At 49.3% G+C, this 282609-nt stretch overlaps 11 protein-coding genes across 27 annotated transcripts in view; 5 read left to right on the top strand and 6 right to left on the bottom strand.

Annotated features, from left to right (window-relative positions):
• Positions 1-4442, bottom strand: part of MAPKAPK2 (MAPK activated protein kinase 2) — a 30974-nt gene extending 26532 nt beyond the window's left edge. Inside the window, exon 1 of one of the 2 annotated variants that reach the window (XM_054181385.1) lies at positions 4294-4442. Coding sequence is in view for 1 of the 2 variants with exons in the window: in XM_054181381.1 (XP_054037356.1) it covers positions 52-312 (261 nt within the window). In the remaining variant the exon portion in view is untranslated. Of the gene's footprint in view, positions 1-51; positions 518-4293 lie in introns of those variants that run through there. The other variant, XM_054181381.1, reaches the window with a different exon arrangement.
• A 13802-nt stretch (positions 4443-18244) lies between these two features.
• DYRK3 (dual specificity tyrosine phosphorylation regulated kinase 3) lies at positions 18245-25531 on the bottom strand. Of its 2 annotated transcripts, none has more exons than XM_054181317.1 (3): positions 25374-25531; positions 24509-24624; positions 18245-20496 (listed from the first exon to the last, which is right to left on the bottom strand). In XM_054181317.1, exons 1-3 carry the CDS (start codon positions 25411-25413, stop codon positions 18925-18927), a joined length of 1728 nt encoding a protein of 575 aa, XP_054037292.1. In that variant the 5' UTR covers positions 25414-25531; the 3' UTR covers positions 18245-18924. The 2 variants fall into 2 exon arrangements, with proteins under 2 accessions (XP_054037292.1, XP_054037293.1); XM_054181318.1 differs by having other exon boundaries at positions 24509-24620; positions 25374-25441.
• Positions 25532-25859: 328 nt separating this feature from the next.
• Positions 25860-37647, top strand: EIF2D (eukaryotic translation initiation factor 2D). Of its 4 annotated transcripts, XM_054181279.1 has the most exons (16): positions 25869-26011; positions 26350-26554; positions 26759-26949; positions 27651-27734; positions 29866-29956; positions 30645-30752; positions 31403-31692; positions 31884-32001; positions 32450-32495; positions 33180-33283; positions 34577-34735; positions 35418-35507; positions 35610-35705; positions 36838-36958; positions 37087-37261; positions 37367-37647. In XM_054181279.1, exons 3-16 carry the CDS (start codon positions 26859-26861, stop codon positions 37435-37437), a joined length of 1644 nt encoding a protein of 547 aa, XP_054037254.1. In that variant the 5' UTR covers positions 25869-26011; positions 26350-26554; positions 26759-26858; the 3' UTR covers positions 37438-37647. The 4 variants fall into 4 exon arrangements, with proteins under 4 accessions (XP_054037253.1, XP_054037254.1, XP_054037255.1 ...); XM_054181278.1 differs by lacking the exon at positions 26350-26554 and having other exon boundaries at positions 25860-26011; XM_054181280.1 differs by lacking the exon at positions 26350-26554 and having other exon boundaries at positions 25903-25976.
• A 130-nt stretch (positions 37648-37777) lies between these two features.
• RASSF5 (Ras association domain family member 5) lies at positions 37778-73011 on the bottom strand. Of its 2 annotated transcripts, XM_054181282.1 has the most exons (6): positions 72675-73011; positions 62166-62284; positions 45205-45318; positions 43047-43344; positions 42543-42658; positions 37778-41332 (listed from the first exon to the last, which is right to left on the bottom strand). In XM_054181282.1, exons 1-6 carry the CDS (start codon positions 73009-73011, stop codon positions 41180-41182), a joined length of 1137 nt encoding a protein of 378 aa, XP_054037257.1. In that variant the 3' UTR covers positions 37778-41179. The 2 variants fall into 2 exon arrangements, with proteins under 2 accessions (XP_054037257.1, XP_054037258.1); XM_054181283.1 differs by lacking the exons at positions 62166-62284; positions 72675-73011 and adding an exon at positions 57054-57517.
• A 4627-nt stretch (positions 73012-77638) lies between these two features.
• Positions 77639-91615, bottom strand: IKBKE (inhibitor of nuclear factor kappa B kinase subunit epsilon). The gene is made up of 20 exons (XM_054181553.1): positions 91273-91615; positions 90337-90477; positions 89730-89859; positions 89121-89302; positions 88646-88806; positions 88048-88158; positions 87614-87793; positions 87069-87271; positions 86154-86218; positions 85983-86074; positions 85116-85217; positions 83699-83774; positions 83488-83600; positions 83164-83240; positions 82863-82902; positions 81906-82007; positions 79895-79991; positions 79265-79368; positions 78920-78991; positions 77639-78144 (listed from the first exon to the last, which is right to left on the bottom strand). Exons 1-20 carry the CDS (start codon positions 91357-91359, stop codon positions 78111-78113), a joined length of 2169 nt encoding a protein of 722 aa, XP_054037528.1. The 5' UTR covers positions 91360-91615; the 3' UTR covers positions 77639-78110.
• Positions 91616-97101: 5486 nt separating this feature from the next.
• On the bottom strand, positions 97102-211046 carry SRGAP2 (SLIT-ROBO Rho GTPase activating protein 2). Of its 7 annotated transcripts, none has more exons than XM_054181266.1 (23): positions 210968-211046; positions 209475-210016; positions 173297-173489; positions 163768-163930; positions 149347-149409; positions 144309-144524; positions 143270-143398; positions 137291-137515; positions 135518-135619; positions 134433-134630; positions 129712-129796; positions 126948-126975; positions 124970-125000; positions 122848-122908; positions 120821-120898; positions 118776-118910; positions 117340-117445; positions 116643-116867; positions 113239-113318; positions 108874-109054; positions 108305-108451; positions 105863-106190; positions 97102-103268 (listed from the first exon to the last, which is right to left on the bottom strand). In XM_054181266.1, the coding sequence occupies exons 2-23, from the start codon at positions 209539-209541 to the stop codon at positions 102885-102887; spliced, it is 3225 nt and encodes a 1074-aa protein (XP_054037241.1). In that variant the 5' UTR covers positions 209542-210016; positions 210968-211046; the 3' UTR covers positions 97102-102884. The 7 variants fall into 7 exon arrangements, with proteins under 7 accessions (XP_054037241.1, XP_054037245.1, XP_054037243.1 ...); XM_054181270.1 differs by having other exon boundaries at positions 137291-137512; XM_054181268.1 differs by having other exon boundaries at positions 209475-209645; positions 210968-211022.
• Positions 211047-211487: 441 nt separating this feature from the next.
• On the top strand, positions 211488-216590 carry FAM72A (family with sequence similarity 72 member A). Its single transcript, XM_054181274.1, has 4 exons — positions 211488-211721; positions 212905-212982; positions 214048-214172; positions 215081-216590. The coding sequence occupies exons 1-4, from the start codon at positions 211570-211572 to the stop codon at positions 215173-215175; spliced, it is 450 nt and encodes a 149-aa protein (XP_054037249.1). The 5' UTR covers positions 211488-211569; the 3' UTR covers positions 215176-216590.
• Positions 216591-239488: 22898 nt separating this feature from the next.
• AVPR1B (arginine vasopressin receptor 1B) lies at positions 239489-241615 on the top strand. Its single transcript, XM_054181352.1, has 2 exons — positions 239489-240467; positions 241320-241615. The coding sequence occupies exons 1-2, from the start codon at positions 239489-239491 to the stop codon at positions 241613-241615; spliced, it is 1275 nt and encodes a 424-aa protein (XP_054037327.1).
• Positions 241616-243122: 1507 nt separating this feature from the next.
• RHEX (regulator of hemoglobinization and erythroid cell expansion) lies at positions 243123-249211 on the bottom strand. Of its 4 annotated transcripts, none has more exons than XM_054181229.1 (7): positions 249133-249211; positions 248385-248562; positions 247327-247437; positions 246614-246702; positions 245689-245796; positions 245250-245311; positions 243123-244887 (listed from the first exon to the last, which is right to left on the bottom strand). In XM_054181229.1, the coding sequence occupies exons 3-7, from the start codon at positions 247341-247343 to the stop codon at positions 244681-244683; spliced, it is 483 nt and encodes a 160-aa protein (XP_054037204.1). In that variant the 5' UTR covers positions 247344-247437; positions 248385-248562; positions 249133-249211; the 3' UTR covers positions 243123-244680. The 4 variants fall into 4 exon arrangements, with proteins under 4 accessions (XP_054037204.1, XP_054037205.1, XP_054037203.1 ...); XM_054181230.1 differs by having other exon boundaries at positions 247327-247403; positions 249109-249194; XM_054181228.1 differs by having other exon boundaries at positions 249109-249193.
• A 5325-nt stretch (positions 249212-254536) lies between these two features.
• On the top strand, positions 254537-257245 carry CTSE (cathepsin E). Its single transcript, XM_054181227.1, has 7 exons — positions 254537-254654; positions 255612-255730; positions 255829-256028; positions 256287-256409; positions 256500-256641; positions 256749-256847; positions 257081-257245. The coding sequence occupies exons 1-7, from the start codon at positions 254537-254539 to the stop codon at positions 257243-257245; spliced, it is 966 nt and encodes a 321-aa protein (XP_054037202.1).
• Positions 257246-259312: 2067 nt separating this feature from the next.
• On the top strand, positions 259313-264765 carry RAB7B (RAB7B, member RAS oncogene family). Of its 2 annotated transcripts, XM_054181321.1 has the most exons (7): positions 259313-259331; positions 260766-260824; positions 261852-261913; positions 262063-262189; positions 262339-262554; positions 263442-263567; positions 264033-264765. In XM_054181321.1, exons 2-7 carry the CDS (start codon positions 260813-260815, stop codon positions 264111-264113), a joined length of 624 nt encoding a protein of 207 aa, XP_054037296.1. In that variant the 5' UTR covers positions 259313-259331; positions 260766-260812; the 3' UTR covers positions 264114-264765. The 2 variants fall into 2 exon arrangements, with proteins under 2 accessions (XP_054037296.1, XP_054037295.1); XM_054181320.1 differs by lacking the exon at positions 259313-259331 and having other exon boundaries at positions 260651-260824.
• The last annotated feature ends 17844 nt before the right edge of the window (positions 264766-282609 follow it).

The following is a 282609-nucleotide window of genomic DNA, read 5'->3' as shown; positions in this document are numbered from 1 at the left end:
CCCTCCTCGCCCCGGGCAGCCCCGTCGCGGGGACCCCCCCCCGCTTCCCACCTTGAGAGCGAACTTCTCCCCGCTCTTCTTACTGAAGATCTCCAAAACTTTCCCGTTGATGCCCAGCCCCAGCACTTGCGTGGTGACCTTGTAGTCGTCCGTGATGGCATTCTTCCGGATCTGCAGGCCGCCCTTCACCGGGAACGGCGGCGGCGGCGGCCCGTGGAGGGGGGGAGCGGCGGGCGGCGGGGGCGGCGGCGGCTGGGGCGGCGGCGGGCTGGGGAAGCCGGCGGGCGGCGGCGGCGGCGCCCCGGAGAGCATGGCGGGCGGCGGGCGGGCCGCGCCGGGCGGGCGGCCGGGCTCCGGGACTCGGCGGCCGGCGGAGCCCGCTGGGAACGGGACGGGGGTAAAGCAGCAGCAGCGCCGCCGCCGCCCCCCGCCGGTGCGCCCCGGCCCCGGGAAGAGCGATGGCTCCGGTGCGGCTCCTCCTCCTCCTCCCGGCGCGGCGCGGCCCGGCTCTGATGTCAGCGCCTCGCCGCCGCCGGGCCCGGGGCCGGGGGAGGGACGGGGCGGGGCGGGCAGCGGGCTCGGCCCCGCCGCCTCCCCCGGAGGGGTTCCTGCGCTCCGCGGGGAGGAGAATCCGTGCCGGGAAGGGGCTGCGGGACGCGGCGGGGGGCCCCGGCGGGGTGCGGGACGCGGGACTCGCCGCCTGGCCCCGGAACCCGCCGTGGGGTGTCAGCGGGTCGCGGTGTACCCCCCCCCAAGGGACACCCAGCTGGCGTGTCCCCCCTGACCCGGACGGTGACAAAAGACAGCTCCGAGGAGTCGGTCGCTGCTGGCACCCAAACACCTCGCTCGCCCATGGCTCCATCCATAACCAGTTCCCAGGAAGAGGAGAGATGTAAACACCGCTGCCAGCATGCAGAGCGCCAGGGGGAAGGATGAGAAATCCGTCCAAAAGGAATACAGCCCGTCCCGACAGTAACCAATTAACCCTCTTTCCGTGTCCAGTCCAGAATCCAACGCAGACACCGAGGAGGCCGAGAGGGAAGGGCTCCGTGCCAAGGTGCAATGTGCCGTTGAGCTGCCTGGCATCCAGCAAAATCCAATGAACTTTTCTTCATCTGAGCACAACGGGAAATCAAGACTTTTCTTTTACGGACATAAAAAGCACAGCCTGCTTGTCACCGATAATCTCTGTTTTCTAAGAACACACGTTTTTTTGACATTCGCCCCTCTCTTACCCACCTGTCCCACAAAACGCAGTGAGCGTGCCCTGGGGAAGAGGGATGAAGAAGCATGCTCAAAGCCATACCAGGAGCAAACGGCAGAGCTTAGAGCAACCTCCTGAGGCCCGGGCACTGCTTTTTGGCAGGCAGGTTCCAGCCACGCACACAAGCCCACCCTGTGTGCCACCGGGGCAGCCAGGAACGGGACATGCTCCCAGGCCCTGCAGATCCAGCAGCCGTATCCACGGGGCTGCAGTGCAACACAGAGGCCCAGCCCCAAGCGACACACGGGCTCCAGTCTCACCGTGAACCACGGTGCTCTGGAAGCCTCTCCGAGACACGCTGACGGAGGGTCCTGCTCAGAAACCACCGCCTCCATCTGCACTGTTGTCAGCAGTTTCACTGGTGTCACAAGGACAGAACAAGCCATGGAAGTGGGACTTCCCTTTTCTATTTGCAACTAAAGGAAAGCAGCAGCAAAAGAAACTGACTGCAGCATTCAGGACAGGGAACACCAGGCCGGTGGTGCACAAGATCCACACTACGTCCTCAACAAGCAGCTGCTGCCGCAAGAAAACAGAATCCAGAGCCCAGGAGGGGCAGGACAGAGAAGAGCATGCCATAACCTCTGCCCGTCCCTGGGCACAGGCAGAGCTGCTTGCACCCGAGCAGGAGGCATCTGGTCCACATCTGCCAATCCAACACCTTCTGTGATCAATAACATCCTCTCGGATTGTTTTTGTCAAGCCAGTAAAAACACTCCACCTGTTAAAAAAGCCAGCTCATGGTTTGAAAAGACATTTTTTAACCAGTGATTGATCAATAGCTGGGTGAAGCAGCGGATCCAGCTAATCAAAGTACGTCATTAGCAGCAAGAGACAGATCGTCTGTCAGGAGGTGGCAGCGATAGTCACCAGATGGGAGAGTGAGTAAACCTACACCCGGCGCTGGCAGCTTTATAAATAAAACTCTTGTCGAGCTGCCGGTGCCTCTTGCCGCGGGTCCCCAGTTTCCCTGCGAAACCCGCAGAGCAGTGGGAGGCCTTCGCCTGCTCCTGGCACATCGCAGCGTAAGCGCTTGCAGCAGGAAAATCTCCCGCTGGGGAAATGGAATAATTCTAGGACTTGCAGCATCTCCCAGAATCTGATCCTGCATCCTTCACCCCAATTAACAAGGGGTTTTGGGGGATCAGACTTCGATCCAGCGTACCCTGTAGCAACAAATCAAAGATGCTCTGAAGCTGCCAGCAGCTCCGTGGGGTTTTCCCAGCATTTGCCTCCCCTTACTCGGGCTCGTCCCGGCACATCTGGGGAAATGAGCCTTGAAGCCCAAGTTTTTCTTTACCGAGGAATCTGGGCAAAGGGAAATGATTGACCCATTTCGCCACTCCGATTCCTTCAGTTTCATTCAATATTTGCTTTGTAACCCGACCCTTCAGCTATTCCAAAGACAAACACCGCTCCCGAGGGGACACAGTTTGGGAGGCCCGTGTCCCGCATTTCCCACGGGCGGCTCCTGGGTTACTCCTGCAGGGGGGAGAGCTCCCGACAGAGGCGGAGAAGGACAGCCCCAGCCCCCGCCGTGCACCACAACGCCCCTTTCCCCTCTGCTTTCCAGCCGGGGGGCGGGGGGGGGGAAAGGGGTGGCGAGGGCACCCAGCCCGGTGCAGAGCTCGTCCCTCCGGAGCGCGTCCCGGTGTCGCCGCGGTCCAGTCGCCACCAGGTGGCCCCCGGCCCCCGCGCAGCCGCTGCCCGCCCCGCTCCGCCCCGCTGCGGGGTGGGAGTTTGTCCGGCTGCTGCCGCCCCCACGCAGGATGGAGGGGGTTGGAAAAAGCGGTTCGCAACGTGCGTGAGGTGTTGGACGGAGCCCCGAGGCCCCCCGGGACGGATGTGGGGTCCCCATCTCAGGGTGGGACCCAGATGTGCCCCTCACCCTTGTCCCCCAACCCAAAAATGGACCCGTCGCCCTGTGCCGTGGGCTGGCCGCGCTCCCCCAGGGGCTCTCCCCGCATCACGGGGGATGAGGGTCGGTGCGTGCTGTCACCCAGCCCCGCACAGCCCTGCCCACCGCAGGTCCCCAGGCCTACTAGGAAGGAGGCCAACGCGGTGATTGATGGCGCAGGAGCTGCCAAAGGCTTTGGGGACCGTCTGGGCTGGAGGCAGCAGCACCGAGGTGGGCAGCACCCAGCCGCTGGCAGACATACCCACAGCAAAACCCTCTCTCCCGGTCCTGCAGACAGGCTGGAACAAGGCGAGTCCTCAGATTTGGGGACCTATTTCCAGGTTCTCCATTGACCGGTTAAAATCTGACCCAGGAGCACCGAGACGTCCATCTCCCTGGTGATCTTTCGGAGGCAGAGGGACACGAGCGTCGGGCACAGCCAGATCCTCTGCCATCCACCCACTCCCCGCCCCACACATGATGCAGAGGAAGAACCTCCATAGGGGATCCACCACAGGAACAACCCCTTCTGCACAGCCCACCACATCTGGCTGCAAAGAAACACCCAAAACCCCCTACAAACACCAAACCCAGCAGCAGTGACCTCAGCTCCTCAGCCACGAGGAAATTCATCCGGATGTGGAGGGGAAGCAATTTTTCCCTCCTTCCACTCCCATCCCCACTAGGGAAAACAAAAGCAACAGCCGGCAGCAGGCTCAGCCTTTACATCAACATGACACAAGTGGCTGATGTACTAACGTGCTTTCCCTGGCAAGTGATAAACCAGATTGTTATTTGATTATAGCGGAGTCACCAGGAAAAAATCGACGGTGCGGATTAGGGTAATGATCATTAAAGCTGTAGGCATCCTGTTCTTCTCCTCGGGTAGATTTGTATGAGCGTGAGGCTGGTGAAAAGCTATCCCGCTTAAAAAAAATTATAATACCTTTAAATAATCCCGCATGCTTTTAGGATAGGGGTAATTGAATTGAAAAGATATTGTTAATCCCCATCGCAGCTATTAATGTCATTCATAAAGCAACGGGAGGATTGGAATGAGGACAGGAGGTAGCACTGGAAGTGTAGCACTGCAAGTTTTCTTTTCCCCCCATGCAAAGGGATCGCAGCGTACCTCTCCGTATCAGCAAGGGAGATGAGCTCCGGGCACGGTGGGATACAAGGAGCTGCTGCCCCCTGAGCCGCCAGCCCAGCTCTCGGGGTCGCTTTGCTCCGATCTGTATCACTCCGGGAGCTCCAGCTCCACTCCGACCCGCTGCTCCCCTCTCCCAGGAACCAGCTGCGTCTCAGTGCTTGGAAGTGATCCTTGTGCATGGTTTGCATATCTATTTATAAAGCACTGTGGGATCCTTTAGGATGAAAGGAGCTATTATAACCTGGATTTATTGCCCAAAAAGTAACCACGAAATTTCTCCACCCTTCATTTGCTTGTGTCACGATGAGTCTGCGCAATAGCGCTTAGAGGGAGACCCTTCTCTCCCAACCCTGCCAGGGCAGGGGATGTTTCTGGCTGGCAATATCTGTCCTTTGACAGGGATATTCCCCACTGGCACCACCCTCTGCAGCAGAAGGGGAAGGAGAAATGTCCCTTGGCACACGGTGGGAAGAGGCAGCAGCTCCAGGGCTGGGCTTCCCGTCGGCAGATTAGCACCCGGCCGGCTCCGGCGTTGCTGGCATACCCGAGCGGGACGGCTCCGCAAACCCTTCCCGCTGGACATACCCTAGCTGACACACAGAGCCCATAATTGCAAGACATGTCAGGAAATATTGGTCAGGATTATATCTGTCTGATTGACGGGTATGAGGGTTTTCCTCCCCGTTCCCTGGCCAGCCGGTTGCCCCTACGCACAAGCCCACGGCCACCAGACTCCTCCAGAACCCCCACTCAGTGAGACCCACGGGGCAAACCGTCGTACTGTGGGTGCATCTTACACGTGCCCACCTCAGGCAGCGTCCCCACAGCCTCGGAGAGCCCTCGGACCAAGAAAAGAGCACATTAAAAACACACAAAAGCCCCCAGCACTGACCCCTTAACACTGCTCTTCTCAACACAAGGGTGGTTTTTGCACCTGGAAACTGTATCCTGATTCATCGCCCACAAGATGATGCCGAGTGTACTTCCTTAACTCACAGTCACAAAAACCACTACTCAGAAATACAGAAATATATATATCTTCTAGAATAATTTGCTTTGAAAGGGATGCAGGCCAACTGACAAGCAAAACCACAGATCCCACACATGGGAAAAGTGTGCTTGCAAGCAAATATTAGTTCTCGCCTAAGGCACGTCTGAGCGGCAGAGCGGCCCCGTGGCCTCAGAGCAAGGAGCGGTCAGCATCTCATGGCTAGCCCTCACATCACTTGTTCTAAACACAGATTTCTTTATTTTCCATGAAAATCCATGGCGATGGCACTAGGGAGAGGGGACGGGATTTCAACTCGACGATCAGACCGAGAGCCTCCCATCTTTTGAATAAAAATGGGTCCCTTGCGCGCCATGGATCCCATCGGAGAGGAACCCAGTTCTCTGCGGCTCCCGGCTCCGTGTACCCGGCCACCCTGGTCCCCAGGTGTCACGTTTTGACAAACCAAAGGTGTCGTGCTTTGTAGGATGGAGCTGCCTGTGTCGCTGCCCACTGCCTCGATGACAGGCGGGGAGGCAGATCCCGTCTCACACCTCCACGTCGTGATGTGTGATTTAACGGGCGGCTCTGGAGCAGAGATAGAGAGTCCAGAGGCTTCTCTCTGAGTGCGAAATAACTCGGATGAACTTGAACAGACTCGGCTGCCCGTCAGCAAGAGGTGGCATTGGAGCCAGTCAGACTTTTAAGGTCAGAAGGGACCGTGTGCTCCTGCACGGCACCGAGACCCCTCACAGGGGCCCTGCCAGCAATATTGGTGACCTGAAAAGGTTGGCAGAGGCCCGATACAAGGAAATGAGCTAAACGAGACTCGGAGATGGACTGACGGCCTCCCCAGCCTGAGTCCATCAGCCACAGGCGGGCGAGCCACACGCTGCGGGAGCACGCAGAGACTTGGAGATCCCCATGGAGGCACCAGCAGGAAGGGTGAAAAACACGGCATAAAGTGGAAAAGGACATGGGACGGGCGCAAGGCCAGAGGAAGGGCATCACACAGGGGTTACGGGCGCTGGGCTGGGGCACAGGGACTTGGCTGTAAAGTCATCATCCCAGGGCAGGTTGCCCCTGGACGGCAGCTCACCCCACGCTGTGGGGGGGATGATGGGGTGAAACCCCAGAGCAGGGTGCAGGGCCGGGGTGGGGGGGGGCTCTGACCCAGCCTGGCAGGGCCCCCACGAGCCCCAGATGTGACTCCTCTCCCTGCCACCTCCCTGTGCGCTTACATCCACTGGCATCCACGTCTAACCCAAATCCCTGCCAGCAGAGAGGAGGCATTTGTGCAACGAGATTATGGCGATTAGCTCCATGAGCATAAGCAGCTCGTGGGCTGGCCCTAATCCAGGGGGACATGTGCAGCCCACGCGCCGCCGCTCCCCGTCTTCCCTGGAGGAGACGACGTGCACCCGTGTCTCTGTCTCAGGGCAGGTATCACACGCCAGTGGGGACTATGCAACACTCCCAGTCCAGCCCAGCTAATGGGGATGGCCACACTGGGACGGCTCTCCCCGCTCCCACGGCCGCCTCAGCCCGGTGCTCGCCCTGACACACGCGCAGGGTCCTCGGGGCAGAGCTTGCCCTCGTGTTTCCCCACGCAGGCTCCGCGGGCGCTCTGTGCGGCAGACAAAGGGCAATGCCAGCTCAGGCCCTGCCAGCCCGGCTGCAGAACCAGCTGGCTGCTGCTCACATATATTTTTCTGTATTTTCTTTTTTGGGGGGAGGGAGAGAAGAGGGGGCTCAGCCCTCAGCCCATACCAAGCTTTTAATGATACATTCAAGAAACACCCCCATATACACAACCAAGCCTGCCTGCGGGCTTTCATACAAACCCAAGCAGTTACACATCCCAAACAGAACAGTTTTTTCACCCCCACGGCTTGGCTTTCACCCAGAGAAGACTTGCTGACGGGAGCCCAACTTACCCGTGAGCAGAGCAGAGCCAAGAGCAGAGCACCGAAGGGCTCACGGGGATCAGCCGCAGAGCAAGCGAAGAGGGGGTCCTCATCCCTCCACAGCAGCACAGCTACTCCTTGCAGGAAGGGAGGACCAGCACTGCTGCAGGGAGGCTTCTCCCAGGGCAATTAGCAGCATTGATTGCCAATAATGAACAGTTGGGCCCCATTGAACCCCAGGCGCCCAGCTGTGAGAGCAAGCTTGCCTGCAGGGAGGGGGGAGAGAAGCCCAGGAGAAGACCCCAGCACAGGAGAGACACGGGGCTGTTGGAGCGGGGCCAGAGGAGGCCCCGGAGATGCTGGGAGGGCTGGAGCCCCTCTGCTGTGGGGACAGGCTGAGAGAGCTGGGGGGGTTCAGCCTGGAGAAGAGAAGGCTCCAGGGAGACCTTCCAGCCCCTGTCAGTCCCTAAAGGGGCTCCAGGAAAGCTGGGGAGGGACTCGGGATCAGGGAGGGGAGCCATGGGACGAGGGGGAAGGGTTTTACACTGAAAGAGGGGGGATTTAAATGAAATCTTGGGAAGAAATTGTTTGCTGTGAGGGTGGTGAGCCCCTGGCCCAGGTTGCCCAGAGAAGCTGTGGCTGCCCCATCCCTGGAGGGGTTCAAGGCCAGGTTGGACGGGGCTTGGAGCAACCTGGGCTGGTGGGAGGTGTCCCTGCCCAGGGCAGGGGGTGGCACTGGCTGGGCTTTAAGGTCCCTTCCAACCCAAACCACCCTGTGATTCTATAAGGCAAAAAGGCGTGTGATCTCCTGAACCCCCAAAAAAGTTGGCTGGGGGAGGTTGTGGGCGATGTACGGCACAAAGAGCTGGTTAGGCTGAGGGTCAGCATCAGTGCAAAGGGACCCCCACGGCTGGGGCCAGGGCTGGGGGGTACTCGCCCCGAGCCCCCCGCTCCGCTGGGTGCCGGTGGCAGCGGGGTGCTGACGGGGCTTTATCTGGGTTCCTGCGCGTGGTGGAAAAACACTTGGGCCACCGAGCGACAGGCTAAAAGTGGCCGGGGTCAGGCGGAGCAGCTGCCGGGGGCCGCGCTGGAAGGGCTTCGCTCTGAAACCGCCGTATCCGCCCCGGCGTGCTTAAACCAATAACAGGAGATTACATTGCAGCGGGCTGGGACCTGGCACGCGGCGCGAGCCAGAAATAAAACTGTTTGTGTAGCAACTGAAGAAATAGCAACAGGAGCTAGGTGAGGTGTAGAGCTCTCTTTTTTTTTCTTCTTTTTTTTTTTTTTGAGGCCAGAAATATTTATTTATTTGGATGAAAGAGATTAGTTTACATTTTAAAGGGGTTTTGCTGTGGATGTGAGCTCCCCAGGCTGTGCCTCGGAGCCTCCCCATGCTGCAAAGCAACAGCGGTGTTTCCATGCAGGGCTGGGACTCCCCGGCCCAGCAATATCTGCATTGCCCTTTATCACAGGCTTTTGGATGCTGGTGGGCGCTGGGAGATGCTGGATACGCACAGAGCAGAGCTAGCAGGGTGCAGACAGGGGCTTGAACCAGGCTGTGCCCCGATGTTCGGAAGACATCATCTACGTTGCTGAGTCCTAGTCCCTTTCCAGCTGTTATCCCCACCTTCTGGGTAGGGAAAGGGAGTCAGAGAAGTGATTTGGGCTTCTTCAGATGGACTTCGGGCTCGGGACCAAGCCCTGTGCCAGCACCCACCCTGGTGGCAGGATCCGGGTGGAAGAAGCAGATGGATGGTCCGATAAATGAGTCCAAACCAGTTATGTACAAAATAAGAAAATAACGGTCCTGCAGCACAGGGCTCCTCTCCCAGGGCTGCAGTCTCTGCGTAAGCCTCAGACGGGCGAGCGAAGCACAAGGTCACCCGGTGGGGACAAACCTCCCACGCCTGCCACCCCCGGAGCTGGCTGCGCTTAATCCCTCGGCACGGCCACGTCGGAAGAGCTCAGCAAACGGCATCGAGGAGGTTAGGGACAGGGAAAGGAAGGGGGGGGCACGCCTGACATTGGGTCCGCCAAAAGCTGCGTTTGTTGTGGCCCTCTGGGAAAGTCAAGCATCTTTCTGTAACGCTTCCAGTTCATAGAAAGGGCCACGGAGCGAGACCAGAACCCGAGAAAGCATTTCATAAAGGCCATTTTATCCGCTCCATGTGATTAGGCCTCACAGAGTGGCCGATGCATGAAGCGTTGGCTTTAGTTTAATAGAAAAAAAAATAATAAAAAATGAATCACCAAAGAATATTTATAAAGGTTTTTGTCATTCTTGTGCATTTCCCATCACGTGGGGGTGTGTCAAAGGATCGCGCTTAGTCCTGCAAGTGCTGAAGAGGGGTCTGGAAATAGTTATAGCAGAAGCATGTGATCCCACTGGACTAGGGAAATAAAGAAGAGAATCCAGCTTAGAGGTCTTGGCTTGCTCTTACTCTCCTGCCATCTTATTGCTTCTCCTAAAAGCACCCCCAGTGTCCCAGGCAGTGAGAAACAAGAGGCGGTGGGAGGTGAGACGCTGCTGCACACGTAGCCGCGGCCGGGACGCGTAACCAAGCGCCGGGTGGCTCAGCTCCATGCAATTGTCGCTGCAAAAACATCCTGAATCAGCACCAGCTGGCTGGAGAATGAAAGCCGGGCAGTTTGCTCCCCTCTTGCACCTCCCAAAATAACCAGCGGCTTCCCTATGCTCACCCCCCCCCCCACTCCACCTTCCCCGGCAATCCAGGGAGCAGCGGGAGCCGCGGCTGGCACTGCCAGCATCCCCGGCCCGGCCCCCACTGTGTCCCTGGGACTGGCCAGGTTAAAGAGGCATTTTTGAAGATCACCAGGGTGTAAATATCTAGAAATTGTTGGAAAATGCAGTTACCCTCTCCCAATGCCCAGGGTCCCGTGCGGGGTGTGCGCGGTGCTGCGGGGCACCTCCAGCAAAGAGGTGGAAACCACTGCCGTCATTTCCATGTTTATCTACATCTAAAGAAGAAATTAAGCACCTAAATCCTATCGGCACGGAGCAAAAGGTGGGCAGCGCATTTCTTCGGGCATCTTCAGAAGGCCAAGCCTGGAGGCAGCGGGTGAGGAGCTGGAGGAGCCCCGGGGGGTGCCCGTCCCCAGCCCCTTCCATCCCGTCTCAGACAGGAGCCGGCAGCGTCAAGAGCAAACTCTGCCAAAGGCTTGTTACTCCCCGAGCTCTGCACAGGGCATCAGCAACGAGGGGGATTGTGAAGGGGATATACAGGGGATATACAGCTCATGTCTCAGAGCTTCAGCCTCAGACAAAAAAATAACCCTCTCTGCTCGCCGGCATGCATTTATTCCGTGCTTACGGCTCTGAGAGCGGAGAACGTCTGGTGTAAATCACTTGCGTGACCTTTCCTGTTTGATGACTTTACAGCTGGCTGCCCGCACCTCAAATACAATTTCATTTATGCCATCCATCATCAACACCTGCTGGAGAGACGGGCAGCTTCTATCATTAACGTTTTTGGCGCTGCTGTCACCCAGCGTTGAGGCAGCGGCCGACAGACCGCGGGCACGCGGGCTCGGCAGGTCCAGGCCGTGCAGGGCGTTATCGGTCAGACCTGTGATAGTACTGAGGAAAGTACCTCTTTTGTCCTCTCCTCCTCATCCTTTGCCCACGCCAGTGTGAGCAGCACCAGCTGCGGAGGCTCCTGTTGAGTGTAGCAGGGTGGAAATCCCATTTTTCCAATTCTTTTTCCTCCCCTGCAAGATCTTCTTCCACCTGGCCGCCCACTCCACAGCCCTTGAAAGCCACCAACGCTCCTCTCTCCCACCTCCCTCTTGGTTATAACTCCTTGCATTTCCAGGGTCGTGTGCCCACAGCAGCCTCCCCGCAGCCAGAACCGCCCCAGGGCAAGAACTGGCCCCATTATTCCTCGCCTGGAGCCCCCCTTGCTCAGCAGCACCTGCTGGAACGCAGCGCATCCGAGCTATTCCCACCACACAATTAAAATTGTGAAGAACTTCGTATTAAATCCAACCTGTTTTAAAAACAATGTCACTGGTCTCTACGGCAGCCTCCAACAGAAAATTCCGTGGGCTAATCAGGCATGCGCTTTATTTCTTTCAATCCACTCTCAGCTATGCTTAATTACACTTAATTATTATAATCACGGTCTCTGCCTTCCTCCCTACAACCCCCTCGCCCAGGAAAACAATTCTCTCCCATACACCTCTCCTCCGCTTGCGAAGCCGAGCATCAGCGTTTCCGAGCCCGCAGGAGGAACGCAAAGAAATGACAGTTCATTCACACCCCGCGGCGAGCGAGATGCTGCATCGTGCTCCTGCCGACGGCCCCATCTCCCCACCGGAGCCGAGAGCCAGACCCCAAAACCCCCTTCGACTCCATATACGCTGTGGTGGTTCGGGCCGGACCACTGAGACGAAGGACAGCAGTTGAGGTTTCACAGCCGTCTGCCGCTGCACCAGGAACGTCCCCACACGTTTATTACGTCTGTATAAACTCTGGGGCGAGACAGAGGTGGTACCACGGGAAAACATTTCGCATACATCGTATGTGCTTCAATCAAAGGATGTGCATTCCCATGAGGAGAAGACAACAACCTCCAGAGGAGAGACGTTTCTGGGCACCTGTGCACGTGGCCGTCCCAAAAAGCGTTTGTAAAGGCTGTTCGGCTAATTTGACAAGAGGAAAGAAAACAAACCCAACGCTGTCTACCATCCATTCATCGTCTGGGCAGCAAAGAACTTAGTTTATAAAAAGGATTAGATGAATCACACAAAGACTAGCACTAGCTCGCTAGCTGATGCTTAAAGAAAACCTAATTATGGGCAAAATTCACCTCTTTGGTCCACAAAACCTTGAGTCACATGCTGCCCCACACCCCTAAGAACAGCGTGTGTGTGTGTAAGAATGGAAATCAGAGCTCCGAAAGATTCCGCATCCAGTGTGTCTCATTGATACCGTCCCTTCCAGCAGACAGGTGACTCGCGGGCCACCCAAAGAGCCTCCTGGGCAACTCATCGTGGGCAACGCAAGCAGGAGATGGAGCTCAGACCAGGCAAGTAGCTCCAACAGGTTCCTGTCGCTGGACACACCGCAGCCTCACCTCTTCCAGAGAAAGGTGACAAACATCCTTCCCCGTCGTTCCGGCCGGGCGGGCATAGGGACTCTCAGCAGATTTAGCCCAAGAGCCGCTGTGGACACGGCAGGGACAAGGGCAGCTCTGCTCTGGAAGGGAGAATGGCATCATCCAGCCCAGGCACCCTTAGGCTTTTATACCACTGCTGTCGCTAGAAAATACATCCAAACTTTTCAGTCTGGTAATTTTAAGGCCCTTCGGAATGGCCCTAGGAAATTCCTGGCGCTTATTTTCAGAAAAATCAGGTCCCTTTAAACATCAAGGAGAAGACCCACACCTGAAGCTCCAAAGCATTTAGCCACCATTGGAAAGCCTGGGCTTACAAATTTAAATTAGATAGGCAGCTTAAAAAAAAAAAAAAAAAAAAAAAAAGCCCTCAGCCTGGGTCTTTAAAGTATCAGTAGGCAGAAATTAAGCTGGACAAATCTGTGCTAAGCAACAACTCGCTTTTTAAACAACTCCGCTGCTTTTTGAAGCGCTTTGTGCTACATGACCCTGCTACGTGGAGCGGCATCGCCCGCTTACCATGCAAAGGCTGGAAAGTTAAACCCAGTGAACCAGAAGGAATATTGCTAAATGCGAGCAAATCTCTTCCTCTTCTGCCTGTCAAAATGATTCGAGAACCTCCCGATTAATTTTTCCTTCAAGAAACCACATTAATTAACGTATGGAAATAATTAATAATGGCTGCAATATACCATATGAGCATCAACGGGCCAGACTCCAGGCTTCTGCCCCACAGTCTGACTCTCTGGGGAGACGCAGATTTTATATTGACATCCCTGGGCATAACTGGGACAGGCGGGACGATGTGACACAGCTTTAGTACCCAACCCCCCCTTCCTTAGCTGGCGTTAAGCAGCCCCTCACGTTACACACCCTGCAGCTCCGAACGGCACAACTGGTGACACAGAACCTCGTCATTTACATCCACAAGCATCACAGCATGGCAAAATAAGCCTGTATTTTTTTCAAATGAGGTGCTGCGCCCGGGAAAATGCCACTTGGGCGTACAAAATCCTCACCCAGAGACTGTCCCATGACAATCAGTACCGGCGCACTGTGCCTGCAGGCTACGTAGTTACGCGTCCGTATACACATACACCATAGACATTCAAAGAACACGTAAATCTCTGCATGTACGTGTTTTCTTACTGTTCTCAGACCGTAAACGTTTTTCAATCAAACCTTTGTCATTCACCCATATTAAAAGAAGGAAGGAAAAAACGCACTCGGTGTTATCTGCAAACTTTCCGCATGTCACATGCGTCGTTTAATCACGTAGGTCACAGCTAGAGACCTTGTTATTGCCACGTGGTTTCATCTTCCAACTATTCCAATATCCACTTGTGTACAGTAGGTTACCCATTTATAGGTTTCTAATAAAAGCAAATCTTCCTTAAGTGGCTATTACTGGATTTCTCCTTTCAGCCTAGGGATAAGCAGGATTCTGGGCTTTAAAAAGATCTCTAGTGGCTGAATAAGAAAGTGACAACTGAAGAATGTCACGGCAAAACTTCGCTATGTTCTAATTACAGCACCGTTAACGAGAGGAACATTTGTCAGATCAGAGCATCCATCACGTTTAGCAGAGACACGCTGAAATCACCTATCCACATAAAGCCTGAAGATTTTCTACTCCTCTCTAGTCAGATGCCACAGAAGGCAGTGTCTGGCAATGCAAGGTACGTTACACCATCTGGAAATAATTCATACTTTTTTTCCCTTTTTTTTTCTTTTTTTTTTTTTTTTTTTTTTTTTTTTAAATCAAGTACTTCTTTTAGGAATTTGCACAGTCTGTTGCTAAAGAAAATTATGTATTTATTTTCTTTTAAAAATGAACCGAAATACAACTTTAGGAAATATCTGTTCATTACATTTAGATACATCGTTTGAGACTGACTTATTTCCAAAGCGTTCCTTCACAGAGAGTTATATTCACATGCACCTTAAATGTCTTCTACATTCTCCACCGTGGTACACCTCATCACAATATTTATAATAAAAAGGCTAACCTGTACATTCTTTCGACACTGACATTGAGTAGGAACATCTGCGATGTGTAAGAAACCCTGAAGAGTAATTTGATTGCACCGAGACAGATGTAGGCTGGTAAAATAATAAGGCACAGTGCTGTGTGTAGGGAACAGGGCTGGTCCTTTCCGCAGCAGGGACTTCACCCACCCGTTTAGCCCGGCCGAAGAACCGCGTTTGGATTAAAGTCACCTTCCAAGCACAGGGACAACGTTCACCTACCCAAGACTGCTCTCACCCCCCAGGATTTCACATGTTACAGGGGGAGTTAAATAACGCTACGATATCAGTGGAGTTTTAGAACACATAGTGGCCCTTCTATGGGAAGTATGAAGCGTATACATTTCCCCAAACCCTTATCAAATTAATATTAAAAAAAATAATAAAAAAAATCAAGTGGTATCCGTGATAAGCACTAAGTATAAAAGCATGATGTCCAATTTTCAAAGCTGCCAGGTACCCACAGCTCCGAGTGCTCGACGAGCACGTGCCAAAGCTGCAGGTTTTTTCATTGAGAACAAGACTTTCAGCGCAGTTTGTTTTGAATCTCAGCTGGGAACTGCAGAGAAGTTCCGCAGATCTTTCCATAGGATTTTGGCTCTCCGTTTCCCCAACAGCATTACACTTTGGCAGGCAGGGGATTTGTATCAATCATTTCAGCAGAGATCTCTGGGTGCGGAATCAGCCTTTTTGCTTCTATGGCCAGGATTAGCAAGACATTGCTGAGATCATCATGTATACGTTTCACGGCCAATTCTTGTTTAGAATTAAACAAGGAAAAAAAAAAAGGAGAGCCGTAGTCTGCAGTGAATATCCCTTTAAAAAGGACCCGAGGTTTATTTCGGAGGTAGTTTTAAAGAGGATGACCATGGCAAAGAACTGCTACTGATAAATAGCTGCTTAAAAGGTTTCCAACTGCATGAAAGTCCTAACGGGTCACAACGGTTGTAAACAATTTCAGATTGAGCAACACAGCCACTCTTCCACAAAAGTCACCTTAAAGCCTTCCAGTCAGTCTGTTCTGGGTTCTCAGGTCACCAGACAGCTGAGCTCCTATTCAAGCTGGGCGGGAAGGGTAAAAAACTCCAGTGAAGAGTATCTGTTGTACCTGGTAGATCTCTAAAATCAGGTCGCTGCTGTGAAACAGGCGTCACGAGCAGCAGTTGGCGTTAGTAAGGTCAAACCTGTCAAGATCTAAAGGCAGCCTGGGTGGCACCACGTTCCGCTGTGAAGAAGAATCACTCACCGTCCCACTGGGTCCAAATAAAAACAAGTTTCTCTTTGCAACTCAGGCAGGCAGATGATATTTGGACCCCAGTGTAAAAGCGATGTGACAGCTGACAGATACACGCTCAGGCCTTGTCATTCGTTTACAGAAAAATATCGCTAAACCAAACACCTAAAAATGCAGACGATAAACAGAGCGTGTTATTTACAATACAGAGACTAACAGTGTAGTAAAACAGAGGGAACGTTGCAAGGAACGTTTTTAAACAACTTTGGGTGAGTTTTATAAACGCGATGCCTGTTTTGCTGTAAACCCAAGCAATCTGCATTTGTTTTGTGCCAACTTCCGAGAACGTGACTGAAGTTCCAGCGGAACATCACCAGTGCTGGCAGATTAACAAACTTGCAAAGCAAAGAGTTACCACAAACACAAAAGCTGTTCTGATAATCTATTTAGACAAGGTTAGTTTGAGACAACTTTTAACATTCTAACCAGTATCCCAACTAATGAAAGTGATGGACTTCTGGTGATTTCAGACCTCACTGGTGTTTAGCTTTCCAAAAAACAAAATGTGAATCCGTGACTCAACTGCATCTCAGTGAAAGAGCGACTGTCACCGTCCCGTTACGACTGACACCGTCCGAGGACGCAGCCCGTGCTCCAGCCCCCGACGCGCGGCTCCGGGCATCCCCTGCGCCAATTCACAGGGAACTCAACAAGCGTTTGCAGGGACAATTCCTCAGCTCTCTCTCACTCAGGAGATTTATTAGCTCACCTGGACGTCTCTCTCAGTTTGGGAATACTGCGTCACACTGTTCACTGGAAGCAAACATTCAAGACCAAGATATTCTCAGCTGCACTCCCTGGGTTATGAAGTCCTTTTCAATACAGCAAAAACCTTCTGAGGCTGCTTCCTTTCCTTCTCACCTACTATGGCTATATAGACGAGAGCCCCAAATTAGGAAGACAGTTAACTATGCACTTGATTTTAAAATATAGTAGTCCCAAATTAAGCAACATCCAGTCTTACACATACACAATTCACAACGGGCACTTGTGCAGTCAGGGCGTGCTGAAGCCTTTTTCTAGATAAAAAGCAATGTTCTTGCCAGCTAATTACTCCACCTGCAGCTTTACAGCACCAGCCTGAAGTGAGATGACTGTGTGTGCACCAGGGGCTGTTACATCACCAGTTACCTCATGGTAACCAGCTCCCGGGAGTCACAGAACGATTATTCTACATTTGGTATTTCATAGATGAAAATGGGTTAGAACCAAGACACTGCTCTGTGTTCCTAAGAGCAGAGCTGTTTGTACAGCTCCTAGCGCGCCAACGCTCCACTGTCTTCTGCCAGGCTCCAGGCACTACCATCACTTTACAGTCTCTATAGAAAGTGCTTTTCTATGCATCTTCCCTAACAAGCTATTGCTCCTTTCTCCTCACTCACCAGGTACATTTTGTAAAAAAATGCATAGAGTAAAGGCCAGAGGAGGAAGAAGAATGTTCCTGGCTTCTGAAAACGTGCTGCATCTATTAGAGATTCTACTAAAATCGGTGTATCTTCTGCCGCTTCCCCCTTAAATCCACTTCCCTGACTCCATCCAAATAAAACCTCACCCAGCCAAGCCAAATAAAAAATACCAGCCATGCATTATTAAGTGAACCATGACCACACCATACACACTGGTGTCACTTGTAGCTGCACAGATAAAGGCTAGACTGTTATTTTAATATTATTACTAAGCTTATTGGATTTACACTTGTAAAACAAAAGAACTCAGAAAAGCTACATACACGAGAACCTCAGTTTAAACAACAGTCCTGGAAAGTTTGGAGCTTTGGCTCTGTCTTTTTGACTTTTTTGTTTATACAGGCTTCCACCCAGCATTTCACCAGTGCTGTAATTAAACGGAGCAGAGAAAACGCAGCCCCATCTTCTCAGAGGGAGGGTCTTCAATTCAACATGTGCTCACCTTATCTTTAAAAGCACCCTGATAATTCCTTTGTTTGTATACTGAGAGTCTCCTTGTTTTAACATTAAAAACCTGCTACAGAGAAACTCATTAAATTTAAAACCTTCTGTTCATAAAAGGTCTAAATTGTATTTAAAATTGTGTTCAGCCACCTGGCAAGAGATCAGATGTTTTTGTAAATGGACGCGGGCCACGTGGCTGCAAGCAGTAACAACCCGAACAAGTTGTGCTGTTGTCACTACAGGTCATTCCACCTTTTCATGTTCTTGGAAGATAAAGGAAGAGGAAATACAAACTCATACAGTTTAAGAATGAGAAAACGTAGGCATCTCTCTCACAAAGACCTGAAGGAATTCCATTAGAAATAAAGCAATTCTTCCCATAACGAAATTTGATTTGGATCCACCGGTTTTTGCACCTCATGTCTTCCCTGATATTTCACAGATTATGCTTGGATTTTAGGACATACTTCCAATTATTAGGCATGTGCGTGCGCCCCCCTCTATTTTCTAGTTACAGTCCTGGGCCTTAAGATTTAAATTTGAACTCCAAAGAAAGACATACTTTACTCATTAGCCCTGAAAAAACTGGCCCACACTTGCAATGGGCCCATCCTGATCTCAAATTCCCCCACCAGCTTTCCATAGACTTTTAAGGGAAATAGCAAGTGTACAGAAGTTGGTAGTTTTATTTAGATATAACCTGTGTTCCACAGCATTTCTACGCTCCTTTGGAAAAAAAGAAAAAGAAATTCAGACGATAAAATTTCACCACCAAATTCCTTTGGTGTCTACATCCCATGGTATTTTTAAAAATCTCAGCCAGGATAGATAAGGGAAAAGCGGTGCAGAGAAATAAAATTCTTCAAACATAAGTTAGCAATTTGGAAGTAAGTTCCTAATGCGTTACATTAACACATTTGTGCTTTTGACAATAGATGTAAAAACTCTCCCCAGAATAAAAAGCATTCAGTTGGAGATTAACTGAAAATACGTATTTTAAATCAATTTCCCTTGCTGTCTTAAGCAAAAGAATCTGTTAAACCGTCCTGATAAGAAATAGTTTGATTTCTAAAACAGCATTATTAAATAGCACGTCTGCCAAACTGTCATGTTACTCAACAGCTGAGCTGCCCTACCCGGTAATGTAATATGCACCATATTGTGAGTGAAACAATTGGATAAAAGTTAGCCCTTTAAATGTGTACATTTTGACTGAAATTTTTATATTCAAGATTTAGCCTCTAATAAAAAGTAAATCCATTAAAAACCTCTGCATTTAACTTCCTTACACATTATTAACAAACAATTAAAATACAAGGTATGCATTCTGGAAATACGTTATTCTCTATTAGCTGACCAGTTTGGGTAGCACAGTACATAGAGGTATGCTGCCATTGGAGTCGGATGTTAAATTAGCCCTCAGCTTGTTGGCTACTCCAACTACAGGAGGCAACTTGGAACCTATTCCTGTGAAAGAACTTGTATAGCTAGAAATCCGTTTACTGGAGGTTTTATCAGTGCTGGGTGGTTTGGGCGTTCGTTTACAAATCCAAGGGTGCCTTAAAGCTTGACCCGGAGTCATGCGTGTGGAAGGATCCCAGCTGAGACATTCTTTTAAGAACTCTATAAACAAGGGATCATCGCAGCCTTTCAGCGCCGTCACCCAGTCTTTGTTCCCTGGAGCACCTCGTATTTTACCCCGGCGGGATCGACTCCCATTAAGGGTCACTCTTCCATCTGCGTGTGTAGTTACAGTGCAGTAGCGAGGATGACCCTTAGAGTTGATGAAATTCTTGGCTCGCTTGGATTGATCCAAAAGCTTCTGAGGCGGCATCCCAAGAAGCTCCATCATACAAGCCAGCTGGTCTCCCTCATCCTCTCCAGGAAAAAGAGGGTATCCAGTCAATAGTTCCACCAGAATACAGCCAAAACTCCACATGTCTATGGGCATCCCATAGCGACTTCCCAGAATTACCTCTGGCGCCCGATAAAATCGAGACTGAATATACGTGTAGACTCTTTGGTGCTCAAAACAGCTGGACCCAAAATCTATAACCTTGATTCCACTCCTCCCTTGCTGTTTTAGAAGGATATTTTCTGGCTTCAAGTCACAGTGTATGATTTTATTTCTGTACAGAGCATCCAAACACTGCAATATAGAGTGAGCAAACTTGCGTACCAGTTGGATACTGAAGCCCTGAAACTTATTTCTTTTAATCAGCTCATACAGGTTCATACTCAAGAGTTCAAAGGTCATACAGATGTGATTCCGAAAGGTGAAGCTCTCCAGCATGTGAATAACATTCATACTGCCCGTTTTATCCTGCTTCTTCAGATGCTCCAGAATCCGGATTTCTTCTGCTGCTTGGCGATGGAATCTCTTTTCATTGCGAACCATCTTTAAGGCTAAGTGTTGGTGGAGTTTGTGATCATAGACTTTAGCAACTTGTCCAAAACTGCCCTTGCCAATGATTTTGAGTACTTCATACCGGTAAGCAAGATGGTCATGGGGCACGTGAATGTAGCTGCCTTGGTCGTCATCATAACCCCCATTGTTGGGACCACCGATCACTCCTTGCCTCTTTTTTGCAGCCGGACCCACAAAGTAAATTTCAGAAAAACTAAGTATCTCTTGCTGCTCATAAGCAGATAACTGATGTTTGTACTGTTTGACAGCTTGCTCTGGAGCTTGGGAAATGGCCTTATGAGCTTTTGAGGAACTACCACCACCTTTAGAAGTGCTTATGCTCTCTAAGCTTTTATCTTTTGTCAGGGAAGGAAGAGATCTTTCTGAACCAGCGATGCCTGCAGACTGAAGAGTGCTACTCCTTCTGTTGCCAGAGTCCTCAAATAATTGCTCCACTTTGACCTGACTTCCAGTCAGAGGGTGATCCTTCATTGCAAGTTTGTTGCTAGAAACCTACATATGGGAAAAAGAAAAGCAAGCTTTACTCTTCTCTTTTCAAGCACAGGGTAAAAATAAAATCAATACCACATAAAACAAAAACAGTAACATCAATAGGTTTTGCATTTCTATCAGGAACAAATATAAAATGCTGGACCTAAACTAACTCAAGTTCCAAGCATGGTTACAGAAAGGTACACAAATGCAACTTACTGAAACAAGCACTTGCACAAATGTGGTGTATTTTTAAGTCCATAAAGGGTAAACCCTATATAGTCAAACGCTCAAACAAGGACACAATACCTATCCCTACTAGTATGCATGTAGTCAGCAAACAGCCGGGGGAACAGCTATGTTTAGCTTTAAACGTGGGTGCAGCAAACACAACCAAGGACAGATGCAACCTGCACCTGTCTGAAACATGCGACAGAACATGAATGAGCAGAGAAGTGTCAGGAATATTGCGAATACAAGCGTGCCGAAGGAAGACAAAGAAATGACGGCAAGTGACATAAGGCTGGTGTAACCAAGCTGCACCAGGAGTGAAAGGATGACAGAGCGAGACAAGATAAACCATACTTTAAAAAAAAAAAAAATTGATGTTTTTTCTTTGAAGGGGAAAAAAATAATCATATCCACAACTCCCTCTGAAATCACAATAGCTGCACAACTATCTTAAGACAGTCTTGGAAGCTTTGAGTAATCGAGAATATCTCTTACACCAACTTTGTCATCAGTAGTCTATAACCACTGACTCTTATTGCCATATGTTAAAATATTTACATCTGAAAGGAATGCATAAAAGGTGAGAAAAGAAATTTTTCAAGCTTGTCATTTTTACAGTTTAGTATATGCTGAACTCCCTGGAGTTCAGTTTCATACTACAGCAGCAGTTATTCCCCTTTTCTACTGACTGACGCTCCATGCCGACAGACAGCAGAGAGGTGTCGTCTTATCCTGTGCAACACTGCAGAAGCCACGACTAGAGTAGCAACATCTGTTTTCCATTTTGCCCTTTAATCTAAAAATAAAGATTTGAGACACATGCCAAACTAAATCCCTGAAAACCAAAATAACTACACAGGAATCAAACAAAAAAATATAAATAAACCTGCAGATCCACAGCAATAAAACCAAATTCCTTTTTAGTTACACACAATCCCAACATCTCGGCACAGTCAGTAAGTAAGGGAAGTGAATGTTCTGGCCAAAAACAACTACACACGACTCTTAAGAGTCTGTTTGTTGCTGCTGCCTTGAAATGATAGCTCTTCCTCACAAGCCCCAGAAAACAGGCATTTCCTGTAGAAGTCAGTCCTTATCAATGGTGACTAGAGGCCATTAGATATATCCTACTAAGTTCCACTACTCTGCGTCCTATCAACCCAAAAATACAGTGCACTGTAAGAGACACGCCTTTCCAGAAACTCTTAAACACAAAAACAAAGCCCAACCCTGGTAACCAAGAATAAACGCCTTTTTCTCGGAGTCTGGCTGAACCTCCGAGATAAGAACGACATATTTTCAGAACTGGCTAAAAGACTATTCAGTCCAACAGACTCAAACAGTAAGTTTACAAATAAACGGAGAACATAAGCACAGAACAAGGTTCACGCTTGTTTGTTTTCTGAAGTTTTCCAGGGGAGGGCAGGAGGGGGTGAAACCAAAACAAAACAAGCCTGTCCTTCTACAGTAGAAGTCTTATTTTCACCTTTGCAATCAAAACTCGATATTCCTCCTACACGGGCTTCCATTGTATGCACAACAGAAGCAGCTTTTTATCTCTGCGATTCAGAACAGACACAACCTCCTGATGCAGAACGTGGTCGCGGCAGTTTGTACTGGCAGGGCTCGGCAGCTCAGCATTCTCTGCTGGGGCGAGCAAATCGTGCATCAAGACCTCAGAACACGCTACTGTGTTGCAGAAATGCGACTTATGACATCAATTTCTTTCAAGTATTTGATTTCCAAAAAGTGATGTTAACAGTCTGAATGTCATCAACTGTAGAAACGTGATAAAGTGCGAAAGCCATGCAAACAGTGCTAAATCTAAATATTCTCTATTCAGGAGCCATAACAACTCTGCTAATGCTGCTGTTTGTAGCAAACATTTTGTACCTTTGAATCCGTAAATAAACAAGGAATTCATTATTCCATTTATCCTGGAACTATTTATTAATGAAGAAACTATGTCTTTGGATCTCAAACCCAACTCAATAGCCATCCAGTAGTACGGACTAAGTTTTCATTCTTAGAAGGCTACCAAATTCATTTGCCACGTGACAATGAGACACAAATATAGATGAATCCTAACTTGAACTCAGAAGAGTTACGCTAAAGTCAGCTGACTCCTGGGTAACATCAGCTTGCTTTCGACAGCTTGCTTTTACAAATCACAGGCTGCACAGGTTTTGTTTTATTGATAAAGTGCTGTTAGCAGCCAAGAAATGAGACTGACAACACCAGTGGCACCCTGCTGAAGATCTTCACATACTTACAAAACTTCATTTTAATTGAGAAGGAAGCAGTTAACCCAGTTCCTACACAATTGGTTTTACAAAAGTGCATCAGTTATTTTCTGAATTAAGCAAACTGAATGAAACCCATCTGTTCTGTAAGCAGAGATATTTATGTTCTCTTGCAGCCAAGATGAAAAGAATGGACAGCTGCAGACATCAGAACTCTTCAATTCTCATGTAACATTACATGGTAGTACGAAAATCCTGCAAGAAGGAAATCAAATATCACTTAATTCCAGACACTTTCCCATTAAAATTGAGCACCACGATTTTCATCCTTGGATGCCTCATCTCAGTTCCTGCTCACAAGATACCACTAAGGTTGTATTTTTTGATGTGTCATCATGGCGAAACTAGGCATTTTATAATCCTTAATCTCACTTTAAGAAGCTAATAGGCTTGACAGACAAAATACAGTTGAAGAATAAGATACACCAGCAAAACAAAATATTTATAGTTACATTTGTATTTAGCTGGATAGTTCCATTCTACTTAACAACTGAAGTTATACTACAACTTAAACATGGCAGTTTAAAAGTTGCCTTGTCCCTGAAAAAAAAAAAACAAAACCAAACAAACAACCCACTACTCTTCAAACCTTCAAACTCCACTACTCAACAAGTCTCTAAATTCCTTCTGCTCTCCCTCAATATTGCGAAAAAGGGAAAACACAGACCCATGCTACTGAGTTTGCTCAGCGAGCTGCAGACCAAATTAATTGCTAATATCTGCTACAAGAAATCCCCACAAGGTGACGATTTTCATATGCATCTCACTCGGTGAAATGTTTGTTTTCACATTTCAGAGCGTGTTTTTTTAAGCTTGAGCTCCTGCCAGAATTCAACAAGAGCCAAAACACATTTAAAAACATTAAAAGGTCAGATCACTGTAAACATGACTGCTACTGCTCAGTTCAATCAATTTAAGGAAAGATCTCATGACTCCACATCTGCTGAGGAAACACAGCACTTATGAAGAAGCACGTTAACACCTTCAGTCCATAAAGAGCTATTTTGCTAGCCAACGAAGTGGCAGATAAGGCTAAAGTTTTCAGAGGAGAAAGATACTTTTGTAAGATGTTTGGCAGCCACACAAACCCACACCGATCCTTCTGTTCTTCCCAAGTACGTATCTCTTAGAATTTTCATGAGGGAAACCAAAATGCAAAGGTGCAAGAGTTAAAGCAAAGCATGCGTGGATTTACATACTTACCAACATACAAGGTGACACGGGAGAACGCTTCAGCCTTTTGTAAAATAACTTTCTTGATTAAAACATGAGCTGAGGATAGTAAGATAGGATTTCTGATGCTGCCTACCAAGTTTTACATTGAACACAATACCACATCATTTTCATGCTTAGTAAAAGCAATAATGTTAATAAGCTACTACAAAGCTGCAACATCTCACTTTTTTAATTTAGTCTCTATAAGGAGATATCCAACTCCTTGATAGTTCTCACTGCCACACAACACAACGCGAAGACCCAGACGACTTTAAAATACTCACATTAGATCTTCCAAGAGAAGGAAGTCCTGAGGGGCTGCGTTCTTCATTTGTAGACTCTTGGTACCTAATCTGATCTATCCTCATATAGGAGTCATATAATCCATCTCCAAACCTGGCTGGAAACGTCCCATACACAATCCAGTTAGTCACAACAATTCACACTGATACAGACAGAGATAAATACTGCAACGTATCTCACTTTGCACATTTTCATCTGTAAGATCATCAGTTCTTGTTCGTTTATTAAATGTTCTTTAGAATTTAACTATGACTATATTTTAATACCACAACAGAGCGCAAAGCTCTTGAGAAATCTTTATTTGCAATACTTTTAATTTAGAGCTTCTCTTTTTTAAATCAACTTTTGCACTGCAAATATACCCTTCAAAAACATTAACCAGCATACTCCCCATTTTCCCTTAAGTAGGGTAATCCCGAACGAGCCTCACTGGGAACGACAACAGAAAACAAGCCCACACTTAAATACTTGATAGGACTATCCTTTAAAGTAGCTTATCCCATAAAAATGATATGTGGGAATTACAGTTGGCAGATTCGCTGCAAGGGGAAGGAAAAAAAAAACCCAAAAGGCAGTGTCGGTTCGCACCCTAACTGTTGGCAAATGCTGTTAAGGAACCCAAAATGGCAATATTTAAGGCGACCGACCCCGCTCCGGGGCCCGGCGGTTTTGCGAAGGGGATAACCCGAGGGAGGCGCAGGTTGAGGGGGGATCCCCGGGGCTCCCCGGCCATCCCGGCCCGGCCCTCCCCGAGGCCGCGGGACCCCCGCCGGGGCTCCCCGCGGAGGGCCCGGCGGCCGCCTCAGCCCTCTCCCGCCCGGCCCGGCCCCGCGGCCGCCGCCTCACCTGCACCGAGGGTCGCCTCCGGCTTCCTGCCCAGCAGCATGGCGGCGGCAGGGGGGGGCGGCCCCCATCCCCCGCCGGGCCCCGCTCCGCCGTCCAGCGCTGCCGCCGCGGCGGGCGGCCGGGCTCCTCCGCTCCGCCTGCGGCCGCCCGCCACCGGCCCGCCCGTTGCCAGGGGAACGGCCCCCCGCCGGGACGCGCCTGCGCAGTGGCGGCGGGGCGGGGCGGGGAGCGGGGCCTCGCCGGGCCGGGGACCGGCTGATGGCCGGGCGGGCGCCCGCCTAACGCAGCGTTGATACATTTTTAAATCCGTACCCAAAACCTTTGAGTTTCATCGCCCCTCTCCGCCCCCCACCCCTAGCGGGTCTTCACCCGCCCCCTCACAGAACAAAGTGTTGGGGAAGAGCCTCCGTGAGGAGAGAACCCGCAGGGCCCTGGGGCGGGGGGAGCGGGCCGGGCCGGGCCGGGCGGGCTGAGGGAGGCGGTTTCCAGCCGGACGCTTTTGTACAGCGGGACGGCGCCATGGCGGCTGCCGCGGCCTGAGGGGAGGGAGCGCGGCGGCGGCGGCCGGGGCGCGGGCCCGCCATGTTCTCCAGGGCGTTCCGGGTGAGATCCAACACCGCCATCAAGGGGTCCGATCGGTGAGTGCCGGGCCGGGGAGCCCCGCCGCGCCGACGCGGGGAGCGGCCCAGTCCCGCCTGCGGCGCTGGGCCCGGCCCCTTCGCCCGGTAATCGCCGCGGTCCGGCGTCGGTCCCGATGCCCCGGCCCGGCAGCTCGGCCTCCACAGAGACACGGGCCGGGGGCAGGCAGGGAACTGCGGCCACTTTCACCTTTTATTTGTGATAAACACGAACGTTTTGAATACAAAATGCGCTGTTCGAATTAAACAAGACTTAAATGAATTGTTCCACCGAGGCCCAGCTGATCCTTCCTTATGCTCTCGGGTAGTGATGCTCACCTGACTTGCCCATCTTTCAGATACGCTTGCTGCCTCTGAAAGACCACACAAACCCTCCTTGTGCTGGTCACCATGTCTTAAAACATCAGTTAAACCTGGGGGGAGAGGGAAGTCTGGCTGCACCCCTGCTCCTGCCTGCAAGATCTGTAATGAAATCGCTGCAAAAGAGGGGCAAAGACAGCAACCGCAGGTATAAGCAGACTTTTAAGGAAGAATTTGAGCAGGGTAAGCATATTTGGCCTTTTCCCAGTATTCTTCTAGCATGCAGCTTTCTCATTTGTGAATCCAGACACAAATGCTTGAAATTATCTGCTGTGAAAAAACAGCAATCTCATGAACAGCCAACAAAATAGTAACTACTGATCTAGGAATTATTTTGAGGGACGGTCTAGACAGCTTTGTAACACACTTGTGATTGTATCATTTCAGGAGGAAACTACGAACTGATGTTGCAGCAGCTTTTCCTAACCTTAGCGCTGAACAATTGACTGAGTTTATTCCAAACAAGGAAGAGCTTAATGTCATCAAAATGTACTCTCACAAAGGGGAGGCCGTCACTGTTTACATGAATAACAGGAACCCAATACTGTTTGAAATTGAGAAGGCTCTGTATCCAACAGGTATGGGGAGTGGACTAGAATAATCCTCCCTCGTTACTTACTGGGCACCGACCTTTCCCCAAAAGATTTCCTTGTGTTCATCTTAGGTACTTCTCCTATCACTATTGTATCGCTACACTTCATAATCGTTAGTGTATTTATTCTACCAGCACCTCTGCGAAATCAGTGGCATTTCTGTATTCTTTCTGCAAAAAGGCAATTGAGGTGCTCAGAGGTTAAAAACCAGGAAACAAGTCTATTAAGTCATAGTTTGGCATCTTAGCCCCTTTTTTCTCTCTTGTGTCCACTGCAAGGTGTAATTCCTGGAAGCATGATGTCCACTTCCAGGCAGCCCTGCACTTAGACAATGAATTGCTCTGGTATTCTGTGCTTTTATTTTTCCCATACCTAGCAGTTCTTCCTTGTTGGAGTAGCATTTTAGCTCAAAGTGTCCTTGACTTAAGGAAAATAATGCAAACATTTATCTGTATCCTTTATAATAATTCACAGGAGCTTGAATTAACTAGCAGTTTATTTTTCTCCATCACATCTACTAATTATTGTAGGATCATTCAGATTTCAGATTTCTTGATTACCAGAGTAACAGCAGAGTGTTTAGTTGTAGTTAGTGTTGTACTGCTTGGTCTTAAAGACGGGAAGAAGTAACAGCTATAGAAGTTTTTAATGATGCGTCTTTAAATTTCTGTTCTGTTTTGGGACAGTGTACACTCTGTGGGTCTACCCAGATCTTCTCCCTGCTTTTTCAACATGGCCCCCTGTGCTGCAGAAACTAGCAGGAGGAGCAGGTAAGAGGACTAGGACTTTGTCGCATTGTATTGCAAAAAGGAGTTGCCTTCAGGGCTTTTTTGATGTTACCTTTCCGATTGGCAAAAATGTACCTGAAACAGACACACACACACACAAACGTATAAAGAATAAGTACTCGCAAAATAATTCATGGTGATGTCATGAGAGGCTAAATAAACTGTAAAATTTTGTGAATGGAACAAAGTAGATTAAGCTGTTTAAATGCATTAACCTGTTCCATGTGGGAGTCTCAGATTTGGAAATACCTACTCAGAGTGGTCAGCAACTCTGAATTAGGACATAGAACTGCCTGTGTCGTTTGTCTGTCTTTTTTGTAACTCCTTGAGCAGCCGAGTTTGTTTGCTGCCACCCCGCTTCCTGTCACTTCAGAGATGAACCAGCTTATCCTATGGATAAGAAGTGAGTTTATATTGGAATGTACAGTTGTAATCACTGTCAAGTAAACTGTGCAGGTGAGGCTGGATTCAAGTTCCTGGATTACTGGCTCTACCACCTAATTATGGATCAAGACTAACAAGAACGGAGTCTATTTTCTGGAACCTGCTTTGGATGTGGTTCAGACTCATGAGAATCTGGTCTTTATAAACTTTAACTTGCAGAACGGCTCAACCAGAAAAAGATTAAATTGCGGCCGCTGCAGCCTTAGTCTGTAAATGGAAGTGTACATGTAGGAAGAGGTGTCTTTTTGCCATTACACGGTATCTAAAGTAGAACTCAGGCCCTTCTGTTTACCTTATTTGCTTTTGGAAAATAAAGTGCTTGAATGTGTAGCTGCGATAGACATCCGATCAAGCCTTGCTGCTGACTTGCAGTGACCTAGTTTCTGGTGAAAAAAAAAGTCTTGCTAATGGTGGAAGGACTTTGATGAAAGAGGGCTGCGGGTCATTCATCTCCCATGGCAACTAGGCTACCTCTGGGTAGGATCCAAAGATAAGAAGCTGGCCACGGAGACAATGGCCAACAAAGGCAGAGAGGAGAGGTAGAACCACATCTCAGAAAGAGGAGGAAAGGCGTGAGACTATCCAGATATGGAGGGAGGGAGCAGATTTAGGGAGCATTCAGTTAGAAAGAGGAGAAGCAAGGTAGTGCTATTTGTGATATCTGTTCTGTCAAGTATCTACTCTCTGCCCTGGTTATTTACATAATATACACATGCTACTTACCTTGTCACATTAAGGTCTTTATGTGATTTCTGTCCTCAGAGATGTGGAGCCTTGGCTGCAATTGCAGAGTTCATTCTAGATTTGCTGAAAGTAGTTGTGACAGTGGAGGGGAGGAAAAATATTGTTGGCTTCTTCAGCATACACGTTAAATCTATGATGCTGAGAAAAAAAAGAGAGATGCCTTCAAAACCAAACCGTGGAACACAGGTCAGTCCATGAGACTGCAAGCTTTAGACAGTCATAGCTGCGATGAGGGCGAGCAGATGCTCTTTACATAATTTGGTGGTGACGTACGTGGCATGGAAAACTGTTCTTTACTCACATGCCAGTCTATTCACCCCAGGTATGGAAAGCAGAAGGAAGCACGCAACAAGGTCTATTCTTTCTGTGCAGACAGCAAGGAGCTGGTTAAGGCTGCTTCCTCGTGCTGAGGAGAGTTCACAGCCGAGTGCAGCTATTGTGCCAGATCAGCAGGGTTGGGTCAGCAGTGGCGCATTTTAGGCAATTCTGTCTTCAGCCAGAGAGCTGCTGGTGTAACCTGCCTTTGGGACAGGGAAGAGTAAATGGGTTTTCCAGGCACATCTCCTCATTCCTTTCTCTTTCCTTGTCATTAATGAAGAGTGATGCTCTGTAGGCTGGGAGCTCATACCTTTTTGTTAAAAACAGTTCTCCCTTCGGGCCTGACAGGGCAAGGGACTGAGCACGCTTAGCTCTCCTGCAGTTTTTTGGGACGTGCCCAGCACCTTTGTGAATTGGACCCCTTACTCCACAGGGTGGTAGCAATAAGTGCTGCCTTACTAGGAGGAACAAAGAATCATGTTTTCTCTGGCACGTCTCAGCTATTAGCAGGCTTGTATTTTTGCTGAGTAACAGGAGGGATGGGGGTGGAGGTGCTAGTGGCTGAGTCTTTCATTGACAAATGGATGTGCTTTATTCTTGTCTCCAGATCTGATGCTGCCAGGAGTTGTAGTGCCATCTTCTGGCTTTCCCCAAGTAGAGCGGGGCACGCTCTGTGCTGTCACCCTTTTGGGAAACAGGTACGGAGGATACTTTATTCATATCCTTTTTTAGAAACTAAAAATGAAAGGAAGCTATTTTTTACAGGAAGACTCAGTGGGGTTTGAGGAGATAAAAGCAGAATTGTTCTCGTGCATTTATTGCACTGTGGATCTAACCAATGGAAAATACAGCAGAAAAAATATCCACTTAAGTTTCTGGGTTAGGATATGTTTGAGCTTGGGTGGACAGCTCTGCAAATTAGTTCTTTTGGACCTGTGGGTCCAAAGTGGTACATTTGGTGGTAGATTTGTTTTGAAACAGAGTAATTTTTTTAATAAAAGATAGTATTCTACACAGTTGTCTTTTTATCTATGAGGAAATTCAGAATGAGGGAGCAGTGCTGAAGCTGTTGTTTTTTCCCCCACTGCTAGTCTCTTTGGGCAATGCATACGCTTCTTGTACTTTATTAGAGCAAAGAATGCGTCGCTGCACAACCTTCACTTCAGTATCACAGCTGAACATATCCTTGGGATTCTTTGGAAGACTTTACATACCAGAAAGATGGGACAAAACCAGAAAATACCTAGATGATTTTTAAAAGGCAGGTTGTAGAGAACAAGGACATCGTAAAAGAAATTCAGTATATCACAGTGGCACAGTCTGTCTTTGTCCAAGTAGCACAGTGTGTTTGTGCTGTCCTGCTGTAATACTCCCTCCTTTTCCCAGAGCTCCAGTAGCAGTTGCAGTTGCCACTATGTCCACTGCGGAGATGCTGGCTGCTGGAATGAAGGGGAAGGGCTTTGCTGTGTTGCATACGTACCTGGATCACCTCTGGTGGGTATATTGCCAGGCATTTGGTGAAACGTGTAACAACTCTCATGCGTTTACTAAAATCAAAATCTGTGCCCCAGTAAGGTTGATCTGTCAGTTCAACATACTGAATTATTTGGTTACAGTTTAGATATGACCATTATTAAGGTTTCATCTATGTGTTTTTGATGACTACGCTTTTCTGACAGAAGCAGGTGTCTGTCCTGACACCTATCTGTTATATACGTATTGGAAATAGATATGTAAGATTATTCACTTGATTCAGTTCCTTCAACCTGAGTGCAATTATTATAAAAATGAAACTAGAACATCCCTGTTACTCTGATTTTAGAAAATCTTATTGTTCTGTAAAAAGTGAACTTTGAATCATTTTTGCTTAAAAACTGGTCACAGGTCAATTGCGCGAGTCTGAGCCAAATCAATGATTTGCTCTGCATATGGATTCAATTAGTCTGCTGAGTTTTGAATTAAGATTCATGGGGGGAACATAGAGTTTATGGAGGAATTGTTAAATAAATTTTATAGTTTTGAGAACGCGGAAAAAGATCCACGCAACTTCCAGTGTCTTTTATCAGGGTGACATTTGTTCATTGTCCTATGGGCTTCAAAGCAGTAAACAGGAAGCTACGTTACACTTTTTCTTCCTTTTATAGGGAATATGGTGACAAATCTTATCCTCCTACCTTAGCTCCCTTGGTAACAAATACTGCTGAAAAGGAGAGTGCTGAAGATGAGGAAGAGACGGAGGGGAAACAGCCTGTCATCAGCTTCTCCACTGACCCATTGCAGCATGTGGACATTGGTGATTTGAGCCTGAAGGAGCGAGACACTTGTGCAATAGTGATGGGAAAGGAGGAACTGCATGAGAACAGAGCTGCAGAAACAGATGAAGATGCCAATGCAGAGGTTCAGCGGGAAGCTGAAGACAGTAGGACTCCACAAGGTATCTTTGCATACAAATGAAACCAAACTGTGCCCCTTTGGTTTGCTGAAGCCCATACCCAGGATCTCAATTACTGTGCATTCCAGGCAGTTCTGTCTGGTCTGGAATGGAAGGACTTTTGCGGACTGTCTGGAAGGACAGTCTGAAAGAACAGACTACTCACGGCTTACTTGTCCTTTTTTTCCCTGCAGAGCAAATGGATGCATTATTTAATCAGTGCTTTTTTCATGCCTTAAAATGCAAAGTAAAGAAGTCAGATCTCCCTCTGCTCACCAGCACATTTCTACGCAGCCATATGTTTTCATGCTGGTATGTGGTAAGAAGATTGTCTTTGGATTTGCATGCTGGGTTTTTGGCTTTAAAACTGTGGAGATCGAGTGTGATATTTAAGATGAAAGTTTTGACACAAAGGTAAAATTTAGTCCTTATCTAAGGCTATCTAAGACTATGCTCACTTCTTACTTCAAATACTTAGATGTAAGGATTGTGCAGACCAGGATACGCGCTGAGTAGCTAACTTAAATCGGCTGGCATTTGTTCCCAGACTGCTTAGTCACTTAAATGGCTGTTTGCCTACCCACAGGAACGTCAGCACTAGTTTCACTCATCATGTTCTATTTGTTAGCTTGTTTGAAGTAATTCTTTCTCTGTGTGATTTGTATTTTTGCTGTTAAGAAACTTCTAGCGTAAGTAGCAAGATTTAAGAAGAAATGAAGGGTGACTTATAACTAAAGAACTTTTAAAAATCCATTTATAGCCCTGCTGGCCAACAACTGGACATAAAGAAATCAAGCTATAAGAAGGTGAGATTTTTCTGTTGGTTTTTTGCATTAATTTAAATAAGATATGGAAAGAGAGAAAAAATTTGAAGTAAGAATTGTTCAAGTGTTAGTAAAACAGACAGACCAAAAAAATCCTAGAAGCTGTTCTTAAAAGCCAAGTTCTGTTTCTCAGCTCTCTGCTCCTGCGGGATCCAAGGAGAAGAGTAATTGTCCTGAAAGCAGGAGCATTGATCTGCTTTGAATGCAGCTAGTGCTATCTGCCACTGTATACTGCGATAGCTATTAAAGGGTTCTTGTCTTGTTGGACAGTGCAATTACTTGCAGGAGGACACTCCTGTTCTAAAGCTGTTAATGAACACAAATGAAGAGGAAGGAGATGATATTGTCCCTCTTGTGTAGATGACAAGCAAAGACAAAGTGCACTGGCAAAGATCGCACAGTAGTCCATGCGAGATGTACTGTGATTTGGCTAAGAATGTCTCAGAGCAAAGAGATGGCAGACCTGCAAAAGGAACCTGCTTTTACTCTGTTTTAGAGCCAGACAGAGGCACCTACTGCTCCTTAACAATTGCTGTGCTTAAAGAAGCAAAGACGTGAGGTGTGTGTAGTTATTCTGATTTAGCAAGTAACTTTAGAGCAGTCAGAAACGCATGAACAGGAATTTTAAAATCTTGACTCCACATTTCTGATTGTTGCTTCCTTCAGTTCTCTAAATTCCTGCAATGTATGCAGCAGCAGAAGATCTTACACGTGAAGGAGCTGAGCAAAGGTGTGGAGAGCATTGTGGAAGTGGACTGGAAACATCCAGAGTATGTAGAATATCGTAGTCTTTAATAGAATCGGTAGTCTCTGAAAGCTGGAATCTGCTACTTCCAGCTCCATTACCTATACTCTGCTTGACTTCTTGTTCTGATCAGCTGTAGCAGCCCTCATTTTCCTAATCTTAATATGCTATGGAGAGGTTTTATACCCCAATTAATTGCAATTTTTTGCAGTGTTACAATTAAAAATTTCTGGCTTCCAGTTCGGCTGCTAATAAAAGTCTTAGAGCATCGAGCCTGTTAGCTGTCACTAAAAAGCACATTCCTTTGACAGCGTCTTGATAGTTTGTGTGAGTTTCTTGGTTGTCGCTGGGGGAAGGGAGGCAAGAAGGTTTGAAACCCATCAGGCAGTTTTCTATCCATTTAACAGTGACTGTTTTATGCCCTTCCAGTTTAAGCGGGTCTCCCCCTCCCCCTTCGATTGGCGTGCTGGGCCAGTTCGTTGTTCAGCTTTGAAGTGAACTTACCTGTCTAAACAATAATTCCAGTAAAAAGACGACACTGCTGCTAAATAAATGCTCGTGAACCTACAGTCTCAGAATGTCATAAAGGATGAAATCAAGCACTTTGCAAAATTGGAAGCCAAAGTTATAATCTCAAAAAATGAAAAAAAATATTGCTGTGTTTTCCCTTACACATATTGATTTGCACAAATACCCTTACCCTTTCAGTTACTTATTACCAGATTCCGCTATTGGTGTTTCTATTATCTTTCTAATGAGTAATATTTACCTCACATCAAGAACATCCTACTTGTTCCTTCTGCATATTGGCACGTTATCTCTCTTGGAATTTCCCAGCGGGCCTGAGGCTTCCTGGTGTATAACGTCTCCTTGGCAACTAATGGAGTGGAGAATATTTCAGTAGATATATCTTCTCTTCTGCGTTTGGAAAGAACCAGAATTACTTTGACTTTCTGCGTTAACTTTTCTCTCATTATGCTTGGCCTCATCATGAGACAGGCATACTCCAGCTCAGTTTGTCAGTTCTCTTACCGTCAAGCATAGAGTGCGCAGCTGTGGTCAATGAAATGAGACTCCAGCTCCTGCACGGATCCAGTTCTTACCCCTCTCTTCCAGACTGTTCTTTCATCAGTGACCACTAAAGAATCCTTTCAGCAGACACAGCCCCCACTGCAATGGAATGCATCTGGGGGAACTGACATGTTATACAACAGACCAGAAAGCTTTTTGCATGACTCTGCCAGATTTTAGTTTCCCAGTGAAATGGAAGTGATAAGTTTCAATCCCTTTCACTCACACCAAATAATTCTTATTTCAGCATTAGAGCATTTGCAGTACCTGAAGGATTTTCTTCAGCCTCAGCTGCCCAAGACAGCAAGAATGAAGACAGAGGACAAGTGTACCATGCTCCCGAAATTATTCCGCTTTATGGGGTCTCAGCAAAAATGGTCCCACTCTTTCAGGAGTCTGGACACAGGTAAGCATGAGGAAAGTACAACAAAGCCGTTGTTACGTGAAGAAAGAGAGTAGAGTAACAAACCTATGCTGCTACCATTTTGTTAGCCCTCATGGGGAGGGCCCTGCGGTGCTGTCAGGAAAGGTGCTAGGCATCAAGAATATATTCATTGCTTCACAAAGGGAAGAAAGATAAGAGACTGTGACAACTGTGTTCAGCAAGTACTCACATCACTTCTCCCACAGCTAAGGAGGTGATAGCTCAAGTGTCAAAATTGGTACGTTTTACTTGGATTGTCTTAATTTGCCATTGGATAAGGCATATTCTGCCCACCCACAGCATGGTTTACTGAAAAGAGGACACCCAGGTAATTTAAAGAGCTCCCTTGCCTCCTGTAGTTTAGCTAGCACTCAGTGGCAGCCTTTCTTCCGCTGGGCACTTTTGTACAAGTTATCCACAGTCCCCTGAAGTTGGGGTGCCATTTGGGTCATCCTCCGAAATTAGCCCCTGTGATTACCCTGTGATTACTGCTGTGAGCCTTCTATCTGGTATACAGCAGCTGAGGTGTAACAAGAAGGTTCATTTCAGTATTGAGCTGTTGCTACCAAATGTACTCAGAGTAGTTGCTGTCTTCTCTCTTAGAGACAGAACCTGACACCTAGCTACTTAAAGTAATAAGTTAAAAAGTTTTCTTTCTCTTTAGAAAAGGCAGCATCCTCTCAAGCAGTGAGGTGAGAAACATCATCATCAACTATGTGAAGACTAATGAGTTAGTTGATGAAACAAACAAAAAGTGAGTAGACATGGAAGTTGTCCTACCCTGCTTACACAGGGGATGCTGAAGTCAGAGGAAACAAGGAACTTCTTATTTCTAATGTGTGTTTTTGTTTTGTAGCTTTGTAAAGGTGAATGCCATTCTGTGCGACTGCCTGTTAGATAAATCGGAACAAGATGAAATCTCGAACCTTAAATGGGATGACCTCTTGAGCAGGTGACTGTTTTCCCAGTGAAGTGTTTCAGTATTACGTAGATTTATTGCATGCAACTCAAAGCCACGTGTTATTGGAGCTGCCCAAGTTGTAACTTCCTACTGGTAATGCAACAAAATCACACAGAATCACAGAATGGTTCATGTTGGAAGGGACCTTAAAGATCATCTAGTTCCACCCCCCTGCCCTGGGCAGGGACACCTCCCACCAGCCCAGGCTGCTCAAAGCCTCATCCCACCTGGCCTTGAACCCCTGCAGGGATGGGGCATCGACAACTTCCCTGGGCAACCTGTTCCAGTGCCTCACCACTCTTACTGTAAAGAATTTCAAAACAAAAACCATCCAGAGACCTTCACTTGCAGGATCTCTCATTCTTCACCATTTAACAAGCACCTAGCATTAACTGTTGTGGTTGTGGGGTTTTTGTTTACCTGCTAACCTCTTATGAGGGAAAGCATCCTAAACAAACAGTGCCTCGTTCTGTGTATAATCTATACGTACATATTTATAAAGCCATCCTTTGCAACAGATAGCTGAACTCGCCCTTTTTAGGCAATGGCAATAGAACTTCTGCATTTATAACCCAAACCCACCTTTTAGATCCAACAGGCCTGATTATCTGACCAAACCCCTTGTTTCCATAGACTGACAAACTTTGCCTAAATGTCCCCACTGTCTTACTTGCCTTGAGCTTCTTAATCACACACCTCCAGCAGCTTCTTTTATTTCTGAAGCCAAGTTTGCTCGTGGGACAGTAACACAGTTTATGCTGAATTTCAAACAAGTTGCTTTACAATCTGTGAACAATACAACTGAACAATAGCTTAAAATTAAAGAAGGTTTTCCTCTACAAGAACCAGTTTATAAAATTTTACCAGTAACAATCTAAGCTATAATTTTTGCGAGGCAGTAGACGACCTTTCTTTTTATTCAGGCTCTTTCTTTAAATAACAGCTAGGATGCTAATCTTTGCCTGAGCTCGTCATACATTCTCTTCTTAAGATACAAGTTCTCACACATAGAATCTTGGCTTTCGTGTAGTTTCAAAAACCTGAGAGGCTGCAGTGGAAAAGCACAGTTAACATCAGCCTTGCTGTACTGTAGAGACTAATTGGATGTATCAACTTTGCTCAGGTGCCTTGAGCGACTGCAGCCCTTACACCAGGTGACATTTTCTGGACAAGAGCCTATTGTGAGGAAAGGAAACATTGAGCCCATCGACATAACCATAGCACAGAGATCATCAAATAAGAAGGTAAAAAGAGAACTAAAATTACGGGGCTTGAGTAGAAGCCCAGATTCTGAGAGCAGCTTTGGCAGCTCATTTTTCTGGGGTGGAGTACCTACAGCAGTGATGTTTGCAATAATTCTTAAAACCTGTAGGTGACAATTATCAAGAACCTTGAGCTGTATGGTCTAGACCCACAGTGCGTGGCCAACATTCTGCAACAAAAAGTACAAGCCAGTGCCACCATCACCCCCGTACCAGGAACAAAAGACAGAGTTCAGGTCCAGATCCAAGGCAACCAAATCCATCATCTGGCCAAGATGCTGCTAGGTAAGTCTGTTCTGGAACTGGGCCGGGACTGGTTATAGCAAGACACAGATTTTAATTCTTGAGCTCTGAATATTTACCTGAAGCGAACTCTTGGTTATGTTGCAGAAGAATACCAGCTACCTCGGAAATACATTCAAGGCCTCGAGAAGGCTCCAAAGCTTGGCCGGAAGAAATAAGAGAAAAAAATCAACTGTAAGAATTACTCAGATGTCATTATTTATAGAAGCGTTCCGCCAACAAATCAAGGATAATGTACAGGCCCCATTCATTCAAAAACGGGTCCTGGATGTTTACAAGGTCTAGGATCCACCCAAATAATAGTACTGCTCCAGCTGTTCATTTTTCATAAAAATAAAAATCTGAATAAAACCCCTAGCATTATCCTTTTCCATGTATTTTCTAGAAGTTCCCATGGTGCACTGGTGTCGCGGCTACAGTGGCTTTTGCCTAGGTTAACTGTCTTGCTTTGCATCTTTTAGCAAAGGCACGGCGCTAGAAACTCCACCGAAATGTAAGCAAAGTACATTCCAAGGCGTTGTCCTGGAACAGTCCGGTGTGCGGTGCCATAGATTGTGTATGTCACAAGTAAAACCCATTTGGTTTTAGATTTTATCCTTTTAAACATTTCCAGGAATTAATATCAGACATTTCAGCACTGAAAATGAGCTCTGTTAGCTGGATTTTTATGGTTTATATGATTTTTATCTATATATAAAAATACATTCTAATGTATGACATTCACTGTAATTAATCACAGGTAGACATGGGTAGCAGTTCTGTCAAATCCAGCTAAAATATTAAGAGAAGATTAATGGACCGCTTCGCTCAGGTTCCATGGGGGTAGGTGTTCTGTACCTCTTTAGCTGAAGCTTCAACACTTTACAATAAGGTTAAGCAATTTAAATTCACTTCTAGGAAGGATCCCTGTATCTTCCCTTTAGACTTAATACATGGAAGTTCCACAGGAGGGCGCCAGAAAAAGAAGTTAAAGAGCTTTCTTCAATTACGGACAGTTTTATTATCGTTGTCTTTTACACTGTCTGCATATGAACAAATAGTTTCAGAACCTTCAAAAAAGCAGGAAGTGAGACATTTTTTAAAAATGCCATAGATTTACTAGGGAGTAGTAAAAATAAATTACAGCATTGCAAAAATGCATTTCACTTTGCCATAGAAGCTTTACTATTCCATTCTATACACATTATTTTACATGTTTTACAATAGACATGAAAAATAAATTCACACGACCTAGGCAAGACAATATACTAACCAAAGGCACTGCCAACAGTATTTTGCGCTTAAGGAAGGGGCCAATTCTTCTACCCTAGACACAGCTCAACTGACCGTTGAGGATTTGAGTTTCAAGATCTACCAATTCTTCAACTGCCCCGTATTTTGAAAAAACAAAAAGAAACAGCCCTCCCCTTTGCAGGAGGTTTTTCAGCAGCATTCACGGTTAATTGCATAAGAAGCCATGCCTTCTACAAAATGTCAAAGACATGCTGGGTTCCGGGGGCGGGGAGAGGGTGACGGTCACCAAGACTCTAGTAGAAAACAACAACAACAAAAAAAGAAATCTTTACAACTTTTAGCCAGCAAGGTAAGGGATTTAAAATCAAGCGTCTGGAGCTTACATCTCGGAACCAATGGCAGTTTTTACAGTGTTCTTCCCCTTGACTGAACAGAAGTATTTATTTATACAGCACTAGATAAATGTTACTTAAATTACTTCACAAGTGCACGGTGAAGTAATAAGTATTCTTGTAAGCGGACAAACAGCCCCAGAGCATGAAAATTGCTGCTGTATTTGGGCTGCCGCCGTGTTGTTAAAGGTCATCTGGGTGTAGAGTACAGTACGGCTGGAGGCCCCTCCCGCCAGCAAACCCTTCACCGACCGAAACAGGAGCTGCAGCTCAGCTTGCAGAAAGCGGCACTGACACAAACCCAAGGGTTTTAAGCGATGCAGTTGCTCTCTTACGGTTTATAAACAACCACACTCAAGTATAAATCTGGACAAAAAATGAAAATCCCAAGCAGTCACCTTCCGGAAAGAAACAAACCAGTTCCTCGTCCCTCTGGACGAAAGCAGCCTCATCACAACAGTACCTCGTGGGGACAGGACTGAGAAGGCCTCTCGACAAAAGCCCCTTCCAATTGCCGTCTTAGCCCAAATGCAAAGTTTTCACACTTAAGGGAAAAAAAATTAAAAAAAAAAGGCACTGAGGTAAATTTTGGACTCTTCTACGTTATTTCTGTGGTAACTGTTACCCAACAACCTGTTGCCTCCCTTCCCGCCCCAACGCAGGTGGGGTCACAGCAGCCGACAGCGAGCTGGGAGGGAGCCTCCTTCATCGCATCACTGTGAAACCCTTTCACGTGCTCCGTCTGAACCTGGATGGTGTGAATGTGCCGTTCTCTCTCCACGCTTTGTTGCGGTGTCCTGTGTAAACAGAGGGAAGGCTGAAGCTGGCCGTGCGCGTCGTGCTCGGTACCAAGCACAGACTAAACATGGGCCCGTCCTCGCTCAGGCTGGCATCCCCCGAGCTTTCCTTGCCCTGCAGCAGTCGCCGCTCGCCGTCAGTGAGAAGGGGGTTGCTGGCTGGAGTCACGGCAGGAACGGATGCTCCAGCTCAGGGATTTTTAAGAAGGATGCGCAGCGCGTGCATCGGAGACAGTGGGAGCCCTGAGAGAGGGGGAGAGAGACCCTCCCTGGCCGTGCAGGCAGAGCACCGCGTGCGAGCGGGGAGGGAGGGAAGGAGAAGCCGCCAGGTCCAGAGCGGAGGGAAGGAGGGAGAGGGCGGCGTGCGAGGGACAGGAGCGGTGGGGGAGCAGTGCAAGGAGGGCAGCGAGAGGAGCCGTGGTGTGAGGGTGGAGGGAGGAGAGCAGCTGAGCCCTGGCGCCCTCGGTCCCCTGGCGCTAAGGCTGCCCGTGCTCCCGGTGCCGCCTCCACAGCCTGGCCCTGGCCGCAGCAACTCGCCCTCGGGGCCAGACCTGTCCGTAGCTCAAAATCGCTTTGCTTTGTAAAAAGGGGTTTTGAGCTTTCCTGGCTTAATCTGTTGGATATGTATTGCTAAACGTTCGGTACCTAACCGCTGGCCCATGCCCCAACCATCATCTTTACCCTTTTCAAACAGAATCTGTTCAAACGTAGGTCCCAAATCCTACAGAGTACAAAACTGGTAAAACACTGGCTATCTTAGCTAAGCATCAGGGGTATTTGCTTTAATTCACATTGTTTCCAAAACTGGACGTTAACTAGAGTCAAAATGGATGACTTTTCCTCGAATTAATATTACCAAGTTTCAATAACACTTACTGACAGACTGTTTGGGTGTTGCAGCTGCCTTGGTGTCATAACTTTACCCTTCCCTGCCTATCTTAGCCCTGAACAAGTCCGTCTGGCGTTGGTTACAGCTGCGACGCCCACGTGGGTCGGTGCAACCACCTCCTCCGCTTTATCTGCTGCTTCCTCCGCTTGACTTACGAAACGAGGACTCGGCCACACGCCGTGAGCGCGGCACGGCCGGACGGGGACAAGAGCGTTGCTGGGAGGAGTGTGAACAGCAAGCGTTACCCTGCTCAAAACATCAGCCAGGAGATGTTCCTCTGGGGTTTAACACCCAGCGTTTTCCACGGAGCTTCTCCATCGGATGGTACAGCTGAAAAGTGAACCAGCAGCTGTGTTTGGTTTGTTGACGGCCACAGTTTAAAACCGTCTTCCCGTGCTTTGACTGGCTCTGGCCCTGGGATAAGAGGTTTCAGAAGAAGAAAACGCTGTATGTTCGTGTTATGGGTGCTGGGAGCCAGTCCTTAATGGAAGGATGAAAAGGGAGAGTGATGAAAAGGTGTCCTGAGAAGCGTCTTTTCATTTTAAAAATAGTATCTAGCTTAGTCTGGTGCCCAGTGGCTCCTGAGGGGTTATCCAGGCTTGCCTCGGGCTTCTTTCAGGGTCTGTTGCAGTCTCTGTTTGAACTTCTCGTATTTCCTTTGAACCTGCTGGATTTTGTCCTTCTCTTCTTTGTCCAGTATCATCAAGAAGTTCTGTAGCTCTGGGATGGAGAACGCGTCCCACTGCAGGAACAGCAGAAACAGAGGGAAAGTAAGCACACGCCGTTACTTTATTGCTTTTGTGGGGTTTTTTTCCCCCCTGAATCTGTGAAGGGGAACAATAAGAGACATTTAAATATGTATCTGATCTCCAGGTAGCTTAATCTCACTGCGTCACGTTGTGAGAGCGCTGGCATAATGGGCTACAGCATAAAGGACCATCCCAGTCCTGAGCCCCTGAGACTGGAGATTTCATGGGAATTATCTTTTCCCAGGTGAATGAAAGCTCCCACTGCAAGGGACGGCACAGCTCCCTACGGAACTGGAATATTTAGGGAAACAACTGACGCAGCATTCACTCCCACTTCCCTTTATGAAGGGGGAGCGAGGTCCCAGCAGGAGCCGGTTCTCTTTCTTGTACTGCAAAGTTATCAAAACCGTTTGAGCTTCAGCAAAGCTGCCGGCACGGGGTGCAGCAGCGTGGCTGCTCCGGCTGCCACCTCCGCCAGCGAGGAGCAGGCCGGCCACAGGCTGACGATTGCCGTCAGTTCATAACTGCCGCCGTGTGCCGGCTCAGTGCCGCGGGGAGCCGGTGTCCCCACGGCGTCCCTGCCCACCGCAGCCCCACTCCTCCGGTGGCACAGCCCCAGCCACCCCGCGGCAGAATCCCACGGGATGCGGCAGCTCCCAGCGATGGTGTTCGTCACAGCGGGGAGCACGATCGCAACCAAAAGCTTGACTGCAAGCTTCTTACCCGAGTGTCCCTGCCTTCCACTCAAATTAGGGGACTGCTTATAACAGCGTTTAGCTAACCTAATTCCCGAAGATTCATTCTGGGATGGCGTCGCTCGGTTCTGTAAACAGATTATGGGTTGGCCATCAAAACTGGCCTCAGCATTTTCACAGCTCAAGTTTAAGTTTGCTTTTTTTTTTTTTTAAAATCAACTTATTTTAGGAGCAATAAGTTACCCAAACTTTTTTTTTTTTTTTTTTTTTAGGTAAGGTACAAGCAGTCCTTTCAGTTGATAATTCAAGTTTGGAGAAATACTGGTATCACACCCAGGATTTTAGCAGGCAAAGCCAGCCCCGTTGGGGAGAAGCCGCCTTGCTCACATGGCACGGCTCCAGCCCCTGCTGCCCCCGCCGTGCACGGCCCAGCTCCGCAACGCCGCCACGTGCTCAGCGACACTCTGAGCCTTCATGTGAGAGCCAAGGGAAAGAGCCACCGACGTACCTCAACTTCCCCTGTTTCGTTTTCCTTCAGCACAAAGCTGAGCACGTCCGTGTCGGGGCCCGCCAGCAGCCGCAGGTACAGGGGGTACTCGGTGAGAGGGAGCTTCTGGAAGAGCACTGCAAGGGAACGCAGACATCGCCGTCAGCCCGCGGCTGCCAGGGCGGAGGAAAGCCCAGCAGGGTCAACTGCAGCATGTAAAAGCAGTTTGTGCTGCTCAGGATCAGAGTGGAAGCAGCTGAGTCTCTCTCAGAGATCCATAACGATCCCCATTAGGTCTTAGGTGGCTTCAGCCCCCTTCTGGAAACCAGTAATTCCCCATCAGCTTAAGCAGCATCACCTCATGTGGTGGTCAGGCCATTTATTCGTCTGACATTTAGGCACTGCCTGCCTGACACACCACCGAGTCCTAAACGAATGCTTTGGGTACATTTCTGCACACAAAGTGGTAAAAAAAAAAACTGATCGGCCACAGGGCAGCTGGCGGGTCCGAGGGCCTGAACTCACCTTGCCCATCCTTCCGCATCTCCTTGAAAAGTGCAAACTTCTGAGGGTTATCCACCACCATGAACTTCTTCAGGAGCCCCTGGATCACCTCGCTCACCGTGGTCGTGCTGCTGATGTGGAGCTGCTTGACGGCATCCAGCGGCAAGTAGAAGGAGGTTCTCTTGTCCGTCATGTCGGCCAGGTTCACCTCCTTGAGGGCATCGTAGATGGACTGTGGCCGGATCCCCGCCGGCACCGTCACAGGGCGGCGCAGTTTCAAATGCACTTTAATGAAACCCGTGTACGTCCCATCATCATTCTAAAGCAAAGGAGAGGGGGGTCAGGCTCCAGGGAACGTTTCTAGTCCTGCCCCCCGCTATGAGGGGCTTTCTGGTCACCAACGCTGCGGCCCGCGGAGTGGCTGCAGGACTTCCCACCCCTCGGTACTGCCAGGAGGCTGAGGGTTTCTTATTAATCATGTAAAAAGTAACCAGTAATTTTGGGTTAGTCACTACTGATTTTCTCCTGTTCCTTCCACTCGGTCATGACTCATCCCTTCCTCACGTCTCTGCGATCTCGTCTTATTTAAACCCAACACCGCTCTACAAGTCAGTTATGGAAACCATTACACGTAATTTGTAGTTGCACTTCAGTGAGGATTTGAAACCTCTGGGAAGGTTTCCACGCCTCATGTTCAGCGAGATCTCCCAACTGTATTCCTCACGTTTTATTCCCTGCTTACGGATTCTCACATCTCCTTGTAATAATAAACCATTCAAGATCAGCCCGTCCCACGGCGGGTCCCTTGCCCTACCCTCAGCTCTGCAAAAATCAAAAGAAAAGCCTGGCTCCATACGGTCCATCCACGGGCACCACCGGGAACAAGCCGAGGGATGCACCTCGGGAGCCGGGAGCGCTGGCCACCGGTCCCACCCCAGGGCCACCACCGGCAGCTGAGCCCAGCCAAGCCCCGGGGCTGCAGCAAGTCCCGGGGGTAGGTTTAGGCTGGACATTAGGAAAAAATTCTTCCCAGAAAGAGTGGTTAGACACTGGAATAGGCTGCCCAGGGAGGTGGTGGAGTCACCATCCCTGGATGTGTTTCAGAGTCGTTTAGAAACGTTTAGTGTTGGGGGATACGGTGTAAGGGAGAACTTTGTAGAGTGGAGATGATGGTTGGACTCGATGATCCCAAGGGTCTTTTCCAACTGAAATGATTCTATGATTCTATAAGTCTCAAGACTGTATTTTTCTAAGCCTCAAGCAAAGTAACTCAAGAGTAGACATTTGGGTCACAAATGACTCCTTTAAATCAAGGGGTGGCAAAAATCAATGGGCGAGACATTCCAGCAGAAGTTACTGTGCATTTTGAAATTGCTTCACAAAGGGAACTGTTGTAAGAGCTACTATTTTAAATAAACTTCAGGTTTGTTTTCAGCTGTTAGCAAGCACCAGGGAGTTTGGTAGTTCTCGGAAGTTCAATGATTTAATTATTTCACTCTTTAAGAAGCTTTTCCCCCTCTCTGTAAGGTCCCTTTGCCGTACTCCAGTTTGTAAAAGAGGTGATTTCCTTGTCTTCTCACCACCCAGCATCAAGGCTTGACTTAGAGGTGGCGACAAGCAAGTCTGCAATCAAAGCTCTGACATCCACAACATCCACTGCGGTTCTTGGACCTCTGCTGAAACAAGCCTGGCAGAGGCGGAAAGCATCTCTTTCTAGACAGGCTTTGCGCTTCTAAATCCACTTTGCGTTTCTAAATACACTTTGTCTTTCTGAATCCACTTGGTGTTTCTAAATCCACTTTGCGACAGCTGAACTGCAGCGTCGCAGCCCGCGCTTCCCCGTGACTCATCCCCCCCGGAACAACGTGGGCTCATCTATTTGTGGCAAGTTAATCGCGGCGCAGGCTGGCCAGAGATTACCGTGCCAGTGCTCCCAGTTTGAGAGGGGACCAAGGCAAGGGGTGTGGGGGTGTGTGTGTGTTATCTCAAGTGTCGGTGACGAACGCTAAGGAAACCCAAGCAGGAGAAAAAGCAGATCGGGTACGGAAGACAGGAGCATCTCAGCAGGCACAAGCCCTCTCGCTGCGGAGATGCCTCCCTGCAGCCCGGCTCAGCTCACAGCCCAGGGAAACCAGCAGCAGGCTTTCTGCGTATTCAGAAAATATAGCCCCGTACATACCAGCTTCATCAACAGGCAGTTGGTAACTTTTGCGTTGTATTTTTCAATTTTCTGTTTGATCTCCTGGACGGTCGGAGGCTCAGGTTTTTCTTCTTCTACTGTTTGCGTTACATTCTGAAATCAGAGGAGACAGGCTTTAGCTGTTTTACGTGCCGGGTCACGCCGCGTCTCTCCAGCTCTGCTGGTGCTTGGGAAACGCCGGAATGGAGAGGCCGTGCAGACCCCAAGCTCACACCCGCCGCGATGGCACAGGAGGAGATGGTACCAACGGCCAAGAGGCCAAACGCGCAGGATGCCCCGTCCCTGCCCCAAACCTCCTCTGGGCCCCAGTGACAGGCAGTGGAGGGACACACGAACCCCACCAGTTAGTGGGACACTGAGGCACAGAGCAGTAAAGCCATCCCAGTACAAACCAGGGCAAAGAATCCAGCCTCTAAAACCCGCTTTCAAAAATCCCACCTGCACCTGCCGAGTGTTTCTTTGCTTCTTGCAACGCCATTGGAAAAAAAAAAAAAAAAAAAAAATCACATCCTATTCCCAGCATCCGTGGCTCTGCCTACCCGAGCCAGGCACCCCTTAAAAACCTGGGGTGCTCCCCAACCAGCTTCCAGCAGGTTCACCCAGGCAGAATGTGAAGTTAAATCTCTGCTGGATTACTCCTCCTCAGCTTTGGAAATTATAGCTCAGAGCAGTAAAATCACACAAGCAGCAAGCCGGCTGCATGACTAATAAAGCAGTTGCTAATAAATCAGTCCGGGCATCCCAGCCCGTGTCACAAACCGTTGAGCGTCTGCCCGCGCGTGGGCTGGCCGGGAGGACGACGGCTGCTGCTTCTCGCTCCGGTTTTGGGGAATTTCCTCTTGGGAGGCAAAGCAACAGACTGGGCACGTAGGTGGGCTCTACCTGCAGGTCGCGCATGGAAATGTCGCTAATGAATAATGGGAAAACACAATCCTGCCGTGGAGACCCAGGGCTCAGAGCGTTTGAGCAGAAAGGCAATGAACGGGTTTGGATAAAGCACCAGGGCAGAGCCCAGCGCTGCTGGCAGCACGGGCTGAGCCGACGCGGGATGGGAGCAGGGTCCAGGCCAGGAGGATGCTGCCCTGGGGTCCAAGCGGCTGCAAGACCTGCACTAGAGGGGAGCAGGACCACGGTGCCCGTTACAGGCCATCTAAAAAGGGAAAAGCAAGGTGCTTTCTGCTGAAGAGGGCCAGAGCATGCATCTCTGGGGTACGCTGGAGGAAAGCACGCGAACCACCACCAAGCCCTGTCTGTCCCGGTGCCCCACAGCTCACGTCCCGCCCCAGGAGGCATCTCTGGCCCCCGGCTCCCAGCCTTGAAGACAGGCAAGCAGGGCTCGCAGGATGCCGGCCACCTTCCTCCAGGGACACGCAAGCCAGGGAGAGAGCAAGAGGAGTGCCGGGGGAGCCGGGAGGGAGGGAGGCTCTGCCGAGGCACCTGGAACACGCGGCTGCGGATGGGTTTCTGCAGAGCAGGTTTGTAGCAGCCTCCAGTGAGAGCCCGAGCCCCACTGCCGCCTCCCGGAGCCCCACAGCACGGGCTTTGAAGGCCACGGACACCCTGGAAACCCAACGTCAGGATGCGACCCTCCACCATTGCGCCCGGCGTGACGGCAGAGCCCGGGCATCATGCGGACACAAGAACAAGCGAGCTCCTTTCCAAAAACCTGCTGGAAGGCACGAAAGGAGGTGCCAGCACAAACGGGCAGGGATTTCGTGTGTCCCCACCCCAAGAGTTGAAGAACAGCCTCGGCAGCTGCAGAGCCCTCGAGGCTCCGGTGCTTTGCCTGCACCACGCAGCGGGGACAAGGAGGGGAGGGAAACCCAGAGCACAAAGCTAAAGCTACTGAGCCACAGCCAGACAGGCAGCAAGTGCTTCTGGGGACCCCCCCGCATCCCATCTCCCTCCCCTGGGACTGCGACACCGAGCCCAAAGCTCTCAGGACAAAAGCACCCGCTCAACCTCAGCATCCACCTAGAACAGCCTGTGGCAGAGTTAACGGCTCCTGTAATAGTGAGATGGAAGCAAGGACTTGTGTGACGCTGAAATAAATTTAAATTCACAAGTGGGCTAAGAAAATCTATTAAAAAAAAAAAAATGAAATACAGGGAGCTAAACCAACCCAGGAGCTGCACGGTGAAGCCCAGCAGCCACCTTTGGGTCTCCTCGTGGGAAATGACCTGCTGCAAGGACAGGACTGTGCTGACTGCGCCGCGGTCTCTCCGGGCAGCTTGTGAGGACTCAGGGCTGAGCAGCGCTCCCCGCGAGGTACCGCAGCCGAATTCCTGCCCTGAGCACGTCTCCAGCCCAGGGATGCCCATCACGTCAAACCATGGTGCCAGATGCAAACCGGCAGCAAGAATCACAGCCTGCAGCAACACATGCTGCTCATTTCTTGGCACCGTCACTGGAGCCCTTCACCGCCTCCTTCAGCCGCTTGCCTCGGCCGGCAGCAGAACGCGGGTCCAACAGCGGCATTCAAGAAGCCTCGATGACTTTATTGCCACAAGACCGTTGGAAACTCCCTACACGAGCCTCATCTTGTGCATCAATGTTTGACACCACTTTGGCCTGGGCTACCCAAAGCAGAGGGGCTTTCCATCTGGCCAGGAGAGCAGCTCCCCTCTAAAGCACAGTCTTCAGCATCCCAAAATCCAGACCTGCTGCGAACAAGCCTGGTTGTGTCTTGGGCGATGCTCAGCGGGCCGGACGGATTTCCCAGCGCAGCGCTCTGCTGCCTTTTCCATAACTCACCACCTTCCCCGGAGACAGGCTGGGAATACATCCCGCCAGCGCTCCCAGATTTTGTGTGGGCTTGCTCAGAAGTTAGCATTAGCGGAGAGCAGAAAGCGTGAAGGGATGCGCTATCAAGGCCGGTACAGAACAAAAAATATAACCTCCATGAAGGAAAAAAAGGGGAAAAAAAAAAAGCATCTTTAGGAGCACAGCCCATCTCTTCCCAGGCAGCCACGCAGTACATGAGACCAGGATGCAGCAAGCTGTAAATAAGCCAGTATCGCCCCAGGCTACCCATGATATTTCTTTTAGGAGAAGAATCAAGCACAGAACAAACTGAAATCCTGGTTGCAATCTGGCAAGACGGCTAGAGTCCTGGGATTCGAGAGCCCCAAATTCACTCAAGCGATTCCCAAGCAAGAGTTCACACTTTCTGCCCGAGACAGGCAAACAGTACGAGACCTCTGGAAACGCAGATCCAACCCAACGGAGGAACACCGGCACCGCATTACAGTCTCCTTCGTGTTCAGCGCCTTAAGAAAATAAAAGCAAAGCTTTCCAGAGGTATTTAAGAATGGAACGTAAACATCCACTTATTGTAACGGCAATTTCAACTCCCCAATTTGTCAAAGTCCTTAGGCACATGCTTCACCGCAATCTACTCACTGCAATAGGTCTTACGTGGCTGCACAGGGGAGCTGGGCTGCCGTGGGAGTCTTTGAAAATAATACCAAGGTTAGAGATTGTCAAAAGTAGCACTGAAGGGGAAAAAAAAAAAAAAAAAAAAAAAAAACAACAAACTTCCCTTTCAGTTAATGGAAGACATGCTCTCAGAAACCCTCCGCTTCCCCACGCCCCCCATGTGACGGCGCTGGGGTGGCAGCGCGGCTGTGCCTGTCCCCAGGGAAGAACGAGGTCTCCAGCGAGCCAGCGCCGGGAGACCCCCGGGACTGTCCCCTCCTGCGTCCAAAGGAACCCGGGGCTGCATGGCCGAGCTGCAGCGGTGGGACACGCCGTGCACATCTGCCACACTTCACCCCCGGCACGAACACCACCCGGCGCAGCCCAGCATCCACCCCGCCACACGCGGCAAAGGCCGACAGAGCCGTCCCTGCCGCTGCGCCGCGCTCCTCTCCAGCAGGGCCAGTCCTTCCCCTCTTGTCATGTTTCCAGCTGCAGAAATTAGCACGTGCCAGCAATTAAGACCTCTCTGAGCAGCTCGCGGCGATGCCGCCCAGTTTCCATGGAGGACACACGGTGCACCCAGGACCGCAGCAGCCCGGAGTGGCGCCAGTCCCCGGGGTGTCACGGCCGGCGCCCGGTGGACACTAATTGCTCCATGTGCCAAGGGACCTAAATCACTCGCAGCGGGATGCCTGGCTCAGGAACACGGTGCTGGTGGCACCATGTCACCAGTCTCACACCATGTCCCCGCACAGCTCCATCAATGAACCCCCGCAGCCGGCCCTGCTGACCACTCAAAGCTGCTGCCGGCAGAGATGGAATCTCGCTCCCAGGAGCCGGAATGGGCCGGTGTCTGGGACCCGCTCCCCGGGCAGGAGGGCAGTTCCCCCTCCCTCTCACCTGCTGCCCCAACCCCGGCAGCGCTGGGGAAGGCAGGAGCCAGCTCAGCTCCCACCTGCACAAAGGTTTTTCCGAAAATCACCACCTTCCTCTGCCCATCCTGCGGCTTCCTGATGCTCAAGACCTTCCACTGGGAAAACATATCAGGAAAGAAAGCTGCCCATACTTTATTTGTTTACTACGTCTATTTGTTTTGACCAACCCAATGTTACGAAGACCCACAACAGTTTATTGTCATTTAGACAATTATTCTATCCCCCAATGACCCCTCCCCCCCAGGAAGGGAAATCGGGGAAAAAAAACCCAATAATTTACACGATCGTGCAGCCGCAGCTACAGGTAACAGGTTGCTCTCTCCCTTTCCACGTGCAATTGTAATTGAAAAAGAAACCCTGCATTATGACAATTTGACAAATACAGGTTTTAACAGCCTTATTACGCTCTCTTCGGGTTATTTCGTAAGTCATCTTGCACCCGGTGTGGAATTAATTTGCTGTTATTAAGCTCCCAGTGTCAGTGACGGATGGTTTAACCGTTTCCACTGCAGCACGGTTTAAGGTGCGCAGAGAGTAACCGACCTGCCCTGGAAAGAAAACCAGCGACCTCCCACGGGGCTCCCGGCTCTGCCAGCCCCTACGAGCCGGCCGCGGGTTTGAAGATGCGTCTCCGAAACAGCAGGTTGCGCATACGGCACAAAGCGGCGTGGGACTCCTGAGCCCCTCGTCCCCTACACGTCAGCTGTGGTGCAAAAAACCAAACCCGAAGTGACCGCTTCCACAGCGCTAACGTCTTAGCGGGCTCGAAATGCAGCAAAGTTCTTACTTTGATGTTAAAAGGAAAACTGCAACATGTTATGAGAGTCAGCTGGACCGACCCTGCAAGAAAACATTGCCAGAAGTGCAAAAAACCTCTTTGCTTCCAGCCCAGGAGCCTCCACCAGCTCACCCTCCTCCCTCCCCCTCGGCTCAAGGCAAAGCAAGTTTTAATGATCTCCTACCCAGCAATGCCACCGCGGGGCTGCCGAGCACCGCACACGGGACAACTAAACCCAAGGGACACGCTCCACAGCCAAAGGGGCTGTCCCGCGGGAGCCAGGGCAGTGCCATCCCGGCTCCAGCAGCTATCCAGGGCTGGGGGAGCCCTGCGGGACCCCCAGGGCTCCAAGGGCTCACCCCCGCGCCTCTCCTTGCCGTTCCTGGCAGTGATGCTCAGGCAGAGCAATGCCGCAAGCCCCCACCACACCATCCCCAGCCCCCCGCGCACCCCGTGGTCAGAGACTCTGCTTTTCTCTTTTACAGACCAAAACCCACCCGCCAGCAGGACCCGAACGAGCCCGGCCCCGCGGCGGGGGGAGCCCGGGGAAGGGTGGCCACGGCCTGGGAGCAGAAGTGCTGCTCCTTCCGTCGTGTACGATTAGATCAGCTGCTTCTTGCTCTTCACCAATCTACCCGGGGCCTCCGGTTTTGCAAAGCTTCTGGTGCAGAATATGCAATTCTGGCTGAAGGAAGAAAAACAGAAGCTATTAACCATAAACCGTTGCCACATTTCCTGTCGTACCGGGACAGGATGAAACAAGCTGTTAACAAAACAACAGCTCGGTAACTCTGCCTGCGCCCAAACCCTGGCAATCCATGCCGGACCTGCGGCTCTCCCGGCTGGAAACTGGGACAGAGGGATGTCAGCCACCCTCGGGGATGGCCTGGCCGCGTGGCAGCGCACCATGATGTCTGTGTGCCAGCCTGAAAAACCAGCACGTTCCCATCGCCTCCATCCCTGCAACCGGAAGGGGAGCGATGGCGAGACCGGGGCTGCCAGGGTGCTCCCACTCCCACCCTGTCAATGACCTGGCGCAGAACATTGCACGGCCACGGATGCCAGAATTTAACCAGCAAACGATGCGTCCTAGCATCATCTAAATTCAGCAGGTGAGGGGTTCACCATCCCCTATGAAACTGCCATAAAATAACTCGCAGACAGCCACGGCCTGCAGCGAGACAAAGGCACCCATGGGCTGCACAGGACCGAGTCCTCTCCTGGCCCGTCACAGCCCGCTGCAAACGGGCTCCCCTCCCAGAACCCACAGTATTTCTTCAACTGTAAGAAATGTCAATTGTAAGAATCAATTGTAAGACAGGACTTGAGCCTCAGCTGGCACTCGGGCTAATGCTCGGCAGTATAAAAGCCACCCAGAACAAGTGCCCCGGGAAGAGGCAGGCAGTCGCGACGCACAATGCCCGTGGCCCGGGGCTGGGTAACCGCGGCCCCAGCGAGTTAGCCACACCGGCGTCCTCTTTGCCATCTACCACTCATCTAATGAGCCATGAGCTTGTGACAGGCTATTACGGGGGAGGTAAAAAACCCACGGGCCATCACGATAATGGTGACATACTCTCAAAAAGAGCGATTCTAAGCCAAGAAAGGCAACAACAAAGCCTCAGTGACAGATTTGTCTATTTATCGGTTTGCAAGGACGCCAGGAGAGACACGTTCCACGTCCAGCTGAAGAGCATCCTTCCTACAGCCTCTCATCTTGCAGAGGTCAACCCCCAACTTAAAAACCTTCTTAAAGCAAGAAAAGGCAGCAGCTCTGCATCACGCCATACCTCTCTGCTGGGATAACAGCTCTCGGTGGGACGGTGCCCTCTCCCCAGAGCTGCCCATCCCACCACAGCCCCAGCCAGCCCCGAGGAGCCAGCACATCGTTACGGGTTGGACGCACAGCTCGGGAGCTGGAAGACCGGCAGCTCGTGAACCATGGCTTTGGTAGCCATAAAACCAGACATGGAAAGGCACCTCAGGTAGAAAGGCTGAGCCTGCACGTCCATGGGACACTGCTTGCAGCGAGTGCTGCCTCCCTGCTGCCACAAGCCACCCTCAGAGACACTGTCCTGCCCCCTCGCTCCCAGCCAGTTCTCCTCACCAGCCATTTAGTCAATGAATTTGAACAGCCAGAACGGCGGAGATGGATTTGGCCCAACATCACCACATTCTTGGCAACGACCGTCTAATCTAGAGGCAGGGGTGACCAAGTCCTCCCTGGTGTGCTTGGGCACAGGTCCATCGCCATTTACCTCAGCAATGCTTGACAATTCGCGTTCTCAAAAACCCAGCCCGAGCTCTCCCTTTAGCTCCCATGTTCAGACGGCAGGAGTATTCTGAAGACCTCTTCTGGATGCCTCTTAGGGCATCAATCGTCAGTTCTTCTGCTTATTAAGATGTTTCTTAAAACATCAGAAAACAAAGCCCAGCAAAGCTGCTGGCCAGGGAGCCACAGGCCAGAGGAGCATCACCAGCTCACACCCTATGACCACCATCACACCACAGCATGGACGACTGGAGAGAAATGTGAATTCTTCAAATTTGAGCCAGACACACGAGAACCAGCAGCTCAGAACTGTAAATCCAGGTGCAGCGGGGAGCAGTGGGGCCAGGGCAGCACCATGCAGCCTGATCACGGTCACCGGGGAGCTGGGACATCTCTGCTCCTGCACAGCTCTCCATCACTGCCAAACACCCAGCGCCTCCCCGTCACCGCACACTCCCACGGTTCACAGCACTACACGGGGAAAGGATCGACTGCTCGAGCATGGATGGGTAGGGGGGAAGAATCATACAACAGATTTGAAAAAAGAAAAACCACCAAAAAACCCAAACCAAATTGCATATTTCACTCCCTTTGATAAATTGAAATGAGATGCTGCAGTTTACTTTGGAGTCCAGAGGAAAAGGCAAAGGATAGGAGAGCAGAGCATCTCCAGAGAAGGATCGTTGCTGCATTTCAGAGAGGTTAGAGGCAAGTGAAGATGGGCTCCGTGTTTTGATTGCCATGGAGATTTCACTTAGAAACCATTTTTCCTGCCACATCCCTGCTCAGCAGCGAGAGCTGAGCAGGTTCTCCCAGGGAGCTCCATCTCAGGGGGGTCTGGGCTGGACAAGACCCCAGGGGTGCCCAACCACACCACCGTCTGCGCACAGAGACGAGCCTGGTGAGACCCCGGCCTGGATCAGGGAGGCTGGGTGGATCAGAGGGATCTGCTGATCCTCAGGAGCAGACATTTGGGAACTGATCGCAGCCTCGCAGGGCCAGGAGAAGCCCCTTTTCCCCAGCAGAGGTGCCCCAGGGACATCCCTGTGCCCCAGGGCTGTGCCAGAACCCCTCCAGACCTGCCTCCCCTCTGGAAATCACCCTGTGCTCCGACAGTCCTTTGGAGGATGGAGACAAGAGGCCAAGGACCAGGTTCCTCGGCTCCAGCCCCTTCTCCATCACACCCTGCAATGCACCAGGCAGAGCAATGTCCCCTTTGCCCACCCAGCGCAGGCAACACAAACATCGGCTGGTCACCTGCAATCCATGAACCAGCACAGATGCCGAACCCAACAGCTAGCCAATTCTGGGACTAGGGGTTTTCTCCAAGGCTGTCCGGGACCCTGGAGATCACCTCATCCAAGCCCCTCCTGGGTTTCGAGCACCTCCAGGGATGTAGCCCCCATCACAGGGGCCACCGCACGCTACTGCCATGGAGGGCTCAAAGAGAGGGAGAAAACAGACACAGGGCCAAACCCACCACTGTGGTGTCCTCCAACTCTTGCCCAAGCCCATGTAACTCCTCACTGGCCACCCCCTCCTGCACAGGGGACCCCCCCCCAGGGTGGTCTCTGCTCTGCGCCCCGCAGCCACCAGCACCTGGTAGCGCAGTACCAGCGCATCCCACCACGACGCCACAGCTCCCCTCCTCTTCAGCACAGGAGGCTTCGCCTGCAGGGACCCCTGCCCAGGCACGAACTTGGCCCCATCGCCCCCACCCCAGGACCCCACCCTGGGGGAACGTGCATTCCGGCCCTCCTGCTTTCTGTTCTTGGACAGAAACTTGCCCCTTTCTCCTCTAAGCCGGCTCTCCTGGCAGCCACTGATGCAGGACTCGAAGAGCAATTTTGCAGAGTTTTAAGCAATCAGGCTCCAGGCAGAAGCCACTGAAGCCATTCAGCTGAAGAGTCATGAAAATGCCAAGTAATAGATCTCTGGGGATGAGGTCACATCTGAGATCTAAACCGGTATTTTGCTAATGAAGAGTGATTGCGCTGACAGTTCTGAAAATAAAAAAGGAATTACAAAATTCCTAGAAAGAGTCTCTTCGGACTAATACAGTTATTTCAATCAGAAAAATCGTTTCTCTAATCATAGTGATCAAATTCCACTCTCTTATTTTTTTTAAATGGCGGGAGGCCTGTCTGTCTCCTCCTACCCCACATACAACGCATTTCCTCTGGGATGGTTTTCCGAGTCTTTTAAGACGCTCATCCCTAAGTTATATGTATTTAGCTTATTCCTGCCCAGCACAGGACGCCCACGGGCCAGCGGCTGCCGCACCGACCACACCGGGCATCCTGGGCTCGGGAATCATTCCTGGGCATCTAAGGGTGGACAAATGTTGCTGTTCCCAAACACACCCACAGCAGGTTAGCTCACTTTTGGGTCCAAGATGATGGGTTTTGCACATGGCCACAAGCAGGTACCCTACTTGGCAGTGAAATGCAACGCCGCTGCCACATGCGGAGCTCTTGCACAACCGTGCCGGTGGAAAGGTTCCACGTTCAATAACATCGCTCGAGTAAGATGCCAAGCAAGAAAGGGGGGACAGGGAGGGAAGCAAAACCCAAGGGAGATGTCCACCCTGGGGCTGTGCCTGTCTCCTGTCCCTCTGCTTTGCTGGCTGCTCCCCAGGGACATGCTCTCCTCCACACACCATCCAGCCCGGCCTCACCAGACCACCACCATCTCCTCCTCCTCCTCCTCCTCCTCCTCCTCCCCACCACGCTCCAGGGCCAGCTCCACCCAGAGCTGAGGTCCATCCTCACGCCCCCGCAGGACCTGCACCACCACCAATGCCCCAGCACGCCATGAACCCCCAAAAACCTTCTCCCACCAGGCCTGAGGATGGTTTGCACCCCCAGCCGGGGAAACGCAAGGACCCACCTCCACACACAGACCCATTACACAACACCACTTGCTTGAGCAGCAAATTTTGTGTATGTGGTTGGTTTGTTGGTTGTTTTTTTTTTTTTTTCCTTCATGCACAGGAACCATTTCCTCCCCGTAACACCAAAGCCCCGAAAGGCTCCATCTTCTCCAGCAGCCGTGATGTCTGTCGCCCACACCGGCCACATCCAGGTGAGGAGCCGGGTGAAAAGGGGCCACAGCAGCCCCCGGCCCCTCTGCGAGGGAGAGCTCCCGAGCACAAACATGATCTGGCTGATTTTAAAAGGTGGCTGAGGATCTGCAGTGCCCTGGCTCAAAAAGAACAGCGTTGAACCAGCGCGGGGTGCAGCGCCTATTGCACTAACGCCGTGCTCTTTTACGTCTCCTACACAAATGAATCATCAAATGACATTTAAAAACCAGCAGTACGTGTCGGTTAATCATAGCAAGAGGGAGCCGCTGGCTAACGGGGAATATCCCATGTTGAACCCAAGGGAGCATCTCTTCAAAGAAATTAAAATAAAATTACCAGCTGATTTAAACTCTCCCCCAGATCCAGCCCCCCCCCCTCAAGGAGAAGAGCCCAGGCGGGCGGCAGAGCCCTCCCGACTCCGCGCTGCAGAAAGCCGAACCCCAGAGCTCCTGCTGGGGATGGCAGCTCAGCAGCCTCGGGTGGGCAAACACAGCGGAGCCCCAAGAGCAGCGCGTCGGCGCTGGGGAATTTCTCAATTTTTTTTTTTCCTAAGTGAAAAAGCATCTCCCCGCGTCAGATCTCATCTCTCGGCTCTCGTTCCCGAGCAAAACCCCCCACTTCCGCAGCAGCGCCTTCATGCCTTCTCCTTTTTATGCTCAGTTCTGTGGTTGGGGCCCCAAAGTTTATGACAGGGATGATTGTGATTCTTCTTTAAAATAGACACTTAAAAAACATGAAGCGGCCTTGTCAGTATTACTGATAGAGAAATCTCGCCCTGGGGTGAAGCGCTGCCCAGCCAAGTGCTCTCCCCTTCTCCAAGGGAGACGCATGCACCCACGCGCCCAGAAAAGGACCACATTCATCACTGCGTTAATAACTTTGCAGATTAATTTGCTCCTGTAACTTTCCCCATCTCCCTGTCGGTCCCCATCTCACCCGGCAGGTGCAATTTTCACCATTTTGCGAGGCCAAACCACAGGTCCCCGGCCGGCGGATGGCAGCTGGCAGGGTTGTCGCCTGCCCCCTGCCCCCCCCCCCCCAAAATAATGAAAAAAACACAAAACCACATTTGGAGTCGGCTCCTCCGCCGTGGATCCCCCCCAGGGATGAGATGGGGCAACACGGCATGCAAAAGGTTGAGACATGGATGAGGAAAGGCAGCGGGGAGCGGGCAGACCCCCCTCCCCGCCAGCAGCTCTGCCCTCCGCCAGCTGCAAGCTAATTTTGGCAGCACCTGCAGCCAAACGTGCAGGAGCCCAGACGCCCCCCCTCCCCGGCTACCAAACCCCCCACCTCCCGCCCAGCACAGCCCCTTCTCACTAGTTTTTAGGCTGTTACCTTGGCAGGGACCTTGTTCGGCGTGCTCTGGAAGAAAGAGGTTTTTGCCGTGAAAAAGCAATCCTCGAGGTCTTCATCCAAGCTACAGTAGCCGCTGCTCATGCTGCTGCCGATGGTCATCGAAGCCCAGCGGAGGCGAGAGGCCGAGGGGGCAGGGGGCTCGCCGGGGGGCTCGGGGGGCCGGCGACCATCGGCGGTCCCCGCTCCGGCTCCCGCTCTCACATCCTCAGCTCGCCGGCGCTTATCTGCAATAGCTCCTTCTGCTCATCCTCCAGAGCCAGCGGAGCTATTCCTCTTTAACAGGCAGCCGTGCCGGGTAACCCTTCCCTCTCCTCCTCCACCCGCCTCCCTGCGCAGCGGCGCTGGGGCAGCATGGAAGGGGCCGAGCTCCCCACTCGTTCCCTGCTCTCGGCGCCCGTCTTCGCTCGCCACCCGCCGTCGGGTCCCCTGGGCGCCCGCGCAGCATCGCCTCGCCCTCGCCGCCCCTTCCTGCACCCGCAGCCCTCCCGCTTCCTCTTGCGGCATTGCATTTCTCTCTGGGTTTGGCCCCGGGTACCCCCGGCACCTCCTTAGCTACCCAAAGTACGTCGCCATGGCAGGCTGGCTTCTTGCTCCTGCCCTCTTTGGGCATCCTGGAGAGCCGCGTTGCATCTGCTGCCTCAGGGAAGGAAGCCCAGGCTGGACCCAGCCTGACTGAAGGCGGTGGGGAAGGGGGGAGGCTGGCGAGGACGTGGCCTTGGACCCTCCTCGGGGGCACCAGGAGCCCCCGGTCACGCCCGGGGAGGCAGCAGGTGCCTCTCCGCTTCGCAGCTAATTTTAGAGCAGCAGAAGCGATTTCAGCAGCGCTGGCACCCGGCTGAGGCAGCTTCGACTGCAGCCCAGGAAAACGCCGTTCAGCTCCTCAGTCCTGTTAGCACGAAACACTCGCTCCAGACTGATTAAAATGCTGCGCTGGCCTCGGAAAGAGCCTCAGAGCCACAGCATCACCCCTGCTCTCCTCTCCCCCCGCAGAAACCCAGCCCGGCACAGTCCCATCCCGGGAACTGCCACCTCCATCCCTCTCCCTGGGCCCCTCCAGAGCCACCCCCACCCGCTAAATACCCTGCATTTTACCCAGCAGATTTTTAAAGCAGCTGTGACCTTCCTCCTTGGTGAAGATCACAGGTGTTTCTGGAGAGGCGGGCTGGGGAAGGGCTCTGCTCCCACAGGCTTCCATTCCCCTTTCTGCAGGGGGCTCCCAAGAGGGGCCATACATCCATGGGGATGCAGCACATCCCGGCACGGACTCTCCCACCAGTGTGGATTCACGAGCAGGTTGAGGGGACCAGATTAAAGCCTGACACACCGTGTTAAAAAGGACTCTGCTTCGGCAATGCGGTATTAACGTACGTGCTAACAATTCTCCACTACGCTTCAGAAAAGGAAGAGGGAACAAGGCCTGAGAGTATCGTGCCGCTGAATAAACCCATCCTATGCCCACACTTCAAATACTTTGCACAAGACCTGCCCAGCCAATCCACTAAAGAATAAAGAATTGCAAGAGGTACCGCAAAGGGCAGGGCCGAGTAGAGGTAGGGGAAGGTTTCCATGCCTGGGGCCAGCCTGGATCTGGAAAGCAAGGACTAGAAAGAACGTAGCTGTGATGGAGAGCTACAAAATCGCGGGAGACGTTCACATGAAGGACCCAGCACATTGAACACCGAGAGGAGGATGCCTTTCCAGGCCATGCACCATTTTCAGAACTTGTCACTAGGTGTTCTGGAGGTGGATGCGCAGAGTCAGGCTCATCCGAGAGCTCACTGACAGCTAACAGAAACGACGGTTCAGATGCAACGCCAAGGAGCGCACACGGCACTGCTCGCAGGGAGGCCGCAGCAGCACTGCACCATCCTTACCTTGAGGTTTCTGGTCTCTCCTGCAACATTCACCACCCAAGCAGAGAGAAGCCACCGCCATGCCCAGATGGCAGTTCTTACATTAATTCCTTCACATCCTTTCCAAGGCACAACTTTCACCATCGCTAAGTGCTATTTTTATGCCAGGCCAGCGAGCAGCAGCCTTGGCTCTACTCCCCAGCTCGACCATCCGCAGTAGGACCATCAGCGAACCCTTCCTGTAAACTGGGGCTATCGCTCCCTCCTTCGGGTCACAGGGCTCTTTCGACTGGTCCAAAAGTTCTCCAAGACCTTTGCACAAACTGCCATCCGCACACAAAAGACTCTTCCCCTCTTGATACATTGCAGATGGTGTTTCACACCCTTCCATCTGTATCTGTTAGCTGAAGGGCTTAAATTGCTACAAGCCTCCGATAGCTCCGTACCCCACAGCCAGCGGCATCCCATGAATACAAACCGGGATGTCAATGTAAAGACTGGCGGGAGGACACAACATCTGCATCTCAAAGAGGGAGGCAAGCATCCAAATGGCATATTTACAAAGCAACTTGTAACAGTGCAAATAAATAAGCTCTCCTCTTAGCAGCACGCGTGCTTCTGCCGGGGCGCAAACCTCCTCAGCTTCACAAGGCTATATTTAGAAGAGAGAAAGGCTTAAATTGAGCATGTGCCACACGAGCAGAAAGTGAGCGTTGGGCCGATGCATGGCACAGGCGTCGAGTCTTCACCAAAGCCTCAGCCCAGGGGGAACAGGGCGCCGCCAGCTTTGCTGCGCCCCACGCGAAGCTGGGTCCACTCCCACCGCTTTGCTCCATGGGCTTCTCCAAAAAGTTTTTCCACTGCGGTCCACCTGCTCGGGAGACCGGCTCCTTAAAAAAACAACCAAGCAGAAAAAAAACCCAAGCAATTTGGACCCGTTGGCTCGGCAGCAGCTCCAGTTAATGGTTACCTGCACAGCGGCCCCCCCGAGAACCCACCCACCGGTGACCTGCACCAGTTCGCAGCTGCGAAGGGCACGACCAGCTCTGCTGAAACCAGGGACCACGCTCCTGGTGCTGCTGAGGCTCCGGTCAGCTTCAGCGGAGTCTGGATTTCACCCAGGGAGGCTAATCGGGGACCCAAATGTAACGCACTCCTAAGTACTTTGCTGGATCAAAGCCCAAATTATTAATGCCTGGTATTACACGGTAACACCACTTAACTACGTGATATTTAAGTAGCTATTTCTCTGACGCTTCTAGCTTGCTTACATTTGATACTACTACTTAATGACTTCCAACTATGCCAGCTATTAATTTAAGTTTCTTGTGTTTTCTTGTGCAATCCCTCTCTTCCCCGTCAGAGTATTCAGGCACGCTGTTAGTCTCCTTCTGGAATATTGACACTGTTTTCCCTCCGTCCTTCTTTTAGGCAGCAAAACCTGCTTGGCCAACACGAACACACCAGGAACGTGGCTGTGCGCTCAGCTTTACGGGCTCGGATCAGGTATACTTGAAGACGGTTTTTCCCTGGCTATCCATCGTCCACAAACAAGAACGGAGCTTTATTGCAGTGATTTACCCTCGTTCACCCTGAAACCACCCCCCCCGCCTTTCATCCTTTCCCAGCCCAAGTAACGAGACTCCAGACGGGGCTTTGCTGTACGGAGGGTCCAGAGGTGCGATCCCCGAGCGGGACCTCGGGATGGGTTTATGGATTTCTGTTTGCTGCTGTAATTGGAGAGACTTTTGTTTCCTTGGCACAAAACGCCTCCCCCCTCCCCGGGATCACACCGGAGATGTGTCAGAGTGATGAATTGCCACGAAGCGCAGGCTCCGTGTTTATTACTGGGACCATCAATAACCCCCAGCTGGTGTTATCACTCTGAAGAAGAAACAAGCCTTTCTAATTTTTCTAAAAATCAAGCTTTTCTCATGCTGCTGGGGGAAGCCCAGTGACATCCGAAGGAGATGTAAACACACCGAAATCTGGCTTCACACCCATACACAAATACCTCCAGGCTCAGTGGAGAATTCATTCAGAGTCCCTTTGTAATGCATAATTTACAGAATAAATCCCACCTAACTTCATGTTCCTTCCTGACCATTTTCTTCCGAGCAGCAATCGCCGAGCCACGTGCCGGCACGTCCGAGCTCTGCAGAACTTGCACAGCAAAGTGCAGACGACAAGCAAACCCCACCGCCGGCTCCTCATGTTTCCTCAACAGAAACCCCCCATCTTCTTTGAAATAAAATGAACATTTCCATTTCCAATTCCACACAAGTGCATCAAGGTCCTCCACAAAGAGGAATATAAATGCACCATTATAAGGAAGGCGAGAACACAGTTTTAAAAAAGCATATAGGGATTGACGCGGCTCTGTGCAAGTCAAATCCCCTTCAGGCAGGCTTCTAAGCGATGTTTTAAGCTTCCAGCACTAAGTATCTTACATCTCCGCCTGTGCGGCATCGGCCGGTCTCACTGCGCCCTGCTGAACACGCTGCAGCCCGTCCCGGCAGACACCCACGCGGCATCGCAGACACCAGGGACCCCCGGGGGGATTAAGCAAGTAGCTTAAGCCTTCCGGAGTGGCCCCGGGGATTACTGCACACCTCTAATACAGATTGAAGGGTCTCGATCTCCTGGGACTCCTGAAACTCTTAAGTCAAGGCAATCAAGCCAGAGACTGAGAGTGGATCTCATCAATGCTAAAAAATACCTCAAGGGGGGGTGTCAGGAGGATGGGGCCAGGCTCTTTTCAGTGGTGCCCAGGGACAGGACAAGGCGTAACGGGCACAAACTTGACCATGGGAAGTTCCATCTCAACACGAGGAGGAACTTCTTTGCTGTGAGGGTGGCAGAGCCCTGGCACAGGCTGCCCAGAGAGGTGGGGGAGTCTCCGTCTCTGGAGACATCCCAACCCCGCCTGGACGCGTTCCTGTGCCACCTGCTCTGGGTGACCCTGCTCTGGCAGGGGGTTGGAGGGGATGATCTCCAGAGGGCCCTTCCCGCCCTGTGATTCTGATACAGGCGTGACGTACGCGGCACACACGGTGATGTACACGGCACACGGGTGCTGGCTGGGTCTGCGGGACCGATGGGCTGACCTCTCTGACAGACCGCCCTCCTGTAAAACCCTTCGGGAGCAAGAAACCAGGTCTCTGAAGGAGACACAGTTGGTCACCACGACGCTGTCACCCCCCCACGGAGACATCCCCCCCCAGCCTCCCCGTCGTACCTGGCTGCAGGGCGGCAGGAGGGTGCTCTCGGGCGAGAGCTGGCTCTGGCACTGGCCCGGCTGACGGCAGTCCAGCTGGATGAGGCTGCGGCACTCCTGGTGGCACGTGTATCGGCAGTCTGCACGGGGAGAAACCAGAGCGTGAGGCACCCGAGAGCCACAGCCGGCTGTCGACGAGCAGTGGGGGAACCCCGGGAAGGGATCAGACACCTGCCGGGGGGCAGACGGATGCTCAGACCGATGCTCGTGGGTACTGGCACGGCCAGAGCTGCCGGCCAGGCACACATCCCCATTCGGGCACACTCCTGCAGATGGGGACAGGTACCAGAATACCTCATCCACCACTAAAGTTGCTCTCACATCCTCTGCCTGGGGAAATCTGTATTTCTTGCTGCAATGCTCTGACACAGGCCGCGTTCCTGCCTTGCGTCCTGCTGCCTTTCCCCTGACCTGCTGGCACCTCAACATACAAAGTAAAGAACGTGCTCCAGTCCCACCAAACCCGGTGGGTACGCCATTCCCCAGCTACGCTCCTTGGAGATGCCACCTGCACAGAAGCTTGGCCACTTCTCGAGGAAAGGACGCTTCATTGTCCAACATCAGGAAGGAAAAAAACATCTTTATATTAGAGAGAAGTCAAAGTATTTAAGGTCACTAAATATGACCACTTCAAAGGCCAGTACAGTGACCGAGGCATGGATCTATCATCAGACTCTGCCAAAAAGCCATCCCTGGAGAGGGTACGGACATGTCCCTTGCCCTGGCAAAGGCTGTGACCTCCCACCCCAGGGCAGATGCTGCCCAGGTGCAGCGAGGGATTTATGTGGGTTTTTTTGGATGCTGACCCATCCTGCTGTAAGACATTAACTAGTTTCAGGCAGGAATTGCACAGACGGCTCCGCAGGGCCCAGGTTTAACCTCTTCAGGCGCAGGGTCCTGCTCGCCCATGGCCCGCGGCTGCCGAGGGGCAGCACTGGGCACAGCCACCTCCATCCACCAGACACAAGGGCTATCGCACAGCCGCGGCTATTAGTCCCCCAGCCCTTTCCCTCAGCGCCCTGACTGCTCCATGCCCTCCCGACTGCAGCCAACAGCCTCCTCCCACTTTAATGGCCCTTCTGATCCTTTTAATTTTTAACTGTCGTACAAACAGCGTTAAATTTACTTTTTACACTTCCCAAAATTCCACCGTCGTCACCGACCTGAAAAAAATATATCCCAAAACCAAGGTAAGAGAGTTCACTCCACAGGAGACGGGACTGAGCGCTCATCCCTGCCACCCTGCTCCAAGCCAGCGAGCTTGTATTTTAAATACCCTTCTTTTTTCTTTTCTTTTTTTTTCTTTTTTCTTTAGCATTTGGGTCGTTGGTTTTGAATACCTGGGGCTTGCAGGAATGCAAAGGAATATCCCACGTTTGCTCTGGAAACAGGGATTTCTGCTCAGCTCTGCTGAATGCTCGCACACGGGAATGCCCGAGTGCGAACGAGAGGAGCCGAGCCACCGCTGGGAGCTGGTGCCTGAGGGGGAAAACCATCAGTCTCCAGGGGAAACAGGGAAATCATTTATCATTTAACATTCATCTGGCATGAGCTGTCTATCATCCTCCTATTCCAAGCCAGTTGTCTCTAAGTGAGCCTGGGGGAAAGCAAGGAGATTTGCCTTTTTTTTTTTTTTTTTTTTAATTAGAGATAAGCTGCACAGTTACATGGTAATTTAATGCATGACCTTTTGAGCAACTGGAACAGCCTTTTAATGGGGGACATTCGCCAAATCTTTGCTGGAGGTGCCAATTTGAGGATGCTCCAGTTGCAGGTTCACCTCAGCATCTGATGCCAGCAGAGAATCCCTTCTGCCTATTCGGTCCAGGATTTTCAGATTTGGGCAGCTGCCTCCTGCCCCCCCGGAAGGCTCCGGCATCTCCAGCCAAGGAGGTGCATGGTGAGAGGTTTGAAAAACGTAATACGGGCCACAGAAATTACAGTTCCCAAGCACACCTCCAGATCAGGCCCATTACGGCCAGGCATTTCTTTATGGGATTAAGGCATGACACCTCCTTAGTCACCGTCACCTATTAACCGACCTAATCACTCAGCATCCGGCAGGGAACACTAATTTTAGAAACCCAGCACAGCTTTAGGAAGCAGCCACGTGACAGGTTTGCCAAGAGGAGCAGGATGCCTCCACTTACGCTTTAAGATAATTTCCATTCCAGTCAAAAAAAGTAACACTTGGAAATGTACTTTCTTAAAAAAAAAAAAAGTGTCACATCACTACACTGTGAAAAACTTTGGTGGCTGAAAGGAATTTCCCATTCTCCACAGATAAAGTTTCTCAGGGGGATAAAGATGGACAGAGTGAAACAGTCCAATAAAGATGCCCATCAAGATGCCTAAATATAGGACTGGAGTCACCCCCTGCCCACCCCCATCCTCCCACTCCCACCCCTCAAATTCCACAGATGGAGCATCTTTCGATCCGACTGCAACGCCAGCCCAAGGTCTGTAGGTTGGGGTGAGAAAAGGCCAGATCCTGGCCCCAGCGATGACAGAGGGTCCAAGAGCCCGACCCCAACGATCACACGTGGCTTTTACCCACAGAAAAACCTCCTGCAACCCCGCATGGGAGACCAGACACCATTGCCCCCAAAATTAGGATGGAAAGGGTCTAAACCATCCCAACATCTCCCCTGTGATGCTCTTAAACTCTGTTTTCTGGCCAAAGTTTGTGGTTCCCGCAGCGGTGCTGGGCTGCCAGCCCCGGCACGCGTGGGACGGCAGAGGAGCGCTGTCGAGAGGGCACAAGCTACACAAAAACCCCTTGAGTGATGTTAAAATGAATCATGAAATTGCAGGAGTTATCTTAAAACTCAGGTTCCTCGTTTGTTAAGGATCCTGGCGTTCATTAAAAAAACAAAACAAAACAAAAGGCAAATCAGAAACGCTCCCAACAACAGCAAAGTTAAGGAAAACCTTTGAAGCGCGACCCAGCTGCCATGGGAAGGCCCAGAGACAGCCAAGAATGAAAAATAAAGCGTTATGTGTTTTGAAAGCATGGAGACCCCCCAGGTGTTCGAGCACCGGAGCGGACGGTGCTGAAGAAAGGAGCTTTCCCCCGTTCTCCTTCAGCCAGCCCACGCGCACCTCTAAACGCCGGCTACACGCGGGTTGAATTTTGCAAGCTGCGCCGCTTAAGCGTGAGGGCTCGGTGGTGCCTCTGCCCTCGCTCGGAGACGCCCGACGTCACTTGGGGTGACCTCAGGGACGGCAGCAGGATGTGGCCCCGCAACACCACGACAGCCAGCGGCGTCTCCTGCTGCCGGGAGGGGACAGGGCAGGACCTGCGGCATCGCCACCAGTGCCAGCACACGCAGGGCGAGTGCGGCGAAGGGACCTGGTTTTCCTGCGAAGCACTTTGACGTCCCCCACGGCAACGATCCAGCCCCGTCCCTCCTTCAAGCCTGCAGCTCCGTCACTGGAGGTCTCAGCTGGTTTAGGTCTAAATCAGGTGGTTTGGGTTTAGTTTGTTTGCAAACACAGGTGAAACGCAAGGATGGTTTGCTGTTTGTTCAGAGTAGACAGGACCCCCCTGGTGACAACGACCTCTCAGAAGGTCCCCGTGCCATCACCAGAGCTGCAGTGCGAACTCAGCTGCCAGGCAGATGCTCTGGAATCATTATTTACTAAAAGGCACATTTTCCTTTGGAGTGACAAGTGGGGCAGCTCTGACACTGAACAGGCTGCCCAGAGAGGTGGGGGAGTCTCCGTCTCTGGAGACATCCCAACCCCGCCTGGACGCGTTCCTGTGCCACCTGCTGTGGGTGACCCTGCTCTGGCAGGGGGTTGGAGGGGATGATCTCCAGGGGGCCCTTCCAGCCCCCACCATTCTGTGATCCTGTGACACACCGAGCTGCGCTCTGCCACAGTGCTCCCAAGAGCGGGGCTGCAGAAGGAGCCTGAGCCGAAGCTGAAGCCACCTGGTGCCACCGGCGCGGTGGGAGGAGAGTGTGACAGCCCCGGTACCTGCCGGGCATCACCAGCCGAGCTCTGCAGTGCTGACCAGAACACCGCAGGAATCCCATTACCCCTAATTAGCAGCAGAAAGCCCGCCCGCAGCAGCCGCCGCCAGCAAATACACCCCAACACCGCAATTTACGCCACCACCTACCTCCAGCCAGCGAGACCTCCCTGCTCGGCCTCCCCAGTAGCCGGAGTCCCTCAGACCAAGACTTGGACTTGGGAAAATGCCTGAATATTTTGCGAATTCTCTTCGTGACAAGCCCGAAGCAAGCGTCCGCCCCCGCTTTCCCGTCTGCCATCCCCGGAGAGGAGACGGAGAGCTTCCCGGGCACGCGGAGCCAGGCCAGCAGCTCCGCAACCCCCAACGCCGCCGGTTGCCAACCTGCATCGGTGCAAGCTACGTCTGCTTCCACCGGCCTTTCCTCCCACAGAGATAAAACACTGACACTGTCCATTTACAATCTCCTGCCATTTGACGGGTTTGTTTATTTATTTATTTTTTGAGCAGCGAGGCAGCATGCCGGCTCAGGGCTTGTGCATCTCTGGGCTTGTCCTGTTAGCCATGGAAAACTTTCTATTTCTGGGGCTTTTTGCTTGATAAGATAAAAGAACCCAACGGAAGAGATTAGCAAGAGAAAGCGCAGGAGCCAGCCGCGCGCTGGGAGGGCTCTTTCCAATACCCCCTCTTCACTTCGCTGCTTTTCCCCTGCGCTCTTCTAAAGTTTAAGGGAAAAAAAAAAAAAAGTCCCCAACGTTTAATCAAAGGTTAAATTAAAGGAATACACTGAGATTAACTATATTTATAATATTGATTTAAGCTCCGCACATAGCTAGCTAGGTTTTTAGATCAATGCTGCAGACCATTCACAGCATCTCTCAGTTACGACTCTACCGGGTGTCGGGTGATGGGGTGGGACGTGAACATCAGTTTAACAGCAGGCTTGAGATCTGCCACTTTGTACCCTCCACTCCACATCACAACTGTCCCCTCTCTGCTCAGCCAGCCCCTTACAGACACACCAGGTTTCCAGCACCCTGCACAACGCATCCTTGCGGGGAGTAACAAAGATGAACCTTAACTAATCCTAAAAATCACACCAAGGGGCATAAGCCACGAGTTAAACCACAGAGGGGACTTTTGTATTCACCCCTCGCTGTCCCAACACCTAGACAGCATCCCTGCAGCTACACGCGTCCCCGCTTCCCACACTGGGACCAGCAAACTCAACTAAACTTACTGGGCCAGGGACGAAGCAGGGGGAGAAAACAGACAGCCCAAAAACTAACCCGCAAAGTAAGAGCCGGAGGCTCGGCTGGTACGTCTCTCCATAAATCCTTCCCGAGGCACCGGACTGGATTGCAGCAAGAAACATCACCCTGAAGACCTGAGCTGCTGCAGGAGCCCCGGCAGCTCTGGGCAGGTCACCGTCCCTGCCCACGCCTCCATCTCCCCCGGGGAAGCGAACGCCCTGCCTCGGGGAACCCCGGCGGGCGGGATGCACCCCGGCACCCCACCCCGTCCTCGCCCGACCTCGGCAGCGCCCGCCCGGCAAGCGCCATCCCAGTCACCCGGCAGCAGGAGAAGCCTCAGGAATCTGTCTGGACCGGCTAAATGGGACAGAAATGCAAAGTACTGTGGGTCCTGTGAACTGTTAGCAATTATTATTTACAGTGGCAAGAGCAGAGACACGACAGGGCGTGGGAGGACGTGGTGGAAGAAGAGAACATGAAACACCACCGTGTCCCAGAGAGCACCAGCGGCGCGAGCGGAGCCTCATCCCGGCAAAGCTGGGCCAGGCTTTTTAAGAGCTTCCACACCTGCTGAAGAATTCATTATCTTAAGCAAACATCTACTTGACAACCAGTAATATTAGAACTGCAGTTTGCTCGACAAACTAGAAAGAGAAATGGTGTGTGTTTAACCAACTTCCTCCTTAAGGAAATAGGTCCTGATTCAGCACAGCACTGGAACGCAGAATTAACTGCTCTGAGAGATAAGGGTGGCTTCAGACCAGAGGCATAAACCCAGACAGACGCTGAAGTGCTTCACTGAACCAGGTCCATGTCGCAAGATCCACAGATCAAAATCTGGCTTGAGGTACAGCTGCGTTTGGCACCAAGATGGCCAGGCGCTGGACGCGCTCCCGGGTTTTCCTCGAGGCAGAGCCTCACAACAGCCCTCCCGGCAGGGGAGCACGGAGAGCTGGAGGGATTTTTCTTGCAAAGAAGCAACTGAGCCAACAGTGTCCTATTCCCCTAACACCATGGCCACCAGAGCCAAGAGCCACCCTGCCGAGCGGGGAGGGCATCCAGCTCCAGCTGCCCGCAGCTCTGCCGGGGACACCACAGCTCCCGCAAACACAGACTACTCGTGGTCACTCCATCCAGCATCACCCACCTGGACCAAGGAAACAACTCCATGGGACATCATCAACATGATCCAGGAAATACGTGGGCGGCAAATCGCCCCTCCCCCAGCTGCCAGGATGAGAGAGGCCACGGGGGAGCCCCCCCAGCACAGACACGGGATAACCACCCCGGCCAAACCAGAGGCTGGAGCAAGGTGAAGGAGCAGGCACAGTGCTGAGCCGTTGCTGGGACGGGTCTCACCACCAGTTTTTCAAACGGCTACAGCACCAGAAACAGGAATTTTATATCAGCCCCTGCATCACGGGTACAGCGAGGATGAGAAACTCCCCCAGGAAGAACCAGTCCATCTCAGGGTGAACTGGGATGGAAAGGGAGCAAAGCAGCCGGCCCATGCACAGGTTGGGCTCTCGCATAATTTTGCTGCCTTGAGCCACGAGATCCCCGGCCACCAGCGACCAGCCCCACCCCGTGCGGCACGGAGGGACCCTGAGTCGCCAGCGCCACGCTACCAGGAAAAAAAAAAAAAAAAAATGCAAAATGCGAAATAAAACACGCTGAAGGTTTTGAAGCTGCGTTAGTCACCGCTGCATTCAAACGACTGCACCCCGCCCCACCAGAACAAACACCAAAAAAACCCACAGCAAAGATGCACCTCCGCGACCTGCCTGTCCAGCCCCTTCTCCCTGCAACCTGCCCGTCCAGCCCCTTCTCCCCAGCTGCAGCAGCCTCTTGTGTTGGGAAAAGCTGCCGGCAGCATTTACACATTTACACTCCTGCAGCGAGATTATTTTTTTTTCTTTTTTTAATACTCACACAGGCTTTGAAAGGTGCCAGCAGCACAAAGGCACGTACATGAGGTAGGAGATACTTAAGGCACAGCGTGTAATGGCAGAGCTACTCCTCACGCCCAATTGCATTCCTGCTGAGACTGAAGACAAGTATTTTTAACGAACACAGGCAGGACGGCCTGGGGTCAGTCGCTCCCGAGCTCCCACCGCCCCATCCCTTCGTGTTGACGCCAATGGGAGCAGAACGCTCGATGTCTGTCACGCACAGAACTGACCTAGAGGCTCCCGATAAAGGCAGTGAAAAGGCTCCCGATGTCTCAGACCTCGTCTGCATGAGCCCCAGATGCAGCACCCGTGGGTACGACGGGAGCTAAAACCTCAGTAAGAGCCTGTCCACCGCTGCCAGAGCCAGAAGACTCATTCAGGACCTCCTAAACCTGCCAGATACCCGAGGAAAGTCGCTCAAGGGGATCATTTTCCTCATTCTGGGACTCGCCAGGTCTCTGCCCCCAACACTTCCATCCAGACCCCCGGCTGGAAGAGGAACCGCAGCGCACGCGTCCCACGCTAGCCTGGGAAAGATGGCTCCACGGTGCTTGAGAGAAGGGAAATGGAGCCGAGAGGATTTCAGTGCAACTCTGGTTGGCACGAAATGCCCACGGCCAAAACCCCCCTCCCCCCTCAGCAGCAGGGCCAGCTCCCGCTGCCCCTTCCCTTTTCCCAGGGCAGACCCAGAACTGGAGCTGGGAATGCTGCAGAGCGCGGTGTCCCCCTCCCTGGGGCCAGGCACCATCCCACACAGGACACCGTGCCCACGGCATGGACAGGAAGGGAGATGGACCGTTTGGGGAGGGAGGAGGAACAAATACCGCTTTCGCATTTTACTAAAGAACCCCAGATCTGATGCAAATAAAAATAGGCCAGAACTGTACAAACAAAAACCTGAGTATCCTCAGGCTGCAAGTCAAAAGCAAATAAGCAGCAACTCCGCATCAGAAGAAAAAGAAATGTTCACCAAGGGAGGACAGCACACCCTGTCTGCAGCTCTCGGGCATTTTTAAAAGGATATACTATTGGGATGACAGGGAATGCTGAGGCTGTAACGAGCATCTCCACAGAAGTTCCCCTTCCCTCCCCCCCCAGCAATGCTGCCTGGTTGTTTGGGGAATTTTAGAGGCAGAACTACTCCCACAGTCTGAATAATTCTCCTCTGAAATGAAAAGGGAAATAGAGTTATTTAAGTTTTGTTTCAATATAACTATGGAAAAAATCCTGCCAGAGGAGAAGTCCCTCAAAACAACCATTTATAGTATCAGCCGCACCACAGAATTCTGTCAATTATTACTTTAGACCGGGATTTCAAAACACACAGCCCAGTATCTCACCTCGCGCATGAGCCCTGTGGCAGCTTTGCAGGACTACCTGGTGAAAGACAAGAGCCCCGACAGAGTTTTGTTTTGCTTCGAATAAACTCGCGCTTATTTCTTTAAGCAGGCTCATTCACACCTTTGCTCCGGTGCCCAAGCAGGGCAGAGCCGCCGGCCCCCGGGAACACTGGCCTTTACTGCATTTGGAGGGAGTTAATCAGGAACAGCAGCCAGAAGGCAAAGGTACGGGCCAGCAAAACGTATTTGCATCACCCCCTCTCAAACGACGCACCACGCGGCAAGTTCATCGGCCCCGGCGTGTTCCTGCGTCACGTTGTGCTGGCCGCGTGGTGATGGCTGGGTTACATTTAATTAACAGCAGTCAGTGCTAAAACCTTAATGCGATGCAGCAGGGCCATATGGCACGGCTGTCTCTCCCAATTGCCCTTCATTTCCAAACAGCGCCAGGAGGCACATGTAAGAGCCCTGCTCACGCCGTGCTATGCAAATCACCACTAGAAACATTTAATTGATTCATAATCTAAGGAAAGGCGAGCGTAAGAACCAGAACGGGCTGAGCAAGGGACTAATTGCCCCGGCGAGGCTGGTGTTAGAGCACGTGCCTGGCATAACCCCCGCAAACGAACCAGCAAACGAGCAACGAAGCTTCGCAGCTGCCAGCTGGGCCCCGGGCAGGACACGGCTCATTCCCTCCCCCCAAACAACCACCAGCACCAACTACCTGCCCTCCACGCCGACGCTGAGGGTACCTGCGCCCCACATGCCCCTGCCTGGGTACGGGTGGTCGTGTGGGCACAAGGCTGGGGTGAATGGCATTGGCATTAGCAGCTTCTGCCAAAAAACAACAGGCTGAGCTGACCCCGACCGGCAGATCTTCGAGTCACTCAAACCCAAGCGCAGCTCTGCAGCTGCATCTGAAAAGACAAGTTTCCACCCAGCCTGCAGCAGGGGACGTGCCGAGGGACCACGCTGGGAAGGAGCAGTTTTGCTGCCAGCAGCCAGCGCAGCACACACCACCGAGTTACCCAGGACACAGGTTCCCTCAAACCTCCCCTGCCCCAGCCTCATCCCCCCACCCGCATCACCGCCGCCGCAACGACTAATGCAGGTGGCACCTTTCCAAGGACCACGCAAACGCCCCATGGCTCAAGAGCAGCCCCCCCAGGGACATGGAACACAAAGTGTGTGATGCTTACAGCCCCTCAGGGCCCCCTCCCACACGATGGAAAGATTTATCTCTCCTGCACAACACAAGAACGAACACAGTCTGTCTGACATGAGGAATACGCATCTTGGTGAATCTCACTGCTGTGGGCACTCTTACCTGGGGAGTTTGGGCAAAGCAAGGTGTCTGACAAACTTAATATTGCTAGAGGAATTTCCCCCTCACCGTAAAGCTTTACAAGCACAAATCCTCCCTGCTCACTGAGGAGATGCTGCCCAGCGCTGGTGCCAGCCCCTTCGCAACCCTGCCGATTAGCTGATACTCCCCGCTTTCCTGGAAAAGCTTCGTTTCCCAAATCCGCCCCGGCAGCACCTCCCCGCACCCGTGCCCAACACCCGGCGACAGCGGCCCCTTTTGCGGGGACACCCCGGCCAGGTCCCTTCCTCCCTCCAGCTCCCGGAGCGCAGCACCGGGACCCCCCCGCCCAGGGAATCCCGGCGCGGAGCCCTCCCCGCAAACCCGGCGGGTCCCCGCGGCACCCGAAATGGGGGGGGGGGGGGGGGCGGTCTGGGGGTCTACAGCGGGCTGGAAGGGGAGGAGGGGGGTCCGGTGCTGCCGCTGCGGAAGGAAGAGCCCGGGCAGGAGTGCGGGAAGGAGCGCGGGCAGGGCTGCGGTGCGGGACGGGGAGGCAGAGCTGCGGCGCGGGATGAAGAAGCAGGGCTGCGGTGCGGGCAGGGGGTGCGGGAGAGCGAGGCGCAGGCAGGGCGCAGGCAGCACTCACAGTCGCAGCGCAGGGCGCGCTCCCGCACCGCCTCTCCGCACAGGTCGCACCAGCCGCGGCGCGGGGGGCGGAGGGCGAAGCGGTGACCGTGACCGCGCTCCGACGGCTCCCCCGGGCCCGCGAAGATGCTCCGCACGTCGGGCAGCAACCGCGGGGCTCCGCCGCGCCTCCGCAGCCGCCGCCGCGCTGCCCTGGCCCCGCCGGGGCTCCCCGGGGACCGGCCGCCCATCATCGGCTCGGGGGGGAGCGCGGCGGGGCCCGGCGGCCGCCGGCGCATGGAAGCGGGCGCAGAGGGCGGTAGCGGGCGGGGGCACGGCCCCACGGCCGGCGAGGCCATGGGCTCGGAGCGGCGGGCGGGCGTGGGGCAGCGCAGGCGCCTTGGGCCGGCCCGGGGGGAGGAGACACGGCGGGGGGGCGGGGGGGTTGAGGACCGGGACTGGCCCTAGGGGGGACCCCTCCCGTGGAGACAACCCCCCCCCCCCTCCGCCCGAGGACCGGACCTCGGGTCCCCACCCGCGGCACCCATCAGCGGACCCCCCGTGCGAAACTTCCTCGTGGAAACTCTCCTCCCCGTGGGATTCCCCTCCCCGCGCCGTGGGATGTCCCCGCACTACACACGCACACCCCCCGTGGGAATTCCCCACCCCACCCCCCCCGGGGACCTGGGCTGCTGCGGGGAGTGCACGCATCGCCCCCGGGTCCGGGTCCCCCGGCGCAAAGCAGAGCCAGGGGCTTTCTCCCGTTTGGGCACAGCCACGTCCCACCCCGTGTCCCGGGCTCTGCCCCCACGGGAGCTGCCAGCTCGGGCGTGGGGCACTACCCCAAAACAGGCTGGGGCAGACGCTCTCCTGGCAGGACGCGTGTGCGTGGGGCAGGCTCTGGGGGCAGCTGGAGCAAATTACCTTTCCCCACTGCCACGCCAGCCGGGCTCCGGAGCGACGCTAAGGGCGGTGAGCCGAGGCAATTATCTCTCCCAGATGAGGCTCTTGTGGTTGTGGGAAATGCGAAAGGGAAAATATGATGGCCAAATTTTGAAGTGGTTCCGAGCAGGCTCCAGCTCCGAGGGCACCCGTGCCTGGCTAGCAAACCTCTCCCCTGGGCAACGGAGGGGAGCACGAGGGAGGGTGGCTGGACCAGGTGCTGCGTGGTCCTCTGCCGCTCCGGCAGTCTGATAACTAAGTGACTCTCTCTTCCTTTGAACCGGATATCGCTCACAATGCGGAGGTCCACTGTCACCGTAACACCTTTGAAGAGGCAAGAAATGAGCTATCGCCCTTTTCCCCTTTGTCCGGATGGAGCCCAGCACACAGAGAGGGTGACACGGTCACCCCGAGTCATGCAGGACGTGACTGGCCCTGCACTGCCTAGGCTGCGGGCTAGTGGGCTAACCCAGATCATCCCTTCTCTGCCGCCCTCAGTCACACTGGTTTAAATACGTAACTCAGACAGAATTGCCCCTCAGTTTCTTTGATCTGAGCGAGAGCAGCCAGGGGAAGAGGAAGAGGTGGCTGCAGCGAGTGCCGTGCTGGGCTCTGTGAATCCTGGCTTCTGGGCTCAGGGGAACCTGAATTTGATGTCTCTCGTGAATTCCCGAGGACAGGATAAGCCAAGGATATCTAAATCCTTTTCAAGGATTTTAATTTGAAAGATGGATTAAAACGCTGGCTCTAAGCTACAAAAGACTAGTGCCATAAGCAGTCACTATTAAGAGCTTCAAACCAAAGGAGCGATAATGCAGCTTGAAATATTCTAGTTTTGTTCTGTGCTAAGTAGCAAGATTAATTTTTGGAAGGTCTTTTTCTTCCCCATTCAAGATCCTGATTCACTTTCATGCGTCCTTTCCTTCTGCCTGAGAACAGCAGCAGATTTATTCCTGGGTTTCCCAAAAACTTGGTATTTTATCCTGTGTTGTTCCCAGACCATACATAGTATAAGGAATCACCTGCAGGAAAGCAAACGACCTCTCTGAGGGCAAAGATCTACCTGGCACCTGGCTGGGAACCCGCTAAAATCATTCTGGATGTTTGTTTTTCCAGTTCCATGCTGGGGCACAGTTTCAGTCTCAGTTCTGCGGTGTCGGGGTGGAGGAGGCAGGCGGGGATCTCCCGCTGCGCCCAGAGGGCTTTGCTTTCCCTCGCCCCCAAGGAAATCCCCGGAAAGCATGCAGACAGCTTCCCCCGGGAGATGCTCCAGCAGAGGCTGACATCCCCGGGAAAGTGCTCCCGGACGCCGGAGGAGCCTCTGCCCACGGGTGACACGCGGTGGCTGCATCTTGCTGACACGGCTGTGCCAGGGCTGGCCAGGGAAGCTGCAGACCTCAGCTTCTAGCACAAATAATTGTAGGATTTTCTGACAAAGTCGGAAGCTTTGGCTCATACCTGCACAAGAGATCTGGCAGGGTCGTTATCCTTCTCAGCTGTTTCTGCAGGTATTCAGGTCTGACAGCGTAGAAAGCTCTTTTAGGCCAAGGGTTAAAATATTTTGGGGAAAAAAAACTAATTAACATTGTCAGGAAAATTCCTGTTTCATTTGGATTCCAGGAGCCCCCTGTGCAGCTGCTGTGTTATGGCAGTTTAAGCATGACAGGGGCTATTAGCAAGAACTCTTTTTTCTTTTTGCCAAGAAATAAATCCCTTTTTGTCAAAGCCAAACATGTTCCAGGTCAAACGCTCAGCTGGTACGAATCAGCGCAGCTCCACTGAATCCGAGGAAGTGCGGCGGGAGACTCTGCCTGGGCTCCCTGCCCTGCTCCTACGGGGGATGTCAGTGAATTCGAGCTGGATCGAAAATAACGTTCGTTATAAAACTAGGAGAATCCTAGAAAATAATTTGCGGGAGAAAAGCCTTTAAGCGATGGCTTAGTTCCACCTCTTCTACAGTAGGCAGTTGGGTTTGACAGTCAGGATGTTGGTTTTTACAATTAAAACGAAAGGGGACGGTTGGTGCCAAATTCCGCTGGGGAAGGTTTCCGGGGCGGGGGGAGCTCCTGGGTGCGCTGGCCTGTTCTTACAAGAAAGCAAAGCCGGGCACAGCCCTGGAGCCGCCGTTCCTTCCTCATTTTGCTGCCGTGCTGAGACGCGGGCAGCGCTGCGGCAAGCTGTCCAGCTCCAGGGATGCGCTATTTTGCCTTATCTCTCCATATATCTCCCGGCAGAGGTTAGAAACATTTGCTGCCACGGTCAATCCGAGGAGCATCCGTGGCAGCCCCCCCTTTCCCTGTCCTTGCCTTGCCTCTGGGCACTGAAATGACATTGAGTCCCGGCTCCCAGGGGCTGGGGACAATCTCTGGGGACCAGAACGGCCACGGCAGGCCCCGACCCAGCTGAAGGCGTTCGGTTTAGCTAACGCGTGTCCCCTCCCGAGAAGAGGCTGGAAAGGGAACTGGAGGAAAGGTGAAGGGCAGAGCTGGGTGTTCTGTTTTCTGCCGAGGGACAGGTCCAGGCAGGCACTTGAGCATCAGTGCTCGACTCAGACACGTTTGCTTGCCCGGGTGATGGCCCAGCCTCTCCTGCCAGGAGCACAGTCATTCCCCGGGAGCTGCAGCGAGTCCCTCACCCTTGGACTTTGCTGCTGCCAAAGTCCTGACTCCCCCGTCCCTGCTCCAACCTGCGTTAACCGCGGCAGCCGGTCACGGTTTGCGCACAGGTAGAAACTGGGCAGACACGGAGGGAAGGGGTTTATGCAGGGGACAGGAATGAATCCAGACATTCATTTCTGCCGCCAGTGCAGCCCCCCAACCGCCAGACCGCGGGGCCAAAGGGACCTGTGCTTCCCACGTTTGCCACCCCGTGAGCATCATTAGTGCAGCCCCCTTCCCAGGGGGGAGGGCTCAGGGGGGCGGGGGCTCTACAGGGAGCCCAGGGCAGGGATTTATGTGTCTTTGCGCTCATGTGTGCCAGGCAGGGGTGGGAAGAGCCGAGGCAAAATGCTGCCCATCGGTCTGGCAGGAGTCCCCCGGGTGTAAATCCGCGTGTCTGAGCCCAGCTGGATGGGAGTCATGGCCCTGCCTGGCTCTGCTGCAGCCCGGGACGCTGCTCTCTGCTGCGCTACGGACGTGGGCTGTGGGATCTGGGTGACAACCCATAAATCACCCCGGGGACAGGCAGGAAGAGGTGGACGGAGGGCGGCGTGTCTGACTCGTCCCACAAAGAGCTCCTTGATACCATCGAACACTCACACTCCCGAGACCCCAGGCTGCCCGTATCGCTGCTCCGCACGCTGCTGCTGGCGAGCAGCTGACTCAGCCGATAACCGGAGGATTATGGCTCCTCGTAAAAACCAAGGTCAAAAACCAGCAGGAAAATCAGAGCACAATAACCACCCCTAACAAAGGGCTGGGTACAGCCCCGACGCGGAGCGCCGGGGTCCTTCCATAGCTCTCGATGGGCTTCGGGGGGGCCAATGGGGTGGGGGGGTAATGCGTTTCCCCTCCATCCTATTTCTCAGGAGTGTAACAGGAGTGAAGTGTTGGGCATCTCCTGCCCAGGGCAGCTCCAAACACTCACAGCCAGCCCCACAGAGCCCCTGCGTGTCCCTGCTGTCCCCGTCCCAGCTCTGCCACCCCGGCTGCTGTCACCTCCACAGCTCAATGCGTCCTTTCTCCCTGCGCGTTAATGGCAGGGGTGACTGCTTAGGATTCCTTTTCATCTTTCACCTAAAAGGCAAAGAAATATCCCTGCTTCCTCTTGCAGAACTGTGTCTGGAGAGGGCTCGTGGGAGCCCTATCGTCTGCGATTTTGCCTCGGCATTTAGTAGCACCCCCAGGTTGGGTGGCTGGAGGCACAGTTTCAGTCCAGGGTTGTTTGGAGAAGGCACACACCCCCACGTGCATAAACACAGAACTTAGTTACATTTATAGAAATGTACCAAAAAAAGAGAAGCCTCCCGCGACTTCCCACTCCCAAACCCGGGGCTGGGCTGGAGAAGCAGGAGGAGAGGCTGGAGCACCCACGGCAGAGCACTGGGACCATCCCGGGCTGGATCCGGTCTCTCACCCATCAGGCACAGCATCCCTCCCGCCCTGGGCACCTCCCCGCTCCACGGAGCCTCAGGGGGCAGAAGTACGTTAAAAAGTAGGAGTAATCTCTAAATAAGTAAGACAGCAAAAGATAATTTATCTGTCTAGCCTCTTCCTCTTCATCATCCGACATGGTGATACAGAGAAGCTAGAAAAACATGAAGTCCTTCAAGCACTTTTTAAAAGGAAAAAAAATAACCCCAATTTTCTGGTCAAACTTCCGAAGGCTCAAGGCTTGCAAGCCACTCAAAGCTAATGCTGGTGAACTGTGCAAAAGTGCTGGAGCGGAGAGGTAGGACACAGAGAGCTCCTCAAACACGAACGTCAAACACCTCCATCGCTCTGGACGCAAAGTGCTGTAAGTGTTCCCTGCTGTGGAAAGCGGTTTTGCTTCAGCAGCTGCAAATTCACCACGTCTCTCAAATACCGGGAGTGGGGGCAGCCCCACTTAACCTGCAGGGACAAAACCAGAGGCTTTAGGCTAGAGAGGGATCTCCCGGGCTCATGCAGCCCCAGAGTACAATTTGGGCTGGGCACCAATTTCTGGGCTTGTTCCAGTGTCTTTTGGGATAAGCTCTTCACATCAAAAGCATACCAGACCTTTCTTATCCCCTTATTCATAGCGGACATGCTGCAATAACACAGTTGGCCCTGTAAAAACAGGGCTGGGAGGAATCGCCGATTTCTTTTTTTTCGTTTTAAAACCTGATCTGAAACTCTGTGACATTTTGCTATGTGTATTCCTATTGTTGGTTTGCATTAGGATCTTCAAAAAACCTTTGCAGAGGAAGAAACCCCGGGGGGCGGGGGGAGGTTTGTCAGCAGTAGGATGCTGGGGTTTGCAGAGCGTTTCATCCAGAAATGGAAAGCATCCACTTCTCCGTGGCACTCAGCAGCTCCGGTGCTGAGCAGCACAGGAAAAAGGCTGGGAAGAGGGTGTAGACATGACATAGCATTTGCAGAAGATCATGCTGAAACTCCCAAGGAAGAAAAACTCTCTTCGGCTGCCAGATCGTGATGTCAACTTGGTGCCGGTAACACCCGCCGTGTGAACCAGCCCATGGGTAGCCGTGGTTGTGGTGGGCACCAGGTGCAGCTCCCCACGCCGGGGCTCATTCACCGACCCCCAGGGAGCCCCCCCAGCCCCACCGCCCCTTCCCAGGGCACGTCCTGCTGTCAGGGGCAGGAACCGCCGCTCAGAGCGGTGTCTCCGGCTGCTCTTACTCACCGCTCGATGATGCTGTTGTTGAACTGGAGATCACAAGTTACTGACCTCATCTGCTCCAGGAGCTCCTGCATCCTGCCGGGGACACAACCAGCCCCTTACCCCCATGCTGCTCAGCCCCCTGCTCCCTGCAGAAGGGCTGGCCGGGACACCCCGCGGGTCACCCAGGGGGGATGGCACCCGGCAGGGCCACGGGGTGGTGAAGGGCTCAACGCAGACTGTCCCAGCCCTGCGGACACCGAGCCCGTGCCCCAGCGCTCGCCCTGTCGCTCCTGCAGAGGATCCCGGGAAGTCCCGCTGCTCCCCGGGAGCCAGGCTGTCCGCAAAACCCCCTTCCGAAAGACTCACCGAAAAGCCATCTCCTGGCGTGCCTGGCTGAGATGGACGAGGGAAGGTGCGGGAGGAACTGGGGCTGGATTCTGTTTCTCCATCTGGAGAAACCTGTCCAGAGCCTGCGGAGATGGAGAGACGTGGCAGCCCCCGGCAGCCCCCGGCTGGTCGCGGTGGCCTGACCCTCCCTGCAGCCCCGCCAGCGCGGCGTGCCCACCCCCGGGCGAGAGGGGGACAAAACACTCGGGGAAATGACACCTGCGCAGTCACGCCCAGCACATCCGCTTCTTCAGAACATGCCAAATAAAATAACCAAAGGACCAGGGCGTCTCGCGGGTGGCTGTGCTGCAGCCCGTCAGCACGGGGGGAGCCGGAGGTGAAGCATCATCTTTTCCACTGCAGCAATTCCTGTCTGTTGGGCACGGAGTCCCCAGTGCCAGGCAGTCGGCGGGACCAGCGGTGCCCCTGCCGAAGGTTTACCCACTCCTTCCTCTGCTCGGTGGGGAAAAAGCAAGATCCCCAGTGTGGATCGCCCGGAAAAACTGCAGCAGTTTTAAAAACGCCCCGGTGTTGCCCTGCTCCTGGGGGGTGCTGGGAGAGGGGAGCAGCAGCGCTGTCTGGAAGCAGGGAGCATCCCCGGGCACCTACGCTCTGCAGGCAGTCCTGGCACTCCATCGTCTCCACGCTGCAGGCGCTGATGTGGTTGCTGAGCCTCTTCAGATGCTTCTTTACCTCACAAACTTTCCTAGAAAGAAAAACGATGACAAAATTTCCAGTCGACGCTCAGCAGCAGTGTGAAGCATTGCATCACTTTTCTTTTTGTCGGTGTTGTTTTATTTTTGCATTGCTTTCTGCAAACCTTTCTGGATCTGAGTTAAAATCCTGAAGGAATGCAAATGAGTCACAACAGCGTTGTAATTACGGCTGCAGCTCTGCTAATAGCCACGGTCGGCGAGGTTATACAAACAGCACTAACAGCAAATTAATTAGGGAAAGTCTTGCTTATACGAGAGACAGCTCAAGCCCATCGCTGCCGCGCTAATGCCCAGGCTGGTCCCCTCTGGAGGACGGAGCATCCTTGGGTTTGCGTTGCCTTTTCCACCCTCTGCTTCCACGTTTGAAGCGGGTGAAGGGCAGAAAAGTTCCCCCTCGTACCCCCTGGGGACAGTCCCTGCGGCAGCGCCACTGACAGCAAAGCCCAGAACAGGCGGCGCTGGGTGGGCTCTGCCGGGGGGTGACGCTGTGAGCAGCGCGTCCCCCCCTCGGCCTCGGCGGTAAATCCTCCTGTCATTTTTTGGGGGGGACCGACTGTCCCGTTCCTGCCAGGACAGAGGTGCCAGGCACCCGGCAGGAAAAACGTGAGTTGTATAAAAAAAGGGTTGGTTTGGCTTAAAAAAAAAAAAAAGAAGAATATTTAAGGTGACTGGTCCACCTCCAGCCCCCAGAAAAACAGCCATCACGCCACAAACCCTGGCTGCTCGCAGGAAGAAACTCAAAACAGGACAATTAAAACCGAAATAACAATAAATTAAAAATATCCAGTTGTGACTCACAATGCCTTCTCCCTAAGGACAGAAAAAAACACATACAAAAATACTCCAGAAAAACATCAGTTTTTTTTTTCCTCCCCGTGAGCAAAGGTAAAAGCCCTGCCTCGGTGCAGACGGGCTCCTGCGCTGCACGGGCCTGGGGGCTCGACACCCGGGGAGGAATCTCACCTGGAGACAAAATTCCCGCAGAAGCCAAGGGGAGATGTCACTGTCCCGCCATGGGACGTGGCGGGAGGTGACTGTGGGCAACAGCTTCTGTCCCCAAAGCGAAACCCGCCCGTGGAGGAGGGTTTGCAGCATGGAAACCCCCGGCTGCACGAGCTGAGGCTGAATGGGGAGAAACCAGGGGCAGGGGGCTGCTCCTGGGGCCCTCCTGAGCACCCGAGACAAATTTCTCGCCTAAAAACTCACCCTCCCCATCCCCCGGTAAATCCTATGCGGGGCTACTCCACGCCAGAAATAAGGGTCAAAAGCCGGTTCGATTCCAAGGCATTGTGGAAAACCATCCCCCTTCCGCCCACGCTGGCAGTCCAGGGGGATGGATGCTGCTCTCTAAAAGCAACCTTGCCGTAAAAATCCAATTTCTGCAACATCCTCTTCCCCCAGCTGCCTCCCCCTGGTCCCTGCCCTTTGCTGCTGTCGTGGGCAGTGGTTTGTGCTCAATCACTGCAAGGTAATTTGCTCTTTGCATTATTCCCCAAACGCCATTTAACAGAAAGTCATTCCTAATAAGTAGATCCCTCTGTCTCAATAGCAATTTTGTCCTGATAAAATAACCTCTTCCCATCAGAGAGCAAGGAAACCAGCCGCTTGAAGCCAACGTGCAAGTTTAGGGGGCTTTTTTTTTAAAAAAAACAAAACTTCAAACAACGGGGCAGAAATACACGGCACGGCATAAGAACCAGCGTGCACAGCAGGATTTCCACCCCTTTAGGGGTCCCTCAGCAGCAGTTACCAACAGCATCGTCTCTATCCGCATCCCGACCCTCGATCAATAGCAGAGAGCATTCGGAAGCCCCGGTCGCTGGTGGGTTACTGGGAAATCCCCTCTCCCATCCCTGCCGGGGCTCGAAAGCCGGAGCCCCAAAAGCCGGGAGAAGGGCTGGTACCTCATCCTGGTGCCATGGAGGGCCAGGGCCTCCTGGTACCGCTGGACACAGTCCTCCTGGAAAATCAACAGGACCTTCCTGGCCAGATGCCCTAAATTCACCCTAAAACCAGAAAAAAAAAAAAGAGAGAATGGTCTTATTTCCTTAAATGTGCAAAAATGAACATCCCAGTTCATGTGGCAGGAGACCTCAAGCTGGCTCCCCGGTGGAGGACTGGATGCTCAGGAATGGATTTTGCATCAGTGTTAATAGAGAAAACAAAGCCGAGTGATGACGAAGAGGCGAGGGAGGTTTCGGGGGCGGGGGGAGCCAGGCAGGGACCCCCGGGTGGTCACCCCCACCCCGCGGCACTTCTGAGAAGTCTTTGCCTTGGAGTTCACGGCAAGTGTCCAAGGTTGAGCAAAGATTAATTAACATAAAGGAGCCCCCTGTTAAATTTCACCCCTCCCGGTGCATACTGAAGCGTGCATTTTATTTCTAGCCCGTGTTAAATTCCCCTGGTTTCAGTGGAAACTGAAAGGAGGATTTTTAAAGGCACAAAAGCCATCAGACACTTTACTCCCACTGAAAGTCAAACAGATATGAAAGCAGGGACGCTTCCTAAATCAGCATCTCAGTGAATAAATGGCCGTGATCGGAGTCAGTGGGAGCAACAGCCTGAAATGGGCTTGTTCTCTGCAGTCTCACACGGGGATTTGGCCTCAGAGCAACTCCCGCTCCCCAGGTCTGCAGAGTTTTTCTCACATCTTCGTCTGAAATAGCCTGTAGCTTGAAAAAGTTTGCTGGGAAAGGTCCTGCCTCCATGAATCGTCACAGAAGCCACTTATGGGTACCCTCTCCCAGCGTCAGTGACCCAGGAGCGTTTTGCATCCCCCGAGGATTCAACGGGAAACACCGAAGGGCTCCCCGGCCACAGCGTGGGGCCGGTCTGGGAAAGGGGAGAAGTTTGGGACTTACTTATCCAGCTTGTGTATTTGCTCCTCGTTGTAGCCCAGCCCTGGGGAGGAAAGACACCGGTCACCTGCCAGAACGCACTCCACGCGTTCTGCTGTTAATAACCCAATAAACGGGCAATTTCACAGCACCCAGAGGCCACTCAAGGGGCTTTTCAGGGCTGCAGCCCCTGGGACTACCGTCACGGCACAGAAATAACTGCTAAACCTGGCAAACTGAAATCATTCATTTTTGCAGGGGGCAGGGACCTTCCTGCTGTGTCCCTGCGCCTCGTGTCCCCGGGGCCGCCGTCCCCGCCACTCACGCAGAGACGTCCTGGCCTTCTTGAACTGCTTGTAGATCAGCTGCATCTTCTCCAGGCAGCACTCGATCTGCCGGATGCTGGGATGGGGAGAGGGAAGGAGGCGTGAGGCCCCGCCCGAGGAAGGGGACGAGTCTGGGGTGAAATTAGCACTTTGGGGGGAAATCCAGACACGCTGTAACTCAGGGACGCTGCTGCTACCCACGTCTGTGTCTAGGGACAGCACGCTGTGTTATACGTGTTTGGGAGCACGCGGCGATGTCCGCCCAGCCCAGCTGAGAACAGCCCCGCGTCGGCAGGGCTTTCGGTAAAGCTGGCGCTACAAACCTTTTGTCTTCGTGCACTTGTTGCCTGTGCTTCACCAGTTCGGCCAAAATCCCGTCCAGCGCCCCTTGCAAGTCAAAGATGTTGTGGGAGCACTGAGAGAGCTCCTCGGCGACCTGCGGATGGGGAGGAGAGGTTGGGGCCGGCGGCTCCGAATGCTGCCCCGACCCACGGATGCTCCCCATCCGCGCGGATGCTCCCCGTCCCCGCTCACCCTCTGCAGCCTTGTCTTCACCATGGCCACATCCTTCAGAGCCGGCACCCCGCTGCCTGCAGGAACAGCCTCGTACCTGAGGAAAGTCAGAAAATATCTATTCCCTAAGAAGAATACAATCCAGAGGCGGCCGTCACCTGGCAAAGAAAATCCATCCCGTGGCGGAGGCAGCGTCAGAGCCCCTGGGGGAGCCGGGCGGAGGTTTGCTCGGGACATAACCCTGCATCCAGGGTACCCGATCTGAGCCACAAGATGCAAAGTGCTGATCCGGGAAAAACTCGCCCTGTTGTGTCCAATTTGCTCCAAAATTGGTAGCTTCATACCCACTGGCTTTACGCCAGATCAGATGTTGTCTGCCTCCCTGCAGCTGGTGCGAGAGGGTAACGCCGAGCGCTGCAGGCTGGCGAAGTCAGCAGAAATCCTCACCCAGCCCGTGTTGGAAGGGATGGATAAGCCAACAGCCCCCAGCTGCAGCATCCTGGCACTGCAGCCCCGCGCTAATCCGGCTGAAGCCAATGGGAACCATGTGTCCCCGTCTTTTTAGATGAAATGGAAATTAAGGGACTTGCTAAACTGAAAAGAATAAAAGAACAGCAACCCAGGAGCAAAGAATTTTCCACTACAATAACAAAACAGAAAAGCAAAATAACGGTGAGTTACTTTAGATGAAACAGGTTCAGCTTCCCCGGGGCAGCGCGGGTGGGAATGGGCGCAGCGGTTACGGTGGGGACGGCCCAGGGCTTCTCCGTAATTCAGCCTCCGGTGAGTGCTCCATTAGTGGAGCCTCTTCAATGGCAATAAAAGACATCTCGCTGGGGACGGTGTGCTCAGGCGGGATGCCATCCCGGTGGGAACGCAGCGCGATGGGCTGCGGCTAATCCCTGGCACTGCCCGGCGCTTCCCGCGCTCCGGGGCTGTCTGCAGGGAACGGGGTCAGCGATGCTGGGCAGACCCCGGGGACCTGGCAGCTGATGCCATCTTGCCTGTTGTTTTAACTCTGCTGGCAGCAACAGCTCTTTTTCCCTTTCCCACCAGCTGGCAGCAGCCGCCCTGCCTTCTCCTCACATTTATTTTGTGGCTCATGGGCTGTAAGAGCCTGAAAACCCTGGAGCAGGAACCGGAGAGCGAGGACTAATTCTGAACTCCCGTGAAACCAGGGACTGATCATTAAAAACTGAAGCAAAGATGGAAAACCAGCCAGGGCGGCTCACTTCCCGCAGTCTCCACATACAGTGAAAAAGCCTTTTACCTTCCAGCTCCCAGCTTATTCCTGGAATTTTACTTATTTCTGATTATCGAGGCACCTTTGAGAGTCCTACACCTTATCTGCAGCAGCCTCGGGGCAGCGCCGGTGCCTGCCCAGCCCAGCGCCCGCATCCCCGCGGCTGCAAAGCTGCCCTGGCCCAGCCACACTTACAGCACGAGGGTCTTCACCTCAGTGACCTGCAGGCAGGCGAGCACCGCGTGAGCCCCTCTCCTCTGCTCCAAAATCCTCAAGCACTCCGTTTTCAGGTTCCCGCTGCCAAGAGAGAAAACAGCCCATCCAACGCGCGCTCCCCGGCGGCCTGACCTGCATCCCGGGGCCGGCCGCGCGTGGCGGGGGGTGAGGATGGGGCTGGTGGCTCCTCTCTGGCTGCTCGTGGGAAAATGGGGGCTGGATGCAGGTAAAACTGGGTGCAGCTCCCGGGCAGGGGGGGGTCTCCCCCCTGGGCACTGTCCCGACACTGCACAAGAAGCTCCTGCCCCGGTGGAGATGGGTAGGACGGTGAAAATGCACGGTGATAACAGCAACAGTAACATTATTATTGTTGTTGTTGTTGTTGTTGTTATTATCAATTGCTGTTTTAATAATAATAATAATAAATGCTGTTTTAATAATAATAATAATAATAATAATAATAATAATAATAATAATAATAATAATAATAATAATAATAATAATAAAAAAATGCTGTTTTCCTCAGCATCTCCTGAACTGAAAAGAGTGACTCAAAATTAAGAAGTGGGGACAGAAGCATCCTCACAACACTAAGAGGTATCTTTCAATAGGTCCAGCCCCCTCACAGCCTGGCACGTGTGTCCCCCGTGGTGTCCCTGGTACAGGGGGACACGCTGGACATGGTCCTGGTCCCCTCCCAGTACCCTGTGAGGTGGTGGTCCTGCCCTCTCTGGAGGTGGCTGGAAACCCAGGAGCGCTTTAACTCCTCACACACAGAGCTCTGGGTGCTGGGAAGGGACAGGTCGCCCCACCGCTGCCCGCCACCGCGGTGTCCCCGGCACTCACATCACCCAGCGGAGACCTTTGGCCAGCAGCTCCCGGCAGCGCCGCAGGGCCTGGGCGATGCGCAGCGTCTGGTGCACGGCGCCCACCGCACTCTGCAAAGCAAAGGGCACTGCCAGGGGCTGCGCCTCGCCGACGGGGCTGCCCCCTGCCCACGCTGCCACCCCCGCCTACCTTGGCTGCGCTGCAGTCGGCCACCACGTCCACCTTGGGGACAAACTTGGGAAACTCAAGTGCCGCTGGAAAGACAGACAGCGGTCACAGAATCACAGGCTCACGGGGTGGGAAGTGGCCTCTGGAGATCATCCCCTCCAACCCCCTGCCAGAGCAGGGTCACCCACAGCAGGTGGCACAGGAACGCGTCCAGGCGGGGTTGGGATGTCTCCAGAGACGGAGACTCCCCCACCTCTCTGGGCAGCCTGTGCCACGGCTCTGCCACCCTCACAGCAAAGAAGTTCCTCCTCATGTTGAGATGGAACTTCCCATGGTCAAGTCTGTGCCTGTTACCCCTTGTCCTGTTGCTGGGCACCACTGAAAGAGCCTGGCCCCATCCTCCTGACACCCCCCCTTGAAGTATTTATAAGCGTTGATAAGATCCCCCCTCATTCATCTTTTTTCCAGACTGAAGAGACCAAAATCCCTCAGCCTTTCTTCATAAGGGAGACGTTCATGGCCACGGGGCTTTGGGGACCCCCCCAGGACATCTCACACCCACCGGAGCCAACCCCGCAGCCGCTTGGGATTTCGCGCACCGGAGCAGCTGCAATGCTGGAAGCTTAGTGCAGCCCTCCAGGATGTTTCAGAAATGTGGACTATGGCGCGAATATGTGGACTATGGAATACGTGGATTAATAATATGGACTACGAGTATGTGGACTAAATGTGGACTATGCTGCTTGGCAGGCAGCCGTGGAGCAACAGTACACGGCAGGGGAAAACTGCCCCCAAACCTCCTAATCCTGCTCCAGCACCATCACCCCTGCACCTCCCGCTCTGCATGGGTGTCTATTAGGATAATAATTTAAGCAAATCTCCCTTATGGCACCCACCCCGCGCGCCGTGATGCATCTCCAAGCCAACGGTACTCACGGTCTCTGTATCTGACTCCCACCACCTCTTCTGGCTGCTCAGCGGAGCTCAGCAAGGTCAGAGGGTTGTGCTCTGTGGTTGTGCAGAAATTATGAGCTTGTAGATTAGGATCCAGTTCATACAGATGACCTTCAAAGAAATATTCTTGGTGGTGAGGGACTATGTTTGTTTGTTTGAAGACAGCATCCAAAAACTTGGTGGTACTGAAACAAAAAAGAAACGAAAGGGTGGGGAATAAGCAAGGTGGTGAGCACTCAGGCTTCCACCGCTTTAACAGCCTACCACCCTCTTCTTGCAGCAAAATAACCCAGATGGTCAATGGGACCCCTCGGACAACCTCCCCGGGGGTCTGCGTGTGCCATGCCAGGAGCTGACAGCTGCTGGTTGGTGCACTCCCCAGCAAAGGATGCTTTGAACCTGGTATGTTTTAACCTGGTTTAACTGGGGTGCAAAGGGAACAGGCGCTCCCCTCTTCCGAAATGAGGGGCTGAGGCTCCTGAGCTCAGTTCCCAAATTCTCTTTCAACAGGGCCTTGGCATCCTTACGTGTTGTAGGAGTGGATGTAGATGCGATGCGAGGAAGCCTGCTGCAGGGAGAAGACGTCAACCACAATCCTGTGCAAAATGTCGTTGGTTTCCGCAAAAAACTGGTCGAATCCCCAGCATTTCTCCTGATCCGCCTCCAGGATGTTAGCCAAAATGGGTATCAGCTGGTCCTTCAGCCCCCTGCGGCAGCAGAAGAAGGGATGTTTGCACAGACTGGCATAACCCTGAGCCACAGGGACCGCACCGACGGAGACGCTGCCCTGTCTTGCACCCCCTTTTCCCCGCTGTAGAGCAAAGACCTGCCCCAGAGCTGGGACACCTGCAGATGAAAAGCTCCTCTGCCTCGTTAGAGCTTCCCGTGCCGTCTGGGGTGGGACGCCCCCTCCAGCCACGGTGCCAGGACGCGGGAGCTGAGCCCGGGAAGGGACACTCACGTGGAGAGGCGGCAGGTGACGGGCAGCTCGTAGCTCCACTCGATGCTCCCGTTCTCCTGCCTCTGGACCCCCGCAATGGCTCCGGGGGGCTTCTCCGTGGTGATTTTATACCTGTGGAAAGGAAATCGCTCGCAGCTGAAACGAGCCAAGTGACCTCTGGTTGGGCACCACGTCCCTCGGGGTCAGCAAAGAGGGAAAGGGCTGGGAAAGACACAATTCACAGAAAGAAAAAAAGGCACAGAGGGAAAATACTTGAAGAAACAGTCAAAAAAGTTTCAAGCAAACATCAACCCTGCCTCCTCTTCCAGCTGTTTAGCCACTAAGTCACGAGGATGCATTTTGAGGCCAAACGCGGTAAATGGGGCGCAGATCCCTTGCCACAAGCACATGCACCCTCTCCATACCGCAATCAGCCACGGGCTACGTTTCGGGGCTTTCAAGGCGACGGGGGATCAAGTGAGCTGTAAACTACAGCTGACAGTCCCAGGGTGCTGCTGGCGTGCACCAAGCCACAGCCAGCTTGTCCTGCAGCCCCCAGAGCCACCAGCCATGGTCCCACCTCCCCAGGCAGCAGCACCCAGCCGGACGTGGTACCTACATGGTCTCCTTGTTCCTGCGAGGTCCCCCAAAGGGGACAAAGGGGAGGCTGCCGGTGGCAGCGTGGTAGAAGGTGACTCCGATGCTCCAGAGGTCGACGGTGACGCCGTACGCCTTCTGCTGCGGCTTGCGCAGGACGGCGCGCTCGTACATGTCCGGGTGCTGCGGGGGTGAAGCAGAGAGCGGCGCTGCCAACGCGGCCAGTGGGGCTGCAGCCGGCATCGAGCCTTGGCACTGAAAACCGACCGCTCGCTTTGGCCTCTTCTACCGCTGGAGCCTCCAAACAAAACGTCACCTGCAACTCTACCACAAAAACGCTGAGCCCCCCCATCTTCGAAAAATGTGGCCCCTTTGGGATTGGGCTCTCCATGACGCTGCTGCTCTCTACAGGTTGCCCGGCCGTTGGAGGGAGGGATGGGGACCAGCTTCCCCCACGGCTCCCAGGGACCACCAGACCGGCGACACGCTGCACTCACGAGATATTCCTCCGTCCCGTAGACAGACACAAACTTTTCATCATCATCCAGCTCCCGGGCGGCCCCAAAATCCGTCAGCTTATAGACGCTCTGCCCGTCTTCCCCCATCAGCCGCATGATGTTCCCGGGTTTGATGTCTCTGTGGACAACGCCGTTCTCGCGGAGGTGGTTCATCCCTGCCACTGGGCACAAGGGGGAAGGCGGTTTGCTCCAGTGGGGTTTGTTTGAATGTAGGAGTGTGAGAAGGGATGGAGAGGGGACAAGATCCAGGGTTGGTTGCCCTTAAACGGGGACCAACACGACTTCAGAGGAATGGAGAGCGTGAGCGAGCAGACGGTGGGGCACTGCCCTCGTGCCCCCCCATCGCAGGGCACAGCCCGTTCCCACAGCTGCTTCCCGGAGCAGCTCTGGGATGAGAAACCAAACCCTCAGGGCTTCCCCCGAACCCTCAGGGCTTCCCCCTGAGCTCACAAACCCACCCCAGGGCTGCTGCCCACAGGGTCCCACCAGCACCGGGATGTCCCCAGCCCATTTCTTGTCCCCGGGCTGTGCTCATGGTGGCTGGCAGCTGCCCGTCTGGGCCGGGGGCACGGGGAGCCCCGCACTCACCCACGCACTGCAGCACGATGAGGAACTCGGACTCGGGCAAGCCGAAGGCGTTCGCCGGGTCCTCCAGCACGTTGAGCAGGCTGCCGCTCGAGCAGTACTCCATCACCAGCACCTTCTGCTTGCTGCTGCCCTGTGGCGAGGAATGGCTGTGAGGGCTCGGCCAGCCCCATGTCCCAGCCGGTGGCCTGTGCCCCCCGCCAGGCAGGACCAGGTCCCCTCCCTTTGTTAGTGGGTCCCTGGGTTTCTCCTGCTCGGACAACCCAGAGATGGAGAATCACAGAACCGTGGAATGGTTTGGGTTGGAAGGGACCTTAAAGACCATTCAGTTCCAACCCCTGCCCTGGGCAGGGACACCTCCCACTAGACCAGGTTGCTCAAATGTCCCCGCTGTGCTACACGCTTGGCCAGGGGACGACAGCAGGTCACATCCAAGCTCTATCCCAGTGACCTAGTGCCACCAGTGCTCCCAGTGCTGAAGGGCTGGTGTGGAGCCAGAGGCAGGAGAAGGCAGCCCGGGACGTCCGCTCGCCTCCCACAGCACAGACCAGCTGCCCCGCGGGACTGGCCCAGTCGTCACAGCGGGTTTCCGAGCTGAGGTCCCGCTTACCGTCTCCTCCACGGCAAACAATTTGACGATGTTCTTATGGTTCAGCTTCCTCAGCATCTCGAACTCTCTCATCTGGACCTCCTGGGGCCGGAGGTAGCTGGCATTATTAAAGACCTTCACAGCAACCAGCTCCCCTGATTTCTGGGAAAAGAGGAAAAAGAGAAAAAGGAAACGGGAGGTGATGCCATCCATGTCCTAAGCAGCTCCGTCAGCTGCATTACTGCTCCCGCGTCCCGCTCGGGATGCAAACTATGCTGACGGTACAATGTGTGTTCTGAACAGGGGTCCCACGGCCGGCGTTCTCCCCACTGCAGAACCAAACGGCTGTTATTCACCTCCCTTTGCTTCCTGCCCCTGCAGCCCCTGTGTGAGACGGTGGCGTGTTTGCTCAGCTTCAGAAAAAGTTTGGGGCTGGGGCTGGAGCTCCCCCCGCTCCCCGCGGGACGGGGCTGTTTTCAAACCACACTGGAAGCCGAAGCCGCCTCTGTGGCCCCACCGCGCAGAGGCAGTTTGCTTCAACACACTTCAAAGCCCGGCGAGGCGGAGAGTCTCTATTCCAGCCCTGGCAAGTGTTTGCATGAAATATGCAAATCACCAAGGACGGGGTTTTCAAAACCTCTGGGCATTCCCCCGAAAACAGCTTCCTCCCCCCCGCCATGCAGGGCAGCGCCGGCGGCCGGCGAGCAGGACCCGGCCCCGAAAGCTGCTCTCCCCCCGCGGGACCGAGCCGGTGCCCGGGGCTGGGCGGGGGAAGGAGACAAATGAAAAATGAAAATAAAACCCAAAGCAGCCCCCGACGCTGCTGGCAGCCTCCGTTCTCCAAGGGAGCTCTGGGGAGGGCGAGCGGAGGGGAGCACGGGCATCCCCATGCCGGGGGGCAGGAGGGCTGGGGGGCACGGTGGCTTTGGGGTGGCCATGTGTGCCCCCCCGACTCACCTTGTTGCGAGCTTTGTAGACGCAGGCCGTGGCGCCCTGGCCCAGGAGGTCCTCGGTGCTCCAGAGGTAGTTTGGGGTGCTCTGCATCTCCAGCAGCTCCTCCGCCGCCAAACCTCAGCCTTTATCCGTCCTCGCCTGGCGATGCCCGGGAGAAAATCCGGGCGCAGGACATTCCCCTGGGCAGGCGGCCGCCAGCCCCCTACCTCGCCGGCAGCGAGCGGGCAGCACCGCGCGAAGGGCTGGGCATGGACGGGGCCGTCAGCGCTGCCAAGAGAAACCCACCCTGTTGCCGGGACCTGTCAGGGCCAGCAGCGAAACACTGACAGATGCAAAAACAAAAAAAAAAAAAAACAAAAAAAAAAAAAGAAAAAAAAAATTACCAGCAAACAAACGCGGGGCTGCAAGGTGGCGAGAGGCACCTCCCCGCCCCGAGAACAGAAGCCTATGGGATTGCAAAACCCGCGCTGCAAGCATCAGCTGCGGCGGGAGGAGGAAATGCTTCAGCTTCCTGCTCGAGAAAAAAATTCCCAGAGTTGCAGCCGTCCCCGGGGTGCTGGGCTCCGCAGCTGCTCCGCTGGCCCGGATGGGCTCCGGCAACAGCAAACCAGCCACCGCGATTCGGGAGGCAAATCAGAGCTGGACCCGCGTCCCGGGTCTGTGGCCGGCCTCCGTTAGCCACACTGGGTGCTGCCCACGCGGGCTCCCCACGGCCCCGACACAGTCCCGGTACCTGTGGGGCAAATATGCAATTTTTGTCATGCAAAAAAAACCCAAACAACAAAACCACGCTGCAAACAAGCAATTTGCAGTGCTCGGCCCCAGCTGCCCCAGCGCAGGACACAGTCTCGCATGTCGGGATGCGTTTGCGACGGGCTGTGGCCACTGTCCCTCTTTATGGAGCCACTGGCTGCTCTGGGTGGGTGCCCACAAGCCGTGCCCGCGCCAGGGTGGTTCAGCTCAACCCATCGACCTCCGAGAGCTGCTTTGCAGGAGTTACAGGTCCCAGAGGCTTCCCACGTCCAGCTCCTTCAGGACCGCAGCTCCCCGTCCCCAGGGGCAGCCCCTGAGCCTGACCCAGGAAAAACTGCTCAGAATAAAGCACAGAAAAGGAGGGAGGAAGCAGGTGCAACCAGAGCAAACAGCCCTGATCCTTCCCCCGCCTCAAACCCATCCCCCACGTGTGTGAAGCAACGGATCTGGCCCAGCCCCGGCGGCTGCAAACGCTCCCAGAGGGTTTCAGAGATGAGCAAAGGGCAGAGGGAGATTTCGGGGCATTCCTCGGCTCCAGCCATGGCTGCGGAGCCAGGATCACTCCCACCGGGAGTCACGCAGCGATTCAGAGTGATCATCTCAGCAAGAGAAAGCGAAGGTGGCCGTGGCAGGGTGAGCACCGCTGCTCCCCACGTGAACACGGACACTGTCTGTCCCACGCCGTCAGCGGGCAGCACCCCACGATGCTCACGGCAGGGCCACGGCACAGTCCCACCGGGAACTGAATCCAGAGCTACAGCAGTGCCTCCATGGGATGTCCCCAGAGGGGGACCAGAACCAGCCCCAAACCCTCGGCACCCAGCGCTGCCGGGGCGAGAGGCAGCAGGGAGCACAGGCAGGGGCTCACAGCGCGGGCAGGCAGCTGGCAGACGGGATGCAGGGCAGGGCGCAGGATGCAAGGTGGGATGCAGGGTGGGATGCAAGGTGGGATGCAGGGTGGGATGCGGGACGCAGGGTGGGATGCAGCGCGGGGTGTGGGATGCAGGTGGGATGCAGGGTGGGATGCGGGATGCAGGTGGGACGCAGAGCACTCAGGGCACACCCTGGAGCCTGTGCAGGGCAGAGTGGGGCTCCTCACGCCCCCGGCTCTCCTGCCGGCCGAGAGGCGCCTGCGCCTCGCCTTGCCCAGCCTCAGCACCAGCAGCCAGGCTCCCACCGGCAGGAATTATTTCAGGCTGGTGTGGACGTGTGTCTGAAGGCCCTGTCCTCACAAAACGAAGCCTGCAAAGGTACGTGAATAACATCAGCGCGTGGTGCATCCAAAAATCGATACGATGCTTCCCCAGTCTGCACACAAACTCTGCACCTAGCTAGCCTGCTAATTACTGCTGAGCTTCATTTCCCAGCCACGTGCGAGTCTGCTTGAGAAAGCCGTGGGGAGCTGCTGAGCTGCGGGCCTGTGGGGCAGGGGCAGGATCTGTGGGGCAGGGGCCCTGCCCGGCGTCCCGAGGGGCGTCTCGGGCTGGCGGCGGGCGGCAGAGCTCACGACAGCCCGCGGCTGCGGCCGCGCAGTGACGGGAATCCAACCAAGCGAAACCTCAAGTCGCTTTTGATCAATGTAATTTTGCTGCAGCTCCGCCAACAGGAAGAGCAAGGGACGGGGTGGCTTCTCGACGCCACTTCCAGGCTTATTTTCCGTGCACGTGGCGACTGCGCCCTCCAGCCTGTGCCTGTCCCCCCAGACGGGCCCGTCGGTCCATCCACACAGCTCTGCCGAGCTCTGGGTGCAGATGCAGCGTGGCTGGGCTGCTGCGTGATAACCCCCAACTAAGCAGACAAAAAGATCGTTGACGTGAGCTGGAGATGCTGAAGAAGCCTTTCCCCGTGCAGAAGGAAAACACAGCTCATTTCTCATCTCAGGCTGCACTGAAATTGTAGACGAGAGCAGTTCACAGAAGGAAGAGGGGCAAGTAAGACTTCGGGAGGGAAATTCCAGCCGAGTTTCTTCTAGACCTGCCCACCCGCGGGTGCAATGGTGCATCGAGCCCCCCGCGCTCACCCCACGGCCCCCCCGGGCTCCGCAACCTCCGCTCCTGCCCCGGAGCCCCGGGAGCCCGTGCTGGGACGGCGGGAGAGGGACGGCCCCTTGTGCCATTCAGCTCCCTGCTGCGAAGAGAAACTGAAACAAAGATATTTTTTGTTAAAGGCAGAAACCCCAGACTCAGGCGTTTTCTGAGACTTTGAACCCGTACGCGTTGCTTTCACCGATGGGTGAGCAGATTGGGGCTAGGGAGGGGTAAAGACAGACAGGAAGGAAATAATTAAAATATTTTATAACACCCAAAACAGGGTTATTTTCAGGTCGTGCTGCAAGTCTTTTCATACAGTTCTCCACAGCCATGTCTGAAAGGGAAACCGACAGGCACCTTGATGCCGGGACGGTGCCAGCCCTCAGAGCGCGGGGGCTCCCGGGCGTCCCAGTTCCCCCAGCTCGCCACAGGGCCAGCCCCAGGGGACATCCCAGTCCGACCCCCAGAACTCACCCACCGGGTTTTGCCCTGTAACAGAGCCCAGCTCTTTTCAGGCTCCCTTATCCCCCTCCTTTTGCTACCCTTTCAAATTTTACAGCTTATTTCCTTTCCCCGTTCGCCCCAACAGCAGGTTTTCTCCTCCCCGTTTCAAAGCTGCCGCCCAAATCCCGCCGGACCGGCTCAGACTGTTCACATCCACAGTCAGGGACCAGGAAATCCCACTTGGCCCCGAACACGCAGCGAGAGCCGGGGCTGCCACGTGCCCGCGGGCAGCAAAACCCTGCGGGTGCTGCGGGTGCCCGACTGTAGCATCCGGGAGAGCAGAACCACGGCCTTGAAACCAAGTTTGTGATAAAAATGATGGTTCCAGCTGGTGGCAGCAAAGCCTAAAAAATAAAGGCCGAGCAGGGACGTGCTCTGCCTGCAGCAGGGACCTTGTCTTGGGGGGCTTGGGACAGAAACGGGGCGCAGGCATGGGAAGCCCAGGGCCCCGGTGCTGTCCCCACACTGTCCCCGGGACAAACCTGCTCCTGGGGACAGGCTGAGCGCGGGACACGTCCGTGAGGGACGGCCGTGGGTCCTGCTGTGCTCGGAGACCAGCCCCAGGGACGGCCTTGGCTGGGGACACCGGTGGCACTGGGCTGCAGGCTGGGAACACACCAGTTTGCACACCCAGTTACACACCAGGTCACGCACCCGGCCTGGCCACTGCCCACAGCCCAGCTCATCCCAGCAGAGCCCAGCAAAGCCAGACCCAGGCACGGCCTCGCCGCGGGTCCCATCTCTTCACCATCAGATCCCGCGGTCCCACCCAGAGCATCGCCATTCCCTCCCTCACCCCCCTCACGAGCGACCGAACCCTCCCGTCTCGTACCGCTGCACGCGTTTATCTGTTAACAGCAAAGAGGTTTGAGAGGGGAGGGTCAGAGCTATCCCCAGTTTGGAAGAAATGATGCCATCAGAAGGGTTTAAGGGATTACCGTGTCCTCCCCTGCGCGGCTGGACAGCAGCGACTCATGGAAAATCAAAAATCATTTGTTATTTGTGTCACCCCACTACCTTTCTGACTCCTATTTCATGCTTTAAAAAAATAAAGAAACAACCACCAACATGCCAGAAGCCACCCGTGCCCCCCAGAAATCGATGGAGACTAATTGAAGGTTCATCGGGATGGAAGGGAAGCAGGCTTCACCCCGGCCGTCGGCAGATTGAGGACGGCTCCCGGCTCCCCTGGCCGGTCCCAGAGGAGGCAGAGCCCAGGGAGCAGCACTGGGGCCATCCCAGGACGGGCCGGTTTTGGGGTCTGCGCTGCGGTTTTGGTTTAACGCAGATGCGGGGCAGAACCCCCCACCCTGCGCGGGGGGGCTGGCTGAACCCCTGCCAGCCGCAGCCGGCACCGGGCTGGCAACGGCACATCTGCAAAGGCAGATGACCAAAGCACCGTGACAGCCTCAAACCGCAGTCCCCAGATGAAAAAAAATTAATAAAATATTACTTTGTGTACTAGAGGCACAGGTCTGTCCCACCTTGCTGCAAAGCAGACCTGCGACTCTGCAGAAAAATGAGGTGGTTTTTTCCCAGCAAAACAAGCTTCTGCAGCAGAGATCTGAGGCACAGGGGGCAGAGATCACCGAGCAGTCGCTGCCGTGCCCACGGCGGGTGCCCAGCCTGCTTTAAGGCATTTCCATCCCGGCTTTCCAGCTCTTCAACCCCTGCAGCAGCTGCTTTTATAGGGGACATGGGCCCAACCAGCACGGGGGAAGTGGCCGCCAAAGCCCCCTCCTCGCCCTGGTCCCCAGGGAGCGCAGGGATGCTCCGTCCCCGGGGAGCGCGGGGATGCTCCATTCCCAGGGAGCACAGGGATGCTCCGTCCCCGCAGGAGCTCAGCCCAGCGACGGTGGGGTCGGTTGTCCCCAGCTGACTCCCAGCACAGCCCAAACCAGCTCGGTTAAACATCAAACCTCAGCATAAATAATTAATCCCTTGAAACCTAAACAAAGAGACTCCAAAATAACAAACGCCTGACACCGTTTCCTCACTGTGCTCTGAAAAATGCTCATTGAAAAACTGAGATGGGGGAAAGCCAGTAATAATAACAGTCCAATCCGTAATCTCAATCTTAAATCCTCTTTCCCAGAGACAGGCGGAGGCCCATCCTCTCCAGGAAAACAATGAAGATTAAGCACTTTTAAATCAGGTCATTGCAAGGGAAGTTTGTGCTCTGCCAAATCCCATGGTTACTGGCAGGTGTGTGCGGGCCCAGGGCGAGGAAACGCGGGGCTCTGCCTGTGGCTGGTGGCACCACACTCATGCCACTGCTTCTTCAGGTCCCCTTTATCGCCCTGCTCCTGCCCCGCTGCGATCAAGCCCCCCACGAACCACACCGTGCATTTCTGCCTCCCGCAGATTCCTCCTCATCTACTTACCAGTGCCAGGCGCCAGCCAAAGAAAATTCCCAAGGGTTCCCCAAAAGCCGCAAAGTCGGTGTCGCCCGCCGAGGAAGGCGCCCATGGCGATGCTCATCCTCCCCCTCGCTCAAAGCCAGGCGCCCGCAGCCACACACTCGCTCCGTACGTCGTGTCAGGATTTCCACCATACCCAAAACATTTATTTCTCCAAAAACTATTGCTAATGACAATGGATACATTTTGTTGCCCCAGTATGGATTTAACATTTCCAACACATATAACTCCTAGTACTGTACAATACTGTACCAAAAGGAAAAAAAGGATGTACCTCCATATTGTACAGAGTTATATATACAAAGTACAATTTTACACAGTTTAATATATACACCATATATATATTGGTGTAGAAGACATGAAACAATGGAAACTGTTTTAGCAAGAACATTCCATCCCACCATTAAACAACTGCTGTTAATAAAAACCCAAACCCCAACACACCGTACCAGCCCGAGCCCACGACTGCAGGACCGAGGTTTCAGACCAACAGAGAAAACAACGATTTCTAGACTTTGCGACCGAACTTTCCCACGTTACAGCAGAACCACGACATCACTGCGATCCTTGAAAATGCGTCAAAGAGATGGTTTTTGATAATTGCCCTGTTTTGGCTACACGGAGCTGGTCTTTTGAAGAACCTGCTGCTCCCAAGTATTGCTCCAGCAGTTTGGCACACTCACGAGTCCAACCCCTTTGGACTTCGGTTATTCAAATTACAGGACTCTGCCCGGAGAGCAAGGCTGGTGAAGTCCGCTTCAGAAGTAAGGTTACTACAGTGCCTTTACAAGGAAGGGTCCATCTATTATTTCCATTGCAAACCGCTAAATATTTACCCTGTATGAAGCTTGGTAGATCAAGTATTAGTACAGTAGGGAGCTGCCCTCCCTTGCCGCCTTCACCTCTTTTTGGCCCATCGTTGAAAAACAACGCTCTCGTCTCAAACTACATTATAGGAAGCACAAAATATAAACGGGAAAAAAAAAAACAAACCAACAAACCAAAACAAACCCCAAAACACCTTAAATTTTCCAAGCCTTGAATTGCTGTTTTGGCATCTCTAGATCCACCAAAATAGATTCCTAGAACCAAGCCTGGAAAATAATTCCTCTGCCTCTGGCGGGGCGGTCGGCAGAGACAGAGTGATTGAAACCTGCAGCCACCGGAGCATCCCGGCCCTGTCCGAGCCCGGCGGGCACAAGGCAGTGGGTCAAGTATTTTTTTTATTTTTTCAAGTACCAGGTTGTCAGACAAACACACAGAGACGAGCAGAAAGCTGATCCCGAGAGAGGATTATCTTCCGAAGTGATATGTAAGCTCAAACCCCAAAATTCAGTCCAGAGCACCAGTAAGTGCTCGGTGTTTTCCCAGAGCCGGAGAATGGGAGCATCCTGCAGGGAACAACGTTCATCTGGGAGAGAACATCACCCCCTTCCACAAAGTCCTCTAGTGCTACCGGGCTGCTAAAGGAACGGCTTATGTCTATAACTGCATTTGTGGGATGTTAGCCAAGGCCCGATAAACCCACGAAAAGGCTCATCAGTTTTATGAAAATTAGAAATCTCAAAATAAATCAATCCCCAGCTTATTAAACTCATTTTTCTGTTCTGGGCAGGCTCCTTGGTGATGGGAGTGCCCAAACTTCTGTTTTCCTTTCAGTTTGTTGGGCTTTTTTTCAAGCAGTTTCCCTAGCCCGGGATAAATGTGTTTATATTCGCAGCACACCCCTCGCAGCCGGGGCTCGGTCCTGCCCAGCGCAGACATCCCCGAGCCCCCGACCTGCCCCCGCACCAGCAGCGCCCGCAGGGGAAGGGGCAGAGGCTGCTCCTCACCTCCAACAGGGGCCAGAGCGCTCAGCCTCTCACCCCGTCCATCAGATAATTGCCTCGATGGGTACTTTTCCACCATTACCATTGCCTTACCAGCAAACTACCCCCTGCTGAGAGCATAATCTCATTTAAGAATTCCCTCAACACATATTTCATCGGGCGCCAGAGCGTTCCCGTCTATCAGGTAACACGCATGTAAAGGATCTGACGTGCTAACTAGAGACATTTATCTCTATTGAAGGACACCTCTCAAATGCTTAACAAACCCCCAAACCTAGACAACGTTCAACCAAATTTGAGGTTTTGACACACAGAAGAGAAATAAGGCAGCAAACTCCATCTGCAGCGACCTCTTTTGGCTTAATATTGCTAGAGCTCTTCCAGGCGCGCAGGGAACCGCCGGGCGATGGCTCCCCCTGGACCAAGTGCAAGGTGGGGAACTGTAACAGATGGAATTTCTTGCCAAACTCCGAAGTGTTTTGATTCAGTAAATAAATTTATGAGAACTCGGTTACCTTAACCTACTTTTGTGCAAGAACAATCTTGCCTTTAAAAAAAAAAAAAAAGGTAAAAAAAAAAGTCAACAAAAAGTCCCAAAACCCAACACATGAGGTATTCATCACAGGAAACCCAAAGACTCTTTTTGAACAGGTATCAAAATACATACATATACAACAATTTTTTTCTGCTGTCACAGTGCACTCTAATTATTTAATCATTTTCATTGCCACAAAATATCCAGTACAGATAAAGTGAGAGAGTTTGCTCATGTCCCACTGCTTTGACATGAAGAACAAATTTACAATTTATAAACTGCGAGCCTTTGGATTACCTTAGAGAGGCAGAAATTTAAGCAATCGTTAAAGCACACTGCTCAATTCCCAACTAGGGAAATAAAACATAAAAGGTTAGAGCTTCAGAAACTATTAAGATTGATCACCTAAAATCGTATTTTATTTTAAAAGTTTTGCTTTGGATTATTTCAATCCAACATCTGATGAACAAGAACCCTTTGTTCATACAAAGCACTATCAAACAGACATACGTTATTCCAGTTATCAAACACTTCTTGTCTTTATATTTGACACAAACATTACATAAAAGTCATGAAAGAGGATTTCCATGGAAGAGCTAATCTTTCTTCTGAGTATGAAGATATGAAGTAACATTGATGCCTCCCCAAGCAAACCGCTGCGTCGTGCTCGCCCGCCCCACATCGCGCTCTCCCACACGATGCCCGCTGGTTGTGCAGGGAGCGGCGCCGACATTTCCAGTTTCTCCTTCCCACCTCTCCTGCAACGACTGGTCGTCAAACACTCGTGGCAAACGTTCTCTCAGCCTTGTACGTTCACAGAGTGAAGCAGACAAGCTAGAATTTTCCTTTTTTGTCATTTTTGTATTCTCCCGTGTGCGTGTGTGAATCCTCTGCTGGCTGGGCAGCCCCAGAGCAGGTGGAAGAGGAAGGACGATCTTCAGCCTGCCGTATTGCTTGCTGTTAAGTGTAAGTGTCAATCACAGTGCACACCAAAATTCCAGTTGAGTTGCTCAATATACAGGTTATCCTGCTAAGCATATTCCCCTCGCCAGTAGGATTGTCCCAGAGCCGTGGATGCTAGAGATAAGCACAGTAATTCAGATACAGACAGGTGCTGTTACAGTAACCTGAAGTCGTTTTTATCTCCCAAATTCCATTCGTACTTCAGTTCCTCGAAGGCAGAAAGGAGCATCTCCTCCAAATGTGCTGTGCGTGGCTGGACACTTATTCTTAGAAACATGAATGCTAGGCATAAAAATATAAAGAAAATAAGGCATTACGAATGAGTCGAAGAAAAGTTACAGAGATCCTGCTCTTGACACAGATTAGCTTTGGTCATTCGTGACCAAAAAGAAAACAAAACCAAAAACTCCCTACTTAAAGTAAATGCCAGAAAATTCTGCCTGAGCAAAAAATTACAAGTTTAATTCTATTTTTCCCCAAAAGAACAAATGACTCCTTGGTGGTAGAAGTCCATCAGAACCTGAGAGCAAAGGTCGCCGGTCGCACTGTTGGGGATCTTCCCCTGCGAGAGGAACAGGGTAAGGTCCGGTGACAGTCACACACGTACCGCGGGGCTTCCCGGCGGGAACTGCTGCTACAGATCAGCGCAGGAAACAGAGATAGCAGCGTTCTCACTGAAATCTTTCCGGTGTTCCCCAGTTTTCATATGTTCTTAATTTAGGGCATAGAGAAAGTTGGTCTTTTCAAAAACCATCATTAATATGGATCTATTCCATGTGTAGAGATGGGGGTGTGCGCGTGGGGATGGACTGGGCCACAGAAGAACCCCACTCATTTCTCTGAGTAACATCCTAAACGAATCAGAAAAAGTACATTGAAGAAACTGTTCTTAGAAATGCAAGTTTTGTTTCTTCTTTAATTACTAAGTGCCAATTAAAATGACATTGCAGTCTCAAAGGAAGCGAAGTGTGAGAAACCCACAAATTTAAAAGAAACTTGGCTAAACGGGAGAGGAAAATGACTTTTCTTATCTTGTCCATGCCTGAATTTATTTGATGAAAATGTAAGATGTGCAGCTTGTTTTTAAATCCCAGAAAAGTTTGGGAACAAGGTGAGCTGAGGGTCAGCCAGAGTCTCCTCTCCTGCAGGACCGCGAGATCTTCTCTACCGTTGTAAGTGGCACATGCCTTTTTTTTTTTTTTTTAATTAAATAAATGTTAGCATTGTGGAAAATTCTCAGTAGAGTACAAAAGAGTTCATGCAGCCTGCTAGCGGCTGAAGCATTTGCTGCCTACCATATAAACACAAATAACTAAGAATTCATTCACATCCGCGGAGTCCTACGGAGGCATGCCAGTCTACCGACGAACACGTAGGGAAGCCACTCCAGAAGCTGCATGCTGTCACGTCCCTGTCCCCAGCAGTGGTTCCTACACCGCTCTATAAGAGCGGAGATCCCTAAAGCAGTTCACAGCGGTCACAGCCACCAACCGAAGCGTTTGCAACCAGAAAGAGGGAGAAGGTACAAAGTTTGAGAACTTCTGATTGAAGTTTTTTTACAGTGCTCGTAACTGGGATTTTGGTAAGGATCCATCTTGATACACGATGAAAACAAGAACATGTGCGTTAGTAAATGAACTCCCATCAGAGTACGCTCAGTTTTCAAAAGTTAGCTTGTTTTTACATTCAGTCTCCCGAGACTACACACCACATCATAGCCTATGGGCTGAAAATTACACTGAAAAACAATAAAGCCGTTTTTAAATATGGGAGAGCAAAGGGGGAAAACAGCTAGATTGTCCATAAGCAACAACCGGGCTCTTATGCTCCTAAACCTCAGGAACATGTTTGTTTATATTTGCACAGACACATATTACGTATAACTCCACAAAATCTAAGAGTGTTCCAGAGTAAACTATTTTTCATGACAAGTGTCGACTAAAGGATGAGGCTGGATGGCCAAGAGCTTTGGCCCCGGGGGGAGGAACAGGGGAGCAAACAAACAAAACCAGAGGATGTGATGGAAGTCGAGACAGACCCTTAACCACCGTGGCACCAGCGGGCGACGTAATAATAATAATAATGCACAAGAAACAGGCATGTCCAAGCTCCACGTAACCAGTGGCACCAAAACATGCAATAGACTAAAATCTATCCTATTGTTTCCCTGTGATAAATGGAACACAGAATATATAAGTCACTACACCAGTATTCAAAACATGATGCCACGAAATATTTCTTTTGGTGGCCAAACACTTGAACAAGGCATCAACTAGAAACCAAGATCCAACTCGTCGCTTGTTGTGTGTTTTCCTCCTCAGCTTCACAGTGACCCGATATTGGATTTCCTAAGCGTGGCACGAACTGTTTTGCCTTACGAACATCACTGATGCGGGTACATGGGACGAGGTTGTTACCGCTTAGTTTACTCCCAGGAAGTGCTCCCAGCAGTAAGTAGCAGTTCACACCTAACCTTCATCAGAAGTTCAAAAAAATTAGTTAAATAGGAATTTTAATGTCTTTAACAGAGTCTCTTCATGTGAAACAATACAGTTATAACCACAGAGCAGCATCGAGTTTATCAGACAGTACAGGACTTGTCAGTAGGCTGCTGAGATGCAGAGGAGGCAACGCCGGGGCTCGTGGCATTTGTTTTGGGGAAAACTGTCGGCTTTGGCCGAGTTGCTGGAGGTTTCACCTGGGTGGCCATTTTGACCGACTTCACTGGCCTGAAGGTGCAGGGAATGTCGCCGGCTGTGCTAGCGCTGCGCTGGAAAGCTGGTTCAGTGTCCTTGAGGATCTGAGTGTGCAGAGGGCTGGAGGGTTCCGAGGTGGGGGCCACCACTGGAGACGTCTTCAAAGGCTCCAGGGTGTCGAGGACAACATCTGGCGTGTGCTTGACACTGCTTTGCCTCTCCAGCTCCCGCAGCTCATTCAGAGCAGAGTTCATAGTAGCTTCAATATCCTGCAAACACAAAAGAGAAACCGAGTGAGTAACAGAACCCAGACACATAAATACAGAGATAAAAGTCAGTCTTTGAGAACGACGTATTTGTTTTCAGCCCGTAAACACCAACACGCAAATCAACTGGCGGGTCAAGGACCTTTAGGTGCGGAAGTGAAACCCCCGCCAAACTACACAGCGTTACACGCTGAAGCCAATGAGCGGTAACATTTTCCATCAACAGGGAGCAAAATAATTGCTAGCACTTTCTCGATGCTAATCTGGTCCTTTGCTGGTCCTGATGCTGCTTGGACTTCAAAGACGAGTAAAATCCCAAAATGCAGCAACAAACAGAAAAACACGTGATTCAAAGTATCAGGATCCATTCTTGCACTTTATTTAGCACGTGAGAGTGAGGAGAGTAAATTCTTGGAAAACATTGATGATTTTGACACCGGCTGATGGGCCACACACCAAATGCTGAAATCCTTGTGTTCTTGCTGCCCCACGGTTTTCCTGCCATCCAAGCAGTCTTCCCTTCTCAGAAAGGTATTACATGGGACTCAAAATTGTCATGTTTTAGAAAACACAGAAGACATCAGAAACGTACATAGAAATTCAAGTTGGCACTTCTCCTTCCTCTTATAAAATATTACAGTTATTAACAAATACATATAAAGAAACTTTGAGAGAAAAACGTGGCTTTTTTTGTTCTCAGCTGCCGCAGGACCTACATGTTTGCTACAGCCTGTGCTGCGGAGCCCACGGGGGCACGGAATTCGCTGGAGAGCAGCAGAGCTCAGCCTTTCTGTGACTCACAGCTTGGCTACAGCTTTTTAGCTTCCTTAGAGGTTTTTCAGGGGGTGGGGAAGGTAAATCAGTCAAGGAATGGTGGAGGAAACCAGAGACAGAAATCTGACACCTCCCAGTCTATCTTGAGGCCAGGCAGATTTTGCTTATGAAGTTAGGGAAAATATGTAAAATGCATGATGATTATTAGATGGTGTTTGAAGAGATACTACAGGGCAAAGAGAAACACTAATTTAACACAGCTTCCCCCCACTGTTCTCCCTCCCGCCCCCGCCCCTTTTCTTTTTTTCCCCAAACTCTTCTCCAGTGAAGACAATGGAGTTAACATTCTGGCAGAAAGAGGAGACAGAACAACTTCAGTTAGAGCTTAAATGAAAAAACAAAGAAACTGATTTATGTCAACCAAAGCCTTGGAAGGACAACGAAATATGAAGACAACAAGAACTGTATATTATAACTCCAATGGAATAAACGGGCTAAAGATATCCATAGTGGCAAAATGCAACTTTCCATCAGAGCGCGTATCAGATTTTTATTTGGACCTTATTCATTACTTGGTGTTGCTGTTTTGTCAATAAAAGCCATGTTTAATTTTCACATATCTTCCCCCAGCTCTTTAGAAAGCTGCGAGGTCCTGCAGCAGGCAGAGAAGTCAGGTCTCCCAGGGCTGGCTTTGTAATCGGAGCCCCCAGCATTCCTTGGCTTTAGATAGCCCCGTGGCACACTGACAGCCGTTGGCAGGGGCAACACACGTGTGCAGGAACATCTACCAGCTTGGAGAGGGAGAAAGGGACGGTCCTTCGTGGATGAGGGAAATCTGTAACATTTACATCATTTGGCCCACTAGTAGCTGCCACTTGTCCAAATCTAAGTCTGACTGTCTTGTTTTCTGTTCTGCTTGTGAAAGTAGAGATGTACGGATGCAAGACACTTAGGGTTTGGTTAACAGCAGCAGATGCTGTGGCAGCTCATGGTTCCTGACACCGGGACGGGACAGACCTCTGTGCATGGTGACACGGAGAACGTGCAGAGATGAAAAATCTGTAATAAACTGGTCTGTGGCAAAACTAGCAAAGATGAAGAAAAATACTAAGGACACCCTTCCCTTTAAGCTGCACAGAAGGAATCTGAGCAGCCGGCTTCCTCGTTGCCTGGTTCAGTGTGTGGAGTCGGTCCCAAAGCGGAGCCAAAGCGCAGCCGCGTACGCACCAGGAGCCTGCCCCCATTTCACGGCACTTGTCTAAATAAATAACTAATGAAAACTAGCAGTATTATGTTCAAAGTCAGTTTGTAATCACACACTGAACCCTGTGAGCATATAAAGATGCCACTGTGAGCACGGTACAACTCAGCAGCCTGCTTGTATTTTGACTGCACTACTACATATGCTTCCAATGTCTAACCACAGGCAAGCTTGCAAGACTGACAGGAGAATGTTCAATTGACACTAAATACTTTACTTTTCTCATGTCTTGAAGTTATGATTGTTTAATTTTTTGCTGACAGCTTTGGAATCTGTGTAACTTTCTGAAAGGGACGTTTTTATTGTTGAAACCAAATTCTGAATAATGAACGGGGCCAAGTTTTTATGGAGGAAAGACCTGACTATCTTCACTCATGAAAGCAGCCTCAGTGACTGACACCAAGTGAGGCTGAGGGACTAGGCTCAAGCTGGGGAGTAAGTTAATATTGCACTGCGAGAAGGGACACGAGATTAAATCAGACTTTGCATTACAACATCTCATTGTATCCAACCTCCTTTAAGTTTCCAAAACAAATCTTTAAGGCAAAGCACTCCTCTTTACCTGTGCAATAACCTCAGGGTCCATGGGCCGGTGGTTGTTGAAGCTCTTGGACCTCCCTGCTGTCACAGTTTTCCGGATCTGCGGGCTGTCTATCCTGTTCTTCAGAGACGAGTGTCGGCTGATAGAATTGAGGCTGCCGTGGCCACTGATGGAGCATTTATCCGGCACCTCCTTAGGAAGACTTTGGCTCATAATGGGCTGAGATGAGGGTCTGGAACCGGCTATGGCTCCTGGGGAGGCTGGTTCTGCCATTGAACTACCTAGTCCGTGGCTGTCACTTTGACGGAAGGCTCTTCTGATGCTGCCTGACTCTGGTTTCTTTCTTTGCCTTCAGTCACAAAAGCAAAACAAGTCAATACAAGCAGGTACACATAACGGGCTGTAATTTGAAGATATCCCCCCAAAACAACACAGAGGACAACGGGAAGAGACAAAGATACCCAGATTACAAATACACCCAGGATTTTAAGGCGTCATTGTGAAACAGTGAAATTATAAATCATTCCAGTTTAACACTTCTAACAACAAGACTGAGTTTCTGGCAGCTGTGCACATTCACAGCAAAACCAGAAAACTTGGATGGAATGTAATTAACTTGGTCAAGAAGAAAAGAATTTGTATTTGAACAAAAAAAACCCTCTGTGCCATCAACAGGTTTTGATGATGTGTTTTTATTACATGAGAAGAGCAGAGCTACAATTTTTGACTGGAGGACACAGTATAAGTCTACTAAGCTCCTGGCCCAAGGCATCAAGTTGTTATTTTCAGAGATTGGCAAGCAAAGAACCCCATACTTCGGGGTTAACGATCATTTCCAGTATTTGCTGGTGGTAATAGATGTTTCTTTTTCATTGCTTTAGCAGGACCATGGGGCATTATCTCTGTAGGGCTACAGATATACCAAAAGATGATGTCAAATGGATGAGCTGGTCCAAACAATTTAGTTTCTACCCCAGCACCATGCGGTCTGACAGCACGATTCCATTCAAATCGTATGAATGCAGCAGAATACTTTATGCCATAGGTCTGAAGCTTGGCATCCATTATACAGGGAAGGATCCGTTTATATATAGCACCAGCCCCATGAATAACTGCAAGAAAGTGTTAACTCCAGTAGGATTTTGGCATCCAAATAATAATTCAGTGGGTGGCACAACTGTCATTGCGAAACCATCTGATTTAATTTTGCTCAAGTCTGTTCACACATAGGTCAGAAGATTCATTCCTAAAGAAAAAACAACAAAATGAGTCTTATGCTACTATTGCTAAATATCAGTTTCCCTACTAAAGGGAAAAAAAAACTGGAGTGGACATTACCCAGGCTTCTTACAAACACTACATACAACGCTACCAAAACCAGCAGATGGTGAAGCTCCAACATAGGTCGGATCATTATACAAATCTTTCGATAACCGGCAGAACAGCATACTTCAATGGCTCAGGCAATAAATATCATAAAAGAAAGCCCAGACCCCAAGGTGATGCAGATTAACATAGCGTCACTGGTATCAACGGAGCTCTGTTGACACCATAAAACTAAGGACCAGGCTCTGTGTGGGACATTAGCAGGTCCAAACCTTTAAAAAGGATGAATTTCTGCTAATGCCTTTCTACACTACGTTCTGTTAAATTAACTGAAGGTTAAAAATATTCACTCCCATAAAACTGTAATTATCATAGTAACACCTTCACTGCACAATAGAGAGACCTTGGGCTTTTTTTTTTTAATATGAAGGAAATCATCAGAAAGATAAGGGGGATAAGTCTGCTCTAGAATAATTAAATAACAGATAAAGAATTTTAGTCCGGTACTAGCTTAATTTCCCATTTTTTTATTATGTTGAGTGTTGGCTAAAGCAATGATTTCTGGTTGAGGAGGTAAAGTCAGAGCAACAGGGAGGTGTGTTGTTTCACTGCAAGCATATGGTTAGTAACCTAAGGTGAGAAGTGCTGGAGAAATGAAAGAATGTTACAGGAGATGCCAGATGGTGGGACTTAAGATACGTCATTTAGCACAAAATGTGACACTAGTTTCTGAAGAAATTGTCCCCCACCCCATAAAACAAAACATCTTAAATGTAAACGAGACATAACAAATCACAGAACGTAACAAGGAATGGGAACACACAATTATAAGAACTCACTCCACTATTCCCCTCCCTTTCTTTGTGTGCTTAGCTTATAAAATAGGACATATTTGGGAAAACGGGAACAGATGGCACCTTGGGGACAGGGAAGAGAAGCCAGTGGGATTTTAAATGAGCATTGGCCACACTGGTGACAGAGAGAGGACAGCAAAATGTGAGCAAGTTAGAAGAGAGGGAAGCAGAGAATAATGGTGGCAGCACTCATTAGTCAACCTTTTTCAGGGAAGGAAACATTATACTGGACTCATCACCAAGATCTTTACAGTTAAGTAAAACAATGCAAGGCTGTTCTTACTTGTTGATGTTTGCAAGGTAAATATCTGCGACGTGACCCCCACTTGGGCAACTGGCACCAGCTCTAGCAGTCACTTTTTCTTCTGGTGGCTCAGAATTTATTTCTATTTCAGACTTCGGACTGGATCTTTCAGAGATACCATCCTCACTAGGAAGGAGGAGGGAAGGAAATCACAACCAAAATAGGACCAACAGCACCGCATTTCACATACAGCACTGTGTACATAAACATACATACAGGACAACAGCACTGTGCTAGCACCTTTCTCTTAAGAATCATTACGTGTCTTTCAAATGAGAGCGCCTGATTTCTACAAGCATCCTGGAGATCCCAGCTCTGCCTCTTTAACAGGCTGGCAGCACCAGAACAGTTTTTATATCACGCCTCCACATCAGTGGACACCTACGCCTCTGCGGAGCTCTGCTTGTTTCAAGAGGACTCCCTTCTCACAGGGAAGGTGGAAGGACGAACTCTCCCCACCTGGTGTCAGCACCTTGACGCAACCACTCCATTCCACACCTAAGTTTTAAGCAAGCCCATCTTGCAGATGGGCTTAAAGTGTAACATACGTGTCTTGAACGACGATATACTGATGAGGAATAAGGCCGTCAATTCCATTGTGGCGTCCCTCCCACCAGTCATCTGAGGCCCGCTGATAGAGTAAGAGAGAAGCTCCTTTTTTAAAGGACAGCTCTCGTGCAGTCCTGCCAATGTAGTCGAACTTCGCTATTGCTTCTATGGGCTCACACTCTAGGAGATAGAAGGGAATAAACAATAATTCACTAAACACTTGGGCTCAGGTAAGTATTCAACAGTTTAAACCTACCATAAAACAGCTTATGATGAGAGCATGGAAGAGGATGAAGTGTTGCTTCTTAAGGCAGCAGTAAGATTCAGAGGGGAACCCCTATAATACGAGGATGGTGCAATTTCAGCATTTACCTAATCTCTGCGTGGGGGACACATGCACGTTTCCCAAGTCATAAACCCACTTACGGCAATTCAAGTGTACAAAGATGGAAGTGGCAATGGCACAATTAGTCTCTCATTAAAATAAAAAAAAATGTCGAAGCTGGGGAGCAATCGTGTATGTTTCAGACAAAAATCTGCCTGTGGTACGCCTTCCTCAAGGCAGCTAACCTAAACCTCCTGCGCAGGCAGGCAGGAGTTGTTATTAGCATTTAGGGAGGGGAAACATCCTCTGATTCCACGCTGCTTCAGAAATAAAGCATCTATTCAGAAGGAAATTTCTGCTGCCTGTGAGGTTCACCTGACCCAGGAGACCGGATTCTGGCACTGTGGGAGGCCATGCTATTCATCCAACTGTCATGGAAGCTAACGAAAACATTCAGTGCCTCCACCGCTGCGGTTTGTGCAGCGATGGGGAGAGCCAGCAGCTCCCCCAGGGTCGGCAGAGCCGAGCACGGTGGCACAGCGCTTGGAGCTGCACAACATGCTCCAAAGCTGACTGCTCCCACTCAAAACGCTCACACAGGAACTACAGTCGTGTCATGTCTGCAACCAGCTGCTAATCTGGGTCCATGTAGGACTCTGATATTGTACAGAGGGACAATATGGGCATTTAGACACTCGGGAAAAATCAGTATGAAATTCACGTGGATTATTTTTTAAGACTCGGAAAAATCTGCCTTTGGTTGAGTCTAAAAATACGTTAAGCCAGCTCCCAATCAGGACAGGCAGACATCAGGGGAATGGAGATGAGCTCAGCCGCACGGCCCCAGTGGACTTCAGCCTCTAATTACTTTAAAGGAGCTTTAACTCAGCCGAGCAGTCCACAGAAATTGAGGCTTTTTCCTGGGGAAAAAGATTTGCAGTTCCTCTCCAGGACAAGGAAAGATAAATCATTTCACTCTGAGGTCTCCTCTGCATCATGGGAAGCTTCTGCAGTGCAACAGCCAGCCAAAAAGGACTGGGAGGCCAAATGTGAGCCACAGGTTCCACAATTATTCCTTGCGAGAGCATACACTCGAGAATTAGGTCTCCAAGGCCGCCCGTAGGCAGGCAAGGTAGCAACTGGGCTTGAGAAAATCTATAGGGTAGGTCCATCCAAGCAAGCTGATGCTGCAGCACCACCTACCATCAGCTGGTCTGAGAGAGCAGAGCAGAAGCATCCCCCAAAGAGCCCCACCAGCATCTGGAGTCACAAAGTGACCAAGCGCTGAGGGTAATCAGCAACAGGATCTGCTAGATAGACTCCCCAACAATTAATTTCTCCATTACTAAACCAGACAGCTCAGAATTCTGTCAAATCACACATTTCAGGTAAGGCTGTGGCCAGCCTCACACCAACCCCGTTATCAGCCCACAGCAACCAGTGGGATATTTCCAAGGGTGAGACACGCCTGGCCCATGCCTGAACTTGCGACAGCCACCGTGCTCCAGCCTCCCCAAAGCACATGGTTATCTGGTTTTGGCTCCTTCTTTCCTCTCTCTTATTTTGCCTCTGGAGCCAGCTTCTTCATAATACTAAAAACCCGATAATGCTGGTTTTTGGTGTCCCCCTCCATTTATGAAGGGGATGGGAGTGTGGTTTTGTAAATTCCATCTGTTTCATTAAGAAGTGTTTATTGTTCCAGATGAGTGCAGCACTCAGGTTTCTTATGTTTCCAATTTGCTTTTTAGGACTCTGGCTTTTGTCCAGAGAAGTCATTTTGGACTCTAATTTCCAGTAGCTTTTTCCTGCTACACTTATGCTCACAGAAGAAAACTGTGCGAATAAAGAGAGCAATAAGGCTAAGCCAAACAATCACCCCTGCCAGTCTGACAGCCTGTGCAGGAAAGCAGCAGTTTAAAATCTTTCCACTCATACACATAACTTAATGAACACACGACCTGCTTGTCTTACAGCATTTCTGACCTCTTACGCCTGTCTCAAAGCGGAGTGTCCACTCACTCGCACGGCGAGGCTGGCGGTGAAGAGCAGGGGTGCTCTGCAAAACACCACCTCTCCGCCCACCCCAAAACCGATTCCTTCCTTCAATGAAGATGAGGGGATGACAACTAACTTTGGGAGGCTTAGTGTCAGCCTCACAGAAGAGCTAAGGGAGCAAGTGCTTGGTCCCATCTAGAGACTGAAGGAGTGAGAAAAACCTAAGAACATCCATCCCACTGAGTTGCGGAGCTGTGTGCTGCCTGTTTGACGAGTACGCCCGAGGGGTGACACTGCACAGCCCAATTAGAAGGATGTAAGACTCCGTAGTTAACCGAACCTTGCTCCTCCCTCAAAGAGATAGAGGCCCAGCTCCCTCCTCTGCTTTGGTGCCAAACGCTCCCTCCCAAATGCTTCCTATGGAATATTCCATGTAGGTTGCAGAACTCCATCCAAAACGCCTCCAAATTTTACCTTGCTCAGGGGCCCCAAGCAATCTAGTTCCAGAGGCTGTAAAACAGTGTCCTTCTTTAATCTCTTAACTGCTCATTTTCCCATCATTGTGCACTCGCAGCTACACGAGCAATCTAAAAATCCCATACAGAAACAATGCAAGTATACTCCATGGTGTTTCAGCCTGTAGACTTTAGTCCCAGGCCTTACAGATGCGGATGAGTTAGCCTTTCCTTCACTACAGCAATGAAATTGCTCCTTCTTTAGGTACCAACTCAAAAAGGACACGTTTTCATGCATTTTTAAGAAGCTAACACTTTTCAGAAAGAGCACTTTTCTTGAGAGACAGCAAACTCATGGTTCACTCCCATATGCTTTAGGTTTCCTCCCAACAACCTTGGTGAGGAGTCGCCGTGACAGGGCTTGACCTTGCTGAGGGAGAACTGATTTTCCAGCGTTTCTGGCAGTGCTGAACATTTTTTACTTTGTTATTGGAGTATGAACATCATGAAGCCAACAGGACCACAGCGATGCCATGGGAAAGGTTGTTAGGCAACTGCTGGAGCAGAGAGAGCAAAAAGCGGCACAGGAGCACATGGCAGAGCCATTGAGTAAATTACTAAAGATCAGCTCAAAATGGATGTCATCTAATTTTAAGGGACTGCTACCTTCTTCCCACCTTTACAACTGAGACCATCGCAAGTAACACCATCACAGAATGAACTCAGACAATTGCAAGGGGACAAAACTCAAGAATAAAACCATATTCTGTTCTGTTTTGGTCAGTTTGCTTTACATGCTGGTCAGTATTCTGGGGATCACTGTTTCGCATCAGTAACATAATCTTTTCATCTGCTCTGCATGGGGCTCCCACGAAGCTGTCTCCCATTGCAGAAAAAGTCGTTGGAACTATCCAGAACAGAAATTCAAAGACTGCAGTATCCCTTTTTCCTTAGGAAATATCGTGAAATTCTCAGTGTTGTCCCTTTTCACCATCAGACAAGAAATGTAATAGTTTCCCCAAAGAGATACAAAAATTATCAATGAGAGAGGCCGCCAGGACCCTCTAGTCTAACAGCTGGTTCCCAGCAGAAGACAGTTTTTGATTTTATTTTGCTTGCCCCCTTAAAACAGAAGCACCGGGGCTTAAGGCACTCACAATTCCCTTGCCAAAGGTACCGGAAGGGGAAATGCCTGGCACAGGCAGAGGGGAGCAGGAATGCACGCTGAGACGTATCCAGTCTTTGGCTCCATGCTTCCCCCACGACGTCCAACTCTAAGATCCTTCTAGGGTACAGATGAGCTCAAACAGTCACGCAAGCGTGGAGTGTGTCCAGGCCTGCTGCTAAGATAAGACACCCTTGAAAATGGGATACTTCAGAAATAGTCAGGTACCTTCTAAAGATTCCTGCTGATCCCACACTTTTTTACTTATTGGCATCAAATGCTGCATGTGATGTTTCAAGTGACTATTCTGATCTAAACTCCACTTTGCATCTAACTTTGAACTTAAATTGCAAGGCACTATCTTCTCTGCCTCCCCCACAGCAGGTTGCACCAGTTAACCAAGGAGTTAATAGACTTTGCATACCATCATCACTGGTGTGGTGCTCAGCCATAACGTCCTGAACCGAGTCTTCTGTTGAGGCTCTCTCCCCGTGAGGACTTTCACTGCAACAAAAGGAAATGGAGAAGATGCTTTAAATTGGCAGAAATTGAGTTTCCTCGTTTACAAAAATCAAAGATAACTTAACTAGGAACATCCCTATCGGAAGTCAATATCTAAGTTCTACTGTGACAGACACTCTGTGGATGCACTGACACATACTGAAGTCAGTATGCCTAAAAATCAAGCTAAGTTCTTATTTGATCAAGCAAACTGAACATCTTCGTTAACCTTCTTGTATGCTATCAGGAAAGTCCAACTTCAGATCTTATAACTCCAACCTGTGGAAATGTTCAGAAGTCAGATAGCAGCAGCATGTTGGGTCTAGCTCCTCTCTGCCATGCCAGAATTATTCCCTCAACTGTATTCTCCATTGCTCTAATTAGCTCATTAGATGACTGATGAGATAGCTGCCACTTCCTGGGGGAAATTATTTCTCAATTCATAATGATATTTCCAGGTCTGAGTTTGTCATCTCCCTCCTTCCCTTTTATCACAATCTTAAATTTTCCCATTCGTTTCACTGAACGACTCCCATAACCAGATCAATCGCCTGGAATCTTTATTTACAGAGCACCTGGACCGCCAAGAGTACTCAGTTATGTTTTGCGTGAAGAAAAGCTTGGAAAGGATCAATAGACAACAAGTGGCAACAAAGGTTGTGTTTCTGTAAGAAGCTAGGCGAGCAGTTCCCGCAGGACAGGAGCAGAAAGGAAACTGGCCGAGGACTCGCTGCCTCTCGCAGGCAGCTCCGCAGACCTGCTGCCAGCTGGCAGCGCTGCCTGCCCTGCCTGCTCACGCTCGAGGGAAAAAGCACTCGCTCCTCATCTTACCAGACGCCGCTGCTAAAGACAAAACGTGTTTGCTGCACTCTTACACCGTAACTCGTCGCCCTGGTTTGAGGGCCAGGACAAATCACCTCCTTAAAGGTGATTTTTAATTCTCTTCACACAGTAATAACTTCATCCCTCGTTTTGGCCTTGCAATGGTTAAAGTGATCATGGATGTAACGTGCTCTCCCTTTGGTAATCTACCTCCTGTACTCTTTTAAAGGAGAGAAAAAAAAAAGAAAAAGGAGAAGGGGTAAAATGTTTAAATAAGTCTGGTGTCTCATTATGCTTAATCCACACGACACGAAGCTTCCCCACCATCTTCTGAGTCAGTACCTCAGGAATCAACCTTTCCCATCCTTTGCAAAGCCTTTATGCTACTTAATAAAGTTTACAGAAGAATTTGAAGCCAAATGGAGGTCCCAAGAGGAACACAGCATTGAGGGCTAAAGTTTCACGCAGACTGTGAAGTAATGTCGCGTCCAGCCAGCACTAAAGATCCAAATACTGCACAAAGACCACATGCCTCTTCCTACCCGTGCCTCCAACAGCACCTTCCACCAAAAAACCTGTCCTTGCTGCAGGCTCCGTCTCTCTGTCGTGCGAGCCCCGGGATGCTGAAGTGGGAAGCGTTAGGCTGCTGGGCTTCACCCCGAGGGCTCTGAAACCACCAGAGGAATGCAGTGCAAGTTGAGCATCTATAAGCTATATTCTTCCCTGCGATTCCTGTGTCTCACTTGTCAGCACGCAGGACTCCTGGCCTCTCCCCGTGCAGCCTCAGATGGACAGACAGATGCAGCACAGTCCCAGGCTTGACTCAGAGGCAGTATTTCAAATATGCCTGCAGCACAGCCCCGAATGTGTCATAACTCTGAACCCTGCCCTGCCCTCCTCTGCCCCGGGCTCCTCGGCAGCCGCCGACTCGAAGCAAGTGCCGGCAGGGAGGTGCAGAGCACGCGAGCCGTGGCTCCCAGCCCGGGCAGCCTCCACACCACAGCACCGTCTGCCAGGTCCCTGGCACGAAGACGACTCAGCCCCGTGAAGTGGCACCAGGAGATCACAAACGCAGTCGGCTCCATTCCCCCGACGAATCAGCCGAACGACAAGGATTCACTCCGCTGCTTGCACGCTTTGCGGCAAGGAGCCCTATGGGCAATAACTAACAACTAGCTAAATACCAGGGCTATGAGAAGGCCTGAATGGGAACCAGATGCTTCTCCTGACTTTCAGCAGTCTGCCTTGCCTGCTTCTACCCTTCTCTGCTTAAGAGGGTCTCAGGTCAGGGTGGTTAGGAAGGGCAATGAAGAAAAAACAAATGCCTTCAGAAAATTGGTATTACCTTCCAGGAGATTTTGCCTCCTACATAGTCACGCGAAGCATCGCCCGTGCCACAGAGCGTGCTGAGCAGTTCACATTTTTATTCCCTTCACCTTAAGGGACAAAACCTCTTGTCAAAGTTAACGTGTTTCTCGAAGGTCAAAGATTCTTTGTGTGTTTTTTTTTTTTTTTTCTTCTCTACAATTCTTTCACATATAACATCAGCTAAAAACATCAGAGTGAAGGGTAAAACTAAGAGAATTTCCAAGAGTGCCTCTGGCAAGTCTTCTGCAGACAGCAGTTAGTCCAGGGGAGCCTCTCCTCATCACATGTACGTGGAGAGAGCCGAGAGTTAAAGCTACTCTGAAACAAGTCGGGCAAACAAGGCTAGCTCTGTCACCAGAGTGACTTCACTTTTAAATCGTATTTATTTTAGTATATGAAAATAATCATTTGCATTCCTGGGACACTGGAGGAGGGAAGGAAGGGGGGGTGAGAAGCAGGACACAATTTAACATTCCTCATTTTCAGAGGGAGAGATCAGCTTGGCCAGTAGGAAAGAAAACACCTCCTTTCCTTCCCCCACTCCCCAACCTTCCACCCCAGATGACAGGAGCCGCTCTGGCTGAATTGTTTCCAGATGTGGCTTTCAGACTGAACACGCGGACCGGCCTCTTGAGCTTTAAGCTGGATGGAAACGGTGATTTTGCATTCCTCCCTCTTCCCTCCCCCACCATCGGTGCTACCCTGAAAATTAAACCATGCCACAGCTTTCTAGGTTCAGTTGCAAGTGACCCCTGTGTCTGACGCAAAGGCACTCAAGACAAGCAGAAAAAAGGCAAAAGCAGGGAAAAAAAAAGAAAGAAAAAAAGACAAAAAACAGATTGATTTTGGCAGCTACCACACCAGAACATGCAAGAAAATCCCCACACAACCTTGCCCTTCAAGAGAAGTGAGCTAGGTTTGACAACTGAATAGCTACTTTCTACCAGCTTATTTCTTTTGAGCTGATGAGTCTCCAGAGACACCAGAGCCATCTTCTCTACCATAAAACAGATTTTTGAAAGGCTGGGCCAGATGCTCAAATCCAGAATTAGACAACGCAGAACGCATGACTGTAGCATGCTAATCCATAAATAAATATCCACCCGTTCATTTTCTCCTCAGTGGTATCCATCATACCAGTAATCCTCGGTGTTTCCACCTCTGCTATAGACTGGACCCTCCAGCTCCCTGGGTCCTGGGAAGATGTTCTCATGTTGGATGATGATGGTTTTGATCAGTTCATTGACATGAGCTTGGCAAGAGACTTGATCATGACCTTCAGGCACAGACATCAGTGTTGGCCCAAAGCAGATGGCTAAATTGTAGGGATCCATCATGTTCTCTTCACTGAACTGAGATAAACTGCAAAAGACAGAAGTGGGGAGGAGGGTTAAGAGCAGAAAACATCATCATCATAATCATAATCTGCTGAAGAACGCACAGCTGAGCTGGGAAGCTTTGCTTTGGTCTTTTTGCCGTTCAAAGCTGATGGGCTGGCACAGAGATGTTCTGGGTCTGTGTAAAAAATGAAATACCAATGGCACTTAGAGAGAAATGAAATAGAAACCCCAAAGGGAGTTTGAAAGCAAGACTACAGCAAAAGTGCTGACTTCACAAAGGTAGGACATTCTTCTTTAATCTTCGTCTTTTATTCTTCTGTATTATTGTTGTTCATAGCCCACTTGCAGCCCAGCACTCAATTCCAGAGTTACTGCGGCACCTGCTCCTCGCACTGTGGCTCAGATCACAGGCAGCAACATTAAGGCTGGTTCTGCCATTTATCACATTTACCCCACGTACTGCACAAGGCCGTGGTGCTCTCAAGGATACTCACTGATTGAGGAACGCAAAGAGGTATCTCATTACAATCAGAGTGGTCTTCGGCAGGTTCAGGAGCACCTTCCGGATGTGGAGCGCCCGCTCTTGTAAATTATCCATTGCTGAAAGGAAGAAAGAGCAGAGTCATCATTATCATCATACCCACACCTCGCCACTGAGGCCAAATGCAACCAGTATACTATGATGGTTCCTGTGCGAAGTACGAGAGGGGCAGGCAGCAGAGCAGCAGGAGGAAGGAAAAGGCAGCCCATTTTCCCGGATCCTCCAGCGCTGCCTGGCATGGGAATACAAGGGCGGCAGAACCTGCTGGCAAAGCCTTTGACAAAGAAGGTCCCTGAACACGTGAAACTTCTCTGCAAGTTCCTTCCTAGCGTGGGAGCACTCGATGTCATCTGTTTCAATAGTTCTGGCACAATAGCTCATTCAAGTTAGCTGAGAAAGGTGGGTGTTTAAGAAAGAAATTGTATAACACTCAAAGGAAAATTAACATAGTTAAAGGGTGAGGCAAAAAGCTCTGTGTGCAGCAGCCTACTGAGAAATAAGTGGGCAGCATAAATCATCTCGGAAGGGAGAGCTTATTTGGAAGCAGATTTTTCTTTTCATATAATGTGAATTCAACTCTGTAAATGCATTTATCAGGAGAAGAAAACCACGAGCCATTTTAGAAGCAGTTATCTTCTGCTTTACTTCAAAGGCTGCCACCGCAAAGGCCATTTCACTACTTGGACAATAGAATCATTCTTCGATGCTGAAGGACATGGCAATAGTCAGGCCATTTAAAATGAGGTTGCTCGCATACAAAAAACACAAACAACTCTCTGCCCACCAGAACCACCTTTAGAAACCATCAAAAATGTTAACAACTGGACTGTGACTGCCCTCGTATTCTTTAACAGGAGTCAACAGATGGCCTGTCGTGGTTATGAAGCTAAAAGGTGTATAACTGTTACCCCGGCAGCTAAAGAGCAAGCAGAAGCACGGCATCAACACACCGGCAGCATGTATCCATCAACGCCAGGGAAAGCAGGCAGGGCAAGAAACCCTGCTGGCGATTCCCGTTTCCGAGAGGGCATTTCTGACACCTTCTGATGAGATTGTTTTTCAGAAATGGAGGTTTTTGGTTTATTCTGTTTTAAAAGAATCCTGTCACGAAACACTGTCTCAGAAAAATCCATGACACAGCGCTTAAAATCTATTCATTTCTATCTCCTTGCTCATTCATTTAAAAATTGCTATGGGAATGAGCATGGCTGTAACCAGGGAAATGTCCAGACTCTGGCTAACAGAGACTAGGGTACCAATGCAACACAAACCCAACCAAAGTAACCATAAAAGGACTATTTTGGACCCAAGGAAAGGGGGAGGGGAGGAAAGTGGAAGGTAAGCCTGGAAAAAATAATCCTATTTCTTTTCAGATCTTTATATACTTACTGACACAGGCAATCAGATCATGAAAAATATCCTTGGGGAAGAGAGGATGCTCCAACCCTCGGAAATAGAGCTTCAGAACTCCTGCTATTGAATCCATGTCATGGTCATTCTGGTCCCCAGCCAATGGATCTTCCCCTTCATGACAAGCAAAGAAAAACAGGCGAGAAAAAAAATCACAATACTGGAGAAAAGAATCAGACTGGAAGGATGCACCTCAGCTGGAGAAAAGGATTTATGCAGCACAAATTAATCCCACCTACTCCAACTGTACTATAACCAGTGTGAGGTAGAGAGAGCTCTCTCCTGTGCACCGCAGGCGAGAAGGGACACCTCTGACAGCAACCCCAGGAGCCCTGGGACAGACTTCTGTCCAGCAGATCCCAGGGTGACATAGGAGCACCTGGCTCACGCCCACAGAGGATGGTGTTGCTCCTGAAGGGGTAGTAACACTTCCAGGCTCTAAACTCCAGATGTTTTGGTAGGGTGTGAACTCCACAGATCCACCACAGAGGTGAACATTACAGGAGTCCAGGAGCAGGTCTGACACTGAGGTGGATTCAGTCCCACCAAGAGGCCATTGCGCATCGTGCGCTTGGCTCCGCAGGATGCAGACGTCTTACACTGACTGGCTGGGGGGGGGGGGCGGGGGGGAGTGTAATAATTTGTCACCGCAGATATGCCACAGTTTGTCTGTATTACAGAAGAAAAGATGCCCACTTAAGGAGTTGTTCCCTAGGGAAAAGTCCCTATCACATATAATTAGATTTAATGATGGGGCAATCCTCAAATTGAAGCTATATATATCCATTATGTGACTGAAATTACCAAAGCTTGCCTATTATCTTAATAACACACAGGATAATAAATGGGCCACTACAAACCAGAGTATTATCCTTGATATTAACTGCCACCAAGGGTTCTGGATGAAGTAATAAACTGCAGAGACATTATTGTTAACTTTGTCACTTCTGTATATCATATGCTTTACAGAGACAAGTGAGATGAAGAAAAAAAAAACCAACAAAAAACCACAACCACCTTTTTATTTCTGCACGGTAGTGCTGGAACAACTGGCTGTTTTCCCAAGATGACTGGTATTTCCTTTATTTAAAAAAAGAGGTCTTTCATTCTGTTGTCAAGCCTTACCTACAGCTTACGATACACATTTCTGTTTCCTCTGTTCTTGAGGATTTTAATTCTCAGGTAGATGGAGATGAAGACAGGTGAAATTAGATGCCATGTTTCATAGATGCTGCCCATGAAACTCCTGTCTTCCCCAAAGCAAAATAAACTTGCTATGCCTAAGTAATTACTGTTTGTCTCTTCCATCAGCAAGTGTAGAAACACACTAACTATACTCTTTTAGAGTGATGTATTCAGGGAATTAACACGAGCCATGTTGTTTCCAGTGACCCGAGCAAGAGTCGGGGGACGTGCTGCAGGGATTGCCTGCAGAGTCCTCTCCTCTGAACGTGCTCTGCTGGGGAGAACAGACAGCCAGAAGCTGATGAGTCAGGAGGCTCCCAGTTGCTCTTTGCCTCTGTATGGAACGGTTCTTCCCATAGAAAATCACATCTATTAAAAGCTATGTCGAGTTAACAGTGTCTTGAAATTTACTCTCTCACTTGCTGATATTTAGAATAACAGATAGCCAAGCTATGCCTCAGGAACGTGGAAAACACGGCATTTCATCCTCTACCCGCCAAGCTATTCACAAAGAGCTGGGGGGAGAGGGTAGGAAAATGCAGTTACACCTGGTAATGAAATTCTCTATATCCTTTAGTGTTACAAATGATCAATAAACTATCAGACATGAGAGAAGATTGAATTCAGAATATTTATTGTACAGGCACCCTACAAGGTATAAAGCATAAGGCCAAACAACTGAGTGTTCAAGGTTAATGAGGACTAGAAAAGTGTTTGGGCTAGACTCAATTAGAAAACACAAAAATCAAAGGACCAAAATACAGCAAGCTGCACTGCAAACATGCCATTTCAGAACATTTAAACTAATACATTTGGCAATAACCTGAGATCCTCCTTACCTCTCTCAAATGCATTTTTTATGTCATTTACTTCAACTTGTGACCCAGACACTCGGAATATCCCTTCATGCTGCAAGCCTGTAAGACAATAAGAGATGTTGATAACAGTAAGATAAGATAAGCTGGCACCTTCCTCAGCTACATCATATACGATAAAGGAAACATAAGCATCACAGGCAAAAGTATGCCGTTTTAAAAGCCATCTTTCCCTTATATGTCCAAGCACATACAGAATATGTAAAAACAGAACTCGGCACCATGGAGAAAAAATATTAACCCTCCTTTGCAAACTGACAGAATAACTGGGTTATAAAAGCCACGCATGTTATCTTTTACCCTGAAGGATCCCCAAAGGATTTTACAGCCCAGAGAAAGTCATAAAATGACGGGATGAAGTAAAATATGGCTAACTACACAATGAAGCAGTTTATTTTGCAAGAGCGATACCGCAAAGGCCCAGAGCAAATCAGCCAATTGAAACGGAAGCATTTAATTACCCCAGCATGACCTGCTATCGAGGGTTTTAGGATAGACTTTAAGACATTCCTGCTAAAAAGTAAGCATTAGCAACGTGATTAAATCCAATTATCAAGTAGGCGAGATGTTCCAATATACCACCATCGTAACCATTTCGTTGGTACGTGTAAGATGAGCAACAACCGTTACAAATCAGCTAATGAACAAAGTATACGCTTCACATAGGGAAATTCACTCCCATTCATTCAAGTCTTTTAACTGTGGACTTTCTGAAATGGGGAACGTTGCAACATCTTTGCTTCATTTATAATAATGGCTATAAACTAATAAGCTCTCTTGAATGCACCTGTGGCCTCCTCTTCTCGATTTCCATGAGTATTTTTATCACAAGGCAATGAAACCTTTGCAGTACGTGGCTGTATCTGTAGCTATGAACAGTGAAAAGAAACAATCCCAAGTGCAGAGAAGCAAGAATGAGAATGACATTCATCCCACACCTACGCAGCAAAACATTTAGAAATGTCAGGCTACCTCCAACAAAATCCATTCCTGCAATGTAAGTGCGTCAGGCAGGCAGCTTTATCATTTCTTCTGCCTAAAGTGGATTTGTTGTATAAAAGCACACTCCTCCTAATTACAAACTGTACCTGCAAGTCCATGATTTGACATTCAGAACAAAAATGAGTTGAGTCTGTTGGAAAATCCTTTTGTTGGGGATCTAAGCTAACCCAGGAATATGAGTCTAAAAAATAAAATCTCCTGACAGCCCCAATTTGCTTCACATTGCAATGTGGCTTCAATGATTTTTCCAGCAAATGTCCAAGTACGGCCTTAATGAAGGATTATAGCACTTGGTTCTTCCAAGTGATGATGAGAATGGGACTCTAGATTATAGTTTCTAAAATGGTAATTAAACAAGAAAAACGAAACAGGGCCTACTATCTGGCTCTGTGTCTCGGTTAATGAAGATAAATTCAACCTCTTTCTACATATGTTAATTAACAGCTGTTTCACATGCTACTAACAAATGATATCGATTAAAAATGAAAACAAATTACAATAAACATATAAAATCTTTCACAGCATTCAAGGCTGTGAAGTTACCCTTCGAAACAGGTATAAATCACCTCATTGTGTCAATAAGTAAGCAATTAATTCATTACTTGACCTCCTACTTAGGGTATCCCTCCTCCTCTAGGAAGAGCATGATTATTGTGGGTGAAGGCCACATCTCAGGGCTCAAAGCAAGGGGAGGGGAGGCATGAGTGGTATCAGAGGACGGGAACCTTATTTTACAAGAAACAAAGGGATATTGTCAGAAGAACATTTGCAAGGTCAGTTATTTGCAATAACCATTTGGAAAAGTGATCACACATACAATACCAACGACATAGCCAAAAAGTCCGCGATAATTTCTTCATATTGCACTCTCTAGGATTCCTTTGCACAAGCACCATGTCCTGAGCTACTCTGAATATTTTTCAGAAGGCTCCTATATCATCGTTCATTTTATAGAAAGATGACAGGATACCTTTTGTCCATAAACTCACCATGCCTGCTAATGAATCGTATGCAGCTCTCCACCACCAGGGGAATGGCTTGTGAGGAATCCTGCACAAAGAGAAATTTAAACAAGTGCAGTCAGAATGCAGAGCGATAGTAAAAGTGGAGGGTGAAAAGGAAAAAATAAGAATGGAAAGCAGATTTATCCTCTCATCTGCCATATTCTGCTTCCACGCAGTTCCAGATGTGTTTAGTTTCTGGACTGATCACCAAACGTCTCAAATATGAGCAATTTCAGGATTGCATCAAACTCCTCCTATTTTGTCACAAGCATTTAAAATAACTCATCAGTACCCTACGGTCACAGGGCACCATGCAGGTACCTGCTCACGGAAAACTCTGTCTTCAGTCCAAACACAGTAACACCTTCTAGATTGCTAGTTTCCACCTTAAACAACGTTAACTGAGACTTTCAGTATAGAAATAAGCCTTTACACTTCCCCCGTCTCTGCTTCACAGCATCACAGATTACTTTTCAGACAACTGAATTTCTGCAATGTCTGCAGTTATTCCTCCCATTCCGGGGAGCAGCAACTAAGCCACAGAAGTGCCGAGGCTGGCTTAAGGTCAGGTGCCGGTGATTAAAACTACCACGTGATTAAAACTTCCAAGTTTCTGTTTTGATGTAGCCTCTTCTACAGTAGTTTTGGACAGCAATGCCTCTCATTTGTATCAAAATGCTCACTTGTTAGAATGCTAGGGTATCACACGTCAATCAGTTCAAAAAGATGACAGTCTTCTGCTCAAATAAATATATATATATATAAACCAGTACAACCCTTCATATATATATATATATATAAAAAAAACAGTACAACCCTTTTCCTAACTTGTTTAGGTTTAATATTTTTTGGGTCTATTGAAGTGTCATAGAACTTGGTCATAGAGTGACAATAATTTCTCTACTAATTAGCCATAGCCAGCTGGAACTCGTTTTCTATACGCTGAACAGAACAACCCCAACCAATTAAGAATACTTCAGAAGCTATTCTGCCACTCAGCGGCCCCTGAGGACATGCTTTATTAATAATCATCCAAACAGCATTATAACCCCCCCGACTTATTTTTGAGTTTGACAGTAGGAACTCAGAGAAACACATATTCCTGGTCCCCAGCAGAGATTAAAACTCTCAGAGCAGTTATGTTTTAAACTGTTAGGTCAGAAGCAAAAAAACCCCATTTAAACCACATGCAAGTGATTTCTTGTAGGTTACTGCGAGCTGTGGGTTCAGTGTTTGCAAACAGATTCATTTTTAATTTAGGTTTCCAAATCAGAGACTCGAGTCAGTTCTACTTGAGTCAGAACATGCTTCTGAGACACCTCAAAAACTACTTGTGAAAATGGCAATCAAGACACATATATACTTCATTTTCAGCATAGGAAAGGATCATTTTTAGAGCATAAATAAAAGAACAACAATTAAGCTCAGAAAATAAGAAAGGTTTGATTCCACACACCAGAACCACAACTTGCTCTCTTACTTGATTTCCAAAATAAAGAGATCCTAAACACTACAAAGCAGCACCCCAAGACAGATGGTAGGAAATGAAATTCCAAGCCAAATTTTGTCTTTACAATATCAACAAGAAATATTTTGGTTTTCCCCCCCTATCTCAAAGAAACACATTTTAGCTCATCAGGTTCTAAAAAGTAACAGATTATCCCCCACAGCCAGGGAGACAAAGCATCGCTGTTGTAGGTCATTATTACAAGGCGGCACAACGCGAGCAGTTACTGGTTTGATAGCATTGCAGTGGGACACCAGCAAAAATAAAGGGCAAGGGGACAAAGAAACAACAGCACGAAACCCCTAAACCACGACTGTCCAGACAGCTCAGGGCTGTTTGGCATTTTGGTTCCAAGTCTGTCAAAACACAGAGTAAAATTAATTTTAAATTTTGTCAAAGAAAATGAATCAAGGCTGTGGATCCGTGTTTAATTTATTCCAGTTACTGAACAGGCAGATGCCAGTCCCACTTGAACAAGACTGAAGAGGAACATGTAAGAGAGAGATGGAAGGATAAAAACATTTCCCTGTTTTCCATCTACCCTCCTCTCCACAAACACACACCTATCCCTCTTCTGTTACTTAAGGAAATATTTATTACCTGCTTCCTTATGGTGGAGCTGCGCCGGCCACTGGGGAGATCAGAACCGCCCATTGGTGCAGGAGGGAAAAAAAACAAACCAGAAAAGTCAAGATAATCCTCTACTACCATCGTTCTCCTTCGTTCAGTGTTCCAAACCACGCAGATTTTGGAGGAGGGAAGGAGCCAGACGTACAAGTCAATCATGACGACTTAGTCTCATTCAATTTACAGAACTTCAGAAAGACTTTAAGTGACTTTAAATCACTAAAAACCTAAGATTGACGCAAGGGAGTCCACTGCTTTGACAAAAGATTACCCTTGACATTTTAATTCCAACCACATGGAAATCTGTTATATAGGGCTCCTTGTTCAAGACGAAGTTTGTTATAAATTACACATCGCTGTTCTCTGACAGGGCCACTCCACAGAGGGGAGAAGCGGGTGGGAGCATCCTACTGGGCTGGTAACAGCGGCCATTGTGGAGTCTTTAGTATGGTTTCTGATAAAACTTCAAATAAATAAATAACACAACCCCCCTCAAACACCAGCACACACTGGCCAGGCTACACCATTCCAGTATAAGCTGTGATGGTCTCGTTTACTTATGTTAGTAAGCATTAAATGTAGAAAAACAGGAAAAAGCCTGGCTTTGCCAGGGTTTTTCCCCCCTCAAAATTTATTACTGGGGTTTAAAATTCCTATGGTTTCTTGCAAAAATGAAGCATGAGATAATAGTAGAGAGGCCTTAATGTATCATTCAAGCCAATTCCCTGCTAGGGCAGATGGCTCCTGAATTATAAATAAGGTGATTAGAACCGTGATTTTTAAAAAGACTGTACAATGTGTTAATTCAGGGGAAACTCCTTTTATAAAAATCAAAAACACTGAATGAAAAAAAAAAGAAATCAGATTCCATGGGCTGTCACAGACAATAAGGTCTATTTTAAACTATTAGCAGTAATGATTCTTTGATATTTAAAATTGTTTCATGATGAATAATATTTTATTATTATAGATGTCAGGCTCTAATTAGGACCTGTCAGCTTTGCTTTGCTGCAAGGAATGTGAAAAGTAGTAATGACTCCAGATCGGTAGTAATCACCTTCCTTTTGTGAACAAGGCAGGATGATGCACAGCCCTTACTCCAGCTCCTCGTGCCCAGCGGAGCCCTTGGAATCCATCAATTTGGAGATGGAGATTTGTTATGTTTTATAAAAACCCCATCAGGAGAAGCTTACTTATGGTTCTGTGACTGGTCCTAATTATAAATGAAAAGTTTATTCTCCACGAGCTCTGTACTGTTGCAATCCAGTTCCACGGCACCGCAGAGAGCATCAATGGGATAAAGAGTTTTCCAGTTTACGCTACTCAGCCCCGTACACCAACCACGCGGATAAACCCTGCAGAGCCACAGGCCCATCTCCCTTACTGAAATACGAGTGTGTTTGTAAAAATCTTAGTTTGAAGAATACTTTTCTGAGGAACGGTGCCAAGTTAAAACAGTTTCTCACACCTTCCCGACCCGAATTAAATGCACTGAGGCAAGAAAAAGTGCAAGACTTCCATCTATCTTTTTTTCTTCCCCTCCTCTGGTTATTTTTAATCCCAATAAGTTTCCCAACCTGTTGCAACAGGCAGCCCTGCCAGCAGGTGTATGGTCACAACTGCGGCAGCAGCACAGGGCAGCAAGAAGCAAGAAGTGTTTAAGCAGGCACAGCGTCAAAAGAAATACTCATTACTTAGCTGACCAGAGGCTACTAAACATATGTACAGGCTGTATATGCATATGTATATGCATAAACTCTACCTTGCACTGATGGAGGTAATAGTAACGGCATTTAAAGCCATATTAACTAGCAGGAATTTGCTTACGTATTAGCTAAATGAGTGTCTTTTTCTAACAGATACATATCCTGGGCTGGTAACTGATCTAGAACAGTAGTGACCAATTTGCATCAGATTTTCCTTAAAAAATGATCCCCTGAGCCGCACCTACCTGGCAAGGGAGCAGTCAGTCCGCTGACCTGTTAAGAAGACAAAGAAACATAGCATTAGAAGAGAGGAATGGGAAAATACTTTCAATGGCTTTGCAAAGCCAGGTTTGGAAGAAAATGGAGGAGAAAAATCTGTGGGAGAGGGAGGGGGCAGCTCTGGGGCACGGGACACGGGCTGCCCCCCCGAGTAGTGCTGCTGGAGACCCCAGCGAGGCCCATCTCCAACCGGGAAACCCAGCAAACAGCTCGGGCTGCCTGAGGACTCGTTCTTTGGAAAGTATTGTTTTTGAAAATGAGTTCCCTGTGCATTCTAATTGTTGACTTCTGGTGCCAAAAAACTGGGCTTGTCAACCTCTCCCTCCCTCCCCCTTCCCAGGGGAATTAGTGGGGCGAGAGATTATACTTTATAAAGCCACTTAGTAAGACTGAAAACATTCACGGATTTGTTAGCCCACAGACTGAACGTGCTGGCATTACGCTATTTTGGTAGACAGACGTTTAATGATATTTTCCACAAACATATTTATAAAAACGTTCCATTAACTTGCACTGAGTTTGCGAGGAAGCAGCCAAGCTAACGACTACTGCTAATGCAGGCAGCGTTTTAAAATAGCACAACGAGGAGTAAGAGAGACAGAAAACTAGTGAGTGCCTCTGGGAATTGTACAGGCCAGATCTTCTGCTGGTACAGATCATCATCAGTGAAACCACACTGATTTACAATAGCTGAAAATCCACCTTCCCTCCAGTTGTCTTCCTGCTCCTGGGGAGATGGAAGAATGAACGAGGGAAATGTCTAATTGCTGAGGGCTGACAATTAGTTGCACACATCTCGATAGCCACTTTCCTCTCCCCACGTAAAGCCAAAACAGTGCATAATTTACATGAAAATGTTATTCTGAAGCAGAATTTCCAGCCATCTGTCCCATTTTCATCATAGAATATTCATATATATAAATTACATGGCTGTGGCAACATCAAGGGGCTCCTACATTAGGGTGACAAATGTGTACAGTAGGCAGGGACATAATTACTTGTAGATAGGAAGAATTGCTGCTATTTTTATTACTGGAACTTGTCATCTTTAGATTAAGGTAATCTGCAAGAGGACTAATAAATGTCACCTGAGGATGGGGCAAAGAAGAATAAAAATCGTTAACAAAAACATGAATTTTCCAGGGACTGAAGACACGCGGCTGTATGCACATTTTTCAGTAAAGCTAACCGTGCTCCAGGGACTTGTGAAAGGAATTTTATTTGCCCATTTCCCAATTAAGTGACATTTTATGGATAAGTCTAGGCACGGTCCCCAGTTTGTACCATTAACCTGCTAATGTGGTTTTAGAGACGCAATCTACCTCCCTCTCTCAGCTCCTTTTGATCTCACAGATGACAAAAGTGACTTTTTTCAGAAGCTGCTGGAGCTCGCCCTGACCCACACGGGGTCCCTTCACAGAGTGACTAAGAAAGCTCTGGTTTGCAAAGCAATCACAAGAAAACAGAAGCAGCCTTTAAATCTACATAGCAATACAGAAATCGCATTTAATTTCCTCTTCGTTCTCCCCCCCCCACCCCAGTTGGAGCTGGGTTCAAGGGGCAGCAGGTTAAGAGGAAATCGGTCTCGGTATGCAGAGGTCAGCTATGATCCAGGAATGGTATTAGTCACAGGGGCAGCACGGGTGTCATTTGGAGATATTTAGAGGCAGAATAAAAATACCCTAAGGACACAGATCTTTGGCTTCATCCCCCTTTTCTACAGGACAGCTGAAGAGACGAGCAGCTTTGAACAATAAAGCACAAAACAGTGACAACGTCCTTTCCTTACCTTCTAGCGGTTTGGGTCTGATAAACATGAAACTCTTAATTACTGTAGCAATAATTTTATTTTTATAGTGCATTTTTAAACTGAAAGCAAAGCACTTCAAAGACCACATGCTGTTTAAGTTTTCATTCAGGAGATTTGCACACCATAAACTGTGGGGAGCCCAGTTAAGTTACATATCAAACCACGAGCCCTGCTCCAGCATGTAAACCCAGGAACGAGTCGAGCCATTTTTTGACCTGACATTTAGACTGTTAAAACCTTCTCCTCAGCAAATATGAGGCAGACAGGTTTCTATGGAAACTTGGATGCATAGTTTAAACATGTTTGGCCAACAGGATTTGCCCATACCACGAAGGGAAAGAAATCTTCCTTTGTTCTGACACTAATAGCAAATGCATATCCAGTTCTTCTGCTGCCCCCTGACTAATGCCCTCTAGATTGGCAACATACTTTACATGCTCTGAAATTTGTTTGTTATTCTCCCAATAAAAGCCCAGGCTCACATACATTAGTGTGGTCTGGATTGAACCCACAGAGGTGAGAAGCAGCTGAACTACCACACAAAGGCAACTTCTGACCAGGCAATACTTCCCAACTCATCAGGAAACTGTAAATCACAAGGTTTACCCCAGTAGGGATTATTAAGTGAGAAGCAGAACGTGCGTATACAGGGAGAGGACAGGATGAACGAGCGGGTATATGCTTCACTTTAACAAATAAGCGATGCACATTAGTGATTCATTAAGTATTTTCCGTTCACCATTAATCAAGCAGCCGTGTAGGTCATTTGGCTTCTCCATCATGCAGATCGGAAAAATAAATTCATAAAACATGAGTATGTCCACTTTGCATCAGTAATCCCAGCCCATTACACTCAGCTGACCAATTCAATCAGTGCAATAGCCTGGTTAATAGCAGCGAGGAGCGGGTACCACACTCACTTTCTCCCAGGGTCTTCTGGAGAAGGTCGTGTTTGGCTTGGAGCTTCGTTATCAGGTTCCTGCCTTCCAGATACTCCTTCATTTTCTGTGAGGGAGGAAAAAAAACCAAGACCATGAGGGGACAATTAATTTCTTCCATTGCATCTTTAGGTTAGTTGATTCTGAACACAATGCTGAAGTACAGAATTACACTGAAATTTACGGTGCAAAGGATGAACTAAGTCCCCCTGGTTTATCTATGAGGTAAATCCGAAGCTCGGTCCCTACGTATTTGCAGTGCAATTTCTATTGTTTCCCTGTGGAATCAGCTGAATGTTTGGCATCTTTTAAGAGATCTGAGGAGCTGTCATGCCTCTCCTCTCCAGACAGGGTGAAATGGAAATGCACTTCCCTCGCACGTCACAGGCAACTGAATGAGCAATCTGTTTTAACAAACTAAAAGGCTGCTACTGTGCTTATTCTCTCACTTAACCTCTCTCACCCCACTTTACTTGTCAAATAGTGTGTCTGCCTCCACGCTGGATGATACACAGGGTTGCAGGGAGGGGCACGGGACAAAACAAATAAAGATATTATTTAAGTCCAGATTTGTTCTCTCGGTGAAATATTATACAATCACGCAGTCATTTTCCCACTTCTTTCTGATTTTTCACAGCTCTGCAAACGCTAGTTTTTTACAGCCCTTTCATCTCTTACTTTGCAGTTCAGCACAGCCTTATTTATCTTCACCGTGCTGCAGTGCATAAAATACTCCGCTGTACGGTAGCTGTCCACATTATAATTAGGACATGTTTACACTCAAAAATACATAAATAGCACATAACTCTTCAAGTATCACAGGCCATTCTTTAGAATCATGCGATTTTTTAAAAAAAAAAAACAGCTAGCAAAACGAACACAAAGAAAATATTCTCATTTAATAATGAAATATTCCTGTTCTTGTCTTCAGTTTTCCCCAATTTCATCCACTTTTTCCCAGTTCTGGTCTAGTACTGCCATATTAGACTGCAAATCCTTAAGGTGAAAAACCAGTATTTTAGCTAAGAGAATGCCTGGACCCTGCTTGTCCTATGTAGGTCGTAACAACAGCAGCCCCTGTACAAGATGTAAAGAACCAAGACGCAATGTATAAATACACCCAGGTAGCGCTGAGGGTGGGGGGAAGGAGCTAAGGAAGATGTCACGGGGGGGTCTCCAGCAGCTGTGTGTCCCAACACGACAGCCAAAAACGCCTGAGCTGGGGCTTTAATTAACTGTCGGGAGTTTGTGTTTTATGTCCCTTTGGTTGACAACATTGGAAGAAAAGTTTCACAAGAATTAAGTCCCTTTGGCAAGTCTCAGCACTTCCTGCTTCCTATAGTAATACTTCAACTTTTTGTTGTTGTTTTAGAAGAAAACAGGAAGCATGATCACTGTGGCAAAAAAGAAAATTAACCATATTTTTTGCAATTTCGCCGTAGAATCTGTTCGCCAAGCACCAACTACTTAATCAGTTAAATCTCTGCATCAAATTTTGACAGAAGAAAACAAGAAGAGTATAAGATGCCAAAATAACCAGAGAATTTGAAGTGGGGATTTGAGGATAAATCTGGTTCCGGCAGGTTCCGAGCTCCCCGTCTCTAAGTCATGATCAGGCGAGGAGCCAGAAGGGCTTGAAGGCTCAGCTCCAAATAGCTCAAACAGAAGCTTAAAGATCAGCAAATCAACTCGATTTGGAAGCGCGTTCAGGCTCCCTTTGAAGCAGATAGGAAATCTTCAGCTCAGCCGACTGGTGGCCGTGGCTGGGCACAGGGCAGGGCACGCTGCTGGCACCCGCGCGTCCTCCGGCTTTGCGGCATCTGCCACGGTCACATTACGAACATCTCTTCCCCGCAGCCGGGTACCAACGATTGTTTTACAGGAGAAAAAGAGAAGGTTCCTACCCAGTGCACTATTTCATGCGTTCTTTCTATTTCCTCATGCCTAACATTCTGTACCCTGCCTGTAACCAGCTGGCTTATGAAAAAATAACTAATTTCAAAATAGGGCTTCAGGCCTTTTTTTTCCCCCCAGTGAATTACAAAGATCCACTAGCATTTGATTTCTGGCTTAATAAAAACAGTTAAAAAAAATAAAAATCAAACTATGGGAGAACGACTAAGGATTTCACTTCTGGCAGAGCACAGCTGGAGTCAGACTAAGTACAATCAGACACAAAGGAGCAGAAACGTCCCCAAGTCGCATTATTTCCAGACTGTAAAAAATCAGAGGTGAAGATCTGTTGTTAGCCAGAGATGGTGAGCATTCTGCACCCAGCACCTCCTCAAAACCGTGCAACATTAACACCCCCTCCAAGCCCAAACTCATTGCAGTATTTTTCCAGTGAGAACCAGTTGCAGATGCCATACATAACACAGTGCAGTGCCCGCTAGACCATACCTGCCTGCCGCGTGGGAAAGCAGATTTTATGCTTTTGAGGCTATAAAGAAAAACAGTTTCCGTCACTGTCCCACATCCTTAACTGTCTCCACTCTGGAAAACTCAGCAGTTTTCCTCCCTCCCTCCGCCCCCCAAGAACGATTTCAAACAAGGCACTGGAATGAAGGAGCGGGTGAATTAGATCCCTGCTCCCCTGCGATGGGACGCGGGAACAGCGGCACATTGACACAACCAGCACGACATTTCTGGAGGACTGATTAGCAGGGGAACTTTATATAATACTTACCCATGTCTTAAGGGTTTGCTAATAATAATTTTACATTAATTTTTAAAGCATTTCACAGAATGAGCATCGTACTGGGTTTTAATCTTTCTAGAGGAAAAAATAACATTTCAGCTAAGAACTAAAATTACCCCCTGTTTTAGACGTGAAAATCAAATCATTCTTTCCCCCCTTTTTGCTTCTCAGGTAGGGTGGAGTGCCAGCTGTGTGACAATTAGCGGTACGATCTCGGCACTGACAGCATCCTCACGCTGGCTCGGAAGCAGGAGTGTAGCCATGGCAGCGGCAGTACCCAGGCGCCCAGGACACATCCCCGCGTTTCGGCTCCCTGAACTCACAGCTGCTTCCTTGCTTTAGCGACCTGCCGTAGCTCGCTGCTAAGTCAATCCTCACTCCTATGCTTTTCACCGACACGGGGAGGTTTAAGCTTCTATTCTGAATACAAATCTTCCTTCAAAGCCCTAAAAACAGAGCCATCTTGGCACCAGTGTGTAATGATATGCCTCTAGTGGAAATAACAGCTTTTATCAGCACAGAGATACTACAGTCAGTGCTCCTTCAATTCAATTCCCATGGTGGCATCGCTGTATTTACCTAAGAGCTCTGCCTAGCTAGCAACGCAGTACATGGAATTTCCAACTTGAGTTATATAGTAATATGTAATATTCTTTCAAATTAGTATTTTACTTTCAGTTCACATCCCTCAGCATTTAGCACATCATAAGGTACGAAGGGATTGAAATCTCTGCTCTGCACTACACCATATTTTCCCCTACACAAAGAACGCCTCGCCCACGTTGCTGCACAGCTCTGCCCTCACACTCATTAATACTCATCTGAGCATTTTTTCCTACACTGAAAAAATTGCTCCTTACAGATTCAAAGCTTGAAATCCTTATAAAGGACATTTATAAGTCCGGTCAATAGTAGATCAATCGAGCATTTGATCAGGCTGGTCAAAGAGGGCCTCCGTGTGACAGCTTGGTTCTGCTGGTCGTTATTTCACCCGCGTTGCGCCCAAGGTGACAGACTGCACCTCTGCTCACTGAGACAGCCCCGCTCTCCTGCTGGCACCTCGCTGCTCTGCGGCAGGACGCTAACACGAGGAAATGGAAAAGTATCACATCCAAATAGAGCCTCGGGTTCCGTCTCCTATTTGAACTTACAATAGCCCCTCTCTAGAGAGGGAGCGCTTAGAGTTCAATTAAAAAATCATTTTTCCAGTTTCATAACCCTGGGTAGGGTGGTCAATCCCTTCTTAATTGAATCGGTTTCTCCACCCACTTTTCTCAATAGCCAGTTTCACCTTCTACAAAGGCTTTTTAATTTTTCTAAGTCAAGGTCTGAAAGAAACCACCCTGCCAGCTCATGGAATTCACACAGAAGCTTCAGACTTTTAATCAGCAACACCATTCTTGGAAGAGGAATCTAAAGGGCAGTAAATATAGCAAAAGATGCTCAAAGGAATGACAAAGTACCCGGGATAAGAGGTATGCTTTTCATATGCTATTTTGAAATATTTTTTAAATGGAAGCGAATTCAACAGTTTAACATAAACCTAATTTAGGAAAAAAAACATATAGTCTAGTATGAAATTCAATATAAAAAGCTCTTAGTATCTTGTAAAAATGCATCGACACAATTAAAAGCTTATGTGAGCTGAAATTGCAAGATGGTAATAACAAGAAATGAAAGAGCTGAACATTCTCTTAGTCTGCATTATTTTTGAAAATTGATATTTACCAGCTATTAGGTTCTTTCTCAGACAATTCCTTTTTAGATGCAGAAGAAATCAAATTTTACGCAGTTTATCCACAGACTAAGTTTGCATCAACAAAGGTATCCCTATATATTTGTAAAGAATGCAAAACACCCGTTTTTAAAACCTAATGTGCTTACTCTGCTTGTCCAAAAATCAATTACAGAACTATTTTTGTAAGATGATAGCCTCATTTTCATTCTCTTGTGAGTATAATCCTAAATACGTTATATGTGCTCGTACTGAAAATTAACTCCTTACTGTGAAATAGAACTGCTCTGTCTCCTGCTGGTTGGCCCGTCTCTTGGCAATGCTGGGTTTGCTCATGAACGTTTCCGAGACAGTGGATTTAACAGACTCCATAGAGTTGCTGTACTGAAAGCAGTCGGAGACATCAAAGTCCTCTATCGTCACTATATCCTGGATTGTCTGGAGCGTAGCTTCCATAGTCTTTTTAACCTGGCCAGCAAGAACAAGAGTACTTAAAAAACAACAATAGTGTGTTGCAAGTGAAAGAGCGCGGTAGTTAAGTACCCTGGAGCATGTTACTAATAAACAGATATTACTGGTTTCATGTCCTGTGTGCCATAACTAAGGTGCAAGTTTTGCTCATTAGCAGCACAGTCCATATAAACAAAGGGCTGGCAGCACACGGAACTTGCCAGGAGTCGGAAAACATCTGTAATCTTCCAGGCTGGGAGATGTAAGGAAATTTAACCTCAATGCAAATAGTGCTGGAACAAAGATCTTATAATCATCTTCTGTAACCGTATCTACTAGGCATCAAATGTTAGACTTTAAAAACAGGACTTTGAGTCACCACTGTGAATTTCCACTGAAGGCCAGAATCAACTTCCTAGACATGAAGGAGTTGCAAATTTTGCCCAAGGAGGAATAAAAATGCTTGAACACAGAAGTGCAGGTTAGGTATTTTGACCTGTTCCCAAACAAATGCAATTGATCTGGTCTTCTCCTCTTCAATGACCAATCAAACAAAAACTAGCTCTTAGCTTAAGTTATGCAAATTCACTGTCTTCACTTCAAAACATTACATTCCCCTTTTTCTATCAGCTATTTAAATACAACTTGTGCAACATAGCCAGCACTATCAACTTAAGGATGGGAAAAGAGATACATGGAGGTATTTTAAAGGATCCTCTCTGTGCACCCAGTTTTCGTGTGAAATCACACACAAATATACTGCTGGCCTCGGTTGCCTTATTCGTGAATTTTACCACAAGTCTTCATAACACAGGATCACAGAAAATAGATTTTTTTTTTTTTTTTTCTTAACTAGCCCCACTGGAAATAGTAAAAAGGTTGTTGATTTTGGTTGCTTAGCTCACCTCTTCATTTTCAATCTTAAGCGTAGATAACCTAGACTGCAATTGCTGGCACCGCTGCACTAACTCGCTCTGGACCGGTTGTTGGGCACAGAGCTGCGATTCCTGGAAGAGAAACAGCACCATTTTCAGAGGGCTAGGAAAAACCCCCACATAATCAAGAACACTGCAAATAGTTCATTATGTTATTATAAACAAACATCCTCTAAAGTGTTTAATTTTAAATCTTTGTAGCCCTCAATTTGGAGCAGTGGAAAAGGCCTGTGTTCTATGAAATTGCAGTTCGCTGCCCAGCTGTGCTGAAAAGGGAGCGAGAACACAACATCAAAGAAGAACTAGAAAAAGTTAGCTACTTTCAGTAATGTAAGCTTGTCCTGAGTTTTGAAAGTCTGAAGGTCCTCTATCACAGATATTAGGCTAAATCACACCCTAAAACCTCAGGGAGAAGCAAGCGTGTTTCTCAGCAGACCAAGAAGAATTTGGTTCGATATATTATCCAGGCATCCAGGGGGTATGAGTGGCCGAGCTTGCTCAGCTGAACTACCCGTACACTACAGCAACAGGTACAATTCACTATTTAATGAATGCAGTGAAATAAAAAAGATCAGGTTAGGGACGTGTCAAATATGCCAGAACTGTGGGCTTCCCTGTACTGTTAAGAATTAGTCTTATTTCACAGCATGAGGCAGCATTTCTTTTAGTTTGGTATTTGGTGGGGTTTTTTTTAAAGGAATACATTGACCTCATTGTATAAGGCTATTGTTTAAAGACAGAAAGTGGAATTGGAGTTTTATCCCGCACATGCACATATACCATCATATATTCAATCTGGTATGTGCAGGACCATTGCAACAAGACCATCAGCCTGCGTTTATAAACACTCATTCACCCTTGAGAAGGACCAAGATAAATGATTCAGCAAATGCGAGCTGTTACTGTCTGCAGGTAATTCTTTTTCTTGCCACGATCTTACAGAATACTACCAAAGCACAGAAAACCTGAGAAAGGTCATTTGTAGTCTGAGGGTTTCACTTAAGAGGGAACAGACAAAGAGAAGCCTTAAGCAGCAACTGTAAGAAGAGGCTGGCTGCAACAGACCGTCCTTACAGTCTTTCCTTAGTGTTCAGGAAGAGAATCTAGAAACCCAACCAACTGACCTAAATTATTACATTATACATGTGTTCCCATTTAGATTTGTGAACCGGTTTCAGCTTGTGCGACTTTAAACAGTTCCCAGATGGGCAACCACATCTTGATAAACCTATAAAGAGAGAGATTTCCATTGCCAAAAAATCAAAGTCCTCTGACTGCCTTGTCTCATAATGAAGATGCATAAAGCACCACTATAAACCATTTGTGCTCTACGATTACGCACACAAATGCCTAAAACCAGCAGCATTTAAGTCTCTTATCTTGTTGCCCATTCAAATCTCTAACTTCAGAGTCTGTCTCAGGGCGCAGCGGTCAACGGTGTCTTGAATGAGAGGTTAAAACAGTGTTTCCTGTCTACATTTAGTATTATACCTAATTAAGTATTTTTCATCTTCAGTAGCTTTGATAGTCAAAAAGTGAGAGTCGTATTCAGACATCCGTGCCATGAGCCTCTGCTTAATCTTCTAATCAGCTCCCTTTTCCAAGGCTTCCTCGTACCTCCCAAAAATAGAGGCAAACAGGTGGCCTTTTAGTGGGTCTGGCTATCAAAGGCAGGGGAAGCAAAAAGGCGAAGCTGCAAGTGTTTACAGAGCTGGAGCCGGAGGAGGAGGAATATAAACTGACCATGTCGCCCATATGCGGCTGAAACTCGAACTTCATGGGCGGACAGAAGACATTGTTGTACATCTCCATCAGGCGCTGCTTATCACTGTTGGCATCCAGGTTCTCAACAGCATTTTCAATGGCATCCAGACCCTCGTGCTTCGACTGCTCCAGGTTTAGCTCAGCAGACAAGAATGTCCTGAGAGCTCTGTTGAGGCTAGCGTGGTATCCCAGGTCACAACACTGCTGGAAAAAGACACACAATTCCATATGAATAAGCGAGGAAAGTCTGTAATGGAAATTAAAATGTTTCCAAAGCCAGAAGTTATGTAAATGGATAACAAGCCGTGGGTATTTTATCACCTTCTGGGTACCAGAGTGGTCACACATCTCTCATTGATTGCAGAGGCAGCTTGACCAGGGCTCCTCGGCTGGCCCTAAACAGAATTCTCAACCTCTAATCCCATACAAATTTCAACATCATGTTATAATTAGTCTCCAAAACAAGTACAGCTTAAACTATTATGACATTTTGCCGAGTTCTCATGGAATACTAGAGAGTTCATTTCATGCTGTTAAAAAACCAAAAAGTAAGCTAGAAGTGTGTACGTTCAGTGGATTTCTTTAGATTCTAACCTTACTTTCAGGGGCGCTGATTCCCATTGAAAACACTCCAAAAACTTTAAATAAAATTATTCAAAGAAAGAGGAAAACAATGCACTAAAGTACTACCCAGAGAAACAACACATAGGATTTGGATCATCTGGAAAGGTTAATCTGCATCTAAATGATTCCACCCAAGATACAGAAAAGTGCTTAATTCAGTGTACTTCAGGAAGCACGAACATGACCTGAACATCACAGGCATAAAGAACAGAGTCATCCAAAAAGCAGGCAGCGATCAGTTGGGATGACTTCATTGCTGGGGTGAAACACAAGAGCAAAAAAAAAAAAAACCAACAAAAAACAACAAAAACCCAACTTTCAAGCAGAAAGTGGTCGTGGTCAAGAATTTCCTGGCTCTTACTGACACTGGATGATGTCACTGGAAGACAATCAAGCAGCTTCATCCCCACCATGGCCACGCAGCCAAGTCTTAATGTTTCAGAAGGGAGAAAGGCGCTTTTCATTAGCTGATCAGAAACAGCCTGAATTTTTCAGACATCTAATAAAGTGAGCGAGAAAGGAGCCCACCTTCTTGGAATTACAAGCAAGATTACATAGGCTAGGAGGGCATCCAGAAAGAAAGAGACCATCTGCGTGATTGCTGTGCTGCTCTGTAAGCAAAATTCACATGAAATCTCCCCCTCACCCATCATTTGGGTCTCATCACTGTCATTGTGTGCAAACGCAAAAAAAAAAGGGGGGGGATGGAGGGAAGGAGGGGTTGAGGGAGAGAGAAGAGAGCGCAACTACTGGACCATTCCCTGCTTTCAGAGAATTTCTGTCACCAGGCACTGCTCGATGCCTGGCTCCTGTGCCAACAAGCTGTGGCAGGTGTGGAGTCTTGTAAAAAGAGCTGCAGTTGCTGGTTAGGCTGGAGGCAGAGAATTAAAGGACATTACACTCAATCAGAAAGAACTAAAACTAGCCAAAAACCCCACAAAAGACGCTTGATTAAGAATTTGCACGTGTGGAGGCAGTCTTGGATCGACAGCCACTCAAAGCTACTGCTCTTTTGCATGCACACGACAGTGCCATCCTCGGCACTCGGGGAAAGCTAGTCCAAGTTGGGCCAACAGTCCAGGGTTAGGATCAGCTGGGATTTAACAGGAGCAGTCATAGAATCATAGAATCTTCATGGATGGAAAGGACCTTTGAGACCATCAAGTCCAACCATACACAGACCAAACCCCCCCCCCCTACAATCTCTGCCACTAGAGCGTGCCCTGAAGTGCCAAATCTAGATGTTTCTTAAACACCTCTAGGGATGGTGACTCAACCCCCTCCCTGGGCAGGCTGTTCCAGTGCCTGGCCACTCTTTCAGTAAAGTAATTCTTCCTGATATCTAACCTAAACCTCCCCTGCCGCAGCTTCAGCCCATTTCCTCTGGTCCTGTCATTATTCACCTGGGAGAAGAGGCCAACCCCCACCTCTCTACACCCTCCTTTCAGGGAGCTGTAGAGGGCAATGAGGTCTCCCCTCAGCCTCCTCTTCTCCAAGCTAAACATGCCCAGCTCCCTCCGCCTCTCCTCATATGTCCTGGTCTCCAGAGCCCCCACCAGCCTGGTCGCTCTCCTCTGGACACGCTCCAGCGCCTCAATGTCCCTCTTGTACAAAGGGGCCCAGAACTGAACACAGCACTCGACGTGAGGCCTCACCAGTGCCGAGTACAGAGGCACGGTCACTTCCCTACTCCTGCTGGCCACGCTACGCTATTCCTGATACAAGCCAGAATGCTGTTGGCCTTCTTGGCCACCTGGGCACACTGCTGGCTCATGTTAAGCTGGCTCCACCAGCACCCCCAGGTCCTTTTCTGCTGGGCAGCTTTCCAGCCACTCTGCCCCAAGCCTGTAGTGTTGCTTGGGGTTGTTGCGACCGAAATGCAGGACCTGGTACTTGGCCTTATTAAATCTCACACAGTTGGCCTTGGCCCATCAATCCAGCCTGTCCAGGTCCCTCTGTAGAACCTTCCTACCCTCAAGCAGATCAACACTCCCACCTAGTCTGGTGTCATCTGCAAACTTGCTGAGGGTGCACTCAATCCCCTCATCCTGATCATTGATAAAGATATTAAACAAAACTGGTCCCAAAACTGAGCCCTGAGGGACACCACTGGTGACCGGCCGCCACAAAGATTTGTCCCCTCCTCCTGTGGGCCAGGCGGCTGCACAGCCAGCCAGGGCCACCAGCTTGTCCTCCTCCAGCACAGGTCTGCTGCTGGCAGGATGGGGGAGTCAAATGGGACTCAACACTTCACACCCTACCTCACTCAGCAGCAGGACCACACTGAGACAGCAAAGTTTTTTTTAGCTTTATGTTATTGAAGCCAGTGACAGAAGACATTTTTCAGCCCACTCCCCCACTTTTTAACATTTTTGAAAGTCCAGCATGCCAGTTATAAACGTATCAGTCTTGCCATCCCTTTTCTGGGTTATATAAATGTTTGATGGAATCATTCTCCAAGGAAATCAATTTTTTATAAGAATTTAATGATAACTCATTCAAATTCACTTCCCGACATGACAGCTGATTAACCCTTTGCCAGTTGGCAGTTTTCAAAGAGGCCCAATATAGAAGACTTAAGGAGAAAGAGCCCTCTGTTTTAAAAGGCAGTTTACATTTGGAAGGGAAAGTATGAGATCCTGGAGTAAGCAGCAATAGTACACCTATTCCTAGAAGAGTAAAGTAAGCTTCAGGACTCACACATGCCTTTCATCTTTTTTTAAAATTCTGTCCTAGTGACCCTTTCATAAATATGAGTTAATACAAACTTCCCCATTACTGTAATATTTCATTAGCATCAAAGAGCTGTCTCAGTCCCCAAAGTCAGGAAATTCAAAACTACTGGGCTATGTCAGGAACAATTTATTGCTCTCAACTCACGATGAAGAATTAACTCACTGTTATCCTTCCATGCGCGTTGGAGGAGGAGCACAATGTGTTGTATAAACACGACAAGTTTAACGCTATTTGGCCTTACACAATCTACTTGTAAGTAACTTTGAAGATTGCTTTTATGTTATATTTTAAAATTCAGTATCATCAAACGATTAGATCAAGGAAAAGAATTAAGACCTGGCTTAAAAAAAAATTTTTTTTAAAATCACATTTTTATTTAAGTCAGATGCTTCAGATAACCATCACTGGTTATAATTGTTAATTTTCGATCCTTCAGATCAAAGGCATTAGTAAATCTATATTCCCTGCGTCTGAACAATGAGATAACTGAATTCCATCTCCAGTGCTCCCAGGCAAGTCCCACATTTTTCCATGCCTTCTGAAAACAGAGCTGATCATACTTTTCTTTAAAAGATTACGAGAACTTGCAATGTAGTGTTAAATTGAATGCTTCCAGGACCACAAGGGGGTTAAGATGGGCACGGACTCACCCAGAGTCACAGTGCTCCTCTCCAGGAGCAGTGACAAATCCCTGAACTGCAGAAGTTTGGCTGCTTCTCTCGCCCCACTGCCCACCATGGCCCAGGGACGGCTGGGAGCACTCAGCGACAGGAGCACTCCCCTCGAAGCTGCATAACCCGGATTTGTCAATGTACTGCTTAAAAGATGTCAGGTCTGTGCTTAAAAATTGTTATGGGTTTATGAAACCCAAATGGATTCTTTACTATATATGAATTTGTGAAACTTCATGAAACTGTACTAAGAGCAGTCTTTTAGCAGACAACTGAACCAGGCACATCTGCAGTAACTGGGGGAGGACTTATAGATAGGATTTTAAAGAAATAATTAAGACAATTGAATTACGCTGATGCAAGTGAAGTTAATCCCTATCTTGCACGTTTCAGTATGAAAATATATAGAAATATCACGTGTTGAAAAAACAAGATGGCACAATTCAAGTTGAGCAAATGTTAACCAAAAAAGGTCTCCTAAACAGGCAGCGGTATAAACAAAATGTGCCTCTTCAGTACAGCAATTTTATAAAACGTAACATTTTGAAATAACAGTATTTTTCAAAACCATCTAGCACTGACAGTCCTGACCTCCAAAGGACAGGTTTAAATAAATACCTAGCAGAAGCGCACTTCATGTGATTTTATGATCAGCTGAAGAAATGTATTATATATGCTATTAGGTATTATAATAGCTGACTAATTAATAGTGATCTGAGTGCTCTTTACTGCCTGTGTCTAGAGACACTTCTGTTCATTACTCCCTGCTCCTACAAAGAAAGTTCCCTTCGGGCTTTGCAGTTGAGTGTTTCCAATTGTGGCGGCAGCCGGCTGCCCTTGGTGAGCAGAGGAAGATCCAGCAGCCGTCAGTGACCCCGACACAAGGCGTTCAGTGCATTTGGTACTCGAGTTCTGCAGGTCCAAGTGGGTAGTTACGTATTTGTGAAAAATCTTGGGATTCCTAACTGGCTTTCAGTTTCTGGCTAACAGTTTCCTGAGAGGGAGATTTTGGGTTTTTTTGTTGTGCATTTGACTAAAAGCAGAATTGATGCCCCCTGAATACTGGGGACATCGTTCAGCCGCAGAACAGAGGGCTTGCAGGTAGCTGGGGAACAAGCTCCCTCCACCTTCGGCTCCATTACCAGTTTCTGCAGAGACCATGCTAAGGAAAGGGGGCACTGGTTTCCACAGCTCGTTTATTTCTTCATCTCTTTGCGTAGACAGAGAGACTGCGGAGTGGCAAAAGCAGTGGAACCTCCAGCGTTATTGACACTCCTCTGACACCTCTCAGAACCAGACTGAAAGCGCTCTGCAGTCCCAGTGACAGAAGAAATGCATCAAGTTGCTGTAGAGCTGGTGGGTTGGGGTATCAGAGAATGGAAAATCTAAAAAGCAGGAAGGTTCACCCCTCTTGTGAAATATGCTAGAGAAAGCATTAACCTTGAAATATATGGAATTTTTCAAAACAAGTTAAAGGCAGCTTCAGAAAATGGCTTTGTCCTCATTTCTTTTACCAACTGGTATACTGTTCTACAGTTAACATTCTTCTTTTTATAAATGTGCTTCTGAGTTATAATCTTCAGAGTTTGCTTAAAATAGTAAATAGAAAATGTCAAGCAACAGTGTGATACTGATACCGAGTTTCATTTTAACTAAGCAACTCCTCCTTCTAGACATTTCAATGCCAGGTTTCTTGTGCAAGCTTTTATCTGTGCAACAGACTCCCAGTAAGCCACCTAAGAAAAGCTCACTTAACAGCTTAACCACCAATTATCACACCTGGTGTTACTCTCCAAGCTGCCCCCCCCCAAACCATCACTCCACAGCTGCACAGAGGTTACCGGCTATATAAGATGTTGAAGGAGAGGCACACGTGAGGGTTAATGGCAGTGATATTCATTGCAGGCAACCGAGCAGCAGCACTTACATCAATGAGATCAGACAGGTCATGAATGTAATACTTGAATACAGAGGCGTTGGTGGCTTCCAGAGCCAGCAGATACTCGTTTCGTGCCTTAATAGCCTTCAGTCTATTTTCTGTGTACTTCGCTTGGCGCTAAAAGAGAAACCAAAAACAGAACATGGTTTGAAAAGAGGTGCGGCAGGAGCAGTAGCATTCCTGGTAACCCCACCGTGCACTGAACAAACCTTACCCTGCTCCCATAGTTTTTGTTCGTTTGGATCCCAGTTTTATCAAGACTCAAAAGAATTTAGATTAACTATTTAGATGTTTTTAAGCATCACTATACTAGACGGCTTTGCATTTAAAGTCTTCTGTGAAACCAGACTGTGGGCTGGGGAAGATTAAGGGAAGAATGAAGGAACAAGGTGGGTTTCTGAGGTTATGGCCCAGCGCCAGCACTACCAGGGCGGCTGCTAGAAGCCCATAGGTAGTCTGAGGGCTGCCACAGGCACTCCACCTCTTCCAGCAGAAATCAGGCCTAAACTTGGTCCTTTCAGAGCCTCAATCAATCCAAAAATAACTCTTCACCTTTTACCAGCTTGAATCTTAGCACTGAACTACTCAAGTGACCGACCGATTGCTAAGGCGACTGGTTCTGCCCGAGAAGTCAGTTTGGAATTGCGTGTCTCCCTGTAGCACCTGTCAGATCTTAAGCTGGCACGAAACGGCAAACAAAAATCTTGTACTCTGTACAAGAAAAACATATGTTAACCATGACTTCGAAGGCAGCAGTTGTTACTTTCATACTCTAACCTTGTTTTAGCTTTTTGTGCCATGCCTGTATAACCTGGGATTATACAAAATGCACATCTGACTGTCCTAAAAGAAACCTGGTGCCAGCTTTTGCCTTTCCTAAATCTGAGTGTTTAAAAATTGTCCAAAAACTGAGACTCGCATTTGAATGTCACAAAGGAGGGAACGCAGTAGCTCCTGTGCTGCACTACAGCAAAGCCCCCTCCTCAAGCACTCTACGCAAGCAGCAGCAGCAACGCGAGGGTAGTACCTTCTCCTTCATTTTCTCTATTTTTTTGACAGAGCTTCGTCGAACGTGTTTTTCTTCGAACTTGACGTTGGACGTTGAGTCGGGGGAGCGGGGCGTCTGCTTGTCCTCTTGTTTCACTGACTTCCCAATCTGCTTTTCTTCCTGCTTCTCTGCCTCTTTGAGTTTGCTCTGAGCACTGATGCTGTCAGCATTGTACATATGGTAGGTTTTCATAACCTGCAGAACATGATACACAAGAGTCAGAGAGCACCACAGTTCAATTTGATGAGGAAGAAACGTGTCTCCCTAACCAATAAACAAGGCATAGAGATGTTCTGCCTTATTTTATCTGCATGACCAAGTCTTAGGGAGAACAGCAATATATGTGTCCGGAAAGCTCACAGGATACAAGGGAGGAAAAAATCCTAAAAAAGAAGTTACATGCTGTGACACTATTTTTTAATTTGCCCAATGCACTCCCCAAAACTGTAAAGTTTCTTTAACAAAATTATTTAATAATAGCTGTCCATCATGTTTATATTAAATGCAAGATATTGTACTAACTAAGCAAAGGCATTTGGACAGTGACCAGCAAGTCAGACCTGGTTGCGAAGTTAGAAATATCTAAACCAGCAAAATAGGGAAATTTCACATCTCAAAAAAGCATGAGAGAAGATGCACAAATGAAAGCATGGCTCTCAAAATGAATCTGAAATCAAAGTGGATTATTTTGCAGCTGCTTCTTTGTTTAACTTTGGCATGCGCTTTCTTGTGCAATCAAATAAAGGAGTCATAAAAACCAAAAAAAGATACAGACTAAATCCAGCCTCCTTACTATTCAAAGAAAATTATATGCCAACGTTGGCAAATGATAGCTTTTCATCAGCAGGTAAGGCTTCAGAAGGGATGCCTATCAGTCTTTCATCTGGATGAATCAGTCCTTTAAACATCACAAGTCTCGAGGAACTGTATGCAAATCAGTAGTCTGAGCACAATGCCTGCAAAAGCAACTCAGGTTCTATTTATTTAAATCAAATTCGATACATAAAAGTACTTCTGTCCACCTTACGTAATAAAAACATTAATAAAAGAGCATGGTTCTGTTGCTCAGGGATACCTGGACCCCGTACTATATGGACAGTTTTTATTATAGCCCCTTTTTTATAAGTAAGTGTAGATAAATATCCCCCAAAGTCACAAAAAAACCCATTTGTTTCACAGGATAATCAAGTCTAGCTTTGTGTTAAGAAAATAGAACCAAAAAACAAAGGGTATAATATATAAACTAGCTTTTTTTTTAATGCACAAATGAAAAGCAGTTCAATTCACATACCAAAGCAAACATCATAATGATATAATTTTGACTGGGTAGCAAAAAATGCACAGTTGCATAAAGACACCCCAATAGTGTCGTTCCAGCATTAATAAAGACCCACTTGCAAATCATGTGATTTATTTCAGATGAAAACCCATTTATACCTATTTCACCTTAGTTTGAACCATAACATAATTTTACGTAAGTAGGACGCATGCTCTCTCTCTATGCAGTGATCAGCAAAGGTTCTCAAATACAAAGAGACGTTGTATTTAAACATGAAAGAGAATGTGAATGCAGCCAGTATTAAAGAGAGACTTTCTGAATAATTTACACACACACTTTCAGCTCCTGCATATGCTTAGACTATAAAGTAGGCATTTATAATAATAGATGCAAAGTAGTTTCTTTTCCTCTATCACTGAAAGTGGAACTGGCAGAAAGCAAGAGAAGCAGAAATAGAAATCACAATTTTAACGATTTTATCCTGCTGACTGTGCCACATTGGCAGCCACAAGCTCTGCCCGCCCCACGCCTGGCGATGGGGTGACTGCTGGCTCACTAGTGCCGGCTGAGGGCAACAGCACCGTCAAGGACCGACTGCACAGGATAATTCAGGACAAAGCCTGGCAGGTTAACAAGCCTCTATGTCTTATCTGTGTAGGGAAACTAAAGGCTTTGTCCATATCCATTTTGCCTGAAAACAGGATTCTGCCAATGCTTTGGATACCCAGCAGAACAAGAGGTGGGACTATTTCTAAAAGTACCAATAAAAGCAATCCCACCAGTGACTAAATTGTGTCCAGCAAGAAATATCTTTTAATATGACCAGCAGAAGTGCTTTTTTCAAAGGAAAAGAAATTTTCTGTGAAGAGACAATTTAAAATTGTCCCCATTGGACAATAATCCCCCATGGATAAATAGATTTCCAGTTCCTAGCACTAACATTAAAAAAAGTTAATACCTTATATGGCGTTATTTATCAAAGGCTGAATTCTGGAACATGTGCCTTCCACTGATAGAGAAATTATCAAGACTCAGTATTTGGCTCCATGATCTGTCAGAGCCTGGCATGCAGAAATTATTACTTATGTCTGTGTGAACTCCACTAACCAGCCACCTTCTCAACTTCAGTGCCAGGTGAACTTGGGATAGGAAATAAATCTCAGCTCCTAAAAGTCTGTGTTTAGAGACAGACCTATATTTTCCCTTAGTATCCCACCCAAGTACATGACTCAAAAGTTGAATCAGATTGTGCCCTCAATTAAAAATAATTTCTAGAGTGGGCAGTGCTGATGACAGGCCCTCCCTGCTACACTTACAAACCACCTTCAGACCTAGAAGAAATTGTCTGCCTTTCAGGAAGACGAGCACAACGCGGTTTGCTCACGCTGCTGTAAACCAAGGCTGCCCTAACTACAGCCACAGCACAGCGAACCCCAGGTCAGCTTCCAAGTGCCTCCAGCTTCCACCATCCGGCTCGTCCTTGGCTCCCTGTCGAGGAACACAAACCCTCTTTGCCCACAGAGGAGACTCAGCAATGCTAAACACTAGCCAAGAAAAGGAGGAAAACCCTAAACTGGATTCAGTGTCTCACCTCTTCAACTGCCATTTCAGCAGCAACAACATTTTTCCTACTCCGGAGCTCCCTTTTTTCACGGAATCACAGAATCTTCAGAGTTGGAAGGGACCTCTAGAGATCATCTAGTCCAACTCCCCTGCTAGAGCAGGGTTGCCTAAAGCACATCCCTCAGGGCTGCATCCAGGCGGGTCTTGAAAATCTCCAGAGAAGGGGACTCCACAACCTCCCTGGGCAGCCTGTTCCAGGGCTCTGTCACCCTCACTGTAAAGAAGTTTTTCCGTGTATTTGAACGGAACTTCCTATGTTCTAGCTTGTGCCCATTGCCCCTTGTCCTGTCGCTGGGAACCATTGAAAAGAGCCTGGCTCCGTCCTCCTTAAACCCACCCTTTAGGTACTTGTAAACATTAATCAGGTCCCCCCTCAACCTTCTCTTCTCCAGGCTAAAGAGTCCCAGCTCTTTCAGCCTTTCCTCATAAGGGAGGTGCTCCAGTCCCACAATCATCTTGGTTGCCCTTCGCTGGACTCGCTCCAGTAGTTCCCTGTCCCTCTTGAACTGGGGAGCCCAGAGCTGGACACAGTACTCCAGTTGTGGCCTCACCAGTGCAGAGTAGAGGGGAAGAATGACCTCCCTCGACCTACTGGCCACAGTCTTCCCTATGCAGCCCAGGATGCCATTGGCCTTCTTGGCGACAAGGGCACACTGCTGGCTCATGGATAATTTGCTGTCTACCAGGACCCCCAGGTCCTTCTCCTCAGAGCTGCTTTCCAGCATGTCCGCCCCTAACCTATACTGGTGTTTGGCATTCTTCCTTCCCAGGTGCAGGACCCTACACTTGCTTTTGTTGAACCTCATTAGGTTCTTCTCTGCCCAGCTCTCCAGCCTGTCCAGGTCACGCTGGATGGCAGCACGGCCCTCTGGAGTGTCGGCCACCCCTCCCAGCTTGGTATCATCAGCAAACTTGCTGAGGATACACTCTGTCCCCTCATCTAGGTCATTAATGAATATATTGAACAAAATTGGTCCAAGTATTGACCCCTGAGGGACACCACTCGTTACAGGCCTCCAACTGGACTCTGTGCCGCTGATCACAACCCTCTGGGTTCTGTCACTCAGCCAGCTCTCGATCCACCTCACTGTCACCTCGTCTAGCCCATACTTCCTCAGCTTCCTAATGAGGATGTTATGGGAGACAGTGTCAAAAGCCTTGCTAAGGTCAAGGTAGATGACATCTACATTTTCCTAGAAGACTAGTCTGACTATTTGGCCTCGATGCTCTAATGAAATAATTTTCTTCTATACATTTTGTTGATGTGGGAAATTTCAGGGAATGCCCTGCTAATACTCTAGCATTGATATTAATGCTGAGTTTCATCACAAGGTTGATATGGCATGGCTTGGGAAACATCCCTGGATCATCTTTTGAAAGAACACGTACCTCAGTGTAATGACCCAATCTATCATTAAAGAAGGATGAAAAAAAAAGACATTTTGAGCGACAAAACCATGTGTAGGTTCTGCTTTTAAAAGAGAACTAGCTCAGTAACAGCTGCAGAAAGCAAAAATTTAATCAAACAACAGGCTTTTCCATTCATCTGTGTGAGAAGAAAAATCCCCAAGCAGCACATGAACTTTTATGAACACATTCCTTCTCCTTCCTGAGGCAGTGCCTCTTTCTTGGTGTCTCCAATGGATATACTGAGAAGCAGAAAGCACAGATGGAAGACTATTACTCTAAAGGGAGCTGTTTTGCTGAAAGAGTTGAGGAACAAATAAACACAGTGTGTCCCCCTGCTGAAGCTGTAAACTGCCTTTTGTACGCTCAGACCACACAAAACCATGGACTGAAAATTTTTAGCGTATTTAGAAATACTTGTAATATCTCTTTTTAAAACCAACACTGCAGCTAGTAGCAGGTGTGCATTAAGGTGAGGTATTTGAGATGTGGAGCCAACACTTACAGAGCTGAAACAATATAAGGACAGAGTGAAAAAGTGAGATTTATGGTGCTCTACAGACTGGCGAACACAAGCTGCCTCAAACTGCAAAGACTGCAGACGTTTATCAGTCTTGGGGCTTAGTCTCTGCTGTAACAGCAGGCTGGGAGAAGTCAAACACTTCTTCCTTCTGCCTGAAAAGATGCCAAGAATTCAGTTTGATTTACCGTGTAGAGTTCATTCAAGACCTTCATCAAGTCTTCCTGGAGCTGCAATCCCACTTCCTTGCTCTGCAACAAAACAGAGAAATGAAAGTTAATTGGGGAAGACGGTAAAAAGGTGGAGGAGGGGAGCATGCTCCACATCTACAAATAATTTAGGCTCAATTAAGCAGCGCTATTTACGCTAGCAAATCCAATAACCACTCAGCCCAGAGCCACTTATGGTCAAATTGTGCAACCAGTATTAATAAACTGAAATGTTAGATATGCACAGTCAGAAAAGCCTTACAGTATGGAGACAGGGTAATTTCCAGAGAACATGGGATTTTCAATATTACGAGCCTGGAAATACATAGATTTGCCCGTTTCAGCAGGATCAAGCACAGCTATGAACATAGAACAGCTTGGTATGGAAGCCGAAGAAACACAGGACAAGAAAGCCAACAGGAATGATCTTCCTTCATTGAACACCATATCACAAACCAGGCAATACTTCAATTTTAATCAATTATTAAATCAATATTAAATTCAGTTATTACATCTATTTCATGTATTTGCTAGGACAACAGTCCCTCTTGGATACTTTTGGATTCTGGAGTGGAACTGGCCGGCTGAAGCAGCAGCGTCCGTCGCAGAGAAGTTTGGGGGAGCAGGGAGATGCGCTCAACAGCAGGGCTTTTTGCCTGTTGGTACTGCAGGAGATGTTTTGATCCAACTAGAGTTTGTGCTGACTGCGTTTGAAAGATTATACCGACCCGCAGTCTATTTTTGAGCACAGTGTTAACATCACTGTATTTATTTTTTTTAGTTTTGTATGATAAAGCCAGAGTTTAAAAAAAAAATAACAAAACCTGCTTTCAGGTGCACAATCTCTGCTTTGAATCTCTGTGAGATTTACCAAAAGTTTACCTCTTCTTCCACAAAGACCACAATAGCCTGCTACACCCTCAAGCCTGCTCTGCCAAATGTTCCTTTGCCACTGTATTTCATCACAAAAAGAACCACCACATCAACATTGGAAGAAAAATAAGTTCCTCTGACAGGGCTTTACACGTATACATTCCCATTTCCATTCAAATTTTCAACCAATATAAGATTTACCTCAATAGGCAAAAGCAATTTTTTTTTTTTTTTTTTTTTAAACAAGAAGGACTACAATACAATTTAACCATATCAATACAAGTCATTGTGTCCTGGGGGACACTCACATTAGTGAGCTGCCTAGTTAAACCCAAGGCTGTATGACTCATGAGCTTTTTTCTTTTACTAAACTGGTAGAATGAAAACAAAAAAAAACCAAGGTACAGAGAGACGTGACTGGGTTGTCAAAACCAGCTGACACCCAAACTAGCCTGCATCCAAGTGTCAGATTTTAAAAATATATTTACTTTATTTAAAGTCCTTGCTAGGTAACAAGCAACCAGCACTTCTATGCTGTGTGCGACTGGACTCACCTATTGCATGAGGAGCTGGTGCTGGCACACGGTTGGCTTTAGCTAATAGAGGAACAGATAAGCTCTTGCTTTTCTAATAAAGACACCAGAATGTCCAGAGATGCGCATCCATAATTCCCGACGGCCGGCCCCTCTGTAGGCAAAGCCCTCTTTGAAGAGGTGTTTCTGCACGCAATGCTGCTTGTATGCAAAGGAGGGCGAAGCAACTTCCTTAATGAGTTCAACGGCACTATTAATCTTCACTTCACTACAGACAGGATTTCACGCTAAAACTCTCACTGCTCACATTCTGAAGAGCTTCCACGAGAAAAGCTGAGAAATACAGACACATCAAAAAGCCCGTGGAGCCAGCGATTGCTGACACACCTGGCAAAGCCACGCAGAGATGCAGCCACACGCTCCATTCTTGCCATCTCCAGCTGCCATGGCGCAGCACACAAATCCCTTTTCCTATAGCAGGAGTATAAATGGATCAAGAAAAATCTCTGTATTTGTAATACAATTCACATCTTTCAGCCTACAGTTATTGAAAGGGCCTAAAGCCGATGAAGTTGCAGTCAGACCCAAACAGATGTTTCCCTTCTTTGCTGCTGAAGGCTCCAAGAAGTGATGTCCCAAGTGTTATCCTGTTCACCCCAACAGGCTGCTGAAATGATTTTAACTTACTGCTTCAAACCTGTGAAGTGGCACACATTATCACGCTCAACCATCCCTTTGAAATTCCAGGTAAATTCGTACCCATTCTGGTGGGGAGCTGGTTATCATCCCCGCCTTGTAGCAAGCAGAGGCGATTTCCACGTATTATAAAAATACCAGAGCTGGTGGGTTCAGAGCATTATACAATGCACCCTTTAAGGAGGAAAAAAAGGAAGAGGAGGTAAAATAGGAGAGATCAATCATCCACTCTTTGTAAAGCCAAATATTGTGCCAAGAACACAACTGAGGGGAAAGCTCCCTCAAAAACCCCAAACTTACGGATAATGGGCAATTATTTTTTACACAAAGTGTGGTGCAGCCCAGCACAGGGGGAAGAGGCCTTTGAGTCAACCTTGTAAGCTGGGTACCAAATAGGGGGAAATAGGGGTGGGGAGAGATGTACAAAACAGAGCTGCCTCTGTCAGCCACCAGACAAAAGGTGTCTCTTGGTCTGGTGGAAGGGAAAGAATTGTACCAGCGGCTCTGGAGAGTGCAGGGAAGAGCTACGGGGACGAGGTTTATCCCCAAGGTTTTTACTGGAACATCTCCCCAGGGGCCAGAGAGGCAGGAGCAGACAGACACGCTGGGATCTGTGACCTTGTCAAAACCAAAAAAAAACAGCCACACACACAATATCCAGAGGGAAAGGACTGATCCATCTCCAAGTGACATCCACTAACCATGTCCCTGCTTGGGCCGCACGGGAGCCAGCCAGCTTCAGCAGCTTGGCTCCTATCAAATGTCTACCCAGAAAAAAAATCACAAGAGTCACTAGCGTTTAACGACCAAAATCTCAGAAATGCAGTCTTAGCCTTTGCAGTTCAATCTTTAGTGTTTTCAAACCTCTGTCTGTAATTTCATAGCTCTAATCATTCTGAAGTGCAGGAAAGAGATAAAGCACACCGAATTCCACTTTTTCTGAGGTTTTATTAATAAAAGACATCCAGGTAAGTAATTGGAGAAGCCAAGGAATAGAGCAGATGTCTTGTCTCTCTAACATTTCTATTCACAAAAAAACAGGCAGGCTTAAACACTCATAATCTAAGAACTATGTTTTCTCCCCATTATCCCACTAATTTGAAAATGCAAATGCTTCTACTGCTACATGTAACAAGAATAACTTCATTCAGTTTCTAGATTTTACTCATTCACTACCTACTAAGGCAGTGTTTGCCTGAGCAAGCCTTCGTGCTCTGCATGGTAGAAGTATATAATATCTTCTGGGTCAAGCAAATTTGATAGGTTCAAGATTATTTATTCCTACAAAGTTCAGGAAAGGAAAAATAAAAAGAGGTAATGCAGACAAACCCACATTAAAGCAGCATTTCTGCCTAAGAAGTCAAGAAAAAAAAATACATACTGATAAATTAAAAAGCAAAACGAAAAATATTATATAATTTAATTTTAAGTAATCTTTTTTTTTTTATTATTGTCCAGTTCAGCAGTGCTCAGACTTTATTGCGTTTCTGAGGTGATAAAGGTTTTATTATGGACTGTTCATGTCTGCTGTGACCCATTCAGACCAGCCTGGCATCACGCCGTTGGCAGCGCCACGGGACATACAAGCGGGACCATCCCAGGTCAGGTCCTTGGCATTTTCATACGCTCCAGGCGCACGTTCCAAACCTGCTCCCCAGGAGGCCAGATGTGCTACTGGAAAAACAAGAGTCTGACACAAACGCTGACAAAGGGGAGCATCCTGGTTTTATTTTGAGGAGTCTTTAATTTAAAGAAAGGAAAAAAGCTGGTGATTCCCCACCTCTAAGAGAGTTTGCAGAAACAAGATCTACGGTTTTTCCGTCTCTGAAAGCAGAAAAAAAGCCGGAGCTGCTGCTCATCACTGCAGTGAGATGGGTCGCCAAAGACTTTATGACTGCGTTTTTCTGAACATTGGAGATGATAAATGAAAGTGACTGGCTGGGTCTGTTTTAAATGCCCTGAGCACTGAACTTTTCACACAGAAGGAGCTTTTCAGCCGCACGCTTCACTGTGCCGCTTAAACGGCCTGCACTGGACCAATCATCTGCCTTCCACCCGGCTCCTTTCAGCCCATTTGCTTATTTCTTGCATAAAATTGCTCATTCGCTGTACAAACTGCTGAAGCATCAATTATGCGAAATAGATTAAAATGAATATTTTAATGCATATTCAGGTTGAAGAAGAAAAGAAGAAGTGTAAGTGCCAAATTGTCAAATCACAAAACTCTTTGTGCTTCCAAATGAGCTCTCAAGAAAGAAACTGCCAGACTGCTGGACTGGAAAAAACCTTACATTAAGATTAAGGTAAGATAGATCACAGGTGTCACGAAAACAAGAGCTGTGCAATGAACACTGTTAATTTAATGCTGCTCTCCATACTGATTCCACCAAAATAAAAGGGTTTAGGAGAAAAAAAACTGAGCTAGTTGACCTTGATAAATGAAAATATCTTGGAGGAAGCAGAACGGTTAGCTTGGGAAAGTCAAAAGAACATGCCCTAGACATTAGCAAAAAAAGTTGCTGCTCAAGTGCCGTAGAGGGTGGTGGACTTGACACACAAAGAGAACTTTTCTGAGGTCCCACAGGGTTCAAAGTGCATCCAGATTAAAGGCTTCTGATCTTAACCATTGCCATACAGGCATAAGAGATTTGAAGATCATGCTAGAACGCAGCGTGGAATTGCAAATAAAACACATGCCAAGGCAAAACAACAACAGTCTCTGCAGTTGCAAAAGTCTCCAGGTACCAATTTCTATTTCAACATCGAATTCTATATTATGTTTTTCAAAAGCTAACAGTGTTTAGAATGCTTCATTTTGTAAACAATCTTCCAGGAAAAAGCAATAAGTAAAAGCAAATCTGATAAATTTTATTATTATCTATTCCTGGCTGTACCTGTCGCTGCTTAACAAGCCTGAGGAAGGGCTTGTGCAACAAAATCTTATCTAATTGGCTCCGATAATAAACTGTGTGCATGTGGGGAGGGGGTGTCGCCACAAACCTTTTCTGCTTCTTACCCCATCAGGGCTAAACGCTTGTCCTCTTGATCTGGGAGATTATCTAGTTGGACACACATCATTAATGCTCGTGGAAGCTGGCATGGCGCGGGAGCCCACCGCAGGCCGGAGGCTGGGGACAGAGAGAGCAGGGCTCCAGCACCACCTCACCTGCGCTGCGATGATAAACACAGCCTGCCTCTCCTCTGCAAATCAGGAAAATTAGCAACAGCACCCAAGAGAACAAGAAAGTTACTCCAGCAGGGTGACAAGAGTAATTGCCCAGAAGCGCTAACTTGCAACCTCAGTATTTTGCTCACAAGCTGCCTTTCTCAAGCCTTTTCTTCAGCCTAAAACAAGAAAGGAAAAGCTGCCCCAAGCGTGCGTGCACATGCACACACATACACGCTCACACATGCACACATACCCCTTTGTTACACCAGGGTGTACACGCACCATGTGCAGAGCTGTAGGTTGCTGCCACCCCTCGCTGGAACATAAATTCCCAGCACGGCGTGCCAGCTTCTCAACGGCCTCTTTGTTCCAGCCCTCCTCCCCTCCACCTCCCCTCTAATTTAATCAAGATGTTTTTGGGATCTACTGCAGCACTCACTTGGCTGTTCCGCATTCCACCAAACATTAACGACTTCAGCTTCAAAATATTTAGGGGGGATAATAAATATGAGAGCAAAGGAATGCTGTCAACATTTTATGCCCCGGATCTCAAGCTTCAGCAACGTAGTTCCAAATCTGATAGAAAGATGGTTCGGCTTCAAAACAAACATACCGTGAAGTTCACGAGATGCTTTCCCTATAAACTCAACAACAGCAGGGAAGCACTCAGACACCATTGGTGGGTGAATGCGTAACACACTGAGATAAGAGATTTTTATCTAATACGATGCCTAAAATTATGTCAGCCAGTGACAGGGCTGGAACTGGAACCCAATCTGCTGATTCTGAAGATCGCTCTCTAACGAGACCATTTCTCTACATTTTAGAAAAAGGAATAATTAAATATACATAGGTGGAAAACAAACATTAAATGTTCTAACATTTTTTGAACCGCCAGTGGGAGTTGGGAGGCAAGCGGATTGAGTTCTTGCTGGGACCAGTGAGGAAATTTGCAGAAGCACAAGATCCTTTTTATTCCTGTCTAAATCAAGGTGACAATACAGCATTAGTTAACATCTAATTATGCATTAGTTAACATCTACTTACAAAGTTTGTTAAAGAGGAGGCTTGCCAGGTAGAATTCTCCAAGATCATACATGCAGCACTTAAATAGAACTCGCTAATTAAAGTTTAAAATTCTTTACAGGTAGATTCTTGATAATGTTCTTTTTTTCTTTTTTCTTCTTTTTAACAGGCCTGCCTTTAACTCATTTGCATCCAGTAGCAAATACGATTTATCACCTTCATGTTCTCATCTAAACAATCAACTACCTTTCAACTTTTATGGAAAGAGTGCTCAGCCATTATCGCATGGTCCCACAGAACAGGAATTCTGTAAAGACGACTTTTAAAGCTTCAAACTCCACAGAATTTAAATAAAAGCTAGGAAAACAAAAGCTATGCCATACAGTATACATGCATATTTTGGGTGATAGATCATCAGTTTCCAGTTAATGATCCATTATGCATTGGTCAGTCCTATTTAAATTACAGTTGTATTTTCTAGTTTTCTCCACCATTTTGCTAGTGATTTGTTTTACCACTATGTCAGTAATAAGGAATTTTCCTCAGTACAGCGGAATACTGTACTCTGAAAAGCCATTCCTACATGAAACCACGTCACACCGCTGCCTCCCATACTGGGCCTAAACGAGTTGCTTCCAAAACAACCCCCGCTCCCTTTTTCCCCTTTTTATTTTTTTGCAGAATTCTGTGCTGATCCTATTGAATCTTGGCCTTCAGGCCCTCAATCACAACAAACCGAGCAATTTTATGGCTGAGAGCATTCATTCTTGTTGTGAAGCCACCTACATTTGCCCTCATTGAACGAGCCACATGTGAAACAGACTTCCGAAGGTGGCAAGACCTACCAGCAAGCGGCGAAGTCCTGTAAAATACTGGAAGTAATGTTCTGCAGTTCTGCTCACGGTTTTAATGCTCTGCACCACAGCTTTGTGCCACCGACTTTCAACAATACCCTTTTTCAAACTGCCGTGATATATCTCTAGGAAAAAACGACTGGAGGGATCAGAGTCAGCTGAGTGACCTGAGTGTAAAAGTGCCATTACCTTATTCCTGGCTGACCTGAATTCGCACGGCAGCAACATAAAGGCGAGTGTACTGGGGTGGTGAAAGACAACATCAGCATGCAGGAAATTAGAAACAAAATGTAATAACAATGGACTACTTTCACACATTCAATAGGGCCAAATGCAGTGTATTCCTTGCCCAATCCATAGGCAGAAGTGACATTTTTAGCCTGTAACATATGCAGTAAAATTCCTCCAGCTGTAGCCTTCAGTGTTCAGTACCTCACCCTGGGCAACAGGCTCTGATCCCGTCATTGCATCTGAGCGCGTACAAGGTGTTAGCAGCGTAACAGAAACCATCCACTCCAGTTAGAGGCGGCGGGTATCACCTCTCTAACTCAGATTTCTGTACTGCTAACGCAGATAAGAGCGCCAAACAAATTATTTCACTCCTCCTCTCTTCCCCTGTGCCACTTGTCCTAAAATTAAGCAGGTAGGAAAACCAGGAGATTTCGTTTCCCCAATGAGAAATCAGAAAGTATCATTTCACAATGGGCCTCTGTGTCCTTTAACTTTTGGGAAAACAGTAAGAAATCAGCATTACTATTTCCTAAGGCACCGGTAGACGCAGTGGGTAAGGATGCAAGTGTGAGAGCAGGGAGACGGCGTGTACTTACCAATTCTGCACCTCTGTAACAGTTTTAATTATGGCATTTATATATTTACGTGTTTACACTGTTATATATTTTTATATTTTTTATATACATATTTTTAGAAGTGCCCAGCCTTTGGCCAGTGCATTTCTTTCATGTGTGTGGCTTTTCCATGTGTGGTGTGTTTTAAGATTTTTCATATTCTGGTACCAATGCAGCAATGAGACACACTGCAGCTGTAAAGTAGGTCATCTTAAGCACAGACCCCTTAAGAGAATTAATAATTCTTCTTCCTTGATTACTGCAAGGCTTTTAACCAACTCATTGTGGATTTTTCATTTCACATCAAACACTGAGCAGTGTACCAGTAGATAAACTGCTTTTTTCCATGATCAAAGGTATTAAACAGGAAGCAAATTTCAAATCCTCTGGTTTGTTTTCTTCATTCCTTCTTACAGGGTTTTCTCCCCGTAAGTATCATATGTGAACTTGATACAATAATAAAGGAAAGGAATGCTACGTTCTCGAAGCGAGATCTGTAGGGCAACCAGCCCTCCCTGTCCCCCCACTGCCTGACACCGAGGACACGTCCAGCCCAGCAAGGCAGAGAGCAGGGCAGGAGAGGGTCGGGGCTCCGAGCACCTCCAGTGAGCTCCAGTTAACGCCGCTGCAAGGAGCCCTGAGGTAAAAACAGAGCAGAAGATGCATGTTATAAACACAGTAGGACCACTGCTGCACGGAAGGCACACGTAACAGCACGGCAGGCAGATGCTGAGAAGGTACCTGGCTCCGTTTAGAGGCAGAGCTCTAGAAAGCAGCCGGTAACAGCCACTGCCTGTCCTGAGGCCCCTCTAGACAAGGGAACTTACGCACAGGCAGAATAAATCTGCCTTTCTGCCTATCAACACTTTCCAATCGCTTCACAATTTTGTTATGTAAAAAAATGTCAAATTGAAAAAAAATAAATCAGTTTGTTCAGAAACTACTCAAACTGACTGATGCTTCTACAGTCCATTGTTTTAAAAAAATTATGTTGTTGGGGTTTTTTTTCTTAAATTTGAACACGACTATCAGTCTGCTTCTAGGGAAATCTCAAAGAGACAACACAGAAAGAATGATTAAAGGTACCAAATTAAAGAGACTGCTTCTCAAAAGCCTATACCTGTATAAATAATACCAAGGGAACCCACTAAAAAGATACGTCCGTAGGCAAGAAAACCTGATAACCACGCGAGGAACAGAAAGGTTGTACCATGCAGCAAAATCAAGGGCCACATTAAAACAACAGGGTGATGGGGGGACAGAGTGAAAAGGGAGAAGAGGGGAAATCAAAACAGTAACCAGCTCAAGTAGAAGAATATTTTAAATACATATATATAAATATAAAAGAAAAGACTCAAGTTGAAGGAGGATAAGCAGGGAGAAATCAAAGGAGTGCTCTCCACAAAATTAGATGGAGGAATGAAGAGGAGCAGGCATGGGAACAGGCATTAACATCAAAGCAGGACAGTCCTCCAGGAGAGGGAGAGGTGACCAGAATAGCAACGCCGGGTGGCACACGGGCTTTAAACTTCAACCTTGTACAAGACCCAGGGCTAAATCATTAACTGCTGGACAAATGAGAAAATATTACCTCTGTCCCAAGGTGTAACAATTTGTTATCAGGACAATTCCACCGGTTCCCCCCCAGTTTTATTTGCGAGAGAGAGAGAGGTTATTTATTTCACCATTTATCTTCCTTTTCTTTTGTCGTCGTGCAGAATTGCACTGACACCGTTCCTGGGGCCAGGGCACCGCTGAAGCTGAACACCAGATCCCCATCAACGGGGATCCATCTGTGAGACTGCTATAGCAGCAAGCCCCTTATTGACAACATCTTTTACTGAAACATAAAAGTATTTCCTCAGGAGAAACTAAAACAAAAGGCTCAGAAAGAGTCCAGTGCTCAAAGAATACCTACACCTTAGGTCGCACATTTCCAATAAGATATAAAACCCCGTTTGGTGCAAGCAGTCCAGCGCTCAGACACGTAAAGGATTTGCAGGGAGAGCTATCCAAGGAAGTAAACAAATCCAAGCGGCAGGGAGAAACGGGGCTGACACACACTGTACATCCAGCACCACTTCAGTGCTGGCTTTGGCAGTAAATGCGGCTTCTCTTATCAGCACAGATACCTTTGAAGTGGCTGGCAAGCTCCCAGCTAACAAACAAATAAGACCCTCCACATCGTAACAGAGCCCTGGAGAAGGACACGAACAGGAAAACTGCATGAGGCAAAGCCACAGACCATGCAGGCTTCCCATGACACTGCAAATCCAAACACCACAAACATAAACCCTCTGCAAACCCATGTGCGATGCAGGCACCACCGCTTCAATTTCCGAAGTTCACTGATTTCAGGACTGACCCATCCCAGCTCCACCATCACACTGCTGTGCCCTTCGGATAACCGGTGCGAGGGGTCCAAGGGTGAACACAGGAGAACGTGGTGGAGAAACCTCAGGCAGAGACAGTGGCTGTAGAGCCAAGCCCCACATTGCCACCAACACCGATGCTCTGCTGGATGGGGTTTGCCCGCCTGGGGCTCGGCGCTGCTCCGGCTGCAGCACACCAGCTCCCGCCACTTCCCTCCGCATCTCACTGTGCTTCCTTCCCAGCGCAGACCTTATCACATCCACCCAGGCCCTTCGTTGCCTTGAGGCTGGATTAGGGCTGCACGCTGTACTTCTATCTCTCTCCTTTGAAAAAGCTCACCACTTCAGACAGTGCAAGATACAGCAGCTCAAGAATTCAGCAACAAAAGCGATCTTAAGTGCATCCTTTTCACCTTCTCTGCTCACCTGCTCAATCCCAGCAGGATACAAAGCTCTGATTCAAGAAAGCCTTACGTTATAAACGGCCCAAGAAAAGGATCTCATGCCTCAGGATTTTATTTCCACTGCCCTCAGCAATCAAGGATCTCTGTATCGCTATCCTCTCCATATTTCATACCATTATTTACAACCCAGTGAGTAGTTCCTAAATGTAAGTTACTAGAGCACCTGCAAGGCAGCCAGACACACATATAACTTTTTTAGAAGGTATTTTCCAAACAGAAGTGTAAAAGATAATGTTCCTTAGACTTTCAAATAATGAAGCGTCCTTATCTTTAATGCAGATTCCCCACGTAGCATGAGACAAGGACAGAGAACTCCCAAACCAGCAGCAAGATTGGCAGCACCATTCCAACAGCTACAATTTCTATTGGAAAACAGTAAAAAGCAAAACACCTGTGTTAAGCCAAACCTGAGTGCCCCGACAGCATCGCAGCTCAGGCTCTTCCTCCTGCAGGCTGCATTTCATCAAACTGCAGGGCATTTTAGCTTGGCTACACTGCATGCGTTAGACCAGACAGGAGATAGTGTAGAATCAGTGAACAGGCTGGAATGACCACACGGCACAAGAGAGGCAGGAAACTCCGGTCTCCAAAGTCATACAGCCAGTTATTTCACTGACGTAGCTCAGTTAATTAGATCTGTGTTGAAGCTACATAAATTTGCCGAGATGCAGCACCGCACTAATTCAGCTCTGCCATTCAGAGCTCATTCACATTTGGTTTCTGATTGGGACCTCCGAATTTGCCTTCCACAGCTTCATGGAAACTTTGCAGCATGGCACCGTGGCATTATTTTCCATGTAGCTCGTGTATAAACTACATCTGCTAAGAAGCACTCAGTTTTCTGAGCTATCACATACCATGGTAGCTCTTCTCCATTAAAAAAAATGAGAAAGGATGTCTCAAAAGTTTAAAAAAGAATGGGAGAAATTAAGGGGAGAGGGAGGAGAATATTCTTCTAGATTTTCTCATCAATCGGACTAATTTCCCTTTGGACTAGCATGGTTTTAACTTCTGGTTAGAGGCACAAAAATATAGGCCACCGCTAAATATCTCACCGAGTCACCTAATTATTCCCCTTCAATACAGATACCGATCAGAAAGGCATCCCGGCTTTGGCAGGGACTTGCTGAGCAGCCCTGGATAAGTGACTCCATCCACTGGTCCCTGGTTTTTCATCCAGGAAAAGGTACCATTTGCCTGCTTATGGTCCAGAGCTATTCTGAAGATTGATTGTATATTGGGATATACAGCGTACTACAAGCATGCTACACAGGGGTTTTATAAATGGGCACCATTTTTTTTTTTAATCCCTGGAATATAAAGCTGCTTTGCAATATTTTAACCACACACCACAGCTGTTTTCTAGCCTACAGTAGCTTTTGTGCCAATTCACACTGCTTCTTGCTGCTCAGGAAGGTAAGAGATTCTAGAGAAAAACCACAAGGAGCGGCAGATCCAAGTTCAGCCAAATTTCTCTATTTATCAGCTGCTATCTTATTCAACTACGTGACACTAGATAAGACAGGATGCAATTTTTGTTTTTAACCACCCAGCACAAGTGGAATAGTAATCTAATACCTGCTTTGGCCTTCAGCCAATTTGGTATGCCTGGCAAACAGTCAGACAACAAATAGTTGGAATTTAGTAACAAGTGCCTTTTGTTTGCGCAAGTTAATACGGAGTTTGCATTTGGTCTGTGAGAAAGAAACCAGAGGGGGGGTATTTTTTTATGGTCCGTTTTTTATTTGTTTTTATTCAAGTCCTACTGCCCAAAATAAAACAGGGCAAACCCATGCTTACACAAGAGGCTGAAAATTAAGATGCTCGTTTCCAGCCAAACTGGGATAATATCAGTTTCCATCTACTACTTTGCCGAGGCTTTTTCTCAGCTACTTTCCTCAAGCACAGCCCTTGTTGAAATTCAGTGGGGAGATTACTTATCCTTTGGAAGGATTAGAGGAATTGAAGAGTAACTGCCATTGAATAATCCCATGTAAGTATCTAATCAACCATAATGTAATTACCAGAAAGTTTTAAAAGGTCAAAAAGGCCTTAGTGTGACATTACTTGAAAAAGAGAAGGTTCCTTCTCTGCTTGGGCAATGTCTCAAAAAAAGAAGTAGAAGAGAAACAGAGTGTAACACTTGAATATATTTCTCATACTCCATTACTAGCCATTAAAAACTCAAGGAATACACAGAGGACAAGGAACACAACAGTGCACTTGCACTTATTTTCATTCTCTTATAGGAATCAGTCACCACCACACGCAAATACCTGCTGTAAAAGAGCAAACGCATCCTGCTCTCCAGGTAACACACAAGACGCTGCTCCTTCAAGTGCATCTTGACACGAAATACCACACACAATATTTAGCACTGTTCATTTTCTAGCAGTCTAAATGGACTGCATTGTATAGACTCTCTTTATCAGTTAAAGCAATGTAGTGGTGTTAAGAAATACCTGAACACTATTCCTCAAGACATTTCAAAAGACTGTCAAGACCAGAGTGAAAAGCCAAGGAGGCCTCCTATTACTGCTGACTGCTCCTAAAGAGATTTTAATTTTAAAGTCACACACTACTCACATAACTCTCTCTTAATGTAACAACTGAAGGCAAAAAGACAGACATGAAAGTACGCCAGTATTTTTTATCAAAAGTGTTCCTCTCCCCTTTCTCTCTCGGAGGCAATGTGATTTAGGATGAGGCTCCACAAAAGTATTCTTTAGAAAGCTTGAGTCCTTCTGCAACTGCCGTCTCTAGGTCTTGCAAGAGTAGAAATAACTCTGCAAGATCACAATAAATTGCAAGGGGGTGGGGAGTGGGGGAAGAGAAATCGCTTTCAAAGTTCAAATTGCAATGTTTTTAATATGTTAACTAGCAGATGTTACAGCCATTGACAAACCTCTGAAGAGATGAGGCATTACCATTTAATAGGTGTTACGAAGCTTCCATATTGTGTTTCTTCAACTGGAAGAACAGATTCCTAATAGGAAAATACCCTCCCACACTGTCCCACCTTTTTTTTCCAGGTGGAAATCAAGGGGAGAGAAAGGGGACAAGGCTAACAAAAGAGACCTCAGCTGCATTTTTCTCCCTTTTGCAGACAAGGACAATACATCCTTTTATTATCTGGCATGGTAGGAATTCTCCTTAATTTTTCTTTTAACAGTAGTTTCTCCTCTACGGTGGATATAAATCTGTCTTTGGAGACTTGTTCTTCGTTATATTCAGAGTTGAAGATCTGGAGGGTTTCTGATTATTTAATAAAAGTTTAAAAGTGCATACAAAACTGCAAGCAGGTGAAGAGGAAAAAAAAACCTATGGCCTAAATTTAGACCAATGAATCTCAACTAATTGCTTTCAGGAAAATTGTAAAGTACTAGAACAAGAAAGTAACTAGAGAAACTAGAGCTAAGTCAAGCACAGCTATACATAAAGAGGAAAAAAAAACCTCAACATGTGTTAACCACAGTCAATAATAAATCAATCCACCAGAAGTAATAGCTAAAACTTTGTATTTCAAAAGGTCCAAACAAAAGAGACATGCGTTCTAGCATTCCGTTACCTTCTTGAACAGGCGCCCCGAATCCTCGCTGACCTGGACAAAGCGTGGGATGATGTTGTTGAGATAGATGTCACTGAGCGTGGTGTGATCCCTGCTTTCCCGCTTCACCTGATTTAGCAGGAGATTCCAGCAATTGACTGGCGATAGCACATTCTGATCCTTCCTAGAAAGGACACAAAATAGAAACAAGAATTGGATAGGACTACCTGAAGCGGACAAAATGATTCTGTTCACGATGTTCTGTATCTATAAATGCTAGAAACCCAGTACAGTACATGTGGTTCTGCCGAGGGAGAGGAGAGCAGAGAAAGGCTCTAAAATTGCTATTGTACGTACAGAAAATATGCCCTCGATTACACACACACCACATGGCCATGGGCTTTTGTCCCCCAACAAGCAGATCAGGCAAGTGCAAGCTACAGTATGCCAAACGTAGGCTCTAATTTTTTCTTTTGAATCCAAGAATTTGTGCATAAATTGCAGTGCCTGAGGGAGAGTGATGGCTCCAGTCTCTGACAATAGGTTTCACAGTGCCCTCTCAGGCAGTTGCGACTTAACCACAATAGAAAGATTTCAAGCATCCAGTTAGCTAAATAGCATCTGCATAGGAAACAAAATGTTATGTTTCATGTACAAACACAATTATGTGCAAACATCTATCTCTGTCCTGTGCAAAAGAGAAAGCACCATTCATACAACAAGATTTATTTCCTCATCTTTGAACTTTCTTCACCTTATTACGGCTGATTCACTTTGCACCCTGCAAATAAGCAATACACAGGGCAAAAGGGGAGATGAGAGGAACCTCCGTTTCTTTGGATCAACATGTCACCTACTGAAAGGAGTAAGTCATTTCCTAAGGCACCGTTTCATAGTAGATGAAAGGAGGACATTAGCAGTGATTTTGCATGGTCCCGCAGCAGCGTTTGGAACTGGCAGACCCAGGTGAGTCTTAACTACAACATTTACTTCCCTCTGTTTGCCATTTGTTTACAGTACAATAATATTTATTTAGAAAAGAGACAGTCAAATCCTTGGTGGAAAGCCAAAGCTGCTCTTGATTACTGTATGCAATTGTATCAGATTTCTTTCCTCTTAAAAGAAATGCAGTTTAATTTCCATTGAAAAAGGGAATATTCTGCACTTAAAAGGCCAGCAATCTCTGCTGCAAGAGATGTCTGACATTGTGAAAATTAAGCCATGGCAGACTTTCATTACCCTACTTGACATCAGCAGTTGGATTTGTAGTGCAGTATGGATAATTTTAGATAAAGAAGAATAGTTTCATAACAGCTGATCTTGATGCTTTGTTTCTTTTCCTTAAAAAAAAGAAAAGCTCAGGAAATGACTGCAGCTTGTGATCTGGACTGCTTCGAGGTTTGGAGCATGCGTGTATAGTGGGAGGTGCTATATAAAGGTATATAAAAAGGATTCTGGGCTTTTGGTTCTCCTGGTGTTTTGAGTAAAAAAAAAAAAGAAAAAAGAAAATAAAGTGTGAGAAGGCATAGATTTTATTTAGAGACAATATTTTCTCTTGTATTCTTGCATCCTGTATTGCAGATACTGCTGACGCGCAAAACCAGATGGAACGATCAAAATGCAGAACTGTACAAGGTTGAAACTGCCAGATGTTAAGCTATATAAATCAAATAGTTGCCCCCCGATCTGCAATCAGTGTTTGCAGCATACCATTTGTTTTGTTAATATGCCAGCGAGCTAATTTGTAACTGCGAGACCCGGCTAATAGAATTGTGAATCTACGGGTATGACGAGGCTGCAGCCAGCCCTCGAATGGCACCCGCGCAGGTAAAGAGCTGTACGCTCTGCCTCCTGCTGAAACGGAGATAAAAACTGCCACCACGAGAGAAGGTAATATACACATTAAGGTGGGTTTTTTTTATTTAGGTGAGACAAGAAAAAACACACAGCTTTCTTCCACTAAAGAGAGGGCAGGAGGAGGAAAGGCATCTCCAGAAAGAGCTCCTCCAAGGAGCAGCGCAGGGTCGGAGGTGTACACACCATCTCTACCAACAGACAGGTAGAAGATGGGAAGCAAATTAACTAAGATAGTATTATGGATGGTTGTAAAGAGAATTTTTATGAAGAACGGTATTAAAAGATGTTGAAAGTTGGTCGGTTTGCTCCTTTACCCCAATGATATCAAAGTACTTTACACACTGACTTAGTATTTGCTCTCTAAAGCTGGATTCACTTGCTACAGCAAGAGAAAATTTAACAACTAGCACAAAAAGTTTGGGGATGAAACTTAGGAACAAGAAGCTCAGACTCTCCACCAGCTGATCTTGTTCTAGCTGTTTGAAATCCTGCCTCAAAACCCTTAACAGCCTGTTGGTACTTCATCACTTTGCTGCTTCACTCCTTTCCTAAGACCAGTGCAGCCACAGATCTCCTCTGGGCAGTCAGAAGTCATCCAGCTAGCATTCGTCTGCACAAACTGCCAACCCAAAAACACCCAGCTGTTCTCATCCTTAGTATCTCCCATCACATTCTCCATCTCATTATGAATTTTTGCTACCTACTCCACCAGAAGCACCTGGCTGATCACAGATGCCCCCAGCGAGGCTCAGTCCAACCCCACCTTGAGCAGCTTGGAAGAGCTGTGAGCAAGGACCAAGAATTATGACTGCAGACAAGAATACACGGAAGGGAATAGAGAGCAGCACGGTAGGAGTGCCATGCTTTCCAAAGAAAACTGAAGCACCAAATGGGAACCAGAAGAGATGCAATAGTTAACTGGACAATTCCCAGCTGTCCAGGCTGCCCTACCACAACACCCGAAGCTATTCTAAGGCAGCACATAGCAGGAATACCAAGAGCCCATGAAAAGGATGGTGAGTAAAATTGCTGGTGTCTAATGGCGCCAGATGGGTTGTTGACACACTCCGTGTGGTTAGACATGAAAGGCCATTCCTGCAGGAAAAAAATAATCGCAATCCCACATGCTTCCAATCCGCGACCGGGATTGTCACCTTCGGGTCTGTGCAGCGAGTGCCGCACCCTGAGCTCAACCTCATGCAACCACAGCCCTGCACACTGCAAGATTTTTTTCCTTTAAATTCCTTTAATTTCTTGGTGTCTGTTGGTTTCGCTAACCCCTTCAGTACCTTGGTAAAATCATCTGTCTTGCTTTTGTACAGGTTCAGTGCTTTCACAGCAAGGTTTTTTACAGGACGCGAGGCAAAATCTCTCCTTCCTTATTTTCTTCTGACAATTTTTCTAGCACTGGCAGAACACAGATAAAGGCAGGTCTTAAGACAGAAATGAAACAGAAAAGGAAAGAGGCAGTTACTTGCTGCAGACCTTCCCAGTAGCCTTTAAAACTACACACACATTAACTGTTAAAGCACCTCTAAAAACACAGTATTTTCTGGGGTGGAACATGGCAACAGTTTTCACAACACAGAGCAGAAGTTATACAACTGTTTACAACAGACCCTTTTCTATCATAACCACAAGCAGATGGCAGAGAAGCAAATTGCTATTTTCATTAACCATTTCAATTCTCAAAGGAGCTGGCAAATATACTCTGCTTCCAGTTTCATGTCACCACAGAGGAGGGATGAAAAAAGGAAGAAAAACAGCAATAGGGACCACTGGGTATAATCAAGAGTGAGCTCAATTTCCACAGATCCTGCAGAATGACCGGAGTCACTATTCACCCTTAAGAAGTAAAATTGATGAGATCAACCCAAAACTTTAGGACCTGGATATGAACCTTCCCAAAGAGCTGGCGATTTCACATTCACAATAGCTGTTTGACTCAAACTTCCTGCACAAGGAGAGGAGGAGGAGGACGAGGAAGATGCCAAGATCCAGGTTTATTTCAAGCACAATTTATATTCATTTAAAGATTGCGTGATGATAGTGAATCTGGAGAGTTTATTTAGGCTAGCCTAAATTACACCAGATCACAGCAATCAAGGGTGTTTGGGAGCAGGAAGAGGAAGTTGTGCACAGATTTTTTAAGGAACCACAAAGTATGAAGCTCTGTGGTTTCTCGGGTGTTATCTTGATCGGGTCCTGTGCAACTTCCACTTCAAAGGTTTCAGTCGATCTCAAAAGATCATAAGGGAAGATTGAGTCCCAAGTATCTGAAATGTTTTAATTAAATTACTCATTCATACAAGGAACTCTCAGACAGTCCAAGATTTATCTGCTTCGAGGCAAGCAGGAGAGAGCGACAAAGGCCAGCAACACTTAGTTGGGCATTGCAAGGTAACCCCGTTCAGAGCAACAGCAGAAAAATTACCTTAAAAAAACCCCCTCCTCCCCCACCAACTGGATTAAACACAATAAAAAAAAACCCCACCAAAACAGAAAGCCAACCCCACACCCACAAACCAGGAATAGGAATATTGGGTTTCCATAAGGAGCAGAAGATGAAGGAATGAGTCAAATGAGAATGAAAATATTACTAAATAGGAAGAGAGAAACATTTAAATTAATATAGGCATGTCACATCATCCATGTGAACAGATGACTTCTCTGATCTTCCTTCCCTTCAAACTGAGGTTTTTAAAGCAAGTCTCCTGGTGGTACACAACAACAACAAAAAAAAAGAAAAAAAAGAGAAGTTTCCCGTCCCACCTCCCTGCTCCCCCAAAATAATCAGGATCTGTTTGCTAGAGGTGTGCAACAGCCACTTCCAGTACTAGTACCTCCTGAATAGTGCTCTGGATCCTGATTTATTTCCCACTCTGTAGAGTACCCTGCGTACTGCTGCTCCCAAACCGCCAGCGACCTGCCAGCCCAGCTCACCTGAACTGCCTGCTGAAATTAGGTACAACGTGAAGGGAGAGATGAAAGAGTTATTTTCAGATCTGTGCAACTGTCAAACTGTCAGAGCTAGACCAAGTGTTAGAGCAGAGGTAATTGTTTCTGTATATACTTTTTCAAACCTGTCTGAATTTTTCCCTCTGCAGTGTGCTCTGTAAGAGTAGCTACAATCATACCAACCAACGCAGTGCGATACTGGGATCACTGATATGATGAAAAACAGCACAAAGATCCTTCCTGGGGTTGTACATCAATTTTTGATGGTCTTGTATTCCCAGCTCTTCGGGTTCACTGAGGTCTCTGAATAAATGAACGCGTCATACTTAGAAAAACCTTCCAAATGTTGTTATTTGAAAAAAACTCAGAAAAAAAAACACATTCAGAACTCAGCTCCATCAAAAAGAATCACAGGTCAAAATATTTATCAATTAAAATTAAATAACAATAACAACAACGTAACCGAAGTCCATGTGACCCAAATGCTTTTGTTGATACCTCCCTCACAGCCTGCATCATCTCTCCTTTAAAGAAATCATTTCACTTTAAAGAAAATTAAAGTTGAATTGCAACATTTGATTTCCCCTTAAAGTGTTCCTGACACAGCTCAGTGTTAACTGTAAATTTTGAGAATTACAAGCATGGACATACACGCTGCTCCCTGCCCTTCTCTTCCAAAAGATTCCAGTTATGAACATCTGTTGTTTACAAGTGCTCAGCCTGAAGGTTGCCAGACTTATTCTGCATCTTCTACTTCAAGGCAAAGGCTGCCAGAAAGCCATCTGAATTTCATGCTGGGATATCCTGGACATTCAGCTCTCCAGCTGACAATTGCTATTCAGTATCCTCCTTCCAAAGATTATTCTGACATGGCCTTAAAATAGCATTGTCTTTTCATTTTTTTCTTCCCTTTTTTTTTTCCTTTTTTTTTTTTTTCCTCTTTTTTATTTTCTCCAATTTCTCCCTTGAAAGGAATCACTCAAGTTTGCCACGGCTTTCAATATTGTTAACTGATTATTTGAATAGGCAGATGCCTTTAGAACAAAATCATATGAAATAAGAGAACTGAAGTCTGGAGTTCAAGGCCCCAGGGTTTCGGGGCAGCGGGACAGAGCCTTCCCCCGAGGATGGGGGTCAGACCCACACCCAGCGCTGCTGCCTGCAGGGACCCCAAGACGCAGCATCAAAGGCAGACACCTGCTGAGATCGGTGCTCAGATTTAACTGCTACACAAGAGACCTTTCATTAGGCAGATCTTTAAGGAGTGATGACGACACCAAACTTGTGACCTACAAGCTCTTGTAACAACAGGAGTTGTAAGATTTCAGCTGTGAAATGCATTTTTTTTCCTCCAGTCCTTACATCTTGCGCAAGGATATTTACTAACAGGTACTGAAGAAGCCTTGCCAAATATATATGGTTTTTATGACTATTCTCCTTAATAGTCTGTTCTAATTGAAAAAACATTTTTAAAAGAGAATAGACAAAGCGAGGTCTAACAGCCATGGTAGAGTAGTTAAAAGCAAGTAAAACCTGGGATATATCCAACTGTCATCAACTCGTATGTCACCTTGGCTAAACCAATCTGTTCCCCGTCTTCGAAGATATAAAATGAGAATAACATACACCTACTCCTGCAAATCATTTTAAGGTGCTCCAGTAAAGCTACCTTCAAACCATGCAATGTGCAAGCACCCTTTAAGCCCATCACTGACTATACAGTTTGCTGTCAAGACCCAAGCACCTACGTTTCAAAACCCATAAGAAAAATGTAGCCACCCGATCAGCTTATCCTCTGGTGCAGCCACATCTAAGAAAAATAAACCCCATGCAATGCATTTGTTAGAAACCCAACACAAGCCCGCACCTCGCACTGCCCTTTCCTGTAAGCGTGTGCTTTTACCAGCTCGGAGATGGATGGTGGAAGAAGCCACACAATCCAATTTCAAGGGTCAGACTGAAGCCTCCTGCCCTTAAGAGCATTCCCTTAAATGAACACATTGGTAGCAACTTGGCAATGACATAATAGCTATTGAGTATGAAAGCACATGCAAATTACAGGGTTACTGCCTGACAGATTTCCTCCTTGACAGTGTGTTATGAGATCTAAAACCGGCAAGTGACATGGTAAGCAGTCACTGAATGATATGGTACCTTCCGACATAATTATCACGTTATCGAAAGAACATGCTATTACTGTATATTTATAGGGTCACAGCCAGGCAATTACAGAGTAGCCACCCGCCTGTGCGCATCTCGTAGTCATGTAATACCAGGCTCCTCAGGAGGAAAGATCTGATACTTGGCTTTGATCAAATGGTCTTTTGGGGGCTTCCAAATGGGATTACAGCTTCAGCATCTACAGAAAAGACACCAGCGAAGTTACTCGTCGCTATTCAGACAGAGCAGTGTTGGGGATAGGTAATTATAATTGGAATTGCTTCCTTACTGATCCCCTGTGGTATTCTGACACATTTCTGACTGTTACAGCCAGCAGGCAGAAATGACCAAACCAGCAATAGATGGAGCTACCCAGACAGACAGCTTTACCGCTGTGCGCTCTGACAAATATTGCCCACAGACCCAGCAGCCTCCTAGTTATTTTTTCCCTTATTTCTACTCTTGACCAAATTAATAACTTGCACATTTGTGACTCAAGCCTTGCAGGGGTAACATATTCCAAGAACAAGATGCTTTTCTGCCAGGAGGTACCTGCTGCTAATGGCAGCGCAATCAGGAGCCCAAGCAGCGTTACCCCTCTCTGCAAAGCAGTCAAATGGATGCTCAGTAACGGGCTTTGGAATATTCATCCAATGCCCTGAACTTGACCAGAAACGCATGGACATTTAATTCAGAAATTCAAGCGAACGTTTTATGAGCTTATGAAATTTCTCCACATCCAACTTTATAAAGCCTACCTAAATTACAAACAGCTCAAAAAACAGGGGCATGGCTCAGTGAGGAAAATACATTAGAACAAACAAACAAAAAATTTAAAGAACCTGCAGTATGAGAGCCAGCATATTTAATTCACATGAAGCATGACACATGTAGGATTCTGCTCAACTATGGTAAAAACTTCCACATTAAAAATTCAATGTAAATCTCAAAATAGGAAGTAAGCTATATACACCTTTCCTACCACTGAAAGCTGAATACAAAAGTGTTTCTGATGTTTCATATCATGTAATACAAAGGAAAACACTTCAATTTTCATGAAGAATAACAAAATAAACAGAAAAAGACCAGTCACAATACAGAAGAAAATTATAGTTTGAGACATTGTTTCTTTAGTGCCATCTTAAAGGCGAGTGCAGAATATGTGTAACTTATAGTTACAAGAACACTTTCACTATAAAGGAAAAGAAAAAAAATACTTAAGACAATTATAGCTCTATAAATACAGAGAGTAACTCTTCTCCAACCTGTCAAATGGCTATGCTTGGGAGCTGCGCTTTCCCGACAATGTAGCACAATGCGCGTTTATAAATGAGGATTAAAGTAAATGACATCAAAGCTGTACAGAAAGGAAACTAAAATGGTGCCTGCTTAATGGCTTTCACAAAAAGAGCTTCTAGTGGAAAGGGAAAGCTGATACATCCCCACATCCTCCAAACACAGCAACAACAGAGAAACAAAAACACGGATAACGGCCAGCCCCAAACAATACTAAAAGTGACGCTGCACTTTGGGCGGAGGCAGACCCAGATGGATCCTCTCAGACCGATCTGTCCAAAGCCGAAATGATTCAGCCCCCAAGGCTGCTTTTGCTCCATGTTTTCCCAGCTGCTGTCCTGACAACAAAACCTGAGAAGTTCGTGTGCTGCCCAGACCAGCTACAGCAGCCCCGTGGCCCTGGCTTTGCGCTGGCCACCTCCTCACCGCACTGATGCCTCCGTGCCATGCAGCTGGCACCAGCCCCTTCGTCACCCCCAGGTCCTCTCCTACACCCCTTCCTGGGAAAAGCCCCTGGGTCCCTTCCTCCAGGCACGAGGCAGCAATAAATCTGAAGGATTTAAATCCATGAAACCACGTTCTATACACGTTAGTCATCCCAACTCAAACAGTTAAACAGGGAACAACCAAAGCAGTACGGTCAGACCTACCTGTAAATAATGTTTCAAGCAGGTGCGATGATTGTCTGTAAGGACATCTTTAAATTTTAATTGAGTCCCACCAGCTTAGCATCTAGGGATTCCCCTTCCCAAACGGCACAGCTCTATTTGGAAGTACTATTGGCCACATTCCTCTACTGTTTAGAAATGATAGTAGCAGAGATACAACACTCTTAAATCCTACACCGAGTATGCGCAGGACATTGAAAACAGAGTGCTGCAATGGCAATTCACAGCATATAACAGATTAGAACAGTTACTCTTAAAAAAAAAAGCCACTGACACTGAAGGAAATCTTGGCTATGTCCATCAAATCTGGTGTACAGCTTTGTCCACCTTCCCAAAAAAATTACTCCTTTTAGACATGCCAATTTTTACCATTCTACCCTCTATTGACAACACATGACCTACCAGGAATTACTGAAATGAAGCCAGCAACCAGGCTATGTAGAGACATAAAATGGGTTCTGTGTTTAACACAAACTTAGGAAACATTTTATTCTGACATTCACAACAGCGGTGGTACCTACAGTCACTGTATCAGCTCTCTTTTTGCATTCCTACCCTTGCAACCACATCTACAGGGAAAAAAGGGCAAAAACAAAAGGCAAATACTCTACTTGAATTGCTGGTCTTTGGTGCTCCTAGTTTTAGCCAGGAATCTCTCAGCCAACTTCTCCAAATTCCTTGAGTAATCCATCTCAATCTCTGCCTTCTTGCGGAAGAAATCCTGCAAGTCCTGCAGTAACTGGACCCGAAGCTCACACTGTTGGTCAAGGCATTTCAGCTGCTCTACCAATTGGGCACGGATCTCTGTAACAAATAAAAGCACTAAAGATTAAACAAAATCCCATTAGAGGAAACACCATAAAAATTCTCCAGTAAAATATAGTTAAAAATATGGTCCCTCATTAGTCATATGTTAGCAAAGCTCCATTATGATTAACTATATCCACAGACAGAAGACGATTGCGATTGCATCTCGGATGCACCGGTCACAGGAAAGCCATCCAATAACCTGCACTCCGGTGTGCAGATGTACAAGCAAAGCTTTACTGCTGCAGAGTGCATCAATTACAAGTGTCAAGTGCATTTTTGGCATCAAGAAGAGGTGGTCACTGCCTAAAAATGTACTGAATCTCAATCTGGAAACAGGACTGAATGCTGCAATACCCCACGTCAGCTCAGAAAATCACTTCAGGGAATTTCTATCAAATTCCTTTGCAGACTACTCTTGATGCAGAAACAAGACGTTGCGCATACTGGGGCACTCCCCAAAGGCACCAATTTTGGATTATTCAGTTAGTTACTGAGTCTCCAGCTGTGGCGCTCTCATTATAACCCAAGCCATCAAAACAGATAAAGACACCCCTTTGGAGAGCCAACATGAGAGCAGTTCCCCTTAGGGAATTACCTCCAGGAAGACTAGTTTTCTTTTTAAAATATCTGCAAGTAACATATCAAAGTCTAAAGGACCCATAAAGCACACAAATATAGGTGTTAATGTTATTATTATGCATAATTATTACTGAAGATATCTATTTTTATTAACACAGTATTTTACATACAGTTTTCAAACATTTTACAAATATGAAAACTTCTCGCATTAGCCCTGTAAGCCAGGGTGTTCTCCTCCTTATCTTACTAATTCTGAATTTGAGGGACAGAATAGTGAAATGTCTTGCTCACAGTCAAACAGGGCAAGAAAACATAGCAGAAGCGTGTCAGTCTCTTAGTCTAAAGATGCAGAAATATTCAGTGATGCAGGCAGTAGAGGTTATTTGGCTTTTATACAGGCAATAAACTCAACATGAAAACAATAAAATACATATTTTCATCTAAAGGTTTGTCAGCACTCAAACTTTAGAGATGCCTGCTATTGACAGACGGTTAGTGTTGCTCTTTCCAAAGGTTTTCAGAGATGTGTTGTTCCAAGCTGAATTCAGAATCAGCAATAAAATAAGGAACATTCAGGTCTTCGGCATGCAGAGCTTTGTTTCTATCTCTGCATTGTAACTGCAGGCACCCACAACATGGTCACCACAACTGAAGATGGGCAAGTATCATTTTCCAAATGCAATTTTTTTAATCAGCTACTTCATTGCTAATTCCTGAGATACGCAATACTAGAGGCCAGCTTGGCCTCCTCTGTATGCTTGTCCCTTTGCCCAGAAAAAGCATACCATCTGGACTTCCGAGCGCTTTACTCTTGCCATGCACTATGAGCATCGGTTGCCTTGAATTGTGCTTACATCTCCAGGAACAAACTGTTTCAGGGGGTCCAGGATTTGCAATGAAGAAAGCATGCATCCTTACTTTAGGGACTCCAAGGCATGTGTATACAAATGCAGCTCTTAGTTAGGCTTGCCAAAAAAACCCCAAATAAATCTGAAAAAATATGGAGCTTTCAAGCTTGAAGATGACCTTGTGTAGCACTTTAATTTGGCAGTACCACTTCTCTGAGACTGTAGTACCCAGGGGCTTCTGTAGCTTTCACTGTGAGGAGAAAATACAGGCAGCAAGGTCGTAACACAGAATGAAATGGAGTAGTCAAACCTGCGATGTGTGGGCAAAGCTGGTCAAGTTTGTTTTTTTTCTCAGGAGAGAATTTTAGGAAACGGAAAACTTCTGCGTCTTCATCAGGAAATACAACTACAAGCAAATACACAGGCCAAACACACATACTTCTTTAATCAAACCCACTTCAGCATGCCTGTTTCCCCGGGAAGCCCCATTCCACATCCCACTCCAGCCCAGGACGGGTACAGCAGGATGGGTGCAGCCCAGCACCCTACGCTCCTCCAGCAGAGCACGGGGAGGCATGAGCAACGCCAGGTAAAACCTGCCTATTGCATTTCTTGCAAGTTTGTGAGATTGATTTCTTTGTTGTTTGCTTGGTTCCAATTAGCAAAAGTATCTCAGAGTTTGCAGGGGCTGGGAGGGGCACAGGGAGAGAACAAAGAGCACGTTAGATCTGCTAGTACTTATTTAAAAATTTGCTGCTTGATGCTCAACATATGCTATGAAGATATATACACACACACATATCTTCTCCATTCAGCTCGATCCCCAATTACAAAACTACTAATGGATTTGCAAAACTCTGTATGAGTGTCAAGTTCAGTCCCATGCAATGCAAGCAAGACATCCCCATTCTACCCGTGGCTTTGTCATTAAGACTTTCATAAAGAAAAGCAGGTGAGGTAGATAGACGATAATAGCACTGAAGTGTGCAGTAACGTACTGTTTCCTCGCTGCAATGAATCAAGCTGCCCAGTCCTTAACCCAACACTCATCTGCAGGTCTGACATTCAAGAAAGAACATCCTTCAAGGCAAGAATTAGTAGAAAGCTCTTCCTCCCTTTGTGTCTTCTCCTCCACCCTTTCCTCAACAAAAGGGATGGTCCCAACATAGGAACAACTCTATGACCTTTTCAGAAGGCACTGGGCAAAGACACTAATTTTAATAAGCTGCGGCTTAGTTCCTAGACCCACGAAAAGGTATCACACAAAGAAAATACTTGAGCAGATCTGGGATCTTCTGCTAAGCAGATAAAGAACGAGGCACAGAATTCAAATGCTGCAAATACCTTCCTTGTATATGATGTATTTGTGCATTTAGGGCTTGATCAAATGCACAGCGTTATTTCTCAGAAAATGTCAGCTACGCTATTAGCATGGATGAACAGAGGGCACCACATTTAAAAAGGATTGGGACAGGAATAGAAAATAGCAGATACAGCTCAGATAAGTAATGGCTGGCCACCTCCCCTTCCCTGTGCTACAACTGATGGATCTTTTACCAGGGCAACAACTCGGCAAACTCTGACGTTCTTTGTCAGTCACATTCTTGATTGAGAAACTAGCTCCAGGAGAAAAAGCAGAAATACAAAGGACCACTTCCAAAAACCTCATAGTTCTCAAAGACTAGAAGATCAGCAGAGCACGTACACAAAATTACAATGAAGCTCAAGCTCTTGGTTCTCAAGGTGGGACACTTCACACACAGCTCTCCTGCTAAACAGCAGCAAGAACTAGTAACCTTCTCCTTTAGTAAGAAATGTAATATCAGCACTTTTTCTTTATAAATAAACTCAGTGTTTTTGAGGGGAGCAGTGACAGCTGATCGGGCTGCCCGGAGGGGAACAATAAGCTATTCAGCTCCAGCTTATCCAGTCTGTGGCGCTGGGCTGGAGAAGGGCAACCTTGCTCATCTTTCAAAAACACACCACACAGTACTTTGCCACAAAATAAAATCAAGAATGCAGGAATTTCCTGAGGCTTTCTAGAGTATAAAGTGTCTGCTTGTTTTCCCATTGCTTACACAAGCAAAAGATATTTTTTTTTTTAACTTACTCAGAGAACGTACCACGGCAGAGTCAGAGGCTGCGTGCTCTAACCCGCGCGCCACTGTATTATGCAGGACCTTTTTATGTCTGCAGTCACAACAACCACTTCAGTTTTGAATTCACTGCTTTCGCATCTTTTAATTTACACAGGTTATTAGGTTAACAGCCACTTTAAACACCAAAAAGCCTTCCACCTCCTTTCCTTTTCTAAAACTTGTAGACCTCAGCGATCCCACCCACTGTGACCATTCAAGACAAGGAACAGCATCCTGAAGACTCTGCGCCCGCTGCCAATGCTTCAAGTGCCTGAAGGTGATTGAGCACGTTTAATTCAAGGTCAGGATGCCTGTAGTAGAATTAGGATTAAATACCGGGTATTCTTATTCTCACGCTAAGCCTTGCCCTGTATTGCAGAATCCTTTCTATTGTATTTCAAGCTCACGTGGATGATAACTACATAATTAAAATGTCCCTGGTAGCAATAGAAAAGTTTTCCATCCATTTATAACAAACCATTTACTCACTTCCATCACCAGGTCATAAAGTCACCTAGGTCACAGAAGGACAAAGTATCATATAATGCTAGACAGTTGCATAATTTTACTTTTATCCTTTTTGCAACTACCTTTTCAACATTCCCTGTAGCACTCGGCAGGCATGTCTAGTTTTTAATGAATTCAAAGGGTAAGGAAGGATCTTCAACCTTCTGTATTTTAGTCACATTTGTCATTGTCAACATTTATAATCCATTTGACTTTTTTTTCCCCCCTTTTTAAACTTTGAAGCATATAAAGTATTGATAGGCACAAATGATATGGCATTATCATGAAGGTAATCATCCCTGTATAAAATGCTGGTATTCAAGTGATAGGGCCTCTAATACTTCCATGGAAAGGTCATCACCAGTAGTTTTTTCCACCACAGGCAAGTTAAGAGACATACTGCATTTTAAGCTACCGCCATACCTGGTTGTATCTTTAAAAAATATGGATGATCTTCATGAAGTGAGTATTCTTGCTTGAAAGAGACCACAAATTTAAACTAGATGAGTGTCTGGGTGGCTAGTTACATGACCATTCTGAGGTGCCAAAACACTCCTGGCCCTAGAATCTTTGAGAAAGATCCACTAAATGAAATTAATAGCATGTTATCCTTCAATTTTAAAAAGTGATACTTCCTTTACACTTGAGCAGATTTTAAGAATTGCGGTGCGACTCTACTCAACAGAGGGGGGTTCTCAAACTACACCAGAGGAGAGGGTTTCCAAAAGCTGCTGGCAGGAATTTGCACTACCATAAGACAACTGCATCCACAGCAGGCAGATTTATACACTCTGAATGGAACTATATCTGGCTCTTCTACAGCATGCAACATTCAGCTTGTGAAAAAGAGTTTATCAAGATGATTTTTTTTTTTTAGGCATAAGCATCCTAAAAACTAGAGTTGGAATTACAGAAACAAAGGAATTCCTGTACCAACGTGTTTGTTCTTCAGTAGGTCATGCACAGGGCTAGAAGGATGAACTCAGACCCAGGACACCTCCTTGCCCGGCCATCTCATGCACTCTGAGCAACGTTCCTGCTCCAAGCAGGATCATCTCCCTAGGCAGGGTTTCAACTCTTCCAAGTGATAAGCTTCAACTGCTCTAACTGGATAGCAACACAGTGAATCACAGCCTGCACAGCACAGAGTACCGGGAGAAGGCACGAGCAGCCTGAGCTGCTTTTCAGTATCTAGCTACATCTCCACGTATCTGCTCTGTCGCTTTCTCAAGATGTTCCCACCCCTATCCCAAATGCCATGCTGTATAAAAAGATGACAAGCTTGGGAAAGGAGTGGGATGACAACAAAACAGAACCACCAACCCCCAGCTCCCGCCCAGATTAAACAGCAATCCTCTCACCCACACAAATCCGCTCCAACTGGCAGAGCTGAACTCCAAAACCGTCTGCGCTCTCGCCTCAACTGAGTGGTCCCCCATGGCTGAGGATGGTCCTCCTCCCATGTTAACACCATAGAACCTCAAAACAGGAGGCACATCAAAATAAAGCAAAACAGAATCAAACCACAACTGGGAAGGTGGAAGTCAGCAGATTCAAAACCTTCACATGTAGCTCAGTTACCCCTGAGTTTTCAGGACCCTCGCCCAGCACATAAGAAGCAATTACGCTGAAGGATTGAAGTCACCAAGCATTAAATTGCACGCATGGCTCTAACACAATCTTATCTTTCAGGCTACTCAGCAGTCTATGAAAGACAAAGCAGTCCAAAATGAGCAAAATCTCCACTTCATACAGAAGACTGAAGCAGTAATTTTAGACCTGGCGTCTTGCCTGTGATGAGTTCCTTAAATTCCCATCTCCAGAGAGCTGCCACGCACCCGGGTCCTGAATGGCAGGGTAAGACAGCAGCGGCACAGCATCCACCTGCCCTTCGCCAGCCCCACGGAGGTTTAGGTTAAGATTACAGTTTAGTTTGAAGTTAACACTCCACTCAGTTTCAAAAAATTAAAACGAACCAACACTACAGCTTCCAGTAAAAGTTAAAACCATTTAAATTTATAAACTTGAGAGAATGCTTTGGATTATGTATTTTGACATATTCCCAACACATTACTAATTGCTCAGAATCGTTCACATTTCCCCTACCATCATATATAAGGCTTTACTCCAAAAGTGAAAGACTTTGTAGTTTGGTGCAAACAGCCTCAATTTTTTTTGTACATGATTACAAACAGGGCTGTGACAAACGACAAGCCCAACAACCCTTGCTATGGCTGGGAGGTTTCATGACTTAGAAGAGCCTTTATACAGTAACAGCAAGAATTTCACAGAACGAACTGCGTTGCTAGCCGAAAGCTGTTGATCATCGCAGCCTTAAAAATCTCCACTGGTAATCTAAAAACTAGGCTTTGAAGTGAAAATTATATAAGAGGAAGAAATACAGTCTTTTGTTTAAGACCAGAGCCAGAAGGGAGATTCAAGTTCAGGTTCATAATCCTGTCAAACTGCATGCCCTGGAAAAGGTAAATTTTCCTTAAAAAACAGGATATTCCTTACCCATTTGAGAAATATTAGCATTAGGTAATACAGGTGGGCAAGAATCCCTCATAGTTACAAACGTATGAACAGAATTGTAGGAGTCACTAGCTGAAATTCTTTCTAATACAGATTGATGAAACTATTTTGACATGCAAGATGAGCGCATGAAGTTTTGCATTACTGAAATAAAAGCAGAGGACGCGAGACATACCTAAAAGCAAAAATTAAGGCTAGTCTCAGTGAAGTACGGAGGACACTCATCTTTCATTTTCATACCTACATCATAATATATTTGCATCACTAATTACTTGGGTCTACCAGCTTTTCTAGGCACAACAGAAGCGTCACTTAAGGGAGCGAGGCAGCTGATGCTTTCTGCCTTTATTGCAGTTGCGTAATGCTTCCATCACAATGGGGAGCTTGGAAATTTTATAACTTTAAGCACCCTTCAGGTAGAATCCCATTGAACACAACAAGCCTATATGCTGGTTTTCCATACCCATACAAAAAAAACAAAAACAAAAAAAAACCCACAACAACCCACTCATCTGTAATTCACAGACTGCAAAGTGATGCAAGGCTTCAGATCTGCAAAGCTTTTAAACAAATGCTCAAGATTATGCAATTAAACGTGTTGACAAAGTTGCCAAGGCATTTAATCCAGGCAGAATTCAAATTAAATATTTAGATTTTTTTGTCTAATGAAATAGCCACAAAAGTCTCCCTTGCTATTATCAAAACACAGTCCATGATGTTGACTTTTCAGGGAGGATGTTTAAAAACAGAATCCAGATTAAATTACCCTGCGCAGGGATGCACTGCCCTGATTCCAACAGCAGAGCGTGGGTAACTCCTCCCGGGCGCAAGAGCAGGCAAAGTCCTCATCTTTGTAACTAACCCATAGTGTGCATCAAAACCCGGAGAAAGGTAACATGTCTGAGTCCATCAGGCAATATTCTATTTTTATGTTCTACAGCTGTTTATTCAAAATAAATAAAAGCTTATCAGCATATTTAAAATAAATGAAACCCCAGAACCTACATGCAAGCAGCAGGAGCATTACAACTACTTCTGCCGACAGGAAGTTTCACAGCTATTTTAGGATTGTCCGTACTCAGTTAAAGGTTCCCCCCAAATGACATCAAGCCAAAAAAAAAAAACAAACCTCAGACAAACCTTTTCTTACGCTTTCCCACTTTCTGAATGCTGGAAAAATACTACGGGCAAGTAGTAAAACTACATTTTATCAATGGTGTGCAGCATGGATTTATGTAATGAAGCAATTTAAAAGTCATTTTGACACATTAGTGTCACTAATTACTATTAGTGTAATCAAAAGCAACACACACACACACCCCCGGTTCATATTTTCGGTACTCAGAAAACAGTTCGAGGTGACGATCTCTTCATAGCCTCCAGTAATGAACATCCCAAGCACCTGTGTGCTCCAGGAGGCAGAGATCGCTTTGGGCCCTTTAAGCAACCTGAAATAATACGTTCTCCAAACAACTCTTTAATAGTTATTTGAACAGCTTCCTCTCATGCCAGGTGACGAAGCCAACACTTGGCCAAAAATTTGGTGAACATTTTTAACGTAAAGGAGTTTTCCCTGCTGTAAATGCCATTTCCCCTCCTGGCCCAGGGCACACCAATTCTCCCTGAAGCACCAGGCTCCCCGGTATTTTTCATCACACTCTCGTATTGACCACTCAAACCTTTCTCCCAGGAAGAGGAGATTCTTTCCTCACATCCTACTGTGTTCATTACAAAAAGAGGCAGTTAGCAGTGCAAGGAGCCTGGATGTGTGCTCCCAGTTATAGGAAGTCAACAACAGATAATAAACACAGTAAGGAATAAAGCTAAGCACATGCTGGACACATTTTCAATCAAATTTCTTCTGATTTCTCATGAAACCAAGGCTACCGCTAAACTGTAAGTTTCTGGATCCTTTCTGGGAGCAAGGACAGGAGTGGGGATTTCCACCGGGTATTGCACAAGGCGCTCAGGCTCCAGGGAAGAGCAGTTTAACTCCTGCCTCCCCACCAGCCCTGGGACCTCTCCAGTCGCTCCCAACCACCCTCACTTTCCAAGGTGGGCCGTGCTGTCCAGCACACTATTGACACCACTATTTAATATTTTAAACACCACGAGAAATTACGAAGGAATTAAATATCAAGTCTGGGGAAGGCTCATGAGCAGCGATCATCTTGGGCTTCCCTAGGGAGCATCACTGCGAGAATTAATCGGACTGACCAAAAAGTGTGGGAAATGTGCAGAAACACCCTTCAGAAAGCAGGTTAATTCATTTGCAAGCAATGAGCTGCCTGGGCGTGGAGAGGGAGGGAGGGGAGCCAGGTACTCATGGCTCTTCATTTCAAAACAGGAGGAGATTTGAATGAAGAATGCTGTACTGCGGTGTTTCATGCTGCACAAAGGAAGTTAAATTCCTCTGTAAAGGGAGAGGCTGGCACTTGCTTTCAACAGAAATGTCTATTTATTCTAGACCGGAGATCCATCAGGAAAAGACAGCAGAACAGGTCTGTGAGACAAAAGCTGACTTCAGATGCTGCTGACCTGGCTGAGCTCTGGTACCACAGGGGACACCAGCTCTCGCTCCAAAGTTGGGAAACCCCCAGCCCGTGGCTGCAGGACACCTCTGCCCAGGACCAGCTTCTTTCATTTCTTGATGCCATCATGAGTGTGCTCCACAGAAAGCAGTTCGGAAAACCGTATGTTATTGACAAAATCCAGGAAAAAATTAAGAAAAAAACCAAGCAGCTAGAACTATCTCCCAAAATCACCGTGAAGCAGGAAATGTAGGATCATTCTGTGTTTCATCATTCTGCAGTGTGCTAGTATGTCTCCTAGCATCACACAAAACACCCTGAAAAATTAGATTGTAAAACACAGAATTATCAGCATTAGCTTAGGTTTCCGCTCAGATGTGACAAAAGACAAAGTGGGCTGGTTACGTCCGTTTTGCTCAGTCAGTGAAGAATCAGCCTCGGTCTATGCCATTAGCTACCTGACACCAGAAGAAAAATTTTATATTCCTGCCTCCTGTGGCCCTGCTCAAGGCTTTCATGTCCCCATCTTCACAGGCAATGTTAGGTACCTGCAGAGCCACTGGCTCTCTCTCTATTGTCCAAGTAGGACAACTAATTTCCATTCCAAACACTCGTATTCCTTTAACAAATAATTACGCCTGTGCCTTACTTTCTCCATTTATAAAGCCTGGCAGGAGACCTGACAGGGACTCTGGGAACATGCAGTAAACCTCAAGCCTAAGCGGCACCCAGCAGCTGCAGAAACGTTCATTTCTCGCTCCACAAAACACACCCCTCAAGTGATGGGTGGCAGAACATTTTCCAAAAGACCTCAAAAATATTTGGGTGTCTATTTTTTATTATTCCCCCCCAAAATTTGCCAGTACTCTAAGTCAGAAAGGTGAACTTTAGGGTTAGGAGAAAGGCGGTTTATATTTTTTTTTTCTTCTCACTTTGAAAACTAGTTCTGGCATATTTCTCCCAACTGTTGTTTCTCAGTTTCTACTGTGCTATCCTGGCATATTTTAGAAATAGTTTCTCTTTGCAGCTCCACAGCAGCCCTTCACGACCACTGTCCTTCCTCCTGAAGCCTGCTCCCCTGCTACACAACAGAGGAGCTGTTTAATACCAACAGCTCCAGCCCCAGACTGTACATCTGTCTCCCTTCTAACTGAGCGTTAAGATTTCCTCTACCAGTGGTGATTAAAACAGAAGTGAAACAACTGCTTCTTTCGCCTTCCAAAATTTTTTCTCGAAGGGTTTCAGCTGCATTATGTCAAATATTGTGAGGGGTTTATTTTAATGGTGGAACGGTACTAAACTGAATTGAATTATTCATCAGAAACATGTAATGCGATCATTATTTCTGGCATTTGCCATATGTTCTTACCGCCTCAATTCACTTCAGGAATCCCAAATTAAACTCACTATATGCTATACATCACTAGACTACGACGTTCATATGCATACACACATAGAAACGTCTATAGGTGAGAAAGCAGCATCCACACACACAGACACATGAAATCCTCCATAGTGCTAACAGTTTCCTTGGGAAAACAGCCCAGGCATGGACCAAATTCCCCAAACCCAATTTCCAGCCGCCTTTAGTCCTACTGCAAAAACTTAGTTCATTTGACATTATAATTTTCCATTTCTCTATCTGTCAAGGGTGCTCCAAAGGTTAAGAGAAGTTCGTAAGTGCTGAAAGATACTGGGATGCAAGAACCCAGAAGCAGTATTAATATGAAAATGATTACTTCTTTCCAATTCATAAGACCTGATACTTACACTCTTACGCACAAGTATTTAATGCAAAGTAACATCTAGCGTATTTTTCAAATCAATAAAATTGCTAGAACAAGAGTGGCAATTTACGACTTACACATTTTAATCTCTTCAATGAAAGTAAAATCCTTTGGTGAATTATGTCATACATTTAGAGATACAAACGGAATGATTAATGCTGGCATCTAATTTAATTTCACCTCAGGATTTCTTCTCCTCCCTCTCCTCTTTGGTAACTAACACGTTAACATGCATAAATGACGGAGAAATAAATGAAGAGGAACAAAAAGGGACACCTAAACACTTCTCAAGCACAGCACAGTAAACTAAATTTCCAAGTCACCTCCAGGAGATGCCAGCCTCCATGGCTGTCTTAGGCAGCTAGGGGAAAGACAGATAAATGTGGGGTTGGTTTTTTAATTGCATCAATGATTTTTCACCCTTGCTTTGTGTTTAAACTGACATTTTAAACAACCAACACCAATTTACCTGGAATATTTTTCAAAGATACAAAAAAAGCAAACAGGAGGAGGCTTCACTTTAAAATCTGGTAACTATGTAACAGAGAAAGATAACCTTGGGTTAGTACCACTATTCCAGAGGCATCCTGAAGCTGCCACGGAAACAAACCTTTCCCTGGTCCCACAAATACGCTCCCCTCACGGTCCTTGGTCTTGTGTAGATAAACCACACCGCAGAGCTGCTGCGGTCTGAAAGCAGACATAAGACCTGAAGCCCTCCCACCTCCTCACATGCCTCCCGACTCCTGTAGCCGAGGCTCCCCAGGATCCGCGAGGCTGGATGTGCTCCTGGCCGACGCTCCCATCGCAGCAGGGATGGACCCACCTGGTCGGTCACGAATAACCCAGCGAGTGCCCAAGGCAGCTGCAGGCCAGCAGCCTGGAGACTTGGACAAGTGAACCATGAGGGATCTCTGCAGCCCTCCTCCTTATATTCCTGCTTCCCTCCCCGCTGGAACACCGGGTAAGGCTCTCAGTCCATCGAGAAGGAAGACGACTGTCCAAAGAAGTCAACAAGGTGAGTCAAATATATTTCAGCCTGACGCAGTCGTCACTGCCTCCCTGTCAGTCCCGGCAGAGACACTGCCATGCGTGTTTCTGGGAGGTTTTGAGAACTATTAATTAACCATAAACATTCCAGGAGAGCTGAATAACAAGCATCATTACAGACATTTCACAGATGACTTCAACAAGATCAAAAAGGTCCGAGTTATTTGCCCGCAGTACCAGTGGACACTGATGACAGAGCTAGTTTCCACCAGAGCGGCCTCTTATTTTCCCCACTGTAATAACTAACACCTGCCATTAAACCAAAACCATTACATAAAATCAAAGAAATGTCTCTCTAAACTGGCATGAGAGTTTACGATAAATCTGTCTTAACTGTTTACATAAGAAATCAAATTGGAGCATTGTTTTTAATTCATACATAGCACACCTAAAAACCAGCTGATATAAGCCTAATCTAAAACCACAAAAAAAGTTTATGTAAAAAATGTTGCTCCAGTCTCCCTGCTGCTTTCTGGCCGAGTCTTTGCTCACATTCATAAGATGTTTACACCAAGAATACCCAATGAAAGCAAAAGTATCCCGAGCAGGCTTTTCCTATACAACCATAGAAAACACAGAAGTCATTCCTTTAGAGTTATAAATATTCAGTTGTGTAAGTGGAGGACTGTTGTCTTTAAAGGAACTTACATTTTACTCTATAGCACCTCTCATAAAGAGGGAAATTAATATTTGACAGAGCCTGCAAAGCTCGAATTATATGAATCATCATTTTTCTATCAGTTTGTCGTCAGCTACAGCAACACCCATTCATCAGCACAGCTTAGACCAGACCAGGAACAAGGAGACACTTATTTTTCATGTGCATTGTCAGAAAACTGACACTAAAACTCAGGTCCTCCTTTTTACACACACAGAGGCACGCACACTTTATCACTTAGAAATCATTTATATGGCTCCAACTTTTACAATAAATGACTCAAAGTTCAATAAAAGCAAACCATACCACATATACTGTTTCGAAGATGTATAAGGTTCTAGCTAGTTTTTGCACAGTAGGTAACTTCTGCAATAAAAATAAAATTAAAATTCTCTCTGCTCCCTGCCAGTCTCCCCTGGGGAAAACCACCTACTTCTCAGAAAAAGCTTTTTCCAGAGAAACACAGATGCAACCCACCACACAAATTGCAGCCATTCATTAAGATGATTATGTAGAAATATGACTAATAGTCAAAAGAAAAAAAATAATTAATATATATAACTTTGAATCAGTTGAAGCCAGAATATGAGACACAACCAGGTACTAATCTGGATTCCCAGTACCGATGAGATAATAGACAACAAAGATAATAGACAACAATAGACAACAAAGTATTCCCTGAAATCAAGCCCCCCGTACAGCAGACATCAAGTACACGTTCACTGAAAACTACAACATTGTCCAGTGTCATTTCCTTCCACTTCTGAGAAGTCAGAAGGAGCTGGTTTATCAAACAGATGGAAGCAGGGACAGAGGGAAGGAAATAATCCTGCTCTTACAGAGCATTTGAAAGACTGGGCAAAAATCAGAAAAAACACACTTGTTACAAATATCTGAATAAAGTTGCACAAAAGTTAAACTGTCTTCTGTACGCCTGGAAGGACGAGGAGGGGGAGCACAGGCAGGGAAGCTCTGCTTCAGCATCCTCAACATGCATGAGAGTCTGCAACCAGGAGCTTTACTCTTCAGATCATGTCAGGTGGCCTTTAGCTCGTGCTGCCGATACCCAGAGAAATGGAAGAGCATAAGCACGTCTGATAAACTGAGGCTTTGCCCGAAGATCTGCCTCCAAGCCTCAGCTGGCACAGGGAGATGGGCACAACCACGAGGCACAGCAGCGATGGTGTATTTCACAGAAAGAGTGGAAAAAAAATCACTTGGATATACAAGACTACCTCTCAGTGCACGTCCTGGCTTCCCCTCACATGTGCAAGCACAGGAACCTTCCCTGACCTCTCCACTGCACCTCAGGAGTTTTCACACCCGGCCAAGTGCTCTGCTTCCAGTCCTGAATATTTGACTTCATTATTTTATCTTCAGGGGTTTGGAACCCTTAAGGATCTGCACTACAATTTTATTTTTTTTTTTCCCCCTCAATTTTGGACTGGACCCCCAAAAGACAATACTGAGTTTAGTTATTTTTAATTTTTTCATGGCCGTACCGTGTCTCCTCCATACAGCTCAAGCTCCACCTGGGCCCCGATTAGCAACTCACTTCATTTTTCACTTGCTTAATGCAATTCCACAAAAACAATTCAGTCCCTAGAAAACACCACCAAAAAATATTTATTTATTTTTTTTAAATAAGATTTATTAAAGCCATTTGGAGAGGAGGAAACCAAAGCACACGTAACCCATTCACTGTTGCAATTCAGATACTGGGTGTGACTTATTTACCCCGACTATTTGAAGCTCCAGCCATCTGCCAAAAGGAGCCCCTGAACGAGGACCGCACAGCGCCAGCCAAGGTCAACATGGAATCCAGGAGCAAAGCATTCGGCATCGGCTCTTCCGCCAGCCTCGCTACAAGGAATGTTTATGTTGGTTCATTTACCAGTGAGTTAAAACAACACACCCAAATAAACCAACCAACCAAACAGCCCAGCACAGAAATATTAGAAATAGCTAGGAGGCTTCCCAGCGCCAAGTATTTTATGGGCCAGTCATTCTCAGTTTCAGTGTGAATTCAGGTTCAGGTTACTTCAAGACATCTCTCCATCCTCCCTCTGATAAAAGCACTTTGAATTAGAGAAAGGAAACATCGCTCCGTAAAACTCCTTCAGTGGCGCATGAGTTTATCCAGAGATTTAAGCAGCCCAGGAATATCCATGTTTCTCACTCTCATTAAAATGCCAAAGATGGTGGAGCATTTTGTTTGGGTTTGGGGGATTTTGTTTTGGGGTTTTTTTTTGGAAATATATATACTTAAGAAAAGCCTACATCAGGAAGGGCTTAACAGTATGAAGCAAGAAAACAGATGGTGTAGTAAAATCTCCATTGATAAAGTTACATGTGTAACTTTCAATAAAACTTATTTAATTTATATGCTGACAACACCTCAGATAACTTATGAAATCCAGTTATTGACATCCTTGAATTATGAATTATCAATACAAGGCATTTAATTTTCTTTTATTGCTCATTATGTGTATAAATCATTAATGCTACAGGGCTGTGACTGACATTTGTAAATTCTCATAGTGGTGGACCATTATTATCAAGAGACATTCCTGCGAAGAGCCAGGACAGATGGATTTGTTATCACCATTTAAAATCCAACACTTTCGCAGGAACATGAGAATGACTTACAGTGGGAAGTGAGCAGTGAAAGCCTCAGACGCTCTGGTCCTATTTTCGTTTTCAAGAGAATGAATGGTAATTTCCCATTAACATGAGAGATCTGTTCTTTTACTGCTATAAAGCCATCAGCTATCGGAACAGAACGTGTAACCTTATCAAAGCAAGAGACTGTACCTTACAGTCTGACTCACACCAAGACCATCTGGACAAAACTTTCAGACAAGAGCTTTAAAAAAACCCAACGTCTTGAAACAAATTGCCAGAGAGGATTACACAAAATAATGTGTCGAACGTGTTAGAGATGGCCAGAAAAAGCTTTGAAAGTAAACAGAGGGTAGGAAATGTGCATCCTTCTGGGGTACACTTATGACTTACCTTTTTACATTCCAACATTTTCAGATATAAAACCCAAGAGCAGGTAATGCACTGGGGGTTAAAGGGAGCCTTTTAATGTCTTAAGAGACATTAAAGGATCAGGTTGGCATTTGCCATAAAGAATCAGTCCCCACTCCCCTTAGGCCATTACCATGTAGAAGCAATTCTGGAACCTCCAACCCATCTTCATCAGCTGCTTTTCCAAGCTACACCAGCCATCTCCTCACACCAGTGTCATGCCACTGTTTCTTCTTACTAGCCAGAAAGAAGAAATATGCAGACCCCAGGTGTTCTTGTTCATTTCTACCTTGATATCCCCTGACAGCAATCAGCAATGGCTCCAGCTACTAAATAAAACCCCAAATCTTAGACTTGATTATCCAGGGTAGTTTTTATCCTTTATCTGCCAAGGCAGATGCACTGCTCCAGATAAAACACTGAATATAGTTCACTTCACATTTGCCTTTCCCATTAATGGGTCCATACGTCATTTGCCAAAGGACATACAGATAAAAAGTCAGCCAAACTTTCCACTACTCCCACTGACAGCTTAATTACTGTCTCAAATTTGGAGCAAGCCATGACAACTTCGCATTTGTTTCCACACTTCATTTTTATGACACTCCAGCATCTGCAGAGGATGCTGTAATTAAAAAGGAATAAAATTATGTTCAAAAAAAACCTGGACGCAATCAGCTTATTTGCCTGAAGAAAATGGATTACATAGCAAGTGAGCAAGTACGGATGCTCTTCAGCAAGAGCGAGGAGTCAGTCAGCAAACTTTGAAGTCTTGAATTACATCCATTACTGCAATTCCAAAAAAATAAAGTTTGTGAAAAGCAAAACAGGTGCTCTGTCTTCTTATTAAGTATTTCATTGTTTTAAGAACCCTGGGCTTTTTTGTTTGGTAACTTCCAACAGTCTGTTGGCAAGTTACTTCTAGGGAGAAGTTGGGGTTGAGCTTAGGGGAAGGCAAAAAGACACCATGTAGAAGAAAACTGAAAAAGGACAAATCAAAGTGTATTTTTGCTATTAAGTGTCTAGCATCACTTCAATAGGAAAAAAAAAGACACCAGGAAATGCAGTGGAGGGCAAGTAGTGAAACTGCAGTATCATTGTAAAGGAAGCAAGAACACAAACGTAAAGCGCTGTGAGTACTGACACCACAACAACCCATTTCACTGCAGGACAAACGCCTACCCCTTCCCTCTCCTGTGTTTACAGAGCACAACTGAGACTCCCGCCCCGACCTTGCATTCTCCCTTGTCCTTCCCTCCTGCGTCTGCAGACAGGGCAGACTAAAAGAGCTGTACGAAACCCCCCTGCATTTAACAGCACTGGGTTCAGCAGAGCTGCCATCGTTACATTTGGCTGTCCCATAGCACGGCTGGAAGTTTACTCTGTGTTGGACTGGGAATGCCATCACACTAATGAGATAAGCATAAGGCATCAATCGTCGCAGCATTCCTACTTACAAGTAACTTACACTGCAAGCCAGAAGTGCAAAACCTCCTCAAGAACAGGATGTCCAGCTTTTAATCTCCTTCTAAAGTATAGCTAAGGAACCACTGCATGGGAAGGAAGTCAAGCCAATCAATCTGTAGACAGCCTGATAGGTTCCAGCTTTCCACCTCACCCCACCTGAAAAACTTCATTTTTAGCCACCATGACACTCAACAGCACTCCCATACATCCTCGACACTGATGTACAGAAGGACAGGGCTGAAACAAACAGCTCCACATTTGGAGCTTGCATCACCAACATACTCAGCAATGCAAATGATCTTCCTCAAACTCAAGAGCCTGCTGCGGAAGAAGCCAATGTGCCTGGTGACAGCAGCTGCTTCCCCTACGGCCGAGCCCAACAGCAGGCACTGGAAGCAGAAGCCTGCAGCAGCTCTTACAGAAAGCCCCGCTCTTAAAAGTGAAGTTGTAAGAGAAACTACTTTTCCCTCCTGTTCTTTGTAGGGAGGATTTTAGACAACGATACTCCAAGAGAAGAGTTTCAAAGCAAATCCCTGTCAATGCAGATCACTCTAAATAATGTTATGGTTTAATGCCAGCAGTTCTCTGCTCAATGTTTCTTCTTGCAGTTCAGTTCAAAAACTGTATTTCAGCACAACTGAAGGGCTGTTAGTGCAGGACCACCTGATGGATACAGTCTCCTGATCACCACATACTTCACCCTAAGTGTTCATTCTTGCTGCAGCATACACATCTATCTAAATTTTAAGTTTAATATTAGTTTGTACTTTCCTTGATTTCACAATATACTCAAAATAGAATGAACAGAAAATTCTTTCCTCAGAGGTTTCAGTTCCCTCTTTTCGAAAACTGCGTCAATGACTTATGACAAAACTGTTCCTTGTCTGACACATTCAGATCTCCAAAGCAAACAATTATTCTTAGGGGCTCAACTTATTTTTTAAAGTCAAAGATCAATTATCATTAACTAATGATACAAAACTGCTGACCAAAACTGAAGAAAACAGGATACAATGCTGATGGAGAAACAGACCAAGATTTCACTCTATAAACAATTCAGGTAAAGAGCTATTAAAATTATATTCAAATAACAAAGTTATAGTCAGTGCTGTGGGATAGTTGAGATTGTTTCTTAAGTATCAGATACGTCATTTCAACAGACTCAAAGTGACCGGAGGGCTTGCACTAGGTGTTCCACCCTATAGCAGCATCCACGAAAAATGCCTTTATCAACTGCGAAACTGGCAAATTTCTCTTCTAGGACCTCCTCCTAACACCAGAGAGAGTGATGCTCCATTTGTGTAACTGCTGCTTTTTCCCACTAAAAGCTTGGGAAGATAAAGGGAAAAGGCACACTGAGGAAACCAGACTTGAAAAAGGCACTTCATGCAGCATACTGTGAAAAATACAATGCAGCTGTCTATCTATGGCTTCAAATAAGATTTTATTTTGCAATATAAATATTTAAGCACTCTCTCTTTCCCTGACCCATACAATTGTCAGAAATTATGTGCCCTTGAACCTGAGGCTCTCTCTTACATGGACGCATCTGTGGAGATGCGTAACTCGAGTAACCTGTGCCAGAGAGACTGCGAACAAACAGCGAACTACTGTCTTGCAAAGAAGTTACACCTGCTCAGTCAAAAAAACCTGCTCCTTAAAAATTAAGGCTTTGTTACTCCTGAACAGAGTGATGGACTGAGTCCGCAAAATGCCAAGAAATCCTCTTCATTTCTGACATGAGTCAAGGTTAAGATGAACTCTGCTTAGAGCCCTGGGAGTTTTCAGCTTTTGAGGAATACATACACGGATCATCACCTTTCTTTTCCATGCATGAACCTCCTTTTGAAAACAGAAGCATTAACAAAAAGGTATCAAGACAGTCATATTTTGAACTTGCAGTTGACTCATCTTTGCAAAAACTGTCAACTTCCAAGCACTCAGTGGGGAAAATGCATACAGCCTGTTAGATAATCTTAAAGATTATCCCATGCAAGCAGAATTTTTAAGTCTGCTTTAAAAGCAGTCACTCAGCAGCCATTTTCCACCATAACCTCCACTGTCTCCAGCAAAGAAAGAGAGCAAGAGGTCTTCAACGAGGACTGTAAGAGAAGGAAGATCCTGAAAGACCTCTGTCTCTCCGAATTAAAAATATCACTTGCACACAATGGCCCAAACGTGATGCAGCGTCTACGGCTTTTCATTCCGGCTATTGTAATCTAATAATAGCCCTGCAGAGCCCCCACAAGCCAGTGCTGGCCGTATTGTGTGCTCTCACTATCCACCTCCCCATCGGAGAGCTATTTAAAGTGTAAAACAAGCCAAGTTTCTCTTTGAATGTCAGCTCTGTGACCGGGAAGTCAGAGGTAATGCAGTCTTGGAGATCGCTGGATTTTTTAAAATTCTACCCACAAATTAAGCGGTGCAGAGTGGGTCTCGTATTTAAAAGGAGGAGTGGAGGGAAATCTTGCTCAGAGAAACGCACCAGTGCGGGTCTGGAATGACAACACGTGTGTCCGTAAGCCAGCACCTTCCCCCAGGAGCTGCTACTGCACCCAGGCCACCACCACCTTCAGCCTGGTTCAGGTTTTAAGTAGTATCCATGATAAATAAATGCAGAGAACTATGGAACAGAGACTGCGCAGTGAATTGCCCTCATATGGTAAATATATCCCAACTACAACCACTGCCTCCTAGTATACCTACAATACAGCAAGTCATTAATTTTCTATTGAATTATCTGAAAAGGTTTATAAAAGTACTAAAACCCTGCTAGGCTCTCTGATTCAGCACCATACCTACGCTGACAAAGATGACGGGTACTAAGTAAATCAGGCAAAAAATCACACAGCACATCAGTCACAGAAGCTGAAATCAGAAGCAACGGCTGCGCCTCTGCTTTCCAAGAACGAGACAACACTAACTCACCTCCATCATTTGTAAGGAAGTCAAAATATATCAAAACCAGTAGGCACACATGGGGTATGAATGCCATTGCCTAGGGATACTGCACACATCTCAGCACGACTTCATAATTATTTATGAAGTGATACTCCATTCACAAAATAAAGCAATGTACTTGGGTTATTTCTATAAATATTAAATTTTTTGATTTGTAATTGACACAGAAATATCAGCCGTTAAAAAAACATGTTACTTGAGCCCCATCACAGCCTCAATGCTAGTAAGACATCTGCAAAAACCCAAAGCAAAATTTCTTCTTCTATCTGCAGCCGCCCAGAGCCAAAAGCTCCTTCCAGCTCCAGTGTGGGTCCAGAGGAGCAGAAAAGTGATTCATCCTCCCACTCTCCATCCAGGCTCCTGCTTCTTCACCAGAGCTGCCAGGAGGAGCCGGAGCCCACCACCTTTGGCAGCGTGGTGCAATCCATCACGGAGCCAGGAGCCACTCCCAGCTCTTCCGACAGTGTGAACATTTGGTGACATTTCAATTGCTACGAGCAGGGAATGAATTGGAATTGGGACCCAAAAACGATGAAGGCTGAGTCATCCACACTGACTTCTCACTCATTAAAATAGATTTTACTTATTCCCAATTTGCAGCTCGCTACATATGAACACTATATTAAAGAAAACATAATTGAGGAACCCTTTGGTAAGCAAAGAAAAAAGCAAGTCCCCAAAAGTGAACTCACCAATACCCAGCTCTCTTCCACCTACTGTGGTCACTGGACTTCTCACTTCATCTACAACTGTGCCAACGGGAGAGAACCGAAACCTCTATCCAAAACAAAATTACAGCAATTAAGCCATAAACAAGTTGCTCAGCTTGATAAAAATGAGTTCAAGCCCTGAGTTTGTAACATTCAATGGCAGTTTTAAGCCCTCCTAGGGAGGAATCACTGCTCGCTGTTAAAACTCTCCCAAGGCCTGAGTGGATGGTTACAGATCTGATGGACAAAAAAAGCTGCATCTGGCTGAGCAAAAGAACTAAAATTAACCCCCCCAAAAACCCCACACCAGAAAGTTAATAGTAGGTGTATAAAAATATTAACTTAGGCAATGAAAGAAACACAGTCTGCACTATTAGTTTATTTAAACTAACCACATTATTAACTAATTTGCCATCAGTAATAAGAGACATACCCACTGTCACCACTACGCAGAGAACATCCATTTTGTAAAGCCTGTTAGTATGAACAGTCTAACCTCAAGCCAAGCTAAGGCACGTAGAAAATGAAATCACCAAGGAGCCAGGCACTTGCTAAAATTTTAAGTCCACCCTAATTACCAACAAGGCAAAGCGGATTTTTCTTTGCTCTTGACACACTCCTCCCTTTCTTCAAACACATCCGATTGCTTTGTATCTTTATTCTAGTCCCAACTGACAAGAAAAAGAAAGCATTAACACCTTCATCTGGATTAAGAGCATTTGGGAGCATTGAGAAAGCTCCCTGAAAATGCAGCTTTTAACAAGAGCGGCCCGCAGCAGCCTCCCTGACCCTTCTCGTGCTGGACAAAACTCAATGGGTCAGAAAGCAAGAAGCTATTCCCAGCACGGTGCCTGAAAACCAATGAGAAGGTCTCTGCAGCGCTGGGGCTCTTCTGTTCACTCTGGCACAACTCCTCTCCCCACACACACAAAAAGGACATCCCCTGGGACCCAGCCAGGCCATTTCATGGAACCAGAGCGTGTCATACACAAGAAAAGGACAGGGAGTCAGCCCCCAAACAGTTTGCCACGACAAGCGTTTCCTGTTTGCTCTGCCACCAAGAGAAATATTTAACGCTCACAAACTTTCTTATATTTAAACTGAAAATCTTCTCAAAGCGCTGAAGTTGAACTTCAGTGGGAACAGTGAAGGTTTGCTTCAACGCTAAGTACTCCTCACAGATGTAGGAAAATGTCAATGGCACCGCAGTACAAGAGGCAGTGAAATGAGCATCTCTTTCAATATTCTCAACTGGCCTCTCTTCTTGGCAGCTTAAAGATTTAAAAATTCTAAAATATAAATTTGACGTCTAGGACTGGCAGCTTAGTATCTTTGCCAGCACTAAAGTTCACATAAGCCTTTAACTCCTAAAAATAAATCTCAAAGAAAACATTCATTCAAGACTCAATCCCAGTGGACCAAAGAGAACTTTGGAAGAATCATAAAAAAACTGGCACTTAAAAATAGAAAACCTGTTTGTTTATGTTAGGAAATTTCAGGGGAGTGTTTATTTCCTACTTATTACTCAAACCATTTCCCAATGGCAGAAGTCAGGGAGGAAGAAAAGAGAAGGGAGAAAAAAGTCAAAAGAAGGGATACCTACAGACACAATTCAGCTACCTGACAATCCAATTCAATGCTGCACAAACTTTGACTCATTCATGGAACTATTTTTGACTGTCCTTCGCAGTAAACTCTACCGAGTTTACTTTGAGCGGTGAGCTGCATTCCCTTGCTCCCTGTTCCCACTGAGACCAGTGAGTGCCTCTGGACTTAACAGCCGTCTCATCCAAAACAATGCTGGGATTTGTCATTGCATCACCTCCAAAAACCCAAAGAAGAATAAAAAATAAAAAAGTAAAAACCACACATATACAACTATGCAATTATCTCCTCTGTCCGAGTAACTTTTTTTAAGAAGAAGGGGCACATCCTTTCCAGCCACGCAGGCTGCATTGCTACACATAAAAAAAGAAAAAGAAAAACAAAGAAAGAAAAAAAAAGTTCAATGTTCTCTCAACATGTTTCAAGATCTGTAACTGAATCCCATAAATCTCACTGGAGACCTTGATTTAGGTCATTTTGAATAACTCACTACCCTTTAATCTTTTTACCTACTTTCAGCCTCCTTGGAACACAATGCCATTCAACTGCACAAGATCTGCTGAAAGACCTAATTCAGCAACCCAGAGAACCCAGACTGCTCCAAACCGACCCAATCCAGCCCCAAATGCAGGGGGATGCCTCTGCTCACCCAAGGGGAAACAGCACCCACAAGGCTCTGACACCATCAGACTAGTAAAAGTGCTAATTTAGACTGGATGTTCTTCCAATGATCATAAAAACATGTAAAGCTATTTGAAAGGAATATGGATGGAATTTTGAAGAGGAAAGAAAGTAAATTGTTATTACATGCATGTTTTAAATACACAAACAGTTATGCCCACAGTTATACCCAGAAATAATGTACTTTATTTAGCTTCAAAGTAGACAAGGAATAATATCTATAATGCTTAAAATATGCTACAGGAAGATTCAGGGTAGGAGAACTCTGCAAAAGACAACCCTGGCTTTCAGGCAGCTTTATTTTTTTTTTTTTTAAATATCAGAGATACAAAAGTTCTCAATTATAAATATTGTGTATGATGTATTAACATCCTCACTTTCACTAATTGGCAAGTGGTCATCACAAAGACTGAAAGACAATTTAAGATGTTAAGTGAAACAGCAGTTTAGAAAGTGATGTAGTAATAAAGCATGAACCACAAGAGACTTATGATACAGCCAAATAGCTGTTTAGCACATTGAACAGAACAGGCATTTTGTTCGGGCTACTAAAAACAAACTCACCTCTCCCAAATAAATACTTCATACATTGAAAGACAATAAAATAAAAATAAAAGAGCTTTCCACATATCTGATGAAAACCACTCTATGTAAAAGAAATGAGAGCACCTGTGCTCTAAAAAGTTAATGGTCAACAGATTTTAATATTATTGCCATAAGCTAAAAGCATACACAGTGAGACTCCAGGAGGATCTTTGTTTTGTTAACAAAATAAGCTCTTCAAGAAACACACTACTAGAAGCCAAAAATATAAAAAAAGAGACAGGGAAAGAAAAGGAACCTGTTCTCCTTGTACATCAGAGAGCCCTTAATGCAGAGAGTTTAATTTATTCTTACTATCACTGTCAAAGATTCAAAGTAGTTCTGTAAGCGTAACCTTTCCACAACAGACAGCCCGGGCAAGGCTGGCCGAATATTGATCACTTTCCAAAAAAAAAGGAAAATGCACTTACTCTTTCCTATAGGTACATGCAGCTGTCATGCTCTGCATGCACCTTGCTGTGTAAGGTCTCAAAGCAACCTCCTTCTTGAAAGGAGAGGCAGCGATAAATGAGCTGATAAACATGTTTAAAGAGTCAACATACAAACAACTTCTTACAGCAAGGACAACAGCAAACCTTTCACAAGATCCAGAATCCTTAAACTAAAGGTAACAGCAAATTAGCAGCACTTTGATCCCAGCCATAGCAGCTGGCCATGCTGCGCTGGGTTTGGTAGAGGGTGGGGCATGAACGAGAACTATTTGCGTGAAGCCTAATCATAAAACCACTGAAACGACGCGAGTGAGCTGGAAGAGGCAACAGGGTACAGAGAAAATTATAGCTGATCTTTCAGCTCACAGCAAGTACCTATTATGGAACTTCACAAGCTACAGATGCTGTTTTCTGGAGAAACCTCCAGCAGCAGAAAACCCCCATCCTCATCCATCCCATATGGGTTAGTTAGTCTGTTGATCGCAAGCTCCTTCCCAAAATACTAATGGAGCCTTCTCCGGCAGTACTGCGGTACTCCTACCATGGGTGCTTCTTACGCTCAAGCTAGAAACTAATCGGTAACAGTCAAACACATTTATAAATTACAGCAAGAATGACCAACTGTTAGAGTATATGTTAACCAGAAAATAACTTGAATTTTCAGAACAAAATAAAACAAAAACTGAAAACAAAACTAAACCAAAACACTTTCTCATTTGCTGGCAACAGCTGTCACTACTTTCAACACATAAAAGATGACACTACCTGCAGGGATTTTCCAGAGAAGGCAGTGCCAGAATTTATTCCCTTGTTTTAAATCTGAAAGGAACCTACTACCTGAATCTCCAGCAGCATGTTGGGGGGAGGAGGGGGGGGGCATTTTCAGCCAAGATTTTTTGGGAGAAAGAATGAAATGTGGAGATTGATGGATGCAAGCACCTCTTTATAGCTATCTTCTGTCCAGTTCATTCTGATGGGGATAGGGGAAATAATTTGATTTAAAGCCTAAGTAAAGATTAATTCCTTAAGTATGAAGGCAATGCATATGTATGTGTTTGGCATTAGACAACTAGGCTAAATAAAAGGATTTCTCTTACACTTTTGGGTAAAGTAATTTATCATTACAGGCAGAAAATAATCATATAATGGAAGGTAACAACAACATATGGATTGATAAAAGATCAAACCAACCTCAGAAAAAATACAGGCAATCTGGAAGGGATAAGAGCGCATGGAGGGAGTAAAGGCAATTTAGCAATCAGTAACAAGACTTCACACCACACAGGAAATAAAATCAAGACTCAAGGGGGCAAAGAGCCAGCTCCAAGGGGTGCTCCGCTCAAGTTCTGAGTTTATCCAACAACCCTGGTCAGCAGGGCTGGCATCTTTAGTAACATAATAAGTTCCCTGCTAAGAAAACTTACACGTTTGTTTAGCATAGACAAAACTTTGACTTGCAAACAGTTGTACTAGATTTACCAGAAACTAATAATGTCAGAGCTCTGATTAACCAAATAGAGATTAGTGTATTTAAGCCTATCCTAGCATGTGTGTGGGTGCTGTCCGTCTATTTTTTCATATTTTTTTTCATTTCTATAGCACAACTCATGGAAGCTCACATGAGCCAAAAAAAGAAAAGGAAAAAAAAGAAACAGAACAAAAAGTATCCAGAGTTTTTAGACATTCAGCTCCAGGGGGAAAACACAAGAGCGCAATTTCATTCATAGCAAGTTAAGTTTCCATCCAAACATCATTACTGTATCCTGTGACCTTTGTAGTGTTGCATTTGTTCCTCCCTCCATACAGCACAGAAACCCTTTCCCCCTCCCTTTTCCAGCTGCACACTTTTAAGTCGTTTACTGGCAAAGTCTTTTGTTCATATTTCAGCATCTTTCTGCAGCACTGGAGTCCGCCCCATTGAGCTGGGACACAGACCAGTACAAGCAGCCCCACTATGCAGCAGAAATACTGGTGATTTACCCTTTTTTAAAAAAAACAAAAAACAAACAAAAAAAAACCCAAACAAACAGGTAAATGGGATGAAGCAGGCAGGCTTGCTTCTTCAACAGACAGAGAGAACACAGAAAAGTGAAGAAGAGTTACTTTCATTAAAGAGACCAAAGCAAAACCAGGCTCCTTTCCAAAACCACTTCACAGAGATATTAATTTATTAAATTTCTGAATAACTGGTTATTGAACACCGGGGAAAAACCTCCCCGAGCTTGCTCAGAGCTCTGTATTTCTACAGTGCATAAAACACTTCATATGCTATGGCTCGTCATTATCATTCATTAATATATCCACTGCACACATTAACAAAAAAGACTTCTTTTTTTTTCACAGTAATAATGTCTGCTTCTTATTTACATGTTTTCTGTCCCAAGCTTTCAAAGTACATCACATTCATCATAAAGGACTCTTCAAAACACAGCTGAGATATACCTGCCTTATGGTCCGTAGAACTGAATTTACATCTACTGATGACAAAAAAAATAAATAACAAAGAACCCTGTCAGTGGATTTGCCAAATGCTCCGGCCAGGAAAGCAACCCTTTCAGAGGACAGGCATATCAGCATCTCAGTGAACTTCACCCTGCCTTGCCTTTGTGCAGTGTGTCCAAATTCTGCCTTAAAGGCATATGATACCGCTGTGGGTTTCCAAGAAGGTGGAAGAGCATCAGTTTTCTAGAGAGCTTCATTACTGTTCACTGACCAACACTGCCTGGATGGATATTTGTAGTGCCATTGATAGCCTTAGGAGAAGCGAACTTGTCATAGCTGTGATTTCCAAGTAAAACACTTAAGACAGCCCTGACTAGATGAATTGGGATGAAGGAAGGAGAACTGCTGTTTTCCAGTGAGCGCACAACAGCCACCATCTGCCTGTGGCTTCCACAGGACTGCCCAAGGTGAGTAACTACATCTGGTAGCTGAGTGGAAGTTCCTTGGACCCATAATCCTGTCCCTATGTAAAATTTCTTCATATTTTAATAACAAGCAGTGGTAATGAAACATGTGAATAACTTTTTCTTTTTTTTTTTTTTCCTTTTTTTTCTTTTTGGCTAAAAGGAAGAACATCACACACAAAATGTATTCTGGACACCAGGTACTCTCAGCAGTAGAATAGCAAAAGCACTGCCCCAGTGTTAACCTGCATAAAGAAAAGGATTTTGTGGAATTTCCCGTAACACCCAACTTTGCAAATTAAGTGCTAATGAGCAGGAGCATCCTCAAAGACACAACAGTAATTTATCCCACTATATTCAAACCTCACCCAACAGGCATCTTAAATATTCCCTTAAATAAAGGCATAATCATACGTAACATGTCACAGCCCAGAAGGTTCCTTGAAATTGTCCATCAGTTTGTTTTCCTCCCGCCCTGCACGGATCACTCCCTCCCTGCTGAGAAGGGGAATGAGGGGATCACTTAATGCCTAAATATAATAGGTGACAGGGAAATGACAAACCCTACCTTATTTCATTCAGATCACTAAAGCAACAAAGAACAATTGCTGTGAAGGACTTACTACCACAAACTGGGTTTCCCCTTAAGATTTCTCACCACTAAGCCTCCACCAGCAGCAGACAGTATCATATTTTATTATTGCAATATCCAGACACACTCTGAACAAAATTGAACGGGCTGGTGATTAAAACATCGGCATTCACCACATGATCTGCAGCACCGTCCTCACCGTTTCTGGAAGTGGTGGAACAGGACGGATGGGAAATCGGGAGGGTGAGAAATGAGAAACAGAACAGCACCCCATCCATCATTACTAAGTCTCAAGCTGCAAATGCAAGGGAGGAAAAAAACCTTGACACATTATAACAACAGCTTAAAGCCCTGTACTCTCCTTTACTGTAGGGATCAATAATGATATGACCTGCAGCTGAACAAATGCAGCTTTTCAGCCTTGCCTCATGCCACCGGCATGCCATGCAGAGGCTAAAATCCAAAGAAAATAGAAAAATATCTTTCTAAATAATCCCATTTGTAGAATAAGCCCAAGTTTGTGCTGCCAATCATCCTCTCCCTTTTCAGGTAGCAAATAAAAGTTTCAGCAAGAAAAACGCATTCATTACCCTGTACAGTTTGCTTATGAAAACCCGCCAATGACACAGAACTGTTTTGATTGACTGAGGTTTAGGATCTTCGGTTAGAAAACAATCGATTCACTTGTTCAGAGTGAGCAGTTTAGCAACTCTGGCAGCTCCAGGTCTGTCGGGAACAGACACCCCTCCCTCGCGGGACCATCAGAGCATGTCCCTGCAGTGGGACTGGAAAGCTGGCCAAGGAAAGAGTCAGGGACTAATTCCCAAACAACAACTGATGTTATTTAAAGTAGATTCAATTTGCAAGCACTCCCCATCTATAAATTGCATAGCTCCATGGCTTACTCTCTGCATGAAAACCGTTGTCTAATGACAGTGGTACAAAAACAAATCAAAAAACCCTTCCCTACTTAAAAGAAGGGAAGCCAAAAGGCTCTTCCTGGAAAGTCCTATGATTTAAAAAAAATAAATAAAATAAAAATCAAAAACCTACTTCAAAATTAGCAGGACTGACCAAATCGCCCTGCTGCAGCACTTCATGACTGTAGATTAAAATCCACTCTTGGTTTACAGTTAATCTGTTTATTTGGCTCCTTCTCAAGAGTCAAAAAGCCACGAGCTGCTTATGTGCCACAGGATAAGGCTGCTCCCCTGGCCTAATTCAGCTGATTTCACAGAAATAAATGTGAAGCAAAAGTTGTTTCTGTGGCATGCTGAAAACACTTAAGACCTAAGAATTTTTACACTACATTTAGCAACACCTTGAGAGACAATGTTGGGGAAAATGCGCTCATTAAAGGACAAAGGGGAACGCTATCAATGTTTTGATAATTTGCTGCTTGTAGTTCATGCCAAAGATTTACCGCACTAGCCTGTGCCGCATGCTGCTGCATACAAAAGGGTGCACACTAGATTAAATTGCATGGCTGTGCCAGGCGTATCAGCTGAGATTTATACCCCACCACAGCTCACATTTACGTTTATACTTGCTTCCATTTCTGCTGCCTTGCTTGGTTAAAGAACAGCAAATGCTGGGCTCGTTTCTGCTGCCATACTGCCTGTCCCCGCAGCTGTACGCTGCCATCCCAGCACCATGCCCAGGCTGCTTCAGCGCTCCCAAATAACTCCAGCTCTTGTAAACACATGATCCTTTTACATTCAGAATTGCAGAGGAAGTGATTACGTTGTTGGGGGTTTTTGTGTTTGGTTTTTTTTTTTTTAATTCCCAGCCCCTTAACTTTTTTCCCAAGCAATGATTAACTCTCACCATATCAACTGAGAGCAAAATGACTGGGTCAGAAGCTTTAGAGTTTAACAACAGTAAATAGTTACCTTGATGGGAAAAAATAATATTTTAAATGGTTCAAATCCATTTGCAGCATCTACTTGGAAAAAATACCAGCTGAGCTTCCTTAACACAGTTACTCTATATCCACATCTCTTCAGAGTTTCAACACATTAAGAGTTTAGCTGACCACTACCTAGAGATTTCACAAAAAAGAAGGTCCTGTTTTGTCTTTATAATATTGCTCTTCTGGAAGAAAAGGAGAAAGTAGAAATGAAGAATGGTCTCTAATGATGGAATTTCAGATAAGTCAAGACGCTGCCTCCCATCTTCTCCCATACTTTTTTTATCCCTCAGCAAATCAAACCATAACTCTGTATTTGCTTCCACTGCCTAGAAAACATTGCCAATATTCAGAGAGCAGGACTCCCATGATGTTGTAGACATTTTCAAAAAGAAAGCATGAAATCTGCAAAAGTCATACAAAAATGAACTAAATAAAGTCATAAGTAATGAATATCAACTGTGCATGGCATAGCAAAAGCTGTTCAAAAGAACATGTGTTTAAACATACTTTCCATCTCAAAGGTTTAGATTTTTCACTCTTCATAAAGACAGCTAAAAAAGTTGACCAGGCAAATTGGTTCTTCCAAGTAAATTCCCAAAATGGGCAAAAATTAGTAAGCATTAAAAAAAAAAAAAAAAGTCAAGCCTTTTAACTAACAGAAAAAGAGAAAGATACTAATGTGTACCCTTACCACGAAAGGAAATCATTCAGAGCTAAGGAAAAATGTCATGGGGCTCCCTTAGTTGGGAGTCAGGGAAAACTGGCTATCACTAGTAAACTTTTTATAGAAACCCTACTGGAGTTACACTGGCAGTTCCTTCTGCTTTCGGAAGAAACTGCAACACTTCAGTGGACTGAGGTCTTTTGGTCAGCTTTGGTCTCCAGCCTTGCAATACATGATGACTGTGCAACAGAGGGATTTTGGAGATGGAGAGGAAAGAAGGAAGATTCTACATTCTTTCACCTCTTCCCGTCCTCATTAATAATCCATTAGTAGGAACCGCACATAGGACAAAAAGAAATAGAAACTATTGCTGTAACATCAAACCAGTCTCCCAACAGCCCCTTCCCCCTTTCTGGCAGCAGGCTGCTTCATTGGCCCAATCCAGCTCCAAAACTCAAGGGATTAACACTATCAAGAACTGCAGAAAACCAGATGATCCTACAGCAATTCCATAGCCGGAGTCTGGAGCAAGTCATTGTTGCAAACAAATGGAATCACTTACACACACAGAGTAATGATTAACTGTAAAAACCCCTTAAAAGGTAGTTTTACATTTTCAATGTAAATCGTAATCTCATATATACAAACTCAAATCTCAAAATTCAAAACTATTCCTCTCCACCACGTCAGGGTGCGTGGCCAAAAAGTCTATTTACACGGTGTATTAAATAGGTGCTCCCAAAGAAATGGCCAAGAGCTGAGTGGTAACTCCCCAAAGAACATATGTGGTGCTGGGATCTGCAAACACAGCAATAGTGTGCAGTGACCAACGTGGTGACCGGAACAGAGACACACACAAAAGAGAAATCATCATACATACGTAACGTCAACAGTACTGAAAATCCCCAGGTGCACTGATTTAGCAAAATAAATACAGATATTTCAATTTATTGATCAAAAAATCAAAAGATAGTTCTAAAAATACCTGCTTTCTAGACAAGCGCTGCATGTACAGTGTTAACAAGAAAACTTTCAACAGTTGAGAGAAATCACAATTTTGTTTCAAATCACTACCAAAAGCATCACACTTCCTATCCCCAAAATTGCAGCTGCTGCCCCAGTCATGCCTTTCACCCAGAGACCACTCCTAAGAGTTTACCAGTAGTAAAAACAGACGACCATCACTCAAGGTGCTCCAAAGACGTAGCACACAAATGAGATTTGTATGCAGGATTTAAGGCATTTTTAAGCAGCCTTTAAGGCAAAAGATCACAATCGGATCAAATCAACTATCAGCCATTCAACCCAGAGATGAAAAAGGGACTTATCTGAAATTTATCAGCAATTTTGGGGAGATTATAAAGAAAGTGTTAGACATTATAGTAGCCTGAATCCCATAGCAGCTTTAGGCTTGCCTAAAGTTCCTCTTACCAACCATCTTCTCTTAGTTCAAGATGCACTCAGCTAAATAACTACGCAGCCACCTCTGGGCTGTGCTTGCTCCCGCTATAAACTACCTCATCTATTTTTCATATTCCTAGCGCTTTTTGGACTGTGCTGCAAGATCTGCAAGAGATGCATTTTAACCTTTCCTAGACTAGTCAAGGACAGAAGTGGCTTATGAACCCTCGCTGTGTAAAATATTTCAGTATTAAATTTCTGTAGCCCAAACCATGAAGCTATTTACTGAAGCTTTATACAAACTAATTAAATATAAGGCTCTCATGGGACTTGAGGAGAAAGAAAATAAGAATTAAGAGATAAATCATTGGCTTTTCTTTCCTCAGCAAATGTACACTCCAATTTAATACACTAAACCAAAAAACAGTCTGACAGTCCTTGGTCGGGCATAGATAGGCAGCATCCAAATCTCACATGGAACACACTGCACAGCATAAATTAATTATCTCTGCTTTACCGCAACTTGCACAAAGGAATTGGGAGAGACAATCCAGACAAGGGGATGAGCTTGAGATATCAAAGGCTCCATATGGAGACCACAGAATCTCACTTTCCAGCTTCACAGAACTCATAATCTTTGTGAGCACATGGTACAGAAACATATCAAAGCAGCACTTCCCTCCCCTGCTGACCCCATGTCATCTTGTCAGGAGAATTCCTACTGCATGACACGCAGCCATTTCAGAGTTTCCTCAAAGAGAGAAGCGCTCTCAACAAGTCTTGCGAGAAGAGCCCACTGACACTGGTAACCTCTCCGTTCCTCACCAATGGCGTGGAACATTCCAAGTGCAGACGGCACAGCCATGCAACCAAACACAATACAGACTTTGCCTGCATCGTCTAAGGCAAAGGACTCAAGGTCAATGCAGTTGTTGGGGAAAACCACCCTGTCTGGACACCTCAGCAGGTTAATTCACTCCTGCAGAAGACAGCAAGTTTGTAATTTAACCTCCAGATAGTACAGACCACGGGATCACTGGACAATTCTGGTTGGGAGGGAGCCAGAAGGTTGTCCAGCCCAATCTCTGGCAGTCAGCTATAAGGTCAGATGAAGTAACTCCAGGCTGTATCCAGTCTGGTTCCAGCAACCTCCAAGGATGGATGCACTGCACCAGTACCTACAGCCTGCAAAACACGTCCTCAACCACACTGCACAAGTAATTAGGAAGAAACACATCTCTCCCTCAGTGTCCCCTGACCACCGCACAGTAAGTTTGATGTCTAAGAGGTAAATAGTCTTCGTCTTCAGAAATTCATTTCATCCTCATGTTGATGTCCCCTGCCATTAGCTGTATGCACAAACCATGAAAAGAGCTAACTCCAATCCAAGAGAAGCAAAGAACCGGCTGTTGGAAGAAAACAAATACCTATATCTCCCTGCCATGGGAGAACTCAAAGTTTCACTCATCAGCACCTTGTCACCCCTACACACCTTTTACAAGAAAAATTACCATTCATTCAGCAACAGAAAACCAAAATTTTGCATAACAATGATCTATGAATCATAACCAAACTATTCTTTAAATAGTTTTTGATTAACAACTTAAGACTATTACATTTTTAAACAAAGCTCAATCATTCTATTACTAATTATTTAAAGTGCTTAAGCACATGTTTGCAGATTAGTGGTTTTAAATGAAGCCTCTAAACACAGTTTCCAATGCACAGCCAGAAAGGAGTGCAGAAAAAAACACAGCAAATGCCAGCAAAAAAAAAAAAAAAAAAAAATCTGAGTTTTCTCATCAAAGAAGCAGGTGATACTTTACAATTTATGTAGCACACCAACACCTGATTCACCTCACTCCCACAGAGACTGGTTCATGGCATCATTTCACAACACAAGAGAAAAGATACCAAATACTCCGTAACCAGAGTTAACACCATTTCTATGCTGGTTCCCCCAGGTGAAGTCAAAATTTGATCAGGACACCAAAATTTTTATGTAATGGCATATTTAATGAGTAGGCAGCACCACACTTCTGGATTTAAGCATGTCTTTAGTACCATCTCATTTTCCCACTGTGGCAGAGAGACCAGCACATCTCTGGAATTAAGAAAAGCAAGAGGTCTTACTGCTCCTGAGTTTTTCTGTAGAGCCAAATCACTATCCAACTCAGAACCAAGGGATCTATGAGATGTAAAGCAAGTTTTGTGAAATTTTCAGAAGAGCTTATAACTTCAAAAGTCTTCCCTGAGATACGATACCTAAAAGCAGAGGGATGACGATCCCAGTTGTCAAAGCAGCTCCTGAAGGGTTGAAGTCAGGTGGAGAAGGGAAGCTCACCCATACTTTGAAACAAATGAGGTGACAGGGGAGAGGATTGTTACCGTACTGTCATGGGTATTTTTGAGCTGTTTGGCCCACCTACACCTCCCTCTCAAGGGAAGGCAGGAGATGGATTAGCACCTTCCATTAGCCACTTCTGTAGTCCCCTGGGCAGGGAAAGCGGGGCTGCAAGGGATGAATATCTTCAGACAAACTCATAGCTGCCCTCGCCACTAATTCAGGAAGGAAACCCCCTTTTCCCAGCTCCTTGTGATCCATTTACAGAGTTCCGCTCTTCTTAACCTCACATATTTAACATTTTATAAGGCAAAAAGCAAAAAAAATCTATATGCCATGACAACAATTCACTTTTGGGACCCCATTTGCAGGCTGAATTGACAGGTGTCTGCATAAGCACCTCCAGAGGTGAGCTGAGTTTTGGCAGTAACGGTCTCTGCACACAGGGAAGGCTCCTTTCCATTTTACCCATTCTTATTGGTCTGAGTTATGAAAAGGAACGGAAACATTTCTTTTCTAATGCATGAAAGAACTGAGCAGTGAGAAGATGTGCTTTACTAATTCTAAAGCTTTGTTTCTTGTTATTGCATCCAATTCACAAATATTGTGACTACAAACTGGTATCTATCGGGCACATTTTGATGGGGTAAATAATGAAAGAACATATAAGCCTCTAATTTTACACTGACTTCAATTCCCATTTCCATCAAAGACAGCTAGAAAACAGGAATAGAAACTAAACTAGTAAAAAAGAAACATGCTCTTCTCCATTTCTAACTTTAAGAACCCAAAAATTAATAAAATAAAATAAATCAAAATAAACTCCTACCTAGCTCTGTATTTGCTCAGACAAGCATTTTTAACATAAATGTCAAAACAACTTCTAGTAGGGTCAGTGTAGTACACGCATCTTGTAGGACAACACATTTTAATGATTTGCATCCAGTGAGCAGCCCCCCCAGTAGGAAAAATAACTAAGTACATAATTGCAAAACAATATTTTAATTGTCAGTTTTAATCTAGGTTTCCTACTCAGATTTAAATCACATTTTTTAAATCGCATTGATTTAACTCAATCAACCCTGCCCGAAGGCCATCTTTCCTGCATGCTATGAGCATACCAAGCAAGTTTTAACCGATTAGATAAATCACTAAATCTCGTAACTTCCTAACAGCGATACATCAAGCCATACACAAGCCACAATTATTTTTTTTAAATAAGCGCTATCTTGAAAACTTTACAGAAATAAGGAGCTAAGTATACATTTCACCATCACCCCTTTTTTTTTTTACCTAGGGCACATGATAGCCTGAAACCCAGCCAACTGAATTCTGCAGAAGACTTGCACGATCATTGCAAATATGCCTGTGACTCTTTATTGCCTTCCTTATGACGATGGGAATAACACTGATGCATTAGTTCTATTCATTTATATATATACACGTATGCATAGATATATATATGTGTATATGCACACACACTGCAACCTTAAGGTGTTACACTCAAGAGCACAGTAAGAAAAACCAGGCAGTAACATTATGGACTCACCAAGAGCAAAATCCTGAATAATGGAACTTTCTAGCACAAACAGCTTTACAGGGACCCTCAGCACAGTCCCCGTTACTACCAGTGGAAATATGCTCTTCTGACATTACACAGATTTTTAAAAGATTCCCCTGATAGGAGGAGGATTAAAAAGCAATTAACTGACTCTCGTATTTCAAACGCAAAGCCATATTTTAGAACAGCAGACACAAAAATATGGATCTCTCAGAATTCAAAGATTCTTTATCTTCCGTAAAAAAGCCCTTACTGCGATACCTTAAAATGGCAATACCATAGTGGGAACCTACCCCATGGGGGCGAGAAAAAGCATTGCAAACCCGATCCAGCATTCTATTATGAAAAAACCCTGCAAATTCCAAGCAATCTGCAAATGATTTCCCCCTTCCCCACCCAAACATCTACTGCAAACTCCTACAATTGCAAGTCAGGACTGCAGTAGCAAGAGAGACGAAAATAAAACCATTCCTACCTTTAACTTGAGTGTCATATTCAGCTATGATCTCCTTATCCTTTTTGAATTTTGCTGGCGACGTCATGTTTCCTTTTCCAAAAAGCTTAACCTCAGAACAGATCCACCAGAACACAAGACAGAAACGCAATTTTGCTCCTCTCAATGCGATGCCTTGATTTTCTGCTTGTCCTCCCCCCAACAAAAAGGAAGAAAAAAAAAAATCAGTCCATGGAGAGAGGGTGTGAGCCAAAGCACAGCAGCAGCAAAATGCAGATGTTAAGAGATCAGTGGATGGAAAAGGCAGCAGTTTTGTCTCCCTGCACCAAAACCTTTAGCAGCAGCATCAGACTAGCGAGATCCTGCAGCCCCCAAAGGCTCTTCCTGATTGCTAACGTTAATAGCACAGCCAGGGAGTGGAAGTCCTTCCGCACAACATGTTTTGTGTGGGTTTGGTTTGCCTTTTTTTTTTTTTTTTAAACGGGCTCAGAGATGATGCAAATCAAATCCCAATACGAGAGAAGAAACGGAGGACAAGAAGCCGTATTCTTTGGTTTGCCTGCCTGCAAATGCAAAAAAAAAAAAAGAAAAAAAGAAAAAAAAAGAGAGAGAAATATATATATTTAGAAAATTACAGCTTGCAGCCAGCAGTCACAAGATGCGCGGACAAAATTTGGGATTGAAAGAAAAGCTGCCCTGACATTGCAAATTGTCCTTTAAGCAGCAGCATGAGGTTAGAAACGCAGAGGGGCCAGGTAACCGAGGGAAAACGCTTACAGGGCGGCCAGCCCCGAGGGGAAGGGGGGGAGAGAAGGGGCTCACTCGGGAAGCGGCGTCCCCGGGGGCGGGAGGGGACCGGCGGGGCGGGGGGCGTCGGACAACCGGAGCCCCGCGGGGCTGTAGCATCTCCTGCTGCCCCAGCCCTCAGCGGCACCGGGGCAACGAGCTCGGGGGCTGCCCGGCACGGCACAGCCCTCCCCGCCGCACCGGCCCCATCCGCAGCTTTTTCCTTCGGCAGCTCACGGGCTTTTGGGAGATTATTTGGGGTTTTTTTGGGTTATTTGGCGTTTTCCCGGCGCGGGGCACGGGTCCGAGCCGGCCCCGCAGCCCGGCGTGTGCGAGGCAGACGGGAACCAGGCGCCACACAACTTTTCTCCCGTTTTTTATTATTATTATCTTTTCTCCCCTTTTTTTCGGGGGAGGGAGGGGGCGAGGCTGCAGCCCCCCCCGCGGAAGATGCGCGTATGAGAGGAAGAAATAAATAAACACGGCACTCGCCGGATCCGCATCCCGCCCGGGAAGAACAATGAGGGCGGCGGGGAGAGGAAGCGGGTGGGGGGGTCCCGGGGGGGGGAGGGCTGGGGCTGAGGGACGCGGCCCCGCGCCCCGCCTCAGGGCCGCGCTGAGGGGCAGCTGAAGGGAGGCGGCGGGGCCGGGTGGCGGGAGCAGCCCGCGGCCCCCCGGTGGGCTGGCGGAAGAGGGGAGGGGGCCCGGCGGCCGGGCGGGGCGATTACCTGGGCGCTGTGGAGCCGCCTCCCCGCCTCCCGCAGCCGGGCGTCCTCCGGCCGCTGGCGCCCGCCACCCGGTTCCCCCTCACCGGCCCGCTGCCGCCCCGCCCCCGCTGCGCGGCTCACCCAATCGGCGCAGAGCGATGGGCTGGAGCGACGGGCACCCCAGCCAACCAGACGGCTCCGTCTCTCAGCTGGGCCCACCCCCTTTCCCGCCGCTTGGCACCCGTAAGCACCGCCCCTCCAGGACGGGGTGGGCGGGGCCTGGAGGAGGGCAGTAGCCTCCGCCCCAAGGACTGCGCAGGGGCGGGGTGAGACATGCAAAGAGCCTGCCGGCGGGACCAATGGGAGCAAGGCAAGGCGCGCCCCTCCACCAATAAGCAGGCGGTAGGGGTGGTGCCACCCGTCTCCTCCAACGGCCTGCAAGCAGAGGGTGGGCCCCGCCGCTGATCTCCACTAATCAGACCGGGGGGCGGGGCCTCCCGCGCCCAATGGGAGAGTGAGGTCGGGAATTCGAACTGACAGGAGGGAGCGTGGCCGTTGGCGGCGGCCGGGACCGCAGGGGACGGGAGCGGCGGCGGGGCCCGGCCCGGCGGAGGCCGCCCGCCATGTCGGCTAGCGGCTGCACCTTCGAGGACCGGTGCGTGGCTGTGCTGTGCTGCCGCTTCTGCCAGCAGGTGCTGAGCTGGCGGGGGATGAAGGCCGCGCTGCTGGCGGACACTGACACCGACCTCTACTCCACCGACATCCCGCCCTCGGGGTAAGCACTGGGCCTCGGGGATGGAGGGGGGGCGGCGGGGTCCCTACGGAGGGGCACGACCACAGCCCCGAGGGCCCGCATGGCCGGCCCGGGTGCCGCAGGCTGTCAGCCCCGGGGCCGCTGCCTGCCCTGCCGGGGCTGGCAAGGCCGCACCGCCCGCACCGGCCGGCCCGGGGCCTAAAGGCCGTTCTCAAAACCTGCTTGTACCAGGAAAACGGCCCCAAAGCGCACGATTCAACCCGTTCCTCACCCCTGGAGGTGTACAAGGCCAGGCTGGATGGAGCTTGGAGCAACCTGGTCTAGTGGGAGGTGTCCCTGCCCAGGGCAGGGGGTGGGACTTTCAGGACCTTTAACTCTAAGAGATCTTTAAGGTCCTTTCCAACCCAAACCATTCCATGACTCTGTGATTTCCAGTTCCTCTCCCCAGCTCCTCTAGCCCTGAGGAAGCCACAGAAGGAGCAAGGCCAGCCCTCGTCTGGCAATTTCATCCATTCGTGGGGAAGCCGCAGGCTCAGGGACCCATGGGGAACTCCTCCAGCTCCTCCCGTAAGCAAAGCTCGGAATTTGACAGGAATCTCTGTAAACAGAACAAACCTGATCTTGCACTGGCTCCAGAACAACTCTCCTACAAGTCAGTTGCGCATTGCTTTCCCATAACAATATTTGAATACTAAGGAAATAAGATTGCAAAACAACATGTTAATAAGAAAGTATGGGTTAAAAAGAAGATAAGAAATCAAAGGTTTGGTTTTAAATGTCCTAGCCTTTAAGCTATTGTTCTGTAGTCTTAGCTAAGATTTGCCAGGAACTAGGGCGATGTCTATAATCAGATTTCTGACTGCTAGAGCCACGCAGCCAGCAGCCAGGGGCTGAGCCTGCGAGCGTTAGTGAGCACTGAGAGAAGCAGTGCTTTCTGGTCTAATTTGAGAGGACTTGCAATGTCTCAATGGGCATCTTTTTGTTTCCGTATGAGTATGACTGGTAGCCAATAGGAAAAAGGAAATGCACGCTCTTAGGAAAGTTTTTTTTTTTTAAAAAAAAACTAAAAAAAAAAAAAGAAAACCACACAAGACTGTAATGGTGACATTGCTTGGTTCTGTCTTCAAACCTGTATTATGAAAACATTACATGTGTAACCACCGCCACATCTAAGCTTCTGTATTTTCACTTTCTTCCTATCTAGTACCGTTGACTTCACTGGAAGCTGCTATTTTACTGAGACCTGCAAATGCAAACTGAAGAACATCGCCTGTTTAAAGTGGTAAGAATGCCATTCAGTGGCACTGACACCTCCCCAAGCATGCCACAATACTGTTTAACCTTCTCACTGTAGCCTACTGCAGCGCAAGGGTTAAGGGATGAATGAACAGATTGCATACTCTGTTTCAAATTTAATGTTGCTTGATAGAAACTCAGCCCACTACTGGGCATGGCTGCCAGTCTATTTCTGTGCAAGTCTCAAGTGGAAATGTGACAACCTTGTCACAAGCCTGAGTATATGGGAAAGCTTGCATGCCACCTGCCTGATTAAATGTCTGCTTCAACACTGAGATAATTGTGTGAATAAGGCCGCAGTAAGAAGTAGTTACTCATATTCTAATTAATAGAACATCCTCTTGGCAGATCTAGTTGTTGCTAGCAGATGGAACATGCTGTCACTAAAGTTCTTGGAGTTCTTTTATCCTCTTTATTAATGCCTGATATTTAAGAGTAAAAACAACAACTCTCAATTAGCTCACAGTTATTTGAGATGATCCTTTTGGCTTCATCATCACGACTTTTACCTAGATCAGATTTAAACGGTGGGGCGTTGTGATAGGAACACAGTATTTTATTTTCCAGACAGAAGTAGACAAGCAGAAATATCTCACCAGAGCGCATGACTGAGAAAACGGAAAAATTCTAGTTTCTAGGTTTCAACTGAGAAGAGTAGATAAGGCTTCGATACTCTCTCATGCACAGTGCTTCTGTACAGGTGGATTTTGTGTGCGTGATGAACGTCTATGTTGATTCCAATGGAATCATTGGCCTTCCAAAGAAAAAAAAAAAAACAAACACTACCTTTTGTTGGTATGTAAACTAATCTGGATTACACAATTTAGGTTACTAACTGGTTCTCTATGCCAAAGATTTAAAACGTAGATATTCTGTAACTCCTGACAGATGTTCCCTAAATATTTAAGATGCTTGTTTAACTATGTTCCCTTAACTTTATCTAAATAAAAGCATTCCATAGTGGTCTGATACCGTGGCTATTTAACATTAGTTTGAGCTGCAAAAGCCAACAACATCTATCTTTTCATCATTATTTCACTTGTCTTTCTAGCGGTAACATTGTCGGTTATCATGTGATTTCTCCCTGCAAACCTTGCCTGCTGTCCTGTAATAATGGCCACTTCTGGATGTTTCATAGCCAAGCAGTCTTTGGCATCAACAGACTAGACTCTTCTGGTAAGGAACACATATGTTTCCTTCTCTTCCTTAAAATCTTGAATTCTAAGTCCTCCTTCTAATGAGGCGTCTCAGTATAGTTAAGGCATATGCAGGGAGTGTAACATATGGAGGCATAAAGCAAGTGTTACTGTATTGCTAATCTAGCAAACTACTTTGGGGGTGATAGTTGTAGCTACTTTGTAAATGAAAATTTCCAAGTGGAAATTTATCTTCATCAGAAAACTTAACCTACCCCTTTTGTGGACAGAAGTCATGATTTTCTGAAGCAATATTATAAATAGTATAAACACAGCCAGCAGCTGCTATTTATAGCGGTATATATAGTTTTACTGTGCTACTAGGCAGCTGTCCAACAGGCACCCTTTTTGGGTGAGTCATGTTGTCACTTTGACCCTATATAACTGAGTCCTCATTAGCTCATGCTGAAGTTACAGCTTGCGCTAGCTCGTTTCTTCAGCTAGGTGTTGTTTGGATGCCAAGTGTCTAGCGTAATTTGCCTTGAGTCCTCAGGAATGTGGAACATTCTGACAAATCATTTCTCCTCCTTGCAGATGGGAGTAACTTATTGTCAAAACCTTTCAGTGTCACCTGTGTTTCAGATCAATGCATTTAAAAATAAATCAGCCATGAGGGGATTATCAATAGCTACATGAATTAGCTATATAAATACATCTGTGGGCAGGGACTTATTCTTTGAATTATGCTGTAAACAGCAACGCTTACAAGATCACTTTGGAAGAAAAATAGGAAATAGTTTAGATATCATGAACATAACTTACCAGGTTTTGCAATGATTAGAGTAGTTATTTTCTCTGAAAGAAGACAGTTGTGCAACTTAAAAATAAGGTCACAATCCAAAAATACTTTTTTTTCCTTCCTTTGTCTTCTTACCTCCTTCCCACCAGGTGTGAATGTATTGCTCTGGGGCAACTTGCCAGATTTGGAGGAAAGCACAGATGAAGATACGTCCTGCATCTCTGAGGCGGAGTATATCAGATAAATGTTATCTACAATATACCACAGTATCTTCCATAGATTTGTTGCATTGCTGTTTGGTTTGGATTTTTTTTTTCCTGCTGGCCCGTCAGAGCTCAAACAATACAGGAAACCGGGAAATCTGGAAAGCAATCCTAGAAAAGGAAGGTATCATCTTCGTCTTTCACCGTAGCCTTCCTTAGACTCCTGAATCTGCCTAGCGTGTATGTTCTGACTAGAGACACGCCTTGGTTAGATCTGGAAATGCAGATGGAAGGTGCATTTACTGACGTCTAGGTCTCTCTTGCTTTTTTACGTGTAAGTCTCAACAGTTGTTAATCCTTCTTAACTGTATTTTTTCTTCTTTCCTAAAACAGTATTCACAGAGCAAAGTCTTTCAGCTGCTGTAAGTACAGCTTAAAAGTCTTAAGAAATAGTCAGTTAATGAAGTTCTGAAAGAGCTCTGCTTTTGTGGTCAGACAGACCATTGCCCAGAGCTTCTGTTCTGAGTATACCAAGTTGCTGAATAAGTGGCTTAAAGTATTGGAGCTCTGGGTCTATCATCTGGCTTCTGCTTTTAGCAGCTTGTTCTGAGCATCTGAGGCATGCTAGGACGCTCCTGAATGTGGACTGGGCAGCTATCGTACAGAGTCTTCCCAGCTTCATCTTGCAGTACTTTCAGGATCATGTTTCTGTAGAGACCAAGTTGATCGTCCCTCCCCCAGTGAAACCTAAATACTGGAGTTACTTAATGTCTAGTAGAACTTCAAGACTACACTGGAGTTTTTCTTAAAGTCAACAATAAAATCCATCCAGTTTTATGTGGGTCTTTGGTTTTATCCCCTTATAGGGTAGGCATCTCTCCAAAACAGAACTCAATCATCCAATTGGGTCTTTTCAGAGAAAGAAAAAAAGAGATCAGGTTAAATATTTGGTGATCACACCTAACCTTACATCCTGAAGCATACAGACAATCTGGTTCCTTTAAGAAGTAATGGATTCAAAGCTTATTGTCTGAGTTGGTACAGCTATAGTATTTAACTTATGAACTAAATACTGTCCCCTTCAGCTAGTCACCTGAAGGATCACCTTTAGAAAATTCAAGGTACAATCATATAAGAGAACAGAGTACACTTTTAAATTCGGATTGATGCTGAATAAATCATTCTGTAGTCTCTTGGAAGAGGTGCAATGAAGGTAGATCTGAATTGTCTTAGTATTTTTGCTGTATGTTATATATTTCTTAACTAATTGTACTACCTCTTCTGCATTGTTTAAATGTATATTGGAATATATATGTGTGTGTGTGTATGTGTATGTCTTGTTTGGACTTCCTGTGTTATGTCTGCTCATTAAATAAAAGTTCTGGACTACACAGTCTTCTGGGCTGTAATAAATATGGATGTGTAATGATATCAGATAATCAAAACAATTAAATAGTATCTTGGACTTGTATTAAACTAGTTGAATAATTAGGTTCTCACTACTGTGGTTTTGTTTTAGACACACACCCCCCAAAAAAAATCACCTTCTTTTTAGGTTAACAAACCTGACCGTTTCTCGGTCTTAAAAGTGTTTAGTCAGTTAACTCTTCTTTAACACAACATCCCATTTTTTGCCAGTTTTCTATGCTACGTGAATTTGATCATGTTGTGACTACAGTATTAAGCTGGCAAGGTGACATTTCACACAAGTATTTTTCCAACAGAATTCATGAGCTAAAAATACATCTGATTGTTTTTGTGTAAGTAAGCAGCACAATAGTTCAAATAAAATTCCCATAATATAATCTTGCTTTGTTGCAAGTTCAATGTTTGCCATTTATAACCTTCACAATTCCGAGTCTATTCTGTGTCAGAGCTGACTGTAGAGTTATTCTCCCACCAACAAGTTGAAGACTATAATTTCTTCAAGTCAATAATTCTGTTTTTGCTCCCTATCTGTTTGTACACACGGAACTGGAAGTTCTACTATGAACTTCTTTAATTACCCAGGCCTGTTTGAGCTAGTTCATCTCACCCGGGCATCGGCTTGAAATCAAAAATGAGCCAACTTTTAAGTTCAGTCCTTTTTTTTTTTTTTTTGACAATAAAGAAGTTGTAGGTATTATACACAAAGTAAACAAACATCATCTATTGCCCCAGCTGTCATGAATGTTACCAAACAAACTAATCATGTCTAAGGTTACTTCTATTTTTTCTATCTGAAATTAAAAGAACTGACTAAGCAGTCTGTGGTAAAGCCACTGCTCCTTATTCACAGGGCCCTGGTGTTTTGGGTTAAGTTTCCAAGGATCACGCTGTGTAGGGAAATACCTTCCAGGTTGATAGATATATCTAACACTAAACAGCTGGCACAAAACCAGATCAATATTTCTAGAAGCACTCCCGAGTACTTCACCCCACCCAAAGCTTTGTTTGAAATAAAACAACTCAGGTCGCCGGGTTTTTTGTTTTCTCTGTACTCTTCGGCATACAAGATACATATGTTGTAGCACAACCCTAGAGTCTTGTGAGTCATTTGGAAGGCGATGGTTGCAAGGCATTAGGTATAATATTAAAAAAGATAACTTCCAGAATGAATATATCAGCAGGATTCAACTTCCCAATAGGTCTATGGTCAGGCTGATACAGAAAAGCTGGTGTCATCTTTGGTAAGGATTCTACCGTGAAATTTTACGTGATCTTTGCTGTGCAGCCAATGAAGCCAAAAGCAGAGCACAAAGCTGAAAAACAAGAACCAAGTCCTAAGGCCTTTCTCTTCTGCTCCTTAAGGTAAACAAGGCAAGTAATTAAATAACTTTAGTGTCTCTAATCAGATCTGGTTTTATCCAGAAGGGACTGAACACCAGGCAAAGGGTCTTAAATTTTAGACTCACAGTCAGTGCTTCTGCGAGACTCCCAAAGTCTCCTGGCACTGGGAGCCCAGCCGAGGTCCAGGCAGCAGCCCCAGTCCCGTGGTCCTGCCTCTACCACGGGGTGTCGTCGGTCACACGAGGTACCGGGCCCCTTCCCAGCAGCTCCGCAGCCCTCAGATGTTGTGTAATGCAGACTTGGAGGTTCAGGGTCACAGACTGGTTTGGATGAAAACATTGGAAAGTAGAATTCTAAAAGCCACTGGGGATACTTTGATTTGATTTTTAAATCACAGAGACCTGTGTAATCACGCTGCCATCCATGGGCAACCATGTTCTTTCCTGCAATGCATAATCTGCACTGCACGGTACTAGCTGGAGGGGTAGAAGAAAGGCATAGCAAGACAGTAATAAATTGATTCCCCCTCATAGTAAATAAGGCTCGCTAGAAAAAACACATTTAAATATTCTTCCTTATTCCAGTACAGATTAATGCCCAATCATGATCTTACATTTATGTAACACCATTCATCCCAAAGTGCTTTACAATGACAAACAGTTAAGAATTCTTTTACCGTTGAACTGCAGCCAACTGCAGGATGCAAAGCCGCTGCCAAGTAGACAGCATGCTGCAAGGACCACGGTAAGCATCATTCTGTAATGAAATTCGGTATGTGATCTCTATCAGTACAAACCGATATGTTGATTATTGAGGGAGGTTCAACTTGAAAGACTCTCTCTTCTTACACGGCCTGGAATGCAGCTCATCCACTTTGAGCCAGATGACAGATGGGTCACCTCTCCCAGGACAGAACCTGGAGTCCCAGGGTTTGAATCTGAGAAAAAGAGTCCTATGATAAGAGACAGAAATTACTAAGCTACCTTTTATTTTCTGCTCTTCTCTCTGGCATGCAAGAGCTGGCATGCTTTTTAAAGTCAAGTAAAATGGTCAGTTATTATAAATCACCCAATTATTTTGTCGTGAGAGGTCATTGTTACATATTTTACTACGTTTGCAGTCTGTGTGGTTTCTGAAAGCATACCCCAAGGAACAGTGCATATCCCAAGTAAACAGCCTTTGTGTGCTATTATTTGGATTAAGGGAGTGTCTACGGGCCGGTATAGTATAACCACGGGTGCCTATTGTGCAAGAAGCTGTACAAGCCCAGCGACCCGTAGACTCGGAGAACTTGCAGCGTAAACAAAGCACCCAGGGGCCGGCAAGGGAATGGCGCGGTGGCTCCATCAGGGACCAGAGGCAAAGCCCGAACCAGAGAGGAGACTCCTTACTTCCAAGACTGGAGCAGAGAACCGAACCATGCCTGCTCCTGCAGCTACGGATCACTTCTACTCCAACAGGCATTTCCAAGTCTGTGAATAAATTCAGGTCTCCCAGCACACATCTCACACTTAAAGCAAGGATGCTTCTCCACACCAGTGTTTCTGGATTTCTACTGCATTATTAGGACTTTCTCTTGCTCTAGCACACAAAGCGGCTATAGCCTCTAGCCAAGAATCCATAAAAGGCCTACAAAGAGAACAGGTTATTCCAAACCTGTGTAGCTGCAGCATTCACAGAACAGAGAGATGTGCTCTTCAATTTATGCGGTGCGCAAGAATGACGGGAGAGGAAAGCAGGATGCCTGCCTCGAACAGCTCCCGTGAAATTAGCTCCAAGCTGTCGATGCACCACCCAAAACTCCCTCTTCTCATCAGGAAATATCAACTCTGCTGTGCTTTGAAAAAGCATCAGCATTTCCAGGCAGCTGTTAGCCGGGGGGACATTTTAGCTGCTTTGCTGTCTGCGGTGTCTCCTGTCATCTTGCACGCGTGACACAAGCTTAACAAAGTGAGTCTGCACTCTATTGATTTCTCATTAGAGAGCACGCCTCACGTTTTGGACAGCAATGAGGGGGTGGGAAACCAACAACAGGGAGCAAAGCTGGTCAAATAGAAGCCAAACGAAATCTCTGGTGCTTCACTTCTTATGTCATCTGAACGCTGACAGCTTGATGTCTCTGGGTACTGCCACACGAGGGAAATTAGCACCATAGCACTCTTCGGCGCTGCCATCTGCATGTCAACGTATGTAGAAATTCGTGCAGGCAGTTAAGAAAGCCAGACTGATAAAAAAGACTTGATCTTTTGCATTTCTCTGACTACGCTTATTTCCTGGAGGAAAGTGCTAATTAAAAATAACCCAGTATCGCTCCAACCTAACTGCAGCCACACTAGGATTCTTCCCTGCTGTGCCATGGCAGAAGCTTATTAGTTCATCCCACTCTAGCATATGGCCTGGTTTGGAAGAGGAAATTTCCACTAACAGAGGAGACAATGCTGGAAATACAGGTGTTTGGGGGCTTTCATCCTAACCTACATGGGAACATAAACCCAAAGAGAAACTGGTCCGGTTTCTACTAGGCACATCTGAGAGTTCCAGACGCAAAAGCAAGATAATAAGAATTAAATTTGGAAAAAAATTAATCCGATTTTGCCTCTTCCTATCGCCTGTCTGCCTGTCGGAGCCGATGCCACGCTCCAGCAACAGACTGCCCAGGGAAGCAAGGTGCTTTGGGGAGCAAAGGCCACTGAGAAAACTGGGAAGACAAAGCTCACACGCCCTGCGTCTGCAGCTGTTAGAGGTTTTGCCAGTAGCTCTTCTTTTATTACCAATTTATTTTTCTTCATTTTAAAAAGCATAAGTATCTATTTAGTTCTGAGACTAGCAAAGCTTCAACAAGAATGAATCTGGTCTGTTATTGCTGCTGTGCTTATAGAGGATGCCCAGAAAGCGTTTTCAGCAGAGGCTGGCAATGGAAGAGCTGCACGCTGGCGTACAGCAAGCTGCTCGGGGTGAGGGGAGTGCCAGGCTGCACTGCCCGTGTGCAAGCTAGAGACCCAAAACCATTTGAAGACGGGATCTATCCCCAAAATCGGGCTAAGAATGCACCTCCCAAAACGATGTATTCAAGCAGAACTATGTGTTAGGCTGCTATGCTAGACACAAAACCTAAGCCCTTTCAATTACAGAATTTTTAAACCACTTTAGAGCCATGTGCTTTGACCAAGTCACTTATTTTCTTGATTCATCACTCTGTAAGTAGACATAGAGAGAGAAGAACAGGGTTTTAGACCACCAAAATACCAAAGCTGCAATAGTTTCCTCACAGGGCAGTCAACGGAGCCAACACAATCCGAGAATCATTTGGTTAAAAATGCAGATGGATTAACACAGGGTCACATCTGAGGGAAGATTGTGAAAGCTACTGCAGCTTCACCCCAGCATCCACTCAGATGTTAACGAGCGCCTAAAATGTTTGGAAAAAATTAGGCAATCCGCTCTTGTGCAAAGGCCCATCACAAGACTTTCCACAATGTCGCTCTGCTTATGTTTGGACCCCAGGTTGGAAACGAATTTTACTCTGCTTCAAATTTTACCCAAAGTCCAAATTACTTTCTTCATAGCTTAGAACTTAACACTCAGATAAATCCACTTTTGCATCTCACCTGCTACCAGAAGGCAGCATTCGTAAGTGTCAGAAAGTATATGTTCAGCAGAATATGTCCATTATTTTATTCCAGTCCTTATGGGAAATCAAAATTCAAAAACTGCTTAAAAGCACCTGGCACTGGCCACTATAAGGAACCTTTTACCTTATTAACTGGATCCCACTCTGATTCGATACAAACATGCCAGCGATACCTGACCTTGAATTGCTCCTTACCGTTGTGCCACTCTGATGGAAGATCCTCAGCAAATCGAGCAGCACTTGCTGTAAGTCAACCACCAAAAAAAAAATCATAGCACTTAATAACAAGCAGCTTTCGGACAGTGGCTGGCGCTTTGATAACAACCTGCCGCTCTCCCTGCATCACTTGAGCCCCCTCTCGCTCCTGCCAGGGCGTTCAAACCGTGGGCACTGATGGCTTTGGCATTAATTGTAGCGTACGTTGCCAGACCTGACGGCAACGCAGCAGAACTTTCCCCTCCCAGTGCCTCGCCGGGGCATTTAAAGCGGTCACATCTCCTCGTACGCTACAATGGGTAGCAAGAGGTGCCAGGTGGATCCAAGCCTCCCGTTTTCCAAAGCCCAAGGGAAAGCAGCGCAGTTATCCCCATGCTCTGTCCCTAATAATAAGTTTGATTTTGTAGACTGTGCATTCTCCCTGGCCTCCCTGCAGAGATCAAAGACAGCTATGTTTGGGTGTGTGCATGCACATACATGCATGGAGAAGACATGTTAATTACAGTCTGAAAATTTCTCTGCTAGAAAAAGAACTGGTTCCCTCTTTGTCACTTACCTCTCCCCCACAAAATCTCACGCTTGGCCCAATTTACCCCTCGAAAACAACCTTGGATTGCAAATGACCTAGGGAGAAGAGGCATCAACCCGGTATATATCGGCTGAAAAACATGCACTTTGAAGAGCAGAAACTCAACACCAACACAGGCTTTGATGCCATAGAAGAGACCCAGCGGCTTTTTTTCTTAAGCTTTACCTTCCCTGTTCAGCGAGCCGTCGGATCAGCACTCACGTTTATGGCGAAATGACTGTTTCATTGGGTGGCTAATTTCACAGCCACTGCTGATGGTATAACTGGAGAAAAATCAGGAAACTGTCCCTTTCCTTTTGCTGACTTGGTTGCAAGAAGGGAACGGTGCTGGGAATGCACAAACGATGCCACAGGACTTTCGGCTTGGCTTATAAATCAAAACTCTGCCTAATAAGAGTTAGGGAGAAGCACCCCTTCAGGCAAAAACTGTGCTGAGTTTTGACATCATCTTCTGGCCACTGCGAGAAAGGAGCACACCCTCCTGGAGGGATCACAGCCTGACCCAGTGCTTTACGACTCAGAGGAGAGTCAGGGGGCCATGGTGACCACCGACAGACAAAGCCAACCCAGGACATTCCCTGTGATGCCGTATTTCATACACCGGCACCGGTGTGGCATCTCCTTCACGGGCCGCCACACCGCACCGTTGGGCTGTTGGTCAGGACAACAGACCAACGTCAAGAACGACCTTGTTTCTATTGCTCCTGTGAGGGAGCTGCTGTGTGCAAGATGTGGCCTCCGAGAGGGTGTAACAAAGCAGTGGGAGGGAAGGTATAAAGTACAGGTTTAGTCGGGTGAATCCATCAAGCCTTCAAGGTCTGTGCACACCTTCGCAAATTGACCCCAGGTGCTGAACCAGTTGGAATGCGCTCAGGGGAAAAAGGTGTATGAAAAGTTGACAAGACTCACCCTTCTCTCGGCGGAGAGGTGGGGAGGCTGGCTGTGAGGCAAGGGATGTCTGGGCATGCCAGTCTGAGCACCAGAGCGTGTTTGTGCCACTCAAAAGGTGGGTCTGTTGCTGTGCTTGAGCAGACTGCTGGTCCCTCCAACTCATACGCATCCCCTTGCCTTGGCTAACGCTTCAAGAGACAACTGTCTTCATCCCTACAGCCCACGAGCACCCCGGTGTCTCTACGGAAGGAGGCTGAAGCACAGCAATCAGCAGGGCTGGGGGGGGCACAGCAAATGCACGCGTGTGCACGTTCCATGGCGATCTGGGGGTCTTCCAGCTCTGGGTCTCAGCATGATAGCTGTCGTCAGGCCACCCCATAAGAGCCACTGGCATCACGCTCAGCAAATTTGCATTAAGAGTGATAACGGAAAATCCAACTGCTTGGATTTATAACTTCAGCCAATTGTAAAGACAGAAAGGTTCCTCAATGCAACACAAAGTATTTAATTCTCTGATAACAGAGTGAAATAAAGATAGCAGGGAAAAAGCAAGAGCTCACTATCAATGGAAACAGAGAAAGGGACACTGATATTTTAAGGCTTTCACCTTTAGGTTATAAGCCGCTTATCTCAGACTGCTACATATGTGGTCTCCTTGGGAACCGAGTCAGACAATAAATCAGATGTGCCAACATTTATCAGAAGCTCCAACTAGCCAAAAACATCAGCTCTCCTCAGAATGCCGAATCGGTTTTGCAAGATGCGGGGCCAAGCCTGGAGTCACTCTTGAGGCACGCAGCAGGGGTAAGGAACGCCGCTATTAAACTCAAAAGAAACCTTGCTTATATTCCTCATCGCCGTGTCCCCCTGGAGCCCCGGGCTGTGTCAGAAGCTTCAGAGGAAGGTGAAAAGAGAAAAAAAAAAATCAACCTGGCGTCGCATCGGCATGGTTAATGCGCACATCGAGGCAACGTCTGCGTATCACGTGCCCAGTGAGCCACAAACACAACCCTACCCATTCTCCTCACAGTTTGAAGCATGTAAGAGATTATTCTTGTCTTAGTCTGAACGGGGAAAAAAAACCCCAGCAATATATGGGTAGTGGTAGGAATAAAAACAGCTTGAGGAAAGTCAGCAAGATCAGTGCATGAATATTCTCTAACTGCAACTCTCCTGCCAGACACAAGGAAAAAATCCAGACATTTCACATGTGCAAAAGCAAACAAAACAATCTCAACCAAATCTCTCTCTCAAACTGGTGAAAATTTCCCAACCAGTTCCAAAATGTTTAGCTGCTTATGTGTAACCAAAAGAATGTCATGGCAGGCGTTCTCGGGGCAAAGACCTCTGTCTCATGTACGAGAGATTTGGCCAGGAATTAACCAGTGGGAAAGCAATGGCAGCAGCGTTGCTTGGCGAGTTGTATTTATCCAGAAATCCTGACCCCGGTGGCACCAGACATACTTTGGTGGGCATGTGATGACTGGGAGCAAATGTCCTCAGTATCAGGGGAGCTGGGTGAGCACAACGCCAACGTCTGCCCAGGGCACAGCTTAACGCGTGGCCCAGAAGAGGAAAAAAGAAGTCACCCTTTCCCTTGAATGTTGTGAAGTGACTCAGACAATATATATCTTCTAAAAAAATAAGTAAAGCAGCTTAGACCTGACCTTAGGCCACGTGCTGGCAACCGTATGTGTCAAGAGTGATGGTACCTCAGAGCCCCACAGACAACACATTTTGGAGCCCACCTGAGCGCAACCAGAGCCAGAAGAGATGGGATCGAGTGGTTTGGCGCATTGAACCGCAGCCCCCGCACGCACCCCGGCCAAGCTGCGGTGCTCCTCGGGAGAAACCGCACCGCAGCCCCCTCCCTCATCCCAGCGCTTCCAGAGACTGCGGAAACCATCCCCAGCATCCCTGCAGCCAGGCCGGGAAGGGGAGCCCCAGACCCAGGGGTGGTTCCCTGGCACTGGAATGCAGAGGGGAGCTGGGGAGGCTTTTCCCCACCCGGGAGCCCCTGCCCAGCCCGCTCCAGCCCCATTGACATCCCGACCATGGTGACAGACCTCAGGCTTTCCCAGCTGATGCACGGCCAGGCCCTCCAGCAACACTGTCCTGCCTGACTCCCCCAAGCACTGCTTGACCCCCCAACACTGCCCATATCCCCCCAGGCACTGCTTCTACCCCCACCCCAGGCACTGCCTGATCCCCCAACACTGCCCATACCCTCTCCCCCCAGCACTGCCTGACCCCCCAACACTGCCTATGCCCCCCCCAGGTACTGCCTGATGCCCCAACACTGCCCATACCCTCTCCCCCCAGCACTGCCTGACCCCCCAACACTGCCTATGCCCCCCCCAGGTACTGCCTGATGCCCCAACACTGCCCATAACCCCCCCAGGCACTGCCTGAGCCCCCCAACACTGCCCATAACCCCTCCAGGCACTGCCTGACACCCCAACACTGCCCATATCCCCCCCCAGTACTGCCTGACCCCCCAACACTGCCCATGTTCCCCCCAGGGACTGCCTGTACCCCAGCCCCAGGCACTGTCTGACCCCCAACCCCGCTCCTGCCCCTACCCCAGGCACTGCCTGACCACCAATAATGCTCATACGCCCCCCCAGGCACTGCCTGACCCCCCCAACACTGCCTGCACCCCTCCCCCAGGTACTGCCCGGCCCCCAACACTGCTGCTGCCCCTACCCCAGGCACTGCCTGACCCCCCCAACACTGCCTATACCACCCCCCCGGCACTGCCTGACCCCCCAACACTGCCCATGCCGCACCAAACACTGCCTGAGCCCCCCCAACACTGCCCATACCCTCCCCCCGGGCACTGCCTGACACCCCAACACTGCCCATATCCCCCCCAATACTGCCTGACCCCCCAACACTGCCCATGTTCCCCCCAGGGACTGCCTGTACCCCAGCCCCAGGCACTGTCTGACCCCCAATCCCGCTCCTGCCCCCCAGCAGTGCCCCCCCCGCACAGCCGCGCCCCTGCGGCACCACGGCGCCACCTGCCGGAGCGCGGGGGGAGCACACACACCGCACCCCCCCGGGCCTTGGATACACAGTTGTTATAACGACCTTTTTTTTTTTTTTTTTAAATTATTGCTTTTTTTTTTAAACCACGGTGGCGGGGCAGAAATCCGGCCGGATCGGGCCAGCACGAAAGCAGCAAACAGTGCCGGGGGGGAGCAGCGCTGCTCCCCAGAAAATTAACAGCCCCCGTCGGGCAGGGAATCTCATTCCCGACTCCCAGCTTCCCCTTCCCGCGGGAGCTGCAGCTGAACCCCCTCTGAGGTCAGTCTCCATTAGCAAAATAAGAAATGAGGAGAAAAGTAAAGTCTGCAGAGCCTCAGAAACGGTTCATTTCAAGTCTTCCCTGAAGTTTTCTTCTGCTTAGTCTTTTAATTTGACTTTACAAGCCTTTTTGCAGCTGTGTTTTGACTTTTGGTGAAGGGCAGATTTTCCGTAGCCACAAACAGCTTCAAAATACCGTAACTGCCATTACCTCGCCTTCCCTGGCCAAACCAAGATAATCCCTGGGGAATACGATGCCTGGGACTTGGCTTCCCCTTGGCAAACCTCTTCTCTTGGAATTTGTGCTGAAGTTCAGCGCATACTTACCAGGCTGTTTTCCCTCCGAAGTACCATCAAGTGAATAATGGGTAGCGGAGAGCCATTTAAATCCAATTAAATAACTCCTTACCTCTTCCAGACTATCAAAAAGAAAGAAAACAGCTATGGAGGGGTCATCCAGAGAGAAGGCCTTTAGCAGAGCTAATCATGGGCGTCAGGACTTAAGAACACTGAAAAAATGGCATTCCCAAGTTAACTAGCTTTGATTTAAGTTCTCATCCCCTCTGCAGCACTGAGCTTTTCAGGAAACAAGCAATCCTCAGGGACCGCGTGGGAACAAAAGTGGTCTTTCCTCATGGGAATTCTGCTCCCCTTTTCCTGTCCCCTTCTCCCCCCTCAATCATATTGTGAATTTGAAATGAGAAAAAGGCGATTATGCAGGATGTCAGAAAGGCTGTGCTGCTTTACTGTGTGGCAGGGTGGATGCTTGGGCTCGTCTTAAATTTCCCAGGTGGGACGGGTCATTGCTGCCGCCTGGCAGAAAGGTCACCAACCCTTCCCAGCGTGACCCTGCCCTGGCAAACACCCACCGACTGGTCGGGACTCGCTGTCCCCTGGCTCATCAGTGCCTCAGCCCTTCCCCTTGAACAAGGGCTCCCCAGGGACCCCGACTGCTCAGATGGCGAGAACCTCGAGGGGTGAAATCAGGAGCCACCCAGACCCCTGTCCCTGGAAGTGCCAGTGTGGGACCAGCCGAGACCCCTCAACACCCCCCAGCACCCCCGGCCGGGCAGCTCGGGGCTGAGCCACCCCACGCTTCACTCCACACAGCCCCACAAAAGCAGAACTGTTGAGCTGATTCACTTTGATTTCCTCCATGAACACCCAGCCTGCCTGAAGCGAAGCAAAACCAAGCAAATGAGGTGAAGAATGAGGTTTTCAGAGGCAGCAGAGTCAGGTCCCGATCATTAACGCTTAGGGAGTTTTTAGGCATTTCCCAACACTGTCATTGTGTTTCTCTCTCTCTGGTGACAGACTCTGCTGCCGCTTCACTTCTCTCTAAACTGAAGTCCAAGACAAAACAACAATAAAATTCTACGTTTAATCTAACACGGCCCCCCAGCAGTACGCACTTTGTTGGAACTTATTAACCAGCTCCCAGCTCGTTCCCTGCATAATCAGTTTGTACTTCAAAGTCTTCGCCAGCAGACAGAGCTAAATGATGGTGTTAAATTCACTCATGCATAAAATTAATTAGTTTTGGGGCAGGACAGTGGATATTGGTTGTCAGAAGTTGGGATATTAGTCGAATGGCGTCGCCCAGGGCTCTGGGGACCTTTGTCTCTTCCCAAGCTCTTCTGTCCTGAACATGGTCTTTCCAGTGGGGCGGATGGGAAGAACTGGTGGGTCCCTGCGGAGACGTCTTCAGGAGCAGCGGAATTATCCTTGAGTGGAGCAAAAGGCTCTGCCTGCTCCCAATAAAGGCAGAGGGGCTGCTACTGGTCCCACACTTGGCGTAAACGCACACTTGCGAGATCAAGACGTGTTAAACCAGATACCAGTTGCTGCTGCAGAAATCACCCAGCATTATAATTCCCCTTAAAACCACCGCGCTCTCCGAGCTGCTCTGCTCTCCACCCAGGGATGGCCAAGACGTCTCAAGGCCAGGTGTCCCAGGAGGTTGTTAGTCAAGTCTAGGGTTTGCCAGGAGCCCAGCCCGGCTGCTGGGACTGTTCCCTGCTGCCAGGGGATTCTGTTCCACGCGAATCACCAGGAGGGAAAACAGCATCTGGCTCCTCACCCGCTGAAGCAATCCGCACAGGTCACACCGGGGAGCTGTCCTTTTCCCCGGCATCTCTGGTTTCCTTCTAGGATAATCCTTTCTCAATTAGCTTTTGAGGACTTAGACATTAATTTAATTATTTTTAAGTCTCACCAGCGAAGCTAACAACCAAAGAGACCCTGGACGCGTGAGGCATCAGGGGCAGGTTCAAGCCTCCTCGCCTCGCTTGGCTAAAGACAAGGGATTTAGCAGTGATTTTCACATTTCATCTTAATCCAACAGTTAGCTGCAAATCCACCCCCCTCATCCAGGCTGTGCTCGCTCTCGCCTCGCTGCGACGGGCGCGATGCTTCGTTAAGCCTCGGGCGGGGGGGTTTGATGCCCTGAACGGGTATGAGCGACCTGCGAGGGGAGCCAGCAGCTCTCTGCGTCGCAGTCCCAGCCCACGCCAGCCCCGAACTGCTGCCAGACTCCGGAGATGTCCCTTTGGTGCTCGCTAGCAAGGCAAAAGCTCCTTAGATGTAACCAGGCACAGTCTATCCACTAAACACGGGCAAGTACACGGCTCGGAAAGGCCCGTGGCAGAACCACCATCTAATTTGTTAACAACAGGACGATGGTCAGAGCGTGTTCCCTCTCATTATTTTTTTTTTGTTTTGCCAAACAAAACTCTGTAAAGCCTCAAACCACCAATGCACAAAAACCCAAGCATCTGTGTCCCCCCCTGCCCCTGCTTTACCCAGGCTCTCGCCCACCCACTTCTGCATCCCACCCAGCCTGCAAGCCCCCCTGCAGATGGGGATGCAGAACACATGTAATTATTTTCTTGAGGCTACAGCAATACCCACATTCTCATGCCCATACAGGAACCCTAAAAAAAAAAATATCAGCCATTGATGCTTGACCTGCATGTTAATTTGGCTCGTTTTCGAGACACCAGCAGCTCGGTGAGACAGGGAGATAATGGAAAGGCCACTGAAGAAATCCATCGATTTCAGTCTGTGGTTTCCCTACCAGCAGGCTCTCGCCACAGACTGCGATTCGCTTGCATGATGAAGTGATAATCCATTACAGCCAAAAATACCGGTCCACAGATCATCTGAATTGTAAATGATAAAACTATGCATTTGGCAGGTTCCAAAATGTCATTATTCTGATACAGGGGGCAACATTTCCCATTTGCAGCAGTGCTAAGTACATCCTCGTGGCCTTTCAAATCTGTTGTGCAAATGCGTATGGAAATAGCTTTTAAGAGATGCCTTGGCAATTAGCACCGTACACGCTGGGAAGAGTCGGAGACAAAGCAATTGTCTGCTCATGTTAAACGGTGTCCTTTGGAGACACACACACCAGACTGCCACAGACTAACCCAACCCTTGGCTAAAATAATCCTTTCAATCTATGATCTGCCTGAAAAATAAGAGGTATATTCCTGCCGCGGCTTTTACCTTCATTTGCCATTATCAGGCACTTAGAGGCACCAAGTCAGATACTTCTTAAGATCAATTTCTGAGGTGGGGGCAGAACCATTTCTATTCCATGCGGCTTGAATACCTTATTGGACAATCTGCATGAAGCGAAACGAGTTGCTTTTACGAGCTGGAGATTGTTGGCTTTACCATCAAAGCAACCGACCATTCTTAACCACTGCCGTCTCCCCAGAGAAGTCCTGGTCTGCACCGAGCTCTTCAAAAATAGATGGACAATCTTATTTGTAGACCGAAAATACCAGTTTCTGCCAGTTCTTCACAGGAGCCCAAAAGGAATCAGAGGTTGTACTTCAGGATAAAAAAAAAATACGAAAAATTGAGATGCAGAAGAATATTCAGATGTTTATCTATGGATCCCTGGGGGATTTAAACGTGATTTCCCGTTGAGTTGGATAATCCCCTGAACATTGGAGCATACACCTGAGTGAGGTGACACCCCCCACCTCTAACACTAACAGTAGTGGCCATAATCCTAAATTATACCCGCAACAAGTGTCCATCTGATATCCCAGATGCTGGGGAATGGTGTCCGTGGGGTTTTCAAACCCACGCAGGGCAGAGCACGGGGAGAACACGGCTCCACACGGTGCCGCGGCTGCTGCTGGGTGCAGAACGGGTCCCGCAGAGTCTGCCCTGGCCAGCAGCGCACGCTCCGCCACCGGCCCTTCAGCCTCAGCACTGCTGGTAAGAGCCTGGGCTGCCTGGTCTGACCCCAGCCTCCACCCCCCCGGCAGTACACGGTGTGCAGCCGCTGTACTTTATCACCTCTTCCTCAGACACCCCACATCGGGAGAGGATTAACGAGCATTAACTGCCTCCCCGAGGGCTGCCATCCCGCTGCCCTGGCTGCCGGAGAGCCCAGGCGAGAGCAGGCTGAGGATTAACTCTTGTCCTAACCGAAGGACAAAGCGGCGCCGGGGGGGTGTTGACGAAGCTGCAGGGGAAGGGCTCACCACGCTCGTGCCAGCCCTCAAAGCTGGTGCCCGTTCCCACACGGGCAGTGGGGACGGCTGTGTCACAGCCCCGGGCAGAGCGGGTGGGTGGGAAGGGGAAGGACTCCCCAGTAGGGGGTGGGCGGTCACCTGCCACCAAACCCACTGCCGTCATCCAAAGGGCCGGATCATAGAATGGCCTGGGCTGGAAGGGACCTTTCAGATCATCGAGTCCAACCATCAACCCAACTCTGACAAAACCATCACTAAACCGTATCTCTAAGCACTGTGTCTACCCGTCTTTTAAATTCCTCCAGGGACGGTGCCTCAGCCGCTTCCCCAGGCAGCCTGTTCCAATGCTTAATAACCCTTTCAGTGTACAAATTTTGCAAAATGCTTGCAAAGCTGAAGCTGCATCTGCAGCTCACACCAGGAGAGTCTGGTCCCCTGGGTCACAGTCAGAACAGACCTGGGGCAGCATCTCCGTCGGCATGCAGAGCTGAAGGACACGTGCTCTCCAGACATGCTCTCCATGTCCGAGACCTCCACCCCACCAATTCCCACCACAGCAGGGATCGTCAGAGCACAGTAACGACCAACGCATTGCCAAACAAAGCCAGCATCCCGGTGTTACAGCTCCATCAACGCTACAAGGATCTTCTGCCCACAGCCATTTAATTAGGAGAAGCAGGCGGCATATTTAGAGCACAGCGTTCTGCTTCGTTTGCAGGAACCGCAGCACAGGGAGGAGGCAGACCATTAGAGCTATGTTTCCTAGGAGATTTTCACACACCAATGTGGGGGGGGAAGAAAAAGACCCACATTTCATGCAAGCTGGAGGCAGCAATTCCACTGGCACTACTGATCCATTATGTCGAGCTAAACTACTAGTGAAACACCAATAATGTGCTTTAATTGGGTTTATTTTGTCCTATTCTCCACGTACGCAAAAAGGCAGCAAGAAAAGGAAAGAAGTTGCTCAAACAGCTTAAGAGAAGCCACACGACTAATAGTAGTACTTCTGGTGGCCAAGACTGGCCTCTGTGAACTTGTCTTTCAGCATCTTAAAGTCCCTTAGCTTGACAGTCCAAGAGCGTTTGGGGTAACAATGTCAGGGCAGGTGAGAAATACCCCGTGTTTTAATTGAATGACACAAGCTGACCTCAGCGCTGGTCCCTCGCTGCGAAGCGGTCCCACCGACGCAGCTGCACAATCCCAGCCACATTTCCCTGGATTTGGGCACAACCTGGGCCTGGCTATCAAATAGGCGAGAACAACCTTTAATCACAAAGCCTTGGACTTTGCTTTAGCAGGGAGAGTACAGATCGCTGCAGACATTTTCCCTATGATTCATCATTTTCTAATATATTGTCCTGAAGCAGCTGCTCCTCTCCTTTCATAATCCTGATTGATGCCTCTCCTACCTGGGAGGCAATGGGTTCTGAATAACTGCAGCATCTCCAGCAGGCAAGGAGGGAACAGTAGACAAAGCAGATCTGAGGTCACGGAAAGGTTCTTGTTTGCTTCCTGCCCACCGAGTATTGAGATTTTCAATTAAATGTATCTTAAATCCTGTGCTCTCCTTGGTCTGCACCGAAGGGGAGGGAGGAGGGCGAAGGCAGCAGCTCCCTTCCCGCTCCGGAGCGTGGGGAGCCTCCATCATCCCCGGGACACTACTGCAGCCCCAACGTCAGCTGCAGCCGCTGGAGGGGGATGTGGGCTGAAGCGGCTGTAGATCACAGACTCGCAAAATAGTGGGGTTGGCAGGGCCCTCTGGAGATCATCCCCTCCAACCCCCTGCCAGAGCAGGGTCACCCACAGCAGGTGGCACAGGAACGCGTCCAGGCGGGGTTGGGATGTCTCCAGAGACGGAGACTCCCCCACCTCTCTGGGCAGCCTGTGCCAGGGCTCTGCCACCCTCAGGGTGAAGAAGCTCCTCCTCGTGTTGAGATGGAACTTCCCATGGTCAGGTTTGTGCCCGTTACCCCTTGTCCTGTCGCCGGGCACCACTGAAAGAGCCTGGCCCCATCCTCCTGACACCCCCCCTTGAAGTATTTACCAGCGTTGATAAGATCCCCCCCCAGTCATCTTTTTTCCAGACTGAAGAGACCCAAATCCCTCAGCCTTTCTTCATTAGAGAGGTGTTCTAGTCCCCTCATCACCTTCATAGCCCTTTGCTGTCCCCTCTCCAGCAGATGCCGATGCCCGAAGCAGCCCAAGCACCCCCATGGCCATAAGCTGCCTGGGGAGCCAGCTCTGCCAGCCCCACACGGGACCGGAGCGTGGGAGTCACCCATGCAACCACTGCGCGTGTCCTAGCAAGGTGCTTATTATAAATAACACAAAACACCTCATCTCTAGAGGCTGTAGGGCCTGAAAACCCCACGTGCAGATCAAACCTCCACTGCAGACAGCAAAATACAGGACCTAAAGCAAGTGCCGCGGTGTGACCGCTGCCGTGGTGGGACTCCGGACCTGCGCAGCCGTGGCCCGGCTTGTCTGTCTGTCCGCTCCGGAGCCAACAGACATAGATATTTTCCCCACAGCAGCCTGTCAGGAGACGACAAGAAAAAGCCATTTGTTTCCAGCCTTGAAATGTAATTTTGCGTTTGTTTTTTTTTTTATTGTTATTGATTTTAAGGCTGTAAATGCTCTGGCTGTGTCTGGTTTTTAAACGCTAATGATGATAACAGCAAAAGGAGATGAGGGAGCGGGGAAGGAAATTGAAGCATTTCACAGCTACTAAAGGCTTTAGACATCCCTGGCTATACAAGGAAACCAACAGGGAGAACGTAAGGATGATAAACAAGTAATTTGCCATCTCGACGATGCCTGTAGCTTCAATTTTTCCCTCTGGCAGTCGCCTCTATTTATGCAGACTGTTTCCACACACGTGGGTCAAATGAAAAGACGCAGCAAAACAACACAGAAAAAGTAAACTGTAACAGAGTTATCAGCTGCGGTAACACCCCAGGATTGGATTTATTTCATCCCGCAGAAGTCCCCTGGTGCTCTTCCCCAGCCTGCAAAGGCGCTTCAGGCTCACCTTGCAGACCATGCCAGGGAGGGAGCCTGGTCCAACCGCCCCGGCGCAGGCTGGCTCGTCCCCGCGGGGCTTGGGGGGCCCAGGTGCTTCTGGGCACAGTTTGGGGACACTCGGAGGGTGGGGGTTGGGGAGGTCAGGGCTGTCCCCTGGGTCGCCGGGAGCCACGTGGAGGACGAAGGGAGCGATGCTCCGAGGCAAACTGGGCTGAGACGCAGCCACAGCACCCCCAGGGACGGCAGCTCGCCCCCCCCCCCCCCCAGTCCCTCTTCAAGGCAATGTTTTTAAGCACTGACACTTTAAAATTTAGCTCTTTAATGCAACGCTGTCAGCTTTTGTTATTCCGCTTGCCAATTTTTACGGCTTCGTGTGGATTTTCCATTAAAATCAAAACTGCTTGTTCTGCCTGGCGGTGGCCCGACGAGGCAGCGCTTTGGGGCATTTGCCATGTGTTCAGCATATTTATTTATGCACCCCGACAAGCTCTCTAATATTAAGCAGGCTCAGAGGTTTTAATTAAATGGAAAAAACCCAAACCTGAATGAGGGAAAGAGGGGGAGGAAGAGGGGAGACTGACTGACACATCTGGCTTATAATTACCTTAAAATTACAGAAGCTCCTGCCTTCGTTTCCCAGAGCCGTACGACAGGTGATTACACCCCAGTTTTCTCCCTATGGAGCGCAATAGGAGTCACAGTGCAAGTGTTGAGCCAGGTGCCCATTTAGAGATAGTTTAGTATTTTGGGGCATTCCACGTGGTTTCAGGACAGACCAGGGCTGTGCTAAATCCCTCAGCACTCGCAGGAACGGCTGCGATCGCATCCTCCGCTCGATGACCAGGCTGTGGGGAAACGCGTTTCCCTGCTCAGACAGACACCACCAGGTCACTGTTCTCAGAACTCTTCACAAACGGTGCAAGCAGCTAAAAAAACCCCAAATTATATCCAGTTTTCTGCTTCCAAACTCCTCAAGTCTCAAAGAAACGAAGGAGAGCCCGACATGGCGTTAGGTCAGTGGCACGAGCGAGCTCGGCTTTTAAAGGTCTTGAAGTCTTTAAGAACTGGAAAGTCTCTGCAGTTTACACTTTTGGGAGGTGGAAGTCACTGCTGGCTTAATTTTGACAGAGAGTTGGCATTAAAAGTAGCATTAGACACCGGGAACTCCCAGCCCTCATCCCTGCCCTCAGCCTTTCCAAGGAGCTGATCCCAAGCCGCTCTGAAGCGGTTGCAACACCATTAATTTTACAGCAGCTGAACCAGGGGGACATGACCAGGACTCGCTTCTTCCTGACCTGGACCACAAGAGCCACTTCAGTGATTAAACGCTAAAGACAGGCCGAGGATGCCTTGTGCTGTCAGCAATAGAAGTTTAACACCATCACACGCCACAAATAAAATATTGGTGCTGCAAAGTGAGCCAAAGCAGCATATAAACCCCAAGCCAACAAATTGCATTTATTTAGGTAAGCAGTAAGCTACCCACAAAGCAAAGTAACCAGCTAGCGTGCCAAGCGATTTAGCAATCGCAAAACCTCTACCTCTGCGCTCTCCAGTACGAGAGCACGGGATGCTGGTGAGAGAAACAGCATTTTGTGTGCGATGCTCTTCGGTGTATTGGTGCTACCAGCTGCCAGAAATCATCTCTAATACAGCATCACCGCAACAAACCGCATGTTAAGAGCTTAGAAATCCAGTTATACGTCCCACACCTCAGTATCGCACCCAGAGGGAAGGAAAGAAACAGGGACTGTGTGACGGCAGCGTTTCAGGGCTCAGGTCACACTGCGGCACCAATAAGGAGCTGGCAGAGCCCTAAGGGTGACCCTGTGTGCGCACCCTCCCTGTGCCGGGCACACGAACCACCCGAGCGCAGAAAGATCAGAGAGTCACAGAACGGTTTGGGTTGGAAGGGACCTTAAAGGCCACCCAGTGCCACCCCCTGCCCTGGGCAGGGACACCTCCCACCAGCCCAGGTTGCTCCAAGCCCCGTCCAACCTGGCCTTGAACCCCTCCAGGGATGGGGCAGCCACAGCTTCTCTGGGCAACCTGGGCCAGGGGCTCACCGCCCTCACAGCAAACAATTTCTTCCCAAGATTTCATTTAAATCCCCCCTCTTTCAGTGTAAAACCCTTCCCCCTCATCCCATGGCTCCCCTCCCTGATCCCGAGTCCCTCCCCAGCTTTCCTGGAGCCCCTTTAGGGACTGGAAGGGGCTGGAAGGTCTCCCTGGAGCCTTCTCTTCTCCAGGCTGAACCCCCCCAGCTCTCTCAGCCTGTCCTCACAGCAGAGGGGCTCCAGCCCTCCCAGCATCTCCGGGGCCCTCCAGATGCGTTACCAGAAACCAGCAGCACTTTCCTCATCCTGCAACACCCCCAGATGCTGCTCCCCGGGGCCAGGCTTGGGGGAAACAGCCTGAACAGCTGCAGCTGGGTGGGGCTGGGCGGGGCTGGGATAGGGTGGGTGGGGCTGGGTGGGGTGGGGTGGGGCAAGGCAGGGTGGGGCTGGTCCAGGAAGGGTGGGGCCGGGCTGGATGGGGCTGGGTTGGGTGGGGCAGGGCAGGGCAGGGCGGGGCTGGTCTGGGATGGATGGGGCGGGGCTGGGCTGGGTGGGGCTGGGCTGGGTAGGACAGGGCTGGGTGGGGTGGGGTGGGGTGGGGTGGGGTGGGGTGGGGTGGGGTGGGGCCGGGCCGGGCCGGGCCGCCCAGGCACAGCTGGACCATCCCCTCTCAGGGGCTCCCAGAGCACCAACCAAACCCGCAGCATCCTTGGTGAGCAATTCCCCAGTTGCCGAGTGGGAGAGCCCAGCCCTGGCCGTGCGGAAGCCCGTACAGCCTGGCAGCACTAGCCATGTGTCAAAATGCCCGGGAAACCAGCAAAAGAAGAGGGGTTTATTTTTTAATCCGTCTGCTTGAAAAATTTCTTCGCCGTGATAATCTCTCTCTCTCTAAAGAAAATGAATTTCTATGTTGCAAGGATCATTTTTTCTTTCGGGAATTAACTTCACTTTCCTTTAAGCGCCTTTGCAGAAGTATTCTCCCCGCAACTGGACTTAGGGAAATGTGGAGTAAAAGCTCTAACTCCGAGGGAATTGCTCCCAAATCAAACCGGTGCCAGCAAAAGCCGAGTCTGTCCTCAAAACCTTTTAAATGTTTCTTTCTCTCTGCAGAATCTGCCCTTCCATCTCTGCCTTCATCTTAGCTTTTCATCGCTTTGTAGGGTTTTTTTTGCACTGCCCTCTATTAATCTTCCAGAAAATCAGCTGTCTGATCACAAACATAGAAAATTACACTATTCACTGAAACACCTTCCTATCTCTAACACCAGCACCTCGGCCAGGCTCTTCCCTGGGATGGGTACTTTATATCCACGGGGTCGCTTATAAGGATGAATGTCTTTTAATTAGATACAAACTGCGCTCGTTTATGGTTATTAGAGGTGAGCTGCAAATCTTTATTCAGCAAATAACAGCCTTCTTGCAGGCAAGGTAATTGTAATAGCACAGCCAGCGAGCCCGAGCAGGCTCTGGGAGCAGCAAAGCCCGCGTCAAGCAGACAAGTACTGGGAAGAAGCCGTGTCGGTGCCTTTCTGTTGTTTGCTGCTGTCGTCTTTCCCCAGTAGAGAAAGGAAAAAAACACTGGAAATAGATGGGTGGCTTTATTTCTTATTGACAGAATTCAATAGCCGGTAGGGGAAAAACAAAGCCTTCACGTTGCAAAACAAAAGCGAAATTATGTATATACACACAAACACACCCGTATTTGTATACGTATGCGAAGAAAATATTTTGCAATCGCACATCATGTGGGAAAACACATCGAAGGCTCAGAAAAGAGTGGGAAGGGAAGATCAGGAGAAGAGGCAGCGAGGAGGTGCCCGTGCTCCCGGCCCCGTGCTCGGCCCCGGCTCTGCCGAGGCAGGGGGGACACGGGAGCGTTTCAGCTGTAGCCTCATCTGTGTTTTCAGCCCCTTTGACTGCGGGTACTTCTGTTGCCCGTCACCGTCCCTCTGGCTCACACCTTTGCATAAAGCCTGCAGCCTCTGGGGCCTCTCCAGCTCGCTTCTCCCCACCAGCTTTTCCTTTCCCATGCGTTTTTTCCAGGCTCTGCCGCAGATGGGAGATGGGGCAAATATTGACGAGCAGAGGCAGGCGAACAGGATCCCGCTCCCTGCCTTTGGGGTGGATTTCTGTCGGGTGGAGTAAAACGACAGTGTTTAGCTGGGGACTAAGGAGGCAGAGTCAGGCTTTTGCCATGTCTCGGGCACAAACTCTGTCCCCCACGCAGGAGGAAAGGGACAGCAGATCAAAACAGGCAGCCTCAGGATGTGGTGCCAGTGAATGATGTTTCCACTGACTTTGCTGCGGGGCTGAGACCCAGCTGCACAAAGCCGAGGGATGTCTGACTCCTGCTGCTCTGGGGGACCCGCACCCCCTCATCCCCCCGTGCCGAGGCTCTCGGGACAGAGGCTTCTCCTGCTGGGCCAGGAGAAGCCAAAGGCAGAGGTGTGGGGGGGTCTGATGAGCAGGGACAGAGCAGATGGGGGGCAGAGCATCCCTGCTGCAGAAGAGGGGATGCAGGGAACAAGGGTGGAAGTGCAGGAGGATTCCCAGCCTTTGGCTCTTGCCCAGAAATCGCATTTGGTAAAAGCCCCCAGCAAAGCCCAGGGATCACAGCTCCCGAGAGAGTGGCAGGAGGGGAGCTGGGTCCCCGCTGCCGTGTCCAGCAGCGCTCGGCACAGCGGCAGAGCCGGCACGGTGGAGCCTGGAGGCTGGGGCCAGCCAGGGAGGGGAGCTGCCAGGCTATAAATCCCAGACCCGGGCAGGCGGCGTGCACACACACAGCGACCGAGAGCCACCGCCGGCAGACAGCTGCCCCGCTTCCCGCGGAGACGCGGGCACTCGGACACCGCTCACCTGACTTCGACTGTTCTTGGAATGACATGGCCAAAGCGATGCAGCCTCTGTAGCATTTTCTGTTGCTTTTGCTGCACTGGAAAAAAGCAACAAAGAGGATTCCCCTTCCTCCTTCAATTTACCAGCGCAGGGGGCAGAGGGGACGCACAAGATGAGCACTGCAGGGAGAAACAGGGATTTGGGAATGTTTAGTGCAGATGAGAGAAAGATCAAGGACTGAACCAGGGGCTCTTTTGCATGGAGCTGCCCTGCCAGAGAGGGGAGTTGCAGCCGCTCAGCACAGGCTTAGAGTGATGTTGAGGAGCACAAGGGCGGGGAGGTGACAACCTGCAGCGGTGGTGGGGACCGCAGGATGTCCAGATCCCCCGGCCGGGGGCAGAGGAGCTGGTGCAGCGGTGCTCAGGGGCAGCACTGACCCACAGAGCTCAAGCCTGGGGAGGCAGGGAAGAGTTTAACAAGCCATCAGAGAGGAGCGTTGCAGCTGCCTGTGCTCCTGCAGAGCTTCCCGAAGGGATGGAGCCAGGCTGGGGCTGGAACAGCACTCATCGCAGCCAGCCTGGGCACGGCCAGGGGCTGCTGAGCCCCCAGACCCTGGCAGGGGACCCCAAGCTGGCCCTCTTGCACAGCCGGGATGAGGCACTGGCCAAGGCGGAGATCGGGGTGCTGGCCACCATCCTGGCTGTAGCGACCGTAGGCAACGTGGGGGTGCTGCTGGCGATGTACCGCCTGAGGAAGAAGATGAGCCGGATGCATCTCTTCATCTTGCACCTGGGGCTGACAGACCTGGGCGTTGCGCTCTTCCAGGTGCTGCCGCAGATGATCTGGGAGGTGACGTACCGCTTCTTGGGGCCGGACCCGCTCTGCAGGGCAGTCAAGTACCTGCAGGTGCTGAGCATGTTCGCCTCCACCTACATGCTCATCGTGATGACGCTGGACCGCTACATGGCCGTGTGCCACCCGCTGCGCACCCTGCAGCAGCCCAGCCGCCAGGCCTACGTGATGATCGGGGCTACATGGCTGCTCAGCTGCCTGCTCAGCCTGCCCCAGGTCTTCATCTTCTCCCTGCGGGAGGTGCGCCAGGGCTCGGGGGTGCTGGACTGCTGGGCAGACTTCAGGTACCCGTGGGGAGCCCGAGCCTACATCACCTGGACCACACTGTGCATCTTCATCCTGCCCGTCGGCATCCTCACCGTCTGCTACAGCCTCATCTGCCACGAGATCTGCAAGAACCTCAAGGGCAAGACCCAGAGCGGTGCCACCAGCATGGGGGGACCCACAGCGGCTGTCCCTGCTGCTCCCTGCTCCTCCGAGAAAAGCGGGCAATGCCCCAGCGGGCAGCCCTCGCGGGTGAGCAGCGTGCGGACCATCTCCCGTGCCAAGATCCGCACGGTGAAGATGACCTTTGTCATCGTGGTGGCCTACGTTGCCTGCTGGGCACCCTTTTTCAGCGTGCAGATGTGGTCGGTGTGGGACGAGGATGCTCCTGATGATGGTGAGTAGTGGTGGGGATGCCGGGCTGCAGCCGAGAGCAGTCACACAGCATGCCCATTGCATTTTTAACAAGAGCTGTCTGTTATTTTGTCATTTTAAAAATCATGGGGGAGGCTACAGATTTGCTCCCCAGTAATATTTATAGAAAACAGTTTGCAGAGTCAAATCATTGCTTTCACCAGAAGTGCCACTGAAAAGCAATGGCTTCACATCGTCTGTAGGGATGTGTAAACATGTCATGGGAATATCTTTGCCATGTGTGTCTCTTGCCTCACATGGGAATTTGCTTCAGGAGCTCCTGTGTTTGGTATGTGAGTGCAGGGAGGGTCTTCACTGCGCCAGCTGCTCCCATCCTCTGCCGGGATGGCCTCTCCGTGCTGCTGGAGCAGCTCCTTCACACGGAGCATCGAGTGGCCCTAAGGCTTTTGCTGAGCCAGCTGCCGAGGTTTCAGAAGTGGATTTCTGATTTCATAGAATGACTTTTTCTGGAAATTTTCTGTAGCTCTCCTAGCCTGCTCGTGGGTAGAAGGAACTTTATCTGAGATTGAAATGCCTCTGGGAGAAGCTTTGACCAGCAAACAGGGTGAAGGTAGGTCCAAAAGCTGCTGGGTCTCACCTCCCAGCACTGTCCCTGAGATGTGCCCCAGCACATCCCCATCACAGCACATCACCCACCTGCAAAACAGCAGTCTCCTGCTGCAGTCTCCTACCCAAATAAATGCCAGTCAGATGGGATGGGAATGGGACACAGGATGCACGCCTGAGCCAAAAAGAGCCCCCGAGGTCCTGCCCATTGCGCAGTGGGACCCTGCCCAGCCTGATGGATGTTCAGCTCTCTCCCTTGCCTTCCCAGAGTCCACCAACGTGGCTTTCACCATCACCATGCTGCTGGCCAGCCTCAGCAGCTGCTGCAACCCCTGGATTTACATGTTCTTCAGCGGGCACCTGCTGCAGGACGCGGCTCGCTGCCTGTCCTGCTGGGGCGGCCCCCGGCCCGGGCTGCGGAGACAGGCCTCCACCGGGAGCCTCTGCAGCAGGAAAACCACCATCCTGAGCCACAGCCACCACACCGGCCCCGCCGGCCTCCCCCTGCATGGGGGCTTCTGCCCACCCTGCGAGGAGGTGGTGACCGAGTCGGGCACGCTCTAGGCTGCGGCACATCCCTCCACTGGGACAACTGCCACCAGATGTGACACCACGAACGTTGTCACTGCAGAGGTGCGCCTCTCCCCACCCGGCAGCATCTCATTTTGCAGAAAGCTGGGTGCCCAACCCAGAAAGCATCGCCGTCCATCTTGCCCTTGTGTGCCCGCTGCTGCGCACGCTGCATCTGCGGTTGAGCATCGGGGCAGACGGACAGAGCCCCATCAGCATCCACCCCCCTCGGAGGTTAGGAAGCCTCTCACCGCCTGGCTGCTCTCCCTCCTCCAGGAACACCTCACAGCCCAGCTATCCGCCAGGGATGCTGCACCAGGGTGTCTTCCCGGAGGGACTCGAGCTCTGGGTGTTCAGCAGAAGCCAGCAAAGCAGGCCGAGCACAGCAGGAGGCAACGGGGCTACATCTGCTCCAGAGCTGCCTGCGAGCAAGATCCTCACCTCCCATCCTCAGGGCTTTGCTGGCAGAGCAGACAAGGCAGACACAGCTTTCCCATGCCCCAGGGCACAGCACAGGCTCCCCCCTTCTCTCCCCGCCATTGCCCTCCGCAGACAGGCAGCTCTGGGGCCGGACCCCTGCCCACCTCCCCGGGGACAGGGACGGGGCTGGAGCAAAAGCCACAGGGCAGAAATGTCCCCTCCTGTCGTGCACAGCCGTCCTGCAACCGCACAGCGGCATCGCGCCACGCTGGTGAGAGCATCTGAGATGCAGCACTGGCACCACCACCCAGCTGCTCGCAGTAGCCCTGGCCCAGCTCCAGCTTGCCCGGGCAGACCGTGCCTCCCTCCATGCCCCGTCACTCTCCATCAGTTTCCTCGCAGCCCCCCCGCCACTGCTCAACAGCTGCTGCATCCCATTAAAGAGCTGCTCTCAAATTGCTGCTGCTTTTGTCTTATTTAGCAGAGATCAGAGCGCTGAAGCCACCCAGGGCTCGGGGACGGCTTCGGGGAGCTTGGGAGCACAGAAGAGTGGCCGGCAGCAAACAACGGCCCTGCAGCCCCATCCTGGCCCCTGCCCCTCTCCCTGCGTGTCGTGGGTCTCCCAGAAGCTGTTTTGTTTAAGACGAAAGCAGGAGGGAGACAGGCGAGAGCATCCCTTTGCTCTGGGAGTCGAGCTCAAAAGCTGCTGATGGGGGGTGTACGAGTGCCCAGCGAGCACCGAAGGTACCCAATTCCCCGCAAGCAAGGTGCATTATTCCCTCTATTATCACAGGCTAAAATCTGTAAAAATAAGACATTAAGAGTAAAGTTTTTTGAAATCTTAAGTTATTTTCACTTTTTAATCATCAAGCATTTAAATCAGTATTTCCAGAAACGCCCACGAGCTGGTTTTGGCCTCATCTCCAAAAACACACCTCTCCTGGCCTTTAGCAATGTTTCCCGGAGATTGTTTGGGGTTTTGCACATTTTTCTTCACGTGCCCTTCAAGTTGGGCCAGATCTGCACAACAAGGTCGTAAAACCAGGAGTGCCTGACCCCCCCGCCCCCCCCCCCCCCCGGGATCGATACCGAATCAATCGTCTCACAACCTTTCATTAAAGCACATCGCTGCTGAGCCCATCGGAGACGCGCTTGGGGCGGCTCCATCCCTGATGGAGGGGGGCTGTGCTGGGAAGCAGCGGCTCCGTCCCCCCCGACGGAGCTCCCAGCTATTGCGCAGCTCCCGTTCCCCGGCACTTTGAAAGTTTATTTCTTGTAATAACAAAGTGCAGAGCGATGGGAAGGACCCGGCTCCGTTTGCAGCAGCGATTTGCTGCAGATGGCGAGCCCCCGCCGCCGGGCACTGGCTCTCCCGGACCTCGGGAGCATGAAGGTGACCTGGCAGATGTAATCACCGACAGGCAGGGGACGCAGCACCTCGGAGAAAATAACAGCCTTCGAGCACATCCCGTTCACAATCCCAAGCTTATCTCCACAAGCTGGAGAGCCCCCAGTTGCGTTTTATTAGAGAAAATGTCAGTGCTGTACTTCGAGTCCCCTGGAAATTAAACCAATACTTAAGGAAAAATGTGCAACCTGGTGCCAGATCAGAGGGGGGGCAGCGGCGTGTGCCCCAGCCCAGGGCACTGACCCCCCCCCATCCCCTGCAGCTCTGCTGGGGAGATCCCAACCCCTGCACCCACGGCATTCGGTGCAGGGACAAAGCAGGAAAAGCAAGAGGTGGGAGACAGGGAATACCATCCCTCCCTGCGAGACACAGAGGGATTTGACTTGCCTACGCTCACATGGAGACCTGTGGTCCAGTCCTGTGCCCCCCACAGCCCAGAGGCACCAGCAGCCAGCCCAGGTCCTCCAGCTGAGGAGGGGGGATATAAATCCCCTGGGAAGCCCCCGGCCCTTTGCCAGCTGGGCTGATGCCTACGGCTTTCAGCTGGGGAGGAAGCTCCCTGTCAGGGCCCCCCTCCTTCCCCAGCCCTGGCATCCCCCCGATGCCACATCAAGCCGCCCACGTGGCCACCCCAGCCCCAGCGACAGCTCTGAGGGCGACGGGGACATGGAAAGATTTTGAGCATCAAAGGAAAATGGGTGCAGGGGAGGGCAATGAACCAGGGCTTGTCAGGCAGTGAGGGCAAAGCTGGTGGAGAAACTGTATTTAAAAGTATTTTATGACAGCGATCAGCAAAGAAAGCATCATTCAGAGGAGATGCCAGCCACTTTGGGAGGATATTTGGAAGACCACTGCATTTCCCTCCTTGAGCTACATCCCATTTTGAAGGGCAGGGCGAGATGTTTCACTTGCTTTCATGAAATGAGGAAAAGGGCCACCACACAGAACCAGAGGGCACGTTTCAGCCTGGGCAGGAGGAATGCTTCCCTGCGCCATCCCACGCTCAGCAGCCTTCGGGGAACAGTGATGCATTTAAGTAAAATACCAAGGAAATTGTATTGGCGGGCTCGAGTGTTACAAGGAATAAAAGCCAGCGGGCGTCAGGCAGTGCCAGGCGCCGACCGAGGCGAGGGGAAGGGGAAGCCCCTGTCCCACAGCTGCCGGGGGCTCCGGGCATCTCCCTGTACCAGTGGTGGTCTGAGCCCAAACCCCGCCAGCAGCATCCCAGGAGTCACAGCTTCACCTCGGTGTACTCGATGGACTTGGATGCCACGGGGCTGGAGCAGGGCCAGAAATCCGCTTTCCTCTTCTTCGGGTCCACATTGACGTAGTCCACCCCGGTCTTCATGTTCTCGTAGTCTCCAGCGGAGGCTGGCCCACGGCCTTTCCCCGGGAAGACCAGTGACGTGTAATTGAGGTTTTCTTGTGAGCAAGGGCCCTGGAGAAGCAGACACGAACCCCAGGTCAAGCACCAGCATCCACCCGGGGTGGCTTTGCCCTTGAACCCACCATTCAAGGTGCCCGGGTTGTGCCCAGGGATGTCCCTGACCCCACGGGGACATTTCCCTCTAAATGAGGAATGCTGCATCTGGCAGGTGACAACCACCACCCCAGCTCATTGAACCGCACTGAAGTACCTCACTGCTGGTATTTCGATGCGGTTTCATGCATTTGCCCCACCCCGTTGCTGCTCTGTGGGTCTCGAGCTGGGCAGGAGCCGTGGGGACACGGCGCTGGCACCGGCACTGCCGGCGCTGCGGCTGGGGTTGGTTTTGGCAAAGGCTCTGCCTGCGGCCGTACCTGCGGGTTGGACGGGCTGCTGTCCGAGTCCTCCGAGGTCTCCGAAGACGTGTCACTGCTCCCTTAAAAAGAGGAAATGTTACCACTGCCATGGCTACTTGGGGGAGTTAAAGGAAAAAAAAATAATAGAAAGATCAGGGAGAAAAAGTGAAACAGCACTCGAGAGTGAAAATCGGAAATCCAAAAGGCACCAGTGCGATCCCTCCCCTCGTCACCCGCCTGCCTGCGGGGAGCGGGGCAGGGAAAGCCCAAGGGGGGCAGGAGGATGCTGGAATTGCCCGTTGCCTTCGCCCGGCTGCTCGCTGCCTCTTCCTCCCCGAGACCGGGGGGTGAGGCTCTTCACAGCGGGTTAAGGCGGCTGGTATGGCACACACGCAGTACCGCACCTTTGTATTCGTGTGCCAGGACAAACCCCCGTTGCCGAAGGATCCCCCCTTACCCACGTAGGTCGGTCTCTGCGCCCCTTCCCCTGCTGCCGGGGAGACGGGCAGCTGCTGGGGCTGTGCCGGGGGGCTGCTGCCGGCCCGCTCGCCGCAGGAATGGCTGGCTGCAACCGAGAGGCCAGTTAGAGCCTTGCTCCAGCCCCAGACACCGGCTGTGTCCCACCCACCCCATATGGACACCCCCCTGCCCCCGGCTCCCCAAGCCCCAGCAGCACCCCACAGCAAAGCCAGTTCAGCACCGCAATAATTATTATTATGTTTTGGAGCAAGCAAATATCCATCAATTCAATTACGGAGATGATTAAGCGCATGCCCTGCTCTCCCACAGCGAAAGACTCCAGTGTTAAATCACGCCACCGGGGCCTCTTCCCGCGCAAGTTCGGAATGAGTTTGACCCGCGGGGCCAAGCAGAGCTGGGTTATGTACAAACGCGGGCAGCAGTTTTGGGTAAAAGATTTTCCTGCTGGTAACTGTAGCTTCATCTGAATTAATATTTTGCAAATGGATTCGGATGGGATTTTTCCACCGCTCTACTAACCAGAGCAATAAAAGAAAATGGTTTTGAAGCCACCAAAGGCTGTGTAACCCTGTCCGATGCTGCCCACACCACACACAGCGGCTGTCGGGGCACCGTCCCCCGGCACAGCGCAGCGATGCTGGTGTCAGTCCCTGCCCCGACACGTCCCCGTCCCCGTCCCAGTCCCACCCGGTCCCCAGCCCGCCTGGGGGTCTGGCAGGTCCCTGGGGCGCCCCGACCCCCACCCCCGTGGGCTCCACAGCAGCGCCAGTCGCTCCCCGAGAGCCAGCCCCAGATCAAGGACTTGGTTGTGCTTAACAAAACCCAAAGCTTTGGGCAAATGACTTTCGTTCTCTGAACTGGACGCTTGCGAGTGAGATGAGGAACATGAGACAGTAAAATACCTATTTTCCTGCTGAGCATGATGTATAGTGTCAGCAAGAGGAGAGCGTACAGGATCAAGGTGACAGCCGAGATGACAACAAGCACCCACCTGAACAGGAGAAAAATATTTTGTCAAAGTTGAAAGAAAAGACCAAATTATTTTAAATCTTTCAGACACTGTTTGGCCGCCACTGCTTCAAAGTCTGGCTGGTTTGCTGGTACAGTCTTTGGTTTTGCTTTTTGTCTTTAAGGCGACATGCCCCGAAATCTGGGGCTTCGTTTTCAAGAATGACTAGTGCTCCTTTCCTTGCGCTTCGCTTTTGGGTGCCCGTCTTAGGCAGGGTTTTCGAAAGCCTCATCGCCGGCGGGGGGGTGCGCAGCGCTTGCTGGAAGGGAGAAGTTACAAATATGGCTCCTGCCAAAATCACAAGCCGTTTCTGTGGCTCGCGCCTGCGTGTCTGCCAGGCACGGCCATCCAGTGACCACGCGCTCTTGTCCCCCAGTGCAGCACAAAGCAAGCGCGGTGTCACCAGCGACGGGGGCTGCAGCATCCCCCAAACGAGGAGCAGCATCCCCCAAGTGAGGAGCAGCATCCCCGGCCAAGCAAGGAGCGAGAAGCTGAGCAGAAAGATGGCCGGAGCAGGGTTATCCTTCCACCTTAGAGCGTTCCCCCCGCTGCAGCGGGGCCACAAAGGGCTACCGGAGGTTCTTTAGCCCGGGACGCTGTACTCACCACTCGCAAGTGCTCATCCTCCCTGCCAGGCGTCTCGGTGGCCAGTGTGACGCCCAGCGAAGCACAGGAGGTCTCGGCTTGGGGGGGGCACACAGAGAGAGGCAGCCAGCCCTGGTAGCAATCAACCAAAATGGTCCCATTGAGCTGCACGCTGATCCGCGTCAACTAGAGACGGGGCTCGCCACTTGCGAGCAGTGGTCTGACATCGCAGGCGTAAAATGAAGGCAGCCAGCCCTCCCCCCCTCGCGCACGCACCCCTCACCCAGCCCCAGACCCTCCCCGCCATTATCACTGGGCTTCATGGTTTTATTCACTGCCGTCTCCGTCATATCTGACACTTGACTGGGCTCCACCGCGGCGCTGATAGTTACAAGAACTGAAATTTATTCTTCTTGCTTTAATCCGCTCTTGGGTTTCTTTTTTCTTTTTTTTTTAAATCCACCAAAAATATTTGATAACTACAATCCGGAAAAAAAAAGACTCGTAGAAGAAAGTAGCCAAAAGGTGGCCACGGGTTTGGCGTTGGGCTCTTGCTTCGGTCAAGATCCAGCCAGAAAGGTCAGCGGCCCTTCAACACCTCTACATTCAAAACGCCTCGGATTTAATTTTAGGTGAGCGCTTAAATCCTGTTGAAGTTAAGGGGACTTAAGGCACATAATTAAAAAACACATACGCCTGAACTGGACCCCTCGGCTTGGGACTTTTGGCCATAATATTCAAGAGATTTATAATAAAGGACATCAATCAGGGGCATTAATTTTGTGATTCGTCACTTACGGAAAAGCACTTTAAATTTTCATTTGATGCCTATATACTTACTGTTTATAAATGGCTAACACAGGGAGGTTATCTTCAACTAAAGCTTCAATACAGTGATTAAAGGAGCCATAATAATAATAACATGATTGATAGACTGATAGATAGATCGGTAGTTAGAGCAAAGGCATTATCCATCCTATGGATCAGATGCTATAATTTCCCCTATGACACGGTTCTAAGCGTAATTCATCAAAAGCTTTTCCAATAGCCTCGCCAATCTCCTGCGAAATTCCACTTACCCAAACAGTTTGGCAACTGCCAAGCTAAAAGTCCATTTCTTGCCGGAATTTTTCCCCTCCCTTATTGAATTGATCTGTCCTCAAATATCCTTCTCAAATGGCTGTGATTCTTAAATGGCTCATTTCCTATGGTGGGGCAGGAGGTGCTGCTGCAGCAGATAACAATCTGAAAAATGAGCTGTTTCAAAAGGAAATTGCAAAATAAGACCCAAATCCAAACATCAGTAGCAGGCAGCTTCTTTGCTGAGATGGGGTATGGCGAGATTGAAGAGTTGATACGCATATGTGTATTGAAATGTCTATTTTGAAGATAACAGCTAGTAAGACGCTGGCAGCACACGTACTTTTTTGGTGTATTAAGTAACCTGCTGTGAGCCTCCCCCCTCCAGCCCCCAGGGTATTAACCCTTTCTCAAGCCAGATGCCCCATTGAGATCAAGGCTTGTAGAAAGCTCCTACTTGGCTGGTTAGTGAATTCAAGTTGTCTACGCTCAACCTAAAGGTAAGAAAATCACGGGAATTGATTTAATTATTTGGTAATTTTAGTCCCCTTTGCGTCAGGCCTGGCCGCCCCAGGTAAAGCTCAGGCTGACAGCGTCGCACGCCCGCGGGCATCCCTCGGATGGAGACACCAAACCCAGCTCTCATCCCGACATACGACCCCTCTGCTTTCCCAGGCATCGCGTGCGACGGCCGGTGGAGACCGATATCCAACGGGATTTTACCTGGGGGACCAGAGCGTTCCGTACCTTCCCTTTCCCGCAGGACCTGGGCAGCTGGGGCCGTGGAAAGAGCAGGAATTAAGGGCGTTTTGGCAGCATTTTTGGGTTCCAGCAGTGCCGTGCAGAAGCCTCGCCGGCTCGGTGCCGGATGCGGTCTCGCTCTACCCCCATGGCGATGGCAGGAACGAGCCCACAAGAGGTTCCATGACACTTCCCCTCTGTCACCCGGCTCATTTAAATATATTTGGGTGTTTCTCTGCTGTTCTGCAGCCGCTTCTGCTCTGGGACTGGGGACACTGTATCCCTCTGGGTGGTTCTCCTTGGAGGTGTCCCCCCTCTTGCTCCATCTTCCAGCAGGTTTGTGCTAAAATGCGGCTGAGCTTCGCTGGAGCAAAGGGGTCCCCGCGGGGAAGGACCTCAGACACAAGTAATTCAGTTGCCCCCCAAAAAGTGCTCTGGGTGCTTCCAAGTAAAAGTCTTCTACAGGGGTAAAACATTCTAAATCATAAGGGACGTGGTCCCAGAGCCTGGCACGGCTTGGTGTCTGCTGGGGGTGAATCAATGGGCCTCCACCTGCCCATTTTCTGCAAAAATTTTCTAGTCGGTGGTAACTTGCTACATCACTTAAAAATGGCAGGATGCAAACGGCAGAGTCGTCTCGTCGATTCGCAGCAGATTTGGGGAGCGCTGGGGGGGCCGCTCATAGGAACTGCCTTTGCAGCTCTGGCGCCGAAGCAGCGTTTTGGTGCTGGAGACGCCCTGCAGCAGCCCGACCTCTCCTCTGCTTCTTCCCTGGCAGGAGATGGGCAGGGAGCGAGGGACCCCCCTTCTCGCGGGGTCCCCCACTCCTGGGGATGGTGCCCGCCAGCGTTTAAACATCTCCATCAGCCCCACGCTCCCATCGCAGTGCTCTCCCGGGGAGAGAACATCCCAGCATCCCAGAGAGTCCCCAGGGACTTTCTGCAGGCAAAAAGAAACCCGTGTCGAGAAACTCTACGTACCTCCCCGCTGCCGGGTTCGCCCCCAGGAGCTGCATCGCAAGCTGGGGTCCCCTGCCAGGTCCCCACCAGTTGCTGCCCACGTCCCCCCCACCCCCTGGGACTGCCGACCATCAGCTCCATCACGGGGGGATTCTGTCCTGCTTCACCCGCAGTTTCTGTGCCACGGGTAAATATTTAACTCAAGATTGCTTGGGTTTATTTATTTATTTTTTTTAAAGTGTTTGCTATTGCAGGGTTTTTTACTCTTTCAAGTGCTCAGTGATGTATAAGAAGATTAACAGGTGGAAGAAGCATTTGATAAACAGAATAAAAAAAAAAAAGGCTTTTCAGAAAACGCTACTTGGGTGCGATTTGAATCAGTCAGAGCTAATAGTGGAAGTGGCTAAACTAAAGGAAATATGAAAAAAAAAAAAAAAAGAACAGAGATAACATATTTTTAGCCTGAAAGCAGGTTTCTTAAAATGAGTAAAGCGCCGTACGGCGAGCGGGTGAGAGGCGTGTTTCCCACAGAAGGTGCATAACCTATTTCTAACGTATCTGAGGGCAAACATGTAAAGCTGGATGGGGCAAGATACGCTTTACGACAGCTCCTGCCTGGAAGTAATCCGGGACTATACACAGCCCGTATATTGCTTATAGACCCGGCATGTTCCAGTAGCTGGCAGCCACGTTTCATTACATTTCTGCTGAACATAAGCGCCTTTTCTGCTGTTTTATTAACAAGGCAGATTCAAAGGCCCTCGGTCTTATAAATAATTCCGCATGTTTTGGTCTGTCGCCTTGGGCTCCCGCCGCCACATCAGGAGGTTCCGTAAAGGCATATGAAGCAAAAACCTTTTTTCCCAGTTTTCTGGATAAACATGTCTGAGTCTTGCATTGGCTCCCAAAAGAAAGAGAAAAAAAACATTTTGTTAGACTTGAAATAAAATCTTTATTTGTCTTTAAGAGTTTAGGTTTTAAAACTACTTAAAGAATAACTACATAAAAGTAGAAATAGATTTGCTTAACTTCAAAAATTTCTAAATTAAAGGTTTGGCCTCTCTATTTCTTTAATCTTCTTATTTTAACTCTGAATCTACTGTCATGAGTTTGCAGATTATTATGATCCAATTAGAGAGCTTTTCCAGTAAATAAACTATTTCGCTTAAAGTATTCGGCTCATCTGTGCTACAGCTCACGCTCGCGTTTATCTCAGGAGCACAATGACCCTTCAGGCTGGATTTTCCTACAGAATTTTTGGGTTATAAACCGTGTCCATAACAATCGACTTTGCTGCTTTCAGCTGATCTGGCACTTGCTGCAATTGTTTTTGGTTTAGGATGTTTGGTTTTTTAAATCCCTTCTATGAATACATGATTAGGATGAATAGGGAGGCTGGTACGTTAAACTGCATCTCAAAAGGGAAATAATAATTTTGTATAAAAGTTACTCAGTAAAAAATACTGCAGCTGCGAACCTGGGCAGGGGGAAGTGCAGGGAGTTTGCACTTGACTTGGAAAAAACGTCTGGATCCACCATCAACACGGACTCTGCCGAGCCCCGCGTCTCTGCGCTCACGCCAAAGAAACTTTTGATGGGATTTTTTTAAGCTTAAACTCATTTTAAGCCATGGAAGGAGGAGCCCGGCAGCGGCTCCTGGGGACGGAGGGACAAAACCCCCCCAAGAGGAGACGGGAGGCTCTTTCTCGGCCGTGCCCCGGTAGCCGCGTTGGGCACACAGCTCCGCCGGTACCTGCGCCTCACGGGCAGGGACTTTAATTTCCCGGGGCGAGGACTTTAATTAGATAAAACGGCCTAACCGCGATAAATGGAAATTTGATTAGAACAGCGCTAAGGGTAGAAACCCTGTTAATTACACGAACACTACTTACCGGTTAAAATACCCCCCCTTTGTGCCACCCATCGCTGGTTATTGGAGTGCCATAAACATGGAAAACAAGCACAGGGACAACACGGCGTCCGTGTCTGAGAGACGGTGGCAGCAAGAAAAGCCTCGCCTCCCCCCACTCGCCTCCCCTCCGTATCTGAAGGCTTTATTTATTCGTTAGCATTTTTTATTTGCATTCACAGAGGCTTAATGAGACGGCCATCCCATGTTAAACAAAAATCAGCCACCGAGGAAGAGCCCATTAGTGGCTGTAAGGCAACACGTAACTGTCTCCCGTGCAAAGCCGCTTCTTCCCGACTGTGCTTTGATGACGCTGACTGCTATTTAAAAGGGAAAGTTGCAGATTCCTGAGCAGTCCATCACTGCTAATTAGTCTTTGCCTTTTAAAGTTTGTTCAGCAGCTGCCCGATGCTATGAACACATGCCTTTCCTGCACCCCCCTGACACCCCATGGCCGCAGGCAGGTCCCCGGGGGGCTGTGGGGCAGTGGAAAGGGGAAATGCTCCCCCGGAGCAATTTGGGGGCCTTCCATCAGTTTAGCTGGGCCGTGTGATTTCAGCTGGATAAGGAACTGGTGCCGGGATGGAGACCCCATTCTGCTCCTGCTGCGGGACCTTCGCTGCCCCTAAAAGTGTGTGACACCCCCCTGCCCAGCGCCCGGCACGTCCCCATGCACCGTCCTGCCTGGCTGCTGCCAGCCCCTCGCCCACAAGAACAAACTTGGCCCCGGGGCACCGGCTCTGCCTCGCCTGGGACGTGGCCAGTGATTCATTCCCACCGCCAAAGCCCCGTGTTGACATTGAAAGGGGTGTTATCGCGGGCGCTGGTACACCGGGGCGAGGGTGTACCTGTCGGTATAAGAACGCCGCCGCGGCGCTGCCTGCACCCGCAGAGCCCGGCCGAGGCCAGCACTGCTGCCGACATGAAGCGCCTCCTCCTCCTCGCCATGCTCTGCCTCTCCCTGGCCAGTGGCTTGAAAAGGTAAGGGGGTCCCCAGGGTGCCCCCCACTCCCTGGGCTCTCAGAGGGGCTTCGCTCCCGGGGTGCAGCCAGTGCCGAGCATGGCGGTGAGGAGCTCCCCCGGCACCGACACCCTGTGGCTACACGGGATCGCGGGAACCATGCAGGGACCACGCAGAGACCACTCAGGGCTTTGCTGGTTTGCTCCCATCAGACCATCGGCTCCCTGGCCGGCTCCGTCCCCCTGGATGGACCCTGCCAGCAGCAGTGGGCTGCGGGGAGGTCTGCGGGATGAGCTGCCGGCTCCAGCCCAGAGCTGTGCCAGCAGACGGGGCAGAAAACACGGGTACAAAGTCCCCTCTCTCAGCCTGAGGGTCCGTTTCCATCAGTCCTGTCAAGATACTGCCCGACCCATCGTTGCAAGCAGGCTTGTGGGCTCTCCCGCTGTCTTTGTCCTTGATTTGCTGCCTCCTAAAACAGCTCGGGTCCCCCATTTCGCTGTGCCCCAGCTAGAAAGCATCACCATGGGGGATGCAGGGAAACAGGCTCTGGACCCGCATCCTGGTGGCACCGGGACTCAGGGCGGAGGTGGGGACTACAGGGCATCGGCAGCACTGGTGGCCCAGGGCGAGTGACCAGGACCCTTGCTCCCCCAGGGTGACCCTGAGGCGGCACCGCTCCCTGCGGAAGTCTCTGCGGGACCGTGGGCAGCTCTCCCACTTCTGGAAAGCCCACAGGCTCGACATGGTCCAGTACAGCGAGGACTGCGCTGCCTTCACGGAGACCAGCGAGCCCCTCATCAACTACCTGGACGTAAGCGTGGCGGCACCGAGGGCTGGGGGGTGCCGAGTCCCAGCAGACACCCTGAAAGGACATTAGTTTGCATGAGCTGTCCCCAATGCCCAAAGACTTCCCCTAAAGCCCACGTCTACTAACGGAGCACGCCTGCAGCCGCTGCCCCAGCGTGCCAGGGCTCGCTGCCTGCCCGCTCCTGCCTGGGCCTTTGTTCCCGGGAAAGTGACGATGACAGGGGACAAGGGACCGCATTCATGGCAGGCACTGCCAGCCCTCCCCCTGCCTGCTGCCCTCCCCCAGCCCGCCGTGCTCTTGGGCACACAGCAGGGAGACAAATTTCCTCCAAAACACAAACACACGTTGCGCGCAGCAGAGAAGACCCCACCGCAAAGGACCCAGAGCCAGCGGTGGAGGGTGTTCCCCAGGTCACCCCGTTCCCGCGGTGTGAGGGTCCTGTCCCCAAAGCCTCTGCCACTGTCTGCATCCCGCTGATGAGTGTCCCCTCGGGGTCCGGCCTTCCCACTGAATCCAGCGGGAAGAGGGTGGCGCCCGCACCCATCCTGCCTTTTGTTCTGGGCTTGCCTTGTTGTTCCTTAAATATTTGGCTCCTTTATTTCACCTGGCACGGTGTGGCCGTGAGAGATGAAACGCTGCCCCGGTGCCAGCCATCCCCCACACTGAAACCCATCAGTTCTCTGCAGCCCCCCCTCCCCAGCACAGGCTCCCCTTTCCCGGGATTTCTTGGTGTGCCGATGGCTGACGGGGGTGTCTGCTCCGCTCTTTGCTAGATGGAGTATTTCGGGCAGATTTCCATCGGGACCCCCCCCCAGAACTTCACCGTGGTATTCGACACGGGCTCCTCCAACCTCTGGGTGCCGTCCGTCTACTGCGTCAGCAAAGCCTGCGGTGAGTGGGGGCTCCCTGACCGCCCACCCCCCCCAGCCGGCAGCGGTGGGACCCTGGGTGACACCCCCGGGGTGGCCCCAGAGAGGCTGTTGGGTCACCAGCACACACAGCCCAGGGACCTTGGTGGGGACCCCCCCCACCTAGCTGAGCCCTCCAAGGCACGCAGGGATAACAGAAATCGGGGGGGGCCTCGTCGGGTTTGTTTGCTCAGGCGCAGGCGGCAGTCACACCACCAGCACCATCAGCCGCGGGAGATATGGGACGTGCTCTTTAGGCCATTCTTATGGGAGAGCCTTTAAACAAACAGGCGAGGATGATAGCACTTAATACAGCTTGTCACCACGGGGCTGGGCGGCAGGAACAAGGCGGGCACAGAGACCATGGTGTGGCTCCAGGCTGGCTGCCCGGGGGCTCGCCGGGTGGCAAACACGGGGCTTGTTGGGGCCGCGGGGCTGCTTCTGTCTGTAAAACAGGCTCAGCAGCGCTGATCAGAGACGCGCTGGCTGCCCCATCCCTGGAGGGGTTCAAGGCCAGGTTGGACGGGGCTTGGAGCAACCTGGGCTGGTGGGAGGTGTCCCTGCCCAGGGCAGGGGGTGGCACTGGCTGGGCTTTAAGGTCCCTCCCAACCCAAACCATGCTGTGATTCTATGATCTCCAGGTCTCATAAAAGTCTTGCACAAGCTAATCCCGCTCCCCTTAAACCTCACCCCTTTCAGGCAGATTGGAATGGGGTAATTTTTATTCCTCCTCCAAACATCGCCAACATACCCCGTTGTCCCATGAGCAGCTCTTTCCCTCGGCAGCATGCCCATGACACAGGCATTTTGGCGATGCCACGTTGCCCCATTCGTTTGCTCCGAGGCCAGTCCCTGCTGCCGGCCATGGCAGGGGCTCCCGGCCCCCGTGGCCACGCAGATAAACGGTGTTTCTGGTGATAGCTCCCGTCTCCTTCCCCAGCTGCGCACACCAAGTTTCAACCATCGCAGTCCAGCACGTACCAGGCGGTAGGGACCCCCTTCTCCATCCAGTACGGGACCGGCAGCTTGACGGGGGTCATCGGATCTGACCAAGTAGCCGTGAGTCATCTTTGGTTTCTCCTGCCCTGGACAACATGCCTGGCACTTGCCTACAGACTGAGCATCACCATCGAGCCTCCTCCTCCTCCTCCCCACAGGTCGAGGGTCTCACCGTGAGCAACCAGCAGTTTGCAGAGAGCGTCAGCGAGCCGGGAAAAGCCTTCCTGGATGCCGAGTTTGATGGGATCCTGGGGCTGGCTTACCCCTCCCTGGCTGTGGACGGGGTCACCCCCGTCTTCGACAACATGATGGCACAAAATCTGGTGGAGCTGCCCATGTTCTCCGTCTACATGAGCACGTACGGACAGGGCTTTGCTGCAGGCTGTTGCTTAGACTCAGTCGTTGGTTTTATGGGGAGGGGGATACTAAAATAAGGGTGTTTTACGGACATAGTAAAGGGTTTTTTTGGGACCATGACAAGTATCGCAGACCTGAGGCCTTACAGGAATAAGTGACTAAGCATAAGGAAGAGAGTGGGTATAAATCCACCCGTTTAAAATACGATGTGCAAAGTAAAAGGGAGAAGATCCCTCACGTTTCCTCCTCCTCCCACCAGGAATCCCGAATCCTCCCTGGGAGGAGAGCTGCTCTTTGGTGGCTTTGACCCCTCCCGCTTCACGGGGACCTTGAACTGGGTGCCGGTCACCCAGCAAGGCTACTGGCAGATACAGCTGGACAAGTGAGTGGTGCTGGGCAGGGGTGGAAGGGCTGGGCTGGGGCAGGGCAGCAGGACAAGTCCCTCCTGGTCCTTCTCTCCTTCCTCCTCCAGCATCCAGGTGGGTGGGACAGTGGCTTTCTGCGCGAACAGCTGCCAGGCCATCGTGGACACCGGGACGTCGCTCATCACAGGTCCCACCAAGGATATAAAAGAACTGCAAAGCTCCATTGGTGCCATGCCTGTGGACGGAGAGGTGAGAGTGAGGGTGGGGAGAGGAGGGGACAAAGCCCTGGGACCCCCACCCCGGCGGGAGGGACGTCCCGTGGAGCAGCACCGCTGAGCTGCCCGGCTCTGCCGCAGTACGCCGTGGAGTGCAGCAACCTCAACGTGATGCCCGATGTGACCTTCACCATCAACGGGCTCCCCTACACGCTCAGCGCCCAGGCCTACACCCTCATGGTACGTCTGCGGCCATCGGTGCCACCACCCCCAATTCCCATCTGCTGGGTTCGAAAAGCGGCTCCGGAGACAAAGGTGGCCCAGAGCCACCCTGGGAGCTGAGCCGCGTGTCCTGGCAGGTGACGAGTCCCACTGCTCCGAAGTGCACGGGACCTGCGGACATCGTTCCTGCGTGTTTCCATGTGCACGAGGCTCTCGGGTTCATCCCCAGCTTTGCGCTTCTCCTTCTGCAGGAGTACAGCGACGGCATGGCCTTCTGCACCAGCGGCTTCCAGGGGCTGGACATCGCCCCGCCCGCCGGACCCCTCTGGATTCTGGGCGACGTTTTCATCCGTCAGTTTTACTCTGTCTTTGATCGTGGAAATAACAGGGTGGGGTTGGCCCCCGCCGTCCCTTAGGGCCGCAGCATCCCATCGATCTGGAAGGGAGCCACCGGGCTGCTGCCCTCAGGCAGGGCAGGGGACGTCACTTCATCGGTGTCCCTGGAGGTGATGAAGACACCCGGGGACCGTGGCTGAAGAGCCCAGCAGAGGTTCGGTCCATGCCAGGAAGCCGTTTCGTAGTGAATATAAAAATGTCTTGAGCAGTTCTGCGATCTGCTTTGCAGGTTTGCTTTTTTGTAAACACGGGTCAATAAAAGCTTTAATAAAACAAGACCGGCCACGCTCATGTCGATGCACAGCAGCAACGCCGCAGATCTCGGCTGGGATGCACGGGAGCATTAAATCCTCCCTCCCAGACCCTGCCCTCCTCCCCAGCGAGCGAAAAGCCTCGGTGCACCCACGGCACTGCTGCAGGCTCCGTGTTACCCTCGGTGTTACCGGAGCCTTGGCAGTGCAGGAGATGCTGGATCTGAAAGATCGGCCTCTGTGGTCCTTAGCTGGGATTTCCACATGGGCAGAAGAGGACACTTTGCCCACGTGGAGCAGAAAGTCCCCGGAGGCGGCTGTGGGGACCCCCACGCTCCCCACCAAGGGCAGGGGCTGGGGAAGGAGCGAGTTCACTGGGAAAACATGTCACTTCATCTGAGGTGACGCTGGGAAACAAAAGGGTGACAAGGAGACTGGGGAGACCCTGGGGCTCTTTCTGTGCCACAAAACTCCTGGTAAAACCGGTGATTTCCAGGGAGATTTGCTTTGATTCCCCGGGCACTTGCAAAAGACAACATGGTTGTGGGTGCTCGAAGTGAGAGAGGGTAAACCAGCGGCGTGCTGCCAAGCTTGGGCTGGGCTGGCTCAGAGGGCTGGGGGGCTGGGGGGTCTTGGGGGCCCAGGGGGCTGCAGGGCTCCCCGTGAGTCACTGCGGCGCGTGGGACCTGCTGACGGTGCAAGGGATGCGGGAGGAAGCGTGAGCAATCGCGGCTCATGCATGATGCGTCCCGAGACACGCAGGGAAGGCAGCGAGAAAGGGAAGCAGAGAGAAGGGTTATTTTTACCCCTGCCTTTGCTGGGTTTGCAAAGCCCCGCAGCCCCCGCGGTGCCGGGGTTCCTTCCCTCAGCGGGGGCCAGGCTTCGCAGCTGCTGTATCTTTCCCAGAGCGGAGCAAACTTCAGGGTTGGGCCTGAGAGCACTGGAAAATTCAGATCTGGTTGTAAACTTTGCGGCTTGGGCTCGTCATTTGCAATAAAAGAAAATATCTGCCTTACTCAGAAACATTGATTGTGCCATTGACCAACATATGGTTTCTGTAACCGGTTCCTGTATTGACTTCACCTCAGCTGTGCTTTCCGCAGGCACAGCGCAGATAAGGTGCGGGGGCAGCTGGACTAAGGTCTCCTCTCCCTCTTCCAGCTTAACTCTTAGCACGCCCAGGTGCTGCCGGGCACCAGCCCATCACCGCGGCCATAGGTGCTGGGGGAGCATCCAGCTTCCCCAGCACAATGAGGGACCGCCTGGTGCCCCCGACCACTGGCCAGCAGCGAGAGGTGGCCCAGCCTGGACTCGACCGGGACTGCTCCGGTGCTGTGCGCTCTGGGGATCCCAGAGCATCCCACGTCCTCTTGGTGGGTCTCAGGGGGTCTCCAGCCCTCCTCCCCTCACACAGAGGATGCTCCAGCAAACACTGAGCATCCCAATAGGGAGCTCCCGCTGTCCCCCGGGGAGCAGAGGTGGCCGAACAGCCGTAGGGAACAGTTTAGTCACTTGGACGCCTTTTGCTTTCTTCCGCTTCCCTCACTCTTGCTGCCCCGCGAGCCGTGCCGCAGGGAACGGCATGTCCCCTCCTTGTCCACACCAGCCTTTCCTCTGGACGTGGCAGTCGCCAGCCTGGGTTTCATCGTCTCCTAGCTGCAAGACCTTCCTCATAGTCACAGGGCACAAACCCCACGCTTTTTTCCTCAGAATTGCTGACTTGGTGAACCAACAAGGACAGGACCGTAGCTGTGGTTGCAGGAGCTGCTGAACAACGTCTTGGCCGTTGCCTCCTCTACACCGCCGCTCCCACCGCCTTCATCCGGGGCCAAGCTCGCACGACTGCACAGGAGAGGTAAGGAGAGCAGGAGCTTTGGGAAAATCCCTTTTCTTGTGAAATCAAACAAAAGATGGAGCCTGGGCTGGGTGCCCTGATGGATACGGCCCCTCCTGCCCAAAAGCAGAAGTGGCTGCGGGGCATCGGCTGTAGGAACGTGACCACAAACCCCATCTCCAGCGGCGTGGAGAGGCATCGATCATCTGACTGGGTGAGCAACCTCCATCCCGCCAGGCTTGGAGGGACACGCGGGGAGGAACCAGGGCAGAAGTAGGCAGGAGGGAAGTCTGGACAACAAAGTCTCGCTGCAAGGGCAAAGGTGAAGCAGCAGCGACAAAAATAGGCTGAATACAGGGATTAGGAGAGACCTGCCCCGGGAAAACCATCAGCCTTTTACCCACCACCGGTGGGAACTGGCTCAGGTGCTTCTCCTGCTCCTCCCCGCACTTGTCCCGTAGTGGCGGTGGGGGGGAAAAACAGATTTTTCTGGCCAGACAGGTCCCAAAATTACACCTGGGAAGGAGGAGGAGGAGGGTTTCTCCTGCTGAGTGCAGCGATCTTCCCTGAGATCCCATAAGGGATGTCTACAGCGGGGGAAAAAGCCTACAAAAACAAGGGCAACCAGTGGAAAAGCAAAAGCTGGTGGCCTCGGAGGGACCCTGCGCCCGGGGACACGGAGGGACCTAAGGTCCCTCCGTGTCCCCGGGCGCAGGGTCCCTCCGAGGCCACCAGCGGTTGCTGTTCAGGGTGAGGGGGTGCAAACCCCATATCCCATCGGATGCTTGGCAAAGGCTCAGGACCTGCCCTTGCGCACCGAGGGAGGCACAGCTCTGCCTTTTGCAGCCACGGCCAAGTGGGTTTTCCCACGGCAAAAAGCCTCTGGCCACCAGCCTGATGCTCGGAGAGGTGGCCAGAGGCTTCCTCGGTTCCTGTCGCCGTCCTCCCATTGTCCCTGGGCTCCCGAAGCTTCTTTTCCTGCCCCACGCTATCAGGGCTGCCTGAGCAAAGTCCGGTGTGGCTCCGGCGGGCTCCGGGGATGCTACCGATAGCCCCGCGGCGCTTTTGTTCTCAGCCCTAAATAATCCCCTGGCAGGAATGCAGATAAGGGGTCCCAAGGAGGTGGGTAAAAGGTACCGGGGGATCCTGAGCAAGAGAAGAGGCCAAAAGTCAATCCCAAACCCCAGCAGACAAAGGGGACCTTGGTCCCTTCCCCCTATCAGACTCTGAGCTGGGGAGCGCCCAGCAGAGCTCCAGAGCTGAGGGAAATGCCGTGACATCCCGGCACCCGCCCGCGGCTCCTCCGCCAGCTCCGGCAGGATCTCAGCCCCTTTCTGCTGATGTCACGGCGTGGGGCCCCGCAGCCGCCTTCCCCGGGCGGCGGGCAGGCAGGAATCAGTGCCGGGGACGGCCGCCCTTTCCTGGATCCTCCTCTCCTGCCTCTTCCCTCTGCAGGACGCCGGCTGGAACGGAGCCCAGAGCCTCGGCCGTCCGGCAGACGGATGCCCCGGCAGGTGAGTGCGCTGCAGCCGAGCCCACGGCTGAGCAGGAGACCCCTGGAGCATCAGCCCGTGGGCAAAAAGGTTGGGAAACTCCATTTTGAGTTTAAAACTGCCTGGCCTCTGAGAAAGCTGTCTGGTGCTGGCAAAAGGGCTGGAAAGTTTGTGCACGCTGAGACATGAGGCTCTGCCTGTGCCAAGGATGCTGCCCGCGGCGGGGCTGGGGTGGCAGAGGGGGTGCGGGAGAGCCTGGACTCCACGGCTGAGAGCCGCCCTGGCAGGGGCCATGTGCCAAGGGGGAACGGCGCAGGGCCGGCCAGCGCATTGGGGAAAAATGCAGAGAAGAGGCTGTCAGTAAGTGTTTCCATCTGCGCCTTGGCCAGTGCCACGCGGCCGGGGCTGCTGAGGCCGCCGGAGGATGCTCGTCCCCGCCTGGGGAGGGGGTTTGCTGGAGGCGCTCGGGGCTCCTGCCTGGGGATGGCCACACACAGCGCACATGGGGAGACCAGGACACGTTGGGGACGCAGCCTGCAGGGAGCCTTTTGGGGTGCTCCTGGGCTGGGTGGCATCCCTGGGCTATGCTTGGGGCACCCAGAAAAGTCCAGCCGGCCGCGGTCTTCTTTAGTAAATGTAATTTTCCCCAGAACCCTGCTGTGTGCCAGGTTTAGGGGGAGGGATTGCACTTTAGAGGGAAAGGGAGAGGCAGGGAAGTTGCTCACAAGCAGCTTTTAGCGCTGCAGCACACTGGCGTGTCTGGACGCGCATCGACACCGCGGGAGCCGGTCCCGGGCGGTGACGTGGGCCGGGCTCGTCACGGGGGTTTCTGCCCCCACCACTGCCGGGACGCCGGCGCAGCAGGGTGCTGGCACGGCACGGACACATGGTGAGGACACAGCAGCGTCCGGGGCGCTGGAATGGCCGGGGTGGGAGCGGGGAGAGGCTGTGGGGAGCAGCAGCTGCTCCCACACCTCTGCCACCGCCGCAGGGCTCACTAGGAACCGGTCCCATCCCTGCAGCCGGGTGACCCCCTCTCGTCCCGCAGGGCTTGTCCATGGATGCTAGCAAGAAGGTGGATCTGAAGATAATTATCATAGGAGCTCTGGGGTAAGGAGCGGCGCTGGCGATGGGAGGGAAGCCCCATGTGTGCGCTGGCCCGGGGGCCTGTGGGTGACAGCCCCTGTCCTTGCTGAAATCGACCCCCTGAGCCCGGCTTTGGGGGGCAAATCCTCACCCACGTCCCTTCCCTCTGACAGCGTGGGCAAAACCTCCCTCCTGCACCAGTACGTGCACAAGAGGTTTTACGAAGACTACCGCACCACGCTGGGCGCCAGCATCCTGACCAAAGTCCTCGCGGTGGACAACACCCCCCTGAAACTGCAGGTGAGTGGGGCTGGGACTGCACAGGGGGCCCATCCCAGTCCCATGGGCACGTGTCCCACCATGTCCTGCTGTCCCCAAATGCCTATTGGTGTCATGAGGTGTGGGGCTCACATCATGTGTCTGTACCCATGTCCTTCTCTGCCCTATAGATCTGGGACACGGGGGGACAGGAGAGATTCCGGTCCATGGTGTCGACCTTTTACAAAGGCTCGGATGGCTGCATGCTGGCCTTTGACGTGACGGACAGGGAGTCCTTTGAGTCCCTGGACAACTGGAGAGATGACTTCCTGGAGAAGGTCATTCCGAGGGAGCAAGATTTCCCCATGGTTGTGCTGGGGAACAAAATAGACATCTGCGACCGGCAGGTAAGTGTGGAGGAGCTGGGGTGGGTGCATTGGGATGCCTTAGTGCCCCAACAGCTTATAAGTGCAGCTCCTTCGCCTGCAGAACCAGCCTTCTGCCGATGCTCACGGGGAAACCAGGGCTCCCAGGCTAGGAGCTGCCTCCCCCATGCCTTTTGCAGGGCAGAAGCAGCACACCACCACCCCCATCCCTTCGCAGCTGAGATTGTCCCCACTGAAGGCAGCAGGAATTAAGCATAGAATAGAACCATAGAATGGCCTGGGTTGGAAGGGACCTTTCAGATCATCGAGTCCAACCATCAACCCAACTCTGACAAAACCATCACTGAACCGTATCTCTAGGCACTGTGTCTACCCGTCTTTTAAATTCCTCCAGGGATGGTGCCTCAACCGCTTCCCTGGGCAGCCTGTTCTGATGCTTAATAACCCTTTCAGTGTACAAATTTTTCCTAATATCCAGTCTAAACCTCCCCTGGCGCAACTAGAGGCCGTTTCCTCTTGTCCTATCGTCTGTTTCTTGGGAGAAGAGACCGACCCCCACCTCTTTACACCCTCCTTTCAGGCAGTTGTAGAGAGTGACGAGGTCTCCCCTCCACCTCCTTTTCTCCAGGCGGAACACCCTCAGCTCCCTCAGCCGCTCCTCATAGGGCTTATTCTCCAGACCCCTCACCAGCTCCACTGCCCTTCCCTGGACACGCTCCAGCCCCTCAATGTCTTTTTTGTGGTGAGGGGCCCAAAACTGGACACATCTCCAAGAGCTGCCTGCACTGCCAACACCCTGCCCCCAGCAGCGCCTGGATGGGCCAGGAGGGTCCCCTCCGCCACCCCCCCGGCAGCCGCGGGCAGCCCTGTGTGGGGCTGTGCTGTGGCTCCATCCTCCTTCCCCGCAGGTATCCAAGGAGATCGCCTCAGCCTGGTGCAAGGAGAAAGACATCCCATATTTTGAAGTCAGCGCCAAGAACAACATCAACGTTGCAGAGGCTTTCGAGACCCTTGCAAAGCAGGCGTTAGCAACGGTGAGCATCACTCCCGCGCCGGCAGCAGGGAATCGGGTGGGAGCCGGACTCAGCCGCCGGCCGTAGCCGATCTGACAGACCCCTTCCGATGCAGAACATCTTCTGTTTGTAACGTGTAGGACAGCCCCAGGAAAGGGAAATGCATCAGTGCTTGATTTCTTAAAATAGATCCGAAACAAGTTAGAAAAGAATAAGGATTGCTCTTTCTCTTTGCCTGTGGTGACAGGAACAGGGCGCCCGGCACCGCACAGCGTGCCAGCACTGTCCTCTAGCGGCCATCCCATGGGGACATCTGTGTCCCCACGCCACACAAGCCCGGTGGCCCCGCTCCTTAGCTGAGCCTGGCGGCTTTTCCCTGGATTTTGTCTTTAATCGGGACTGAACCTGTGCTCCCCTGTCCTTTGGCCAGCCCAGGCTGGCTCTGAACTGACATCACTCACCCTTTCTCTTCTCTTTTTTTTCCAGTATAAAGGGATTTTTGAGAGTTATTTAACCGACTCCATCAAACTCACTCCCAACGACAAGCCCAAGAAGAGCTGCTGCTGACCCTGGCCACACACCGCGCTCCGGGCTGCGCTGCAGGAGCATGGCCCCGGCGTGCCGGACCCCACGCTGCCCACGGCTGGAGCCCTGCTTGGGTGTCCGTGGCCCCCGCCCGCCCCAGCCCTACCATAGAGGATGGCCAAGCCAGGACGCAGGATGGCCACCACTCAACATGCCGGGGCCAGCTGGCTGCACAACCCGGGGCTTGCTCCTTCCCACGTCTCCAGAGCTGCTCTCCCAAACCAGCAGCCTCCCAAATCACTGCTGCGTCACGGTGGCCCCATACCCCCTCGATCCCCAGCCATCTGGCACCCGAGCGGGCGACCCCCCTGCGGTGATGGTGCCAGGGAGCCAGGCAGTGCTGCTGATGCCTTTCCAGAGACCATGACCTTGGCCCCACGGGTGACCCTTCCCAGCACGCGAACTGGTGGCTCTGCATCGCTCACAGGGCTCACGGTGCGTATGGGCTGTCCTGGGGGAGGCGTGGGGCTGGTGGCCACGGCGCAGGTCTGAGAGCAGCCGGGTCCCCCCGCCCGGGCTCAGCTGCTGCGGATGTAACCATTCCGTGCCTCAGTTTCCCCTGCTCTCATGCACACCCCCTGTCAAACACCCTCCACCTCCCGCCTCACTGGTGAGGATCCTCAGTAAAGCACTTTGTCAGGAATTCTTTTTTTTAAAAAAAGGAAATTAAATATTTTTTATTTATACACCTGTGTGGCAAAACACTCCTGTGGTCCAGCAGCAGGAGGACGGGCTGGGGGCTCCGGGCTCTTGTGCTGTCCCGTGGACTTTCCTCCAGCAAGGCCAGCAGCTCTGAGCCTGTGCCAGCTTCTTGGGGCAGGAAGATGCATTTTGGGTCTGGATTGTTTTTTCCAGTGCAAATTTTGTGTCAGGGGAAAGAGGAGGTGTCCGGGGCATCGTGCAAAGCGGGTGCGCAGTGGTGGCGCGGGGGCCTGGCCAGGGCGGCTGTCGGCAGAGGGAGCCTGATGAGAGCCGAGCCGAGCGGCTGCCTCCCTTCCTGCATCCATCCAACTCTGGCTCTGGCACCTCCGACAACCTGCACCCAGGCACAGGCTGGGGCTGGCCAGAGAGGTGGCCGTGGCCACCCTGTGCCACCTTCCCCGCAGCCTTCGGAGCCGCATCCCTGGGGCTGCAGCACCCTGCTCGCTGCAGAGCCATAGGGCTGGATGGACCCGGGAGACCCCCATCTGGGCACCCTGCCCCATGGCTGCCTGGGCAGGTCTCCACGGGACCTCCTGCCCCCTCGCCACCCTTCCCCAGACCCATCCACACTGACCCCAGTGGTCCCACAGAGCTCCCCGGGGGCCATGGGGGCTCTGCCCTGGCATCACCCGGACCTTTCCATGAGCAACAGCCCCATCGTGGCTGTTCCCCACCCAGGACCATCGAGCCATAACACAAGCTGGGGACAGCACCCATGTGTGGCAGTGGCAGGGCCCGGGGCCAGCGGGTGCGAGCAGACAGGGTGAAACCTGAGCGAGAGCTTGGCGCGGGGGGCGCGGGGGCTGCAGTGCCGTAATTAGCCCGCCAGCCTCCGGAGAGGCACGTAGAGATCTTCCCACCCTCCTCCTTACACAACGCTCAGCCTGTTTATTTGGGCACCACGCCGGGGGAGAGGATTTGTCTCTTGATATTGGGAGGAGAGGGGCATTAACTATTTCATCCCCAAGCTCCGCGCTCCCTTTCCCCCTGTATCCCCAAGGCAGCTGGACAAGCCGGAGCCCACTTTGTGCTCGGCGTTGCCCGCAGGATGCAGCCCCCGTCCCAGCGCAGTCAGGCTGAGCATCAGCCAGCGTGTCCGGCCCAGTCTGTCTGGACGGCGGGTGTTGAGCACTATCCGTGTCAATAGCGATATTGTTTCTAATTACACACTTTCTCCAGCAGCTCTCAGTGCTGGAGGCGGATGCAAAGTCGATCCGTTTAATTCCAGCAAGCAGCAATTTGGACACCCAGAGCTGAGCGGGTCAAACAAATGCACCCAGTGGAGCGGGTGCTCCCTCGGCCGGGGCTGAGCCCAGGGCTACCGCGGGTGCCGAAGCCCATGAGCAGGAGCTGGAGCCAGGCGGGAGCTGCAGGCTTGGCTCGGGGTCCTGCCCCGGGCTGCCCCGGCGAGGCATGGCCAGCAGCGTGTCGCAGCACCCAGTCAAGCTGGGGTCAGACCTTCGACTGCGGGCACAGCTTGCTCCAGAGACTTTGTTCAGACTCTGAGACGCTGGGCTCAAACTGAGAGGGATGGAGAATAGCAGGACCCGAGCACTTGTGTGGCCATGGAGCATCATTCCAGACACAGAAGATAAGAGATTGCAACCTTGGGAGCTGGCAGGATCTCTAGTGGCATCACCACCCCATAGAGACCCCAGCTAACGCACCTTGCAGATGCGCAGCACCATGCTGGAGCCACCCACAGCCATCCAGCTTTTCTTCTCCCTCCACAGAATCATAGAATCACAGAATGTGTTGGGTTGGAAGGGACCTCTAAAGGCCATCTCGTCCAACCCCCTGCAGTGAGCAGGGACATCTTCAACTAGATCAGGTCGCTCAGAGCCTCATCCAGCCTGGCCTTGAATGTCTCCAGGGATGGGGCCTCCATCACCTCTCTGGGCAACCTGTTCCTAGAGGCTTCCCTCCCGGGTAGGAGCACCAGCGTGGTCCTGCTTGTCCGGCAGCCCCGGGATGGTCAGGGTCAGCTCAGGAATCCTCCCTCCAGGAGGACCGGGAGAGTGGAGGGGGTGGCACCGCGCCAGGCAGGATGCTGGCAGGAGCGGCCAGAGGTGCTACGCTGGTAACACTATCCCCCGGCCGAAAGGTGATAAAGGACAAGGGGGAGGTTTGCAACGCATAGGATTAACAAGGTCAGCTCGAGATTTTCTCAGGCTGAAAATCAAAGGGAAAAATATTTGCCTTTGTGTGACTCAGTGAGTTCCTGTGCAGCCAGCGGTACCAGCTCACCCCGGCGGGGGCCTGGCCCACGGGGACACTGAAGAAGCCAAACCAACCTGAGCTCTTGCCCTCCCGCTGTCCTACCCCACACGGCCGTATTTAACAAGTCGAAGCTCATTTCCAGCCGTGATGCTGGGCTCTGCGCTTCCCTCAGCCGGGCCAGCACAGCCAGGCTGCACCTCTGCCTTCACAGGTTTTCATTCCCTGATCGAAACTAAGCACAAAAATCGGTAAAACCCCAGCCTGAGGATGCTGAGCACCGAATGGAGACCATCCCTACCCTGCCGGCACCGACAGAGGAGCGTGCTGCCCTCGGTATCTACAGATTTAGTGCCTGACACTCACTCCACGTCCTTGACTGCAGTTCGCTTCAGCGCTTCTGAGGTTTAATTACTCCTAACAGCTCTTCCACCCTCCGCCATCCCATGTGCTCCAAAAATGCAGCGTGCGCTCCATTTTATCTCATGCAACCAGACCGGCTGAGTTCTGGCTGGCTGCAGGGGTGGGAGTCCGGTTAGAGCCCGGGGATTTGCATTGCAAACTGCCTCTCGGCAGGGCTGACCGAGAGCGGCTCCTCCGCAGACACCTCCCAGCACCCCGGGGACAGGCACCACGGTGCGTCCGCCCCAGCCTGCGGCACCTGGAGCCGGCCGGAATTAAATTCTCTTACTCAGCTTGTGAACGTTAAAATAAAGTGGCTTAAAAAATGAAGTTTTCCTGTTCCAAAGGAGAAGCCCCGTTAGCCTGGAGCTGGGATTGAAAGTAACGCACCAAACAGGATAAACCCCAGAGGTTCAAAGTTACAGGGAACCTCTCAAGAGCTACAAACGTGAAAAATAAAACCACGGTGTCAAGCAAAGCCTTACCTCTGCCCTCTGGTGCCAGCGGGCAGCAGGTGTGCAACTGCCTGGAGAGCGTGCCAGCGCCCGTTTTTGCAGGAGACATGTGCCGCGCTTGGCTGTGCCCGGTCCCTCTGGCGTGCAGCAGCCCCAGCCCTGTGCCGGCTCCCGCTGCTCATTAACGAAGGGTTTGGCATCGTGGCGTGGCACGTGGCGGGGCACGGAGCGATGCTGGAGCATCCTGCGGCACGCTGGCACCCTTTGTTCTGCCATACACAAGCACTGCTGATGCTATTAATTATTTGAATGACTATTCTTTGTTTCCTCGATCATTGCCCCGTTATTCCACCTCGACTCACCAGCACTGAGCCTGTTGCGGGTGACACTAATGGGATTTGTGTCACTGTCCCCCCCCGACTGCCAGGGACACACAATTAGCCCCCGCTTGGAGCAGAGTCAGGCAGGAGCAGACGCTGTCCCCTCGCCCGCTGCTTCACTGTCCACTTACGGCAAATACCGATGCTTCTCCTTCACACCCACCACACGGGAGCTTTTGTCACCGTGTCCCAGCTGCGGCAAGTGTCCCCATGCAGGGTCGTGCGGGGCCGTGGGGCTCTGCCCGGCCTCGGGGGCTGCGAGCGGCGGGGCCGGGGGACGCGGCAGGTCTGCGAGCCGGCACGTAGAGAGGATTAGGGGCTGTGGCCAGTCCCCCAGTCAGCTGAGGTACATGCTGAAGTCAGCAGCCAGCTGGAGCCCCAGGCGTCCCCCCAGCCGTGTGCGGGACAGCAGCAAAGCGCAGTCTGTTGGGACGGGGGCTTTGCTCCGGCCAGCCTGGCACGGGGGGCACCACGGTCCCGTGGGGCACTAGCTAGGGCAGCGCTCTGCTTGGAGGGTTTTCCACCCCTCGCCGCAGCCAATGCGCACTATGCAAAGCCCTCCAGAAATGCTGAGAGCTGCGGCGAGGGTCCCGAGCACAGGCCAGACCCATGGGCAGTAGTGACAGCAGCAAAAGCAATGCGGAGAAATCCGGGAAGGATGGATTTCGCCAGGATGGGATGGCTCCCTGAGCAAAGGGCCAGCCCAGGGCCAGGCACGGGCGGTGGGCAGCTCGGCAGTGACCCAGGCAGGGCCAAGCCATGGTGACCCCATGGATGTGGCCCTTTGCACAGGGGTGGACATTGTCTTCACTAGGGAGTTGCAGTGCTATCTGCACCTGGAGAGCAGGAGCAGCCTCAGCCTCCCGCTGATGCATTCCAGCTGCCCGATGAGGAGCTCATCACCCCCAAATCCCCTTGCTTTTGGCTTGAAATGGGCCGGACTCTGTCCTGCATGAACGAGCAGCTCCTTAAAGCATGGACAGATGTGAACCATGGTCACTTGCAACCTTTCCCTTGCACTGACCGAGGGGAAAGTGCAGACATGCTGCTTCTTGCTGTCCTGGCTGAGCACCCTTGGGTTTTGCAAAGCATGAGGCCACCAGCATCCCTGGGGATGTGGCCACACCGGACCTGGACCTGGACCTGGACCTGGACCTGGACCTGGACCTAGACCTGGACCAGGAGGCAGGAGCTGTGGACCGGAGCTGTGCACCAGGATGGCAGCCTCCCTCCGAGCCCCGGGCGAGGTGCAGGGCAGGGAATCTCCCACCAGATTCCACCCAGGCATTGCATCCCTCTGGCCTGAAACGATTTATTCAGCTTTAAATACCCGCGGCTCGCCGACTCTTTCGAGGCAGACTGGCAGCCCGAGCTGGCTCCTGGCCTCGTGCCACCGGCTCCTGGCCATCGGTGCAGCATGGCAACACCCTGCCTAAAACTTCTGAAAAAGGACAAGTGGGCTGCCGGCACTTTCATCTAAAACCTGGATCCTGATCTCTCTGACCAGGGGCGACAGGACCTCCATCGCAGCCATCCTCACTTTAAACACCGGAGTACTTCTGAAGATATTGACCTCAGAGCCCTGAACAATGAGATGTTTTATTTCGCCGCTTATCTCCCATCACTGAGGTTTGTGCATTTTGGCCTTAATGAGTTGCCCAAGGCCACATAGCAGTGACGTACCAGCGCAATGGCTCTTGCTCTGCTGGGACCACGTTCGCTTTTTGCCCCCAGCCCCCCTGCTCCTGCAAATTCCCCGGCTTTGCACCACTTTGCACAAAAGCTGCGTCAAGGAGGGAAAATCACAGAATCACAGTATGGTTTGGGTTGGAAGGGACCTTAAAGGCCACCCAGTGCCACCCCCTGCCCTGGGCAGGGACACCTCCCACCAGCCCAGGTTGCTCCAAGCCCCGTCCAACCTGGCCTTGAACCCCTCCAGGGATGGGGCAGCCACAGCTTCTCTGGGCAACCTGGGCCAGGGGCTCACCCCCCTCACAGCAAACAATTTCTTCCAAACTTCTCATCTCAATCTCCCCTCTTCCAGTTTCAAACCCTTCCCCCTCGTCCTATCGCTCCACTCCCTCATAAAGAGCTGCATGTTGCTGAGGTTCTCCTAAACCCCTCCACACACCTTCCCACACTTTTGGGGGGAAAGATTCCTGTTTTTTTTAAAAAAACCTCCCTTGACTGGAATTCAATTGTTTGTGTGAAAAAACCCTCATTTTGGTTGACTCTCCTAATTCACAGAGTGGGCAGAAAGCCTGGAGGGGGGAAGCAATAAGTGGTGGGGGGAGGCAGAGCCCGGAGCCAGCCCCGAGCCAGGATTCCAGGCGAGCGGGATGCTTGCAGGGCAGCCTGCGGGCCGGGGGCGATGCCGGGGGGCCCCCACTACCCCCAGCTGCCGCGACGCCAGGCATTTTTGGCTGCAGGTGTGGGCCGGGGTTGCTCCCACCCTTGCCCCGCCGCCGGGCGCTGCTCCTCGGGCAGACCTTGCCGAGCACCCGTGTGCTCCCCGGGAGAAGGCAGCTATCTTGCACCTATTTTACAAATAAGATAACAGCCCTTGCTCAAGGTCAGCGGAGGCAGCACTGGGAAGAGGGCTGTCAGGCGAGCACCGGCCAGCCTCAGCACTTTGCCAAGGACAAAAACAGCCCAGTGTCTGCCGCACACAGCCCCCGCCTGCTCCACGCTGCTCCCCCAGGGCTGCCCCTGCGCTGGGCAGGGTCTTCTCGGGGGTGATGCTTGCTCTGGAGACCCTTGCTGTGCTCCAGAGGGAGATCAGAATCTGTACGGTTGACTCTAACCAGCAGAACGCACTCTGCTCCCCGAGCCAGAACTCCTTACACTGCAAAGCCTTCCATCTGGGGATGCACCTGCACAGTGGGCTCGTGCCAGCCCCACTGTTGTGGCCCAGGGCTCTCCCACGAAGAGGTCATCCTCTGAAGACAAGGGCCAGCACCAATGTGATAGGGCTTGTTCGACTGACACGTGCAGGGGACACTGTCTCACGAGGAGGCCACCCCTTCCCTTGCCTTTGGAGATGTTCCTGCAGGGGTAAGGCAGGTTGTAAAGGCCATGAGCAGATGGACACGGCAATTCCCTCTGGTAGATAACCAGAAAGCTCTAGTGCCTCTCCCCAGCTTTAAGTTCACACCACGAAATAAACTGCATGAAACGTCCACATGGTGCTGAGCCATAGGGGCAGCTTTGAACCTCCCGACGCCTTTCTGCATTCCACCCTTTATTTTGGTGCTGTAAATAATCCCGCTGTCTCCCTCTAGGACATTGCGTTCCTCATTCCTCCCCGGATAAAGCCGTTGACCCCTGTGCCAGCTGCTGAGACCAACCGCATGTCCCAGAAGCGAAGAGGGAAGCCTGGGAAGTGTTAAAAGTTGGCGGTTCCCTTTCAAACAAGACCTGTGTCTCCATCGCCTGGCACCGTGGAGCCGGCGGCTCGGCCACGGCTGCCAGTGAGAGCGTGGCGTCCAGCCCGGGCCCAGGAGCTGCATTCCTGGGCGAGAAGGAAACGATGATAACCAGCCCTGGGAATCTCACCGCTCCAGCCAGGCTCTGTGCGGTGACACGTGGCCCCCGTGGGTGACACTGCTCGTGACGCTGCAGGTACCCAGAGGGTACCAGACCCCGCAGCCAGCAGACCAGAGCATCCCACAGCACTGGGCACATCCAACGCTCCAGGAACGGCCACCTCATTCCTCATTCCTGTAGGAATCTGGCAGCCCAAATCTCCGCTTTCCCCTCTGGCTGGGGTACACTACGGATTCCAAAAGCTCATGAAGGGACCAACACGGAAGCACGACACCCCCCCTAATTTCAGGTGTCCCCTGTGCAGGTGTCACAGCCTGAACAACACATCAGCCACATGGACCAACAGCCCCTCAGGACCTCCCAGATCCACCTGGAAGCACCAGTGTGTCTCCACTGGCCATAAAGGCTGCCCCGCTCCACCTGCAGCCTCCCCGTCCCAGACCCCGGCTCCCACCTGCCCCTGGGGCTGCACAAGCCCCGTTTCCTTGGCAAAACTGTCTGAAAGCAAGAAGCAGCTCCAGCCGCAGGTCCGAGGGAGGGTGGGGGGGGTGGGACAGGCTCCCTGCAGGTCCCACCATCAGCAGATCCCCCAGGGACCAGCCCCCTCCGCCCCCGCGGGCCGCGCTGCCTTTCCCCGCTGACTCTAACCTCAGGGCTCCAAGCAAGATTTCTCATAACTTCCAGCAGTAAATTACCACTGAATTATTACCCTCATTAACTGCAATATAGCTGCTAATATTAATCATCTGCAAATAAATCCACACATTCCAGCACTTGGTATGCTGTTATCGGACCAGAAGATAAACAGCTCAGCAGTCCGTGCACCCAGGGCTCCATGTTTGACTCAGGGAAATCCCTGTGGTGTCTTTCCATCTCCCAGTGCCTCCCAGATTTCTGGGCAGCCTCGGTGCTCCCTGGACACCCATCTGTGCCCTGCTCATCGTCCTGACCGGTCCGTTGGTGGACACATCCCAGCAGAGCGGCTTGGGCCACACACAGCGAGTTTGGCCAAAGCAGAAAGATGCAGAATCAGTTTTATTTATAGTTACTGAAAGTGGAATTTGACCAGGACTGCACCTCCTGTTGCAAGAAATGCCAAAGGACCATCAGTGGCTGTATGGGGCTGGTTTCTCCACAGGGCAAGACCTTGCAGTTCCCTGATCACACCCACCGGGACTTTGGAATGGCAGCTCCTGTAGCGGGGAGCTGCTCGCCCTCCCCACAAGCTCGCCCATCCCCGCACAGCGGGAGCTGGTGGTGACCCTGCCCTTGCAGGAGGGACATCTGGATTTGAAGGGGACAGAGCAAGCCTGAAGGTCTTGTGTAAGTCATCCCCTGTGAGCAAAATCACCTTGCACAGGACTGAGAACTTCTTGGGTTTTGCCAACACTGGGTGGGCAAGAAACCCAGCCAGTCGGGCTTCTGCCCTGCCAATGTCCCAGCACAAGCCCCAGACAACTGCACCACTGGGTGTCTTCGGCCGGTTTGGTTCTGCATCCCAGTGTACTGTCTGTCTGACAGGCAGACATTGCCTCGGACCTGGCATCCCCACTGCTGACCTTGCTGGGTCCTGCACGACGTGCCAGGGCCTGGTGCACCGAGCAGACAGCTCGGAGGACGAGGAGCACCAGCACCCTGGAGCTGGAGCTGTTCCCGTCTCCCTCACTGCAGTCTGGCAGCTTTGGGATTCTACTTTTCGTACCAGCTGGATTGAAGTGAAGCTGACATTGTTCCCAGAGCTCAGAGCTGGGCTGGTCCCCGAGGTGGGACCCGTCCCCTCTGTGTGTGCCAGCCTCGCTGGAGCTCTGGCTGCACTGACTGGCCACACAAGCCTCTCTGCTTGGCAGCTTCTCCTTTTCAAAGGCAGATGGCTGTGAGTAGAGTGGAAGCTTAAATTCAGGACTCTGTGGTCCCATTCCAAGCCCAGATACCGATCTCAAACACATTTACCCTCCCCTTCCCCGTGCCCCTGGCCACTTCTCCTGCTCCACAGCTCTGCCCACGCCGGGATGACAGTTTAGGAAAGTGAAGGGAAAAGAATCTTTCATTGGTGGAGCTCTTCTAGGAAAAGTGACAGTTCAATGATGGCAAAGAAGTTCCTTCTAGCATTGGTTTATCGTCCAGCCAGTTTAGCAATGCCAGCATCGCCTCTGGAGCAGAGATGCTGTTTCTTCTCTCTCTGTGGTGCCTTGCGAGCAGGACCCCTGTGGCTGGGACCTTTGGGTGCTGGTGCTCCAGGTTGCCTGGATCTGCTCCGTGGGCAGGGACCCCTGTGCATACGTGTGGGCTGGGCTGGTCCTCCTGCCGTGTCACAGAGTTCTGTTTCAAAGGGCTCCACGCATATCAGGCTGCCCTTTAAAAAAAAACACTTGATATGGGTTATTAATATTTACAGGATAACTGCTTGGCAATTATTACCTCTGTCTGTCAGATGGCAATGAATCAGCCCCCTTCCCTCTGGTACACGCCGGCAGGGTGTTCCTTTGGCATGCTCCGGACACAATGATCGATCTCCATAAGATGAGGTCTCTTGGCAAGAAACGTTGATGCCCTGTGCATGCACAAGGTACTGGAGATTTTTACTCTGACAGCCTCCGGGAGCGAGTAAAGGCCACATCATCAGCTTCTCCCTTCCTCCCACCCCACCCAAGCCATGCCTCCCTCCTTCCCCCCTCTCTCGGTGCCCTGCCTTCTCTCTCCCCTCTCCCTTTTCCCGTCATTTTCCCCATACTCAGGCCAAGTGCTCAGAGGTGGCAGCACATCCCACTTGCCCTGCATCTGCACTTTGGGACTGAGCCCGGAGCAGGGAGGGCAGCAGAGCCGACCCCGATAAACAGCTTGTGCTGAGCTGTCCTTGGGGACAATGGGAACATGAAAGATCAGTTCCTTCCACAGTAAATAACCCCCTACAGCTTCCTTCTCGTGACCTATTCCTTCTGTGGTGTTCCCTGCTGATGTCCCTATCCATCTCATAATCTCTGACATCCCGACTGGTACCTGGCTCCTGCATCCTTGGATCCCTCTGGAAGGAGACAGACCACGAGCCTGGACACAGCTCGGCACAGTGCTGCCAGTGCAGGTTGGGGACACAGTGACAGGAGAGGATGATCTCTTTCCCCTAGTCCCAGCTGCCTGCTCCCTGCCAACACGCATGTCACACCAGTGCCTTTTTCAGCTCAAAACGCTGCATTTCCCAAAACATCGGCGAATTCCCGGGGCAGGAGGTTGACTGATACCTTTGGAGGGTGGCCCCCAAGTCTGCAGCTCCTGGACGGCCCATCCCAGCACCTCCCCGCTCCATCCCTGTCCACTGCCAGGGGCATCTGAAGAACTTGTCAAACTCTCCTCTGGAGGAGCATGTGGCGCAGGTGTGGCTCCTGCCTGGGGACCGTGACTGCAAGGCTGATGACAGATCACCCAGACTGATCCACACCGGCACATCCCTGCGCTGCGGAGGGCTTCCACCTCTTCCCAACGCAGGGGAACGCAGCCCGCACCCTCTCTCCCGGGCAGGCGGCGGGGGCTTCGCCTCTCTTTCCCACGCCTCTCATCCCTTTGAACCTGGAAATAAGAAAGAAACTGCTTTCCCCTGCCAAGCCCATCTTCCAAGCCCGAGTGGCGGGGTCCGGCGCTGGCACAAAGCGCACCATTGTCCCTTCCGGAGGCGGGGAGTCGGCCAGAGCACAAAAGCCGGGGAGACACTACCCACCACGCCGGGAAGCTCACCCAGGCCAACAAAAGCATCTTCTCTCGCCCCGAGTCCGAAGCAGGTGAAGGAGGGGCCCGGGGTGACGGTGAATATGAGCTATTGTCACTGAGAGCCCGGAGCACGGAGGGACCCGCAAAGGTGATCAAACGGCCCAAGCCTTAGCGGGAAGGGGTGGGGTGAGAGGGGACATCCAAAAAAGCCCTTGTCCCTCTTCAGATCTCTCCTTATCTCCCCGGGCTATCTCCTGGGCTTAGCCTGGGTGTACTCGCTTGCAATTACCTCCTCCAAGCCAATCAGGCGCCAAGCACAGCCCTCGGTCCCCTTGACTGAGGTGATTTATAAATGACTCACTGGCTTATTTGAGCACAGACCTCTGCACACCTCCTTGGGAGCACCTCTCTGCCGGGGCTTTCTTGCCACATCTGCAGCTCCCCTCGCAGAATCGGCCCTTTCTCCGCCCGGCGAGGCGCAGGTAACCCAGCTCCAACAATCGTGCTCTTTGTCTGGGTGGGCGTGGGGGATTTACACTCCGGTTGCACAGCCACTGGGTGTGAGTTTCAGTATTTGGAGAACTGGTACTTCTTTTTATTCACCCCCCGCCCCCCTTTCGCTTTTTCTCACTCCTTTTGCAAAGGGGATTTACAGCAGCAGATTTACTCAGGAATTAGGAACACCAACGATCCAAGAGCTTGATTTATGAAGAGAGGCTGGAAGAGCCAAATATGTGAATTAATTATTACTAGAATAAATCCTGCCATCTTATCCTGGCTGGCTCCTGCTGAGATCTGTAGGGGGATTTCCCTGCTATAGGAGAGGCAATACCGTTGAGAGACCCTCAATTTCTGGATCCTTGTTGTGATCAGAACTTTCTGTGCTATGTAAAGTGGCCCTGCCCCGAGGATGTAGCAGCCCAAATTAGACTTTGCACACACAGGCACAGTGAGAAAGGACGTGGAGCCCAGTGCCTGGCAGGGGAGCACTGGTGGTGCGCAGGGATCTCACCTCGGCAAGGGATTTTTGCTGCGAGGGACATCCTGGTGCATGGATGCACAGCTGCGGGCACGCAATCAGATTAAGAGGGAATTTTAAAGCTGGGAAGGAGAAGTGCTTCCAGACTGAGACCTGTCAGACTGGGTGCGGGATCTCCAGCTCCTCCCAGTGCCATTTCATGGGATGTTTAGGTCCAGTTTGAGCAGGCTCCCTCAAGAGAAAATATCCCCATGAGCCGCCTCCATTGCAGTAAACTGCTGTTCATGCAGCTAGGATGCTTTCTGCTCTGCCCTGATAAAATTTGTCCGCACCTTATTTGTAAGCAAGCCGAAAACTTAAGCTAGGGACCTGGCCTTCCTTCCCTCGAAGATAAGTCCTTGAAGTGACATTAGTTGCTGGCCACACAGTCTTTCTGCCCCAGGTCAGAGGTTTCCAGTAGAGAAATGCTCTCCCATCCTCTACCTCTGGCGGAGGATGGACTGGGTGACCCCAAAGGTGTTTTTCCTTCTCCAAGAATGAATCCGCCGGGGCAGGGAGTGTGTGCAGGAGCGAGCTCTCAGCAGGCATCCTGGATAAGCATTCGCAGGCTGTGCAGGAATGCTGCAGTCTGCAAACTTTTTAATTCCTTGGGATTTGCACTGCCCACCTGCTCTTCAAAGGCGGAGGGCAAGCTCTGTGTCAGAGGCATGTGGAGAGCAGAGACTCACGGCAGCGAGGGATGCTGAAGTTTGACTTCTCCTTCTCTTAAGTGCACTTCCCAACCTTCCCTCCTCCCACCCCAACAGCTCCGTATGCCGAGGGAGCAGCAAGGGGATGGGGAGGATGGAGAGAATGGAGACACCACTTCCCAGGGGACAGACTTGGATGCCATTACGGTCAGGCACTGCTCTCTGCCTGCCCAGGAGCTGGCAGCCCGGTCCCAGCACCGCTGGGACACTCAGCAAGGTGACACCCCCAGGGGACTGCAGGGCAGGGGAGCTGGTGGCTTTCAGAGGGTGATGATGGGGACAATTCTGCATCCCCAGGCCATGCACCCGCTGCCTCCCCCAGCCCAGCCCTCCCTCGGCCAGGGACGGCACTGGATGTGGCTGCGAGAGTCATAGAGTGAGGGTGGGGTTGAGAAAAAGGGGGTTAATCAAACAAATCACAGAGACAGAGGGCCAAATCTGGGCTCATTTACCCCAGTGCCAGTGCAGAACAGATCCTCCGTACCCACTTTGCCGCATTTCCAACAGCATTAAAAAGAGCAGAAGCCGAGCTGCTGAATATAAGCATTTTACTTAATAAACATCCTTTGCGCCAAACACTTTGGCTTCACCTTCAGTAGCTGGCAGATGTCTGCAGATCTTATTATTCTGGTTACCAAGCGCAGAGCTAGTTTGGTTAGAAACTCGTGTGAAGTGGTACATCAAACATTGGCACCGGCCCAGCGACGGCAGAACAAGAGCCCAGGGCAGCGCTCCTGCCCAGTGCCTGCGCTGGGCTGGGTGGCTTCAAACAAGAAAAGGGCCATCTGCCTTATGGAAATCACCTATTTAACACTCCAAATATTTAATCTAAACAAAAAGAAAACATTGATTGAATGCCTGGCTGCCCCGTGGCAAAAGTGCAGGGGTGGAGGAACGGGAGGGCTGCTCCCGAGGGGGACGTTAAAGCCGAGGCTGCGGCAGGGAGCAGCGGGATGGAAGGTGGGAGCTGGAGGGAAGCAGAGATGTCTCCTCCCTGCCCCTGCCCGGCTCCCTCTGCCCCACACCATGGCCAGGCAGCACCTCCCGGCACCTTCTCCCTCTCTCTCTGGCTTTTACTCCACCAGCCATCATTATGGTTCCCATTCATGGAAAAAGCTGACTGAAACAGCCAAGTTTTGTCTGAACTTTACGGACTCTGGCATTTTGCCTTTTCTGAGGCTAAAAGCTGGTTTTGGGATAAGGTATTTTTCATAACTGAGCTATATGCTCTCCTAGCATCAGTCTCTTCTATTTCCAAAGGGAAAAGGTTAAGAAAAAGTTAAATCCCATGGCCAAATGCCGTGTGTATTCAATGTGTGGCACTGTGCATGCAGCCAACTGCTCAGCCCCCTGAAACACAACCACCGCTTCCCTGCTTCTGCCCTTCCCCTGCCCCAGAGCACCAGGAAAGATGTTTTTACCAATGTCCTTGTGCCAGAAACGTGGGGCTAGAGATCTGGCTTTACCACCACATGGTGCTTTCTTCCTCAATCGGTTCATTTGTAGACGAACCCTGCGGCAATTCAGAGCCAAAGGCAAAACAAAACTAAAGCGGATCAAAGCGATTTTAACTGTGAACAAAAAGGTCTGCCCTGTCAAACAGCCCAGCTGAAGACGCTAACCTGTCCCTTGGTGACAAGCTCCTGGTGTGGCCCATCAGCTGGACTCGGTCCTGGCCCGTCTCTGATGCCAGGAGGTCAGAGAGAGTGAACAGCCCTGGAGCGCAGGGGTGGATCGCTGGGCTGATCAGCGCCTGACAGCGGAGCTGAATTATACAACATCCTTTTAAAATACCTGAACTGACTGACAGCAGAAACCTCCTTTTCCTCCTGCCCATGTGCTTTGCCAGCCCAGCTCGACACCAGAGGCATGAAAGGGAGAGGGAAGCGGGTGTGCGGCAGGAGGGTGAGGCAGAGTTCAGTCTGGGCAGCACCTGGCACTGCGGCACCCAACACTGTGGCATCCAGCACTGCAGAGCCTGGCACTGCGGCGTCCAGCACTGCGGCATCTGGCACTGCAGAGCCTGGCACTGCAGCATCCAGCACTGCGGCATCTGGCACTGAAGCATCTGCCACTGCAGCATCCAGCACTGCGGCATCTGGGACTGCAGACCCTGGTACTGCAGCACCAGGCACTGCAGAGCTGCACACTGATGCATCCAGCACTGCAACATCCAGCACTGCAGCATCCGTCACTGCAGCATCCCTCAGTGCAGCATCTGGCACCGCAGACCCTGGTACTGCAGCGTCTGGCACTGCAGAGCTGGGCACTGATGCATCCAGTACTGCAGCATCCAGCACTGCAGCGTCCCGCACTGCATCCGCCCTGTCCTCCCCCGTGCCATGCCTCGGCGAGGAAGCACAGCGCAGGTTTCAGGGGAGGAGGTGATGGTTGTCTCGCTTGACCTTGCGAGACTTGGGCCCTTTCACCACGTTGCCCCAGGGCTTCCACGGCACCTGCAGCCGGTGCCGGGAGCGGGAGGCTGGGAGTTGGGGCGGACACGGTGCTGAAAGCACTGATTCCGGGGAACAGGAGTCAAGACCTTGTCCTGGTGTTGCAACAAAACCCTTGCACCTGCGCTTGCCCTCCCCAGGCAGACCTTGCCTCCTGGGGTAGGGGGGAGCTGCTTTTTACAACCCTTTCTTGGGCAATGGAGTTGGGAGAGAGATGTTTCTAACATAGATTCACCCAGGATTTGGAAGGGACGAGACCTCTGAGCTCCATCTGCTGAGAAGCAATCAGGGAGGAGATCTGCATGTGCATTGCCTTGTGCAAGGAGAAGCGGGGACGGAGAGGGGGCAGTCAAAGGAGGAAACAGTATTTCCAGAGCACTGGATTTTTCTCCCTAAAATGTAGCAGAGACATTCCCTGAATGTCCAGCTTTTGCACTGGGATCAATTTGGGCCCTTATATTATGCCTAAGGCAGAGATAAGATTGCTTTACCACTGAATTTTGACTCACACTCTTTGGACTTGAGTCCCTTTTCTGTGCCTGTGCCAGCACAGGAAAGTGGCTTTACACCAATGGCTCCTATCAACACTAGCCAGAAACCTCAATGTGACTTTCCTCTTCCCAAACACAGCTATCACCAGCACAGGGACAGAAGATAAGTGCTTAGTAAGTGCATTTGCAAAATGAACACCGGGAAAAAAGGTCTGTGGCTGGCACGCACAGGCTGGTGCGAGACTGGCAGGGCAGGGATCAGCTGGGTATGAACCGATGGGTCCCTTAGCTGATGACCTGCTGGGACAATATCTTTCACCCACATCATATTCTTGGAGAGAAGCTGTTCTGCCTTCATTTGTTGCTTGCTCCAAGCATCACATCGCAGGTACGTACTCCGTGTGTCACAATTCCGCCAAGACCCCAGGCTCGGTAGACTTAGTGAGGCCAAACTTCACATTTCTCAGCATCACCCACTCTAGCCAACACACGGGAGGAGCGGGCTTCCTGAAAAGCTTGAATCAGGGGCTCTGCACTTGGAGCTCTTCCCCCAGACCTTGTCCTTTAATTCCATGCCCATACTGGAACCGAGCTCTTGAAAGACCTGGTCCCTGCAATGCAGCAACGTACTGGCACTCTGCTTTTCTCTCCACACACATTGCATCGCTTCAGTGTCTTGCCCCAGCCCTGCAGCTTGCCGTGGTGTTATTCCATCATGACCAGGACAGCTGGTTTTGCCTTTTGTTCAAGGAGCAGTCACACAGCTCGTTCTCTTTCATTCCGAAATCTCAAAGGTTTAACCTGCTGTTTGATCTAGGGCAAGGCCAGTGATAAGCCAAGTCAAGAACTTGACTCTGTCCGAGACGCTGACATCATTAGCCTGTTTGTTTAAGATGGAATTTAATCATGGGGATATTTTTCCCTCTATACTTGCCTTGTTTATTATTTTTCCTGATTGCCAGCACTTTCGCTCAGCGGGGGAAATTCATTAAAGAGCTGTGATATAATTGGCTGATTCAGTCTGTGTGATGGCAGGCATGCTGCTTGGCAAGTGGTGGAGCCGAGAAATAAAGCTGAGAGAGACTTCTTGCACCAGAAGCTCGGGTGGGTTTATCTCCCTTAGTAGCATGTTGCTGAGCCTGGACCTGGGCTACAAGATATTCAGAGGGAGAACTGGAAATCTAGAGCAGAGCTGTGGGGCTGGGACCTGGAGAAAGGCTGGGAACTTGCTCAGCAACAGGACCTGGAAGCAGGGACATGACTTGCGCAGACTGACGTAGGAAAACCAGGGAATGACTGTTTATCAGATGGGCTTCTGGCATGAGCGTAGGGACTGGGAAAGAGCCTAGGACACTGTGTAGGCCTGCACCAAGCCTCCAAAAGGTAAAGCTTGTCATTGCTCTTGGAAGGGCATCTCTAGCGGCCGAGGGGCACAGGGATGCCAGTGTGTGCATGCCTGCAGAGGGCATTGGATTAACCGCCCGGCCGTGCAGGAAGGGGGGCACATCTCTTTTGGCTAGCTGGCACCCAGCCCGCCCTCCAAAGACACAGGCTGGGGTCCCCCCTGAGTCAGCGTGGGTGCAAATCAGAGCCTGGAACCAGAAACACACCATTGCTGGAGCTGTTTTCCAGCAAACTGCCCTTGATTGCCCCTGTGATCACTAAAGTATCCATCGCAGGAGTGGGGTTGATGACCTCCCTTTCTAAATCCATCAGCTTCTATTTGCATAATGATTCTGTTGACCTAAATTCTCCCAAAAGTTTCGGCTGCCTGCATCATACTTTCCTTCCTGCCCTGGACTGCTGGGCCACTCTGCTCTGTGTTACTCATGTCTTCCAGCCCCCACTCCGAGGTAGCTGCTTATCAGTGAGCACTGACACTAGTCCTACAGGTGGACATTTTGCTCATCCTGGTTCCGCTGAACTCGGTGTCAAGGTGTGCACTGACTTCAGCGGTACCCACAGTGCCGAGAGAGGAGAGAGGAGGATGTGGTACATTCAAAGGACTCCGTAAGCGCTCAGCAACCTGGATGTTGTTTCTTGATGCGTTCTTCTGCCTGAATCACCAGTTTTTTCCACCCCCTCTTCTACTCCTGTGTTGGGCAATGACCCACTTAGATACACGCCATACCACAAATAATTACCAAGATCCTTGTTTTATATCTGACCACTTCCTCCCTCCACCTCCAGCCTCTCCAGTCCATAATGATTCTCCCCTTTTCCCAGGCATCGCTGGTCATAGTAAAATAAAGGCTCTCTGAAGTTCATCATCTCCCTTTGGTAAGACCCAGATACTGGGCAGGACCAGTCCATCAGGATGTTTTGGCATCTTCATCACTGCAATGAATTAAAAACGGTTATCTTTCTGCACATCGCTTCCTAGAATAAACCCAGGATTTGCCCAC

Source organism: Rissa tridactyla, chromosome 21 (genome assembly GCF_028500815.1).
Source record: "Rissa tridactyla isolate bRisTri1 chromosome 21, bRisTri1.patW.cur.20221130, whole genome shotgun sequence".
NCBI lineage: Eukaryota > Metazoa > Chordata > Aves > Charadriiformes > Laridae > Rissa > Rissa tridactyla.
This window is presented reverse-complemented; position numbering and strand designations above follow the sequence as displayed.

Coding starts and splice junctions, on each gene's coding strand:
- DYRK3 (XM_054181318.1), bottom strand. CDS start 25,441: ATGGGGGCCGCCCCCCCCTGCCGCCGCCATGCTGCTGGGCAGGAAGCC. Junction 24,621..25,373: donor GGAGGCGACCCTCGGTGCAG/GTGAGGCGGCGG, acceptor GTTTCCAGCCAG/GTTTGGAGATGGATTATATG. Junction 20,497..24,508: donor CTTCTCTTGGAAGATCTAAT/GTGAGTATTTTA, acceptor TCCCATATGTAG/GTTTCTAGCAACAAACTTGC.
- EIF2D (XM_054181278.1), top strand. CDS start 25,956: ATGTTCTCCAGGGCGTTCCGGGTGAGATCCAACACCGCCATCAAGGGG. Junction 35,508..35,609: donor GTTGATGAAACAAACAAAAA/GTGAGTAGACAT, acceptor TTTGTTTTGTAG/CTTTGTAAAGGTGAATGCCA. Junction 35,706..36,837: donor TGGGATGACCTCTTGAGCAG/GTGACTGTTTTC, acceptor AACTTTGCTCAG/GTGCCTTGAGCGACTGCAGC.
- RASSF5 (XM_054181282.1), bottom strand. CDS start 73,011: ATGGCCTCGCCGGCCGTGGGGCCGTGCCCCCGCCCGCTACCGCCCTCT. Junction 43,345..45,204: donor ACTGCCTGTTGATGAAGCTG/GTATGTACGGGG, acceptor CCTTTGCTTTAG/AATGATGATGGGACGTACAC. Junction 41,333..42,542: donor ACGAAACAGGGGAAGTTGAG/GTACGTCGGTGG, acceptor CTGTTCCTGCAG/TGGGACGCGTTCTCCATCCC.
- IKBKE (XM_054181553.1), bottom strand. CDS start 91,359: ATGCAGAGCACCCCAAACTACCTCTGGAGCACCGAGGACCTCCTGGGC. Junction 86,075..86,153: donor CCGACTGCAGCGCAGCCAAG/GTAGGCGGGGGT, acceptor TTTGCTTTGCAG/AGTGCGGTGGGCGCCGTGCA. Junction 85,218..85,982: donor AAAGGTCTCCGCTGGGTGAT/GTGAGTGCCGGG, acceptor CTCTCTTGGCAG/CGGGAACCTGAAAACGGAGT.
- SRGAP2 (XM_054181266.1), bottom strand. CDS start 209,541: ATGACGTCGCCAGCAAAATTCAAAAAGGATAAGGAGATCATAGCTGAA. Junction 173,490..209,474: donor ATATGACACTCAAGTTAAAG/GTAGGAATGGTT, acceptor TATTTGTTACAG/AGATCCGTGCCCAATTGGTA. Junction 103,269..105,862: donor ACCCTGAGGTTATTGCACAG/GTAAAGAGGAGT, acceptor TTGTGTTTGCAG/GATATTGAAGCTACTATGAA.
- FAM72A (XM_054181274.1), top strand. CDS start 211,570: ATGTCGGCTAGCGGCTGCACCTTCGAGGACCGGTGCGTGGCTGTGCTG. Junction 212,983..214,047: donor AACATCGCCTGTTTAAAGTG/GTAAGAATGCCA, acceptor TTGTCTTTCTAG/CGGTAACATTGTCGGTTATC. Junction 214,173..215,080: donor CAACAGACTAGACTCTTCTG/GTAAGGAACACA, acceptor CCTTCCCACCAG/GTGTGAATGTATTGCTCTGG.
- AVPR1B (XM_054181352.1), top strand. CDS start 239,489: ATGGAGCCAGGCTGGGGCTGGAACAGCACTCATCGCAGCCAGCCTGGG. Junction 240,468..241,319: donor CGAGGATGCTCCTGATGATG/GTGAGTAGTGGT, acceptor TTGCCTTCCCAG/AGTCCACCAACGTGGCTTTC.
- RHEX (XM_054181229.1), bottom strand. Junction 245,312..245,688: donor GCAGAGACCGACCTACGTGG/GTAAGGGGGGAT, acceptor CCTCTTTTTAAG/GGAGCAGTGACACGTCTTCG. Junction 244,888..245,249: donor GCAGCCCGTCCAACCCGCAG/GTACGGCCGCAG, acceptor CTGCTTCTCCAG/GGCCCTTGCTCACAAGAAAA.
- CTSE (XM_054181227.1), top strand. CDS start 254,537: ATGGAGTATTTCGGGCAGATTTCCATCGGGACCCCCCCCCAGAACTTC. Junction 256,410..256,499: donor TGGCAGATACAGCTGGACAA/GTGAGTGGTGCT, acceptor TTCCTCCTCCAG/CATCCAGGTGGGTGGGACAG. Junction 256,642..256,748: donor CCATGCCTGTGGACGGAGAG/GTGAGAGTGAGG, acceptor GCTCTGCCGCAG/TACGCCGTGGAGTGCAGCAA.
- RAB7B (XM_054181320.1), top strand. CDS start 260,651: ATGTCACGGCGTGGGGCCCCGCAGCCGCCTTCCCCGGGCGGCGGGCAG. Junction 260,825..261,851: donor GCAGACGGATGCCCCGGCAG/GTGAGTGCGCTG, acceptor CTCGTCCCGCAG/GGCTTGTCCATGGATGCTAG. Junction 263,568..264,032: donor CAAAGCAGGCGTTAGCAACG/GTGAGCATCACT, acceptor TTTTTTTTCCAG/TATAAAGGGATTTTTGAGAG.